A 278,309-nucleotide genomic window follows, 5' to 3' on the forward strand; every position below is an offset into this window, starting at 1 on the left:
GGAAGACCCTTGACTCATAGGTGATTAAGGATGGAGCCAGTAGCTGCCTCTCCTTAGCTTGGCTAATGGAGTGGAGCTGTGAGAGAGACTTCCTAATCAGATCAGCTCTCATTTCTAGACTCTCAGGTGGCCCATCCCTGCTGAAGAGGGTGAAAACCAATGCTTGTCCAGCCGGGAACAGAACAGGATGTACCTGGAGACTTGCTTCCCAGCTGGCCAGCAAGGCCCTGCCCAGTCACAGCAGTGCGGTAAACACCACCGAGAAAAGGGGGAGCAATACAACAGGGCTAGAGAGGAGGCATAAGGGCATGGTTTCCAAAGTCAGTTCCCTTTATTAAATGATTTTCACAGAACCAGAAATACAAAATTAAAGTAGAAATTGGCCCCAGTTAGGAGCTACAGGCCTGACCTCACACGACCCCAGCTGCAGCAACTTGAACAGGACAAGAAGCAGCTATATCCCAAAGGTCGGGAAAGTAGGGCGAGGATTTGGAACCTGCACTGCCCTGCCTCCCACCCAATCTCTCCCCCAGTTATAAAGAGGCATCTTCGTGAAGCAGCATCCCAGGAAGACGCCTCCCCTGCCGTCCCAGCCAAGTGCACACCACCAGAAGAGCTTGTTCAGATGGCACAGAATCCAGAGACTACATTTCATATGAGAAACTGGTACCAAAACATGAGTGGGGAGTCGAATGTGACAGGGCAAGCACAAGGAGAGAGTGTTTTCCTCCTCTCTACTCATCAGATCCTGACGCCGAGTCTTCTGAGCTGGGGGGAGTACTGGCTAATTCCTCTTCTTCAGAGTCCTGAAAATGAAACGTCTCTTTAGGGGAAAGGTGGACAGTCCCGGTTGCCCTCCCAGCCACTTGTCAGTGGTGAAGGGCCCCTAATTCCCTACCCTTCCCTAACCTCCAACACTAGTCTTCAGAACCCCAGAATTCCACCTATCCATTCCATCCCATTACTGCTGTGGACCAACCACAATCCCTGGCCCAGAAACATCTGCTGCCACCCCCATACCAATTCAGATGCCCTTCACCCTTCCAAGCCCCACAACCCCCAAACTCCTGCCACACCTCACTCTGCCTTCTCTTCTTTTTGCTCTTGTTCTCTCCTGAAGAGCTCTCATCACTGGACACAAACTCTTTGCTCTTGAAGCTCTCACTTAGCTGCCTTGACGACGACTTGGATGACGAGCCCCTAGAGGGCACTGACTTCTTTTCCATCTTTGCCTTTACTTTCTTCTTCTTCTTTGACTTGTCCCTATATTAGCAAGAGGAAAAAGGTTTCCCCATCATCAAGGTCAAACCTCCCCCAGCTTTAACAGGGCCTTTCCCAGTCCCAGCCACACTGCCCATCTCATGTCAACAGCCAGCCATGTCAGCCCAAGTGCCCCAAGAGAGAGCATCTAAGTGAAGAACGAGAAGAATCAGCCTTCACAGCCTGGTTATATGCAAAACTTACCTGACATCTCTTGCTTTATCGTAAAAATTCACATAATTATGCACCATAATATGTATTTTTAGCTACCCCGTACCTTCAAATAAAATTGACCCTCTAGGAAAATGGGCCATATTTATCCAGCGACTTCAGAAACTCTCTAGCATATTACCCATACTTGGGCAATTGCCTAACCAGGTTTGAGAAGCACTGTCCTACTGAAGTCTGTTATATTTAACTGCCCAGTTCTCTACTTGGACCTGCAAAAAATATCTGTCAAAAAAGCAGTTCCTGGGCCATTCTGTTCCCAACACTCACCTCTTAGAAGACTCACCCCGGCCGCCTTCATATTCTTTCATGGCTTTTTCATATTCCCTCCTGGCATCCTCAGCCTTGCGATCCCACTCCTGTCCCACACATACACAGGGGTCGGGGGGTGGGGAAGGGAAGAATGAGATTCTTGCCTGACACAGGCAAAACCTATACAGAGGTTCCACCAGGGCCCTCCACCCCCTCTACCAGTTACAAGATTTACCATCCCTCGTCTCTGCTGGTACTCACCTCCTTCTTCTCTTTGGACATCCCCTTCCAGATCTCGCCTGCCTTCTTGGAAAGATCCGTGATGCTGATGCCCGGATGGTCTGACTTGATCTTCTCTCGGCTGGCGTTGAGCCACAGCATGTAGGCAGACATGGGCCTCTTGGGGGCATTGGGGTCTTTGCCCTTCTTTACCTACACAAGAAAGAACCCAAAGGCCTTCAGCCACTATAGCCCACATTCTCCCAAAGAAATTACTTGGATCTCCTATCTAGGAACAAAATGGAGAAAGGACTAAACTGCATCAAGCTTGACTAGGAGCTCCCTACGGGCAGGGACCATGTCTTCCTCCCCTCTGCACCCCAGTACCTAGCTCATGAGGGGCCCCTTTCTTTTGGGCTCCCAGGACAAAAGAAGCCTGTCTCCTAGGTCAGAACTCCCAGAAGCTCATTATCTCAAGGACTAGAGAGAAACGTTTGCAAGAAGATACTCCTCGAGGCCCTAATCACTGGCTACAAAAAGCAGCCCCAACCCACAGGCCCTAAGGGTGGTGGACGGGAGAACAGGGAGCAGCACCCCAGCACCCTCCCATTCAGGAGAAGCAGCACCTCCACAGGCTTCTTGCGGCTCTTGCGATCCTTGGCCATCTTGGCCTTTTTAAGCTGTTTTCGTTTCTTCTCATCTCGGTCACTGTCACCCTCATTACTAGAGGAGCTGGCAGAGGCGTTGCTATCAAACCTGCCAAGGAGAGTGGGGCTTAGACTCACTCAGGGACAGAGGACGGCACCCCATGGTCTCAGAGCAGGAAAGGAGTCCAAAGACACCCGCCCAGAAATGGGGGCAGAAGGAGGACCACAGGGCAGCCTCCACCAGCATCCCCAACTCTTCCTTCCCTTCGCTGAGGTGGCTTCCACCATGCCCTCCCCAGACCCAGCTATAGCAACGGGTTATTTGGTCCATCAGTCAAAGAAAAGCAAACGGGCTTTATCTGCTCTCCTTGGTCACAGCCTAGCCCAAGGCCTCCTCCAGCCCCATGCTCCCGGGAACGGGGACAGGAACTGTGTCATCAACATGCCCAAGTCCACCTCACGACTCCGGGTTACTCCTCTTACTCTACCCTTAGTCTCTCTGATCAAGAGACAGTTACTATAAAAAGTGGGGAAAAACCAACTCCAGTCCAACGCAGACTGCACTGATGTTGTCACAGTCCTACCCGACACACACAGGACTCCTGAGAAAACAGAACTGCCCAAACCGCACGGCGCTCAGCGGTCCTCAAGAGCCTTTCATAAGCGTTTAACTCACGGACTCACTACGAATAAGCACGTGGCGCCCAGAAGTAGTGGGCTCCTGTAGATTTTCTTCTTTTTCCTGCCCAACATTCATTCTGAGTGCTTCAGGATTCAGAGTCCCAACTTTCTGTTGGGAACCACCACGCCCCGTGCAGGAGGGGCCTACCCAACCACAGGCTGTGGGCACGCGGCCGAGTTCTGGGCCCTCAGAGCATATCATCGTAACTCACACTTGGGAAGGGCCATGTAACCACGCTGCTTACTGCTGCTCTGAGCGCAGAAGCACTTCTGGGTGTTAAACGAGTAGGATTAAGCCTGCCCAGAGCTCCTGAGGGTCATTTGGCACTGCACGGGGCAAAGCTACCTGAAAATAGGGAAGTCAGAAGAAAGAAAGATTCCCCACAGCTGCTGAGTGCCTGCTCCAGGTGCCTGAAGCCAGTCACACCCCTGGACTCTAGTTACCTGAGCGTACAAAATCCCCTTTTAAGCACAGTCCGTTCAAGTCCTATTTCTGACACTGGTGATTAAGAGTCTTGATCAACACAGCACGGGGGCACTATTGTCATTTTACAGTTGAAAACGCTGAGATTCAATGACGGACCCAAGGACTGTGGCAAGTTAAGTGGGGCAGTGGCTCTCATCCCCGTCTCTCCCCACTATACTTCTATGGCTTCACAACATGCCTTGCACTTACAAAGTGCCTGACGATTTGATTTTGGAAGCATTTCAATCTATCACCTCACTGGAGGTCACTTTTGCACCCTGGGTCAGTAGTAATGCTGGGACATAAAACATGTCCAGAAATCTCTGGTCCTTTCAGCTCAGAGGCCACCACCTCCCCCCATGAGGTGGAACCAAAACTCACTCCTCTGCCAAGTCTTCCTCCTCTTCACCTGGGTTAAACGACTCATCTGAAAACAATACAGAAGGCATCACTTGTGCGCCACAGAAACGCTGCCCCCGTCCCCAAACACCCAGACCTGCCCGTCTGCCCGCCCCAGGCCCTGGCACTGCCGAGGCTGGCCCACCGGTTTCTTCTCCTGACTCATCGCTGCTGTCGTTGGCATTCTCTTCCCGGATCTTGCCCTCCTCCTTCATCCGCTCCAAGTAGGCATCGTGCTGGTCTTCATCTGAGTCGGCATACTCGTCGTAGCTTGGGTTCATGCCCTGGCCGCCAGGGGGGAGGACAGTGAGGGCCGACTGGCCCTGCTGCCAGAGCCCCTGCACGCTCGGGAGCACTGCCCCAAGCCTGTGAGTTAATGTCAGAGCAGCAACTCCCACAAGACCTGGCGCTGGATTGTCCACACACAGCCAACGTGCAGGGCCTTCGCCCAACGACTTCCTGCCAACTGGGTTAGTCCAAGCCCCTCCCTCCCTCTCCCAGCCCCACTGGGGGGCTTCTCAGGGACTGCAGAAACTGATCTACGGTCATGCTGAGGAAACCTGTACCAGGAGGGGGTAAAGGTCACACGCACCTCTTTTTTCTATAAGGGTAAGAAGAGAAGAGAGAATGAAAAACCTGGAAATAATCCCTGCCCCTTTCCCCACTACAGAAGGAACGGGAGAGGCTCATCCTTTCCACACACAGAGGTACCTCTTTCAATCCCCGGTTTTTGATGTTGAGTTTTTTTGCGTTGACAAAATCAAACAGCTTCCCATACTCCTCCCTGTGGGGGGAGACGCACCATGTTACCAGACAGGCAGGGCCACCAAGGGGAGGACTGACTACACGTTGTTCTGACACCCATGGGCTGGGACAGACTGTGGGGCCTGGAGCTCTTGACCACATTATCCAACCCAACAGCTCAAAGACACCCTCGGAGAACAGCAGTAGAGTCAGACACTAGTCTTGAAAGATGGACCTGCATGGCTCTCAAGAGTTCTGGGGAAGAAAAGGTGGGGAGGGGTGTGCCCTGGTTATCACACATACACAGAGCAAGAGGAGGATATCCGGGGAGGGGATTTTTCATCCTTTTACTCATTAGTATTTCATACTTCACAAGGTTATGAGGATTAAGTGTGAAGATGTTTGTAAAATGTTAGCCGACAGTGAGCACTCGATAAACATTAGCGGCTGTGTTCCCGGGCAGCAAGCTCATTCCAGGAAGAGAGACAGATAGCATTTCTATCATGGGGGCAGTGGAGGAGGAGAAGGGTTAGCACTGTACACAGAGCTTCCGTAATATGGAAAACAATTTTAAGCACAGAAAACAAGCAATGGAGAGGCTTCCAAAGGCTGAGCACCAAGGACAACCAAATCCCAGGGAAGCAAAAGAAAAATTCTGCTCAAACTCAAAGGCTTGAAGTCAGAGATGAGTCACAGGCCTGGAGAGGACCCCAGGCCGGGCCAGGCCTCCCAGTCAGAACCAAGATGCCCAGGAAGTGACCGGCAGAGGCTCTCGGCTCTCACCTCTCAATGCTGCTGAAGGTATACTGAGTGCCCTGCTTGGTCTCAATTTCAAAGTCAAAGGAACGTGTGGTGGTGGTGCCACGGGCAAAGTTGACAAAGGAGATCTCGTCGAAGCGGATGTGCACAGGTGGCTTGTGGACATAGATGAAGCCCCGCTCCAGCGGGTACAGCAGTCCCGAGCTCGCCTTGTAGGAACAGGTGATGCACTGGGCCCCGGAGTGCCTGGTGGAGGGCACAAGGGGCCCAGTCAGTGCCTACCTCAGCAGCAGGTGGCACAGAGCCAAAGGGTACATCTCTTGGGAGCAACACCCGTGTGCTCAGGCCCTCAAGTCAGGGAACCTCACCGAGCTACTCTGGAGGAGGCAACTGACACCATCAAGACACGACTCAACCAGGCCTCTAAGGGGCTGCGCTCCCATCCAGGACGGGTTTACCGAGGGGACTCGGCACAGCCCTCCCCCACAGGTCAGGACCCCACGCCTGCACACTCACCCTTGGAAGTTGCCTGGGACCGTGATCTTGCGGTTCACCAGCGCCTTCATGACACGGCTGACCATCTCATAGAGGGACCCCGACATGTTCTTGGTGAGCCGCCCCTCAAAGCGCTTCTCTACCTCTTCCCTACAAACAGAGGAAGACGCGGCCGGTCAGTCACGCGCACTGCTGCCTGCTAGTGCACGCCTGTCTGCTGCCAGGACATGGCAGGATGAGTCCAGAGAGACACTCACTCATTCATGTTGAGAGTCAAGGAGATGTCCTCATCCTTGGAGAAGAGAAGGATCAGGAAGTGATAACGGGTCTGGCCCTGCTTGATGGGTGGATCCAGGCTGATCTGGAAGGAAGAGCCGACGAGGTTCAGCATCAGTCGCTGCTCCAGAAGAACTTGCTGATTAACTGAACCCCAGTGAGATCTAGCTACTAAAGACTCGGGCAAAAACCAGGACAATCCACCGCCGGTGGTCTCTGCTTACCACAAAGAACATCTGGCGCTGGTCCTTGTGGGGCAGCAAAAAGAGACGCAGCACCGTGGTGTAGGGTATCTTATAGTCGAAGGTCTTGCCGTGCAGGTGCAGAAAGGTGGGGTAGATCCGAATGTCATATCGGCCTCGGGGAGTCAAACACTGCAGCTCCCTGAAGATACAGATGGCGTCTCCAGTGGCCTGGATCACATCCGCCTTAGACAGCACGTTCTGGGCAAAGGCCTGCAAAAGCACACACTGGTCATCCAGTAGCAGGGATTCTGCTCCTGGGCCAGCTAGGGCCCGCTCAATACCATCTGCTCCCAAGGTGACCAGGGGACACCTCACCTCAACGGGGTCCACGCCATCCTCCTGGGTGGGAGGCACGTAGAAGCGCACCTCCATGAGAGAGACCTCTGCATCATCATTCTGGTGGAACTCCAATGTCACCTCGTTTTTGCCTGTGGTGCACTGGGACACGTTGCTGAGGGGTATCTCAAAGACCGGCTGGTCGCCAATGTCAAAAGAAAGCAGCTGCCCTGTAGGGAAAGGGCTATCAGCCACCAGCTCCTCCCCTCGAGTCTGCAGAAGTCACATTCCCAGCAGGGCACTGGGGTTACTTTGCTCAAACTGTACCCCCAAGACCAGGCACAGTGCCTGAAACACTGTAGGTACTCAATAAATACATGATGAATTACAGACTGACAGGAAGTCAGAGACAGTGACAGAAAGAGAGCAAAACAAGTTAAAGGCTGAAACCCTTCATCCAATCTTGTCCCCAAACCTCAATCCTTGCCCAGGACTCACCACCAAACTTCACCGTTCCCCAGTTCCAGCCCTTCACACATAGGTCCTTCTCCATTAGCTCAAGGCGATAGTGAGTTTTGAAGAAATCAGAGAGTTTCTCAAACTCCTGCAGGTGGAGTGGAGAGAGTAGTCCCAGTAAACCCCAGTGGTTTTAACACAAACTTAAACATTCGGGATTATCTATGTTGGAGAAATTGCCCTGATATACCTTTTATCAGAAATCCATGTTGACTTAGAAGCTCAGCTATAAAATTGTTTAAAAGGATGTTGGAAGAGGTTGTTTCTGGGGACTGGATCTCAGGCTGGGGGGAGAATGAAATAAGGAACTGACAATTCCTCACAATGCTATCTGACTTTATATAGGTACTGCTTTAATGCAAGTGGAAATTAACGTGAAGTAGTCTTTAACTCAAGCAGTTCAAAATGGGAAAACAAAACCCAAACTAAAGCATCAAGCTAAGACTCTGAACCTGGATAAAGGCAACAAGCAGAAACCACGAAAAAAATCAAAATGGTAGCAAATCTTCTGGAGTCAAGACACAAAGACACCCCCAAGACTCTGACACCCAAAACTGGACACGGATTGCTTAATGGCTTCAATGGCCCTGCTCTGTGGAGCCCAAACTAGCAGTTACATGGTTATCAGAGGAAAGAGCCCCAACTCTCTCTAGATTAAAATTAAACAAGACGACGCCATAAAAGGAGGGTTTATGGCAACAGGGCATCTCACCGATTCTCGGAAGCCGTCATACTTGTAGACATGGCCGTTCTTTGTAAGCAGTTTAAGTCCATGGCCCAGAGCCACCCGGCGCCAGATGCCCTCCGTCAACTCCCCCGCCTGGATGTTGTCCACTTTGCCCGTCTTACTGTTCTTGAAGATGATGCCCTGCCGGCTCAACCTCAGCCGGCCGTCATTCTGTTGGGAAAATCGGCCCAAATGCACGGGGACGGCACACAGTGCATACCGGGTACAGTCCCACCCAACACCCATTCTCGGCTGGCCAGCTAGCCGAACAACAGCTGAAGTGGCGAGGGCCAGCAAGAGGGGACAAGCAGCCAGCAAGTCTGGATTCTAATCCTGGCTCTGGCACCCAGAACCCTTGCAGGTCCTCAGGTTGGGAATGCAGGATGGAGCAGCAGGTCCAGTCCCTTCCAACTCTGAGATCCTGTAACTCTTGTACTCTCTCACTATTGCCTTTTGTTAGGGAAACACGAGGTACGCATTATACTGACTCCTTTTTCAAAGCAGCTCGTTGACTGACAAAAAGTCCACTCCCTTCCCTTCTCCACCTGTAGTAAAAGCCCAAGGCCCTCGTACCATGGAGCCTTTCACCTCCTGATAGATATCATTGAACTCCAGTGTTTCTGCCATGCTGTCCTTGCCCTTTTGGCCTCAACTGGGAGCTGGGCGCCAACTCCTGGATGGGTGTGCAGATCCTCAGCAAGTTGGGGATCTGAATTCAAGAGGAAAACAGAAAGACAACACTTCACTCTGCCCCCAGATGGGGCCAGATAGCAACCGTGGCTGTGCCTGGGATGTCTCAGGATCTCCTCGGTCTAGGAGCCGACAGGAGGGCTCCGCAGAGCTCGAGGGGCCAGGCCCAGCCCGGGCTAGAGAACCAGGCCTGGAGTGGCGCTTCCACCCTAACCAGACACGGGCTCTGGACGCTCCACCCGGCGCCATGGCAACGAGCAGCGGTATCCCAGGGCCTGCCTGAAGCCCGCACCTCACCGGTGCTCCAACCCAGCTCAGAGTGCAGGGTTTCCCTCCCAGAGCTCCCACCGCGCCGCAGCCCCAGGCCCACGGTTCCCCCTCCCCCGAAAATGGATTCGCCCGCTACCCGCAGATTCGAACGCGGAACGGTCCATCGCGAGCGTCCCGGGGGGAAGCGGGACCCGCGCCCTCCTGAGGCCCGGGGACGGTGACCACCCACCTCTAAAGCAGTAGCCTCGTGACGGCCCAGGTGCGGGCGGTGGGCGCGCTAGGGGATGCGGGGGAAGGGGGGTAGGGACACAGGGGCTAGGGGAACACTGGGGAACCTTTTCCCGCGTGCGCGCCCCAGAGTCCCGCCACCGGAAGCTGTGCCGGATCATAGAGAGGATGAGCTGGCTAGAGAGGTGCGAGCTCGGCCCACCTACGCGGCGGTCACATAGAGCGTCGGCGGCCCTGGAGGACCTGAGGTCGGCCGGGCGGCGAGAAGTCCCACCCGCATGGAATCTGACTAGAAAATGGATACGCGTAGGGCTTTTTAAATATTACAGACACTTCTTCGGTGAAGGACTAGGTCCTAAAGAGAAATTGTGTAGTTTTCTTTTATCAGACTTTCCACAGATTCGTGCGTATATGTGTTGGCTTGATGTGGGCCCTTCTCTCCTGCCCAATAGTGGTGTCTGTAGAGGAGGAGTTCGTGAGACAAGAAGAAAAATACATATTTAAAGAGTTGAGAGAAATGACCCCGCCCACTGGCTGCGAAGAGAATGCGTGTCTTGGTGTCATTGTGACTGTCCTGCTCTCCCCTGTCAGTCACATGAGATTGGATCCTTTTGGAAATGAGTTCACTGTCTGCACCCAAAAAACGTCACATGTCTAACTGCAATGTATGGTTGCCTGGAAGAGGCTGGGAAACGGAGGTATCAAGTTCAAGTGCTGGTGTCAGAGCCAGAACTGACTTGAAACCACGTCAACCTGGGATTGCGGGAGCAATGCCCTCCTCCCACAGCCCTAGGATGCGTCTTGCAACATCGAAGGAGGCCAGACCCGGGACACGAGTTTGGGTTCCCCTACTCCAACCTCCTTTTGCAGGTGGGAAAACTGAGGCCCAAAGAGGAGGTAGCCAGGGTCTCATAAATGGGCAACAAATCTGGAGATTAGAACCCAAACCTCCTTGCCCCAGTCCAGTGCTCTTCTATCATAATCACAGCAACTCTACATTCAGGACAATTGATCATATGTGTCCTGTGTGAACACATTAGGACGGAAAACTTAAACTCAAGATTGCTCTGAAAATCTGACTTAACCCCGTTACACCAGCTTGCCGACTGAGTCCCGGTATGAGAGGCAGCGGGAGGGCACCGTTGCTCCCTGAGCTCATGGCCGTAAGCTCTGCACAATGGCTACTGCAACACTATCTAGCAACATAAGTTCATCTGGATTCAATATATATGTATTGAGCACCAACAGCGTTCTAGGACCTAAGGATTTAAGTGAACAAGATGGAAACAGCACCAGCCTTCCAGGAGCATATAATCTAACAAATGATTCAAATGAGTAAACTGACAGTAAAACAAAAACACAACAAAAATAAATAAGTAACCCAATGTGATAATACTACAGATGGAGTTTCAGCCACTGCCAATTTGAGTTAGGAATATGAGCTGTGACTCTACTCGCCCCCTCCCAAGAGACCACCTGAAATATTTGAGACCACCTCCCCCTGCCCCATGCTGTTGGAGGCTACTTGGGAAGGGCGGGGATGGCTGCAGACTGGAGTGGCCTTAGGAAGACCGGAATGAAAGGGGTACTCAGAGCAGGCAGGCTATTAGGTGGCTGGGGGATGGGGCATTGCAAGGGGCTTTAAGGAGAGCATAAAGCAGCTGGTGAGCTGGGATGAAGATGCAGCATAAGAGAACGGAACCGAAACGATAGACAGAGTGCAGATAAAACATGAGTCCCAGGGGGCCCTAGCCAGCTGGATCCCAGGCAATCAGGAGCCTGGGATTGGAGACCCCACCCCTGCCATGACATCACAGGGGAGTAGGGTGGAGACGAACAAAAAGGGGTCCCCCCTCCACCGCCCTGGCCTTGGACTTTTGGCAGCCCAGAGTGTCAAGAGGAGAGAGAGCCTGGGCACTGGGCTAGGGTTGCCTAACTTAAAGGAACAGGCTCCCCATTCCTCAAGCCCCTGTGCACCGCCCCTCCAGGCGTTGATCCCTATCTCCCTGTCTGAGGGCTGCTCCCTCCTGAGACAGCCATTGGGTCCCTTCTGAGTGGCCCCCAAACACTCTTTCAACATGAACTGCATGTCCGATTTCTTTACCTACGAGACCACCAAGTCGGTGGTTGTGAAGAGCTGGACCATTGGGATTATCAACCGAGCAGTTCAGCTTCTGATCATCTCCTACTTTGTGGGGTGAGTCTGGCCCCCTGTCTCCTTAGTGTGCTGTCCAGATTCCGAAGCTTCTCCTCCCTCTGGGGGAAGTCTCTTTTGTGGAGCCATGTCCCTAGGACTGGCCTCTTGTGACCCCATCAGGGATCTGGTGGTCCTGAGATGGGTTCTTTCTCGCAGTAAACCCTCCGGAGTTGGAGGGTGATCCCGAGACACACAGCGCGAGGGCACCACCCTCCCCAGGAGAGGTCCCAGGTGACCATCTCCCCTCTCCCTTTCCTCATCTTCCCCCCCAACCAGAGAACAGACAGACCCCCACACGCACATCTTCCCATTCACCTCAGTCAACCCTTTGGGGTCTCAAAAAGACAAGGGATTCCAGGAATGGGGACAGGAAGGCACTGAAACAAGGGAGCCAGTGACAGGTTGACTGCAGGGTGTAAGGAGGGCCAGCTGGAGGAGGGAAGGAGAGAACTGGATCCGCTTTAGAATGAGGGCTCCCCTCCTGGCATGGAGAGATGGGGAGAGAACACGGAAAGGGGAGAAGCCGTGCATTTGGAGGGTAGGACAAAGCAGGAAGACCTGCCCCTTGGGAGGGAGGAGAACCACGGGCACCAATAACACTCGAGGGGAGAGCTGTTGAAGAGAAAAGTGGCTTTTCTGAACGTGGTGTAGCGTCCTTCCTCAAGAAGCCAGAAACACTCCCCTTTGTCAGAAAACGTAAATTCCCTATTTTTACCTGGCTTTGTACTATATAACCCAGCTGGGAGGTGCCTAAGAGCCAGCGAGGTCCCCCTCGCTGTGGCCCCCCCTCTTGGAGGCACCCACACACACACACTCACACACATGCACAGAGGGCCATGGAACACACAATGGTGGGGGGAAACACACAGGTTCTGTCCTTCTCATGGTCCTTCGCACACACTGGCATCAGGAAATACAGGCCAAAACCTCAAGGGTTTTCTTTCCTGGTGTGCAGGTCTCCAGTCTCGTGCTGTTCCCTGAGACAATGGGTCTGTGTGAGAGAGACAGCAAGCCACTGACGGTTGTCATGAGTTAATTCAAGCAAGCCAAAGGAGATATCCTGTGTGCGTAAGGGTGGGAGCTGCCTGTGGGGGGCCTCCTGGCCTGAAGGTCGCAGTAGTGTGTGAGGGTGTGCGTGGAAATGGGGGTAGACGTGAATTAAGGGATTTTTGCTCTGCGGGCTTAGCGAGAGCCAGTAAGCTTCAGTTATGCGTGTATTGTAGACAAAGCTGTACATCCTGTACTCCTCGTGGGGACATTAGAGAAGGGACTCATGCTTTGGGGTAGGGTTAAATGGCCTTGAAGTTCTCTTCCAAGTGTGAGGTTTTGTGAGATATGTTTGCAAATGTTTCCTGTCCGCACCTCCGGAGCCTGGCTCAGAGTTGGTTCTTAAAGCTTCCATGTTCACGGGCATGTGTGATGCACTGATTGTTTATAGGTAGCCACAAGATGGTATATTGGGCCAGGTGAGTGCAAATGCTGCCTCAGCACATTCCCAGACTGTCCCGACTCCGTTGGGTCCAGGTGGGAGACCGATGGAGGTGGGTAGAGACACGGGCTCCTGGACCAGCCTCCTCAGCACCCCACGGCCCTTGTCTCTCCCACATCAGGATGCAGTGTGATGCTCTGATCCCGGTGCTGGAGCCGGGCCTGCTGGAGGAAGCACGAGAGGCTCTTTGGCATCTTGATGTTCATCCCCATCCATCTCCCAGCCTGACAGCTCCCCATGGGGCAGCTCCTTCCAGTTATATCGTGCCCTCTGCGGCCCAGCCCCCTGGTGTGAGCCCCATCTCTGCGCAGGCACGTGAGCCCATGCATCATTAGGACTTCCGGAATCCATTGTCGCTCATTTAGCAGAAATGCATTGAGCATCTCTTCATGCCAGAGATTGTGCACTGAGGCTAGAACGGTGGGCAAAAGCAGACAGGCTCCTCACCCTCATGGAGCATATCATGCAAGACATGGACATTGATCAAATACTTTCTGCCAACAAATGTAAAATCTCAACTGTGGCTCAGCGTTCGAAGAAGAGGCACACTGTGCTAGGAGAGATGGCCAGTATGGAGGTGTTTGACCTGGTCAGGGAACCGAGGGAAGGTTTTCTGGAGATGTGGCACTCAAGCCAGCATCCGAAGGACGAGGAGGAGCAACCCAGGTGAAACAAGGGTAGGAAGAGGGTTCAAGGCAGAGTGACCCAGCTCTGCAAAGGGAAAGGGCCTGGCTAATGGGGAGGAGAAAAGAAAGTCTTTATGGCTGGAGCAGACAGAGCAAAGGAGACGGAGACGGTGGTGCAAGATGGGGGCAGGATTGCAGACGAAGGTCAGACCTCAGACATCTCAGATCTTTCCTTTGTTACAGAAGAGGAGTGAATGGGAGGCTCCTAAAGGGTTTTAGTGTGTGTGTGAGTGAGAGAGAGAGAGAGAGAGAGAGAGAGAGAGAGAGAGAGAGAGAGAATTGATTTGAGACAGACATGATGAGGTCTGCGTTGGGAAGACCGCTCTGGCTGATACACAAAGGGATTGGAGTAGGTAGGAGAGGAGACAGGAAAATGCGTTAAAAGGTGGTGCAATCAGATGGAGAGAAATGACTGTGCCTTGGACTCAATAGAATGTGAAAGGATTTTAAATGCTGTGATGTTAATGCTTAACTAATACTTGAATCTCTTCCATAGTGTGCCTGTCAGGTAGACCAGATGCATAATCTTACCTAGGACGTGTGTACTCACAGCAACACACCACCTAATTGTCTCCACACATGCTCTCACTACCGCCTCTAGCCTCAGGTTTGACACCATTTCATCACTGGTTTCCTTTACCTAGGATTTCCAGGCAGGAATTCCCGCCTGTTCTCAGGAATTTTTTTTCTCTTTTCCGTTCCCAAATCCTGAGATATAAACTGTTTTCTGTTCTCCACAATGAATCGTTTCCACAAAATGACGGCTGATACTACCAACCACCTGTGTTCAAGGAGCCGATTTTCCCAATTTCCTGACCAACTTTTCTTGGGATTTGGGAATGGGAAAGCAAAAAATATTCCTGAGAATGGGTGGGAATTCCCACCTGGAAACCCTACCTTTACCCATCCCAGGTTCACAGAGAGGCCAGGACTTACCTTGTGTTACTCATATGGCCTTTCCTAGGCCCACGTGGTCATCCAGCCTTTTCTATCAGGTGGGACTTCCTAAGAGCCAATCTCTTGTCTGGATCTTGTGGGGACCTGAGGAGAAAGTAGGAGGAGGTCCCTGGGGCCTGAGTCCCCAGGAATGCTGGTCAGGGCTTGGCCTGGGGTTGGTTTCCAGGGCCTTCCTGGAGGAAGCCGCCTCCCTGCACAGTAGCAGAGAGGACATTCCCAGCCCTTTAATGCTCCATCCATCGGAAGAACCTGTGGCAGTTGATGGTGCATCTGAGCCCATCACAGCCCTGCCCTCCCCATCCAGTTTCACCAATTTTATGTAGAGGCACAGTACATAAAGCAGTTAAAAGGCGGAGCTGCTCTAGTTTAAAGAGAAGGGCCTGCAATTCCCCCTTCATGGAACCCCCATCCCATCTTCTCAGCTCAAGGTAGCAAGCAGCCTGAGGCACCTTTTTGGCACACTAGGTGACAGATATGGCAGGGACACCTGTCGGAACCCCATCTTACAGGTTAGAGAGATGAGTGGCTTTCATTCTTGCCTCTCCTCTCCCCTCACCACAGCCCCACGATGGGGAGACCACGGGGAGGCACCTGATTAGAAGCCTCGCTCTGACGCCAAGATGGTCACTTTACATCTCTAGGTCTCAGTCACCATATCTGGAAAATGGGTTGAGGAATGCCCCTCCCAGGGAATTATGGCGAGGGGAGGTAACATGTCAGTGCCTTTCCTGAGCTGGGTGACTCAGTAATAGATGGTAACTATTGTTGTTTCACAGACTCCCCAGCATGCCTCCCCCTTTCCCTCTGCTCAGCTCACAGCTTCCTAAGAGACCCGTCTCCTCCCAGCACACACAGCACACACTCCTCACACCCACTCCCTGGCCTCCTCCCTGACTCCTGGGGGTGGACAGGAGGGTGCTGGGACGCTGCTCTCGCCTCCTTCCTGCACATCCCACCTGCCAAGGAGCTGCCATCCGCTTTCCGCTCTATAAATAATAAACCAGGAACATGAGAAAAAATAAGTCAGAGCAGCAGAGTAAATGCCAAGAATCAAAGACTCATTTCTGCCCTATCGTCTCAGCCCTGGTCTCTGGAGACAGACTCGGCCCCTCCGTTCTGGAAATGAAGCATCCCTTATTTCAAGCTGCCCTGATGACGTCCTCGGGCCCCGCGGGGCCACCGAATTTCTTCCACTTGTTATTTAACTCAGGAGAGAATTATGATGTGTCCTCTCCTTCCCACTGGGCACGAGAGAGAACCTTGAAAAAGGAGGAGGAGGAAAGAGATTGGTTGATTGTTCCTCCAATCCCTCGGTCCTTCCTCCGGAGGTTTTCCTAAGCTAGGAGATGCTGTCCCTGGTGATGGGCAGGGGCCTGCAGGACAAGGCCCAGGATCGAGTTCAGGGAGCCCGCTGTGGCCTGGGCCTGGGCTGGGACACAGCAGAAGACCCCATAGTGAGGTAGCTGTGAGCAGGCGGCCTGGGTTGGAACCCACATACCCCCCGGCAAGTCAGCAACCACTCTATGCCTCAGTTTCCTTATTTGTAACATAATGATAACAGCAAAGCAGTGTCAGTGGGTTGTGGTAAGGATTCGATGAATCCTCACCACGTACAGCACTCGGCCTGCTGTGTTGATTGTATGATAATAACCTGAATCCCGCTTCTTATCTGCAAATGTTCCCGGACTTTAGAAACTGGGGAAGGGGCCTCAGGAAACCATTTCATTAGACCAGCACTCAGAGATGTGTCCATTCTGTGGCCAGCACACTGAGGTTCCAGAGGGCGTGTGTGGCCGTGCCTTCCACCCGGGTGCGTGTACAGCAGCGGCGACCACAGGACTCTCAGCTGGGAGCGGAGAGCCGGGGCCTCGACCTCTCTGCCTTCGTGCTGCAGGGCTCCAGGCCATGAGCGCTTAACGCTCACTTGTACAGTTGCTCTAACAGGGATGCTCCCTTCTCTGCTGCTAGCACAGAAGATGGCAGATGGGATTTCTGTGTGGGCCACACATCCATGTGAGAACTTGGTGAAATCCTTCCCCTTCGAGAGAAGTGCTGAGGAAGTGAGGCACGGGCTCCTTGGACTTCCACAGAGGCGTGGTGTGTGGTGTTTGTAAGAGCATTTTACATGCACTCAAATAGCTCTTAATGGGGCATTACTCAGGATGTGGCCTGCTGTAAGGCAGCAGCAATAAAACAGGTGGCAGGTTAGGAGCCATCTGTCAGACTGGCTGTGACGCCACACTTTCCCCCCCACTCAAGACAGCACGCAGAATTCAAGCACGTGAGGGAGGCCCCAGTTACAGGGAAAACGCTGAACCCTCTCACTGAAAACTGAACAAGTAGCCGCTTGCAAATATCGGCCTGTGTCCACATACATATGACGGGCAGGTATCCATCCCACAAGTGACTGTGACCCCAGAATGACCCAGGAGCTGATCCCCTCTGCATTTTCCAACATTGGGGGACCCCAGAGGTCATACAGTCCAACCGCCCCCTCCCCCACCCCAGGAAAGAGGCTCCTTCCCAGCTGGAAGGAAGGTGGGCATCAGACCTCTCCTTGAGACTTCCCAGCCTGTGGCGCTCACCACCTGCCACAGCAGCCCACTTATGGACCAGTCTCTAGGGTCAGAGAGCTCCTGGGCTCCCATCCTCCTTACAAAGCCCTCACTCAGGTCAGCCCATGTGATGCCCTCAGTGGCTTCCCCCCACCACCAGCTTTATCTTCTTTGCACTACACCGTCTCCAGCTCCTTCCACTAATCTTTATCTGATGCCATTCTCCAACCCTGTACCACCCAGAAAATGCAGAAAATGACCCCAACCCAGCATTTGCAAAGGACTGCTCCTAGATTCCATAAGATGTCACCAGTTTTTCTCCGAAACTGAATGCGCAGCACTTTCCAATCATATTTGATGAGACTTTCGCATCTGTACAATGGGGACAGTAGCAGCATCTGCCTCCCCGTGTGCTGTCAGGGACGAACGGGACTGCGCCTCTAGCTGGAAACATGGTATTGAGTCCTGTAGAGTGGTTTGAGCCTTGAGGGCTGTGATGGGTGATTTCAAATGGAAAGGCAGGCAACTCACAGAAATGCAGTGGGAGCGTTGTCTGCAGGCCCTTCTTGCTGCTGGGGAGGGCAGCAAGCGTCTGGGGAGAGAGGTGGGGATGGAAGAAGGGAAGGGTCCCTCCCTGATCCTCGTGGTCCGGTAATGGCTAGAAGCAGCAGGAAGAAGCCAGTACAGGTAAATTTCCGCTAGGTGGCAGCACAACACAAGGAATAGGATTAGAGGCCCCTCCTTCCTTCCAACCCAACTCCACCTAGTTCCTGCCAGGTAAAGGCTCAGCCGCTGCCTCTCCCTTACTCCTCTATCCTGGTGCCTTCAACGACTTGTTTATTGAACACCTCCTATGTGCTGGCACTTAGGATAAACAAAGTCTGGGGTGCCCAGGGCCAGGGACCTAGGATCCTCTGCTCCGTCTCTCTCCCGGGCCAGAGAGGGGACCTCCAGCACCTGCAGGCGTGGTGGCGCGTTCGCAACGGGGTGACATCGTCCTCGTCCTCGAGGGGTGAACATTGGTTTCTGAGGAATAAAAAATATCTCATTCTTTTCACGTGTAAAGTACAAATATACAGACAGTGCATAAACTGGAATCTATTGCATTAGAATGTCATGGAGGGGAGCACAGTTAGAGGAAAAGAAGCCTAAAAACGCTTCTGAAGCAGGAAATGGGGGGAAAGATGGAGAGACACTACTCCAAGCCAAGCCTGCTCACTCACGACACACACCTCCAGCACAGGCCTCCCCCTGCCAGGTCCCCGCATCGTCCAATGCTGGCAGGAAGGAGCTCCCTCCAAGCCCCTGAGGGACTTCCATCCTTCTCTCTTGCTCTGCATCCCTGCTCTCCTGCCCAGGTGGGTTTTCCTGCACGAGAAGGCGTACCAGGTACGGGACACAGCCATTGAGTCCTCCGTGGTAACCAAGGTGAAGGGCTTCGGACGCTATGCCAACAGAGTCATGGACGTATCTGATTATGTGACCCCACCCCAGGTATGGTCCCTCGACCCCACGCGGCTATGTAGATAGCCGGACACTGGGCAGGTTGGAGGGGAGGGGACAAGGCAAGGAGAGTGCCGCTGGTATTCCCCAAGCAGATTCCGTGACATCAGCGATCCAGAGCACCCCTTCCCCTCAGCAGCTGGAAGGTGTGGGGTGGCTTGGGCCTGCCCTCCTGACTGCAGCATTAGTCATCCACTCTGGCTCTGCTACAACTTGTCCTGCAATCAGGGGTGACACACAGAGGTGGCAGGAGGGGCTAGGCGGGTGGTTGGAAGAGCCTGGTTTGGACCCCACCTCTGCCCTTTATTAGCCACGTGAGCTTGGCCAAATCTCTTAACCTGAACCTAAGTTGCCTCATTTGTAGAGTGGGGATAACAATAGCCCTGCCTCGGACAGACGGGTACTGTTGCATTTTTCTCTCTCCATTCTTCTCCTCCTAAGGGCACCTCTGTCTTTGTCATCATCACCAAGATGATTGTTACTGAAAACCAGATGCAAGGATTCTGCCCAGAGGTGAGGGAAGGGAGGGAGATTGAATGAAGCAGATCAAGAAAGAAACCACTGGGGGTGGAGAGGAGCGGTGACAGGGAGGGGCGTGGGTGTAAGCAGAGGTCCAAGGTCCAGCCTTGGAGCTGGGTCCCGGACGTCCATCCTCCAGAGGCCACGGGCTGTGGGAGGCAGTGGGAGCCAAGGGGCTCACCCAGGGCCAGCACAGGATCCTTCACCACCTGTGTACCTGTCTCCCCAGAGTGAGGAGAAGTACCGCTGTGTGTCAGACAGCCAGTGTGGGCCTGAGCGCTTCCCAAGTGGGGGTGAGTGCAGCCCCTTCCCCACCCCTTCACAACTCCAAGGTAGTAGTGGGACCCTGGAGGGCAACACATCCCCCATGGCAGAGAGAATTACAGAATTCCATGTAATTCCGCTGGCATTTATAGATGCCTACTGTGTGCCAGACCCAGGGGGTCTGCCCCCAGAGGAGTTCCCAGGCCAGGGATGCGGGTGACAAACAGGCATGCATGAGGTGGCAAGTGCTCACAAGGAGGTGCTGTGGGAGCCAGGGGAGGGAGAGAGATTTGTCCCAAATGGCTTCCTAGAGCTGCTGACATTTGAGATGGGCCTGAAGGATGGGTAGGAGTTGGCAGGGTAGAGGGGCTTTAAAAAGGGCATTGTAGGCAGAAGGAACAGCAGCAGCAGAGGCTGAGAGGTAAGGAAGAATATGCTGTGACTGGGGGACAAGAACAGGTGTCGTCAGGTGGCTGGGGTTTGGACCATATGAGAGAAGGGCTGTCACATTGCGTGGCTTGGCCTAGAGCTGGGAGGAGAGGAGGGAAGAGCTGTGCAGGGCTGGCGTGCCACAGGGGGACCCCGCTTGCCCTGCCTGTCCTTTCCCTCCACTTGCTGGGTCCGTGGGGCGAATGGGACAGGTCTCTAATGAGTGGGGATGGGGTGGGGAAGACAATGGCAAAGGGCCAGCCGAGCACCTAGCACTTGTGTCCTCACCCTCACAGGGCTCCTCACCGGCCGCTGTGTGAATTACAGCTCTGTGCTCCGGACCTGTGAGATCCAGGGCTGGTGCCCCACCGAGGTGGACACAGTAGAAATGTGAGGACTGGAGCCAGAAGGGAAGAGAGAGACCCCACCCACTTCTCCTTTGCCACTGTGGGGAGCTCTGCATCCCTGAGCTTGCAGGGGCTCTTGTAGTGTCCACCTGGGGTGGGAAAGTGCCTCAGGAAAGCATCTTCCCCAGCTCATCTCACCTGCCACCTTCCTCTCCCTCTGACCCTCAGACCCAAGGTCAGAGGCCACAACCACATGTCCATTGGGAGATGTCCCTGGGGTAAAAGCACGCTTGTCTCCCGTCTTCTTCCCCCTGTTCTCGCCCACAGGCCTGTCATGATGGAAGCCGAGAACTTCACTATTTTCATCAAGAACAGCATCCGTTTCCCCCTCTTCAACTTTGAGAAGTGAGTCCTAGCTCCTTCCCTGAGGCCAAGAGGCAGTGCACCCACCCCACCCCGCCACCTGGATTTCAGAGTGAAGAGGCCCATTCACCGCGCCCCCTCCCCCCACTTTCTCCCCATCTCCCTGGGGCTCCTAATCCCAATCTCCCGGCCGGCCCTGACCACTGAGTATTTATTAGGTGGACTCTGGGGCTGGTTTCCCTACCAGCCCCTCAGGAGCCCCAGGCTGAAGCCTGGGGGATATTAAATAGGAACACTCATGACTCTGAGACAGGAGACAAGGTAACAGGAGATACAAGAAAGATGCAGGGACAGAGGTGAAAGAGATGGCAGGTGTCCAAAAGATCAGGTGTGGGATCCCCCTGCGTGGGAGTGGAGAGGCCCTGAGGCTCCAGAAAGCTAGAGAAAAATTGGTGCATGACGATCTTCATGTTAACCCTGGGTCCCCTCTCTCCTTTCCTCCTCCCCAGGGGAAACCTCCTTCCCCATCTGAGCCCTGCAGACCTGAAGACCTGCCGCTTCCACCCTGACAAGGCCCCCTTTTGCCCCATCTTGCGGGTAGGGGACGTGGTCAAGTTTGCGGGGCAGGATTTTGCCAAGCTGGCCAGCACGGTGAGGACCCAGTCACTCTTCCACGACCCGAGCGAACGGGGGCACTCAGCCCTTCCCCAGACGTGGGGCCCTTTGGCGGCCAGTGGGGATGCCGGGGCAGAGGCGCGGCGGTGAGGCAGCGCCACCTGGTGGGAGCATCCCAGGCCTGCCGCTGCCTTTGTGCCTGAACCCTTTCCACCTAGCGGTCCTGAGTGGTCTTGCCTCCCTCACCCTTCCCCCCAAGCCCAGTTTCCCATTCCCGTCTTCACGCTCCACCTACAGGTACAGAGACCTTAGAGCTCTGCAAAGGCCCACGCAAGGGGAAAGTGGATCTGTGGCCACTTCCTCTCTCCCGTGTTGTAGGTATGGGGCTGAAGATACCCAAGGCGGGATTTAGAGGTTCTAGGGCTCGCACCCTGAGCTACCGGACTTCTTTACTAAGCATCATGCGACCACAAATCACTTTTTTTCTCCCTACCTTCGTCCTCCACCTAGAGAATGCAAAGAAAGCAGTTGTCTGTTTGTCGCGCCCCGCCCCCACCCTGGCCAAGGCGGGACCGGGAGCTCTGTGGGGGGCGCTCACACCCGCCCCCTTTCTCCAGGGCGGCGTTCTGGGCATTAAGATCGGCTGGGTGTGCGACTTGGACAAGGCCTGGGACCAGTGCATCCCCAAATATTCCTTCACCAGACTCGACAGTGTTTCTGAGAAGAGCAGCGTGTCCCCAGGCTACAACTTCAGGTAACCCCCTAGTCTCGTGGGACGTCGGGGAAGGCGGCAAGGGCTGTTCTAAACAACTACACCCCAAGCAACAGCGCGTATGGGAAGAAAAGGTCCCACGTCCCCACATCAGGTCTGGCTCAAAATTAGGAAGGACTTCCCAACATCGGCCGTGCCCCGGGGATGACAGGCCAGCCCGTGAGATCACGGCCCCCATCCCTGGAACGGGGCGCGGTAAGGATGCACGCTCCAGGTCGGTCGGCAGGTGGGCTGATGGCCACGGTCTCCTGAAACGTAGGGTTCTGTGATTCTGATCAGGGTCTTGGCTCGGGCTCTGAGTCTGTAACATACTTAGGTCACAACCGGTAGCCCCATTGCTTCTCCTGTGCCGGAATTTTCTAAGGTTTCTCGCTCTGCAAAGCAAGGGCAATAGCTGGTATCATCTAACAAGATGGAAATTTTGCATTTCTGTCCACAACCAGGAAATTTCATCCGGGTCAAAATAACATTTACAATAGTCGTTAGTTCTTCAAAGCCTTTTCAAACAAGAAGGCAAAGCAGTCTTTACAGTCACCCAGTTGATATTCCCAATGGCCTTGAGATAGAAGAGATTCCCCCCCACCCCATCCCCCCACCTCCACTTTGAAGAAAAGGAAAGAGAGGAACCTGAGATGAGCTATTTGGAATCAGCTGAAAGCCCTTGAAACAAGCCTTTGACCTTCTCGCCTCCTAATTTCCCCATCCATAAAATGGCGAAAGTATCATTATCATCTTGAGGATCCTATCAGCCAATGTCTGAAAAGTTTGAGCTCTCTGTTCGGTTTTCCCCTTAATTTTTGAAGATTCTGATGTTTGGCAGAGCCCTAAGTACACAGTGTTATACGCTAAACAAGCTAAATTGGCTAAATAGGCAGTGATCTGGGGAAAAAATATGTATAAGAATATATTTCAGTTATATGTTCAAAGAATTGTTACTCAGATTTCCTTTGTTGTAGTGCTATTTTCCAACATAATGACATACATAAGCAAAACAAAACTATTTCACCTTTTTTTACCTGCCTTTGTAGTTTTCAAAGGTAATCATCCTCATTAAGCTTTAGATTTAATAGTGTAAAACGTACATGTATATTCTCTGGAAAGAAGAATTTTTTTTTAAATTGAAATTGCTTTCATAATCAACTCCAAACTTTTAAAAATCATAGGAAACAACACATATTTTAAAGTAGGTTAAAAATACCGTTTGGCTCCCTGGCAGAAATTGGCATATTTATTCAGTCGGGTACATCACACTGAAATCAATACAAAGGATTTTGTATGGTGGCTTAAAATAGTAACATATTAATAAAATTCTCATGATCTAAAATGCAAGTTTTCATCTTCAGAACTTCCCTCTGGCCACTGGGAATTCTTCAGTCTTCCAAATAACTTACTTGGCAGGAAAGCTTAGGAAGAACAGAATTATTAGGAAGACCCCCGACTAGTGGTGTCATACAGTGTGGGAACAGCAACTTTCATTTAAAGAACTGGTCTGGGGTTCTTTATCTCCAGTTTATTGTGCTATGGCCCACACACACACTTCTCCTAGGCACAGCAGTACATGAGATAGACCTGGTCCTAAGTAAGCTCATATTTAGGGAGACAGAAAAGAAGATCCCTAAGGATCTGCAAGCATGATTCCCGGGGTGGGGGGAGGGGGGAACCATCTGAGAGGTGTAGGCCCCAGATAGCTGACTCCTCACCAAAGACCTCCAGGCCAGAGTATGAAAAGACCAAGCTGCTCAATGCGATCCTTGTGGTTTATGAGATTCCAGAGGCATCGCACTGGTATGGGGGAATCTGTGACCACCTTGGCAAGCAGAGGGCTGTGCCCCAGCTCCCTGAAATCCCTCCCTTGGGGGCCCACTCCCCACCCCCACCCTTATATTGCCTTCCTGTTACTGGTACCACAAGGACACCCAGGGCTAAGCCAAGAGTGAGGGAGGGGCTACAGTCCCCCTACTTCACAGGTGAGAAAGCCGAGACTTGCACACCTAAATAACTGGCCCAAGGTCACAGAGCCCATAAGGGTGGGAACCTGGATGTCAACATATTTCCTTGGGTGATCTCCACCCCAACCAGGAAGGTTAGGGACATTGGCACTTATTAATACTCAGGACAAAACATGGTTATGTGGTTTATACTTTCGTCCACGCTTAAAAACAGATAATCTGAGGCCCTGGGTGGCTAAAAGACTAGCAGCTGCCTGGCCTTTTGTCTCCCAACCAAATTCATTTGCCTCTCCCTCTCCAGCACAGGCCAGGTTTTGTTCAACGTGCTACCATAGCCTTTTGCTCTGGAGGAATGGGATCATTCAGCCAAGATTCAGCCTTGTTTTCATGTGCAAACTCAGACATCCAGAGGTAGCTAGAGACTCCACATCTCCATCACTAATTGCCTCTGCAGCTCCTTTCCAAAAGTCCCTCCAACACACACACACACACACACACACACACACACACACACACACACACACTTTTTGAGGCTCTTTGCCTCCAGAACCAGAGATTTAGAGAATCTACAGCTGTTGAAGACCCATTGGAGACTCCTAGACTTGAGGTGGCCATTCCACAGATGAGAATGTGGATGGTGGAAAGATTTTATTTGATTTCTAAGTCTATTCTGCGTGGCTAAAGACTCCAGCATGGCTTTAACTTGTTTTTAACTTGGTGTTTTTATGAAGCGTCTTTCCAAGTACCTTGAGAGTGCGTAGTTCATGCGTTTGTCTGGATTAGTAGTGGACAAAATGTAGCATTTCTAAAAATACGAACCAGAGAGAGTTGCCAGTTCAGTGGTGTGCAAGTGACAGGCACCCCAGCGGCAGGGCTGCCACATCACAGGTGGACCGTCCGTTCACCAGAGCAGGGTTTTCAGCAGAGGCTCTACATTGCTCAGAGTGCTGGGAGCAGTGCTGGGAGTGTGAGTTTGTGAGCGAGTATGTAAGTGTGGGTGTGTGTCTGCGAGTGAATGTGTATCAGTTTGTCAGCACGTGAGTGCATGTGCATGAGTGTCAGTGAATAGATGTGGGTGTGTGTGAGTGTGTGAGGCAGAGATGGTACAAAGACAAATTAAAAATACTGTATCAATCAGGGTCCCAGCAGGAAACAGATGGCACATGCAAATTGGGTAATTTGAGGAGAGTTTAATAAAGGGACTGTTTCTGAAGTGTAGGCAGGGTACAGAGAAACCGCAAAGGATAGCACAGTGCCTGGGGCCAGTAAGAGGACACTGGTGATGGCCATGGTCTAAAGGGGCGAGGGCAGGAAGCAGTTACCGGAACCCGGAGACAGAGAGGAAAGGGCCGCCTGACAGGAGCTGTGACCCAGCTGAGCCCCATCAGAAGCTAGAAGCCAGGCAGAGGGCTGAGGCAGCCCAGGGCAGGGTCAGGAAGGGAGAAGCACTGATGTCCAGTACAAGCCCTAACAACTTTCACTCGCAAAATCACAGCTCTTTCCAACAGGTCTCTAACCTGTTATGCCCCTGCTGAAAATATAGACCACTGATTGCCCCGAGAAAAAGAATCATAAACAGGAACAATGTTGCAGACAATTTCTTTTTTTAAAGGATACTTTATTTCTACAAATAAGATATAATCCTCAGAGTAACAACTCCCAGCAAAATGGATAGATACAGAGTAATGACATGGAAGCACCCTTATTCCTTCCGTCCTGCTCCTGGGGAAGGAAGTTAACATCCTGACACTTTGGTCAGTTTCCTTCCAGTCCTTTTCCTCTGCATTTACATTTATGTGGCATAAAATTCTGTGACTTCCAAGAGCTTTAAAAGTCTATCCCTGGATCTCAGATTAAGAGCCCCCAGAGTTAAGTACGCAGAGCCCTTTCGCACCTTTTTCACAGGATTCACAGCTCACTGCCCACCCACCCCCACCTCCCAGGAGGCTGAGAAAGATTTGGAGACTTGCCCAAGATTAGACAGCCCCTAATTAAGACGTACTTCAGGACTCAAACCCAGGGACCTGATCGATAGCCATTGCCTCTAGCAAACCTTCCACCATCACATTACTTGCAGAAAAAAAAAAAAAAAGGCAGCTCAGCTCTAAGAGATGAACCCAGTCCTTGCTGGAATGGCGGGAGAGAAGCAAAATGGTGCATTTAGCAGTGTCTGGTTCTTGTTTCTAAGACAGCTTTGCTACTAAAAGGCAACACGATGTAGGATTTCCTGTCTTGGTGTCTGGGATGGAAAACACTTGTTCAGCTGCTAGATGTTCCTGGTGCTGGAGGTGTTTCTGGTGATGGTTTTTGTGTTGGAAGCGTATCCACAGTAGCTTTCGCGAAGCTCTGAAATTTGGCACCTGCTCTGTTTCCGTGCGGAAACGTGCAGATCAGCGAGATCGTAGGCCAACTGACAAAGCGGGGATCGAAGTGTGCCCTTGGCTTTGATCGCTCCTTCCGCAATCTGGGTTTCTCTCCTTCCAAAAGCCATAGAAGTACGCGTTAGAAGCAGCCATTTCCATCATTGCCACAGGAACACTCGAAGGCCCTCTCCGATGGGGCGTACTTGCTTGAATTCTCCCTGGTCTGTTTTCCTCTTCACTTCCTTTAGGATTACAGTGGGAGGTGAGGCGATTAGAGTGATCCTGAATTTATACAGTCCCTTATAATTTTCATGTCTAACGCACCCTCACAACAACCCATGTCACTGGTAGAAAATATCAGGTAACACTCATTGAATGCTTCCCAGAGAGCCAGGAACTTACCAACCGCTCTTTATGGATTATCTCATTGACTCTGAAGAGGGAGAATTTTATAGCTGAAAAGCTGAGGCCCAGAGACTTTGTTTATGTGCCCAAGGCCACACAGCAAATAATGCTGGAGCTAGAATCCAAACCCTGGCGACCTGGTCCAGAGCCTGTGCTCACAACCTGGCAGGACCTACGGTATGGACCCCTCCCCCCATTTTACACATGAGGAACTTGAGGCCAAAAAGATTACTTTCTGGAGTGGACAGCTAGTAACCTGACTCTCAGGTACATCTTCTAGCTCTGTGTCCATGGGTCTTTCCATGCATCATTAAAGATAAATTAATAGTAATATGTTTAAAAAAAAACAAACAACAAACCATTTTTTAAATGTCTGCCTTTGAGGTCGATTAGGCTCCTAGGATGTGAGTAAATAAATATGGCTCTGGGCCCTTCTTGACCGGGAGGAGCCCCAGCCTGCCCAGGGTGCTGCCCCACCACTCTGCCAGGAGGTATTTCCCTATCAGTATAAATGCAACTGTAAACGTGTATCTCGGCTGGCAAAATGACTCCCCAGCAGGCAACAGCTTTGCTGAGAACACCACCTCCTTCACTTAGAAACCCAAGTTTTCCCTCGCAGGTCCAATCCGGATCCCAAAAGTGCGTTGCTGTTTTTCCTGCTGCTGTAACAGTTACGGGTCTCCGCTTTAGGAAGGAATTTCTGCCACTCTATGGGATCATTTCTAAACAGATGTCTGAGAGCTTCTAAGGGATTTGTACATCGTGATAAAAAACACTTCTCCGTTCAGCAAACATTGACGACTGCCACCTGCTGCAAATGTCAGCTCAGCGTGGAGAAGCGCTTCTAATGGGTGGAGCTGCCCAGAGCTGAAACGGGGCCACTCCTACCTACAGGTAGTGAGGTCCCTCTCGCTGGAGGTAATCAGGCAGTGGCGGGAAACCTCTTGTGGCCAGTGTGGGGAGTGCTTTGTAGATCTCTTCCAACATCCAGATGAGTCATGTGCAGGCTTTGTGGCTGACACAGAGATGAAGGGACCAGTTCCAACTGTTATGATCAGAGAATATTTAATCTAGTGGAAGTGATAAACCTGAACCCAAAGAATAAAAATGTTTATATAGATAGAGATAGAGAGATAGTTGTAGTGCGGGGGAGGGGGGCGGCATGCCCAGAATAATTAAGACGAAGCAGAGGTGAAGCAGAGATGGCCCAAATGCGCGGTGCTGTTTTCAGCAAGTCTCAGCCCCTCTGTGGACCTCAGTCCCCCTCTTTAAAGGGCTGGTTAAGGGTAATAATCTCTAAGTCCCCTTCAGGCTCTAAAAGTCTGAGCAACACAGGTGGATGTGTAGGGAAGGGCTTTGGAAAGGCGAGCCGCTGAGGCAGGCACTATTATTTATAGACCTTTCACACTGGAGTGTGGCTCCCAGTGTGATTTATTATGCTAATTGATGTTTGTACTTACTCTGTATCTATTGCTGCTTGTGGCATGAGGGAACAGGTGCATGCACACACACACATACACACACACACACACACACTCCCCCACACTCGAAAGTCTCTTGTCACTGCAGGCCTTAGAGTTGTTTGATTTGGTCCCATTTTGGGGGTGTCCCTTGTGATCACCGCACAGGTGTCTCAGTGAGGGTCCTGGTGGGAAAGCACCCTCAGCTGGGGTTTGTGCAGAACTCCACACAACAGGGGAGCTGAGACACGTGGGGCCTAACAAAGTAGGACGCTCTCACCACCCCTCACCCCCGTGGTATCTAGCATGGGGAACGGGAGCCTGGCTCCCCGACAGAAGCAACAGTCACAGAGCCACAGAGCCACAGGCACAACTACGGGAAGCAGTGACGCAGTGGGCAGAATAATTACCCCACCTCTCCTTCCCACCCGCTGCTCCCAAGCCAGCTCCTCCCATTGACCAAGCCCCCGAGAAACCAGAGGGGAAGAGGGGCAGCAATGCTGCCAACAGAGGTGGGCCTGCTGGGCTCCCAAGGCCAGAGCCCAGTCAGGGGCAGTTGGGGGTCGTCAGCACACCCGTCATCATCCCCTCCTTCAAATGTCTGGGCTCAGGTGGCCGTCCCAACCCCCGCAGCTCCAGCCCTGCCTCTGCCCCCCACCCCCACTCCAGGCTTCCTTCCCTTCCTGCACCACTCAGTGCAGGCGCTCTGTTCTCACCTCTGAGGCTGTGTTGTCTGCGGATAGTTCTGGCTCCATCGCAGGCACAGTCATGAGGATTTTCCTCAGCTGCTGAGGTGTTTCCACAGGCACCAGCCTAACAAGCTCCCACTGGGGACGCAAGGAACTCTCCCTTTTGGCTCCTTCACAGAGGGGCAGCAGGGGCTGGGCAGGGGCTTTGGATCCCCCCCCCCCCCCCGCAGATTCCAGCCGTGGGCACAGCAGTCTGTAAAGTCTGACATTGAAGGCTCTGTGCCGGGCCCTCACCTCCAGCCACAAACCAAATCCACTCAACAACCCTACGGAGAATGCCATTATCTCCCAAGCACATTTGGGAAAACTGAGACTCAGAGAGAGAGAGAGAGGCGAAGTAATTTGCCTCAGGTTATGTAAAATAATTCAAGTGGCAATGGTAGGATTCGAACCCAGGACCGTCTCATTTCAAAGCCCCTAAGCCACCAACTAGCCCACTGAGTTGTTGTGGAGCCTAAATGAAATCGTGGGCATGGAAGCCTCTGGCTTAGCTCTTAGCAGGAGTAAGTGTCCCAGCTCTTTCGCTGTTTCCCGTCCACAGGGGCGGTTCCCACCTGTAGGCCCTACGTTTCCACCCAGCCTGCTGCAAACAGGATGTTTTGTTTGGGAGAGAAGCAGCCTGTTGTTAACACTATATACTAACTCCACCTGAAGAACTGGGAAAATTCGGAGCAGACAGAGTCAGTAGGAGGAAACCTGGAGGCCAGTATTACTCCAGTCAATCTGTGAGACATCAGGAATCCCTGAAAACTCACTTATTCCTCCAGCAAACATTTGCTGCCCCAGGGCCCTTGGGCAGAGAGAGACAGTGAGAGCTGGCTCATAGTCAGAAGTCCAAATTATCAACCACAATCTGATGTGGCAGGTACTGTAGCAGAGGCCTGGATCCTAGCAGACCGGACAGGTAGCCCAGGGGTTTCCACAGCCCCAGCTCTGCCCTGGGGAACAGGCTCTCCGAAGGAAAAAAAAACACCCCAGCATCCTGATTCAGTGTTTGCCAATTTCTGTGGTGTAAATACTCCACCGTGGACAATTTCACAATGCGAGTGTGAAATCGCCACACGTGGGATGGGGAAGAGATACCCACTACCCATGTGGGGCTCTGCCAGCCAGGGCAAGCGGACGAGACAATGCCACTTCCATGCATCTTGGTCCCCCAGCCCATCAGTGCTTTCAGCTTCCTCAGAAACATGGTATCCTTTCCTGCGAGAGGGCTTGTGGGTCCCTCAGCCAGGAAAGCTGCCCCCACCCCTGGCTTCCTGACTTATAACTTTCCACCCTTACAAGTCTCAGCTTTCGTGTCACTTCACACGAAGGCTTCCTTGACCCACCAGCCTCGGTCAAATATCTTCGCTAGCTGTGCACTTAGAATGGCACTCTTCTCCTTCCCAGCCCGTAAGTCCGATTTTAGCTGTTTATGGGACTGTGTGATTACTATTTCCCTCCCTCTTAAGAGAGCACAGCTTGCCGGTGTATCAGAGGTGCCTGGCATAGAGCAGGTGTGCTCTTTTTATCTGTTGAATGTTGGAAAAATGAGAGGCCAGTGAGCCGGGCCCTAATGGATGAATAGGAGTTTGCAAGGTGGAAGAGGGGCGGAGAGCAGAAGCACAGGCAAAGGCCCAGGAGTCTGTGTCTAGGAAGTGTGTGCAGGAGACACAGAAGGCAGGTGACGTGGCTGGCACTTGAGGTGCATGACAGTGAGAGGTTCTGCTGACAAGGCTAGAGGTGTGGACCAGGCCAGGGTGGGAGGGGCCTCGTACTCCAGGTCACGGTGTGGAAGTGGTGGTGTCATTCTCACCAAGCCCACTGCCCAGCCAGACCAAAGCTGGAGAGGTAGGAATCGGAGGATTTGCGAGAAGTCAGGGCCAGGTGTGGTATAGCTCAGCCCTCCCCCTTTTCAGATGAGGACGCTGGGGGCCCTTCTGTGACACTTCATGACTCTCCTTCATTTCCTGTTCTACCAGCCAGTGACTCTGGGTGGGGGTACCCACCTTGCAAACAAATGCAAAAGACCCCCCACTCACCCACCCACCCACCCAAGCTGGAGAGCTAAAAGAAATTAGCCAGGACCGAACAGGAATCAGGCAACAAAAAGAACGGCCTAGAATGCTGGCTAAGAGTGTGGGCTCTGGAACTGGACCACCTGAGTTTGAATCCCAGCTTCCCTCACTTGGCGATGGGTTTTGTGACCTTAGACAAGTTCCTTAACCTCCCTGATCCTGGTTCCTCGTCTGTAAACCGGAATCGCAGTGGTAGTGAGCTCGGTGGGGTTGCCCTGAGTGCTACATGAGCTAATAGGGTACAGCACTTAGCGCGCTTCCCGCACATAGGAAGCGCTCCATCCGAGTTGTCTGTGATTTATTGCCCATATTATCTCCAGGAGGCAGGAGATGTAATGGTTAAGCAAAATGCAGATATTATTATTTCACTTGATCTTGATCTTAGGAGGAGAAAGAAAAGGGAGGGGCGTCTGGCACTGTCTCACCTGGTCCTCACTGCTCCGTTGAGACAAAAAGCTCAGAGAGGTTGAGTCTCTTGCCTGGGGTCAGAAGGCCACACCCAGATCTCTGCCTTTCTAGGTGGATTTAGTCCAAGGAATGTAGGTTGTTGGAATTTGCCCTCCCCCACGCTCTAATCTGGAATAACTCGCCAATTTTAACCCATTCTTTGTCCCTCTCCTCCCTGAGCCTCTGCTTCCCAGCAGAGTTCGTAAACGGTAAATATTGCTAATTGCTGTGACAAGAGACCCCCTCATCTCAGTGGCTTAACACAAAGGTTTGTTTCTTGCTCCTGGCACAGAGCACTGTGGGTCAGTGGGGGAGTGGGGGTGCCCCACTCAGTCTTCAGGGAGCTGGTCTCCAGCCACTCAGTCTCCCCTAGGGCCTGAGTTGTGCCCTGGCTCTTGAGCAACTGGCCAGGAGGAAAGGAAGGATAAAGAAAGTTCACTGCTCTGACACACCTCGGCCCAGAGGTAACAGACCTCACCAGTGAGGAGTCAGGAGTCCCCAGCTAGACACCGTGTTTCCCCGAAAATAAGTCCTAGCCGGACCATCAGCTCTAATGAGTCTTTTGGAGCAAAAATTAATATAAGACCCAGTCTTATATTATATTACATTAGACTGGGTCTTATATTAATTTTTGCTCCAACAGATTCATTAGAGCTGATGGTCTGGCTAGGTCTTATTTTCAGGGAAACAGGGTAGATGCAAAGGGGCTGGGAAACATGGCCCAGACGTGTGCCCAGAGGGAGAATAACCCGACCCCAGGGATACCCGAGCCCATCTCTGCCACAGGGTCGGGGCCCATTCTCTCATCCTCCCGTCCATGCTGGAGTGCAGAGGTCAGGACTCCTGGGTCCTCTGTGCAGCCTGGGCCCCTCCTCCCTGAGCGCTGTGCTTCCTCCCTCCCACCCAGGAAGAGAGCCAAGCCCTGTGAAGCCTCTTCCGAGGGTGGGTGGTGGGTGAGATAATGATCTTATCATGCTTATTGCCTCTTGGAAGGCAGGAGCTGGAGAAAAACCAAGTCCGCTTTGGTTTTTCTCCCTGTTCCCTTCACATTCCTTCTCAAGATAAATTTAACCAGCCTTCGCTTTGAACAGCAATGCCCGGATGCTGACTGTTTGTTCTCCGAGTCGGTGTCAGAGCATTTTTCATGGCTGCAGCCCAGCACCAAGAAAGCAGACCTCCCGGAGCGCGGCCCCAAACATCCGTGACCCGCCCTCCGACCCCTTCCCAGTCCCCATGGGCATGGGTTGCCACATCTCAGATCTCAGACAAGGTCCCTGAATCCTCCAGTGATGGGAAACAGGGCACAAAACATGGAAGGGCTTTGAGATCTGGCACCACCATTGTCTGTGTCCTTAGCGGCCGCTGAGAGCTCAGAGGCAGCACAGTTCAGGGTTAACAGCAAGACTTTGGAGCTGCTGGTGTGGAACAAAAACCCACTCAGGCCAATTACCTCTCCTCTGTCTCCTCATCTGTAAAATGGGTCACTGATGCCTTCTTCCTGAGATTAACTAAGATACTTCTATTAAGAGATTGGCGTATTTTTTTGGTGCTCTGTGCAGGGTGGGTGTGGAGATGGTGAGGGTCCATACTTAGCCTCAGGCCAACCTGAAAGCCACAGTAAGGACTTCCTGGAGCCTTCTGCCTGTTCCAGATGCTTCTTTTGTACATTTCTTTAGAATCTCCCAAGAAGCCTCCTTGGAGAATCATGTTCGTGGACCTCCTAATCTTTCTAGAAATCACTTCCTTCCTGGAGTCCGTCCTCTTCTGCTGATGCAACTCAAATGCATTCCATTTTGCCTTGGTCTGTGAAGCTGTCTGCCACCACCATCCCCCAACCCCCCAACCCCCAACCCCCGTACATAACTGACCATATTTATAAAGATGGCTCTATGTCTCTCCTCCAAGCTTTTGCTTCTTAGGGTTAGACACCATGTTTCCCAGGAAATAAGACCAGTCTTTACTATAAGACCGGGTGTTATATTAAGTTTTGCTCCAAAAGACACGTTAGAGCTGATTGTCCGGCGAGGTGGTATTTTCGGGGATACATGGTAGTTGTGCTTCTATCAGCCTTTTCCCTGGGGCCGCTCTCATTTCCACTCTGGGTCTCTTTAGAGAAAATCATCCTGCCTCTCCCTCCAGCTGCAAAGCCCACAGGAAACACCTTCCCAGATCAGGCTCCCCAAGGAACTGTTTTCTCACTGAATAGTTTTATCCTCACTCAGGTAACAGGCGCATCACGCAGGCACCTAAGCCGCCGTGCCCAGGCACAGGCAGAGATGGAAGATGTGCGGCCTGTCCTCTTATACGCCTCCCGGACCCTCATAAACCTCTCCAGGCCTGAGCCTCCTGCTCTGTAAAATGGGGATGGTGTCCTGGGAGGAAACAGCTGATGGTCTCAAAAGGGGTGTGTTTGACGGAAGGGATTATTAACAAAGGTGCATGCTGGGTAGAGGGAATCCAGGAGCCTGGGGAAGCACCGGGGCTGGCCACATGGGAACCCTGCTCCCACCTCGGCTGCCTGCCGGGCAGAGGGCGGGAGCAGTCACTGAACCTGAGAGGAGCTGGGAGACTAATCACCCTGACTCTTCTCCCCCCACCCCACCCCTGCCCTCTGATCACCTGTGGGTGCCCCAGCTGGAACCAGATGGCAGGGAGCTGGGTGGACGCTGTCTGCAGACCAGGCCCTGCAGAGAAGGGTAGAGAGTAGGTGTGGAGGGGCAGAGAGAGCGCCCAGCACAGCGACAGAAACAGTGCCTGCCTTCAGGGTGGGTGTCAGTGTTCACCCCCTCACTAACAGACCTGCAAGGGGGGCACGAGCACCCCCATGTTACTGACACGGGAAGTGAAGCCCTGAGCACCGAGTGCGTAAAAGGCCACACTGCTAGCAAGTGGTAGAGAGGATTTAGACTAGTTTCTGCCTGACCCAAGGTCCCACACAGCCACAGCAAGCGGTGCTGACATCCTGTGATGTAAGCGGACTCTTCCCCACGCGTGATCTTCCTGCCAGGCCTGTCATCCCGCCATGATGTATTCACTGTGGCTGAGCTTTTCCTCCTCCCTGCTGTGCGGTTTCAAACGCACCCCAGGAAGGTCATCACATCAATCATGGAACACTGTCAAGGAGGGAGCTTCCCGGACCCTCTTTCTGCTGGCCGAGGCCTGGGCCGGGCCTTGGAAATCTGTGGGGACTGGAAACACTGAAAAGGGGACAACTGGCCCCACTGTTGACCCCACACAGTTACGGCGCTTTCTGAGCCCTCTCACTCCCGTCACCACGTCCTCCCCGTTTCTCTGGGATCCTGGCATCAGGGGCCCATTCCATAGCCATGGGGCAGTGGCCCAAGGAGATCCCACTCTGCAAATGTTCAAGTTCTGGCTACGGATGGTCAGAGCCACGTGGAGGGAATGCAGTGGCTTTAGAAGCCAAAAGCCAATGCCACTCGAATCCTTACTACCTGTAAAACCATAGCCCTCTCGCCACCACAGCCATCTTCAAAATGGGGGTCTGAATACCCACCTCACTGGGTTCTGTGAGGATTAAAAGGGATCATTCTTATCAGCCCCCAGCACGGCCCCTGGCACCCAGCAGCCCAGGCGGAGATGAGACTCTGAGTCCAGCTGGGGAACCCTGGACAAGTCACTTAACCCCCTGGAGCCTCGTTTGAAAAACAGAGCAGAGACATCCCTGTCCCACAGGTTTGTCTGGAAGGTGATATAAGTTGAGGTGTCTGAAAGCACTCTTTAAACCGCTCTAGAAATAAATGTGTTTCTTCAGCAATATTAACAGCCAACGTTAGCGAACATTTCCCAGTTGCTTCCTATGTTCCTAAGCCTGTCACAGGTGGTTCCATTCAGTTCTCACGGCAATGCTATGAAATAGGCTTTTGTACTATTCCTGCTCACAGAAGAAAATTGAGTTTAAGAGAGGTTAAGTAACTGGCCCGAGGTTGCACAGCGGGTAAGTGGCAGAGCTGGGCTTTGAACCCAAGCAGGCTGAGAAGCCTGTGGAGAGGGGAGCATCTGCAGTGAGTGGGCCCTGGGCCCAAACAGAACTAAAGAAGTAGGGCATCCGGCCTGGCTGGAGCTTTCATACACGTCCTGGCCCTACCAATGGGGATGCTGATTCCACGGGTTCAGGATGGGGCCTGGGGCCTTTTAACAAGCCTGCAAGATGCTGCGTGTGCAGGGGGTCAGGTAACCACCCAGGCTGGTCCGTGATAGGTGCTCCACCAAACCACCAGTAAGGTCGCTCTGTGAGTGACTGTCGTAGGCTCCGGAGGACCCTGCATGTTCAGCCAGGAGCCCACAGTGGGACCCACCTTCACCTCTGGCCTCCAGGTTTGCCAAGTACTACAAGATGGAGAATGGCAGCGAGTACCGCACGCTCCTCAAGGCTTTTGGCATCCGCTTCGACGTGTTGGTGTACGGGAATGTGAGTCCTTGGCCGGGCAGGTGGGTGGACAAGGGAGGAAACCCAACCAATCCCAGGCCCTGAAGAGCCTCCTCCGGGGGCAGGGTCCTGCTTTGACCAGCCCTGAGATCCTCGGCTGGCCACGCCCCCTGGCTCCTCACCTGAACCTTGAAGGGGTGAGGCCTGCGCTCCACCAAGGACCCCCCAGCTCCATGGTCTCTCCGGCTGGGAGTCCAAGTTGAGCCTCAGGCCTCACTCCCGCTCTGCTGGACCCTCTGCCCACTTACTTTGGTCTTTGTGCATATAGGCTGGCAAATTCAACATCATCCCCACCATCATCAGCTCTGTGGCAGCCTTCACCTCCGTGGGAGTGGTGAGTTCAGCCCCTCCAGGCCCTGACAGGAGGCCAGTCCGGGCAGGGCCCTGCTGGCGCTGGCCAGGGAGTGACCCAGGTGACCCTGCTTCTGCCTAGAATGAAAAGTGCAACCTCTTGGCAGGTGCTTCAGGCTCCTCCACGCCCTCCCTGCGGGGTCAGCCCTCACTCGAACATCTCCAGTCATGGAGAGCTCAGTGCCCCCCGTCTGCAGGAGGCTCCACCTGGTACAGAGTTCCTGTTCCTCACATGAAAGTGGGGGAGGAGACTCTGGCTTCCACAGACCCGACGGCCCTCGATCAGGACAGAGCCCCGCTCCCAGGGACCTCTACCCCTGAGTCCCTCTGCTTCTCCCACCAAGTCCTCTCCCTGCGTTTTGCTCTGGGGTCACCCTGGGAGCTGAGGAGGTGGGTCATAAAGACATTCCTCAAAGCCCCTGGACATTTTCTAAGAGGAAACATCAGGAGTCTCTAGAGGACTCGCCCAGACCCCTGGCCTGCCGTCTGCCCCAGGGCCGCCCTGCCCACTGCTCAGGCAGCTCAGGGCCACCTGCCTCTCCTCTCCAGGGGACTGTCCTGTGCGACATTATCCTGCTCAACTTTCTCAAGGGGGCCGACCAGTACAAAGCCAAGAAGTTTGAGGAGGTGAGCAGGGGCCCTCGAGAGGTAGGGGGACAGGGCAGAAAGGGCCCTGGGCCCTGGGGACTGTCAGTGGCTCGCTTCCTGGGGGCTTCTGAAGGGATTCACTGGGCCTCAGTGCAAACTAGGGGACCAGACAAGAGGGGGTTTGGCCAAGAGTGGGCTCTGTGAGGACCTTGGGGGCTCTGTGGGTGTGGCTGTCCACTTCCCCATCGTCGCCATTCCTGGGGCGGGACAAATGCTGCTATGGCCAGCTCACGTTCCTGGTGCCCTGGCGGTGCATGGACGGGCTCTTAGGATGACAGACTTGCTGTAACTCCCCTAATGACGGGGCCATGAGCCCCGACTGCTGAGTCTGTCCGGCCGGGTCCTGTCCGTAGTCAGAGCGTGATGATGCCAGCCTTCTACCTGCAGGTGAACGAGACGACGCTGAAGGTCGCTGCCTCAGACACCCCAGTGTACCCCAGTGACCAGACCACGGAGGAGAAGCAGTCCACAGACTCGGGGGCTTACTCCATCAGCCACTAGGGCTTTAGCCTTGGACTCCAGGCCTCCCAACAGGGGACCCTCCCTGGGCTAGGGGGGTGGGGGTGGGGAGGGGCTCTCATTTCTGCTGCTCACCCCGAGGCCACAGCTGGGTGGGAGGTCTGCCCCACTACCCCTTGCTGCAGGTAGTGCCCCTGCTGGGACCTGAGTCTTAACCGTCACCAACCTTACCTTGCCCTATCTGCTTCCCAGGACCCCCAGGGTCTCCCTTCCAAAGAGTAGAGACGATAATAGCGATAAGCAGTGGCCATATGGCCACCCAGTGCCAGGCACTTTGCATATATTAACTCATTTAACCCTTGGAATAATCCCATGAGGTAGATATTAGGTTCCCTGTTTGGAAGATAAACTGAAGCTCAGAGAGTGTTGTTTGCCCAAGGCCACACAGCTGGGTGAGTGGGGGAGCTGGGATTTGAGCCCAGGTCTGCTTAACTCCATTGCCCACACCCCACAAGAGAAGAATGGACTCCCAGGGGCCTGTGGCCCTGCTTGCTTCAGCCTCCTCCACCCTGACCATGCTTGGGTTCAGCTCCATAGCTATAAGTCCCATGCTGTCCCCAGGAACTCAGGCCCCATTTTAGGAGAGACCAGTGAGAAGTGGTGTGAGGTCTCTTTCTCTGGCTCAGGTCTCCAAATCAGAAGGACACAGGAAGCATGACTGTCAGTGAATTTTCCTAACCTCACGCCACAGCTCTGTCCCCTAATCAGGGAAGGAACCATCCTTGTTGTCTCGTACACACCCACACACATCTGGGCCCCCTCACCTCAGAAGCCAGGTTTGGCCCAGGGTGGGATGTGGTTCCCGGACCTGGGGCTCTGCTCTGAGAGGCCACCGGTCCTCCTTTAAAACCCTGGTGAGAAGGTTCCGTGAGACCCTGTGAGCAGCTGGTCAGCCAGGCCTATCCCCAGGGTCCTAACAAGGTGGTCGGTCTTCTAATGTAAGAAACTAAAGGGTCTTAGACACCATCTTGTCTGACTCTCCTACTTATAGATGAGCAAACTGAGGCCAGAGAAGGAAAATGACTTGTGCCACATAGTTAGAGGCCAAAACAGAACGCAGGCGTCCTGGCGCCCAGGGAAGGAAGCTGGAAGGGCTGTTGAGAGGGTGTCAGGCCCACCCCTGCCTCCACTTTCCCCTCCCCCTTTCTGGGCTCTCCTCTCCTAAGGGGCTCAGAAATCTCACCAAGGCAGAGTTCAAGAGCAGATCTAGGTTTTACAAAGCCAGAAGCACATACAACTTGGAGCATCTATTTAAAAACAATACAACATTCGGTATTAGAAGGGGCTTGTGCAAGCAAGCAGTCCTGAAGTATGTTTCATTAGCTCCACGGTAAATCCGTCCCTGGCAAAGCTGGAGCATGGGCAGCGCCATGAGGTCTTAGCAAAAACGAGCTTAACTGTAAGTGGAGGGCTGGCCCCTCTACAGGAGGAGCAGAGAAATGGGGTGGCGGCAGCTTTGGGTGTGGTTTGGGAGGATCAAGCAGTGGGTACTTGAAAAGACCCCACTCCAGTGACCCCCCCCCCCACTTCAGGGGCAGAAGGGATAAGATTCTGCCACACGAGGCCCGTCCCCCCACCCCCACTCTGCCTCACCCGCAGCCCCTTCTCAGGGGAGACCCCGGGAATGAGGTGATGTCTGGAGACCTGAGCAGCAGAGACATCACTGAGAGCAGCACCACGTTTCCCCCCCCCCCCAGAGGCCCCCAGACATCCTGGTGAATTCAGCCTTCAGGGACATGGGCGGGGGCTGGGACCACAGGGATGTTCTCTGAGGAGGAGATCCTGGCAGCTGCCCTGGGGGCACCCTCTCTCCCCGCCCCTCCCTTTCCTCCTGCAGGCGCATCAGCAGCTCCTGAGCCTGCCAGCAAGTGTGTGATCTCATGAGTGTGAGCCTGACGTTGTCCTTCCCAGAGTGGAACGCGGTTACTGCTTCTGGGTGCTGGACTTAGGGTCATGTCATCAGCAATAGCGGTAGCTAACTCGTCTCTGCTGCCTCATAAAGTACTCGGTGCAATCACCAACATAATCACACACCCACCCTGGGGACGTTGCTATGGTCTGTTCATAATCCTGTTTGATAGAAAAAGAAACAATACCTGGAAATTGAAACTGGAACCCATGCTCATTGTCAATACTATGTTGCTTCTTTGCTCAGCATGAAAGCTAACATTTAGTGATTCCTCGCCATGGCTAACCAATGGGCTGAATGCATGGTAGGCGTTGTCTGATTCAACCCGCATTTCACAGAAGAAACTGAGGCTCAGCAAGGTTAAGAAACGGAAACAGTAGCGCTGGGACTTGAACCTAGAGCTTTATGACTCTGGAGTCTGGAACCTTGACTGTGCTATCTATATTTGTCTGGGAAATTTGTTGGCACCTTCTTTTCTCTATGGGTTAGTTAGGCTAAAGCAGGTTTTGCGGCAGTAACAAGTAAACGGCAAAATCTCAAGGTTTAACATGACGCAGCAGATCAGACAGCCCCCTCCATCTGGTCGCTATGTGATCGGAGGCACGTGGAAGCCCAGATCACTGTGGCAAGGAAAGTGAGAATGGAGGATCCCGGGGGATCATTTAATGGCCCCAGGAAGTGGTTTACATCATTTCTAGCCTCATGGCATCGGCCAGACTCAGTAGCTGCAGAGCCCGACTTTACTACATGGAATACCAGGAAATAGAGCCTTCCTAGGTCCCCCGGAAGAGAAAATGGTGAACACAGTGCTGCCTGCTTCATTATCCCCTTTTTAATGGCCTTTCTTCTCTATGGCACCCCCACCCCTGCCCACTGACTGTTCCACACATCCCTCCCTTCTGTGTTCCTTCTCACAAAACCTTTTCTCGTTGAGTTGCCAATCCATTTCCCAGAGGCATTCATAGATAACACACTCAGGGATTTCTCCTCCTAAGAGTATTTGCTTTTTAGTCAAGGACTATTCAAGAGTGAAAGGCATTAAACAGCCAAAGGAATGAATATATAATCATGGATGTAGCAGCCCAATAACAGACAACACTGGATATTTGAGGGCCATCTTGTCTACCCTGGCCTGCCTCAAACAAGCTTCAGCCTGACGGGGTCTGAGCCTTCCTCCTTTCCCCTCCCTCCCTCGACCTCTCATCTTTGCTGGCAGGATATTGGGCTACTGGGATTGGTGAGAGCCCATTTCCCATCAAGGAGCTAAGTGGAGGCTGATACAGGGGGATTGCCGTTCAGCCAAAATACCAGTCCCAGAGCTACCTATGTGGGGTTTCCTCACTGCTTATCCTTCCCACTCACCCCGTAACACCAGGTTCCACTGTTCTTTTAGAAGTAGAGCGTCAAGAATTAGCTTGTGGCAGGATACAACGCAGGGACCCGGGTGGGGGCCTGAGCCCCTGGCCGCTCCCGTTCGATGCCCGTGGAGAGACTGCCACGCTGTGATTAGGAAGCTCCTGACCCTGTCTCCATCCAAGCCAGTGCTCAGAGGCCTGCTCCTCTTCCCGGGACTCATCCCTGCTGCTCCTCCACCACTCACTGCCCCTGGGACGCTCCAGTCCTATCGTCTTCCATCAACTCCAGCGCCTTTAGAAACAAAGCACACCTGCTTCTTTGTTCCTTTTTGTTCTTTTCGTTCCATGTCCTGGCAGATGCCTATACACACACACAGACGTAGACCTGTACACACATATGCTCAGACACACAATGGCACGTGTACACACTCCCAAACACTGGCCAAAGACACACCGGTACGTAAATATGCATGAACACGAATATTCAGGTGTGTAAGTGTGCAAAGCTACACAAACATACACAGTCACAGATGTATACAGACATACAGGTCTGTCCAGAAAAGCCCAGAGATGTATAAAATCTACACACACTCACACAACACACACATACCTACACACTGACACACAGATTTGTATACATTGATATATACAGATTCACACACACACAGATGTACACTGCTGTGCAAAGATGGACTCATATGCACATCAAGATACACGTACATGTGCACCCACAGAAATACGTGTATATTCTGCCTGTACCCCATGTAGAACTACACCCGCAGGAAATGTGTGTATCTACCTGTCTCTGTCCCACAACCCAGGGCTCTCTGCCCTCTGAATACCCAGGCTCAGGTTGAGCTTCCTACTTCACCAACTCCACACCCTTCCTGGACCCCAGCACCCTGCCGGGAACAAAGAGCAGCAACAGTGTTCTCTTTCAATGTCCCCCGTGTCTGACAAAATGGGGTGAAGCACAGAAATGGAGTCCTGCGTCTGTAGAACTGGGATGGGAGCTACGCTGCTGCCAGATGCTCTGACTTTGGCCCCAAGGCCACCCTGGGGGGCGGTAGCTCCCTCCTGAGAATGTAGCTCCTCCAGGGAGGCAGCCTGGGGACTGGGGAGCGGGAGGATGGGGAAGGGACAGCCACCTCCTGGGAATGGAGCGGGAAAACAGCTCAGAAGAAGGTGGGGCCTTTGAACTCACCCACAGGTGGCTGGGAGAATGGAAAACAAAGGCCAGTATCAGAGGCCAAAAGGACACAGGGCTAGAGCAGCAGACCGACTAGACAAGCCTGCTCTCTCTCCTCCTTCCCATGCAGTTACCCCAAGTGGGAGCTCACTACTGTTTAAAAAAAGGAAACGACAGGCCCCAAACAGAGTCAGCTAAGCCCACCCAAACCAAGACTTAATACCTAATCTAATTGCAGTTTCAGCCTCTCCAAGGAATGTTACCTTTAACCAGTCAATCTGGAATTCCCTGCTCAGCACTAGTGAGGTCATCGTCTTCACAGACCCCTTCCATCCCCCAGAGGAAGGTGGCCTCCCCTGAAACAATCCATTATTTGCTAGAAATTTCCTTTTCCCGCCCTCTCCTCCCTAGAAAAGCCTTCCACTTTGTACAGCTCTTTGGAACTCCTTTGCGTCTGTTGGATGGCATGCTGCCTGATTCATGAATCATTGAATAAAGCCAATTAGATCTTTACATTTGCTCAGTTGAATTTTGTTTTTAACACCCCTCCACTCCAATTCTTCAATCGGTGACTTTGCCTTCATTTTGGAAAGCTACCCTATGCCCAGCCTACCCCACACCCCATACAAAGCGGAGGGCCAGTTCCCTACACCCCCACCAAATAAGAACTCCCCCCAGAGCTTGGGGGGAGGGGCGGAACCCCCCAGCCTGGGCTGGGAAGTGACTTGGGAGAGCCACCTCCTCCGTGCTCCACCCTTAGGTGGACCTACAGCCAAACACCTCCCCACCCCCACCCCCCACCACCACCATGGGGCGACTTTACCATCTTTTACTTTCCTCAAAGCCCCAGCCTGCAGGACTGAGCACTTGGAGGATTTTCCAACCCAGATGAGTTCTCCACAGTGAGCAATGAAGACACAGGAGTCAAGAAATGCAGTGGGAAATCTAACTTTATGACCAGGAGAGGCTGGGAGAGGAGCCCAGTGCCCAGGCTGGGTCGGGGCAGCCAGGAGGAGGTGAATGCAGGAGGCAACAAAGCAGGTTCTCCGTGCCACTGGCTTAGTAGGAGCAGATGAAGGGCAGACGCCGTCCACAACGAGCTCGTCGCCAGTGACCCCCTAGCAGTAGAGAACAGAGTGATGTCAGCTGCCTGTCTGAGTGTGGCCTGTGTCCCCATCTGTCCCTCCTCAGGCACCTCACATGTCTTCTTTGCCTGTCACCAGTTGTCACAATCTGTCATCCACATGCTCATGTGCATTGAGCTTTCACCCCAGGAATGAAATGTGCTAAGTGCCTTATATGGACTAGGGCTTAATCCTCACACTGACTCCAAGAGGTAGATTCTCTCATCATCCCCATTTCACAGATGAGCAACCTGAGGCTTAGCAAGGTAATCACTTCCTGTGTCTCAGCTGGCAAGTGGCAGAGCTGGGATGTGAATCATGGCAGTCTTACTGCAGTACATATGGTCCTAGCCACTGCATTAAGCTCCCTCACTTCTGGCATCCGGGCTGTTCACAGCTGGCGAGTTTCCTGTCAACCATTCCTGGTTCTCACATCTCTCATCCAGACCTTACATTCACATCTGCTACTCTCACCTGTCACATCAGTCACTTCCTCATAGCAGGGGAAGGAAAGGAGCCCCAGACCCCAAGCCTAACTTTGTCTGTGAGGACCAAGAGCTCCCATCAGGCTCCCACACAGGGCACCCACACACCCTACATCTCAACCCTCCTCACAGACAGGGCATTGATTCTCTGGTTTGGGGGGCAGGCAGCTTAAAGACACAGTATGTAAGGGTCCACCTTGCCACCCCTTCCCCTTGCCCTGGTGTGCAGTCCCCCTCACCTTTGGTGCCTAGGGTCACACAGTGGCCTCTTCCACGCCACCCGTGGACCCAGTATCTAAAATCCCAGCAGCTTCCATCAGTCCAGTGTATCCTGTGGTGGCACTGGAGAAGTAATAGGGTGGGTCAGAGGGCAGAGATTCCAGGAAGACAGACAGATTCAGGGGCTTCAGAGAATACCCACCAAGTATCCCTTTCTGGACCCTGCCCACCCAGCTAGGTGTCAGATACCCTTGAGACCCATCCCTGAGGGTTTGCAGGGAATGACGATGGAAGAGCGTCCATCACTCCCAGACATCACACAGAACAGGCTTCTCAAACTTTTCTGTGCTTACAAATCTGAGGATCTTGTTAAAATACAGATTCTGATTCAGAGGGTGTCAGGTGGGGCCTAAGATTGGGCATTTCTAAACAAACTACCAGAAAATGCAAATACTGCTTGGTCCATGGATCACGGTTGAGTAGCAAATATAATGGCACATAATCCCCCATAATCCCAGAGCCACTCTGAGAGAAGACGCGCCCCATTTTAGACATGAGGAAACTGAAGCTCCGAGGAAGCCATTCAGCTAGTAAGTGGCAAAGCTGGGCACGGAGCCTATCTCCTGACTCCAGTGGTAATGCTGGTAAATGTTTAACAACCAGATCTGTGGGGAAGTGAGAAGGCAGAGGGTGGGAGGACCCCTGAGTTGTAACAACTGCCTATTTCCTTGGTGTAAATACGTCTGCCATGGCAGATTTCAGACCACAGGCGTGAAGTCACTGGGCACGGAGTTGGGAAGAGATGCATACAGTCACTGGTTCTCCTGAGCCAGTACAAACCAGCTCAGCTCCATCACTGCCTCCCACTCTAAGGTCACCTCAGCTGCTGGAATGAGGCTTAATGCCAGGAGGTGCTCCCTTGAGGCAATCAGGTAGCTCTTCCTGCACGTGGGAGTGGGCCCTTCACTTACCCCTTTGTAGGTGGCTCCAATCCAGACCCGTGCTCTGTTGAGACTCCTGGTCAAGCACCGGATACGATTGATGAGGCTGATGCTGTGGATGGATACAAGGTTGCCTCGGTAGCACCTCCTGCAGACATTCTGTGGAGAGAAGAGGTGGGGTAGAGAATTCACTCTGTGTTTTTTAAAGTCCCTAAGTCTCCAGGAGAGAGCTGTCCTCCCCATCACTTGTCAAGTCAGAAGTCAGGGATGTACTCGCCCCTCGCAATCCCATCTCTCGTTCCTTTACCTGGCATCAGGAACTTCTTGCAGGAAATGTCAATGATACTCAGAATAATCATAACCACCATTTATTGAGAGTTTACAATGACCCAGGAACTATTCCAAAGACTTTCCGTGTATTATCTCATTTAATCCTCACCACAACCCTAAGAGGCTGGTGTTATATATCTCTATTTTACAAAGCAAGATACTGAAGTTCTGAATGGTGAAGTGACTTGCCCAGGTAACACAGCCAATGACAGGTGAAACCAGGGTTTAACACAGGTATAGCTAATACCAAAGCCTTTTGTCCACATCAGTGATTCTCAAAGTGCTGTCTCTAGACCAACAATGTCATCATCACCTGGCAATTTGTTACAAATGCGACCTCTGTGGCCCCACCCCAGACTTGCTAAGCCAGAAATCCGTGTTTTAGCAAAACTTCGAGGAGATTCTGATGTACACGAGGTTGAGAAACATTCGTCTAAATAAATAGGGCACAGCAGATTGAATCCACGCTCTTCTCCCCCTGGTCCTCCTTCCACTGTAGCCACCTTACCACTTACCTGAGCTTGTGCAAACGTCCTACAGGTCCGCACCAACAGGTAGTGGCAGGTCTTGCACTCAGGACTGCCCACCATATGAACGGTGTCCTCTTCCCTGGGGCACTGAAAGTCCTTGTCGAGAGCACTTGGATCTGACTCCATGGCCTCCTCATCCTCAAAGGCATTTGGATCCATGCAAGGCTCGACCTCCTCACCCTCTGACTGGATCACCTCCTTAGTCAGGGCCAACTCTCCCTCCTGCTCCCCTGAACCTTCCAGATCCTGACTCAGGTCTGCCTGTGTCTCTCCACTGTCCAGAGAGAGGGCATCTTTCCCTGGAAGGAAGAGGTAACCTGCCATCAGGTCGGGGTCTCCCTTCTTCCAGGACCACGGACAGCTCTGACAGCCCCACTCCAGCCTTAGTGCAGCTGTCCGCTGTCCAGAGCCAGGACTGAAAGGATCCCCTAGGTGTTGGGTGAGGCGAGAACTCACACAAGTGGACGAGAACCTGACTGTATGTATTTTGGGAGTGGGAAGAAGCACCTTTAAGAAGGCTTTCATCTTCACAAATGGGTGGTTTTTCCTTGTGAAGAAGTCCTGACAGAATGTCAAGGTCCAGGAGAAATCATATCAGAGATGAGCTGGGTCAACTGAAGAAGGGGGGCTGTGAGCCTGGCCCCATGAGAGCCAAAGGGATGCAGCAAAGAGGAGGAAAGATAAAGCTGGACGAGAAGGGGAGGGGAAGACTTACCCAGATGAAGAGCAGAAACTGTTCCCAACAGGAGAAGGGGTAGGAGCAGGAGGTGTTTCATATCCATTAAGTCTATGACAGAGATACAGCTTCACTTTCCCTCCTTGGAAGTGTCCTGAGTGTCTGTACGGCTCCTGTCATACAACAGAGATGGACTGCGTGTTTAACTAGTTGATTAAAGGGCAAACTACAGTGCTTCCTTCTTACCCAATGAACAGACCTTGAGCTGGAAAATTAGGAAAAGGACATGGGGGTGTCTGTTCAAGTACAAAAGTCCCTTTCTCTTGAAGTCACCATCAGTGCTCCCTGGGACAGCACTTAGCCCAGACCCTTCTCCCTGCAGGGACATGTCTGCTTAGGGTCAGAGCCGATTTCACTCACACTGGGGAAGGAGAGGAAAGGACAGTGGCCACTGTGGTCCTAAAGACAGGTTTCGAGGTATTTGCCATAGAGACTCCCGATTCCTCCCAGGCCTGGACCCCTTCTCCCCGGCAGCTGGGGGAACACTCACCTCCTGAGAGTCCGAGGCCTCCGCTCTCCGTGTCTCTGGCTGCTGGGCCTCAGAGGCAGCTCTTATATTGGGATTTTTGGGGAAGTGGGAAGAGGCCAGAGTGATTGCTCCAGGCTGGGGGGCCAGCAGTTAAACTGATAACAAGATGTTTGCTCAGTCCTGTCCTTCCTGAGCCCTGCTCTCTGCTAGGATGGCAGGGGCCTGCCTCCTGGAGCCTCCTGCCATATATGGGTGCTGGGGAAGACCCCAGATGTCCACTGTCCAGACATACTTATTATTAGCCCCTAAAGTGCCCCAGTCTGAACAGTACCCCTTAACAGTACCCCTGCATTTGCTGGGAGACTGTGAGGGGCGGAGGGAGGAGGCGAAGGGAGCCTCAGCCTCTCCTGAGCACTTGTCTGGATCAGGTACTTTACATGCATCCCATCCCTGAATCCTTACCTTCACCTCATTCCCACGAGAATGTGATTATCCTTATTGACAGGTGTGAAAAATGACGCTCAGAGAATGAAAGTCACCACCAACGTTGCACAAGAATTGGGGGGGGACTGGGATTTCTAAGTCTTTTTGGCTCCCAAGCCTTCTCTCTCTCTCTCTCTCTCTCTCTCTCTCTCCCTCTCTCTCTCTCTCTACTTTTCCCTCTCCCTCTACCCCTCCTTTCCTCCCTCCTTCCCTTTCTTCCTCCCTCTCTCACATTTCTTCCTCCTCTTCCCCCTTTTCTCTTCTTTAATGTGTGAAAAATGTATGAGCTTTCTCCTGTGCTATGGGTCTAGATCAAGGCTCTCAGCCTTTTCACTGTTACTATTTGGAGTCAAATAATTCCTCCTTGTGAGGCTGTCCTGTGCGTTGCAGAACATTTAGGAGCATCCCTGGCCCCTACCCACCAGCTGTCGATCGGGTTGTTCCCCAGAGACAACCAAAAGTGTCTCCACATGTTTCCAGATGTCTTCTGGGGAGCACAGTGGCACCAGTTGAACATCACTGAGAACATGCCATTTTGTCCAACCTCAAGGCACATCTGGCAAGGAGGCAACAGCTGGAAGGGAGAGTTTCGTACAGAATCACTCAGACACTCTGTGGGCCACAGCTCCCATTCCCCTGCTCCCACCAGCCTGCGGTTACCACGGGGGTCGGGACCAGCAGGCAGTGAATGAGGCACCCACATCAGGTGCAAAATGTAAGACTTTGCTGGATATCACTGCCAAAGGACAGCAGCCTTGTCAGGTGGGCGACTCAACCCGGTGACATCCCCACTGGGCAGTGCGTGCCTGTTCCTTGCACTCCAGCCCAGCCCTCCAGTGCTCAGGACACCAGGGACAGGTAGCCCAGAGGGTGAAAAGGCTTGGATTCCTCTCCTCCCTCTGCTCTCCCAGCGGACCCACAAAAAGAGAAGTATCTGAGACGTTTCTTCTGGGCCTGATTACAGAGTAACAGTCTTCGCTGTTATCTCCCCGGCCCAACGGACAAGACCTTTGGCTTATCTACCTGACTTGGGCTGGGAGGGATTGACCAATTCTGGGGCCCAAAAGCCTGGTCCCGGGTTTCAAGCTTGAGGACCTCTCTAGTGGGGTAGGGGTGGACGGTTAGCCCCCTTCCCCATCCTCCATCCTGGGGCCCAGGCCAGGGGCATCATATCACTGAGGGATTGGGATGACCAATCAGGTCAGCTGCTCTCAGGAGCCAGCACCATTTGATAAGCTTTACACACACGATTTCATTTGAACAGCCCTGTTTCACAGCTGAGGAAATGGCATCTCAGGGAGCTTGAGCAAGTTGCCCAAGATCACACAGCAAGTCAGGGACAGGCCTAAACCCAGGTCTTCCAGCTCCTTGCCCACCCCATACCTGCCTTCCCTCTGCCCCCTGTCACCGACCTCCCTTCTCTGCAGCCCACCCCTTCCGCGCACTGACCCTGTCTTCTTTGCACACAAACGCCAGGCAAAGATATTCCAATGGCTTCAATGACCACAGTGATGCCTGATTTAAAACTGGAAATAACATTTTTGAAGGCCCAACGCAGACAAAACACTACACTTCATTAAGGCTTTTACCTCCATCATCCCACTTACTTAACCTTTACAACCGTCCTGCAGATTAGGTATTGCCATCTCTAGTCTATGGATCTATTACAGAAGCTCAGAGAGATTAAATGACGTGGCCAAGTTCATACACATCGTAAGGAGAAGCTCGTCTGACCCTAGCCAGACTCCTATATCCTTGCTTCTTTGCTGTGCCCAAACACGTTACCCCCAGACGCTCTAGCCAGTGGTGCCAATGTTTTCAGCATCTGTGAAACTCCAAGTCTCGGGTATGTTCTCAGGGGTTTCATCCTCTGCCTCTCGTCCCAAGATTCAGCCCAGCCCCACGTCCTGGTAAGTGTGGGTCTCTCCGCCACCTTGGGAGGCATGCAGTGTGAGGCCTCATGAAATGACAAGTCCCAGAGTCAGCCATCCGTGCCTCTGCTGTCTCATCTGTAAACCGAGGCTAATAGCAGGACCTACCTCAGACGAGATCAGCTCCCGCAGTGCTCTCAGAACAGTGCGTGGCATATGGGGTTGGGGGTGGCCTTGTCAGGAAACCAGGGCTGGAACTGGGACCCTTAGCCACCAATAAGCACTGAGTGTCATTGCCTTCCCGCTCTGTGAGGAGCTCCAGGGGTTCTATTGTGAAGACACCCCCTTAGCTTCACGGAGCTCAGCCTCTTGCTGGAGAGGGAAAATGACACACAAGCCCATATTTTGGGACGGAAGGCCAGTCCTCCTATTTCGTTAATCTGACCTTTTTCACTTTTCTTGTGGGTGTATAACACGCATCCTGTAAAGTAGGGAGGGCTGCTCCGCATATCTTTACAGAGGGAATGCTCCCACGTGACTGTGCCGAGGTCAAGATCCAGAACGTTACCTGGAGCCCAGACGCCTCCTTCTTTCCCCTTTCTTGACATTAATGCCCCAAAGAGTGTCTTTATGGACTGGAAGTCACACTTCTGTCACAACACACACCCCCAACAGAAGATTTATGAGGGACAAGACAAAACCCACCAGCCTGGCACCTGGTAAATGCTTAATAAATGGGAAATAGTCTTCCTCTTTCTTATGGATATTTGAGTAAAGGGAAGCAATTCTTTCCCATCCCAGGATAAAAGTCCATAAAGAGCAAGGAGTGAAAGCTGGACTTGAGCTGTGTCCCCCACAACCCGCCAGCCCTGGGCTGAGCTGTAACAGTGTTTCAGAACTCCACCACCTCTGACAGCCTGGAGCAGAGGTTTTCAACCAGGCCTCAGTTTGATTTCTATCTCTTTCTCAACTGACTGTGCAACATTGAGCAAGTGGCTTCTCCTATCTGGGCCACACTCGAAAAACTATACTTTTTTTTTGCTTCTCTCTCAGACCCTGGTCCCATTTATAATTGTCTAAATTTAAGGAATCCCAGAGGCAAAGGGCTTCAAGTACTGAGCCCTTACTTTCTCCTCACCTCTAATGGAGAGAGGTTCAGAACGCCTTCCTTCCGTGTCTGATGGGACTCCCTTACCTCCAGCTGGGTTGGAGTCCTATGTCTCAAGGTGAACCCAAGGCTAAGGGACTCTGTCCTGCCCCCCCACGGGGCTCCACGCCCAGGAGATCGTGCCCTGGAAACAGCCCACGCTTCCAGCCATGGCATCGTACTGGTTAAAAGCACAAAGCTCTGGAAACACGCTAGGGGCTCAATTTATGTTTGCCGAGTAAGTGAATGAATGACAGGTGCAAAGCAATTCTTGTTTAAGACAGAGCTGGGCAGATTCATCCTGAAACAAGATCTTAGGCAGGAGTTTAGTAGCAGTAACAGCAGCAGCAGCTAATATTTAGAAAATGCTTTCTATGTGCTAATATTCTCAGTGTTCCATGTCATTTAACCTGCTAAACAACTCTCAGAGGCAAGTACCATTGTCATCCATGAATGACAGACAAAAAGACTGAGGCTCAGAATGGTTGAGTTACTTGGCAGGTCAACGTCAAGGCCAGGACCTGAGTCCAGAGCCTGCATGCTCACCCTCCCTCCACACCTCGCTCCCCTGCGCAGTAAGCGGCACAGAGCACTGCAGTTCTTTTTCTAACATGAGCGGCACTCACCGTGACCTTGGAAGTCAGTGACACAGGTGATGACAAGGAAAGCATGAAGGACATGCTCCTGGGAATTAAACAGGTCCTGGCTCCATTTCGGGCCCTGTCACTTGTGAGCTGACCCACCTGGGCAGGCCCCACATCACCAGTCTCGGTTTGCCCGTCTCGGAGTTAATCTAAGGATGACGAGCTCACAGAGTTTGGGGAGAAGCTGGTTGTGCAATAACTTAAGTGTCTGACACACAGTAGGTCCTCCACAAACAATCCTGAATATTATCCCCATTTTAGGATTAGAAAAAGCAAGGCTCGGAAAGGTTAAGTGATGGTCCAAATTTCACATACTAGCAAATGGTGGAACCGGAAAAAGAACTCTAACTCATCTGTCAATCAGGAGAGATTTTCTGGGCATCTTCTATATGCTTGTCACTGTGTGGGACAAGTCACGGCCCCCCCCCACCCCCCACAAGGACCCTCGTCAGGAGTGCCTGCAATTAGAACTCTGCTCCCCCTGCTGGAAGCTCAGAGCCTTGATGGGAGGTTCAGTTGGTGGGAAGAGCCCAGGCATGGGGCCCTCACACACAGCAGGGAAGGTTCGTGTCCCTGCCGTGAGGACCTATGGGTTTCAGCCGACTTACCCATTTGGCAGAGGCAGGTGGAAATGAGCGGGAAAGGCATACTGGCCATGGTTATTGGTGTAATGGGCTTTCAGGCTTACTGGTCTCAGTACCAGGCTGGCCACACACACCATCCCTCTAGCAGTTTCTGCCCTGCCACAGGAAGACTCCTGGAGGAGACCCACAGTGGGAGGGGCTGGGTGGCTCAGGGTCTTCCTCCTAGATAGGTCACCCTCTCTTGGACAGCTGCAACAGGACAGCATTCAGGCTCAAGCCATCCAGCCTTCCATCCCTTCCCCACACGATACCCCCAGAAATACCCCAACCTTCTCCGAGGCCCCCTGGCCCAAGTCACCCTGAAATTTCTGCAAGAAAGTTCCTGTGAGTGGGGGACCAGAAATCTCAGAGTGGTGGGGAGTCAGAATCCTTCCTTCCTTCCTCCCTCCTTTTTTTCTGTCTTTTTCTTCCTCTCCTCCTCCTCCTCCTCCTCTTCCTTCTTCTTCTTTTCTTCTCTCTCTCTCTCCCCCTCTCCCCCCACCCTTCTTCCCCTTCCACTAATGTATCCAGTATTTCCTGAACCTCCAATTCTGTGCCAGAGAGGGTGAAAAGCCCTGGGATACAATGGATAATAGAAGATACAGTTACTGCCCACATGAATTTCCAAGCCTAATGGAAGACACATTAATTTATTTTAATCATATGTTAAACTGCCACGGTGACAAGCGCTATGCCAAGAGGTACCTGGTACTATGAAAACCTGTACCAGGTAACAGGCCGGAACGGAAGGAAGAGAGGTCTGAGCTGCGAGCAGAAGGAACTGTAGGAGTTAACTAGGGGTTGGGTGGGACGCTTTCCAAGCAAGGAAAATAAAATAGGTTCGCTTTTAAATAGTGCACTGGACATTTAATGTGATTTTGTGTTTATAATAAATAGTAATTGCTTCCATTAATTAAGGACCTACTGTGTGCCGGGACCAGGCACTTTTCATGTGGAGACTCATTTGTCCTCACCACTCTTGGAGGAAGGCTCTCTAACCCTCTTTCCAGGTGAAGGAACAAGGCACTGAGAGGCTAGGCTCATTCAAGGGCATGCAGCCTGAGAAGGTGAGAACAGAGGTGTCCCAGGCCTCTCTGGCTCAGAGCCCCGCTCAGGGAGGAAAACACAGCCCCACCCAGACCTGGTGATTGACACGTCTGTGCTCAGGGATTGTCTACGTTGACTGCTGAAAAACAGAGTGGTACAAAAATTGAATATGAAGACTGCTGTTTTTCATTGACTTCGGCTTAAGATTTTGGGTAATTTTGCCTTGAAAATTTCCCATTCTAAACAATATGAGAGACTCTGTGTTGCGTTGTTAGGCAGAAACAAGCTTGGGCAAGTTCTCGCAGGATGGTTTCCATCCTGAACCAAGACAGTGACATTCCAGACACCACCGGCAGTGACATGTGGGTGCACCTCAGTCTGCTCTGCCCCCGGCAGTCGCAGCTGTCACTGATACCATCTGTAGCCAAATGCACGTGCACACACAACAGCCTGCTGCCTGCCAGCTGGGCCACACGTAGTGTCTAGAGTGCTTTACGTTCATTAATTCCCTGAATCCTTACAGCTGCAGGACGCAGTCCTGTTGTTACCCCAGAGCCTGTGTGGGGAAGAGCTGGGAGGTGGTCCTGGACAGTCCAATGCAGAGCCCAAGCTGCCTCTACCTTTTATTCCCAAAGGTTCTCTGTCGTCCTCTGTCATGCAGGGTGTCATGCAGGGTCTCAGCTCCCGCTCCCCACATAAGAACGCAGGATATGATGAGGCCAAAAAGGAACACCCACGGAGTCATAGGTAGGGGAGTCATACCACTATATTCTCACTGGCAGCTGAGTTGGAGACACAGAAAACAGGAGCCACACGATCCGCAACCTGCCGTCCACTTTTCTGTCAACCAACCTCACTTGCTAACTGCAATCCGCTGTGCTAACTGCAATCCACGCTTGCCAGCCACCATCATTTGCTGCTAGTGTGGCCATGGCAGTTATATTAGTGGCCAATGTCTCACTGGTTACAGCTGACAGCCATCTGATCACAGTTGATGGCCATTTACTACCTGAGCCAGCACATTTCCACGTGAGGGCGAGAGCCTGGAAACTGCACTCCTGGCTCTGTCCCCACATCCTCCCAGGAGCCTCCATGGTACTTACTGTCTCCATCACGGTAAGGAAACTGAGGCTGTGCAGGATTAAGGGTTTCTTCAAGGTCACACAGCTGGTTGGTGCCTGCGAAGCCCAAAGCCTTTCCCAGGCACCAACTACTCGAGTCCACCCTCAGGCCTGGGGGGTCACACTGGACCCAGGAAACGGACTGCTGAGAGGCCTAGGAGCAGACGTTTGCAGTTAGGAAATAAATAATCCAAACCCCTAGCATCAGGGTATCGGGCTGGTGCAACCACAAGCCATGGCCCTGGGTTTAATCACCCTGCCTGCCTGTACGGTGAGTCAGCCCCGCCCTGGGCAGCAAGCTGTGACGTGCCCAGGAGCCGCCAGACATGCCCCACCTGGGGACTCCTTAAGATGGAACAAAGGACTGGAGCTTGTGCCTGGGAGCCCAGGTGGAAGTGTTCCTCCCGAAGAATGTTAGAGCATTCACTCACTGCTGTGCCGGAGTCACACCCAACACTTTAGAATTTATCCCCTGAGGGGTTGGCAGGAAAAGGAACGCCAGGAATAACCCCTGGAGTCCTCGCCCTAAGCTTCAAATTTGGGGGTTAGGGCCCATGGCCCCTGGGAAGCCAGCAGCCAGCACCTTTGGCTGAAGAACAGATTAACGTCTGATCAGCAGATGCGTCATCGTTCCCCGGCAGCTTCTAAGGTGGATCGTTGGCAACATCGGGCCCCTCTGGTCCCTGTTAGTATTTGTGCTGCCCAGTCTGCTGGCCTCCGCTGCTCCCATGGCTCACTGTCATCTGGGATGCCCTGCTCAGGCAGGACACGAGGAACAGCATGGCAGGGGGGCACAGGGGCCCAAGATGTGTGGGAGGGGGACCCCAGAATGGGTGGGGGGGACAAATGAGGTGTGACATGGCCTTGAGATGGGGTAGCACAATCACCTTTCTGATGACTATTTCATGACATAAAGAAAAGCTTGTAAGGTCATGTCCACTGTCATACGCACCCTGTCCCGTGACTCAGAGGGAATTTCTGAGTGGTGCGATGCACAGTGAGACTTCTTTTCCATGTCATTCTTCAGTTTCTGGTCTGTTACAACCCCCGTATGTTTCTTACATAAGAATGAATGTAAAAAAAAAAAAAAAAAAGGTAACGGCTACAATGAATGTGACCTTGGGAGTCAAACAAATCTGAGCGTAAATAGGGGCTCCCCAACCCGCTACTTGGATGCTCTTGGACATAATGGTGTCCCTTGGAGCCTGACGTTCCCCTCCCCTCTGAAAAATGGGGCTGATGGAGACCATCACACAAAGTTCCTAACTCAGTGCTGCCAGCTATTCTTTAAATGGCCGATGCTCTCTTCCTCATCATGTCCTTTGTCCCAGGAAGGTCCCGCCTAGCCCGACACCTGTCACCTGTCGAGAGGACACATTTGCCTCCAGTCCCTCTCTGCTGAGGCTGGCAGGGGAGAGAAAGGTTCACTGGGAGCCTGTTGCTGAGTGAAACCAAAACTTGTGAAACACCTGGGTTGCCTCCTTCTGCGTTTGAAAGAGCGGTTGGTCCCATTTGAGGAAGAGGTTACAGGAGGGAGGCTTTAGGGACAGAAATAAGAGGCTGTGCATGCATGTGGCCGCTTCCCTTGCTTACTCATTTCTGACTCTGTCTGGATGTAAGTGTTCTCTGCACTTCCCAGGAATCCAGGCATCTTTTTTTCTATAAATAACCTCTTTATTGAGATATAATTCACATACCATACACTTCACCCATTTAAACTGTTTAATTCAATGTATTTCAGAGTTGTACAACCACTGTCAACTTTAGAATGTTTTAAAAAGAAATGCTTTCCACATTAGCCGTCTTTACCTCCTCCCCTCGGCCCCAGGCAACCCCTAATCTACTTTCTGCCTCTAGAGATGTGCCTTTTCTGGACATTTCATGTCTGAATGCAATCATACTGTAGGTGATCTCTTACGACTGGCTTCCTTCACTTAGCATACAGTTTTCCAGGTTGACCCATGTCACGGCTTGTATCAGCACTCTATTCCTTTGTATTGCTGAATAATATTCCATTGTATGGAGCCACAATTTACTTATCCATTCACCAGTTGGTAGACATTCAGCATCCTTTTTGAATTTAACATATTGACTGTAATGATAGCTGTGATCTGCTGAGTACCGACCTCGTGTAGGCACTTGACCTAATTTCTAATCCTTACAACAGTTCAGGGAGGAGGTTCTATTTCTTCCATCATACTGATAAACAGATGTACAGGTGAAGTGGCCCAACACTCAGTCACACGGAGCTGGGATGAAGAAAGGGCTGGGCTGGCCCCCCAACCCATGCTATTCCCACGGCACCAGGCTGCCCCACCACCCACACGCTCTGCTCTCTCCTCCCGGTGGGCTCTGGGGCCAGAACAAGAAAGAACCCCCTCACTGCTCGATTGCTGTTCAGCAAGCCCTAACTAGCATCATGTCACTGAGCACACAATGGTCACTGAGCCAGTGAGACCCAGGTGCCACCTCTTGGGGTTTGCTGTCCAGGTGAGGAGAGGTTATCATGCGAGGAAGCAGTTTCCAGAAAGGGTGTGATCAAACGCCAGGAACTCAGAGCTGCTGGAGAGCCCAAAGAAAGACTTTTGCAGGAGAAGGCATTTTGAGCAGGACCCCAGCAGACTAGGCAGGTTTCCTACAGAGATGGGGTGAGCTCCCAATGCAAAGGAAACTGGTGTGTTTCCAGACCCAGAGACCAGGGACCTGGGGCTACCGGGATGAGCTGTTTCCCTGGAGGTGGGAGGTGAAGAGGTCAGGGGAGAGGTTGGAATCACACTGCTGAGAGCCTTAAATGCCAGGCTGGAAACTAGGCCTTCCCCCTGGACAGCAGGGAGCCACTGAAAGTTTTTGAGAAAGATAAGATCACAGACATCCATTAGCACTCTGGTGTCAGTCTTCAGACCCAGTGTCATGCAGGGTCTCTGGTCCCGCTCTCAGACACAGAATATGTGAGGCCAAAAAGGAACACCCACAGAGCCATGGATGGGGGTTTCATACCACTATAGTCTTGCTGGAGGCTGGGGTGGAGACACAGGGAGCAGGCTCCACACGATGCAATGCGTGATCCACATCTGCTGTCCCCTTCTCTGCCCACCAACCAACCCCACTTGCCAGCCGCAATCTGCCCCTGCTAGCTCAGCCACAGCAGTTATATCAGTGGCTAATGGCTAACTGGTTACAGCTGACGGCCAACTAGTCACAACTGATGGTCATCTACTACCCGAGCCAGCACCTTTCCACATGAGGCCGAGAGCCTGGAAATTGTTCTCTGGGGCTCTGTCCCCACACCCAGGTTCCTAGGCCCCTGGAAATTACCCCTCAGCAGTTTAGAGAAGAGCTGGCTTCAGACCCTGTGCATCTCCTATCCTCCGCACCTGAAACTTACCTGACCTATTGTAAGGGCTCAATAAACATTCGTTGACAATGACAATAAATGAACGAATCTGCCTGCGAGCCCCCTCCCCCTGACCATCCTCTCCCAGTCCCTCTCAGGCCTAAGTGGAATGGAACCCCCAGCGTGCCCCATATTCTCCCATCTCGCCCACCTACCATCTCTCTCCCTCTGGGTCCCTGGCCTTCTCCCTCCTTGCTACCCATTTCTCTCTGGTCATGAGTGAATAAAGGAACAAATGCTCATGTGCTCCAGCCACGTGCCAGGCGGTAGCAATTACTTTAAATTCTCGCAAACACCCTCAGGGTAAAAATGATTAACTGCATTTTGCAGGTGAGGAAATTGTGATCCAGAGAAGTGAAGGCACATGTCCAGATGCTGAGTGGCAGAAGTGAGACTCACACCTGGACCTTCGGACTCCACCTAGTGCTTCCAGCTGGGGTTGTGGACTGTCCAGGTAGAGGCAGGTAGGGAGGAAGAGGAGGCAAAGGAAGAGATTCCTGGGGTGGGGGATGGTCTAAAGCCCGACCAGGTGGTCAGATCCTAGTCTCGGGCTCCTGCCCCACCTCGGGGTCCAGCGGCCACACCAGGACACTGCATCCAGATTCTTCCATCACCACTCCAGCATTCACTGCCCCAGGCTGGCGCACAGGGCAGGCACACACATGCACACACACACACACACACACACACACACATGCACACACACACACACACACACACACACACATGCACACACACACAACAGCCCCAAATGCTGGAGAGGAGGAGCAGTTGTTGCCTTAGGCAGAGATGCTTTATTTATCTGCAAAATTATCCCCCAGAGAAAAATTGTATATGATGGCCAAAGTAAATAATCATCCCCTTTCTTGAAGATGAAAACGTGCCTAAAAGGCTTTGCCAGAAATCCTGCAGTCAAGCAGGCCACCTGGTTCCCAAGGCCCTGTGGGTGGCCTGACTCTCTGTTCTTAAAACCTTCGGGAACATTAGCTCCAGAAAGAACCTCCAGCTCCAGAACCCTCTCATTTCACAGATGGGAAAACTGATGCTCAGGCCAGAGAAAGGTCTGCCAAAGGTCATGCAGCATCAGTGGCAGAGCTGGGATTCAGGGCCAGGGGCCCCCACCCACCCCGTCTGCTCCTCTACCTCCCCAGGCTTGCCACCATTCTCTCACCAAGGCTGTGCCTTTGAGGGTGAACTGGGTGCCACCTCGACACCAGGGGGCATAGCTGAGGCCCAGAAAATCACCCAGCAGCTCGGAGCCCAGGCACGCGAGGGCTTTAGGGCCAAACAGGCCTAGAGAAGGAGGTGACACATCTTCTCTCCCGTCATGTCACCTCCCTTCAGGCCATGTCTGCCACAGCCATATGCTTCCTTCCTGCTGTGGAACTAAGGAGAACTTCCACTTGCCTTTGCTTTCAGTCTGTATGACGTCAATCAGCTTAGCAACTGAGATTCTTTTCTTGCTGATCAAAATTTTTGGCTGGTAGTTAAATACAGCTTTTTTTTTTCTTTTAAGGAAAAACAATGGGTACTTAATACAAATAGCTTGGGTGGGCAAAGTCTTTCTGGACACAGGGTCCTCTAAGGTGAGCACAGGTGAGCAAAAGCATCTGCAGGGCTGAAAATCAAGGGCTTCTGAGCTAGGCTGTTGCAGGGGGGTTTCTTTCTGCCGGCACTCATGGTACACCAGGAAGGGGTGGACGAATGTCTGAAGAGTGAAAAGCACCAACATCACATTCACCTGGAGGAGGAGAGGAGGAGTAAGGCAAAGTCCGGGGACCCAGAGCAGCACCAGAGAAGGGACCAGAATTCTGCCCGATTCGTTATTTTCTACTCAGACACTACAGCGCCCCAGAGGAAGGACCAGGGGTTAGTGTTCATTCTGCCCTGTGGAGTAGGGTGGGGGAAGAATATTATGTCCATTTCACAGGTAAAGAAACAGGCCTTGAGAGCATTTAACGACTTGCACAAGATCACACGGGAAGTTGGTGGAGGCACCGATCGGCTAGAACACACATCTCCTGAATATTAACTGAGGGTCGTCCGGTGTCACAATCAGGGAATTCTCCTCAGTGTGTTAAGTTCAGTCCTTTTTTCTTTCTTTCTCTCATAATGACGGATTTAAACTCCTGTTCTACCCTTTGCTGAGCTTTTTGAAATGAGGGCAACAGAGCTGTGCTGTGGTCAGGACACTGCCAGGCGTGGTGGTGCCCTCTGCTGGGGGCCCACAGAGTTGCCCCAGTCTGGCCGTCCTTGGTAGTCTAAGGCCACCACCTGCCCTCTTCACTGTACTCATGTAGAACCGTCATCCTGGAGGGGGCCTTTGATGAGGGTGAAGATGGGGAACTGGAGCAGAGACACGATGGCTGACAGGGCCATCGGTAGCCCAAAGAGCTTCCCAAAGTGCTCCAAAGGGAAACTGGGAGAGACAAGGGGCTTGCAGTGAGCTTCAGGGCCAGCGCCCGTGGAGTAGGAACTTGCCCTTCCTCGTGGACCTTTGTCAGCCACTTGCTTCTGACTCCTCTGTCCTAGGCCTGCCTTCACCCACCCACCCACCCCCTTTGCCTTGGCTCAGGCTTTTAAACCACAGAATACGGAGAGGGCATTGCACTGGGCCCTGGGAAAACAGCAGGGACCCAGACACAGGCTGTGCCCCAGGGAGGTCTCAAGGAAAAGACAGAACACATAAACAGATCATTGTATGCCAGGTGACGTGTGCACTATCAAAAGAAGCAAGACTAGAGTGCGTGCCAAGAGCACAAAGAAAGGAACACACTTTCTCTCCAACTCTTTCCTGGGAGAGTTGGAACAGAAATGGGCCCTGGAGGGTGAATAGGAGTTCACCAGATAGACAACAGAGGCAGAGGGGAGAGCCGACAGGAAGGCTCAAGTATGTGAATGCTCTATCCCTCCCCCAAGCCCCCTCCAGGCATCGCCCCCACACCTGCTCCCAGACCCTGTGTCCCTCACCTGACCACCTCCAGCTCTATCCTCCCCTCCCAGTTCCTTACCTCCAGCACGCTTCTTTTTGCCCCAGTGTGTCCCCCATTAGGTAATACACCCCAAGCCCACTTATGCGAGGGTAAGAAAGGCAGCATTGCCCCTGTAGAGGAAGGAGCGGCTGATCGCTTGCAGGATGAAGGTGACATATTGGACGGGGATGACGAGGACCGAGGCACAGAGGGCACTAGCGAAGGCACCGCTGATAAAAGGGCCGCCGCAGAGGCCGAGAAACCTGCTCCAAGGGAGAAGAGGAGCGCTGCCTTGGCAGGGCACCATGGAGGGCAGGGAGGGGGCAAGAAGATGGGGAGAAAGGAAGGAGCCACCACCCACCCAACCATCCAGGCAGCAACCTGGGGTCATTCTTGAATCATCCTCTCCCACATGCCCCATCTCCAATGCATCAATAAATGTTGATAATCTACCTCCTAAATATCACTCCTCTCCATCCCCACTGACTCATCTTGTAGGCCACCAGCAACTCGCTCATACATTATTACAATGGCCTCCTAATGGGCTCCACATCTGCTCTGCCCCCTTGCAACCCAGAGCCAGATATTCCAAGTAGCATTGCTGGTCATAGCAAAAGACTGGAAACCTTCCAAATAGCCCCCAGGAGGAGAATGCTGCATGAACCATGTTGCAGCCACAAAATAGAGAACTAGGCAGCGGCTAAAGGAATGAGGGCAGGGCCCTGCTGTGGAGCAAGACAGGCATGAGGAAGAAGTGAAGAAACAAATTGGAGTCACGATAGCCAAGCTGACGAAAGTCAGGGGGCTGAAACATGAGAGAAGCGATTTTATTTTCCTTAAGCCTGGGAATGTACTTTAGAACATTTCAGTTGTGCATCAATGGCTGGAGGTATGTAGGTAACCCTCTGAAGGACTTAGGAAAAAGAATGGTCACGTGTCCAGACCACCAGACATCTGGAAGGTCACTAGCTCAGACCACGCTAAGCAGACAGGACTGATTTTTCTCAAGGATGTGCTTTTTACCATAAAAACTATCAACCTTTTCTTTTTCTTTGGAACACCCTGGGTATTGCCTGGTAGTGCTTCTAGAATTGTAATTTGCTCACTTAAGACCCTTGAATAAAACTTTGTCACTTAATTTTAGCGAAGTCTCCTGATTCATTTACGCTTGGTTGACAGAGTTACCCAGAAAGAAAACTACAGAACAGGGTGTGCAATACACTGCCATTGATCTCAGAATGGGAGAAAGTATATTTATATACGGTCTTTCTTTAAGTAAAAAAAACCAGTAAAAATAATTACCAAGGAGAGAGTGAAGGAATGGAGTGCAGGAAACAGTGAGGGAAACTAAATTTCTTTGAATATATCTTGCTTCACAGTTTTGGCTTTGGAAAAATGTAAATGTTTGATATGTAAATGTTTTAAAAATAATAGGAAGAAAAGAAGAAAAGCAATCCCCCAGAATTAGAAACAAAATGAAGCCAATGAACATAACTTTATATCAAGTTGATGACTTATAACAAACAGTAATTGACTACATCTCTTGTGGGAGATAGTCTCAAGATGAAAATGGAAAGGAGGAAGGAAAAGAAGGAGGGAGGGAGGAAGGGAGGGAGGGAGGGAAGGCAGGCAGGAAGGAAGGGCCAACAGCACGTAGCAATTGTATTATTAATAGTATTGACATTGCTAAACCAGCAATTATGTATGAAATATGTTTTTAAAAGATGATATATATGTGGCTATGTATATAGTATATTGTGTATTTACAAGTATATAGTATACAGTGTATGCGTATGTATAGTTAGGAATCAGGAGTATTGTCAGGAACCATGATTTTCAGAGGGAGAAAAATATATACAAATGTAGAATCAAGGAAGTAAAATTTGAGTTAAAATATCAGTATTAGGTATTCATGATGTTCTTTTTCATCTGAAAAATGTATGTATGTCTTACCTCTATCCAAGGCCTAAAAGCAGTGACAACCCAGAACTAGAAGCCTTAGCATCCAGACTGCAGCCTTTGAAGACCATTTCCCGTTACAGGGACCCAGGGCTACTTGGAGAAATGGCTGGTTTCAAGTTTGGAGCAGGAAACATACGCGATGAAATGGACCTACACATCTCATTGTGCTAGAAAGTAAAGACACTCTCTAAAACTAATAGGATTATGTCTAAGAGACACAGATACTGGACTTATCAGGTTCCCGGTGGCCAAAGATGGGACAATTTGAACACCAAGAAGAACTGTGATAGAAATGGACTGAAACACATTCAAAGGTATTTAAAACAAGACTTTCAAAGAGGAGCAACGAGTAGTCACTCTGAGAGGTTGCTAAGGCAACTTCATTTTTATGACACGGAAATAGAGGAAAAACCAAGCATTTATTTCTGGGTAACAAAATAGCTAATGAGGGAAAGTTTTTCTTTCTAGAGGAATTCTAGAAGCAGAAGGGAAGATAGAAATAGAAAAGCACCATTTTGCAGCCCTAATAGAATTACGGATGTGGGCATTCGTCATCACTGGCTGTTAAAATCACTAGGCAGGCAGCTGATGGGAAACCTTATACACAAGCCCATCAGACTGCCGATGTCTGAACCCGTTGATCAATCTTAACATCATAAACCAGGGACAGCCGGTGCCAGGGGCCTGCTGATGGGAGCCCATTGGAAGCCCATGGCTCTACCTTGCAATCATTCTTGCCAAAAAATATTAAACTGAGTCTCCTAGGCCTCCAACGTGCCCATTCACAGAAAATACCCAATCAAAAAGACATTTTTAAATGACATGAAAAGGATGTCACATCCAAAATGGGGGAAATGTGACGAGCCAAATGACCCAGGATCTTCAACAAATAAACGACCAGAAAAAAAGAAAAAAATTGAGATGGGGACACAGATTTCAAAAGATATAAAAGGCACATCAACCAAATACATCGTGTAGACCCTAATTTGAACAAACCAATTGTAAAAAGACATACTTGAGGCAACTAGGGAAACTTGAATAGAACCGCATATTAGATAATGTCAAGAAACGAATGGGATTGTTTCAGGTGTGATAATGACATTATAATGAGGTGCACATAAAAAAGGCCTTATTTGTTAGAGATACTAACTGAAGTATTTACAGATGAAATGACGTGATGTCAGAGATTTGCTTTAAAACACTCCAGCCGGGGTAAAAGACTGCAGTACAGGGGAGTGGGTGAGGTATAGATGAAACTGTAGGAGAAATGTTACTCTCTGCTTTTGTCCCTACCGACCCCAGACGCCCTCAGGTTAAAATACCTCAGCGCTGCTGGATTCCTCCACACATTCAAGGGTCATGTATGAGCAAGCTCCTCGGCACGGCACGCTGCCTGCCCCTTCCTACCCTGTGTCCCGAAAATAAGACCTAACCAAACAATCAGCTCTAATGCGTCTTTTGGAGCAAAAATTAATATAAGACTCAGTATTATATATTACATTATTATATTGTATTATATTATATTATATTATATTATATTATATTATATTATATTATATTATATTATATTATATTATATTATATTATATTATATTATATTATAGACCTGGCCTTATATTATAGTAAAATAAGACAGGGTCTTATACTAATTTTTGCTCCAAAAGACGCAGTACAGCTGATTATCCAGCTAGGTCTCATTTTCAGGGAAACACGGTACTTCTCTCTCTCCGACCCTCCACCCCACCACCACGCCCCCAGGGCTCTGTGCTCTGGCTAGCCGTCTGGAATGCCCCAGATTCCTCAATGTTTCGCTCTCCCCTTCACTGGCTTGACCCCATTGTATTCCTGGGCCACTCTCCTAGGCCCTTCTCTTAATCTCCTCACTTCTTACTCACTCTTTAGGGCTCAGGTTAGATGTCACTTCCTCCAGGAAGCCTTCCTGGACACCAATCCCATCCTCTTTCGGAACAGGTTATATGCTCTTCTTCTTCGTGTCCCCATAGCCCCTCTGGGTTTACTTCACATACTTACTCCACTCTCTAGACTGAGAACAGCTTGAGAACAAGGATATAACTGCCTTGCCCATTGTTGAATCTGGAACTATGGCTGGCACATAATTGGCACTCAGTGACTAGTGGATGGTTGGATGGTTGGATGGATGGATGGATGGATGGATGGATGGATGGATGGATGGATGGATGGATACAAGTAGAAAAGGATTAAGAACAAAAGAGAAGATGGGCATGGAGGCAAATGAAGATCTCTCCCATCCTGCTTCCCTGATCCTCTGAAGCCTTGGTCTCACCCATCTTTCATGCCTCCTTCTGGTACTTCTGTTTAAGACAGTCCATGAGCAGGCCATTCCAGGGGGCACACAGCACTCCAAAAAACTGAGTAATGGCAACGGCGTTTGTGTAGCTGCTGACTGCAGAGGACAGAGAGGGGTGGGATGGAGAGTAAGACATTTCCAGGATTGCCTTACAGGACAGGCCTCTCCCACCTGCCCGTGCCTGTCTGACCCTCCTCTCCACACCCCTGCTCAGACTTTCCTCTGCAGCACACGGCCCTGCTGAGCTTAGCACCCTGCACCCTCGAGGGTCCAAGTCCCCAGCTGGGATGTGCAGATGGGCTGCCTCCCTGACCTGCCACATACCTAGCACCCTGTCCCCAACGGCCAGGTTGATCAGCAGAGAGTTGAGGGTGCCAATGAAGAGGTAGTGCCATAGCTGTATCACAGACAGCCATACCGGGTGCCAGGCAAGGCGCTGAGAGAGAACATGGCTCCAGAAAGAGCGAGTTTCCGGCCGCGTCCCTGGTCCTGGGATCTCTGTTGGGGAAAGGATTGGAATTCCCCAGACTTTGGGAATTTGATACATTTATAGACCAGTGAAATTTGAAAAGAAAACTTTTCACTACAGTAGGGTGGTCAACTTTTGCCCTGCTAAGTTAAGATATTTTCAAAAACCACTGTCATTCCCTTTACCATTTCATTTTTAAAAGAGAGAACATTTGAGCACATAGAAGAGGAAGGATGTGATCTTTTTTAAAAAATTTTTTTTAAGATTTTTTTTATTGGGGAAGAGGAACAGGACTTTTTTGGGGGGGGAACCGTGTGTACTCCCAGGACTTTTTTTTTTCCCGTAAGTCAAGTTGTTTTCCTTTCAGTCTTACTTGTGGAGGGCGCAGCTCAGCTCCCGGTCCAGTTGCCGTTACTAGTTGCAGGGGGCACAGCCCACCATCCCTTGCGGGAGTCGAACCAGACAACCCTGTGGTTGAGAGGATGCGCTCCAACCAACTGAGCCATCTGGGAGGCAGCTTAGCTCAAGGTGCTGTGTTCAATCTTAGTTGCAGGGGTAGAGCCCACCATCCCTTGCGGGACTCGAGGAATTAAACTGGCAACCTTGTGTTTGAGAGCCCACTGGCCCATGTGGGAATTGAACCGGCAGCCTTTGGTTGGAGTTAAGAGCATGGAGCTCTAACCGCCTGAGCCACCAGGCCGGCCCCTGGATGTGATCTTTTGAATAAATTTTACTCTCAGAAGCAATCCCTCTATTGTCCTTATGTTTCACATTTCACAGTAGACTAAACTGTTTTCACAGACCAGCAGTAACTCTTTCAAGCATTCCCTCAAGCTCAAGGTCTGTGGATCTCCAAATAACTGTGGAGGTCAGTGTGTCCTGACATCACCTTCTGCACTTGCGCTACCCACCAGGGGCCCCTGAGCTCTAGGTGTCCCTCCCACCCAGCTGACAGCACTCACCTGCAGAGATGGAGGCTATGATGAGCCTGGCACTAGTGTAGAAAAATCTGAAATACACAATGGGAGATGGAGAATGTTGTCAAGAAAAGAGAAACCTTAAGGGACAGAGTGGTTGAAGTCCCAATAGGTCAATCCCTTCGAGAAAAGGGTTAGTGTCTGGTCTATGAATCAAACCCTTGAGTTCTGTGGCTGGCCTGGTGGCTCAGGTGGTTAGAGCTCCATGCTCCTAACTCCAAAGGCTGCCGGTTCGATTCCCACATGGGCCAGTGGGCTCTCAACCACAAGCTTGCCAGTTTAACTCCTTGACTCCCTCAAGGGAGGGTGGGCTGCGCCCCCTGCAACTAAGATGGAAAAGGACAACAACTTGACTTGGAAAAAGTCCTGGAAATACGCACTTCCCCCAATAAAGTCCTGTTCCCCTTCCCCAATAAAATAAAATAAAATAAAACCTTGAATCCTAAATCCTTTTTGCTGTGTGACCTTGGGCAAGGCATTGCCCCTCTCTGTGCCTCAATAACCTTTTCTGGATGAATCTAGAAGGAAATCATTGGCCTGATCTAGACCCTAAGCTTAAAATTACAGGGAGCTACAATTTCAGGACCACAACCCCAAGGTTATCGGGACTGTTTAGCAATTTGGGAGTCTTGTAAGGCGTGGGGTAATAAAAGCAGTACTTTAGTGTAATATTGTGATTTGTAATAAAAAATATGTATTTAATCTCTGTCCCCAGCCCTGACACAGGCCTCCTAAAACCCTGTAAATTCCCAGTGATAAGAGCATTAGAGGATATTTTGTTCTGATGAAGCAACTCTGAGTGGGCTCCTGAATGCAGCCGGTCACCAGAAAGACTAAGCCATGATTCGAAGCTTGGAACTGTCAGCGCTGTCCCCACACACACTTGTCTGGAGAGGGGAGAGGGCCTGGAAAAGGAGTTAATAATTGATCTTGCCCACGTGAGGAAGCCTCCATAGAGTCCCGAATACATGGGGTTCAGACCTTCCAGGCTGAACACACCTACATACCAGGAGGGTGACACACCCCAATTCCACAGGGACAGAAGATCCTGTGCTCGGGACCCGCCCAGACCTTTTCCTACACATCTCTTCATCTGGCTGTCTATCTGTATTCTTCATCATGTCCTTTAATGAACTAGTAAGCATAAGTGCTTCCCTGAGTTCTGTGAACTGTTCTAGCAAATAATCAAACACAAATGGGTGTGGGGGGAGGGGGTCCAGGAACCTCCAATTTGTAGCTAAATCAGACAGAACTTGTGGGTACCTACCACTTGTGGTTGGCATCTAAAGTGGGGCGGGGGCCGTCTCGTGGGACTGAGCCCTTTCCTGTGAGATCTGACCCTCTCTCCAGGTAGAGAATGTCAGAATTGAGCTAAATTGGAGGACACCCAGCTGGTGTCACAAAGTTGCACAGTGTAGGAAACCCCCACACACATTTGGTGACCAGCCGTGTGAGAAGTAAAGTGTCCTATGGGAGAAAGGAAAGGAGAAAGACGCAGGAGACGTGTAGGTTTTTCAATAGAGTTGGTGTCAGTGAGGTAGGATTTGCTACAACAGCCCTGGCTCATGGAAGCCTGTGGTTTGGGAAGAAAAGGGATGGAGAGGTGTGGGATAAAGAATCCCTGATTCCTGGGGGGCCATGTGGTCCATCATAGTGTGAGCAGCCACTGTGCCTCTGTTAGTCACTACAGGTAAAAGTTACCAACAGAATTTAGAGGTGGATCTACCCCTTGGGGAGTTGGTTCACTAGATGCATAAGAAAATGCAAACTAACAAAAAAAATGTGAACTAGATGATCTCTTGGCCATAGCTACCTGTCATCGCTAAAATGAAATTAAAAGAGTGCTGGGTCAGACCTTGATGCTGGACCAAGTTCAGATTCAGGTCAATCTGAGCTTTAGCCACCGGCCTCAAAGCCAATGTGCCACGGGAAAAATTATGCAGGGACAACAGAAAGTACCTCTATGACCTCTGCTCCCCAAGAAGGCAGTTAGTGTGAGAGGAGAGCAAAACCAAGATACCATTGAAACCAGGGGGCATCGTGTGAAGGAATTGTTTCATTTTGTGGATCGGCCTTATCAGCTTCCTGAGGAACCTCTCCTGAAATGGACCGTGAGTCGTTAACTTGGGGCTGTGTCTTTGGCTTTGCATGTGGCAGAGTGGAGGAGCATGTTTGGACCCACAGCTCACGATGGAAAAATCACAGATGGCTGTGTGTGATCCAGACACACAGGAGGTGGTTCCTGAGGGAATGGCCAGCCTGGTGGACTGGATAAAAACCAGTATAGGGTCTGTGTCCCCCTATCAATGGCAAGTGGAGCACCCCAGACGAAGCAGCTGATACACTTTGTGTGCCAGCCACGTGGGACTGGCTTTCCTGATGACCAGGACAGTCATCGCTGAGTATGGCCATTACCCAGACCACGGTGTAATAAACCCTGTGGCTAAGGGGGCCCCTTTCACGTGGGCACCCCACAGAACCTTATTGCTGCAAAACCAAAAATCAGGTCAAAAAGCCTTATTGAATTTGCTGTCTCAGCTTCCCCTCATGAGTCTTACGGATGCTGATAAACATATATTAGGTTCGTTAACAAGAGAATGGAAAGAAACGAGGGATTGGTCTTAGCAGGGTAGACATTTTTAAATGGTTGTAAAGGAATAAGGTGAAGACAGCAAACAGTACCATGTTTTCACCATCAAAACTTAGGATTGTGGCCTTTCCTTCTTGCCTTTGAATAAGGCCAACGAGAGACACTGGTGACTTTGACAACTTGAAAGCGGACTCCGGGAATGTCACCAACAGCACGACCTTTGCGATGGAATCTAACAATCAGAACTGCATCATTTTCCTCCATGAAATTCAAACACCCATCACTGAGTGCAAAGGCTGTGATGTGTTTGCCATTTTTCATCAGCCAGACCCTGACACCCTTCCTGACAGCAGAATTTGGCTGTTTGGCTTCTACCCCAACTGCTTGCTGCACAGTCCCCATTGCTTGGGAAGTGCCTTCAAAGCGCTGGCCTTCAGGGCTGGGCCCGAATGGGCGTTCCTGTACTGGTCGTCATGCCACTTCCGATCTCATCAGCAGCTAAGAAACTTCCTGGTATGAAGACTTGCTCACCGTGCTAGCGCCACAGGCCTTAAAACAAAGGTTTCGATACAGCACTGCCGAAGGTTGGGTGGGTCAAGGGGAGCCCCTGCTGGTCCCCCAGCCTTAAAGTGTCCCCAAACAAGTCCAGTCTATTTACCCCTGTTTAGAAAAACAATTAAAGCCAGGAAATAGAGATTGCAAGAAGAAGCCGGACCAGCGATGGCTTGTGGCAGATTAATCAAGTTAAAGATTGACAAAAGGGACAGAGTCTCTTGGTCCCTCACTGGGGACCCAAACCCTTTTGCACAAGAGTGGGTAAATATTGGTCAGGAAGTGACAAAGAGAAGTTTCAGGATTCCTTGAAGTAGGAGCCTCACATACCATGATACCAGAACCCACCAGTGAAGGCCTGAGGTGGGCGACGGCTTTCATGAGAGAACCTGAAGCTGTAAGGGTGATAAGACTGCAAAAGTTGGGATGTTTAAACAGGCTTTATGTAAAGAAACTGCGTTTCCTTTACCTGTTTTGTGAGAATGGCTAATATGTCACCTTGGGGAACAGTTCTTTTACCTCGTACTATAAACCCCAAACTTGTTGATAACATCCTAATGGAGACTCCCGTTAGGAATGGAAGGAATTGAGGTTGAAGGAATAAGTTTGTAAGAGACTTGGTATATTTGAACAGCATTTGTGGGAAGTGCTTGTGTCTCTTTGACCTGACTGTGTTGTGGGGACGGACATGGTTCCCCTACCTAGTATTGTAAACCAGAAGGTATGTAAGCCTGCTCTTCAAGCCACATCCCTGGACATGCTAAACGGGAACCCAGCGTGCACTGGAAGCGGGAATGCTGGTGGGGACACATTCTATGCCGTAGCTCACAGGCAGCCTAGACTGGGGCCATGGCAAAAGCCTGTGGGCACCTCTCAACGATGACTACCGGACTTTGAACTAGAGAATTTCCATCTGAGGGGCATTTATTATCTTGTTATCAGATAGTAATTGAAGCTTCACCAGTGACTGAAGGGCATAAAATGATCTTAAGATGTGAAATGCCCATAATGTCTCGGATGATGATGGAGAAACGCTCTAGCGCGGTGCTCAGAAGAGTTCCCTAATTACACGGAAACGGTTGATACAGGCTCCCGCTGCCTGGGGAATGCGAGGAGGAGGACAAAGCAGCCTCTTTGCCCCAAGGACTGACTGTGGGACGGTGTGAGGAGCCGCCAGATTCGCCTGTCACTTGGACAGTGCCCTATAAAGGACTCTTCACTGACCAACAAAGAGCTGCTTGGCTGTGGGCGGCAGTTCCACGCTGAATGGACGGTATCCTGTCGGGAAGGCCCCCTTTCAGATCCAAGGAGGTGAAAACAGAGCAGCTCAGTGAGCTGAGCTGCAGGCTAGTTTCCTAGCAGAGATGGAAGAACTGAACAATGGGAAAAGCCCCTATGTTTGGGTTTTTACTGACTCCTGAGCAGTGGCCAATGACCTGGCCGTGTGTGGTCAGGCAGAGGGCAACGGATACCTGGTCTGTGAAAGGGATGCCTGGATGGGGTGTAGCCCTGTGGAAATGGCGATGGCACTTGAGGGCTGCATCACAGTAGGACATGCCGATGACGGTTAGAAAAACCCCTCTCCACGTTCAGATAATGCTTGAGATCCACAAGCAGATGCCTCTATGTGCTCACTTAAGGTGGCCACCTGGGTCTGTGAACTGAGTGGAGATGGGGGTGCTGCAGTGCCGAGATGGGCTGGATCTATACATAGTCCTCCCACGTCCTCTGAGGCACAAAAGGCCAGTAAGAGCTGTTCTACCTGCCAGCAAAAGAGACAGAGACGGCAGATGGCCATGTGGCAGCTTCCCTGGGGAGAAGGCCCTGAACAGAGCCGGCAAGAGAGACTGATGCTGGAAGCCCTGGGCAGCTACAAATGGAATAGACACGAACTCTGGACTGGGCGTGGCTTGCCGGGGCAGATGCACACGCTCGAGTACAGAACCCGTGCTGTACCAGTTTGGATGGCTGCCCATCATTTCTTCAGACCCAGGAACACCCTTTAGAGCCCATACTAGCCAACCCGGGACAGAGATATTCTCCTCGGGGTACCTGTTTGATAGAGAACTCAATCAAGCAATTGAAACACTGGTCGTTGGCAACGGAGGGAGATGAGGGCATGAAGGGCTGGCTGACACGCCTTCACAAGTGTGTGCTCACACTCAACATGAGGGGGCCTAAAGGAGTGTCCCACTGGACAGATGTCTCTACTTTCCCGGGGCAGAGGGGGTAGGGACCCACAGCACCTCAACTTTTTTTTTTTCATTCCCTACCAACACAGTGGTCACAGGACCAGGGCTGTATCTACAAGGAATGGAAACAGGGATGATTCCTAAGTGAGAAACGGTCACTGTTTCTAACCTTTATGTTATGATTCCTAAGGGCCGGATGGGGCAGGATGTGCCTTCCTCTCATCTGACAAAATTGGGGCTAACAGTGGAAGCAGCTAGGTTGCCTGGTGCTAGACAGCCCACTAGTTCTGCCCCCGTGTGACCTCACCCCATCTGAACAGAAGTGGACTGAGGGGCAGGTGCTGGCTAGACTGGTACTGTTGCCTGCGGTCCAGACTGAACCCACTGTCCCTTCCCCAGGTGCAAGTGTTTGGGGACACATGGAGAGAGGAAAAATGGTAACAGAAGGTAAGGGGGATGGATAAATGGGTTATGTAATGAGGGAAATCCAATATTACATTAACACCTCAAAAGAGGCTCAGAGCAGGACACGATATCGTCTCTTGGCTCAATTATACCAGATACCTACCAAGGTGAAGCCATATTTTGCTGACACCACTCCTGCTTTCGGAACTGGACAAGATGGAAAAGAAGCCTGTAAACCTGAGCGGCCCTGGGATACATTTTCATATGATATGATGATGGACTGGATAGTTATTAATGACTGAAAGGGATCCATAATATGTAATTCAAATATTTTTTGAACTTTATGATTGCTTTGCTATAAGGGAGCCATGCTCCAACACTAGGAGGTAGACTGTGATATAATGATTTTATAATAAAAAACATGTATTTAATCTTTGTCTCCAGCCCCTGACACAAGCCTCTCAAAACCCTTGTAAATTCCCAGTGATAAGAGCATTAAAGGATATTTTGTTCTGATGAAGCAACTCTGAGTGGGCTCCTGAATGGGGCCGGTCACCAGAAAGACTAAGCCATGATTTGAAGCTTGGAACTGTCAGCCCTGTCCCCACACACTTGTCTGGAGAGGGGAGAGGGCCTGGAAAAGGAGTTAATAATTGATCATGCCTATTTGAGGAAGCCTCCATAGAGTTCCGATAGTACGGGGTTCAGACCTTCCAGGCTGAACACACCTACATACCAGGAGGGTGACACACCCCAGTCCCACAGGGACAGAAGCTCCTGTGCTTGGGACCCTCCCAGCTTTCTGTAAAGAAATTGTGCTTCCTCTTCTTGGATGTTTTATGAGAATGGCCAATAGGTATCTCTTCACCTGGCTGTCTCTCTGTACCCTTTACCGTGTGCTTTATAAACTAATATGAGTAAGTGTTTCCCTGAGTTCTGTGAGCTGCTGGAGCAAATATTCAAATCCAAGGGGGAAGAAGTCATGGGATCCTGTGACTTGTAGCCAAGTCAGACAGAAGTTGTGGGTAACCTGGTGAAGGGGAGTAGAGTTTGCCACCCCAAATGTGCCTCTTTGGGATAGTGATTATTTGAAGCTGGTTATTTTTAAGAAAGAAAAGACTCGAGAAGAAACTTTGGCTTTTGCCCTAACTGCCTAAAAAAAATTGAGAGCCCCTGATGCAGGAAGGGAGCGAACACCAACGATAACTATAGTTTAGTCTGAGCTAGTGTGTGAGAGGGAGGAACCTAGCACAGCTGTTTGCTCAGAGTCCGCTCGGTGTCCCATTGCTAACGATGGCCCAGCAAACATTTGTGCACCAAACATTTGCTTTTCCATCTCCATTGGGAATTGCCTTCCTTAAACCATTACTCCCACACCCTTTCTCCTTAGCTCAAGATGGCAGATGAGTCTCAAGGGCCCAATTTGTCAGGCCCCATATTCCTTCGGAACCCCTATACATACATATGTAATTAAATTTGGTTATTTTCTCCGGTTAATCTGCTTTATGTCAATTTGACTATTAGATCAGCCAAAAGAACTAAGAGTGGAAAGAGGGAAATTTTCCCCTCCCCCCCATGGGAGACCTTCCACCTGAGATAGCTGAAATGGGCGGTCTCATGGGACTGAGCCCTTCCCTGTGAGATCGAATGCTGTCTCCAAGCAGAGAATGTCAGAATTGAGTTAAAGTGTAGGCCACCCAGCTGGTGTCACAGAATTGCTGGGTGTGGGGAAATCCCACATATTGGGTGACCAGAGTGTCAGAAGTGAAATGTTCTGTGTGAAAGTGAAGGAGAAATACAGGAAGGAAGACTTTGTTTTTCTAAACATGCTGAGGCTGGAAAAGAGGAAGGGGCAAAGGAAGGAGAGGGAAGTGGAAGAGACAGGGAGCCAAAGACCCTGCAGCTGAGATAAAGTCATTATGCACCCAAATGCTTAAAGAGCAAGGCACTTGCTTTCCTCTGGTTATTTTCTGGCCCAGCTGGCCCTCCATTCCCTCCATTTGACAACTAACCTCTCACGAGCCTGCCAGGAGGTGTTTGCTTCAGGTCCTAACAGCCCCCAGCAGGATGGGAATAGCAGGCCATGCGGCCAGTTGCAGTGGCCGCCTCTGTGCTGGAGATCAAGTCCCTGACCCTCCCTAACTCATCTGCATGGGGAAACCCCCATATCTCCCTTCCAGTCAGAAGGGACCTGAAATTCACCACTGCAGATGCCTAGGAGAACTTACCAGCTAAGCCTCTGGGGAGAGATGGAGGGTGAGCAGGAGGAGGATTAAGCCTGAGCCCCCGGGTGTGAGGCCTTGTAGGAGATGCAAACAGGTATCCCCAGGGCGAAGGCAGACTGGCAATTTTAGGTACAGCTAATTTGTTGCCGTGGCCCCAGACCAGCCCTCACAGGAAGTAGGTCTGGGCTCCTGCTCAATTTAGCATCACACTGAACACACATTCATGTGGAACAAAGTAAGGTGAGGAAAAGGAAGCAGGGGTGTGGAAAGCAGGTGGGTCTGCATCCTGGGCTGTTTCTAACAGAGCTGCTGGGCCAGGACCTGGCCTGGGTCTCCCTTCAAGCGAGGCTGCTGCCAGCAGAATTCCTCCTGCCCACCTGTGCCCACGCTGGCCATTTGGGGCTTACTTGGCTATGAGGTGGGCCACGGTAGTCTTGAAACAGCCAATGATGTAGCCGGTGGGGAAGGTCATGAAGTTGTGAAAGATGCCAAGGTGAAAATGAGTGAGAACCTCTCATCCTGGGCTTTGCAGTCTAGAGGAGAGAAAGCAAGACCTCAGGAGCCCAGGGTGGATGGGCCAAGCTCCCGTCCATCCTGGCCTTCCTGCCAGGTGGGCACCCAACCTGGCTCCCCTCTAGGGCAGCCCCTTCCATCTCTGACAGTTCCCATGGTAGAAAGTTTTCCCTTAGGTGAGTTGAAATGTGAGTGCCCCTTATTATCCCTCAGAAGTTGGTACCCCTTCTGCAGGTACCCCTTAGGTTGAAAGGGGAAGATGGGGAAAGCTGACAGTCCCTTCCTTTCACCACAGAACATCTGGCAGGGTGGGTTGGGGGTGCACGCCTTCCTACCCCTTCCCACCAGCTAGGAACCAAACTCAACTTCCTAGAGAAGGTATCACTCCCTTACCGTCCTGCACCGTGTCATTGCCCATCAGCCCAGCATTCGGTTCACACAGCTCCTCAAAGTAATGCTCTATTTTGAAGACAAACACCAGGGACGCCCAGCCGAAAAGCCGAAAAGCTTTGCTCTGGAAAAGCCAAGGCATTCCAGCAGCCCTGTCAGCAGGGTGGCCACGTGCAGGGGTCAATCCATGGCTAGCCACAGGAGCTGCAAGTTCTGACACTGGAGCACTTGGAAAGTTCCCCTGGCAGGCCCTTCCCTTCATGTAGTTCTCTAGTTCTGGCTATTTCCAGCTTGGGCAAAACCCATCGGTGAGCGATTCTCTGGATCCTGTAAAAGATGGCAGAGGCTGCTTGGTACAGGGGTTGTGGAAAAGGCACCAGTGGACAAAGTGTTCTTTGGGGGCTGGAGAGAGAAGCCAGCTGTTAGAAACAGTTGCAAAAAGCCTTTCAATCCCACCACATCTGGCAGTAGGTCGCAAAGCAGGAACTGAGCCCAAATTCTGGAGACTGTCCATGAAAATAATGACAGCAGCAAATCTGAAGCAGGCACAGGGAGTGACAGAACTTTATATATGTCCTTACAAATCTCCACAACAATCTGGCAAACTTGTTTTGTTACCTTCCGTTCTTGCTGACAGGGAAGCAAAAGCTCCAGGGAGTTTTGTCAACTTGTCCAAGGTCCTATTGGCTAGTCAGGCACAATGAGAACCAGTCTAATGCCCAAAATATCTGAACTCCAACAGAATCCTCCCTGACCCTCAGCTAGGACTCGCCATGTCCCCTCACCACCACTTGCCCGAAAGCTCCCAGAGGCCCCACCCCTGCAGCACAAGGTCCTGCCCTCCCTCATAGTCACCCCAGGGGTCAGTGGACCTGGCCATCCATGGCCCCTACACCCTGGCCCTGGCCCCCTGGCCCCCACAGCCCATGGCCGGCCGATCCCTGTCGACCCACCGCTGCCTCCTCCCAGGCTCTCCAGTCTGGACCTCGTGCTTTGCGCAATTTGGATTCAAGTCACTCTGTGGCCGCCCTTCCCCGTCCTCCTAGGCCCTGCTCCAGCCCGAGCCAGGCTGGAAGGGCCAGGACAAGCAGGGCAGTGTTGGGGGAGGTCCAACGCCTCCCACTCGCCATCACGTCCTTCTCCTGGGCCCGCAGTCTCTCACGCCATTTTTGATGGAGCCCTGGGATCTTCTCTCTTGTCTCCCCCTCTAATCCCAGCAGTGGCCTTTTTCATCTGCCTTGATGCTCTTTCAGCTTCCCAGCTCCCTGGCCTCTCCTCCTTCCCCAATCCAGTTAATTTTAATACCACTGCATGAACAGGCAGACCCACAGAACACAACCGATCACAAACTCACGGCATACACACAGAGAACACACAGACACACCCCTATTCCTTATGCTTTTCCTTGACCATGTGGGTGGGCACAGAACACATTTTTACCCATTCGTCTACCAGCTCAACCTTCTCTCCTGATCCAATGCTCCCAGAGCTGCCAGTAAATCCCCAGCACAGAATAGAGACAGAAGGACCCAGACTGGACAGCTTTTCAAAACCACCCCCTGGAGGGGTGCCCTGCCTTTTCACCTCCTAGGATCCCTTTGATTATTCCCTGCCTCACCCCCAGCCCGGTTCTGAAAGAGCCTCCCCGCCAGACTGCATTGATTAAGTATTCATTCATTGCCCCATTTTTTATTAATCAAAGACATGTATAATTGCCCATTGGAGTCTGTGATCAGCGTAGATAGCCAGCCAAACCAGCTGTATTGCTGTCATTCTGGCCCAGACAGAGCTTGTGAGCTGCTGATTCTCCTGGCCTGGGTGGCCATTTCCTCCTCACAAACTGAATTAGGGTGAGAGCTTCTTTCATGTGCACTGCAGTCAGGAGACTCCCATGACCAGCCTCCTGGATCCCCCCACCCCCAGGGTCCCAGGGAACCCAGGCTATTCCAAGCCCACCCTTCTTTTTAATGAGGAAGAAATAAGAGGTTAGGACAGTACAAGGCCAGAACCAGCAAGTATTTCTCAGATCTCTACTAAAACACAAAGGATAAAGAAAGCAACACTACCCAAGCCGCTGACGGCACGGGGTGCAGGCAACTCTGGTCCTTATGCCCAGCTGCTTACTGGGTACACAGCCCAGAGTAGGCGCTTTGCCTGCCCCACTTGTGAAATGAGGGCTGTAGTACCTTCATGACAGTAATTCTCACAAAAGAAATATGAGGTGGGTTTATGAAGTCGCTGCAGGTATGGTAGGCAGTAGCCAGGCTGCGGATGGTCCTGGGTTCTCCAGTTTCCAGGTATGTAGACAGAGCCAGAGAGAGGCAGCTTAAAGAGGGAACTTTAAAGAAACGCGCCCACGCCATGGAGTGACAACGTCTTCCCGACTCCCAAGCCCCTGCGCTGACACGCCCAAGACTTCACATGGTATATTTGGACATGAGAGAAAATAAACCTTTTCTTTAAAAATTAACTAATTTCTTTTAAAGTTAACTAAGAAAATACAGCAAGCCAAGCAAGATTTTCTATTTCACTGCAAGACACAAAGACACTGAAATTAATTCAAGCCCTGTCTCCTGCTCTGGCTTACATTTTGGTCTCCCGAGTACCAGGGGGATCAGTGAGCGTGGAAGTAACAAGGGAGGAACAGAAAAAGTCAAAGCAGAGAGAGAGAGAGAGAGAGAGAGAGAGAGAGAGAGATTTGAGAATGTAAAGCTCAGGAGCAGCCTGGAAAGGTCCAGCTCACGGGCTGTCTGTGCATCCAGCACTGACCGGAGCTCAGGACTCGGAACAGGTCTCAGGGATCTGTCCCCCTTGGCTTGTTATGTCTCTCCTGGCTGTCAGTGCCCCCGGCCCATACCCACATCCATGACTACAGAAGGCACTGCCTCTAGGAATGCCACAGTCTTATGGAAACTGTTGGGATAGGATGTTAGAACATTCTCTGAACCGTTCCCTTCCTGTTTAATTTGGTTTGCAGTCCAGCAGGGAGCAGAGGTGCATGCTATTCGGATCACTCTCGTGCCTCACTCTGATGAGGACGATGAGGACAAATGTGTAACATCAGAGAAAGCAGTGAGTATCATAAGGTCTGACGGCATGCCCGGTATCTTCAGTCCTTCTCTCGTTACTCCTCTTCATCCTGCGTCCTTTTTTAATTTATTGATTCGCTTAACAAATATTCGTGGTACACGAGGCTTTGTGCCAGAGGCTGGGGTTCAGAGAGCAGAGATTCAGCACCTTCCCTCCAGGAGCTCATTGTCTAGCTGGGGAGACAGACAGACGAACCCAAGATTTCTGGAGTGAGGGAACGGGGGCCAGCACAGCACATTCAGAGGCAGGGAGCCTGCTGGGGGGCAAGGACACTCAGGAACCTGCTAGAGCAGACGAGGCACGGGGAACGGCAACACTTGAGGCTGGAGTGGCTGCCTAAGTGAAGGCGTTTGGACTTCAGCCCATATCAATCAATCACGTCCTATTGATTCTACCCCTTAATATCTCTCCTACCCAACCTTGGCCACTACCCTATTCAGACACGCATCAGCTCTCACCCAGATATCGCCATTCTGCTGTAAGAGTTGGTGTCCATGAGTCTCCTTTGATAAAGGACTTTGATTTCTGACATGCCAAGCAAACAAACAAATGAAACAGAACATTAACTTTTTGTCCTTGCAAAATCTGGGCTTGTGCAAATCAAAATGACTGTTTTTTCTACCTATGTTCTTTAATAAGGTTTTGAGAGCTTGGTTTAGAAGATGAAACATAAATGCAAACATTTTCTCTTTTATTTCAACTGGGGAGAAAAATACTAATCATCTTGAGGCAATGCCAAAAAAAAAACAACACCCAAAAAGCACAGATATTGGGCCAATTACTGAGTTTACAGGTCTCTCTGAGTATCAGTCTCCTCATCTGTAAAATTGGAATCATGTTGTTGTACAGATTAAAGACAATATAAGAAAATCACCCAATTAGTATATTAATTAATAAATAGCAGTTATTATTGTTCACAGAAAGTATTTAATTATTGAAAAACAAAGGAAATCATGAAGTCATATTTGAGGAGGCTTGCAAAGTGCTCCTAACCTAAAAAAGAAATAAATGAGAAGGAAAAAAAATCACCGTGTAATGGGTAAGCTCAGCCATCTGTATCAGAAGTCCCTGTGCAGGGAACTGATTTCTAGGTAGCACCCAAACGCACATCAATGTCACCAGGGTGACCTCCCCACTCGACTAGGCTTGTCCAAAGCAATGGGCCTGTTTGTCTGTACTGTGACGTGTGGGAAGGAAGCCATTTGTGAACCAGAGAGGGCAGACAGGGAGGGGAGAGCATCTGACCGCTGGGCCCTTCAGGGTAACTCCTGGTGTGCTCAGAGCAGTTCTGACAAGGCTGGGGAGCCTCTACACAGCCCTCAATGAAGACGAGGCCTCCTTGCTTTGGGAAGAACTTTCTCTAACCAAGGGTGAATCCAAAAGGGCGCCCAAGAAGTACTGGGGAGAGAGGGCTACTCCAGCCAGTCAGGTCAACGAGCTCAGCCCTAGTGGGTGCTGGCATCAGCAGATGTTGCAACCAGCTCAGCCTCCCTTCCTGCATGAGGGAGAGCTGGGTTCCCAACCAGCCATGGGGCACTTCCAGGCCAGTCCCTGTGACAGAAATGAGAGGACAGGCCACACGAGCCTCCTGCTGTCCACTGCCCTGTGAGCACTGAGTCCATGTTCATCAAGCCACTGTTATTGATAACTTGACTTCTCACATAGACTTTGCTAGAAGGGAAGGTGCTGGGTGCATTGACTGGCAACTTCTGAATCTCCAAAGCTAAGGACCAGGCTGAGGAAGGCTGGCAAGACCAAGGCATCCCCCACCCCTGAGAGGAATAATAACAACTATCAATGGGACCTACTAGTCATTGAGTGCTGACCAACTATCAGGCACCATTCTGAGTGCTTTGTGCTGATTCTCTCACCAAATCTCATGACATTCCTGTGGGGATAGGTGTTGCTATTAGCATCCGTTATCTGGGCCAACTGAGGCCCAGGGGGATTAAGCAATTCCCCCAAGATCACAGAGGTAGTAAGTGGCGGGGCTGGGATATAAACCTGAATGTTCTTAACTGATACGTGGCCCAGCCTCCCTGAGGGCTTCTCCCTGCAAGAGCCAGACAGAGAGCATTGAGCTCTGGAATTGGGTTAATATGGGGAGCAATTATTAGCAAGAGGAATGGAGGTGGGTATCCCTTTCAGAGGTGTCATTGATTAAAACAAGAGAGACGCATGGCCTCTCATTCAGCCATGGGTCTGTGTCTCCCAGCCCTACTCTTCTCACCACCCACAGCTACCCACGTGTACTTTCATGAAAAGTGGAAATGGGTCCAAGAGAAGGAGACAGGATTCCTGAGTGGAAAAAAAACAAGATGTTTTAGATGCCCAGCAACCCCAAAATACAAAGAAGGAAATAGCGAGGGCCAGTGGAACGCTCCACTTTTGTTGTGAGGAAAGGCAAAGGGAAGGAAGCAGGACAACACTGAAACAGTTTCCATGGTGCAGAAGGAGGTGGGGAGGCACTGTCGGGGATTAACTGGGAGGAGGGGGGAAACTGGGGAGAAGGGGGACTCTCCATTTGCCAGGAGAGCACACACATGACTGAAAACCCAGCATTCCTCTTCACTGCCTCTGCCAGGATAAGGGCGTGGTGAGACTGGAGAAGATCCCATCAGCATCTGCAGACAGAACACGGGACCCAGAAGTAGGCCTGGGTCTGGAGCACCTCGCTGGGCCATCCCCAGCATCTTTGCTTCGGGGATTTGCTGTGATGCTGGGCCTCCATGCAGAGATGAAAGAGCAGGGATGTGTGGTGGGAGGCAGCACCCTGCCCCACCCTACACAGAGGGAGGACGAAAAGGCCTCGATGGTGATTCCGCTATGGGCGTTTCTGCTTGGAAGCTGAAATGGCCTGACAGTGACTCAGAAACCACGGAAGTTCTCAAGCTGATGGGTTCTTATAGATTATACAGGCAGCTCTCCTCCTAAGATGCAAAACCACAGGATGGGCTGTGACCAGTCTCAAGAAAAGAGCCATAGTCTGCAAAGAGCTGTCGGCCCTCTGAGTCTTAAAGCAAACACAGACTCAGCTTTCACTGCCATTGAGACAAAATTGCCTCTGGTGATACAGCAAGACTCACACGTGTCCCCTTCTAGAATTCTCCTCAATGAAAACATCATTTGGGGTATTCATAATGACAGTAATAATGACAATCACTTACTGAGTGTAGCTTGTGGGTCAGGTATTGTGCTAAGAGCCATATATATTATAGAGAATCATTTCACATTTATGGCCACCCCATAAGGAGGCTATTGTCATTATATCCACTTTAAAGGTGAGGAAGGAGAGAGACAAAGCAAATTGGCCCAGTCACACAGCTGGTAGGCGGGAAGAGATAGACTTCCAGCCAACAAAGGCAGACTCCAGAGCCTGTGTTTTAGCCACACTTCCACGCTATATGGCCCTCTCCCTGTGCCCATGCCATCCTCCTCCAGGAAGCCTTCTTTGATCCTCCCCACCCCCACACAGAAGTCCTCTTGTAAAGGTGAAATTTGGGGAATCAATAACGCATTTAGACTTACCCAGCTTGCAGTTTGATTCACCTCATAGCTCACTATCTAGCCATCTGTAGCTACACCTAGCTAGTTTAGTTAGATCTCCCCTGATATTCAGCTGTTTTCTCTGTTTCTCCCCTCACTGATTAACTTAAAACTCTGTTTTGTTCCCTTTCTCAAGGCTACCCGTACCTCATTAATCCATTTAATTAGCAGAGTCCTAACCTGCAAAGAACACTTTCTTAATCCTCAGGCACCCGGACACCAGAATCCAATTTGCAACTCCCTTGCAGTTTTACTGGTGACGCATAAAGCCCCAGGCAGAGTCCGAGAGTCCAGAGTCCGGAGATAACATTATCTTAAAACAGACCAGACCCCAGGAAGTGATGTCAGCCCTGGGACCTGCCTGACCGACTCCCCTTCTCCTTTGTTGTTCTTGTGCACCTACAAGCCTTCTGACTGGTCTAGGAACGGGGAGATGGCCTTTGGACGGGAGTCCACCACCCTCCCAGAGTGCTGGCATTCTGAATAAACCTGCTTTTCTTTCTACCAACCTGGTCCCTCGATTTCTAACTTTTTAAAGCAGCAGGCAGCCAGACCTTAGCACGGTGTCACGCTCTCTGTCCTCTTTGGTCTCACAGCATAGCTTTCCATACCACACGTTGGGCATCTCTTATACTTCCATGATGGTGTTTCCTCCCCAGCGTCCCCATGAGAGCTCAGCTGTTGTGATTAGGGAAATGACCTACAGCAAACAAACTCACAAGAGACTGATTGATAAACCTGAAATGCAATTTCTTAATTTACACTGAGAAATGAAACCACCCAGCAGACAGGAATCCTGAGGTTGACTGGCCAGCACAATCTCTTTCAGGAAGGATTGACTTTGGGGAAAGGAAATCAATACCAGGAGGTTCTTTGTTCAGTACAAAGTCAGTCAAGGGAATTGAAGGGTTGACACTTAGGTGAATCCTGACACCCCTCTGTGAAGCCTGCTACCTGCCAAGAGGCTGAAATAGCCAAAGCAGGGGCCATATGGGTGTCCTCTTCTCGGGATAACGCCCGCTTTTTCTAGATCCTATGAAGATCCTTTCTGGCTGCATGTATCACGACGGTGGTTGGCCTTTTTGTTTGCTTTTTGTTTAGATTAATTTCTGCATATTTGATAGACCTGAAAGGCAATTTCCCATCGGGATCCACTGAAGGAGAATCAGTATGTAGTAGCTGGACCGCCCTGGGCAGAGCCTTCACCCCCATGTTATCATTTCATCTTCACACTGCCTTGCTGTCCTGCGGGAGACCCTGCTCGCTGGGCCATTTGTCATGCAGGGCGGCATGCAGAGTCTCTGGTCCTGCTCCCCACGCAAGAACACAGGACACGGTGAGGCCAAATAGGAACACCCACGGAGCCATAGGTAGGGGAGTCATACCACTATGGTCTCACTGGAGGCTGGATTCACACGCCATGCGACCTGCTATCCGCTTTTCTGCCAACGGACAGGCTCCCCATTTGCTAGCTGCAATCCGCCTCTGCAATCCGCAATCCACACTCCGCTGCTTGCTTGCTCAGCCACCATCTTCTTGCTAGCCCCCATTTTTCTGCTAGTGTATCCATGGCAGTTATATTAGTGGCCAATGGGTCACTGGTTGCAGCTGATGGCCAACTAGCCACAGCTGATGGCCATCCAATCACAGTTGATGGCCATTTACTACCCGAGTGAGCACCTTTCCATGGAGGGCGAGGGCCTGGAAACCGCATTCCTGGTTCTGTCCCCACACTTGCGGTGGAGGGATGGCAGACGGTGAAAACGTGGAAGCCAGACTGCCTGGGTTTGAATGCCAGTAGGTCGTTTCCTGATCTCAAAATTGAAGATAATACTAGCACCCACCTCATCATTTTTCAAAAGAATTCAATGAGTTAATATGCATAAAGTGCTTAGAACAGTGTCTGGCATCTGGTGAGCACTCAATACTTGTTAGTGATGATTAATAATTCATTTATAGATGAAAAAACTGAAGCCCAGGGAGATGAAAAGTCAACGAAGATCATACAGCCAGAAAGTGGTGAAGATATAATTCCAAATCAAACTGGCTTCCTTCAAGTGCCGTGGTCTTTCCTCAAACCAGCTTCTTATCTGTTATCCTTCGCAAAAACCCCAAGGAGAGCTTGTTTAAAAATGCAGATCTGCACCCACCCGATGGGTAACAAAACAAAAAAAAAATTATCAGTTTCAGGTGGGTAAAATTTTAAAGGATGGGAATAACTAGGTCTAAGGATGCAGAACAACTGGAGGGAGAAAGTAGGAATAGCCACTTTGGAAACGTGTTTGGCAGTTTCGAATTCAGTTAAACAAACACCTACAATACTAGCCAGGTTCAACCAGGGGAGCAGAGCCACTGTTTGTATGGATCTGGCAGGGGATTGAGCTGGTTCAACAGTCTCACAAGGCGACGGATGTCTTTGCTTCCCAACTTCCTCAGCTCAGGCAGTGAGGAGTGAAAGTGAATGGAACTTATGGAGATCAAGAATAGGCCAGTTTGAACTGGAGTGGGGGAGAGGGAGGCGGAAGGTGGGGGGAAGAACAGGCTGGACCCCACAAGCCTCCCTAGAACCCCACCAGGATAAACTGAATCCTTGAAACTCATGTCAGTTTTTCTTGCCTCTGTCACTGATGATGGGAGTGTTTTGCAGAAGCCAGGATTTTTTACCACCAAGTTGAACAAACACACACTTGTCTGGGGAGGGGGTGCGGGCAGGAGAAGCCAAAGGAGGAACCAGCTGCTTCTTGCCAATATCGCGAGGCAGTTGATTAGCCACGAGGTGTCTGAGTCACAAAAATGGCTGCTGCTTCTCTTCTGCCCTCGAGCCCCACATGGCCCACCCTAAGCAGAAACACTTGAGAAAGGGAATGCAGCCTAGCCAAACTGGCACGTTCCTACAAAGCCACCACACCTACCCTATGATCATGCCGTTCCACCCTAGGTATTTGCCCCAGAGAAATGGGTGCATATATTCACCAAAAGACATCTACAGGCATGAAGAGCCTTTGGGGTGCCTTCAAAGTATGTACAACTTGATCTGGATGGAGGTTACACAGCCTTATTCATATGTAAAAATTCACCGTACTATGCACTTAGGGTTCGTGCCCTTTACTATATGTATGTTATACCTTCATTTAAAATGAAATGCAGGTTCCTGGGCTCCACCCTCACACATATCTGATGATTTTGACACAGTTCAGGAACCATGCTGGGGGAAAACTCTGGCCTGAGCCCCATTTCTTCTTGAATGTGCTCCCTATTCTACATAGTCAGTCATTCCTGAATTCACCCTAAAACCAACGTTTTCAAGGAGAAAGAACATCCAACTTTTACTTCTCTGAGACTTGAAAAAGCTAATGCCAGTTCCAAAAGTGACCCTGACCGTGGGATTTAGACAAAGCTCCATCGTAGTCACGGTGTTGGAAGGTAGGTTAACAATCTCTGAAATTGAATCGCTTTCGGATTTTTGATGCCAACAAGCTTACTGGTTTCCCACTTTCACGGATCATTCCTTTGGGAACTGCTAGGAATTGGCACTGCTCTGTTTTCATAATACTTTCCCACATCCCAAACACAACTCAGCCGCCCTCTCCTGGTGTGAACAGACCAAGCGCAGCCATCCCGTCTTGAGAGGCTGAGTCTTTTAGGCACTAGAGGCTCTGCAAGAAAGCTCTTGAAGGTCATAGTAAGAGTCCGCACAGCTTGAAATGACCATAATTCCCTTAACACGGACGTACCTGTGGAGGAGAGGACGGCACCAACATGTAGCCCTTTCCCAGCCTGTTTCCATCCCTCATAGCTGAACAGGGGCTGTGGGGTGCTGCTTCCTGGTGGAGGAAAAGGAAGAGAGAGAACACTCACGCGTATTTACACTGTTCTCTACAATTTGCCACACACAGCACTTCCCCAGACGCTCCCTGAGCACCTGTCCCACCAGCCAGGAGGGATACAGACAGAGCCCTTGGGGAACGGTTAGGTTTCAGAGTCTCCAGGAAGAAGCCGCTATCTTCCCGCTTGTAACTGCAGCGATGTTATCAGCTGTTCATCAGCCCACACCTGATAGGTATCTGGGCTCAGACTAAGTGACTGGGCTCAGGCCCATCTCCTGAGTAGCGGAGAGAGGCAGGGGTGGGGCGGTGACACCCAGACTCCATTTTGCAATTGGAGGCCTGAGGCTTCTGGAAGAGCAGACCAGGCTGAGTGTATTTTCTGCGCAGTCTTACAAGTCAGCCACAGACCCTCCTTTCCATCTGTTCAAGCCAGGGAGCCAGGGCAGCCGTAGGGCCTGCACTGAGGGGTAAGGACGCCGCCTGTGCTCTTGCCTCCCTCACAGGTCTCCTCCAGCCCTCGCTGCCCTCCATCCACTGTGGCTGCTGGGGCTACTTGTAACTGACCTGCCTCATCCTACAACTTGAGCACTTCAGAGTTGGGGCTCATCATAGTTTTCCCCCGAGGGTCAGCCTTTAAGCCATATTAAGGTGGGAAGGAGAGACCTGGAGACAAATCTGAAAACAAAGAGGTCCAAAGCAAGTGATGGGATTGGAGGAATGCTGACAAAAGGGGCTCCCAGAAGCAGGGCTGGTGTCTGGAAAGGGAAACTGGAGGGAACTGACCCCGCTGAGCTCTGTGTGGCTCGGTCGACACCTGGTCATGCTGACGGATTGGGAACACTCAGGATCTGGGGCATCTGCAGGTTCCCTGTGATTGGGGACTGGGAGGGCCCAGAGCTGTGAAGGATCTAGGGCAGGTTACAAGACTCTGGAGTGAAAATGATCATACAGGAGTTGGGATTAAGGCTGCCTCACACCTGGGGGGAGTGCCTGGGAGGCTGGAAACTAATCCTGAGGCAAGACTGGGGTTGCTTGGGGCCACTCGTGGGAGCACTGGCTTAACAAACACTTTTGAGACAGAAGCAAAGTCGGGGCTACTTTTGACCTAGTCCTGAGTCACTTGTCCTGAGGCCTCAAGACAGGAAACTTCAAGAAAATGGCAAGAACAAAAATGCCTTGGGACTTTTCCTAAAGAGCGCAATACAGTAAGCACAGAACCCTTCCCCTCTCAGCCAGGACAGGAGACAGCTGGCGGGGAGGGGCAGTGAGCATCAGCAGGAGACACACACACAGGACACCCTGGCCTGGTGTATCTGAGAGGGCTTTGCCCTGAAGGGGTTCAGAACAGGCCTCCTCACGTTGTGCCACTTTGACACGTGGATTACTCTGAGCTGAAGGCAGTGGAGACCCTGTGGGCTCATGAGAAACTTTCACCTTTCCCTTAAAGAATTTAAATTGGAGGCCTTGCCCATAATAAGAGTTATCACCAGAAATAACTTTTTGTGATCTACCTGTAGGACATGGAAAACTTCTAACTGCTGGACCTCTGCTCTTCTTCTTGTCCTGCAGGGACCTTCCTCCCCTCTGAAGCCCTGGGTTCCTTACCTCATCCTTGGCTCAAAATGCCATAAATACCTCATTTTAACTTTCTGTCTCTGAACCTCGCATGTATGTGGGGTTCCCATATGTATGTATGTAATTAAATTTGGTAATTTTCTCTTGTTTGTCTGTCTCATGTCAACTTAATTATTAGACCAGCCAGAAGAACCTAGAAGGGTAGAGAAAAATGTCTTCCTTCCCCACAGTCCCCACTAAGTCTACAGAATTGAGGCTTAGGAGTCAAAGGTCCTTATGATCTTTGTCCAAGGACAGGGTGGCCACCCCTCACCCACAAGCCTCCCTTGGGCTCTGAGACACTCTCCCTGTCTGTCCTTGAATACATCCCTTCTCTGCTGAGTCCCTCCTAAGCTGGAAAAGAAGAATGCAACTGCACTGAGCTCCCTCCGGGGGCTGAGAGCATTGAGTGAGATTTGGAAACCCTGGCTCTGAATCTGCCTAGCACCATCCTCACACCCTCCACCACCATCATCATCACCATCCCCAGGAAGCAAGCACTTGGCAGACAGCTGCCAGTCACTGCTAAACTTTCAGCCCCTGGCCCCGTGCTTGGCCCCCGGTTGTCATTTACTAAATCAGTAAAGAGATCAATGAATCTCTTGATTCCTTGGATGAATGAATGAATGACCTTCCTTTAGCTATGTTTACTATCCAGCTAAGACACTGTTACCTGGACCTAGGGGGCCGTGACGGTCGTTGTGGTTGACCCTTCTTCCTACACATCTCTTCTCCCTTCCCACTGTTCAGCAGTACATAATGTGGCTCAGGGTCTGATCCCATCTGCAGGGCTGCCCTGAGGAGTCCAAGATACTCATGGAGGTATCATGCTCCTTGCCAGAGACTGATTCAGGAAATCCCACTTAAGTCAGTCGATGTATATCATCCTCCAGGGGACAATTATTTGTCTCAAATGGGGTTTGATCTACGACTTTTATCCCATGACTGGGAAAGGCTTGCTTTTTCCTCCTGAACATGGACATGGAGGCATGCTTCACCAGTGTGGGTGGGGGGTCCTATAACTTGCACCCCAAAGCACTGTAACTGATGAGGGCATTCCTTCTACTCCCACAGGTTTGACCTCCCACAGTCAACTTTTTTTCCCTTTTTGCCAAGGTCGTACAGGGGTCTCCCCACTGTCCTGTCCCATCTCTATGTACCATCCAGTACCAGCTTCTTCACTTTCAAGACCACCCTGTGAGGTATATATTATCCCCATCTTACAAACAGGGAGATAAAGCCCTAGAGAGGTGATGTAACTCGGGCTCAGCGAAGCTACTGAAATCAACCTGCCTCGGAAGCCATCACCAGGTGCTGGTGGGAGAAGGGAGAGGGTAAAATCTTTCACTGAGAAAAGATCAAGAGAGAGGGTCCCCAGGTCCTGCACATGCTGTGGAATCTGGCATCTCAACTCCCCTCACCTGGATCCACCAGCAGCCTGGGGAGTCCCCATTTCTTAGGTGGGTCTTGCCTGAGGCAGGACATTCCTCTTTTTTTAATTTTAAATTTTAAATTATTAAAGAGGTAATACATGCACAGTGTTTTTTAAAAATAAAAAATAAAAACAGTACAAAAGGTTACAGAGTAAAAAATAAGTCTCCTTTGATCTGGGGCAGAGCCTGGGGTGGCTGTGTGGACAAGGAGGTAGGGAGAGCTCTACTACTCACACCCCCAAGCCCCTAGAATTACTCTGAGACTTCAGTACAGTGTGCTGGCTGGATAAACACTCCGGCAAAACCAGCACCACCACCACCCCACACCACTGCCATCTCAATCAGAGTCCTTCCAATACAAAATTCTGGGCAGCTACTGTTACCTGTATTGTTTATGTCCTTTCAGAGACTGCCTATGCATGTATCAGTATATGTGTATATTTCATCCCACAGGGTTTTGACACAAATAGTAATATACTACTACATTGTTCTGCATCTTGCTTTGTCAACTTAGTATCTTTGATGTTCTTCCACATAAGAAGGTACAGACCTTCATTCTTTTTAACGGCTGTTTATGGCTGTACTAAACTTTATATAACTAATCCCCTACTGACGATATTTAGGTTGTGTCTACTATATCATACGCTGCTACGAGCAAGGCTGCATTAACTATAAATCCACAGATGTCTTTCTGTACAAGAACAACTGCAGGATAATTTCCTAAAAGAGCGAATTTGGGGGTCAGCGAGCATGTGCATTTTAAATTTAATAGCTGTTGTCAAATTGTCTTTCAAAGTGGTGGTACCAATTAAGACCCTCACCCATAATGAATGAGTGCCTCTTTTCCCCACTCCCAGGAGAGGCAAGAAATTCATAGGCTCACTTTGCAGGGCATGGAGGAGGGCGCTGTTGGCGTTATAGACCCCTCATCATTTGTAAAGCCGAGGACCCGAGTAGTAAGATGAAGAGCTCTGGGGTCAAACAGGACTAGACTTGAATCCGGGCTCTGTTACTTACCCACGTGGGACTTGAGCAAATGCCTTAACCCCTGTCATTTAAACGTCAGTTTCCTGACATATAAAGTAGAAATTAAAAATCATATCCATGGAGTGGCCGGTTAGCTCAGTTGATTAGAGTGCGGTGCTCTTAACAACAAGGTTGCTGGTTCGATCCTCACATGGGCCACTGTGAGCTGCACCCTCCACAACTAGGTTGAAGCAACTACTTGACTTGGAGCAGATGGGTCCTGGAATAACACACTTAAAATAAATAAAAGTTAAAAAAAAAAAGTCAAGGTCATGAAAAACTAATTTTAAAATAATCATATCCATTTCACATGGTCTCTATAAGGAATCAATCAAAGCTTTAGTTATGCAAGATGAGTAAGTTCTAGAGATCTGCCGTACATTGTTGTGCCAATAGGTAATAATTCTGCACTGCACCTTTAAAAATCTGTCGGGCAGATGACTCAATGGGTCATACAAAGTTAAAGAAAACATGGACCCTGCCCTCAGCAGATTTACAGTATAGTGAGGCGATGAGGTTCTCTTTCACTGAGAAGGGAACTCCAGCAGATACAACCCAACTTTCTAATACACCTCTAGGGAGCCAAAATTCTAACTTTTGGTCAAGACTGTCATGGAGCGTCATAAAAGAAGGAAGTATTCACATGTCCCTGGATTCAGAGCCTGGCTCTACAGCTCCCTGGCCATGTCACCTTTGATGAGGTCATTTGTAGGGCTGGGGTACAAATGAAGGAGCTGTCACCATAGGCTGGGAGCTTTCTCCTCTACACCAGTCATAAGGTACCTCTTGCCTCCTACCACACCAGCATTGCTCTTTTGTATTGTTCAACGGAACCTGATGTTGGAAAGCTAGGTTCAGGTTTAGAATGAATGACCTGACTCCTTGGAGGTCTATACAGAAATACAGCCATCGCCTGTTCTCTTGCCAAACATGGCTCCATTCCAAACAACAAGGGGTCTCGTGTACCTAAATGGGAATATCCCACCCACATGTCCAAGCTTCAGTCACACCGTCTCCAAACAGCTGCCCCTCAGCCATCCTTTGGCCAGGAGGTGCACGCACTGGCCGAAAGGTAAGCGGGAGAGGACGCACACACAGGCCCTGGAAATACACTTGGACCATTTGAGCAAGAGAATCCCGTGTCCTGGATCTCCCAAAGTGTCATCTAGAAGGGGAATGCAGGCCCCCAGAGGGCACATCCCCTTGGTCGTAGGGACTTTTCACCCCATGGAGGGACGCTGGCTGGAGGAGAACCATAGCAAAACCCTCTGAAGTACGGGACCCAGGCGAAGATCCTTCTTGTCTAGATCTCAGAGCAGTATTACCTCTCTGAGTTTATTGCTCCATCTGTACAAAGGGGGTATTAATAGACCTTCCCCCATAGAGGTGCTCTGAATGTTAAATGAGTCAATACAAGCAAGTTCATAACACGAAGGAAGGGGTTAATAAATGCTAGTTATTTTCATAAAGAATATAAATGGACAGAGACTCTACAAACTAAGCTGGGAAGGAGAAAGCATCTTCTGACACCCTTGCTCTTTCAACTAATCTAGTTTAGGTTTTCTTCCCTATTTTAGAAAGGACCTGGAAAGGAGCCATGTCCCCATCAAGCCGAGCAAAGTAGGACATGGAACTCACTGAGAGAAAGGTTCTGGTGACAAGTGTAGGGCCAGCCTCTCTCCCCTCCCTCCAAGTATTCAGTCACTGTCAGGCTCAAGGGCAAGGCTGGTGGCCAATGGGAGGGTTGAGGAGCCCAGAGTCGGGTCTGGGGGATCCCTAGAAATTCTGCTCTTTCCCTGGGACCCTCATCACACCCTCAGCATTGGGAAGGTGGGGGCACCATGGGATCTAGCTGAGATGCTCCATTTTTGGTAGCTTCCAATTCCAGAGCCACAGAGAAACAAGGATGGCACAAAGTCATGACTTTATGAGATTTTTAAGAGAGTCAAATCCAAGGTGTTCCTTTCAGTGACGGGGAACCTGAGCCCACAGAAGACAGAGGCCTATCCCTGGTTACACAGCCATTCAGAGGCAGCATCCAGGCTAGAACTCAAGACTTCTAATTCAGTGGGGGGATTGTTGTCATCACACTGGGCAGCCTGGTCTGTGCCAGGGGAAGGTGGAGAAGTGGAGGCCAGCAGAGGGGTCAGACACATGCAGGGTAGAAAGTTATAACTAAGAACTGACTCCCAGAATCAGCTCTGCCACTCACGACTTATGAGACCTCAGGTCATAAGTGTGCTTTCTGGCCCTGGACTACGTCATCTATTTCTGCAGGTGTTGTTAAGCTAAAGGAGGAAATCAGTAATATTATTAGTGTTTATTGAGCACAGGGTCAGCTACTCTTTCATGCTTTACCTCACTTAATCCTCAAACAACCCTATGGGCTGGGAACCAGTATTGCCTGCATTCCATTTTTGGGATGAGAAAACCGGGGCTTAGAAAAGTGAAACACCTTGACAAAGGTCATCTAGCTAGTGAGCAGCAGAGCCAGACCATGAACCTGAAAAGCCTGTGCTCCTGACCATTGAGCAACCCCACGTGGTACACGAACTGCCAAGTGTCCTACACATGAGGTTGCCAAATAGGGGGAGAAAAGGAGTTCTGTGGACTCACTACGTGGGGTCCCCCAGAGGGAAGAGGAGCTCCGGGTGTCACGTGGAGAGAAGGGGTGCTTTAAGAAGTGGGAACTTATAGAGGAAGTCAAGACTCCTCTCGTGTGTGCCAACATCATGCTTCTTCAACATGACTTCCTTTCCAAAGCCCATTGTTCTGCACAGAGCAGGTCCTCCCCCTTCTCGGGGAAAATCTATCCACCCGCCCGCCCATTTCTGGAGATCCTCGGCTTTCCGTGGGGCTGCAGATCCATATATAGCCACCAGAGGGCGGGCCAGCTCTGTGGCCAAATCCTAAGGACTCAGTACCCGGTCCCTCCCCCGCCCCTCAGCCCCGCCAAGTGTCCAGCCAGGGATGGACTTGGATGCCCTATCGCACAGCCCTCGGTTACACTTGGCCATCAATCTACTCCCTCAGATCGCAAAACGTCTAACTGCAGAAGTTCAACTCGTGTTCACACACGCTGTCTACTTCTACTGGGATAAAAGATCTTAAGAATTACCACCAAAAGAGTAATGACAACAGCTACCACCACAGACACTGGTCAGAACTTCATTTTACCAAGCCCTTTCTCATAGCTTGAGTGGCTGGAGATTTACCAGAGTCTTATGCGTGAGTGGCATAGTCCCACTGTACAGATGAAGAAACTGAAAAGAAACTTACTTAAGGTCACCTAGAGAACTCTGAGTTTCAAACTCCAGGGAGAGCTCTTTCCAATTCCCCACTTGTCTGGAGGTAGGGGTGGGGGTGGGGGGACTTCAAATGTGGTCAGGGAGAGGAAAAGGGGGTCAGAACGATCTACAGGGAAGACCAAATGCGTTGTGGTATTTCCTGTAAACTGAGACCAGCCATCCACCCAGCCGCCAGCCATCCGTCGCAGAGTGTTCATGGAGCACCTGCTGGAGACACAAAGATGGATGAGAGGAGTCTCCTGTCCTCAAAAAGCTGGCAATCTAGTGTGGGGAACGTGGGGAATCCGCAGGTAATTACAGGAGAACGACGCCTGTATAATAGGGTATGAGTACAGGGGTTCGTGACCGTCTGGGATACACCCGAGTTGGGGGTGTCCTCTGGGGCTCCCAGGCCTGAAGAAGAGGCTTGAAGCCCAGGACTATTGGCAGAGGCACCCCCTTCCCTGAAGCTCACCCCGGGATGGGGGCTCCCCTCCTAGCTTCGGGTGCCCGCCTGCAGTGGGGGCTCGGGGTTCCCCCACCCCTCTCATATGAGCGCGGGCCGGGGGAGCTGATGACAGCACACCTGAGTCAGTCCGCCGCCCACCCGCCCCTCAGCGTCTGTCTCCGCATCTTGTGATATTTCGCTACCCGGGAGCCAGCCCCACTGCGCTCCGGAGGCAGCTCGGCAAACAAACCCAGCGACAGATTGTGCCGCGGCTCATTCCGGGGAAGGACGCCAAATCCCACCCTGCTACCCTCAAAACTCCCTCCCCGCCACCCTCTCCAGGCCCTCCTTCCAGGCGGGGGCCCTCAGCAGAGTGGGTCCAGGGAAACACAGAGGCCTATTCCTGCCTTCTAGAGATGGGAGGGGAATCCGAGCCCCCCGAGACGTCCCTTTCTGCTTCTACCTCACCTGATCGCGACGAGGGCAGGAAAGGAAATTTAGGGGCTGAGAGGGCATGGGAGCCGGGGAAGGGCAGACGACGGCACCACCAGGGGGCGCCCGAGCGTCAAGGTGCAAGCGGGCCAAGAGCCTGTTAATAGCGTAGAAAGGAAGATAACGGCAGAGAGAGACACGAGACACAGATGGAGAGATAGCGAGGCAGGGAGCCACAGGACAGAAGGGAAGCGACAGAGACAGAGAGACAATGAGAGAGACAGAGAAGATAGTGACAGAAAGAGACAGATGCATAAAGGAAGGAAATGACAGGGAGGAAGGGAGGGAGCAGAGATGGAGAGCATAAAATATGAATAAGAGTGGGGGAAGAAATAGAATGAGAACGAGGGAAGAATGAGACTATGGATGGAGCAGAGAATGAATGAGAAAATTACACCAGCATTTATACGGCGCCTACTGTATGCCGGGAGCTGCGTCGGACTCGGGCACAGACTAGAGAGGAGGAGCCAGAGAAAGGCGGCGCCGCAAGGGGTTCCTTTTTTTAGCTTTGGAGACCCACCACCCTGGCTCCCGCGCTTCCGCGGGCGGGGCCGGGCTGCGCGCAGATGGCCCTGGCACACCAGCTGTACGCGCGGTTTCGGCATCACAGCTCGGCCAGCGCCTCTGGGCCAAGGTCCCCGAAGCAGATCCCCCGAGGGCCCCGCGCCTATGCCGCGCCGGGGCAGCCTCCGGACGCTGTGGACTGGGTCCAGGGTGAGCCGCATCGCCACCTTTATCAGAGGACGGTTAGGTCACAGGTCGACTGGTATCCCAACGCCCGCAACTCCCAACACCGCTACGAAGGATGCGAGGGGCCCTGATGAGGCCAGAATGCACTCTTTAAAAGGAAGTAGAGGGAGGCCGCCAGTTATCTCAGTTGGTTAGAGGGCGTAGCTCTTAACAACAAGGTTGCCGGGCGGATCCCCACATGGGCCAGTGTGCGCCGCGCCCTCGCCCTCTACAACTAGATTGAAACAACTACTTGACTTGGAGCCGATGGGTCCTGGAAAAACAAATAAATAAAAGTTTTTTAAAAAGGAAATAGAAGCAGCTCACGTGCATCCATCGCTACCCTCCCCATCCTTGAGTCTTCTATCCCCCCTCGGAAGGTGAGATATCCTCTTTAGGACACATCACACATACACATAAAAACGCGCCCACTTACATGCTACCCAAACTTACACCCGCTCGCAAATGAATCAAAGGGCATACACATACCCGGACACAAGTACCCTGGCCACCCAGCCCCAGGTTGGCTCCACCAAACTCTCACACAGCCTCACATTTCCCACCAGCGCAGACACTCACGCGGGCAGGCACTCGGCGGCCTCAACCATTCGCACACTCGCGTGCCCCTCCTCCCTGCTTCCCCGGGTGTATAAAAGATATCGTGCAAGCACTCAAGAGTCACACCTGCACAAGCGTCCTTGAGCGCGCGTGCACGCTTCTATGCACTCCATCTTGCACACACAAACTCTTGCATATACTACTATTCTTATGCGTTGCACACTGTCAGGGCTTGGGGTCTAGGAAAGGAAAGGAGAGCGGAATCTTGGAGCTCTCCCAGGGGAGAGAAATATTGGAGACCTGGACCTTGGCGCCCGGGACGCTGCGAGGAGGGGGAGGTGACCCGAGAGCCCATCTCCTGCGGGAAAGTTGGGAGGGGGGACCTGGACACGTCTGCGGCGTTCCTTCACACTACTTCACCCCCTCTGGAAGGGATTTCTCTAGATGCGTGGAGCCGCGAAGGCGATAGGACACAGTCCTCGGGGTTCCCCAAGGAGGGGTGGGGGCCAGAATGGAGGGGGCTAAAGAGCCGCTCCCGCCTCCTGGTGGCCGGGAAAGGGTTAAGTCGGCAAGCTTGGAAGCGAGGGCGGAGCCAGCGAGTGCGGGAAGGAGTGGGGGTGGTTGGGAAGGGCTTCCTCGCTGTCCCCACTCTCCCTCGGCGCGCAGCCGGGGCGCACGGACCCACGGACTGACTGACTCTCGCGCCGCCTGAGCTGCTGGGGGCGCCGACACTCGGCGTCGACCGCCAGCTCCAGCCCTCCCCGCCCCATTGCGCCCCGCCCTGTCCCGTCGGGGCCGATGGCTCCTCCCGAGGCCCGCAGCCCGGGGGGCGCAGGGTAGAGCGCCGCGGCCCTGCCTCACAGCCCGGGGACCCCCGGGCCCTCCCGGAGCCCCGCAGAGTCCCTGCCGTCTGTCTGGCGGGCTCAGGGAGCGAGTGGGAGCGCCCACCCCCCTCGGCCCCCTCCCCCGAGCGTCGAGACAAGATGCTGCCCGGGCTCAGGCGCCTGCTGCAAGGTAGGGAACCCAGACCTCCGAAGGGCTGAGGGCATCCTGGGGAGGAGAGCCGCGAGCCCTGGCCCCCAGAGGGCGAGGGTGGGGCAGCTGTGGGGTGTGGGGATAGCCTGGCGAGGGGGGAAAGGCTCAGCTCCGGGGCCCCGCCCCCCCGGGTCCCCCCCCACCCCGGGCTGCAGGCTGGAAGAGTGCACCCGGCTCGGAGCCTGCCGGGATGTGCGGGGAGCTCGTGACTGAGGGGGACTCAGGGGGCAGGCGGACCGGGCCCGGAATGGGGGGAGGGAGGCTCAGGTTCCGCTGTCCGGGCTCCACCTGCTCCTGGGGACGCTGAGGACTCGGGCCGGCTGTGGAAGCGCCGACTCAGCAACTCCTAGTGCCCCGTGCCTCAGCACTTTCCAGTCAGCTGGGAGGACAGGGGATGTGGGTAGGGGGCTGTCTGGGAGAGCAGGGGGCGCAGAGGGAAATCCAAATCCCCCCTATTGCACAGATGGAGGGCACGGGAAAGGGGACAGTTCCACAGATTGGGTAACAGCCAAGGGTGTGGGCCAGAGATTGGGGGTGGGGTGCCAAAGGGGTGGGAGGGAAGAGGATAGGAGGGGGCAGACAAAGACCGAGAAAGTGGTTAGGGGAGGAGGGCAGACAGGGAGGGGGAGGAGGAAGAGGAGGAAAGATTCGAGAGGAAAAGCTGGAGAGAAGTGGGACCCAGGTGAGGACCTAGGAAGAGGAAAGGAGAGGGAAGACCAGATTAGTGGAGGGGTGGACTGAAGACTAGAGACAAGCACACAGAATCTGGGCTTAGGGGTAATGGGAAAGTGCATGAGGGCTAGGACGCTGGAAGGCAAGGTGAGTGAGAAGATCAGAAACCAGAGGGTGGGGATGGTGGATAGTGCTGGAGTGCCAGGAACAAGGGAAGAGGGTCCGGATGAGTGCTAGGGTTGGGAACGGAACCATAGGTGGGAGAGGGGCTGGGGAATGATCAGGGTGGGGATGGGGGCTGGAAAGATAGAAAGGGGAGGAGAAAGAGAAAGGGAGGGGAGAGAGGGACTGATGGGGGGGGGGGCTTGCTGCCTGGGGATGAGACAAAGAGGCTTCTGGTAGCCACTTCCACGTGGGAAGCCCTCCATTCCCAAAGCACCTGCCAGTCACATCCCTTCTCTCAGGGAGTGGTCGGTGGCCAGACCTGGGGCTCAAGAGCTCAGGGCCTTGTGGGATGGCTGTGAGAGGAAGAGGGGAAGACATGCAAGTGGGGTGGCAGCCTCTGAGGGTGGGCACCCTGGCTGGCTCCATGCTGCCATTTATATCTCTGGGCCCCACGTCGGATCCTGCCACTACCTGCTTATTTTGGGGTGTCACATTCTGGCAGAGTGAGAAGCTGTTTGCAGCAGTCTAAACCTCCGTCACCGTCAGTGCCTCCCCAGGCCCCTGCGTCACCGGCATCGCCACCACCTCCATTCTGCTCCCGGCTCCCACCCCCTCAGCCCCGGCCCCCTCAGCATCTGTCGGTAGGCCCCAGACCTTCCCCAGCCTTTTGGGTGTGGAGCTGTTGCTTCTCATCTGGGACCCTGTGCTCCTCCTTCAAAGACAGAGGCCTTGACTCCCTGTCCAGGGAGCACCCTTTCCTGGGGCTATTCTTACCAGCCACTCTGTCCTGTGGGTTCGCACCCTGGCTCCTGCCCTCTACCCTGGGCCCTTCTGCCTCTTCTTCAAGTTTCTTCTTTCACTGGGGCCTCGGAACCGAAGTGTGGCTCCAGGGATGAGAACTTTGTTTCTGAGCATTCAGAGTGATAGCCCAGCGTCCTTGACAATGGTCCCTCAGTGAACAGATACTTTTTGGCTCTGGGTACCTCAGCCTTCTGGGGTGGCATCTCTCCACTCCCTCCCCTGCTCAGTTCTGGCCATATCTTCTGGACACTGGTCATCTCTCCTTGACTCCCAACAGCCCCCACCCCCACCAAGAGTAGCCCCAACCTGGGGCCCAGGAGAGGAAAGTGCAGTGAGCCTGGATCCCTTCCTTGTCTTGACCCTGAACAGCCAAACAGACCCAGAGTCATGGCTAGCCCAAGCCTGTACACTTGGGCACAATTTCTCTTCCCTCTTTACCTAGAGGGCAACGTCTCTCGCACTCGGGTGGTTTCTGTGGATGATATGAGGTCTCCCAAAGAAGGCCAGGGAGTCCCTTCGGACACACGCTTGTCCATTCTGGGTTCTACCTGCACTACTGCATAACCTGAGGCAATTCATTTCCTGTTTCTGAGCATCCCAACCCTCATCTGCAAACTAGGGGCCATAACATTGATCTTAGAGGGTTTCTGTTATGTTGTATTCTATGCGTAAAGACATATACAAATACAGTGCCTGGCACACAGTAGGTGCATAATAACAGATGGTTTCTGCCCATCTCTGCTGTATTCTCCCCTGCAACTCTAGCCGTTACCTGCTATCTTTAGAAAGAAAAGGAGAAGAGGAAAGGGAGAGGATGGGGTGAGCGGAGAGGTGGGGAAGCTGTTGGGAAGGGCTTTCCTTGGCCCATATAGGAGTGGGGAGATGGCAGGAAGGCTTTGAGAAAAGTATTGAAGACAGACTGTCAGCTTTGTGTCAGGAGACCTGGGCTGCTCACTCAGAAACTGACCTTTCCCCTTTCCAGCCCTCAGTGGTGTTACCTGGGAAATAAGGGGTTTGCTGGGATGGCCACTGAGGTACCCCGCTTCTAGTTCTGATACCCTGTTCATCTGGCCTCAGTCTGCTGCAGATTCACAAAGGGTGGGGGGAGTGGAACCGTGGTCCTGAAGAGAGAGGGAGGACACAGGCCTGAAGGGAAGGAGTGATGATGAAGAGCCCTGAAAAGGAGGGGGTGGGGCGGGGACCGTGGTGAGAAGGAAAAGGGCACAGACTGGGCAGGGAAGGAGGGCGGAGGAGGGAGAGAAAGGCACAGCTCACCAGCCCCTGCTGCCTCAGCCCAGGAGCTCTCCATCCAGGCCTGGGGGCAGAGAAACCCAGAGCCCCCCACCTTCCCCTCCTCCTTGCCTTCAGTGAGAGCCGCAGCCTGAATTATGGATGAGGCTCCTTGGGTTACAGCTGCTTTAAACGGCAGTGAGGGCCAGAAATGGCAACAAAGTCACTGTTACGCAGCAGCTGTCATGGAGGGGCCAGTGCTTGGGGGCCCCTCCTCAAAGAGCCTGCAGGGAACACCATCTCGGGCTTGAGGAGGTGGGCCATGATGGGGGATATGGTGACTAGCAGGAGAGGGTGTGGGGGAAGAAGAGAGGAGACCCCCTAATGTGGGCAAATAGGGGGCCGGGGAGCTGTGGGTAAGAGATGCTGGCTCCTGCCAAGCTCAGCCTCCAGGCTAGAAGAGACCCTGGTGCCAGGGGAGTGGTCCCTAACTCTGGAGCACTCTGGGATTGCATATCCTTCCCTCTGTCTCTCCTGGGGTACCAGTCAGCCCTAGAGGCTGGGGGAAGAGCTTCAGTCTTCCCCAGGGCTGGCAGCCTTCAGTGCTCACACTCTTGTGAGCTTGTGGATAAGGGGTGGGATTAAGGGATCAGAGAAGGATTTGGCTCCCTCTGGTGCCAAATCCTTGGGGAAGCGAGCTCAGAGGGTGACTCTGCCAGAAAGGGAAGTGCCTGGCTGGGCATCAGGAGACTCCTTTCTAGTCCATGCCCTCTTAACCACTTTGCTGTGTGACCTTGGGCAAGTCACTTGCCCTCTCTGAGCCCTAGTTGTGACCTCAGTAGAACAAGAGCTTGAACCAGATGAACCTGGAGGACATTTCCAGCTCTGAAATCTGTTCTAAGCCCCAAACATCAGCCCTGCTGAAACCCACCCAGGATTCCCTATCTGTTCCAGCACCCCACCCCTGCCAGGTTCAGATAAGGGGTGAGAGACATGCTCCTCCACCCCACGTGGTTCTGAAAAACTCAGGAGGAGAAAGTAATCGTGAAACGCCGCACGGGGGAGGGGTGAGAAGGGCCGAGAAACGCGGAGGTGGTGTGAACGAATGGAACAGCAGCCGCTGTGTCACTGAGTATTACATCACACCCAGCCTACACACGCACGGGGCCGGCACTCACACACACGCGGGGGACAGCCGGCACACGCTCGTGCAGGCCCGTGATGCTCGTGGTGGGGCCCAAAATCGAGGAGCAGGGCGTACCACACGCAGGGAGTATGGGGTCCCCCTACTCTCACCTTTGTGTTCCCCCACAGGAGGAGGCATACCACAGCACCCATGTCTAGATCACACTTGGGATCTGTGGGTGCCACGTGCACAGCCCGGCCTCAGCAGCTCTTCATGTAGTGAGCACCGGGCTCAGACACAGGCATTCACACTCAGCACTTATGGGGCACCGGTACCATGCACAGTCATGGGTCCCTCAGTCTTCCCCCAGGTCTCTGAACCCCAGGGAGCTCCAGAGCTGAGGTCCTTGGGTGCACAGCCCCAGTCTCCCTCCCCTCTGCTTTCATAGGCATAACACACTGCTTGGGGCAGAAAGTGCTCAGTGGATGACTGCTCAGCTTCTGGGGTGCAGGCTCCTCTTCTCCCCAGGCAAACCTGCCAGAAGAAACTCCCAGGACTCATCTGGAAGTCATGATAAAGGGTACAGGTCAAAGCTAGTTCTGGCCCAGACCTTTATCAGCTGCAGTAAGGGCCAGAAGGCCAGGGGCAGGGATGGATGATACCCCCCCCCCAGTACAGAAATACAGGGTCCTAGACACACCTCTTTAGCCCCCTGGCCCTTGGGCCTCCCTGGACTTGCTTCTCCATCTGCATCATAAGAAGGGTGGACCACATCCAACTTCAAAAGTTACCTTGAAAAAAAAAATTTCTAAGTGACATTGAATGAGAAGAGCCTGGGGTGTGGAATGCAGATTCCCTGGTTCTTGCCCAGGAATTTTGATTCTGCACAGGTAGGGCTCAGGAGGCTGCATTCTTTCCGGGACTCCCAGCTGATTCTGTTGCAGGTGACTGGTGGCCCCAGTTAGAGACCCACCGCCCCCTTGTCCCTAACGCCCCTCCTGCATAGAGACTCTGAAGGTGAAAGCTGCAGGAAGGTGTGTGTGGCTTGGGGTGTGGGGGTATGTGGTCACCAGTAGGGTCAGCAAGGCGGGACCCCAGGGCCACCAGCATGGGGCTTGGATTCACAACGGGTCTCAATTTTGTTCTGGCTGTTCTTAAATGGGGGCGATTTTGCTCCCCTGGGACATTTGGCAATGTCTGGAGACATTTTGGTTGTCATAACTAGGGGGAAGGTGTTACTGGCATCTAGTGGGATGCTAGATGCTGCTAAACACCCTAAATAGGACATCATATAGGTCTGTCCCCCACAACAAAGAAGGACCCGCCCAACTCTCAATACCGAGGTTCAGAAGCCTGACAATTAACATGGTCAAACCTACCAGAGTGAAAACAGGAAGAAAAGGCGACCACTCGTGAAACAACTTACAACATATCACAGTGCTTTCTACAGTGTCCTCTTGGCATTTCTTTATTTTTAGTCTACCAGGAGCCTCAAAAAGTGGAAGTGGCCAGGGCCTCTTGCGACTCTGAGGTGCTTCACCCAGAACCCCGCTACCTCGGAGCTTCAGGCTCCTGGCCGTTAGGGGTGGGTGGGCAGGCCCCTGGCTGGCACTCCTGCCCTTGCAGCCCGCCCAGCAAAGCCTCCCCACCTCTCCCTGCAGGTCCCGCCTCCGCCTGCCTCCTGCTGATGCTCCTGGCCCTGCCCCCAGCAGCCCCCAGCTGCCCCATGCTCTGTACCTGCTACTCGTCCCCGCCCACCGTGAGCTGCCAGGCCAACAACTTCTCCTCCGTGCCGCTGTCCCTGCCGCCCAGCACCCAGCGACTCTTCCTTCAGAACAACCTCATCCGCACGCTGCGGCCGGGCACCTTCGGGCCCAACCTGCTCACCCTGTGGCTCTTCTCCAACAACCTCTCCACCATCTACCCGGGCACCTTCCGCCACCTGCAGGCCCTGGAGGAGCTGGACCTCGGGGACAACCGGCACCTGCGCTCTCTGGAGCCCGACACCTTCCAGGGCCTGGAGCGGCTGCAGTCGCTGCATCTGTACCGCTGCCAGCTCAGCAGCCTGCCCGGCAACATCTTCCGCGGCCTGGTCAGCCTGCAGTACCTCTACCTCCAGGAGAACAGCCTGCTCCACCTACAGGTGAGCCGACCACCCGGCGCGCGCGCGCGCGCGCACGCACACAGGGTCCTCTGCGGCCTTCCTGTCGGCTCCCCTATCCTGTGTGCGTCCCTCCTCTCTCCCCAGGCCCCACTTCCTCCCTCAGCATCTCTCTCCATTTCTCTGTCCTTGTTCTAGGAGGGTCCCTCTCACTTTCTCCCGAGGTTTCTTCTTTATTTTGTCTCTTCTATCTTCCCCTGTCAGTCGGTCTGTCTATGCCTGTTGGGCTCCCTCGCTGCCTCTCTCTCTCTCATTCCCCAACCCGTGTTCCCCCCTCTGCCCCTGTCTGTCTGTCTATCCCTTTCTGTCCCTCTCTCACTAACTTGCCTCCCCCATCTGTCTTCTGCCTCTTCTGTCTGTCTCCCTTCACACACCCACTCCTCACACACCCCCATGTCTGTCTGGGTGTATGTATGTGTTTCTTTCTGTGATCTTCTCCTTTCCCCCTTGTTTGCCTTCAGGGGGGCTCTGCCTTTCCGCTGTCACCCTGGCTTTTCTCACCCACCCCCATGCCTTCCCACTTCAGGGAAAGGTGAGGCAAGAGGGCAGAGCCACTGCAGCTGGGGTCCCACAGACAGTTCCGAGTCTCTCCAACTCACTGGATAATGGGACAAGGGGAAACCCTACCCTTTCTAGATTTCCAGTCCCCAAACCTTTTGTTGTCTCAGTGAAAGGGAAGAAGGGGTGGGGGGAAGGGTTAATAGCTGTTAAATAGCTAGAAGAGGGATGCTCTGAAAACGGAAGGAATAACAGTAATTGCTATTTATTGTTATTATTATTGATCTAAATGTTGTTTATTGTTGTTGTTAAGCTGACTGTTTGACAATCAAATCCTCCCATTCTATTTCCCCAGGAAGCAATAACACACCCTCCAAACCAGTCTGGGAGAAAACCCTCCCTGGCCTCCACAGCCCCTGGCTGGAAGGAGGCAAGGCTATCCAAATTGTCCCGTCTCCCCACGGAGACCTGGAAAGCACTTCCTCCTCCCACTCGGGTTGGTGCCTAGCTGGTCACCAATGTGCTGATTTGAAAATCAGGTCAGAGTCGATGCTGATAACGATAATAACGATAGCAATAATAATTTAACAAACACGTGTTGTGTACCCACTATGTGCTAGGTGCTGAGAATACAGCAGTTAACACAACAGGCAACTCTCTGCCTTCACAGAGATAGCACTCTAATGGGAGAGACAGGAAGTAAAATACAGCAGTTCTCCCTCATCCACCGGGGTACATTCCAAGACCCCCAGTGGATGTCTGAAATCACAGATAGTATGAAACCCTGTGTGTACTATGTTTTTCCTATGCATACACACCTATGATAAAGTTTAATTCATAAATTAGGCACAGTAATAGATTAACAATAACTAAGAATAAAATAGAACAATTATAACAATATACCGTAATAAAAGTGATGTGAAGACTTTGGGGCCATTATTAAGCAAAATGAGGGTGACTTGAACATAAGCACGATGGCAGTTGATCTGATAACCAACGTGGCTATTAAGTGACTAATGGAAGGGGAGACTGCAGCATGGAGAGTGTGAAGCATGGACAGTTGAAGCATGGAGTCGCTGCACACTCTGTCTGTGCAGGATGTTGCGAGATTTCATTATGCTACTCAGAACAGCATGCAATTTAAAACTTATGAATTATTTCTGGAATTTTTCCATTTAACATTTTCAGACTGTGGTTAACCGCGGGTAACTGAAACCATGGAAAGCAAAACCGTGGATAAGGGAGGGTTACTGCACATAGTATGTTTGAAAAATACGTCATGGTTATTATTGCATCAATAATGATAATAATAGCACAACCACTCAGCAGGTACACTATATGTTGGGCGCTGTTCTAAGGACTTTACAGGTATCAACTCTGCTATTTACAAATGTGTGACATTTTTTGATCCCCTGAGCCTCAGTTTTTCCATCTGTAAAATGGGGGTAGCACCAGCACCTGCCTCCAAGGGATTTCATAAGTGTTGAATGCATGAATAATTTGTAAAGCACTTAGAATAGTGTTTGGCATATGACAAGGACTATATAAATGCTTGTTAAAATACTATTTTAAAAAGAGAAACAAGCCTCATTTAACAGTGGTCTCAGGGAAATGGCCCATCTCGAATCTCATCCTGGAGATTTGGATCAACTTCAAGGATGATGCTGAGGCTATGGGTGGGTACCAGAACACTCCCTCCGTTTTCTTTCCTTCCTAAATTTACCTAGCACCTCATGGTTTCAGAAGCATGCTCAGTCGCCTCATCTCATTTCTACAGCCCTGTTGGGAGATATTTACACCTCCTCACAGTTGAGGATGCTGAGGCTGAGGGTCCCAAGACTTTGTAGATATAAGCAAGGCCTCTGCACATGAAGTCTCTTAAACCATTGTGCATGTAACTGGGGCTCACGTGTTCTCACCATCACGTTGAACCTCACAACAGCCTGGCAACAGGGACAGTTAGGGGCAGTAGGAACATGGAATGAAGTGCCTGAGGCCACACAACCAGGAAGCGCTGGGCGTAGTGAGACGGCGTGGGCTGAGGACCTTTCAGGCCGTTTGCATCACTCTCCTCTAGAGTCTGTCTGGGTGGAGGGGGATGGTCCACACAAGTACAGCAGCGTGGGCTCATTTTGGAAGGCACTTGCTTTCGAGTCTACCAGACATAGGTTCACAACCTGGCTCTTATAATGACTGTGGACGACTTACCAAACCTCTTCCAATCTCCATTGCCTCATCTATAAAATGGCACTCCTGATACTACTTAATAATGACACTGACTAAGAAGTTTTGTGAGGATCCAGATTTGGCACAGAGCCACCCTCACTGTACGGGAGCTATGGTCACTGTTACTACTACTGAGAGTACGACCACTGAGACCCTGGCCTCCTGATCACTCTTAGTTGTTCAGAATGAGAAATCTGGGCTGAGAGGGCCCGAGCTTGAAGCCCTGCTCTGCTATTTGTTGACTTATTTAACTTTAGGCACATTACCTCTCCTCTCTAAACCTCAGTTTCCTCCTCTTTAAAATGGGAATAGTAAAAATACCTTCCACAAAGAATGGCAGTAAAGAGTACATGAGTTTGTGTATATAAGGCACATAGTGCACATAGTGCGGTGCTGAATAAGTCATGTCATGATGACCTGATTGTCCATCGACTCTCAGGCCAGGGCCTGGGGATAGGAAAGTCTTGGGCAAAGGGGTCCTCGAGTGGACATTGGGGTTTCCTGCAATGGGAAGTGTTTGTTCTGCACACCCCTAGCATGAAGGGTACAGGGCACCATGGGAAGGAAGCATCTTCTCACCTGGCCCTTCATAGAAAAGAAAGACACAGCCTCTGCCTGTGAACTGCCTGGAGGAACTAGGCTGGGAGATGCCACAGGCAGGTGAAAAAGACATGCGGGCTGGGGTGAGATGCACAGAAGCAGGTGTGACCCACTGTGGAACTGGGCCTGCCCTGAGAGGGGTGCTTCGGAGGAGGCAAGAGGACCACAGCTTTGCAGGATGAGGAGGGTGGAACTGGAAAGGGGGTGGGGTGGAGGTTCTCACAGACTGTCTTCTGTATGCCAGGCACTGGGCCAGGTGGGTTCCTGCATCAGCAGACATTTGTTGACAACCTACTACATGCCAGGCAGTGTTCTGGGTGCCAGGGACTCAGGAGTGAACAAAAACAGTGTCTCTGCTGTCCTGGAGCGAATTCCCTACTTGAGTGGAACCTAGAGTCGCCCGTTCTCCCTTTTAACCATCACAGCAGCCTGCGTGGTATATAAGAGCAGTCTTTATACTCAGGCAGATCTGAGTTTGAATGCCAGCCCCACCTCTGATTTGCTCTGTGGCTTTGGGCAAGTTACTTAACCACTTTAAGCCTCAATGGACCCATCTGTAACATGGGGGAAATGACCTGTATCTTGGGGGTTTGTTATGAAGACTAAGAGAGATGGAAAGTGCTCCGCAGGATGTCTGGTTCAGAGTAAGCATCATTTCCCCCATTTAACAGCTGAGGAAAGTGAGGCACAGTGAAGTTAAGGCACTAGTCCAAGGTCATGCAACTAGTAAGGGGCACAGCCTAGAATTGGCCCAGGTCTGTCTGACTTAAGTGCAGCTGTTCAGAGCGCTGTCTCCAGAGTTCACATCCGCATTCCACCACATGTTAGCTGTTTAACCCTAGGCAGTCGCTTGCCTTCTCTGAGCCTCCCAATCCTAATCTCTGATAGTGGGGGTAACATTATCTGCTTCATAAGGTTGTGACGATCAGGTTACTACATGGGACATGTGTAGCACAGAGCTTGGCCCGTGGTTAAAGCTCAGTAATTCAGCTGCTTGCCAATGCTGACATGAACCATGACGATGGCACCCGGCATAGATTGGTGAGCCCTGTGAGTGGGGGTGCCCGGCACCACCTAGACACTCAATACAGCTTTGTTGAATGAATGAGGTACATGCCAGGACTCACTCACTCATAAATATCAGATGAGGATGGCTCTCAAGTCCCTTGTTTCACAGATAAAAAACAGACTCAGAGAGGTGCCTGGAGCTGCCCACGGTCACACAGTCCAGCAGCTAGTGCCAAAAAAACGAGCTTGGGAGGTTGGAAAGAGGCAAGGTTAAGAACAGGATGCTGTCCGGGGAAAGGGGGCAGGGATGCTGCCTTGAGATTCCATATGGATGCAGAGAGCTGTGAACTGGCTGGGGGAGGTGAGGGAAATGTGGTTTTGGAAATGGAAGAAGATGACTTTAGCAGACGCTCTCAGCCCAGAGGGAGGGGATGATAGGGAGGGTGGTGGGGGAGGGCCAGGGCTGTGAAAGTCAAGAGCTTATTAATGCACAGAGAACAGTTTTAACAGTGGAGAGAGGAGGAAGGAGGATTTGAGAGCTGCAGCCGAGGAAGTGGCAACAGGATCTGGCAACAGCTTGGATGCGGGGAGGGGGAATGGACCCCGAGGCTGAGGCTCAGAGAGGAAAGGGGCAGGACTTTTGCAGAGGGAAAACAGGGAAGGACAGAAGGTTGGAATCAAGAAATTCTGTAGCCCCAAAATTGGGGGTGTGGGCCAATGAGCCTGACTCCCCTAGGGGCTCTGCACCTTTAGTCTTCCCTTCCTAACCTCCCCAAGTCCCAAGGTGCCATTATCTGTGCTTTCCTTCTATGCACCCACCCCCATTTGATCCCCTGACCACGGGGTCTCTGGGTGTGTCCTACTCTTACTGATATTTCATAAAAAAGACAAACCCCAACTAGGAAGGGACTCAGAACCCACTCCCTGGGTGGCCCAGAAAGAGAAGGACAAGGGCACCAAGCCAAGTTGGGCCAGGCAAAGGCCACAGAGGTGCAGGGAGCCCGGCAGAGACTGGGGGTGAGCATGAGTGGGGGGTGGCACAGGGGGCCAAGAATGCTGGTGTCAGAGGCAGCCCGAGAAGGTTGAGGGGGACGGATCTCAATGTGGCCAAGAGAAGGGTTCTTGGCAGGCTCAGTTCCTGTAGCGGAGAGGGCGGAAGCCAGATGGGAGGGGGCGAAAACACGCAGGAGCACAGGAAGGTGGAGGCTGTGGGTGTGGGCTGGGAGTCAAGGCCCTCCCCCCACCTGAGAGCCTGAGAGCCTGTGACCAGGCTCCTGGGTCGGCTGGGGGCATCATGTCCCCACAGGGAAAGGTGGAGAGCCACAACCAGGAAACAGGACCCCAGGGTGAGCAGGCTTGAGTATAGCGAATGCTCACGTCTCTGAGAACCAGACTTCCTGGGCCTACTGACCACCATGATGCCCTGTTTCACTGTGTGAGGACCTCAGTCCTGGGGCTCTGGTGCCCTCTCTGCCAAGCCCTCCCTCTCTCTTGGTCTCAGTGCACACCTCTGCAAAAAGTGGCCTGGGCTGGTGCACCCAGAACACTCACTGCCCTCTAGCTGATCATCGCCACTACTTTGGTGAGCTGCTTAAAATGCTAGTCCTGCCCCTGTCCCCTCCCACCCACGGAGCATACCCACTCCCCCACACCCACACCCCATCATTCTGAACCACACAGTCCAGGGTCCTTCCAGCATTAACACTGCCTGATTTGGGGACTCCCCAGGCCCAGACAAGTGGGACAGCCCCTCTAAAGGGGACAGTGATGCAGGAAATCTGGCAGCAGGCTTCCATCCCTCCCCCCCACCCCACCCCCAGCTGCTTCTGGGGGAAGGGGGTGGTGGAGCTGACACGTGGTCCCCTTAATATCCCAGCCTAGGAGCAGAACTTTTGGACCTCTGGGAGCTCCTCTGTCCCTCTGTCAGGACAAATGCGATGTCAGTTATCTAGCTGAGTCCCTTTGTCATAATCACCACCATTTCGTGACGGTGATCTATGTGCCCACCACGTACTGTATTCTTACAGCATGATCTCATCTAACCCTCCCTCAGCCAGCTTGTGGGGGGGTAAGGGGGCGGGTTTCTCTGAGTTACACAGACTGAGGAAACTGAGGCTCTAGGAGGCTCAATGACTTGTCGGAAGTGACACAACTGGGAAGAGGGCAAGGTGGACTGGCACCAGGGCTGTGACTCCTGAGCCTGTGTGCTTCATCCCTGGCCCGGCTCCCGGTGTGCCAGGCACTGTGCCCAACACTTCACCATCTGATCTGTGTGTGGATCATCTTCTTTAATCCTCAGGACAAACCCCTGAGGAGGTATGCTCATCCCCATTTTATAGATGAGGCAACAGGCTTAGTGAGATTAATGGCCAGCACGTAGAATGCCTTCCCCGTGGCAACCTGTTCTAAGCGCCTTAATACATGTTGCTTCACTGAATCTCCACATTTTACAGATGAACAAACTGAGTCACAGGATAGTCAAGATGGCACAGTCAGTTAATGACAGATCAGGATTTGAAATCGGGAAACCAGTGTGCATGCTTAAACAAACTTCTTCTCCAAGTGCGGTCCTCTGAACAGCAGTCAGCATCACCTGGGATCTTGTAAACACAGACAGATGCTCGGGCCTCACTTGCTGCACACAAACTCTGGTGGCAGCACTCAGGGATCTGCAGGGGATTCTGATGCACCCTGAAGTTTAAGAACCACTGACTTCAATTATATTGCTTTTCCCACATTAACTTCTAACTAGGTTTGAGGCAGGATTCAAACCCAGGACTCCGACAAGGAAAGGTCAAATACTTTCTCTTCCCCAGCTCCAGGCCCTAGGGGAGAAATCCCCACCTGTCTCACGACCACTCTCTTCTTCTCTCCCCATACTTCTTCCCCCCCTTCCCCCCAAGGATGACCTGTTCGCGGACCTGGCCAACCTGAGCCACCTCTTCCTGCACGGGAACCGCCTGCGGTTGCTGACGGAGCACGTGTTCCGCGGCCTGGGCAGCCTGGACCGGCTGCTGCTGCACGGGAACCGGCTGCAGGGCGTGCACCGCGCGGCCTTCCGCGGCCTCAGCCGCCTCACCATCCTCTACCTGTTCAACAACAGCCTGGCCTCGCTGCCTGGCGAGGCGCTGTCCGACCTGCCGGCGCTCGAGTTCCTGCGGCTCAACGCCAACCCCTGGGCGTGCGACTGCCGCGCACGGCCGCTCTGGGCCTGGTTCCAGCGCGCGCGCGTGTCCAGCTCCGACGTGACCTGCGCCACCCCCCCGGAGCGCCAGGGCCGGGACCTGCGCGCGCTCCGGGAGGCCGACTTCCAGACCTGCCCGCCCGCGGCGCCCACGCGGCCCGGCAGCCGCGCCCGCGGCAACAGCTCCTCCAACCACCTGTACGGGGTGGCGGAGGCCGGGGCACCCCCCGCCGACCCCTCCACCCTCTACCGAGACCTGCCCGCTGAAGACCCGCGGGGGCGCCAGGGCGGGGACGCGCCCACTGAGGACGACTACTGGGGGGGCTACGAGGGCGAGGACCAGCGAGGGGAGCAGACGTGCCCCGGCGCCGCCTGCCAGGCGCCCCCGGACTCCCGCGGCCCGGCGCTGTCGGCCGCGCTCCCCACCCCCCTGCTTTGCCTCCTGCTCCTGGCGCCCCACCACCTCTGACTGCGGTGCTGAGACTGCAGAGGCCGGGTGGCCTCCCGCCCCAGCCCCAGCCCCCAGCTGCGGCCGGGCCCAATCCCCCGCCCCTGGCCTTTCCTCTCCCGGCTCCTCTCTCCCCTGGGACCAGGCCACCTCTTCCTGCCACCTGAGCTGCTGGCTTAAGGCAGCTCCAAGAGGGCGTGTCTGGTGGCTCAGCCCGATTCTCCCCAACTCTGGCCATTAATTCGTTCCCATCCCAAAGCTGGGGTGGGGCACACCAGACAGCTGCTGACCCCCTTCTCCCAGTGCCCACAGTGGACTCGAGAGGAGCTCTTGTGTGCAAAACATCTTCCACCAGCAGAGCCTTCGGAAACTCCGGGAAGGGAGCCCCGCCCAGGAGCCCCGTGAATGATGGATGCCGCAGTCGGGCCAGGCTGACCCTAGGCCCCTGCTTCTCCTAGCCCCCCTCAACCTCCCGACACTGGAGGAATACTTTTCTCCTAAGTCTACCCTGGACACTTTTTAGGGTGCCTGAAGAGAACTTTTCTCTCCACGAGGCCCCTGTGTGGTGAAGATCAACAGACATTGTTTGGGGAAAAAATTTATTAAAAATTCTATTATTTTAACTTCTTCTGCAAGAATTGTTGGCTCAGGACCTCAAAAGTGGGAGGAGGGCTTAGAACGATCAGGATTTTAGAGCAGAAGGGTTAGAGAAAGGGGAGGCCAGTCCCTGCCGGCAAAGCACTTCTTGCTGCTCCCCCCATGACCAGAAGCTGCAGCCTGGGGAAGAGGGGTGTGACCCAGGAGTCCCAGGCAGGCGGAGTGAAACCTGACAGCTAAGATGGGTGCTGGCAGCACCTCAGCTCCTCATGGGTCTAGGAGGAGAAGCCAACCCTGAGTTGTCCGGTGCTTGAGGAGCTAAGCCTGGGGAAGGTCTCCAGTCTGGCTGGCTGATGGCTTCCGCACAGGCCCTGACTCTTCAGGAAAGCAGAGCAGATCCCATGTTCTCCTGCAAGGAGGAGTCACATAGCCATCCATGGTCACAGCCAGTCCAGACATGGCTTTGGGCAAATCTGATAAAGGCACCTCTTCCTCAGGGGAATCAGCTGGACAGCAGAGCAAATACCTCAACAAGCAGAACCTAAGGTTGGATTTCAGCTCACAGTGGGCCCCTCTGCTGAGTGCCCTAGTGCACAGCTGTACATAGCAACCCTGTAGACAAATGATCTCTTTCCCTTGTCTCCTGTGAAACAGAAGGCACCAGGAATGGACCAGATCAGAGAAGCAGTTCTCTAGGAAGGTTAGAGGAGAGACCAAGGAGCGAGGGTGTCCAAGGCAACAAGAATCCCAAGTTGGGGTGCCTTGCTGGCTTGAGGTATGATCAAAAGCTTCATCTTTCCAGTGTCTGGAGGAGAGGCTGGGGAAAGGGAAGAGCTTGGGCTAAGAAGGACCTGGGATGGAGGTTAGGGGTGAGTCTCATCAGACAGAAGCAACTGGGGAGAAGTTTCATGGTTTATATTTAGGGTTAAGAATCTAACTTGGGAGATGGGAATGGAAAGAGAGAGGACATGGATTCCAGGGCTCATGGAGGAGGGATGCTGAGCTTCTGTGACTCAGGCCAGGCAAGTCAGAAGGATGATGAGAAGAGGAGGCAGAAATGGGAAGGCGTCAACATCCAAGGCCTAAGGCAGGTGGACTTTGGATAAAGGTATGGGGCGAATAGGGGATCGTGAAAGCAGCTAGCTAGTCAGGAACCAGGGAGCTCTGAGACTGGGGTCTCACAGGGACCTATGTCAGGCTGCCCTTGAGAAGGCTAGTGGGTGGGACTAGGGGGTCAGCCAGACAAGAGCTCTGATGGAGGAGGGGCTGCTGCAGCCTGGGCAGGGGGAGGGAGGATGCTGGTAAATCAGCAGCAGGCTGTCCAGGTCACAGAATTATCGTTGTGAAATATTCATGGGCCTTCGGTCTAGATGCTATTTCAGAACAGTGAAAGCAAGAGGAGTGTGTGAGCCTTAGGAAGAAGCCGACAGCGATGCTGCTTCCCACCCCCCACCCCCACCAGCCCAGAGAGACCCACTGGTGCCCATCACGTGCACGCCCATGCTTGCACACTCGCTCACACATATTCCCACAAAGCGGGGCTACAGAGCACGTGCAGGCACTCCAACACCCACAGGTCCCACAAACAGGCAGATGCACCCCAAATACTGACATGCACACGCAGCTGCTCAAACAGGATCCCATACAGAGACCACCCCCAGACATCTCACACATAGATCCCCCAGCCTCTCCAAAGCACCCAGATTCACAACCTTGAGCCACACACTCTGAAATTAGAGGGGCTTTCAAGGCCATCCAGTCCAACCCCCACCAATGTTCTGGGGACACCAAGGCCCAAAGAGGAGAAGGGACATGTCCAAGACTGCCCATCCCTGGAAAAAACAAAACCCATTCACCTCCTGCATTCTGTGGGTATACCCGCATTCTGCATTCTCTTGTCTGCCTGACACCCAACCTAAATGTAATTAACTCCTCCCTTCTCTAATCTCCTATATCTACTCACATGCCCCATCCCCTCCCAGCCCCAATCTATTCTTTTCCATTCCCCCAGCCACCTAACCTGCTCCATCTCCTCATTACCTCATGCCTAGAACATAGAAGAAAATAGCAATAACCTCCTCTCTGGTTTTCCTGTGTTTAATCTCTCTCTCCCTCCCACCCAGCCTGCCCATGACAGCTAGATTCAGGCTGACCAAAATTTGCATTATGTCATTATGTGACTCAGGAACCTACATGGCTCCCTATTGCCTACAGGTTAAAGATAAAACACCTCTGTAGGCAAAACATCAAAGATCCTTCAGAGTCTGGTACCAATGGCCTTTCTAGCTTTTTCTCTCATGGCCTCATCTCAAACCTCAACTCCCCCTAGAATGATAGTAGTATGCTGGCCATCCATTATTATGCATTTGAAACCTATAACTTATGTTGAATTCTCCCTAAAGTTTCTTAATTGCCCCCAAATTAGGAACCTCTCCCCCTCTCCTCAGATAACAGACTCCAGAGCCCTCTCCCAAGGCCAAAACTGCATTTTTGTGACCTTATCAATGGGGATTCTTTTTTTTTGGGGGGGGGGATTCTTTTACTGTTTGTCAAAGCTGCGAGAAGAGGCTCAAACGGGCTGCCGCCAAGCAGATGGCTGCCCCCCACTGGCCATCTTGGGAATCACAGCCAGGCTTCAGTTATCCTAAACTAAGAGTGAGCACTACATGGGGACAGGAATGGACGGACACCAGATGACATGGATTATAAATCTTTAAGCCTCCAGGGTTCTTACACTAGGAGTGGGGGGAGCTCCCTAATCCATGAGAGAACCCCTCGCCTATGAAATACAAAGACTTGGGGCTTCCAGGACACTGCTGAAAGGAAATTCACCCACCAGGCTATGAGAGGCCACAAGGCCAGGGACAGTCCAGGTGGCAGGCCCAAGGTCCAGTTGGGGTCAAGTTTCTACATGAATTTTTAATGATTCCAGCCAGACCTGTCAGATGTTCCGAAACCTGAGCATCTCCTTTCATCTCTGTCCAGGATGCCCTTCCCCATTCCCATTGCCCCTGGGAGTGAGGCAGGGAGGGCAGGCCTGGGACAGCTATCTAGCAGCCTCAGGAGAAATGATTGTGGGGAAACAGAAGAATGAATGGCTGTGTTATTCTCCCACTTACTGTGTGACATTGAGCAAGCTCCTTAGCCTCTCTGAACATCTGTGTTTCCTTTTACTTTTTTTTTTTTTTATTTGTAACCTGGGGGCAATAGCCTATCTAAATGGAGTTGTTGTAGAAAGTAAGTGCATAGCCCATGGAAAGGTGACCTACATGACTGCGGTTATTATCTTTCCACAAGTCCTGCCTCCCTCCTTCTGTTTTCTTCCAACCCCAGAGGTGCCTCTGCCTCTTTCTTTTGGAGGTGGGAACTTGGGTTGGTTCTGCCATTACCTGCTAAGATCCAAACTGCCCACCCCAAGATTTTCTGGCCTTGCTAGAAACTTCCCATGAGGATAAGGAAGGGAAACAAAGTGAGGCAAGACCGGTGGAGTGAGAAAGAAAGATGGAGCAGCTGGGGAGAGGGGGGAAGCAGGCAGCAGAGAGAGGAAGGGTAAGACCCTGCTCAGAGAGAGAAGAACTAGCTGCAGACTCAGTTTCTTTCTCTTTCTCCTCCCTTCCTCCCTTCTTCCCTTCCTTCCCTCCTTCCTGGCACTTCCTCCACCCCTGGTCCTATCACAGCTGAAGCAGAGATGGCCACACAAAGCAGAGGTCAGGAGCATGCAGGAAGGGTTGGGAGTGGGGGGCTGTTGAAGGAAGCATGCCCAGTCTTTCCAGCCACCAATTAATTCCCTGCAAGGTGTTTCTAAAAACCAGAGCCTTTTACATCTAACTTAGGTGGGAAGCTGCTAAATGCAGCTCCCTGAGCCCCTCAGACCTGCTGAATCAGATCTCTAAGGCGGTCCTGGAATCTGCATTTTAACAAGTGGGGTGGGTTACATACAAAGCACTCTAAAGGTTCAGAAACACCTCAAAGGTAGGTTGTCCATGGGGGGTGGGGGTGGCACAGGAGAAAGCAAAAGGAGAAAAGTTAGACACCCCAACTCACCCTTGATGGAAGTTATAGACAATACTCCTGTGTGGAGAGGGTGATGCCAGGGATGGGGAATAGAGGATGCAAGACACAGAGGGGGAGTGAATGTGACACCCAGTGTAAGCAGCCCCAGAGAAAACAGACACTGTAGGGCGCAGCCCCCTCCTCGTGGCGATCTGAGAACCTGAACTTCTGGTCGCTGCATGTGGAGACCCTGGATGAGCCCCACACCTCGTTTCTGGGGAGGAGGGTCAGGGAGGAAACCTCCCAACCGCAGGGACCAGCGGCTCTCCCCGGAGGTTCAACGCACAGATAAATGGATACACACCTGCCCCTCTCTGGCCAGGGCCCTCCAGCCCTCCCCTCGGAACTGGCTCGGTCCCGCACCAGTCTGACCTCCCTCCCTCTACCCCCAACCACCATCCCAGCTCATCTGCATAAAGTTCCAATTAATGCGTTTTCCCCACAGCTATTTAGGATCCCTGAACACGCTCCAAGCTCGGGAGCCCTCTTCCTGCCGCCCCCTCTCCCCTCAGAGTGCGGCCCCATTAACCCACGCGACCCCGGCGGCTCCCTTCGGCCTTGACCCCGCCGGCCTGGAGGCGCCAGGGATCCTAGGGGGTGAGGGGCGCGCCCCAGGGCGGGCGACTGCGCAGCAGTGTCTGTCGTAGGCCAGAGGCCAGGGCAGTTCGAGGAAAAGGCTGGCGCTGTCCCCCTCCCTTCTGGGAAAAGATGGGGAGGGGGGCTTCTCCTGGGAGATTCGGGCCGTCGAAATTCTTGGTTCCTCATCCGCCAGCCCCCGCACCCCTCCTCCTACCGCCACGTACCCTCTCCCCTCCCCAGCCATCTGTTCCATTCGGCGCTGCGACAAACACGGCTCCAGCTCGCTTCCGCCCCTGCCCAGCCCCCTCCCCAAGCTCCCTACCCCGATGGGGGGAGTGAGGAGACACCAACACCCTCCCCCAGAAAGGCCGAGGTTTCTGCCTGCATCGCCCACCCGGTCCCAAGCCCCAGCTGGGCAGGGGTCAGCACCGAGATCCCCGCCTTGCGTCGCAAGCGTCGGTGGGGCTGGAGGTACCGCTTGAAAGGGTAAGGGTTGGGTAGGGCGTGAGGAGATCTCAAAGGAGGGCAGAGTAAGCCAGTGTAGGAGGCTGGAAGTCGAGACCAAGGCGTGGGGCAGACTCGTGGGTAGGGGATATACACAAGGGTGTGGGGGTTCCCTTCCAGGCTCGCAGCCCCCTTTCACCCCCCCACCCTGTTCCAGCCGTAACCACGCAGCGCCGCCTGCTGGGCACACCACGTCTCCGGAGCACTCGCCGGGCTTCCCCTCGCCCCTTACCCCGAATCTATTGGAATCGCAATTCCATTCTTCGCTCTGCCATTCATCAGTCACGATCAACCTCCACCAGACTTCGGAAAGTCAAGGTCCGGGACAGAGAGCAGAGTGAAACTGGGGCAGGCCCTCTGGGAAACCACCCAACCCGACAGTTGGTGGGTGCTGTCCAATTCTGATCTTTTATTTTGCGCAAAGGGCACTGTGTTGGAAACCAGGAGACTGGGGCTCAGATCTGCTATGACTTTGCCAAGTCTCCAGACCCCTCTGGACATGTTTTTTCATCTGTAAAATGGGTGGGTCAATCTCTTTCATTAACTTCAAAAGAGAGTTTAAAACAAAGGAATACTGTCTTCTAGCTATCTGTAATGCTGTCTTCTAGCGCTAACATTTGGGGGTTTTCCAAGGTTTTTTGGGGGGAGGGTGGGTAAGGCCTTTGACGTCACTCTCATCCCTGAGAGGACAGCCGAGAGCTGGCTGAGAAACTTGGGACCTCCCTTCTGCTCCTGACTGCCCTGGGAAACCTGTAGTTAGGGCTCAGTAGTCAGACGGCCCAAGTTCCAAGTTCAGCTCCACCACCTGCAAGATGTGTCCTTGGTCTTGTGCCCTAACCTCTCAGCATGATGTTAAGGCCCTCTTGGACTATAATTAGGATGAAATGAGATGCCTGTGGAGCACAGGCAGGTCCTCAGCAAATGGTAGTGCCCCTTCTTACCCCATCCCTCCATTCTGTGCCTTACACTAGCCTCTAAGGCTTGTGTCCCAGGGACCCAAACAGGTGTGAGAGTGGGATAAATAAGGTATATCTTCCTGGAACGTCCCTTGTCCTCAAAGATGGTGCCATCAATTACCTTGAGGAAGGTAATGTTAAAGCCTTATTTTAGTGTTAAAAGTAAATACAAATATAATACAAAGTCAAGCTCAAGTTTTGCATGACATTTTGAGATGAAACAGGAGACTATAAAAAAGTTACTTTCAACAGGCCCCCAGGGATGGTTTGGTAGGAAAGTCTGAGAGTCATCCATTCTTTTTAAAGCATTCTGCCCTGATCTCCTGTATGGAAAAAGGCCAGCCTCCCGGATATACCCCAAACCCTGGGAAATGAGGGGCAGGAACAGAGGGCAGGATCTGGGTGCAGACATTAAGGGCAGGGCACAGTTGAGAACAGGGAGGAGAGCCAACCAGCCAGAGGTGGACAGGCTTGCATTTTCGGCATCCTACGCAAAACCCAGCTGAGCCTGGGTGAAGAAGAGGGGTAGGGGTGTGGGAAGACACCCCCACCCCCTCACGACACAGAAACACACTAGCCAGTCTCTCACTTCCCTTTTTATTTCCACTAAGATCTGCAAGAAGCAGCACCAGGGAGGGGACCTGCCCTCCGGCCCCTGGAAGGGGCTTACCCCCCCACACCCCATCCAGGACACAGCAAGCACCTCAGGCCACTTTCCTCTGAGGGGAAGGTTGTTTCACACACACACACACACACACACACACACGTATGCACACTCTGGGCATTGAACAGGGACCTCAGGGGAAGCATATTTGCTGATCGCACAAGCCCCCAGGAGGCACCAGGAGGCAGGCCCCTAGGACAAAGCCCAGAGAAAGGGCAGCCTCGCACCCTGGTCTCCTCCAATCTGAGGAGGAAGAGCCCCCATCCTTCTAGCACAGGGGCCGTCTCCAGTCAAGGGGATTTTTTTTTTTTTTTTAGGGTGTATTTTTTGCCTTTTAGCAAGTCCCTACAAAAATAGAACTTCTCTTGGTATTTATAAATCCACGGCCCCTGGCTCTGCCTGTGTTACAGGTAGAAAAGCCATATGAGGCATTCCCTTTGGTTGCTCAGGCCTTAGCTGCCTGTTATCCAGGCCTCTCGGCCTCAGAGGTCTACGCTGCCAGGTGCCTTCAGGGGGCCCTCCCAGTCAGAGGTGTGCTCCCTCTGGAGCCGGGCACGGTAGTAGAAGAGGTAGGAAGGTAGCAGGAATCCCAGGAGTGAGACTAGCAGGAGGCCCAGATTCACCTTTAGAACAAAGAGAGAGAGAGACAGAGTCAGGTAGGTTCCTATTCTCCCGCATCTCCCTTGGGGACCCACCATGGCCTCCAACAGGGAGGAGAAGGCAGCCGTTTCACTCCAGGTCCTATTCCAGAATAATAAGCATAGCTAAAACTTATTGTGCTCAATCACTGTTCCAACAGTATCTTATTTAATATTAAGCAGCCTTGTAAAGTGGCAGAGTCTGGTGTGAACCCTGGCTAATGCCAGTGTGCCAGTGCCTACATGCTCTGGCACCCTCCAGGTAGACATGAGGAAGCGGGTAGAACCAAAGGAGTCTGGGCTGGCCAGGCAGCTCCTAAAATGGGGCCTTCCAGGCTGGGAACCTGGACCTCTGAGGATGCTGACAGTGGGATTATTTGAGGTGGTGGGAAGAGCTCCCAGGCAGTTAAAGGAGTTGGAACACATAGCCCAGAGGACAGAAGGCTTGGGGGTGCCCAGCACAGTGGCCTCCCATGGGCTTGGACTCAGTTCACACCCCTTATTACTCGCTCTGTGACTCTGGGCAAGTCATCTCAACTCTAAGTGCCTCCTTCTTAGCACAAAGATGAAGTGATAGAAGTAGATGGTATTATGTGCCAATGATACATCTGATAAGGGCTTAATATCCAAAATTTATAAAGAACTCCCACAACTCAACACCAAAAAAACCCAAACAATCCAATTTAAAAAATGGGCAAAGAACCTGAAGAGACATTTCTCCAAAGAGGACATAGAAATGGCCAATAGACATGAAAAGAGGCTCAGCGTCACTAATCATCACAGAAAGGCAAATTAAACCATAGTGAGATATCACTTCACACCTGTCAGGATGGCCATTATCAATACATCAACAAACAACAAGTGTTGGCGAGGATGTGGAAAAAAGGGAACCCTTGTGCATGTGGTGGGATTGCAAATTGGTACAGCCACTATGGAAAATAGCATGGAGGTTCCTCCAAAAATTAAAAATAGAACTACTTTATCACCCAGCAATCCACTTCTGGGTATGTATCTGAAGAAATCCAAAAAAACTAATTTGAAAAGATATATGCACTGCTATGTTTACTGCAGTGTTATTTACAATAGCCAAGATAGGGAACCAACCTAAGTGCCAATCAATAGGCAATTGGATAAAGAAGATGTGGCATGCATATATATATATATATATATATATATATATATATATATATATATATATTATGATATATATGTAAATATTACTCAGCCATAAAAAAGAATGAAATCTTATCACTTGCAACAACATGAATGAACCTAGAAGGTATTATGCTAAGTGAAATAAGTCAAACAGAGAAAGACAAATACCATATGATCTCACTTATATGTGGACTCTAAAGAACAAAATAAATGAACAAACAAAACAGAAATAGATTCATAGCTACAGAGAACAAACTGATGGTCACCAGATGGGAGGGGGCTTGGGGCACTGGATGAAAAAGGTGAAGAGATTAAGAAGTATAAATTGGTAGTTAAAAAATAGTCATGGGGACGTGAAGTGCAGCATAGGGAATATAGTCAATAACGTACCAACTATGTATGGTGCCAGGTGGGTACTAGACTAATCGGGAGAATCACTCCATAAATTATATAAATGTCTAACCACTATGCAGTACACCTGAAACTAATACAAAATAATATTGAATGTTAACTATAATTGAAAAGAAAGTACACAGTGTCCTTAGCACCCAGCGAGCGCTCTGTAAATGGCACCTGTCACTTCGTCATCATTCTTATGGGAGAAGGGTTTATGGGGAGTGGGTGGCCGGGGCAGAGAGACCAGCTTTCGGGAGGCAGATGTCAGTTCAATGTAAGGAAGCCTTTCTGACAGTACCAGTGGCTGCTGCCTTGTGCAGGAGAGGTGTTGTCACTGAGAGGGTTTGGAGGAACCCCTTCTCAGGGGAGCTGGAGAAGGTCCCTGCATATGGTGGAAATGGATCAGATCAGAACTGGGCCACTTCACATGTCACCTGGGAGCTTATGAAAAACAGACTCCTGGACCTAGGCCAAGAGACGGTGACTCAGAAGCCTGGAGAATGTGTGTCTTTAACACTCTGTGAGGGGCTCTGTTGGGCAGCCAGCTTGGGAACCCCCAGATTAGAGACTCCCAAAGGCATCTCCTGGCTGAGAGAGGGGCGAGGGATTCTAGCACATACAAGCCTCCAGCTCCCAGACTGCACCTACGAAAAGGGCTCCTGTTCCCCCCAGGACACCCCCAGTTCTTACCCAGAAGGAATTTCCTTTCAAGGGCCCCACCATGGCCTTGAAGAGCGGCTGCTGGAGCAGGGCGGACACAGCACTGATGAGGGACTGCAGGCCTGTCAGTGTCCCAAAGTGGTTGGACGGGAACCTGTTGATGAGAGGGGGTCCAAACATGAAGGCGTGTGGCCCTCCAGCCTGACATGCCTCCTGCGCCCCTCCCTGGACACCACGTTATGTTAGCCAGGCAGCATAGGGCTTACGAATTCATACTCTTCACATGTGCTCTTTGGTCCCTGGCCTAGAGGGTATATATGCCATGACTTCAGGGCCACCAAGGAGGCTTGTGACGCCTCCTGTCTATGTGATAATAGCAAGTAACTCAACCTCTCTGAGTCTGACTTCCTCCACTGAAAACAGGGATAGCCCTAACTTCACTGGGCTCTTCGTTTATTCTTAACAAATATTTATTGAGCTCCTACTATGTGCCAGCTGCCAGTCTAGGTGCAGGGAGATTCAGCCATGAACCAGACAAAGATCCCTGTCCTCATGGAGGTGGCATTCTGGTGGGGCCGGTGGTAGTCACCCAATAAGCAAGATAAAAACAGTGTCTTCGATGGTGATAAGTGCTAAGAAGTTAAGTAGAGAAACGGGGTGAGGGTGTTAAGAAAGTTGCAATTGTAGATAGGATGGCCAGGGGACGCCTCACTGAGTAGAGGACAGCTGGGTGAAGACCTGGAGAAGGTGAGACACCTGCGAGCCTTGCAAATAGCTGGAGGAAGAATGTTCTAGGAAGAGGGAACAGCAACTACACAGATCCCAAGTAGAGAACATGCTTGGGGTATCTGAGGCACTGAGGTGGTCATAGGAGGAGGGGAGTGTGTGAGCTGGGGAGAGGAAGAAGGGGTAGAGAGCTCCCATGGCCTTGTAAGTCACAATAAAACCTTTGGCTTTTTCTTTGAGTGAGACAAAACGGGAAGCCATGGAATGCCATGAAGAGACTTATGTTCTAACAGGTGTCTCTAGCTCCTGTGTTAAAAATAGCCCAAGGGAAGGCAAGGGCAGCTGAGGGGAGACCATCCAGAGGCTGCTGCAACAATCTAGGACAGAGGTGGTGGAGATGATAAGAAGGGTTAGATTTGGGCTGTGTGGAATGGGCAGCTGACACCAACATTTCAGCTCGAGCAAATGAAGGAAGCAGAACTGAGACGGCTGTAGTGAGGTTTAGATAAGGGGGTGCTGGCCAAGTGTCTCACATTGCCTGCCACGGAATAAGTACTCAGTAACAGTTAGGATATTTCACCACTATTGTAATACCCTATATTGCTCCATCATGTACACAAGGGAGAGCCCCTTGGCAGTGCCTGGCAGTGGGAACCGGAAGAGAAAAGAGAAAGGGAAATGGGGGCCATTCAACCCAAAGCCGGAAAATCGCTGTCTGGACATTTCCACAGGGCTGACGTATGGAAAGGCCAGTTTGGGAGCCATTCCACAGAGCAAACATAGGACCATAGTGTCATCAAATCAGGTATTTCAGCTTCCTCTAAGGCAGGGGTGTCAATATTGCGGCCCGCGGGCCAACTGCAGTCCGCAATCCATTGTTAATTGGCCCGCAACAAATTCCAAAAATGTATTTAGTTGACTTAAATAAACCAGGTGAGGCAATACGTACCTCACCTCGAGTGAGTGGCCTGGCTGTTTGTGTATTTTACCGCATATGGCCCTTGGTGAAAAACGTAAAGTTTGGACACCCCTGATCTAAGGGAAGCCTTTCTGACAGTGGAATTCTCCTGCAGTAAAATGGGCTGCCTCTGAGGAAGGGAGCTTCCCGTCATTAGAGGAACTTGGAGAGGGCCGTGGACCAGATGGCCTCGCAGATCCCCACCAATCCTCTCCACCCACCCCATCCTCTGAGACATCAGCATTCCAGGGAGGCTGGGGAGGCCATGCCTACCAGCAGTGGGAGGGGTGCCTTAAGGGGTATCTGGGGCCCTTGTGACTGCTCTGGGGTCCTCTAGTTATGAGGGGAGGGGTGCTCAGGAAGGCAGTTAACCCCGGGCTGACTCACACTGCAGCGTAAAGGCCTCCACAGGCCGAGTGGTAGAAACCTCGAACTATCGTGTGCAGGACAAAGGTCACAAACTGAAACCAAAAAGAGAGGGAAGAGGTTAAGAGCGGGTGTGGGAGCAGGATGAAGGATGGATGAGACGAAGAGGCCCATCTCCATCTGCCTATCTCTTGACCACCCAACTTACTATAAACACTTCCTGGAAAACCCAGAAGACAAGAACCGTGCTTCCTGGAAGGCAGGTTCCATCTCTTTGGAGGAGTCCTGGGAGGCAGACAGAGTGGGGCGGACGGAGGTGGGTACCTGGAGGTGTAAGTTGTTAATGAGGCAGGTGATGCCAAAGGCCACAAGCAGAAAGTTGGTCAGGGTGAAGGCGTTGATGGCATTGGTGAGTTTCTGGATCTTGCGGTAGCGTGGTCGGGCAGACTTGGTGGCAACCCCATCCCTGAGGAGAACAGACCGTCACTGGCTGCTGCCTCTACCTCCTGGGGAGCTCCCTGGTTCTCAGCCTTGGCTTCTCCCCCTCCTGCTGTTCCTTTGCTATCAGGGCAGCAGGAAAGGGAGAACACCGTTTCTCAAAGTATGGCTCCCCACCAACTATACCAGCATCCCCTGGGGCCTTCCTTAAAAATACAGATTCCAAGGCCTCACTACAAACCTCAGACTCTCCAGAGTGGGGCCCAGGAATCTGCATTTAGACAAAGATCCCAAGCATTTCACACGCACACTGAAGTCTGAGACTCAAGGATGGGAAGGAAGGTGGAGAATGGGGAGCTCTCACACCATTTCTCACTGGAAGCCCTAGGAAAGTGTCTCTGCCCACCAGCCTGGACAAATGTGACTACCCAGCAAGCCCCTCTCTGCAGCAAGGTCAAGGGCTCTGAGGCTGGCCCAGGGGAGAGCTCAGGAGGCTGGGATGAGGGCAGGCTGCCCATCCGTCCTAGATAGAAGGGCCCTGCTAATGGAACGTGGCCACCAGCAGCAGAGGGCAGAGGAGGAAGGCTGGGTACCAGGGCAGGGGCACCGCCAGGGGGGAGGGAAGCCACTGTGTGTTCCTTAGACATTTTCTCTCCTAGTCTCCCTCTCCCAGCCTCTCAGGACAAACAGGGACTATGGGATTAGCAGAAAAAGAGCACAGCAGTCAGAAGACGTCAGTTCAAGACCCAACAGTGGTCTCCAGCCAACAAGTTGGCCCCAAAGACCCCTGCCTCCTGGTGTTCGTACCCCGTGGGCCCCCCTGCACACTGTACCAGTTACGCTGTGTAACCAATAGAACACAACAGGAGTGATGGTGTGTCACTTCTGAGATCGCATTACAAAAGACACTGCAAATTCTGTCTTGGTCCCGCTCCCTTAGATGTCGCTCTGGGGGAAGCCAGCTGCCTCGTGGTGAGCAGCCCTGTGGAGAGGCCCAGGTGGGGAGGAACGGAACCTCCTGCCAACAGCCACATGAGTGAGTTTAGGAGCAGACTCTTCAACCCCAGTCAACACTTCAGATGACTGCAGCCCTACGAGAGACCCTGCTATGGTCTGAATGTTTGTATCCACCTCCCACTCCAAATTCATCTGTTGAAATGCTAAGGCCCAAGGGGGTGGTATTAGGAGGTGGGGCCTTTGGGAGGTGATTAGATCATGGCGGCAGACCCCTCATCATGGGATTAGTGCCCTTAGAAAAGAGGCCCCACGGAGCTCCCTAGTTCCTCTGTCACAGGAGGACACAGCAAGGAGCCTACCACCCAGAACGGCCTCACTCAACCACCCTGATCTCAGACTGCCAGCTCCAGAACTGTGAGAAATAAATTACTTTTGTTGAGAAGCCACCAGCCTGTGGTGTTTGGTTAGAGCAGCCCGAACAGACATAGAATCTGACAGAACCTTCCAGCTAAGTCAGTCCCAGATTCCTGACTCTCAGAAATTACATGGGACAATAAATGTTTAAATGTTTGTCGTTTAAAGATGCCAAGTTTGGGGGAAATTTATTATACAGCAATAGATATCCAATATACCAACGCTATCTCTTCCTAGCCTTAAGGAGGCTTTAGAGTATACCCTTTAGAGTATACCCTTTATAACATGGGTTCTAGAGCCTGCTGCTAAAAGCTGTGTGACCTTGGGTAAGTTACTTAACCTTTCTGTGTCTCAGCTTCCTCATCTGTGAAATGAGGATAATGTAGCTACCTCAGAGAGCTTTTGCAGGACTAAATAAGACAATGCAAGTTGCCTAGCGCACTTGATGGCAGCTATATTTACTATCAAGCAAGTCATGTTCCCTCTTAGCCTCAGTTTCCTCATCTGTAAAATGGGGAGGTACCTCTGTTCTCCCAGGGCTCTTAGGAAAATGAATCAAGATGCTGGATATGAAAGCACATAGAAAATGAAAAGCACCATCTGACTACTTGCTGTCACCATCCCTGTGTGGGTCACCTGGCATCTCCAAGGGCAATGCCCTCAGTGCCACCACTGAGTCCTTCATCCACGCAGTCCTTGATCCGCCAGTCCATGATATAGCCGATGAGAGGGCAGGTGAGAAGGCACAGCAGCTGCAGGCCCCCAAAGATGGAGGTGTAGAACGCAACTGGGCAGGGTGGGAAGGGAAGTGGGGTCAGGAGCTGGCATCACCACCCACTTCCAGCGGAGAAGAGGGAGTGCCAAAATAGCCTTCCTCTGACCCCAGATTCTTAGATCCCCCAAATGCCCAGGGTGATAAGGTGGGTCCAGGCTTCCTTCAAAGCAAGCAGTGGCAAGGTGGGTGCGGGCCAGGGCCCCAACTTTCATCCCCTTACCTGTCTCTGCTGCCTTTTGTTTCAGGACAACTGTCTCTGTTGGGAGAGGCAGGGGGAGAAGTCAGGGTGAGAGGAGCTCAGCCAGAGTGACCGTCCTGGGTCCCCAGTGGGCTCAGCAGCACCTCACCATGTTCCGGGCCCCCAGTCACGATGTACTCCAGCATCTTGTTCATGGCGGCCATGTAGAAGATGACCCGCAGCTGGGTTATGCCCATGGTGAGGAGGCTCCACAGGAAAATGGGGGAGCAGAGGCTCTTGCGTAAGGGGACAGACTCTGGGGAGACAGCAGGGGGCACCTCTGAGCCCCAGACCTTCCATTTCCCTCTGAATGTCCTAGCTGTTGCAGTTCTGTGTGACTTTGGAGAGACCGGGTTCTTCAAAAACAAGGGTTTGGACTTACTAGACTCCAAGTTCTTGCCCAGTTCTGTAACTATCTCAGCAGAATATTTTCAGGTGACCTCTGTACACCCTATGTTTGGTGTGGTAATAATAACTCCAGCTACTATTTATTAAGTACTTACTATGTACAGCATTCTTGACACATATTATCCCATTTAATCCAATCATACATCTGTCTTTACCACATTTTACAGATGGGGAAACTGTGGCTCAGGCAGTTCAATGACTTGCCCAAGCTCACGGGGCTGGAAGCTGTAGGTCAGCCTGACTCAGCTCACCCCCATACGTCGGCCACGGGAGGACCAGCAGCGGGGATAACACCTTCGTAACTGCACAGTGTTCTGCAGTTTACAAAGAGCTTCTGCTTTCATGACTTCATTCAACCCTCACAACCAACTTCCCTGTGAGGTGGGTGTTATTAGTGCTCATTTAAGAAATGAGGGAAGCGAGAGCAGGGTTAAGTGATCTACCCAAGTCACCTCACCTGTAACTGAGGAGCGGGACTCAAACCCTCATGTCCTGACTCCAAGACCGGTGCTCCTTCACTAATCTCAAAGTTGACACTTTGGGAAGTGGCCCCGGCAGGAGGCGGGTTGCAGCTCTTCCTGCGACCAGCAGGGGGCGCCAGCCAGCCAGGCATTGGCGGGCCTTAGCCCGGAAGCTGGCTCACCTGGCGCTATGCACCTGATGCAAGAAGCTCAGAGGTTGCAGGAAGTCCTGATGAAACCAGCTTCTCCACAGGCCTGCAGACCCTGCCCCATTCTGGAAGCTCCTCTCTCCATCACCCCAGGAATCCAGCAGAGTACTCCTGAATCTGAACTTCCCAGAGTTCTATGAGCTCTGATTCCCGTTCCCCCACCACCACCGCCCGTTCCCCAATTCTGTAAATGTGGATTACCCACCTACATCCTGGGGTGTTATGAGAACTGAAGAGGGGAGAGGTGAGCCCTTGGGCATGAGTGCTCACCAGGCGTGAGGACCCACCTTCCCCATCCCCCAAGACTGGCACCTTGACCAGACACTCACTCTCACGAGGGTTTTCTGAGGTACCACGACCGTCCTGGGAGGAAAGATAGAGGTCATTCTCCTCCAAGCTGGAGGCCTTCTGGTTCAGCCTCTGGCCCACGTTGGTCACATGTGTGTAGAAGCGGTCACCTGTGATCTTGTGATCCAGGGCCAGCCCAGTGATCTTGATTGTTTTCCTGCGAGCAGCCAGGTGGGAACAAGTGGGAACCAGCCCCACAGAGCCCACCCTCAACAGCCTGCCTCCAGGGACCTGTCCCAATCATCCCGGGGGTACCGAGCACCCCTTTACCCAGCTTTGACATGCCATTGCTAAGCTCCATAGTGCAGGGGTCATGTCTAGGTCCCTCAGAGCCCGGCCCAGGGACCAGCTTAGTGCCCAGGAAGTAAAGAGTGGATGAATCATTTTCCACTGGGGTTGTTGCCATAGAGGCAGCATCGAGAACTCTGATTGGAGTCAGAGAGCCTGGTTCCAACCTCAGATTCACCCTCCTTTCAATGGTATGACCTTAGGAAAGTCACTTTGTTCCCTGCACCTGTATTATTAAGGGAGTTAACAGAATCCACGTCATAGGGCTGTTTGAGAAGTATATGAGGGCTAAGCAGTGCCTGGCATACAGGAGACACTTGATAAATACCAGCTGTTTGATAGGCACCCTATGTGCTTTGTAGTGGAGCAACACACACACACACACACACACACACACACACACACACACATTCCCCTGGTAAACTGATAGGGGGTTGGAAAAAGTTGGCGTTCAGGCTGCCCCACAAAGTGTGGGGTATTTGATTCCTTTGTATCTCCCCTCTGGGTCCACATAGCATGTGGCACTATTGCTGGGGTCCCTTCTACTCTGAATTCCATCCTTGAAACCCAGAAAGGAACAGTCACCACGTTTTGACCTATAATGTGCCAGGTCTATTCCAAACACCCATGGGTGGGTAAGGATGAAAAAGCAGACCTCAGAGAACTCAGGTGATTTGCAAATCTAGGTCTCTCTGACTCTAAAGCTGTTTCTGTCCATCACATCATCACACCTCTGGCTTCCCCCTCTGCAACAGGGGGTCCCCCCTCCCACCCCAGCGCCCCCATCGAGCCACTCACGTGTAGCTGCTTTCCTCAGGAGCAGGAAAGGCTTCGCTGGGCCAGTTGAGGGCACAGTTAAGAAAGATGAGGCAGGCCAGGCCCGACCAGGTGAACATGATGACCATGAAGGACACACCGGCATCGTAGATCAGCTGTGGGAGGAGAGGGCAGGTCCATGAGGGAGGCCACCTGGCCCCAGACCCACCTCTTCCAGCCAGAGGTAGAACCCAGGCCTCAGAGGCCTTAGAGAAAGTCTCTTCTACCTCATTCCTTGTGTCCAATGCAGATGAGGAAACCAAGACCAGAAGATAAGAGTCAGACCTAGAAGCCCCACCATCCTCTTCCTTTTTCACTGCAGTCTCCCTAAAGTAGGGTGAAGTAGTTCCCATAAGGTGCTGACGTTGCTGGCCACAAGCTCAAAATGTCTTTGAAATTTCAATTATCTTAAAAAGACACACAAACTTTGCCTATGACTCCATACATGTTTGTTTTTACACAAAAACATCATTTCATTTTAGGTATAAAAGAGGAAAATTAAGGCTCTAAGTTTACCAGGCCAAACAGTGTTTATCCTGCCTGTTCCTGGCCTGTTCCCTCGGGGAAAGACAAACCAAAGCGGACTAAGCCTTATTTCACTTTTCACAGGTGCTCCCAGATGCGACACTGAGAGGGGAGGGGAGGTGTGCAATGCTCAGCTCAAGGCCTCCTAACCCAGGACTACTAGTAGCTTCTGAATTGATTGGGATTCTGTGCCAATGTGTCAGCCCCTCTACTGGGGAAGCAGGTATGTGAGATGGTGTCACTCCTTTTGTCCTCTCTGCCATCCTCTGCCTAGAATGACTGACGTCTATCCTCCCCCTCAAACTACTGCTCAGAGCTCCAGTGCTGCCCAGGAAAACTGCTCCTCCTGGGGGCTCCCTGGGCCTTGGGGCTCTTTCTTCCCTGTGGGCAGGACAGAGCTTCAGAGGACCATACTCCCTAATGAGTAGGGGTAAGATCTGGCTCCTCAAACCCCACTTAGTTGCCTTAGTTGAAGAGAAGGGAGAACTGCCATCTTCCATGCCTGCTGCTACCTGACTAATTGACGGCCACCCCGCCAATACACACTCTCAAACTCATTTGTACACGCTGAGCAAGTGCCTTCCAAACTAACAAATTAACTGCCCAAGGCGGAATGTGAGGGGCATGCTGTGGCCCAGCTGAAAGAGCACTTTGTTACCATTTGATATCAAAGGAAGAAATGAGGCCCCAGGCTTGCCCAGAACCAAAACTCAGGCCTTTGGGCTCTAGGTCCACCACACTGACCTGTCTAGGATCTGGCCTGGCATGGACTAGCTTTGTGACCTTGGACCCAAGTTACCCAGCCTCTCTAGGCCCAGGGAAGATGTGGCTGGAAAGGTTGGGTAAGGTCAGAGAACCAAAGGTCTTGAATGCATGAGAAGAGGATGAACTTGATTCTGTAGGCAAAGCGGGTGTGTGAGCAAATCCTCCATCTAAGATCATTCCGGAAGTCATATGAATGACAGATGGGAGAAGTGAAAGATCAGAGGCAAGGAGACCAGCTGAGAAAGCCTGCACCGGCCCAGAAGAGAGGATGAAGGCCTGGACTGAGGCAACGGTAAAGGAAAGGAGGAGAGAAAAAAAATCAGGCCCACTGGTCGGCAGCAGGGTGTAGTCTCTTCCCATGATGCCTCAGTGCTTTTCCCCCCAGAGATGGTGGGAAGTGTCCTTGAGTGGCTGGAACTGAGTCACCAGACACTAGCCACTATGTACCCAGCCCCACCCAGTCCTTGCGTAAAGGCAAAAGAAAACCCAGGGAGGGGTGGCCAGATAGCTCAGTTGGTTAGAGTGCAAGCTCTGAACAACAGGGTAGCCAGTTCGATTGCCACATGGGCCAGTGAGCTGTGCCATCCACAACTAGATTGAAGACAACGAGCTGCCACTGAGTCTGGGGAGGGGGGGAAGGGGGCAACGGCGGTTTGGAGCTGAGCTGTGCCCTCCACAGCTAGATTGAGGGACGACTTGGAGCTGATGGGCCCTGGAGAGAAACACAGTTCCCCAATATTCCCCAATAAAAATTAAAAACAACAACAACAAGAAAACCCAGTGACCTCACTGTACCCCCCAGGCAGCTCCATACCTTGATTCCTGGGAACGTGATGGCAGAAGAGGCATAGGAGCCGATCAGGAGGGCCATGATAGTGGAGCGCAGGTTCCCAAACATGTTGGGTAACTGAGGGAAGAAGACACTGCCAGTGAGCAGGGGAGACCCCCAACATCAGCCCAGGGCTCCCCCTTCCCAGCCCCGCCTGAAAAACTTGGAAGCATCCAGCCCAGCTATCTGCACAGCGAGCTCCAGGAGCAGTAGCCCCCTGAGACGCCACAGAAAAGTTCTAAGGCAAATCAATGTCAGAAATTGCTCCAACCACCCTCCTATAGACTCCCAAGGCACTTTAGCATCTAAAAGGCTCCCAGAAGCGCCCTCAAAGAGAAATTTTGTCAATTTTGTTTAACCCCAGGGTTTCCTAAGTTAGTTGCATATGGAGCCCTTTATTGTGTGATGCCTCTTTATAACCCATGGAATGGGTGTTTAAGAAACACTGATCTACTTTGTGTGGTATAGAAATGTCTAATCACTGTGTTGTACTCCTGAAACTAATATGATACTGTATGTCAGCTGTCATCGAAAAATATATTACTTTTTTTTAAAAAAAGAAACACTGATCTAGTGCAACTTATTTGACTGGTAAGAAAATTGAGGCCCAGAGACAGAAGGAACTGTATTCAAGTTCACAGAGCATGTTAATGACTTTCTCCCCTGTCTGGCCATTCTAGTCCTGAGACTCAAGGCTGTGACCATGGCTGACTCTGTAACAGGATGGTGCCCCTTAACCTTCCCAGTGGCCCCAAAGGACCCTGTTCACAGTTTCTGCTGAGCCAGGACAAGTCATGGGACAGACTAGGGAGGTGAGGGTGGGATGAAGGGAGGCCAGGTTTCCAGGAGAGGTGGTGGCTCTGACGTGCACAAAACTCCCACCAGTAGAGAATTAATTGGTCTTATGTTCTGCTCACTGGCCTGAACCAAACCCTCAGGGGAGGGGAAAGCAAAGTCATGCCGCCCTCTCTGACCCCATCATCCTCCCCAGGTCAACAGATCCCATAGCTGGGAAGGGCCTTAGAGGCTTAAACCCTCTCCACAAAAGGGAAAACCCAAGCCCAGAAGGGAACCTCAAATAACTCTGAAAAGGAAGATGGATAAACAGAGAACTGAGTCCCCCACCAACCTCCCAGTAGCTATGAAAACGGTGTGGGGCCAGGCTGACCTCCTACTCGGGGAGAGGTTTCCCTGGAACCCTGTATCTCCAAGGCACGCTGCCAAGGCCACCAGGGAAAGTGCCAGCGCTGAGAGCGTCCAGGCCCTTGTGCCGCCCTGCCACACCGCCCCATAACCCATGGGTCCCAGAGCGCTGTCTCCACCCAGAACGGCGCAGGGCCAGCCTGGCTAACCCTGGGCTGACAGGCTGGGCAGCACTGGACGTCCTGGTTGGGAACCGAGCTACCACAGAGGCCCGCGGGGCGGGGCCGGGGCTGGCGCCGGGCCCTGCCATTGGTTGGAGATTACTGGCGGCGGGCAGGGGAGGAGAGGCGGCCGGTCTGCAGGCCGAGCCCCCTAAGCCTGTCCTCTAGGCCTGCCAGGACAGGGTCCAAGGTTAGGCTTCCCGCCACGCCGCGCAGGGCAGAGCAAAGCAAAAGGGATTTAGGGCCCCGAGCCAAGTTGCACAGCGTGGAGAAGACGCTGCGGAAGGGGGCGGAGAGGAAGGGATCTGCTTCCTTAAGAGAGTTGTGAAATGTCCTGGGCTGGAATGAAGGGCTGAGGTGAAATTCGGCCAAAAACACCCAGTTTGGTGGTGAGGCGGCCCTCATCAGAGATAAACAGCCCAGCCAGAGATAAACAGCCAGTTCCAGAGGCTGGTCCACACAGAAACCGCTTACCCCATCACACACTCATAAGCCTTGAACGCTTATACTGATTCACCCACGTACATAAACATACACGGTCAGAGTGACACACACAAAAAACTGACACATATGCATAAGAGGGCGAGACCTGTGAAAAAGCCATTTTTGTAGGTCAAGTAAGATCAACATCAGCAATTTTATACGGTTTGATAGAATATACTCACAAATACATTTGCCTTCTCACGCCCTTTCTGGTGGACAGCACCACACACACTAGGCAAACACACACATTGTCCCAAGCTGCTCTCTTCCTGTCACTATCGCATTACCCAGTTTTATTTTCTTTCCAGCACTTACGACTACAGACAAAATTGATTAGTTTACTTATTGGGGGGATTGCCTGTTCCCCCAAACCCTGAATGCAAGCTCCAGCAAGGTGCAGGAGTTCAGTTCTGTTTGTGCTATAGCCCCAGTGTCTAGAACAGAACTCAATAGACAGTATGGGCTCGACACACACACACAGTCACACACACACACACACACTCACACACACACACACACACACAGTCACACACACACACACACATTTGACCTGTGTCCACTGGCCCTTCTCCACTCTCACCTTCACTCTCTCCTACCCCCACCCCATTCCTGGTGCCCCGCTGCCAAGCCGGAGCCTGTCATACTCACCGTGAGTGAAGAGAACGTTAGGCAGATGCCACCAAAGCCATTCAGGGACAGTGCCAGGAATATCAACGGAGAGAGAACTGGGAATGGGAGAGGGGTGAATGAGGGCATTTGGGAGCTGTGGGAGGCCAAGGGCAGGAGCTGGGGTAAACATCACCTTTATCCCACTCATTCTTTTCCATGGGGGTATGAGAGGCCAGACCTCTCACCTTTGGTGTCCCAAGAGGCCAGGGCCATGAGGGTGCAGGATGCCGCGAAGGTGGCACTGTGGAGATGTGGGGGGGGGGGGTTGACTGTTAACACTCGAAGCCTCCCCTCCCCCTGCAGCACCAGTCCCTGCCCTCCAGCTCCCCAAGGCCTGGCCCCACCACCTCACCTGCCAACCAGCCGTGTGGGCCGGGGGCCAAAACGGTCCATGAGGATCCCCAGTGGCAGGGTGGTGGCGCTGAGCACAAAGGAGCCAATGGTGAAGCCCAGGTTGAGCATCTCTTCCTGGGAGTCACAGCTGGGCCACCGGAGCTGTGCATCCTGGGTAGCATTGGTGGTGTTCTCAGCTGAAGAGGAGGAAGGGAGGGCTCAGCACATGACAGCAGGAGCAGCTGGGCACAGGAGAGAGTGGCCTGGCATCAGGGGTCCTGCACTCAAATCCCATGCCTCTGATTTACTGCCAACCAGGTGGGGACGGGGCTCCAGAGATGGCAGTGACCAGTATATGACCCCAGGGCTGCCAGACACCCAATCAGAGGCCTCAGCTAGCTCAAATGTGCTCACGGACACCACAGTATTTACCAAGTTGTAACATTCACTCAATGGCCAAGCCTAGTGGGTCATAGACCCCCAACAGGAAGCACCCTCGAATCCAGGGACAAGTCAGTGAGTGATGCTCAGTTGATGTAACAAGATTCACTTAAAACCTACAGGAAGCTCGCCCCATAAATGACATTCTGATAAAATAATAGCTAATATTTATTGAGCACTCAACTATGTACTAGGCACTGTTTTCAACAATCACTGTATTAGCCCACAGCAGCCCCAGGAGTCAGCTAACAAAGTATCTCCAGTCTCCAGATGATGAAACTGAGGTGCAGAATTAGGACCGTAGCACTGCCCTCCAATACCCCTTGGAAGTTCACTTGGAGGACGTGTCCTCCAGGTAAACTGCCAACTTGGAGTTGAGACAAGTTAATGAAAAAGGCTAGTGGGGGAAGGAGGGTGATTTCACTTCACTCAAAGCTCAGTGAGCCATGAGGTAGCTGCACCCTGCCTCCTATTTGTTACTTAGCCATCATTGCCAAGGGCAAACTCAGGGTGCACCTGGAAGGCAGAGCGGTCAGGGTCTGAATTCCCACCACCATCCTTACTAGCTGTGCAACCTCAGACATGTAACGTCCTCTCTTTGATCCTCAGGCCCCTTGCCTGTAAAAGGGAGCAGGGAATGTCTAACCCTCAGGCTCTTCAGGAGATCAGTTGGAGAAGGTGAACAGAGACCTTTGTACAGGGCCTGGCCCAGAGAGGGAGCTCCCGAAATGGCTGATGAAGGGGAGATGATGGCCCCCCTGGAGGGTCACAATGTGATCAGCCTCTTCTCTAGGTGCTGAGGATCCTACAGTGAATAAGACAGGAGGATCTCAGCTCTTGTGAGGCTTATATTAGTGCACAAGGAAAAGAGCAGATGCTGATTTAAAGAATTACAGGTGCTGTGACAGGAAGATGTAACAGTGCCTGGTTTCTGGGAGGGGGATGGTATCTGCCCTCAGTGGTGACAATGACCCCTGACTTCAGATATCTGAAGGGCATGCATTTGGCAGAAGGGTGAAGTGATCTCACAAAGAAGACTTTCACATCATAAGTGCTGGCCAACCAGGTGAAAAGCTGCATTGGGCCATGGGGAGTTTCCATCCATAGGTACCAGCTGCCAAGTGCTCAGGCACCTGGAAGAAGTGATTAGCAGTTGAGACCACACAACTTAGGGGTTCAGGCGAGCCCCATAATTTAGTGATTTTATGATCACTGTTCATTTCTCCACCAGGTTTGTCTGCACCCATTTATTATTCCATCTACTCACACTAACTGGATATCTGCTATATGACAGGCACTGTGTTGGGACAGTGGGTAATGCAGGAAGAAACACAAAGATCATTTAGGCCAGAGGCTGCACACGGCGGACCAGCAATGGCCCACACACAAGTTTTGCTTGGCTTGGAAATTTTAATTGAGTGCCAGTTTAAAATCAGGAGTTATCACATAAAAAATCCAGAAGCCTGGCTTCTCTTTAAGAAGTCAGAAGATCTGGCCATTGCTGAAGCTGAGTAGAGGGCACCCCTTTTCGCCAGGGCTTGCCTTCTCTAGGTCACCCAAGTCTTCACCTCACTTTTAACTCTCAGACATTAGGCATCTTACATCTGTCCTGATTTGCCAATTATTAACTGCCTGGCCTCTGTTGGCCTTTTAGTTTGCAGCCCATGAATTAGACACTGTCCCTCCTTCGAAGTCTCTGACCGTCAAATGACCCTTGTCTCTCACGAACAGTCCTACTACCTCTCAATTAATTAACACCTACTTTGTGCCAGGCTTTTTTTGTGTAGCATCTCATTGAATCCTCACAACCATAAAAAGCGAGTATATGATCCCCATTTTATAGCTGATGAGGCTCCAAGAAGCAAAGCAGCTCACAGCCACACAGCCCCTTACAGGCAGTCTCAGATTCAAACTCAAGACAATTTCCAGCACCAACGCTTCTCCATTGTATCACAGAACCTCTCTGTCCTGTACAGGGCAGCTTAGCAAGTTGCCAAGCAGATGCGTGAGCTGGCAAAGAAATCCATTCTTCCACTGGTGCAGAATTCCAGCCCCCGGGGTTGCTAATAGCTCCAGGTCAATTAACACATTCGTTTCTCTGGTTTATCGATCAGCCTCTTGTGAGTTTGACTAATACGAGCTAGTTCCTGAGACCTGATCACTCTGTGTGCTTGAATAAAGCCAGACTTCTGAGGCAAGAGGGATGCAGGCCAAGAAGCAAAGACCTCTTAGACCTCTAGCTATGTCAAGACAATAGAAGAGGTCTTTGAAATCCAGCCCAACTCTCTCACTTTGACAGACAAGTCAAGTGAGGCATAGGGTGGGACAGAGAAAACATACTTGGTAAGTGACAGAGTTAAGCTTAGACGCCAGGGAAAACTGTGTTTCCCCAAGTGTGGTATACACAACAGATGGGGTGGGTGCTCAGGATGGGTTTAGGAGGCACATGGAATGGTTTTGGGTGTTTCATAGCTATTAGCTATTTGAATCAGTATCAAAACACACACATATATACATACACACATACAAGTACGTGTTGTTAGGGATATATATGTATGTATGTTAGAAACATACGTGTACAAATGTGTATGATGTGTATGTATGTTTGTAAGTAACATCAAACCCAAGATTCCAAGAATATTACACTTTAAAATGAGGTTTATTTTTTTTAAGTGGGTTGATTTAAAAGGAAGTACTAAGTAAATAATAGCACCTATAGCACATAGAAATAGTGAGGTCATGGAGGTGAACTACAAATGACTAGGTCTGGGAAACAATGGAAAACAGGATCATCGTTCATCCATCTGCCTGTGGAGTCCAGAGCATGGCTAAACGCTGGCTCCATTAGCTGTGCTGCTGAAACCGAGGCTCTGGTAGCCCATCTGTGAAATGGGGGGAGTGGTGGCAGCCACTTGTGAGGCTGGCTCTGAGGGTTGCTGCATAAACACTCACAAGACGATCCTATTTTCTTGGTCTCCCTGATCAGTGAGCCCTTCCTCATCCCCTGTTTCTTTGCTTTCCTGCAAATGACACAGTCACATTCACCAAAACTCCCAAAGGATTGGGCTCTAGCTAGTAATCTTGTCTATGTCTGGACTCCCCCAAGCTTAAGGAGGTCAGAGAAGGAGGTCTACACTAGTCCCACGAGGCCAAGAAGAAAGGTTCCAAAGTCAGATTTGGGGTTGAATGTTTGCTCTGCTCCCTGTTTATTACCTGTGTGACCTCAGGCAAGTTACTTAGCATCTCTGAGCTTCAGCTTTCTCTTCTATAAATAGGGTCAATAATAATACCTACATCACAGATTTGTTGTAAGGACTAAAGATCTAATTAGCAAATAGAAAATGCTCAATGAACTTCAGTCACTGTTTTCTTATTTCGGCACTTATGTGGGATATACAGTAGTGTATGATAAACTGAACTGCCCCTGCCTAAATTCTGAGTCACACAGCCCTCTTTCTATGTGATGCCCCTACAGGTGGGTTACCACCCACCCCAGGGTGTACTTCAACAGAGGGACAGCAGAAAGCACTGAGAAGACAGAGGGCGCGGCCCCAAAGACAACTTAAGTGAGGCATGGGGTGGGACAGAGAAAACATACTTGGTAAGTTAGTGACAGAGTCAAGCTTAGAAGCCAGGGAAAACCCCAAAGCTGACACTAATGAACTCCACATTTGTTAAATGACATCATTTGGTCCTCACATCACTGCTCTGCGGCAAGGAGGATGAGGGTTTTCCACTCCACTGCACAGACTTAGAAGTGGAGATCCAGAGAAAATAGGTGATTTGCCTAAGGTCACACAGCAAAGGCTGGCAAAGGGGGGATCCAGAGCCACCAGTTGTCTGAATTTTGCAATTTTGCTCTCATTTCATTTTTACAACAGCCCTGCAGTAGGGGTTATTGGTTCCTTTTTGCATATGGGGTAACTGAGACATTAAGAAAGTTAAGTAACTGGCTCACATCAGCCAACCGTCACATAGGAGAGTTGGAAGTCATGCTGTCTGCTTCACACATTATGGGGACACAGTTTCCTGGGCTGATTTTGTGTTCTTGGGACCATATAGAGGGAGGCCAAGACCACAGCGAATGAGGCTTCAAGAAGCAGAAAATAGGCACTTTTGATAGGGCAGCATGACTGAGATAGAATGGGATATAGCACCCCCAATCAGCCTGATGTCTCAAGGACTGAGGCTGGAGTCCCTTGAATGAAAGAGTGGTGGGGGAAGAGAGACATGTGGTGGCCTGCTTTCCAAAAACAGGCAAATAAGTTCTGAGAATAGGAGGAAGGTTCACGTTGGTCACCTCTAGAGACTCCAAACAACCAGGCTCAGACACACACTTACTTCTGGGCAACTCAAAACCCCACCCAGGTGGATATCACACACCACATACAAAACTTAACTCCCCATGGACCGAAGATCTAAATGTAAGCTAAAATAGAAAACTCTTAGGAGAAAACATAAGCACAAATCTTTGCAACCTTAGCTTAGGCAATGGTTTCTTAAACAGGACACCAAAACACAAATGGTAAAAGAAAAAATACATAGATTAGGCTTCATCAATATTGAAAACTTTTGTGCCCCTAAAGTGTTGTGCTTTTCACGTGAAGAATGTGAAAAGACAACTCACAGTGGGAGAAAAATTTTGCAAATCACTATCTGATAAGGGACTAGTATCTAGAATATAAAGTACTCTTACAGCTCAAAAATAAAAAGGCAAACAACCCAATTTTAAAATTGGCAAATGCTCTGAACAGACATTTCTACAAAGAAGATATACCAAAGGCCGAGAAGTACACAAAAGATTTCCAACATCATTAGCCATTAAGGAAATGCAAATCAAAAACCACAAAAAGATAATACTTTATGTCCACTAGATGGCTATAATACAAAAGATGAGCAATGACAAGTGTTGTCTAGGGTATGGAGAAACTGGAACCCTCAATACACCGCTGGTGGGAATGCAAAATAGTGCAGCCACTTTGGAAAACACTCTAGCCATTCCTCAAAATGTTAAACATAGAGTTACCCTTATGGTCCAGCACTTCCATTCCTAGACATATACCTAAGTGGAAAGGAAGCATATGTCCAAAGAAAAACTTTATGTGAATAGGAGCCTTTTTCATAAGAGCCAAAAAGTGGAAACAACCCACATGGCCATCACTGATGAATGGATAAATAAAATGTGATAGATCCAGTCAATGGAATATTAGAAACTAAGGCCTAACACATGCTACAACCTGGAGGAACCTTGAAAACACCATGCTAAGTGAGAGAAGCCTGTCACTAAAGACCACATATTATAAGATGCCATTTAGATGAAATGTTCAGAAATCTATTTTTGTCATAGGCAGACCTATGACAGAAAGTAGATGGGTGATTTCCTAGTTCTTGGGGGTGAAGGGATGAGTGGGGAGAGTAGGTATTGATAATGGGTACAGGGTTACTTTTTGGGATCAAGAAAATGTTCCAAAATTGATTGTGGTGATGGTTGCACAACTATGAATATGCTAAAACCATTAAATTGTATACTTTATTTTTTGTTTTGTTTTTCTTTTCACGCATTAGGTACATTTATTCAACTGCAACTACTTTTTTTTTTTTTTTTAGTTTCAGGCAACTGCAACTATTTCTTCAAAGACCATTTCTTTATTTATTTTTAATCGTTTTTTAATTTTAGTTTTGAATTTTTCAATTACAGTTAACATACCATATTATACTAGTTGCAGGTGTAAACTTAGTGATTAGACATTTATATAACTTTCAAAGTGATCACCCTGAAAAGTCCAGTATCCTTATAACATCATATATAGTTATTACAGTATTATTGACTATATTCCTTGTTCTGTACTTTATATTCCTATAACTATTATTAAGTTGTATACTTTAAATGGGTGAATTGTAAGATATGTGACTTATATCTTAATAAAGCTCTTGTCCATATTTTTAAGAAGCACAGGTGGAGGGATGGGCAGTAAAAGGGAAGCAGGAGTTTGGGGGGGGTGATGGAAATATTCTCAATACTGACTATGGTGATGGTTCCTGAGGTGTATAAATTTGTCAAACCTCCTCAAAATGTGTGATGTAAAGTAGTTTTCAATAAAGTTGATTAAAAAAAAACATGTGGAGAAGGCAGGAAGAAGCTATTGGATTGGCAGGGGTTGGCATCAAAGCCACTAGGACAAGTCCTCTCCAGTCTTGAGGGTAAACAACTCAGATGGGACCTGAACTCCCCACCTCCATTTGCAAATGGGGCTCCCCAAAGTCCTCCTAGCTCTCTGCCTGGTTCTCTTAGTCACCCTGAAACACCTATCATTTCATCCCAAACCTAATCCTCCTGACCCAACCAACCTCCCCAGGCCAGCTACCAACTCTAATCTCCACCTGCTGGGGCCCCCATCACCCTGTAATTGGGCCATTCCTCCACGACACCAGCTGTTTCCTTACAGATAACCTTGGCATGGGCGGAGCAGCCTCCAAGGCCTCAGCTTTCTTCCCACAACCAAGGCAGGTGCCTGCAGGGAATTGAGTTGAGGACCCCCCGCCCCCTGCCCCGTAAAGCCAGGAACTGAATGATACTAATGTTTATCAACCACCATGGACTCTCACAGCACCCTTGTGGGATAAATACAGAGGGCGCCAAACAAATGCATACACATTTTAAGAAAGGACATAACTATCAAAATTGTAATACTAAATATATACCGATAACAAAAGATGAATACAAGTCACATTTGACTTCTGCAATTACAAGAGGTGCTCAAAGTGGTAACCATCAGTGACCAGACACTTGTGATTACAGCGAACTACTGCTTGAGCAGCATTGACCAAAGTGTCCACTTGTATACATTTTTTTGGCACCCCCAGTATTATTATAATATTATTCCCATTTTGCAGACCAGGCAAATGAGGCTCAATGTTTTAAGGAACTCGCTGATATCACTCAGCTGGTAAAACTTGTGGAAGCTGGGATTGGAACCCAAGCTGGCCTTACCCCAAGACCCTGTTCCACAATATGGAAGTTGGAGGAACAGAATAAGCAGGGGGAGGACCAAAATCCACATCCATCCAGCTCCTTAGGCTGAGCTTGCCAGCACAGCTCTCCTTCCCAGAAAAGGAAGATAACCCTTCCAGCAGACAGCCCAGGGCAGTTATTGGTCAGATATGGTTAGGTTATCTTACATATGGAATATTAGAATTTCCACACACTCACTGGGGGTCACACACAGTCCAGGTTATTGAAATAGAAAATGGGAATACTCCTGGATGCCTGAGACTAAAAGTTAATAGTCTCATTTCATTAGACTATCGATGAAATGAGTTAATAGTCTCATTTCATCAATAGTCTAATGAAATGAGACTATTAATTTTGTACAAACAGGTGATTTGAAGATCTGGGGGTTCAAGGTCCTGAAAAAGGCATGCAGGCCCTTTACATGCAACCCACTCTGTAGGTTCTCCTGCGCCTTATTTATTCTTCCAGAAATCCTTCACCAGCGAGGTGTACCGGCAGCACTTCCCTTCTAGAAGTCTTCATTTTGCTCTAGACCTGAGGCTGCCAAGGGCTTAGGACTCTGCTGGTCCATCCAGCATCCGGATACCCAGCAGGATACCTGGCATTCAGTGAAGACTGGATTAGATAAAGGAGGCAGAGTGGGCAGAGTGCTGCCCATTCTCTAGATGAAGTTTGAAGAGGTCAAGAAGTGGCCTCTCCAACTCCCTGCCCAATGCCCGGGTTTAAGGAGCCCTGCTTCCTGTCCACTCAGCCACCTGTCCTTCTCTGGTGTCCACCTTCCCCCTCTGCTTCCCCTCCTCCAGCCTGGCGGGCCCCTTCTCTGGCGTACCTGGGCACATGCTGGAATAGAAGCCCTCGCTCTTGAGCATGATCAGCAGGGAGGCCCAGCCCAGGAGCACGGCAGAGAAGAAGAGGTTCTCCAGCACGGCCGTGCAGGCCATCCACCAGCGCCGCCGGTACGCCTGCTGCAGCGTGGGGGCCATGCTGGCCACGAGCCTGCACAGGAACAGAGCGCTGAGCGAAGGGCCCCCCAGCGGCCCCTGGCTAGGGTCCTGCATCATGGTGACTGCTGAGCCAGCCCACGAGGGGGCATTCATGGAGGCCCCATACAGCCCTGGGCTTCCCAGCGGGTGCCGCCGAGCTGCCTCAGGGCGTACTGGCAGTGCCAGGGGCGCACGTGGCATTGAGTTCCCGCCGGGCCACTATCAAGACAACGAAGGTCCTGTCTTAGCTCAACAGCTTGCTGGCGCGCTGCCGGGCTCTTCCACCCAGGCCAGGACCGGCAGAGCCCCGTTTCCGGGGGCCAAACCCGCACTTTCCCAAGTCCCCAGAAGTCAGCAAGGGGCAGAGGGCACTCTGAAGCCACCGCTGGCCAGTATCCTGCCTCCCGCGCCAGAAGGGACCCCCAGAAGCTAGCGGGAGGAGGAAAGGGAAGTCTGAGGCTGGCCTAAGACACCGCTGCCCCCACCCCACTCCCTTCCTGTGGCCTTTTAGACCACTCCTCTCCTCTGGGACTGGGCGACAGCAAGCCCTCCCCCTTTCCGCGCCAGGCGACCAGGGTCCCTACGGTCTCTCGATGCAAGCCAACAGCTGCCACGTGGACTGAGACCTAGACCCGGCCCTCCTGCTCCCCTGGTGCCCCGGGGCACCCCTCACTCACTCCGTAGGGCGCAGAGCTACACGCTGCGAGCCTCGGAGCCCTCCCGCCGGCTCCAGCCAGGGGAGGGGGCTCCCGCTCCGGCAGGAAGTCCGGCGGCCGCTGACTTTATAAGGGCAGTGGCAGCGGACCGGCTGGCGGGTGTGTTTACCAGAAGGGAAAGAGCCCGAGCTCCCCCCGCTGCCGCCGCGGCGCGGGTGTGTGGAGCGGCCAGAAGGGTGAGACCGAGCAAAACAGAGAGGAGCGGGTCAAGGAAGGGCAAGAGGGAGGAAAGCATGAATCCGTTCTCCCCCTCCGGGGGAGGGGGGCCCTCAGTACCCTCGTCTGTGAAATGGGGCTTTGGATTCAGGCACTTCCGCGGGTCCGTTGGACACCCCCAAGAGTGTCGTTCTGAACAGAGAAGTGCGGCCAGAGGGGGCCGAGAGGAAGAGGGGAGTCGGAAGGAACAGAGTAAAGGGGAGGAAGGACGCGCGGGGAGAGACTGGACAAGGCGCTGCGGGACCCAAGGGCTCAGGTAACGGGTTTTTTTGTAGAGCCTAGGAGTGTCGGTGGCAGCGGACCCAGGTGGCTCCCGGCGCATGTGCAGCCCGGGACCCCGACCCCCACCCTCTGCTCACCTCGGGTGGGGGGCAGACGCCCCTCCTGCAGCCGCGGACGCCTCTGGGAGCGCAGCGCCTAGGCGGCGCGTCCGCACTCTCGGTGTCCCTTGTCGGGCGGGCCCAGCCTTAACCAGCACCCGCGCTCAGCACTTTGCTGCGCGCCGGATCCCGGCAGCTTTGGAGGTTCAGCCCGACAGCTTGGTGATATTCTCGCCCACTGTCACCCCCTCGGAACACGTCCGGGAGCTGGGGACCCTCCTCCGGGCGACACCAGTCCCCGAAGCGAGACAGGGACGAAGTGGACCTACGGCGTTGATAGTTGTATTTATACCCGTCCGGAGCTGCACCCCGAGGTAAGGGCGGGGGCTCCCTTCCCCTCCTCCTAGATCGAGTTTCACGCGCACGTGACTCGCCCTCTGGTCCCCGGCACACGACCCAGCACCTAAAATTTCCACCCTTACCTCCTTCTCTCTCCCTCGGCCCCCAGACCAATCAGGCAGCACCCTCTGTATCCTTGATGAAAACAACCAGATTGGGCTGCAGCAGACAGATCGCGACAAAAGGCAGGCTTGGGTGGGGTTTTAAACTGTGCAGTTGGGAGCAATGTTTTTTAAGAGGCAGAACGACACAGGTTTCTTAGGAGTTTGTCAAATAGAGGTCTGAGTCTTGCTTTTCAAATTGACTGGCCTGGGTTACCTCGGGCAACTTGCTTTACTTCTTTGGGCCTCGAGTTTCTCCTCTGTAAATTCGAATAACAATATAGTAGTACCCGCCTACCTGTGGGGATGTGGGGTGGAATTGGGTGTTAAGCTACTGGTAAAATGCTCTGCACAGCACCTGCTACCTAGTAAGCATAGTAAATGTTCATTATCGTTGCAGCTGTCGTCATTATAATTTTTTCAGAAGACCTGGTGGTGGGGAGTTTCTAGACACTTATTAACTGATTGATTCCTGGTACATTTCTCCACATCCTGGGGGCTGTTTCCTCATCTGTAAGAGGGGAGGTGTCATTACGTGGACTGGGGTGTGGATTAATAAGATGACAAAGGCAAATCGATAGAGAGGTGAGTTTAAAACAGCGTGTGGAAAGCAATGTTAGTGATACGGTAGCCACAACGCTCTGGGCATGTGAGCAACTGCCCAGGAAGTTCCAAGAGGACATCAAACAAGAGGGCATCTCTGAACAGCTGAGCCACCAAGCCAAGAGAAGAACTGAAATTTGCTGAGTGGCTACTATATGCTGGGCACTTTCCAAACAAAAATTATCATTAAATCCTCAAAACATCATGGTCTCATTTGAACCTCACAACTTTTCACAGAGGAAAAAGACAGGCAGCTAGCAGCTGGAACACGGTGGGTGGAGGCAGGATGCAAACTCAGATCTGCCTGGCTTTTAAGTGTGGCCCTTTCCATTCCTCCAGGTCCAGAGTGAAGGTATAGAAGTGGAAAAGGCACAAGGAGTTCTCTCTGACAAGAGCACAGTGTCAGGCTCTGATGGTTTCACTTCTTAAATTTCATACTATCTCCCAGAATTTCCAGGTCAAGGTCAAACTCCTTAGCTTAGCACAAGGGGTCCTAGAGTAAGGGATCTAACCCAAGATGGTCATGGATCCCTTTGAAAATATAATAAAGTGCTCTGCTTCCACTTCCTGTGAAAATGCATGTGTGCTCACACACACACACACATTGAAATTTCAGTTATTGTGGACACCCTCCACAGGCGCCAGGGGTCCAGGGACCGCCACGGCTGTAATGCTTGCCCTTCCTCATCCCCAACCCTCATTTCCATGTTTTCCCCTCCTGAACCAGCAGCTCCCTGAGGGCAAGGGCCTGGTCTGTTGTGTTCACTGCTGTATCTCCAGCACCTAGAACAGCCCTTGGTACCGAAGAGGTATTCAGGAATCACCTGTGGAAGGAAGTGTGACGCCAGCTGCTTTTGCACCTCTTCCTTCTTATGGGGTGACAGAGTCCCTTCTTCATTTCTAAGGTACTCATCCTTCATAATTCACCTCAAGTTTCACCTCTTTCTGGAAGATGTCTGATCTAGGTTGGTGTAGGGGCCCTGTCCACCTACTCTCCCAAAACAGTAATCTCTATTGAAGCCATCACACTGATCTAGAATCATCAGTGTAATTGCCTGCTTCCCTCCTCATGCTATATATAACTCTCTTGGGGGCAGGAACCACATTGGAGGTGGTTTGTACACCTGCTATCTATCACGGGGCCTGGCACGTAACAAGCCCATGGTAAACATTTGTTGAATAAATAAAACGAGTGGTGGGAAATGGAACTGAAAAGGCAGGCTGGGGTCAGTTTGGAATGCCCTCTGCGAGGCCGACTCCCAATGTTGTGAGACAGGTGACTGGAAACTCTTAGATTTTGTTTTCTTGTTTTCTTTTGGCTTTGTTTGTTTTGAAGGAAAGGGACAGATATGGCCTGGTGTGTGAGTTTAACAAATGGAGGATACATGGGAAAGGAGAGAGACTCTGATCCCCTGAGACTACCCACTGCTTGAGTAGAACAGTGTTATCACCTTGGATCTCCTGCGGGCTCCTGGCTGGAAGCTGCTTCACAGCTGAGTGGACAGGAGCGCTGGCTCTGCGGCTGATTAGTCACGCAGTTTTGCTCAAGTCACTTTCACTTCCTGAGCCTCACTCCTCTAGTCTGGTAAGTGCCAGAAATAAAAGTAAATTGGGTTCCTGGACCCAATTCCAATGTTGAGGGGGCAAGGTTTCCCCAATATTGAGAATTCTCAGGACACCAGCAGGGTTTCAGAGAATTCGACTCAATTCTGACACTATCTACCCAGAGATAACACAAGATTCCACAAGTTAAGGGTTCAGTCCTACATGACTGCCCCACCCCTCCAAACAGCCACAAGCCCAGACTCTCTGGCCTTCTGACCAACTGGCTCCAATAACCCCCTCCAACTCAGAATGCCAATTGCAAGTCCAAGTTGTCACCAGCACTTCTGACCAACTGGCTATACTATCAGAGGGTCCCACATTCCCCTCCTTGGGTTCGATTAATTTGCTAGAGTGGCTCACAGAACTCAGAGAAACATATTACTTACTAGATCACTACTTTACTGTAAAAAGAATATAACTCAGGAACAGCCAGATGGAAGAGATGCACGGGGTAAAGTGTGTGGGAAGGAGCAGAGCTTCCATGCCCTCTAGGCACCCACTCTCTCTGCATCTCCACATGTTCACCAACCAGAAGCTCCCCAAACCTCGTCCATTCTCTTGGGTTTTTTAAGGAGGCCTCATTACACAGAAATGATTGACTAAATCATAGGGCTTTGGCAACTGATTCGACCTCCAGCCCCTCTCCCTTCCCTGGGGGTCAGAAGTCAGAGGCAGAGGCAGGGTAGGGCTGAAAGTTCCAACCCTCTCATTGGTTGGTTCTCCTGGCAACCAGCCCCCATCCTTTGGTGCTTCTGAAAATCACCTCATTTACATAACCGAAGACACCTTTATCACTTTCAATACTTAGGAAATTCCAAGCGTTTAGGGAGCTGTAAGACAGGAACTGTGGATTAAGACCCAATATACTCGTATATGAGAAATACATATTTGGTCATCTGAATGACCAAATATATATTTCTTAAAACATCTCACATTCCTTTATATAGCCCCACAGCTCCCTGAAAATCCCTTGTAGCACTTAGTACAACTGTAAAAGCCACTGATTTTATCGTCTTCCCCCATTGGACCTTCTATCTTGTTTCTCTTTGCCCCAGTGCCTAAAGCTATGCTCTTTGCAAGACTGCTCTCAGGTCAGACCACAAGAATTCTTATGAAAATACCTAAAATTGTATGCAAAGTTCTGTGTGCACATACATTTTTCTAAAACAACAACAAACCCCAAAAAACAGTCTGTAGCTTTTGTTGGAGTTTCAAAGGGGTTTAAAACCTGAAAGAGGTTAAACTCTCCCAAGGAGTTGCAGGAGCTGTCTTGCGTTCAGAATAGTACTGCCACCCCAGATGGCCACTACGTGAAACCATCCTCACCAGAATGGGAGTTCCAAGAGGGCAAGGGTCTTTATCCATTTTGTTCATTGATGTATTGCAAATGCGCAGAATGGTGCCTGGCTCGTCCTCAATGTAGCTGTAGAAGGACCATGGTCTCAGACAACTGTAACAGCTCTGAGAATTGTATGTGTATTGGTTCCTTATTGCTGCATCCCAAATTACCCCCAAATGTAATAGCTTAAAACAATTGTTTCTCTAGGTCAGGAGTCAGGGTGCATCATCAATGGGTCCTTTATCTCAGGGTCTCTCACAAGGCATTCAGGCCTGTGGTCACCTGAAAGCTTGACTGGAGAAGGATTTGCTTCCGAGCTCACTCATTCATGTGGCTGTTGGCAGGATTTGGCTCCTCGCTGGCTGTTGGCTGGAGGCTGCCCTCAGTTCCTGACCACATGGGCCTCCGCATAGGGCAGCTCACCAGGGGGAAGCTTGCTTCATCACAGTGAGCAAGAGGAGAGGGAGAGAGAGAGAATAAGACGGCCATTACAATCTTTTGTACCTTAACCACGGACGCGTCATCCCATCACCTTCCCTGTTCTGTTAGAAGCAAGTCTCTAGGTCTTGCACACATTTAAGGGAAGGGGAGTATGGGGCGGATGACAAGCAGCAGACGAGATATTGGGGGTCACCTTAGAAGCTGCCTACACCAGGACATTTACCGTGGTTTCTCATACAGTGGCCACCTCGTCTGAACACCCAGAGTGGAAGGCACAGACCAAATGCCGACAGGTCAAGCAGACGGTGAGGAGGGAAGAAATGAGCGGTGGGAGGCTTGGTGGACAGCCGAGGCTCTGCCCGTCCTCTGCCCGTCCTCTAGCAGACTGCCACCAAGCAGGAATGCAGGCTGACTCGTCACATCTAAATTTGGAAAAGAAGCTAAAGTCCAGATTTTTATGAGACAGTTCCTGGTTTTTAAAATCGTGACAATCTAGCAAAAACACAACTGAGAATTAGGAGTTTTTGACTCTTCTCCATGGCACAAAGGGCCTAAGCCATTGTAATACCCTTTGTATGTTTGTTCCATCTCTCCTGTACTCACCTTCCCATCCCTTGCACTTAATTCACTGAGGGCAGGGACCTAGCTAATTCACTTTGGACAGTTTTTATAGCTCTTTGCATGTAACAGGCCAACAATAAATATTGTTGAATGAACTATGACATCGCTGACATATGTCTCACTAGGGAGCATTCCCCCCCCCCCATCCTAGAGGACTGGTTAAAAGCTGGTGCTAGTGTCTAAATACGTTGGAATCCTGGCTCTGCCACTTGCCCGATGTGTGACCTTCAGCAAGTTACTAACGTTTCAGAGCGTCAGCTTCATCTATAAAATGAGAATAATCATCTGCCTCAGTTGCTATCAGGAGGGATTAACTGAAATATACTTGTTAGCACACTGTCGCAACTCAATAGCTGTGCTTACTCTCTTCATTCCTTCTTTTCTCCCCGGCTCCCTGGCATGGCTCCTCTTTCTCCATTAAACCATCGTCTACCACTATCCACCTGGCTGGCAGCTAGAGGGAGCCTCTAAAATGATAGATCTGTCATTTTCACTGCCAGAGTTTACATCCTTCAACAGTTTGCTGATCCCCTTAGTAGGAGAAAATCCGAACTCTTTAACAGCTCCCCAGGCTCCTTTGGAGCTGTGCCTGCCCAGCCCTCCTCTCATCTCTCACCACTACCTCCCATCACACTCAGCACTCCAGGCACACCCAAGCTTTGTTTCCTGAGTGCTCCACACTTTCTGCCACTTCAAAGCAAGTGTTATTCTCTCCAGCTGGAACCTCTTCTTCCACTCCTACCTTCCCTTCTGGATATTCCAGCTATGTGCTCAGAGAATTTTTGATGTTCCTTGATAAATCTGAGGGCAGGTACATCAATTTTCCTCACCACTCCCCTCTTCCTAGCCGGCATAGAACAAGCAAACACAGTCACAGACTTAGTCACAGCCGTTCTGATCCTGTGAGCAGACAGCGCCACCTGTTGACCCAAACTTGCACTTCAGTACCTAGAAAGGAGGCTTAGCTCTGCCCATGGCTAAGGTAGACAGATGGACAATGGTTTTGCTGTCACCTCACACCAAACTTAGTAATTACAATAAACAAAAAACACAGAGCTAACATTATTGAGTACTTAATGTGAGAGCGAGGCACTCTCCTAAATGCTTTAGTTATTAACATATTTAATTTTCACAACCAGTAAGAGGTTGGTACCTTGCCATTTTGTTGATGCAGTAACTGAGGCACAGGGCTGTTAAATGCCTCATCCAACATCACACTGCTAGAAAACTTCACCTCTTTAAAACTGGCTTGAACCTGCCCCTTTAAGCCTGAAAGTCACTGCCTCTATTCTGTTTCCTTCACTCCATGCCCGTGACCAGGTGAGGTTACATCCCAGACACCACCCTCTATCGTGAAGGCCCACTGCAAAGGTACTGCTACCACAGTGGCATTGCTGTCAACCAAAATCCCACGTGGAGTGAGTGACCCACACATTCTGAAAGCTGCACAACTCTCCAAGGGCACTCCTCAGGACAGGAATTAGATGCGGCAGCCTCTCCTCGGTGAGATGCAAATGCAAGTCAGCCCCGGACTCCATGTTCCTGCTCTACCTGTATGACCTCCAGCAAGCAACTTCTTCGCTGAGCCTCCAGTTCCTAAGAGGACACTCAGCCCAGATGGGTGGGTCAGATTGGATGCATAGTGTGGGAAGAATGAGGTGTGCAGTCCCTGATTCAGCTGAACGCTAAATGGTCGTGATCACATCAGTCCCCTCCCTGGATTGCTCACATCACACACGAGGTTAGGTCCCTTCACGTGTTTGATATTGCCGTTTAGAACCAAAAGGTTGGCCACTTCCTTCTCAAATTCCATCGACTTTTCACTCATTCCTCTCAATATTATTTTATAGCATTTGTGAAAATGCCTGCCTTCACTTAATTTTATTTAAATATTTATCTACGTATATCATTAATTACTTATTTTGTTAATGATTTTATAATTAATTTTTATTAATCATTAATTTATAATGATATAAATGTAATATAAAGATAAATATGTATTTTATAAATTATATAATATAAACAAATATATAGTAGGTAACAATATATATTATTTAAATATGTATATTTAAATATATAACACATATAGCTATACATATGGCTAATACTTAGAATACTTCCTATGCCCCAGTCTTTCTTTTAAATACTTTACACGTATTAACTCATTTAATCTTCATAATAGCCCTATCATTATAGGGCTAGTCCCATTTTACAATGAGGAAACTAAAGCACAGTGCAATGACACATTCACGGTCATGCATCTAGTGGCTGGCCAGGAGTGCAAACCCAGGTCACTGTACCAGTCTATACTTTTAAATACTACATTAGATTCCCTCTGCTGCCTTTCCTCCGAAGTGCCAGGCACACTGCTTCGCACATAGTAGGTGTCAACAAACTTGTTTTAATACAGATATATATACACAAACACACATACACAGTCACACTTCCGTGTGACAGATACCCATACTTCGACCAGGGGAGAGTTCTACCAAACTCCTGGCTCCCAGAGACAGCCTAGGCCTGGCAGTCTTCACAGATGACACCCAATGGGGGCACTTTAATTAGACACGTGGGAAGGGGCAGGGTGCACCTCGGGTGTATCCTGTCTGGGGCCTCACACAGGCCCAGAACTCTGCTGCACCCTCTTCATCAGCTCTTCATCCTGCATAGACAACTCTGTCAACTTTTTGCCCATCCGCTCATGGATGTCCAGGTACTTGGAGACACACCGGTCCAGGCACACAGATTCGCCCTTGGACAGTTCTGCTTCCTTGTAGTGGGGAGGCACACACTTCCGGTGGCAGGCACTGGTCATTCTGGGGGAAAGGAAGGGCAAAGTTATGTGAGCAGTCCTGTGGCATACCAGGAACTCTCTACTATCCCTGCCCTACTCTACTGATTTCACCTCCCAGGAAGGCAGTGTAAATTCTCACTTTGCACCTCAACCATCTTGGAAGGTCCTTGAGAGCAGGAACCTTGCCTGTGCCCATGTTTACGACTAATTAAAGAGGAACCATTAGTTGAGTACTGGCTATGTTCCAGGCATCACGCTAAGTGCTTGATTCTGTTATGCAATTCGATGAGGTCGGCACAGTCATTATTCTCATTTTACAGATAAGGAAATTAAGGCACAGAGAGCCTCAGGACCACACAGGTGGTCTGACTTCACAGCCTACATTTAAAAATTATTCTAACATATAGCCTCCAAGATAAACCAACTAATCAGGAAAGGATACCAGAGAGCTTAAGCCAATAAAAATAGCATACATTTAGTGACTGCTTACTACGTGTTGGACTTGATGCAAAGACCCTGTCGTACAATTTTACATTTAGTATTTATAATGTCTATATGAGGTAGGTACTGGTATTACCTCCATTTGCTAGATGGGGCAACTACCGGTCAAATAGTTCAAGTAACATGCCCAAAGCCATACCAGTAGTGATTGGCGGAGCTATGAATTGGTCCCAAATTTACCAGGCGGTAATGGGCACTAGTTTGGAGTCAGACTGAGGTACTGTACCTGACATTGCTACTGACCACCTGTGGATACTGAGAAACTTATTTACCTCCGGAAGCCTCAATGTCTTCATCATAAAATTAATCCGATAGATTATTCTGAAGATTAAAAAAGTTAATGCGTGTAAAATGCTAAGTGCCTGAGGTGGAGTAAGACTTTAAGAAATGTTAATTACGTGGGCTATTCTTCAAAAGGCAAATGTTCACCTGTTCTTGGAACCTAACCATACCCTGAACTGGAGTTTCTGAGGAGGGTCAGTGGGTGTGGGTGCAGGAGGGTAAGTACAGGCCTCTGACTCCTTTAGATTGAAGAAAGCGTTTTTCAAAAGTCATCCACCTCTACCCTTGAAAAGGGTGACCTAGGGTCGTTCTCTAAGACAAACAAGTGGTGCAGAGCAGGCCCTTACCTGTTGTACATGTCAGCCATCATCTCTACCTCCAGCTCTGCAGCCAGCTGCTGGGCCCTGAGCGGATCCATCTCAGCCTTGCACTGTGGAGATTTCCTTCTGGCCTCCTAGTCCTAGGAGCAGACGTCACCGTCAGCACCCAGCCCTCCCACTCAGTTTCCCCTCACAGGGACTAGAGGATACGGAGACACAATAGAACATCAGACTGACAGAAGCCACTGAGTTCAACCACCCCGTTTGACAGATGTGGGAACAGGCCCCGAAAGGAACACTACTTAGCCCAAGGTCACACAGCACGTCAAGAGCGGGGCTGCAAATCGGGCCCAGGGACCCTGAGGTCCATTGCCTCTAGGTCACCGCAAGAACAAGATCGAGAGACGGGAACAAAACACTCTAAACCGCGGGCCTGAACCTCCGGGGCCCTGCGAATTCGATCATACGCAGAAATAACGCGCCTGGGCCCCGGCCCAGGGACTGAAACTCTGAAATGGAGGCGCCATCATCAGGGTCACCCTAAGGTCAGAGGTCACTCATCTTGGCCTGGAACCAGTCACAATGCCCCCGGTGTCCCCAACTTCGGGCAAACGTTAGAAACTCACCCAGTGCCCAAGCAGGCAAGACGGAAGCACGTGGGCCACTTCCGGGAGGGAAGTCCCGCCTCTTTGATCCGGACTCGCTTCCGGAATGAGCTACCAATGAGGCGGCGCGGGGAAATCCGCTACCCTGGAGAGAGAGCTGCCAACTCTGGCTGAAGGCGAAAGAGACTTGCAAATGCTAGAGAGGACGCCCACATACCATAGAGGCTTGGGCGGGGTGCAGAGCGCCCGCAGCCTGCTTGTCAAGTCCCTGGGATTGTCACCGAGAGGTTTGAGAGTATTGGTCAGAGCTCAGTGAACCTCGCCCCTGCCCCCGAGAGTAGAAGCCTGAGCACAAATAAGGCGCGGAGGAGGAAGAACGCCCGCAAACAACAGTTCTGTTTGTGCTTCACATTAAGGTCACCCCTGCGACGCTTTAAAAAATCCCGATGCCCAGGCTTCACCAAATACCAATTATATCAGCATCTCTGGGAGTGGGACCCAGGCATCAGTAATTTTTTAAATTCCCAGGTGAATTAGATGTGCATTAATGTGCATTAGATGACATTAAGAAATTATTATAATTTTGAGGCTGTGAAAATTGCACTGTGGAGAAAAGACTATCTGTTAGAGATTAAAAAATAGATGAGTAAAATACAGCTAAATGTTAGCGATTGTTAAATCCTAGTCATGGGTATGTGGAAGTTCAGTATATTGTGCTCTCCAGTTTTCTGTACATTTTAAATTTGGCCTAATAGAAGTCTAAAAATTAAAAATATATATATATTACTAACAATTGTCACCCCAATAAACTTTAATAAAAAAAAAAGGAACAATGATTTCTTTTTATTGAGCGTCTGCCATGAACTAGGGGCTTTAATTACATTGTCTTTTTTGTTTGTTTTTCTTTTTTGTAATGATTTTTAAAACTTTTCATTTTGAAATAATTGTAGGTTTATAGAAAGTTGCATAAGTAGTACATACTTTCCTTTGTGCAACCAAGTTTGGGAACCAGTGCTCCAAGAAACTTTGTGTGTAAATACAGGTGCATGTGTACAGGTCACTACACTTTCTCTGGGGTTACAAAGATAAGCAAGGCACTGTTCCTGCTCGCAGACGTGTATACTTATGTTTTATTCAACTTCTGTTAGGTGCACAATTAAGAGAAGAATAAGAGTAATTTTGACTGCCACTAAAGCTAAGCTAGTGTGTTCAGTCATAGGAAAAGGTACTTGTGAACTCTTTATCTTTCAAGACTTAATGTTTTCCTCCATCTGTATCACCATCCACAAGAACAACAAAAAAGCCCCATCTCAATCCCTTGATTTTTCAAAGGATTTTCCAGTAAATGAAATTTAGAAGATGCAAATTAATGATGTTAGGGTACACTGCCCATTGGAGAACGTGGGCTGATCACTTTATACGGTTTCCTAATTGGGTTCCTAATAGGGAACCATATGCTTCCCTAATTGTCCAAGAAAGTTTGGATTTTCAACACTGGGCCTCATTACGGCTCTAAGGACTCATCTTTGTCAAACCCTGTGCGCTGATATTTTAAATTTGTGGTATTACATTCATACAGTAAAGTGTGTAAAACACACAAATCTTAAGCTTAATTTTAAAATAATGTATTCATTCTTATAAGCACCATTCTGATCAAGATACAAAATACTTTCCAGAATCCTAAAAAGTTATTTCATGTCCCTTCCAATTAATACCTCCCTCTCCTGCAATTGACCACTATTCTGATTTCTATCACCATCAGTTCTGTGTATTCTTGAACTTCACGTAAGTGGAATTATACATTATTTTGTTTTGTGCCTGGCTTCTTTAGCTCAGTGTAGTGTCTGTAAGATTTCATCCATATTGTTTTATCTGTTATTCATTTTTTTATTGATGTCTAGCATTTGATTGTATGAACAAGCCACAATTCATTTATTCATTCTCCTATTGATGGACTTTGGAATTGTGTCCAGTGTGGGGCTATTATGAATAATACTGTTGTGAATATTATTGTCTATATGTTTTAGTGGGCATATGTTGCCCTGGTTTTGCTTTTGAAAATATAGTCAATATGTTATGGCATATTAAGAAATTATATGGAAAAAGGAGATGGGTTCTTACAAAAGGAATCTGTTTCTAGATAAGGTTTTTATCAGGTGTAATGAAAAGTTAAATGTTATATAATCTCATTTAAATAACAGTCTCAAAATGAAAAATTATAGAGATGGAGAAGAGAGTAATGGTTGCCTGGAGGTAGAGTTGGGCAGGGGGAGCGGAGCACCTATAAAGGCGTAGCACAATGGAGATCTTTGTAGTGATAGAATGGTTCTCTATCCTGATTGTGAGGGAGGTTACACGCATCTACACATGTGATCAGATATCATAGAACTATACACACCATTGTGTCAGTGTCAATTTCCTGGCTTTGCTATTGCAAGGTTATCAAGATTTAACCTTTAGTGGAAGCTATGTGAAGGGTACCCAAGAACCTCTCTGTACTATTTATGCAACTTCCCATAAATCTATAATTATTTCAAAATAAAAAGTTTTTTCAAAATCACTACAAAAAGAAACAAACAAAAAAGACAATGTAATTAAAGTCCTTAGTCCATGGCAGGTTCTCAATAAGTAAGAAATCATTGTTCTTATTTTTTCAGTTTTTAGACTTTTTTTAGGCCAAATTTAAAATGTACAGAAAAGTGGGGAGCACAGTATGTTGAACTACTGTATACCCATGACCAGGATTTAACAATTGTTAACATTTAACCACGTTTTCTTCATCTGTTTTTATCCCTAACAAATAAAGTCTTTTTTCCACAATGCTATTTTCATACTGTCAAAATTATATTAATTTCTTAATGTCATCTAATGCACATATTCAAATTCCCCCAATTTCTTTTTTAAAATGCCTCTTTTTTTAAATTATGGCAAAAACACAACGTGAGATCTACCCTCAACATTTGTAAGTTCACTATACAGTATTGTTAGCTATAGATTCGATATCGTACAGCAGCTCTCTAGAACTTATTCATCTTGAATAACTGAAACTATACCCATTAAAGAGCAACTCCACATTTTCCCCTCCTCCCAAACCTGGGAGATTATTGTTCTTATTGATGATGACGTTATTATCTTCTATGAGACTGTGCCTCTTCTTTCCTATACTTATACAGTGGGGAATTCAGGACCTATAAGTAGGAATTTCCAATTGTCTCCGTCAAGTTTCTTTTTGTAAAAGGCAGTTTATATAGCTCCAGTCTTCCAAGTTTTCTGGAATCCAGATATGTCTTCCAAAACTGCTGACCTCTGTCAACAGCATGCTGAAACTCTGGCCCCTCACTTTATCCAACAGTCAGCATCCCAGCTTCCCAGCCACCCAAAGGGGAGCTGTACATATGCTACTCACCATGGTCAGTATTGTCTTCTTGGATGGGACCTCAACCTCGAGGAAGGGATGCAGGGTTGTCACCCAAGATCTCCCCAAGTGGACCCTGACCACTCATGAGTGGTGTGGAGAGTACAAAGGCAGCCTCGTTGGACTCCCCACCTCTCCAGATGAGCAGAAGCTGAGAGACTAAGAACGTCAAGCGCTTGAACAGAATGGTAGTTCTACGACCTTGAAGAGAAAGCCAGCACAGTCTTAATCGCTGTTCTCCACTGTCACCATTCCTCACCACTTCTCACCTCCACTGCTGGCAATCTGGTCCAAGCCACCACCATCTTGCACTTGAGTCACTGTAGTACTGTCCTGACCGGTGCGCCCACTTCGGTCCATGTTTCCCCCTTCGGGCCATTCTCAGAACAGCAGTCAGAGTGATCTTTCAAAAAACTAAGAAGTCAGATCAAGTCACTTCACAGCCCAAAACGCTCCAAGGTCTTCCAATTACAGAGCAAAAGTCAAAGTCCTTACAATGGACGATAAGGCCCCGCATGATTGGGCCCCCCCTGCCTTTTATCTCCTACTATTCTCAGGTCCATCACTCTGCCCCAGCCATGCTGGCCTCCTTTCTATTAATCAAATACACCAAGCACCCTCCTATCCTTCCACTTGCTGTTCCCTCTGCCTGGAATGCTTCCTCCCCAGATTGCTGCATGCCTCACTCACTTCCTTCAGATCTTTGCTCCAATGTCACCTTTTCAGTGATGCCTTCCTTGACAGCTCTAAGTATGTCACACACACACACACATACCCCAAATAAACCACTTCCTCTTCTCTGCTTAATTTTCTCCTATAGAACCTATCATTATCTAATATAACATATTCTCTTTATTGATTTGCTTGCTGTCTATCTCCCCGCACTAAAATGGAACTGTAATGATCTGATTTTGCCTAATTTTTTTGTTGTGTTCACTGCTGTATTCCCAGCACATGCCAGGTGTTCAAAAAACATTTGATCAATGAATACATTAATTGTCTAAGGAAGTTTTAATGAGTGATACAATGATCTTATATTTTGCTGTTTGCAATACCGAATGGCAGTAGGGAAAGAAGAGAAGTGAGTTTTAATTTTAAAAAAGGACAGCAGGTCAGAGAGATATAAAGAAAAGCTCACTAATCTTGGACAGATAAATTCTAGACAGATGAAGGAGATATTTTAATACTAGAGGTATTAATACCAATATTGGACTGTTCAAGCACTGGTAACCAAACCTTGCTTTCAGATCCTCCCAAGCATGGGCCCCCATGTTCCAACTCCACATTTCTATTAACTAATTCATTTATCCCATATATAGTTATTGAGCACCTCATATGAACCAGGCAATTTGCTAGTTCCTGGCCATATAGCCATGAGTAGAGTAGATAAAGTCTCTGCCTCGTGGAGCTTAGATCTAGTGAGAGAGTCAGATCATAAGGAAATGAATAAGGTTATTTTTGATTCAGACAAATATTATGAAGGAAATAAAACAGGCAGAAGTGATGGAGAGGAACTGAAGGTCATAGAGCCCTCTCTGAGGAAATGAAATTTGAGCTGAGAAGAATGAGGAGGAGCCAGTCTTGCAAAGAGCAGAATCCAAAAGGTTACAGTCCTGAGTGTGGAAAGGAATCGATTTATTAGGCACAGGAGGGAGGACAGTGAGGCTGAAGTTGTGGGGACTGGAGGAGGGGCTGGAGGAGTCACAAGCATCCTTCCTAATGGGGTGTGGCCTGTACACATTCTCCAAAAGTAGTGCCTTTCTTAGATCACAGGACACAGAGAAGGTAAAGATTTGTTTGGTTTTTCTGAGTGAAATCTCAATTCAGTACAAAAATCTGTACAGAACCTACTGTGTACTAGTCACTTCCGTCAAAATAAAACTCAGCTTTGTATTTGCTAGTCTCTAAACCCAATGGGTCAGCATCAGCTTGGCCTATCAATTTTCTCCCCTTTGCCCCGCCCCCTCCATATCTCCGTCCAATAGGAGCCCAGAGACACATCCTCCCGAGTCCCCTTCAGCAGCTGTCCCATTCACTCCCTCCTTAACCCACCCTTCAGCAGCTGCTTTTGTCTGAGGAGGAGTAAAAGGAATTATTTAAAGAAACAAGGTGGCGTGGGGGGAAGCAAAAGAGGCTTAGCCTGGGCTCTGGATGAACAGTGGAGGCCAGAGGGCTGGTACCCGTCCAAATGGGCCTGCAAATGGTTTTTCAGGTCACCAGGGCCAGGCAAGTACATTGGGAAGAAAGATGACCACAGGGTGCGTGCTGCTGGGGTCAAGGCAGGAGGGACACACTGTGATTGAAAGGTGCCACCTGTCAGATCTTCACGGGAAATCTGAGCCTTCCAGGCCAGGGGAAAGTGTTGTACCAACAGAACAGTAAACAATGCTCTTCAGAGGCCCAAGGCTCTTGAAGTGGGGGTGGGGTGGCTGAAGGAGGGAGGAAGTTGGAGGGGGACAGGGACAGAAGAGCTGGGGGCTAGAGGCCTCTGGGGCTTGAAGGCAGCCCAGGAGTGAGGCCACTCAGCTCGAAGAAGGAGACAGCTCCCAAGGCCCGTGCACAGGCTCCACAGGTAGGAGAAGCTCTGGGACCCTTTCTAAGGGCCCCCATGTGCTAACCCCTCTCCCACGTTCCAGGGGTGGCAGCCTCCAAGCAGGGCCCCACAGTTGGAGAAATCCAGGCTTTTTTCTAACTCTCTCCACCATTGTGCCAACTCTCTTTAGATGCCCGAGCTCAGGGACTCACCCCAGGGTGCTGGGCAACCTGAGACCACCTACAGAGCAGGCTGCAGGTGGCCATTCTTGCAGAGGACCTGATGAGTAAAGTGTCTCACCAGTTCAGTCTCACCAGTTCGGCAAGGCAGACTCTTGAAGCAGTTGAGTGGCCTTTCCAAGAGAGGGTCCCTGGCTGGGGTGGAGGAGGGGAAAAGCCTCAGGACCACCTGAAGACAGACAGAGTGACAGTGGGTCTGGAGGTATCAGCAGAACCACCAAATACCATCTATACTATTTGGGGCTCCTGGGTCCTTTTCCTGTGGTTCCGCCAAGAGCCCCAGAGGAAGAGGGAGAGGGTAGCTGTCTGCAGTGCTGCTTTGGCCACAAAACAGGGATGATGTGAAGGTTTCCTGGGGAAGGAAGGAGAAGGAAAGTGGAGAGGAAGGAAAGTGAGGACCTACTGTGCCCTCAGAAAAGAGAAAGCTGAACTCCTCAGCCGTATCAGACTGTTCTCCCCCACCGGTGGAGGGCCCCTCACTCTGGGCTGGTGCCTTTGAAGGGACACTGGCTGAGAACCTGGTGGGAGCAGCATCTTTGGCACAGGCTCCAGACTGGTTGTCAGGAGATCTGGGTTCTAGGTACGGTTTGACCATTTGATCGTCCTATGACTTTAGTCAGGGACTTCAACTCCCCCAGCTTCAAACTCTTAATCTGTAAGATTGGGGCCATTCACACCCATTCCCAAGGGTTAGTGAGTGGGGCACAGCAGGAAAAGCAGGCATTGGGTGTGAGCTGTAAACTGCTCTAGAGTTGTTAATTCTGGGGGTGGGGGAGGTGTTATCCTGGGTCCTGAGCTTTGTGAGTGTCTTCACTCCTTGTCTATTTATGCCAAGCTGGATGGCAGAAAGCTGAGGTGATGAACACACAGGATGGCTGAGGTGTGTGTGTGCGCACGCGTGTGCGTGCGTGCATGTGTGTGTGTGTACACGCCTGCCCTTCCCCTCCATCACCCTGAGTGTGTAGCATAGACGAAGGAAAAGATGGTTGCCGTACTCCGCTGTGTCTTAACCGATGACTACCACACTTTGAGGTATAAAAAAGGCTTATCAACTTGCTGGTGTTCAGTTCTCTTTGCCTTGTCTTACCAACTGAACGCCCTCCTGGCTGGGTCAGGGCCTTAGTCTGGCACAGGGCTGGGCAGAGGCCAACCTACACCGTAAGAGCTCAGGTGTGCTGAGTGCACCCCCCACACGTCAGGCACGCTTCAAAGCACTTTCTATGCATTGGCTCCCTTAACCTTCCACCATCCCTGTGCAGTGAGACCTATTTTTACCTCCAGAAATCAAAACACCGGGAGGGCCAGTAGCTTGCTCAAGGTCACACAATTAATCAACAGTGGGAGCTGGGAATCCATTGTAGGAAGACACCCGAAGTAATGATTTTTCCCGCTGCCCTATACCACCTTCCAAACCAGAATACAGGGCAGGAAGAGGTTGTGTGGCTCCTTCAGACCAGCATTTGCCATGCTTTCTTCTGGTAAACACAGCACAACTCAAGGTGTGTGGGGGGGTGGGGTGGGGGAGAAGAGAGAGGGGCTCCTCAGGAAAAACAACAAATAAGAAAAAAGAGCAAGAAAAAAAAAATCCCTGGTCAAATAGGTTTGGGGAAAAGTGAGTTAAATAAGGCTAAGCAAAGTTAAGGTTTCTTTACTATGGGGTATCTACCATGTTTCCCTGAAAATAAGACCTAACTGGCAAATAAGCCCTAGCATGATTTTTCAGGATGACATCCCCCGAACACAAGCCCTAATATGTCTATTGGAGAGAAAATTAATATAAGACCTGGTCTTATTTTCAGGGAATTATGGTATTTAAGTGCTAATGAAGAATATTTCTAAAAGGGTAAAGAGTAGGTTCTTTCTGGAACAACATTAGCCAGAGAATAAATCCACCCCACTCCGACCCCCCCCTCCCCAGCCTCTATTAATGTCTTAGGAGACCCTGGCTATCTACAGTTTGGAAAACCTGATCTAGACCAATCCTGTCATTGTCAGTGGAAACTGAGGCCCAGAGAGGGACTTGCTCAGGTCTCAGAGTGAGTGACTAGGAGGTGGGGGTCAAGGCCAGCTCCATGGTTCCCTGGCTCCCTGCGGATGTGCATTCCATGTCCCGGCTCCTTGTCCCCCCCTCCGGAACTCTAGTACACGAAGGAGCTGCTGAACCATGAAGAGGCTCTGGCAGGAGCGTGGGACTGGAGTACAGTGCAAGTGTCTTTGCAAATCCCAGCCTGCTTCCTAGGAAATGGTGGGGGCACCAAATCCAGGGACCCCGGGACTCTGGTCTGGGGGCAGTAAGATCCAAGCAGGTGGCAAGAACAGAGCCCTGGCCCTCTTCTGCCTGTCCTCCTGCCTCTGTCCCAATTACCCAGGTGCCCTGGATACTATCACCTAGAATGATAGCACTGCAGAGGGCAGGAGGTATTTTTAGCCAGAGACAGGAGTGTCTACTTTTCTTTCTGCCTGAGTCATGTCCTGAAAACTATTTGGGGATTGTTTTCTTGGTAAACAGACCCCCAAGAAGGGCAAGGGGATGAAGGAGCTGGCCCTGTGCCCCCACCCACCTGTTTTCGGAGATCCTAGAGTATATAATAGTACTTGAATAGGAAACCCCAAGTTAAAGTGTCATAATCTTGGCCCCACCCCCCACCCCCTCCAAGCAGTTGGAGGGTCAGGTTTCTCTGCAAAAGTTAGGGAGAGTACATTTCTATTCTTCACCAGAGGAAACTCTTCCATGCCCAGGTCTACCTTCTCCAAGAACCAGAGGCTGGCACAGCGGGCAGAGACCCAAAGACCAGCTGGCCCAGGGTTTCCCAAATTTCGGGCATTTTTACACCATCTCCGTGAATTAGCTACATCTGTACCACCTGTATTCTGCTTTCCGGAATGTCTTTCTCTGAATTATTTTTAAATTCAATACATGTATTTTTAAAAGAAACTTTATATCACTTTGGAAATGGGAACTCAATTAGCATTGGCCAAAAATAGAAAGTAACAATAAAAATAAATACAATGGAGACAAAACAGTATTATTAAGTTCTGTCTAGAAGCTCCTGCCTGCTTTTGGGCTCTGAGCCAGAGGCTAGCTACCTCCATTAAAAGGGGAGAGTAGCACCTGCTCCACAGGTGTTCCTGGATGCTAGTATCGAAGTGTAGCTGCCTCATTGCCTTAATCAAAAAGAGGCAAAATCACTGAAAGGGCATTATGTGACCTAACGTTCTTTAAAGCCCAACCTACAGCCAGCAGAGGGCTGGCAAGTGAACAGCACCCAACATCAAGTCGACATGGCCCCCACTCCACCTCTGGGGAAACAGTGCTCTGCCTCTTCATTTCACCCCGGGAAAGTGGATGCTCGGGTCATATGTCCAAGGAGGGGGCCCCCAGGACTGAGGCGCCGGCCTCCAGACTCCGGGCCAGTGCAGTCTGAGGGCAGGCCTTCACCTCAGGCAGAGATGGGACATAAGCAGGCCTGATTGTCTTCTCTTTCCAGAGATGGAGCAGAAGGAAGAAAAGTCCTCTGAGGATGGGACCACTGTCTCCCCAACTGCAGAGGCCCCGGGAACGCTGGGAGGTGGAGCCTCTGCAGAGGAGAAGGCCAAAGGCACAGCGGGGAGCACTGATACAGAGGGGCCTCCCAATGGGGCAGGAGAGCAGGAACGAGCTTCAGCCATGGGCAAGGTTTCAGCTGAGTTCCAGGGGGAAGGTAACGGGCTGGATGAGGGCAAGGCGGAGGCCACAGTGGAGTCTGAACTTCCAGAGGAGGATGGTGGGAAGGAGACGACAGCCGCTGCTCAGGAGCTGACTGATGGGAAAGCAGAGACTAAATCTGAGTCCAAGGAGGCTGAGGGAAAAGAGGAGACGACGCTGGCCTCTGAGAAGGAGAAGGCTGACGAGAAAGCAGCCAAACCCGAGTCCCGGGAGAAAGCTGGAGTTGATGACGAGGCAAAGGCTGAGCCAAAGCAGGCGGCTGGGGAGCAGGAGGCCCCCACAGCCTCTCAGAAGGAGAGCAGCAAAACAGATGGGCCCAAGGCTGAAGCCCAGGAGAAAGCTGCTGCCCCCGAGGTCAAGTCAGACTCTGAGAAGCCTGCTCCAGAAGATACGGCCAAGGCCGAACCGCAGGAGGGTGACCGGAAGGAGCAGGTGGTGAGTGAGGCAGAGCCGAGGGGAGAGGAGGCCCCACACCTTTCTGGAGTCCCCTGCCCCCTGGGGAAGCAGCCCCCCCTCCCCTCCCACTTTATTGCCTAGGAACGTCCAGTCTTCCTCCCACTGATATCAAGAGCCTGGAGCAGGGGGTGCAGCACTGTGGTCCCAGGCTGCCTTCCAGATCTTTCTGAAGTCCTCACAAAGCCTTGTGCAGGTACTGGTGTGACTGTGAGCTCACACAGATCGTGTTGGTTCCAGGAGCCAGGCAGTCCCAGTGAAGAGCAGGACCAGGGTGTGGAGAGAGAGTCGGAGGAAGGGGCTGGGCTAACTCCTAGCTCCCCCGAGGAGTGGCCTGAGAGCCCCACGGAGGAGAGCCACGGCCTCAGCCCAGGTGAGTGAGAGCCCAGGAGCCCACAGGCTGCTGCAGGGGCTACCGTGAGGGGGTGTGCAGGGAGAGCATCACGGGTAGCCCCACTTCTCTCCCTCCTGCTTCTTTCCTGCAGATGGGTTGGGCCCAGACAACGAAGCTTCCACAGAGACCAGTCCTTCAGCCAGGTAACAGCCAACCCCAGGGCACTGGCTCCAGCTCCTCCTACCACATGCTCCCTTCAAAATCTACCCTCACCTGGGCCTGGGCCTCCCCAGCTCCTGATCTCTAGACATTGCAGAATTCCTGGCATTTAGCCCCTTCCCCAGGGCAGAGTTCAAGAAACCGAAGGAGCCAGAGTGTGGAGCCAAGGGAGCATGAGCACACCTGGTTCACCTCCCACTCACTGCTGAGGCATCTTATGGGGCCCTCGTCTTGCCCTCAGCGTGTTTCTATGGTGTCAGCACCATCCGTAGCGCATGAGCAGGAAGCCTGAGTTTGGACGACGACTCTGCCACTTACCAGTTGTGTGACCTTAGCCATGTCACTTTCCTCTCCTTATCTGTGAAGTGGGTGCAGTAATCGTACCTCCCTCATAGGATTATTGTGAGGCTTAAACGACATAATGTGTGCAAAGCACTTAGCACAATGCCTGGTGCCTGGTGGGTGCTGGGTAAAACGAGAGATTTACTCTTGCCATTGCCCAACTTTAGTCATTAGAATAATCTTCCTTTATTTTGACCTATAATCCACCTCTGAGTCACTTTCTTGGGGAAAGATAACTGGTGAATATTAACTGAGCACTCAGGTAGTTATGGGGCAGGCACAGCTGGGGGCTCTACATTCCCCTTCTTATTCAAGCCTTGGAACCATCTTGTCAGGTAGGTATTGTTGTCCCCATTTTACAGATGAGGAAGCTGAGGCTCAGAGAAGTGACATGACAGTCCAAAGATCACACAGCAAATAAGAGGCAAAGCCAGGATTCCAACCAGGTCAGACCTCAGACTTGTCCTAGTTCTGCCCACACATCCCACCAGACCATGAGCTTCCTAAGTTAGATTGAGCCTCATTATTCCTTCTCAGCCCCCTCCCAGTGCCGGACACAGAGGAAATGTGTGCAAGAGTGGGTGCCACACTGTGCATGTCCCTCCACACTGCAGGGACTCCCCCCACTCCAGCCAGCCCCCTTCCCCTCCCTGTACCCTGTACTGGCTGGTCCAGCCCCTCTCACATGTCTCTGAACCTTTCCATGTAGTGAGTCTTCGCCCAGCGAGGTGCCCCAGAGTCCCACGGAGCCCCCTCCCCCACAGGAGAAGGAGAAGGCCCCAGAACGCAGGGTGTCAGCCCCTGCCCGGCCCCGGGGGGCCCGTGCACAGAACCGCAAAGCCATCGTGGACAAGTTTGGCGGGTAGGAGGCAGGCGAGGAGGTGGCTGGGCTGGGCTTTCCTCAGGAACCGTGGTTGGTCTGGGGGAGGCCTGATGGCCGGTGGTAACAGCCCAGGCCACGGTGGGAGGGCTGACACTGGGTCTGGGGCTTCTCCCTGATGGGGCCCTCGGTGGCCTCCCCCCATCTCTGGCCTGGCCTCCTCCATCCCTTCCTCACAGGGCAGCCTCGGGCCCCACGGCCCTGTTCCGGAACACGAAGGCCGCGGGGGCAGCCATCGGCGGTGTCAAGAACATGCTCTTAGAGTGGTGCCGAGCCATGACAAGAAACTACGAGGTGGGCACGGGACAGGGACCCTTCCCCAGGCGGCAGTACTGCCAAGGCTCTGAGAGGGTGGGAGGCTCAGAGGGGGCCATCCAGGCCCTGTGGCCCGAGGCTCACTGCAGCTCCGGCCTGCTCGCCCACAGCATGTGGACATCCAGAACTTCTCCTCAAGCTGGAGCAGCGGCATGGCCTTCTGCGCCCTCATCCACAAGTTCTTCCCCGATGCCTTTGACTACGCCGCGCTGGACCCCGCAAAACGCCGGCATAACTTCACCCTGGCCTTCTCCACAGCAGAGTAAGCCATGGCCACCTACGCAGAGCGGGTGGGGGTCTCAGGGCGTGTGAGGCCAGTGCTGTACTCACAGGGGATGGGAAGCCCGGAGGCCACAACGTTTGTGTTTGATCAGCAGTGTTTGAGCTCCAGGAACTGTTTCAGAACAAAGCAGTGGCTGAAACCGGCAAAATCCCTGCTTCTATTCCATGCTTATAGTCCAAAGGGCGACACAGATCATAAACACTGGGCTGACAGATTAAGGGGGGACCTTTTTAGGTTGGGCGGGGTTCCTGGAGCTCAGAGCCCAACCTCCCTTCCCAAGATGGTCCCTGAAACATGTCTAAAGGGCCCCAGGGAAAAGGGGTGACATTTGGTAACCACCAGACTTGATGTTCCAGAAGATTCACATTATGCCGCCAAGGGAAGGGGTGAGTGCCCTGGGATGGGGGCTGAGGGGGTCAGGAACACCGTGTCCTGGACTGAGAAACACCTTTAATGATGATGACAAGCCACATGAATAGAGAGGGATAGCTGCCAGGCATTCTGCTAAGTGCTGTCCTTGGATGGCCCAGCCGGTCCCCGCAGAGATCCCTGAGTGTGGATACAAGTACAGAGGTGGCGTGACACACTAGGCTCACACGGCAGTTTGGGGCAGAACCAGGATTTGAAAGTAAACTAGTCGGGACTGAGAGCTCCCAGTGAACATCAGACGGGCGTACAGCTCCGCCGTGACTAGATGTCCCTGGCCTGTGGGACACAGGTCATTGTCCTCCTGCAGCAGCCTTGCCTTGGTTCCAAGCCAGACAGAGCCACAGGAAGGCGGAAGTCATGACGCCGGGCTGACAGGAGGCATCAGGCAGGAACGAAAAGGGGAGGATGTGCTGGGACCGTGGGGATGGAGGGTGGAGGATACAAGTTGAGGTGCTGAGTTTGAATCCTGCTGCCTCCTCCTCAGCTCTGTGACCCTCACAACTGACTTACCCTCTCTTGTGGGTTGGTGTGAAGATTAAGTGTACAAAGTAAGGGGGCCCCTGCCTCGGCCATCACACCCCACTGCCCCCGTTCTAGAACTTCCCTCTGATTCCTGCGGAGTCCTGGGATGAGAGGGGGGAGCAGCCAGTGCTGAAGCCCCTGTGGACTTGATCAGCTGTGCTGCTGCAGGAGCCTGATTCGGCTGGCCAGGCCCAATGGGAATGAAGCTCTTGCCTCTCCTGTGTAGAGGCACAGGACCCACACCCAGGAGCCCCACCCACTGCATTGGCTGCAGGGAGCTTGTCCCATTCTTCGAAATCCTCTAGTTGGTGCTCCTCCCCCAGCGCACAGGACAGCCCGGCTTAGGTTTCGGCCCAGCTGTCTCAGCCCCAAGAGAGAATGTCCGCTGGGACCCTGGTTTCTCCTACTGCCAGCACCGATGGCGGTTTGGCAGGCTGAGGCTGCTAAGACCTGGCTTCAGGGCAAGGATGCCAGAGGTGTCAGGCCTGCCTGGGTTGAGTCCCAGCTTTGTCACTCACTTTGACCTTGGGCAGATCACCAAACCACTCTGAGTCTCCAGTTCCTCTTCTGCCGAGGGGAGGCGTAAATGAGACCATTCAAAGGGAAGCACTTGCTAAAGCACCTGGCACACAGTAAGTAGTAGGAGGCCCCAACAGTGGTTAGCTCAGATTATCAGCCTTAGCAAAGCCAGAAGTGGCACGTCACCCCAAAGAGCAGCTGGGAAGTTAGAAAAAGAGGACTTGCTGCTAACTTCCATGCAGTTCTTCAAATACATCTTGCACGCCTACCTCAGGGCCTTTGCACGTGCTATTTCCTCTTCCCCCAGATATGTATATGATTTACTCACTTTGACCTTCCCTGAGCACCCTGTTAAAAATACCGACACAGGAATGTACTCTGCCTGCCTCCCTATTCTGCCTTCTCTCTCTCCAGAGCACCTCTCACCATCTGATGTACCATCTATTTCATGTGTTTGATTACTGTCTGCTTTCCACCATGAGAATATCAATGATATGAGAGTGGAGAAGTTTTGGTTTTGTTCAGTGCTGAATTCTCTCAGTAAATACACGGAGACTGAATGAACATGGAGATGGGGCAGCTGCAAGCCAACACTCTGGCTAGGATTGGGGTTCTGTCCTTTAAACTCTTCCTGAGGGGCCTGGCTTTCCAGAGGACAAATATAGGAGTAGGTGGAAGGGGTGGGTTAATGTAGAATTAGAGACTAGAGGATCTCGCTCCCACATGAGGACAGTGTGATGAAAATGTGGGCTTTGAAATCAGACCAAGCTGAGTGTGAGTTTTCACTGTCAGGGCCTCAGTTACCTTATCTGTACAATGGGATGGTTGGACTAGATGGCCTCCCAGCTCCAACACATACAATTCGTCCTTGCTGGGCTGCCCCACCCCTCCCCCTAACTCCCATGTCCTTCACCTTTGGCTATCTGCTCCTCACCCCACCACACCCCTGCCTCTCAGGAAACTGGCCGACTGTGCCCAGCTGCTGGAGGTGGATGACATGGTGCGATTCGCAGTACCCGACTCCAAGTGCGTCTACACCTACATCCAAGAGCTGTATCGCAGCCTCGTGCAGAAGGGACTTGTGAAGACCAAGAAGAAATGAGCTGCCCGACCCTGTGGCAGAGGTGAGCAGGATGCCCAGCTGACCAGCCATGGCCCCAAGGCTCTCACTTCTGCTCCATGGAGACCAGAGAGTTGGGCCTCAGGCAAAGGCAGGTGGCACCTGTCTTAATTGCATTAAAAGTATTTTTGTAAAATCCTGTGTGGCCCCTCAGTGTTCCCTCCCTGTCCTACCCAGGAACCTCTCTCACTCTGGGATAATAAACTCTGGCTGCTGGGTTTCCCACCTGACCCAGTTCCTCACCTGACACAATCATTTCAACAGCCACATAAGGCATTTGGAAAAGGACAATGGCCTGGGTCCCAGCATTAACCCGCTGTGTGACCTTAGGCCAGTGAGTTAACTTCTCTGAATGGGAATAGTAGGAGTTCAAACCTCATGGAGGTGTTTGAGGGTTGAATGAGATAATGAAATAAGCAAAAAGTCTTGCCTGGTACCTGTACTTAGTGTTCGGTAAGGAGTGGCCAAAAGTCACAGCAAATCTTACATTTTGAGCCATTGGTGGCACTTCTCCCAATTCTCTTCCCTCTTCCCACACTTCTCCCAGATTAGCGAACCCCAGGGCAGGGGCTAGAGTAGCAACTTCTCTAGAAATGTCATCCAAACGAGGCTAGTGGGGCCTATGGTGATTCCTTTGACTCAAGATACCCCACATTCTGTCTCAAAAACGTGGTTTTCCAGTAGCTTAGAACCACTGCACCCAGAAAGTTCTTCCTTTGGGTTAAGTTAATCCCTCCAACTCTGGCTGACGTTTGGGCTGGTTTTTGTTTTTCCATTGCTCATTAGCGATGAATCACTGAGCTGGTTATAACACTCCTGTCTGGCTTTATCAGTCACTTGGAGAATGTGTGCTGATGAGAACAGCCTATCACAAAAACACAAAAACAAAATAAGCCAGCTTGGCCATGCGGCAGGAGGTGTGGACTCTGAGGGGACCTGGCAATCCACTGAAGTGCCCTGTGCCTCGCTTGCCTCATCCACAAAATGGGGATATTACCCCTGTGGATGTGTCGACAGCCCCTCTGGCCAGGATGGCCCCAAGTTTGGGGTCACACGAAGCTTGAGGCATGGGAGGCAGGGTCACCACACCTTTTAGCAGATGGCAGCTAAATCCCCAGCCTCCTCTTCTGATGAAACCACCCTACCCCCTCAATGAACACTGAGCCAGACTCCACGATTCATCTGTGACTTTAATGCCTGGACAAACACATGATTTCCATGACTCCCTGTGGACTAGAAGCTGAGGGGTCACTCCTCCCAGCCTAAAGCCTGGCCCCCAGGAAGGGGCAACCTACTGGGACTGTATGTAGTTAGATTCCCAGAATGGAGATCAGATTCGTCACTTAGTGATTCATTAGTAGAAAAGAAAGATTTAGTCCCTAAATCTATACACATCTATCAGCAGCCTGGCTGATTTCAATCACGGGATCGACCAATCACCCAAACATGACTGCCTCCCACTGCTACCGCCCACTTCCCCTCTGACCCCGATGCCTGGGCTCCAGGGGCATTCTGGTTGGCTCCCGGCCTCATTTCTGGGAGCCGGCCTGGAAGGTGCCCTGGGTCTCTAAGATGGAGCAACTAATGAGCCCAGGATCCCCACATCAGACGGTGCTGGAGAGCTGGCCTGTGACTCTGCAAACCTCAAATGCCTCGCTCAACTGCCTGGCTCTGGGGCAGAGAAAGGGAGTGAGAAAGCACACCTGTGGCCAGGTGAACCTGGGACTAGGTCCTCACACACCACACACGTACACAACTAACAACAAACAACCTAAGAAGGAAAAAAAAAAAAGGAAAAAATGAGCAGGGAATGGGCCATCAAGGGACTCTACTCCCCAGTCCATGAGGTCTGTGTGTCCATCACACAGAGAGGATCCAGTGAGGAGGAGCAGAAGCAGAGTTAGGAGGGCCGGGGCTCTCCAAAGTTGAGGGTGAAGTCTTCCGCATTCTTGTGGAACAGCAATGGGTCCTGTATCAGGAGGTCTGCAAGCTCCAAACGTACGGGCTGGTCCAGGTCTGGTTTATTCACCAGCATGTTGAGGGCCTCCAAGACTGGGGAGAGGCCAGATCAGGGCATCAGCATGGACAGAAAAATCTGGGAAGGGGGCGACGGCTACCCACTCCCGGAAGCCCCTGAAACTTCATGCTCACTCTTTCAGGGAACTCCCAAGGAGCTTCCTCAGGATGACGCCACAACCAAAACAAATGCCCCTCACGTTCCCGGCTGATGCTGCCCAAAGCCCTGACTGGTTTAATCAGTGGTTTTCCAACTACATTCCATGGCTTCAGAGATGCTTCCCATCATGGGGGTCGGTGAGATAAGGGGAGTAGCTGAGTCCAGATCCCTTTTTAACAAGAACCACTCCTCTGTTTGGTATAAGGATTCTAAATAAACTTATACTTGGGAAAAAGGGTTGAGGCTAAAAACTGGAAACCATGAGTGCCCCGTGGCTCTCAATCTTTCACAGGTGCCTTTGGGAACCTGTGAAGGCAGTGGTCCCCTTCCCCAGGCATGTGCGCACACACACACATGCAGTTCTGAGTTAAGAGCCTTCACAGACCCCCTGAAGCTCATCAAAGGACCACTCTGCCTCTCTCTCCCGGGATCCTTATTCCCGGGTTAAAAACTCCTGAGCTGGTCCAGAGGCAGGACGGGCAGTGCACGCTGATTATGCTCAAAGGCTCTGGAGCCACACTGTCCAATATGGTAGCCACCAGCCATGGGTGGGAGTCTGTGTTTAAGTCAATTAAACTGAACTACAATTAGGAATTCAGTTCCTCAGTTGCATCAGCCACACTTCAAGTGTGCAAGAGCCACACATGGTTAGTGACTACAGAATTGGACAGTGCAAGTGACAGGACAGTCCCATTACAGCAGACAGTTCTGCTGGACGAGCCTGGCTTCACCTCCCCGCTGTGCCGCACACCATCTGTATGACCTCATATGCCCAAGTGTCCTCATCTATTAAATGGGGCCAATGAGAGCTCTATTTCATGGGGTTGCTGGGGGGGATCAAACGAAGTTGGCGTGTGAAGCTCTTTGCACAATGCCGAAAGTGCTTAATTGAGTGTCTTATCATTTGGGGGCCAATCCCCTTAACTGTCGTTTAGGGCAATGAGCCCTGGCCAGGAGCAATCCTTCACCAGGGTCCACAGATTGAGCAGCCGGCCTTCCTCTCCCAAGCCCTTCCCTCTACAACGCAGCTGCTTCTCTCTCCCATGAACTGGGTACCATTGCTCTGTCACACCTACCCAGGTGTAAGAACAGAGGCAGGAGCAGGTCAGCCAGCCCAGGATCTCAGGAGGCATCCCTTCTGTCTGACAACAGGTGCAGCTGAGACCCACAACTTTTATCTCCTCTCTTTCAGGCTTTTCTAACTCAAAATCAGCCCAGTAGCCCCCATCCAGCATCAGCCCCTCCCTTCAGGCAAGGCCCAGCCTCACCTTGGTAGGCCTTGGTGTAAGGCTTCCAGTTCTCTTTGCTGGTGATGGGCAGGCAAACCTGGCCGTCGATGTCCACATTGGGGTGGTAGATCCTGGTTGTGAATGTCACCGTGGGGGGCTTCAACGGGTAGTCCTTGGGGAAGCTGATGAGCAGGTTGAAGGCCCTGTGGTTGTAGGGCGCCTCCTCCTGTATAACAGAAGGGTCCGTTCTGTTCCGAGGCAGCGATGCTCTGAACAGAGGGTTCTCCTTCTCAATTCCCCTCCCTGCCCTCAGCCCAGGTTCCAGGCATCCCCTGCTCCACTTGTACAAGCATCATGAATGGGGACAGATGGATCTGCTTTCATTTGGCAACTGGGCCATGGACTTGTGGAAGACTGGAATCACACAAGAACACTGGCCTGGGAGTCACAAATGTCAGATCTGGACTTTTGCGGTGCGACCATGGGCCAGCACCTCCCATCTTTCGGCCTCAGTTTCTTCATCTGAAAAATGGGTAGTTTGACTAGGTGAGCTATAAGGACCATCTCAGCTATTTTTTTTTACATTGACAATTAACTTTTTTTCCAGTTTTGTTAAAAAATAAATGACATATATCACCGTATAAGTGTAAGGCGTATAGCATGATGGTTTCAGTTACATGTATTGTGAAATGATCACAACAGGCTCAGCTAATGCCCATTTCCTCATATAGATCCAATAAAAAGAAAGGAAAGAAGGAAAATAAATTTCCTCCTTGTGATAAGAACTCTTAGGATTTACTCTTATGACCACTTGGCTACATATCATGCATCCCTAGTACTTAATTATCTTATAACTGGAACTTTGTATCTTTTTTTCTAATTTTTTTAAATTTTCAATTACAATTGACATTCAATATTATTTTATATTAGTTTCAAGAGGACAGTATAGTGGTTAGACATTTGGAACTTCGTATCTTTAGACCACCTTCCTCATTTCTCCCCCCTCCCAACACTCTGCCTCTGGTAACCAGAAGTCTGACCTCTTTTTCTAGAAGTTCTTGTTTTGTTTCAGATTCCCCATATAAGTGAGATCATACAGTATTTGCCTTTCTTGGTCTGCCTTCAAGGTCCACCCATGTTGTCACAAATGGTCATCGCAGCTTTAAAGTCTTCCTGAGAATTACGGAAGAGGAGAAAGACAGATATCCTCTGTTGGGAGCTGTTAGCAACTGCAGGAGAACATAATTATTGGGGGCAAGGAATGGACAAAATTTAGGAAATCATAAGAACTCAGGGGGTTGGGAATGCAAAATGGTGCTGCCGCTGTGGAAAACCATATGGTGGTTCCTCAAAAAATTAAACACAGAATTACCACATGACCCAGGAATTCCACTTCTGGGTATCTACCCAAAAGAACTGAAAGCAGGGTCTCAAGGAGATATTCATACACCCATGTTCATAGCAGCATTATTCACAATAGCCAAAAGGGTGAAACAACCCAAATGTCCACCGACGAATGACTGCATAAGCACAACGCGGCATATACATACAACAGAATATTATTCAGCTTTAAAAAGGAAGGAAATTCCGATACATGCCACAACACAGATGAAATCTGAAGACACGATGCTAAGTGAAATAAGCAAGACAAAAAAGAAAATATTTTGTATGAGTCCACTTATGTGAGGTACCTAGAACAGTCAAATTCATAGACAGAAAATAGAAGATTCGTTTCCAGAGGCTGGTGGGGAGGAGGAATGGGAAGCGAGTGTTTAATGGGGACAGTTTCAGTTCAGGAAGACGACAAAGTTCTGAAGATGGAGGGTGGTAATGGGCGCACAACAATGTGGACGTGCTTAGGCCACTGGACCGTACATTTAAAAATGGTTAAAATGGTAAATACTGTGTATTTTACCATGATATAAATAAATAACTCACTCAGGGGCTGGAGTGACCAAGGGGTGGGGGCTGCCAGGACCCAGCAGGAAACTCTCCAAACTTTGAACACCTACTCTGTGCTAAGGGTATGACACACAGCTCATGAGGCCGTGTGGTTACAGGGGTTATAGGGACTTTGGAGCCACCTTCCCTGGGTGTGAATCTTGTCCCTGCCACTCACTAGCTGTGTGACCTTAGGCAAGTAACCTAACCTCTCTGTACTCTTGTATGGGAATAATAACAGACTTCTGCATGGGGCTTATGTGTGGATTAAATGAGTTAATTTATGCTAAGGGCTTAGAACAGGGCCTGGCACATGGCAAGCACTACATATATGTCAGCTATGATGACAACTATTAGGAAAACTTACAACTATCAGCATCTCCATTTTCAGATGAAGAAACTCAAATTCAATGTATGTAAGTGACTTGCCCAGGGCCACAGTGACAGTGCTGGGATAGGAACCCAGCGCTGTGGACTTCACGTCCCCACCCATGAGCACTACACTACACACTAGAAGGGAGGAACCCCAGAAATTGGGTGACCCAGAACAGACCACAGTGGCCTCCAGGCTGGTTGTAAAGTTCCAGATCGTTTCAGAACCTTTGTTACTGAGAAGACAGGAAAAAGACAGCCAGAATGACATGCATTTAAGCACGGAGTCAAGGTTTTAAGAGAATGCCTCTTCCTTAGCAGAAGGCAAAACAGAAACCGTTATGGTCTTGGGTGTGTCTGAAATAAGAGACGGGGCAACCACTGCAAAGATAAATAAAACATCTCACCTTCTTGTCCCTGATAACCAGAAGGGGCTGGGACCTGGGAAGCAGAGACAAGGCCAAGGGTGCAGCCTCAGAAAAAGCTAAAAGATTTTTGCATCTTATCTGTGAGCTTTGACATTTGAACAGCACTACTCCAATATAATGAAGCACTAATATCATTGGAGAATCCCCTCTTGAAGAAAATATTCTCAGTTCAGTTCACTCATTTTTGTGTTCGTTATCCCTGACCCCTTCAGGGTATGGGATGAAATACGCTATATTCTAACAAACTTTTTTTTAAAATTTATCAAGTCTTTATTTTCTGATAGCATAAACGCAATAGATTCTTATATAATAAATTTTGTTTCCCAGTAGTCCATTTTCTTGCTTTCAATTTGTGGCCCAGAAGGTATTCAGATTAGCACTGAATTCACAACAACTGTACTTGGCTGAGGAACACTGTGCAATATTACTCTTAAATTTGTGACTATGTAGGTCTAGGTGCAATGTGGGTAGCATAATTCCAATGGACACTGAATGCTAAAATTGCAAATAATTTTTATAAACATATGTCACAAGAGTCAACCAAATGATAACTCAGCTCTCGTAAAATAATTTTAATCTTAAAATTTGATGTTTATTATTTATCATTTATATTTTGCCTTTTTCATTTTAAATATTTAAGAAAAATAACTTTTTTTGAAAACATGATTATTTTGACAACCTTTTACTGATGCCTCTCATGTTCAAGAGCTCGGCATCACAATGGTCTTGACATAACGAATGTCTGGATAACACTTCAAGGTTGGCATAATTCGGGAAGCTACTCTTTACCCTCTACCAACTGTGGGAAAAAGGAAGTTTATCTTTCTCCTTTCACAAAGATCCAAAAGATCTTTTTTCTTTTTTTGTTTTTGGATGCCGTTTGTCTGCTGAAGCTTCTGTGGTGGGTTTGGCAGCTACCCGTTTGAGGAAGGAATCTCCTGCTAAGTCCAAAAGTCTTTTAGTTTTTTCGTCAGTTGGCCTCAACCTCAGAAGCAATCACTCCAGAGAGAGACTCCCTCTGCCAATGACAGACGCAGCGCCCATCCTAACCCTCCCTGCCCAGGCCCCTGGCCTCAGTCATCTCGACCCAAGGCCATGATCCTGGGGACACTCACGGGAAGGAGGAGTGTGTGCCACACCAGGACGTTGGCGTCATCGCTGACCAGGTTCCGCAGGTACCCGGGAAGCTCATTTTGCAGATCTTCCAGCTCCTGTGGGGGCACAGTGAGGGGCAACTGGCTAGTCTCCCCTACTTCAGCCACCGTCCCCTGCCCCAGCACAAGCTGTGCCAAGTCCCACACAGGACACCCTAGGAGACAGAAGCCAGCAAAGTCAGAGCCCCCATTCCTGGAGCACTCAGTATGTGTCATGCCTGGTGCCGAGTGCTGTAAGTGACGTCTCCGATGTCAGCCTCAGCACAGCTCTGGAGGTACGGGGATACAGAAGGTGAAGGACTTGAAAGTCAACTCTCCTTGGAGCCTTTTCTCTTGATACCAAGGCACTTAACCTCTGTCCTCTAGTCCTTTTCCTAGCGAGTCACAAGGTCCTAATACCCTCCCTCTTTCCTTCCTTCCATAGCATCCACTGAGTGCCCAGCATGATGACATGCCCTTACAGTGCTCATGGCAGCAGAGACATCAACCATGCCTGTCAGACTCCTCCCGTCCAGGGCTGGGGAAGGACAATGACTCAGATGCACCACAGCAGAGCAGAACTCTATACACCAAGCAGAGAAACAAGGGGACAGGAGTGACCCACCTTCCCAGAAATGTGGCCCAATCACCTGGAATTCTCCCATCAGCCCTTTCCTGAGCATCCTCTATGGACACTTGACTAAGGCAGAGCCCAGCTCTCAGAAACTTCATTGGAGTAATGGTGGAAACAGGAATGTGGTTATGCGGACAATGTGTGCAGACATAATGGGGAAGGAAAGGAGAAGGCAACAAGAAGGCTTCGTGGAGGGTGACAATGAGCTGAGCCACGCGGAATAAAAAAAAGCCCACCATGCAGAAATGGGAGAGGAACCAAGACAAAGGGCCCGGTCAGAGTAAATGTGCATAAGTGTGTACTATACAGGCAAGGTTAATAGTTATTACAGGAAAAGGGTCCCATGGTCAAGTACATTGGGAAACATTAGCTAAACAGCTTTCTTTACTATAGGACTTTCCAAAGTCTTTATTTAACATGCTATTGTGTATCATGAATCTCCCAGACGTGAGCCCACAGCATGCGGTACTTCCCAAACGTATTTGACTAAGGAGCCCTTCCAGAGTCCATCCTGTGGAACAACAGGCCTCTTTTTATTGACGGGGGGCAATTACAAGATTAAAAGATATTCAAGGGCAGGTCTTATCCTCTGAAACACCAAATAGTTGTAAACCAGTGGATCTCTACTGGGGGCAATTTTACCCCCACAGGGGACACTTGGCACTATCTAGAAGCATTTTTGGTTGTCACAAATGGGAGCATGCTACTAGCATCTAGTGGGTAGAGGCCAGGGATGCTCATAAACATCCTACAACAAATTATCTGGCCCAAAATGTCAATGGTGATGAGGTTGAGGGACACTGGTATAAACAAAGGCAAAGACGAAGCTTCCCACAGCCGTTCCGTGGTTGGGGAGGGGTCCTTTAACACTGTGGACCGCCTAAACTTTCTCTACGGCCCCACATATAAACACACCCTGTCCCCCGTTCCTAGCTTCTAGCACATACTCCATCTCTGTTCATACCAACAAACTGCTTCTTGCGTCTTCTGCCCAGAGTATATTCTATGACCCTCATTTATCTTTTTTTTCCTCAATTACAGGTGACATTCAATAGTATGTGTGGGGACAGAGCCCCAGAAAGCAGTTTCCAGGCTCTCGGCCTCACGTGGACAGGTGCTGGCTCAGGTGGTGGATGGCCATCAACTGTGATTGGATGGCCATCAGCTGTGGCTTGTTGGCCATCAGCTGTAACCAGTGAGCCACTGGTCACTAGTGTAACTGCTGTGGCTATGCTGGCAGAGAATGGGGGCTAGCAAGAAGATGGTGGCTGAATCTGCAAGCGGTGCAGTGAGGGTTGAGAATTGTATGGCTCCTGTTTCCTGTTTCTCCAACCCAGCAGCCAGTGAGAATATAGTAGTATGACTCCCCTATCTATGGCTCCGTGGTGTTCCTTTTTGGCCTCACCATGTCCTGCGTTCTTATGTGGGGAGTGGGACCAGAGACCCCGCAGGACGCCCCTCAAGACAAATGGCGCAGTGAGCAGGGTCCCCCGCCTGACTCCCCGCACGACAGTATGTTAGTTTCGGGGCAGCCAAGTGGCTCAGTTGGTTAGAGCACGAGCTCTGAACAACACGATTGCCCGTTCAATTCCCACATGGGCCAGTGAGCTGTGCCCTCCACAACTAGATTGAAGACAATGAGCTGCCGCTGAGTTTCCAGAGGGGCGGCCGATGGCTCAGTTGGTTAGAGCGTGAGCTCTCAACAACAAAGTTGCCAGTTCAATTCACATATGGGATGGTGGGCTGTGCCCCCTGCAACTAAGATTGAAAACGGCAACTGGATTTGGAGCTGAGCTGCGCCCTTCACAACTACCTTGAAGGACAACAACTTGGAGCTGATGGGCCCTGGAGAAACACACTGTACCCCAGTATTCCCCAATAAAATTAAAAAAAAAATACTGTTAGTTTCAGGTGTACAGAATAGAGGTTAGACATTACCCTCATTTATCTTTACCCCAAACTAGAAGCATCTGCTACTTCAGGTCCTAGTTCCAATATCACCTGCGTCTCTTTGGCAAGGCCAAGGTTGAATGAAGAAGCTGTGGGATGAACACTTCCCGATTTTACTGTAACAGGGAACACTTGGACTTTATCAGTTATAGATGTGTTCTGCCAACTTTTCCCCAAGTCTGAGGATGTTGAAACCCCAGTGAGGACACACAGTTCTTTCCTGAAGCCTGTGAGGAAATCACCTGACACAGAGGAACAGAAAATGAAAGTAGAGAGGCCACTCAAATCCCAGCTCCCTCACTCCCTACTGGCTGACCATGACATCTAACTCATTCTCTCTGAGCCTCAATTTCCTCATCCGTAAAATGGGGGTATATGACTTATCTCACAGGGTTGCTGTGAGAGTAAGATGAAATAAGTAATGTAAATGGCTTGTCACTTAATTGTGCCAGTGGGATAAATACCAAATACTGGCTCCTAGCTCTTTCCAGTTTGACTGGAAAGACTCTCTGCCCTGTTTTGCTGCCAGCCTCCAGTTCTGGATTGCGCCTGCGCTGGGTGCCCCAGTATGGGACCATCTTCTTCTCAGAGGCTGAGGACAGCAGGCACTCCCTTTTACCCCTCTCACTCTGTCCCCAGCACCCTGCACATTGGAGGGGCACTTTTCAGAGATTCAAAGTCTGGGGGACGTCAGACCCACTTCACTAAGATTGCTCTTCCTTCCCCATCTAGCTCCATCTGCTCGGTATACCCCAGCCCTGCAAACACCCTGGGTTTTCCCACCTCCTGGGGAAAATCCTCCCCTCCCCATCCTTCCAAACCTCACTTCAAATTGTGTCCCTATTTGGAAAGAAAGCTCAGCGAGGGCAGGATTTTTGCTAATCTCTGCCTAGAATAGGAGCCAGCACACAGTAGGCAGGCATTCAACACTTGTAGAATGAATGAATGCACACACCTACTCCGGGACACCTTCCTGGTCTGCCTTGGCAGCTTTTCCTCCCTGGAAAACCCCGGGAACTTTTCTCCTGACTCCTACTCAGCATCCAGACTTCTCAGGATTCTATAATGTAGGTACCAAATTAAAGGGTGGGTCCTCGGCCATTCCAAGGCAAGGACCTTGTCCTGGTTATCTCTGTTCATAACCCACCCACCTTCGCCCCCCACCCACTCCTACCCCCACCCCCACCCCCAGTAGAAAGCCTGGCTCCTGAAACCCTTGATCACCTGAGACGCAAGCAATTGTTATCACAAGTTTCTGGCAGGAGAAAAGAAACTGAAACCAGTTTGAGGGAACGGGCTCATCCGCATCCCCAGCGCAGCTCCGGGAGCCAACGACACCCCCGCCGGACATGCCCTCGCCCCCCAAAACTCCAGCTCTGGCCCCCCTGGAAGACCCACTCCTCCTCTGGGAGGGGCCGGGGATAACAGGGTTCAGCCAGCCCCGCAACCCGGACAAACAAATGCTGAAGCGGAGTCCGGGAGAGCGAGGAGGGAGGAGGAGGTGGGAAAAGCGAGAGGAGCCGGGAGAAAGGGGTCGTCCACATAGTTACCTTCGCCACCCGCTTGCTCGCCGTCATCTCGGCGCGGAGTGTGGGACCCAGCGACTCCAGCGACACTGTACTCCGGCCGGCAGCTTGGTGGCGCCCCGCCCCCGAGACCCCACCTCCCGGGGCCCCGCCCGCGCGCCGCTCACTGGTGCGCACGCCGGGGCAGAACCTACCTGATCCCCGCCTTCTTGACTGACACTGGGAGCCGCCGAGGGCTGGACCGTACCGGCCCCGGCCTGGTCCGCGGCGCGGTGGGCTTGGGTCCCCAGATCTCGCGCTTTTTGTCGGAGGACCCCGAAGGCGTAGGAGCGCGCGACATGGCCGGATCCCTGTATCCCACTGGGGGGCACTGTGCACCAGGATGTGAGCGCTCGTAGGCGCAGGGCTGGCGTCTACCCATCCGGGTTCTGGTTCCAGCGCGGGTTCTGGTTGACGCTCCACCGCCGGACGCCGTGCAGGGAGACCCCATTCTCCCCGACGCCCCAAACACACAGTCTCCCTAAGTCAGTACAGGATGTTGGCTATGCAAACGCAGCTCCCGGACTGTTCGTTCGGCTGCCTCCACCATCAGTCCGCGGCCCAAAGACACACACACACACACACACACACACACGCCAGCGGCCAGCGAATTTCCGGAGCCCCCTCGACAAGTTATTTCCCCTCTCTGGGCCTAATGCCCCATCTCTAAAAATGGGTAGGGACGACGTAGACTATACGCCCTCCAAGCACTCCTCCCCTGGCAGCTTGAGATCCTTTGTGAGGTTCAGCCTTCGGTGGCCCAAATGCAAGGACGTTTCTTTCTCCCAGGTGGTTTGCTTGGTGAAGAGCACCGCAAGGAGGCGCTGTTGGACCCATTCGCTCTTGCTTTAGTGTTTGGGTTCTTCATTAGATTTAATAGTCAAGTGTCTATTATGTGAGGATTGGAAAAACAGTTGGGGGGGCATTAGCATGCATGTACTATACTGAGTGTCAGGCACTGACTTTAGTGAACAGCACGATGAGAAAGTGGGCTCCTTGTCCTTGAGGATGGATGCATTTTTCATGCAAACTGGTAAGCACAGGATACATACAGGGAAACATCTGATGCTGTGGGAGCCTGGAGGAGGGTCACCTGATGCAGCCTCAGAGGGGGGCAAAAGTATCCTGGGAGAGAAAAAATCCAAGTGAATTGCAAAGCATAGTGAGTTAGCTAGAGTAAACACGTGGGATGAGGGTGTTCCCAGATGAGGGGACAGCACAAGCAAACGTGCAATGTATGGAAACTGAAAGCAGTTCCATAATGTGGAACAAAGTCTGTCCAGCACCTTCCTTTCTCGTACAGAAATCCTGCATCCCCAGAGTAAATTCAAAGTCATGGATTTAGCCCAGCCTCCCCATCCTGGGATGGATCCTAACCCCCCACACAGCTGGGTGGCCCATGGGCGTGGCCTTCATATTCTTACACAGTGCAGACCTCTGTGTGTAAGAATGAGTCCCAAAGAGCCCTGGACTCTTGTTAGTTCTACATCTGCACCCCAGTGCCACATGGCCTTGGGTGGGCTGTGGAACCTCCCACCTGCTTCCCAGGGCCACTGCCAGGCTCAGCTCACAGAAGTGGAGGAACTTTGAAAATTGTAATTCCCAGATATAAATAATCAGGATTCAGTCCCAGCTAGACTATTATTGGCTGAGTAACTTGAGCAAATTACTTAACCAGTCGGTGCCTCCATCCCCTCATCTGTAAAATGGAGCTAATAATAATGAATGTGAGGAGTAATGAATTGATGTTTGGACAATAAGTGATAGTCCTAATAATATAGTATTTGCCTCTGTATGCCTGTAGCATGTCTGGAAGGATACGAGATACTGTGAGGGTCTTTGGGGAGGGTAACTAGGTGACTGGGTATGGGATGGGGAGGAACACTTTTCACTATAATCCCATTTCCTTTAAAAAAAATTTTTAAAGATTTTATTGGGGAAGGAAAACAGGACTTTATTGGGGAACAGTGTGTACTTCCAGTTCTTTTCCAAGTCAAGTTGTCCTTTCAGTCTTAGTTGTGGAGGGCGCAGCTCAGCTCCAGGTCCAGCTGCTATTGTTAGTTGCAGGGGGGAACAGCCACCATCCCTTGCGGGAGTCGAGGAGTGGAACTGGCAACCTTGAGGTTGAGAGCCCACTGGTCTATGTGGGAATCGAACCAGCAGCCTTCGGCATTAGGAGCACTGGAGCTCCAACTGCCTGAGCCACCCGGTCAGCCCCCTCCTTTCAAATTTTTGAACCATGTAAATAAACTACCTCTTCAAAAATCAATAACACTTAAATTTTACAATATTCTTTCTTTAAAACTGAAAGGTTTTTGCATGAAAATTTGTATTCCTGGATTCTCTAAAAACAGGAGACTTGGCAATAACCCCTCACGGCAATGGTTGGCTGGAGCCTAGTCAGGGTTGCTCCTTTAGAGCAGGAATGCAGGTCCCAGTTTGCCACCATCCTCACCACTGTGTTTTTCCTGGACTGCCCAGCCTCATCTGTTTTTTTAGCTGCCTAACCTGTAAGGATCCCCGGCTCTGGAGTCTCTTTGCACTTACTAACTTCCTATCTCTCAAACCCTTTCTTTTCCTTTCTTCCCCAGGGTAGGGCTTTTTCATGCCCCATGATGGCTGTGGCCTTTGCAAACAGGGAAGTGTACCTGGCTGGAAGGTGTGACAGTGCTTTGTTCCTGGTCAGGACCCTTCCAGGGACTTCACAGGGAAAAATTGTTATCTTCTACTCTTGGATGAGGCAGGACTTTCCTTTTTGACAGCTCTTGTTGTTGCCAGAGGTGACAGAGACCATCTGAAAAAGAGTTGGGGAAAAAATACTTTTCAGACACCATAGACAATATGGCACCTCAGCTGTGTGTTTATAGACTCCAGTATATACCGTGGGTGCCAAAAAAATGTATACAAGTGGACACTTTGGTCAACGTTGCTCAAGCAGTAGTTCGCTGTAATCAGAAGTGCCTGGACGCTGATGGTAACCACTTTGAGTACCTCTTGTAATTGCAGAAGTCAAACGTGACTTGTATTCATCTTTTGTTATGGTATCTATTATTACAATGTTAATAGTTTTCCTTTCCTAAAATGTGTATACATTTTTTGGGCACCTTCTGTACATTTATGTTTGCATGTTAGAGACTAACCTGGAGGATACCTAAGAACCTGATAAAGTAGTTATCGGTTTGGGAGGGAAAAAATGTTGCCCTACATACAGTACACCTTTTTCAGATTGTCTGCCTTTCATCATCTTTGAGTTATTATACAAGTCATAAATTGTAGTAACTGATAGCATGCAAAATAATTCTCATAGACATTCAAATTCTTTCTGTCCAACAGAAGTTTAATTGACTTCCTTTTCCCCACCCCGTGGAAAAACCAGTTTTGCTTTTATTTACATGTTTATTTCAATATTCTTGATCTTCAAATGTGTCTGTTTTCAGATTCTCTTTAATTCTGACATCTGCCTGGTTCCCTTGTTGATTAATGAGTAAAATGAAGTCTTGAACATGTGTCCATTTTATATCTGTACGAGAGGCATGATTTTGCCTTTTTCTGAAAATGATCTTTAATGAGTTGTAGACTCATCTGGACGGATGCTTAAGAAACTAAAGAATGGTTTATCCATTCTGTGTGTCCTAGGATGGGGTAGGAAGGAGACCTCCTTTCCACTGTTTTGTACTTTTAAAATTCCCTACCATGTGAATAACTATCCATTCAAAACCATAAATGAATACAATGTGTTTTTCAAAGAAAATTAAAAGAGGGAAAAAAAATAGGAAGCATAACCTAGAGATAAATAACATGGAATTCAGGGTAAATCAGACCTGGATTAAAGCACTGGATTTTCTAAGTGATTTGGGGCAAGTTACTTACCTCTCTAAGCTTTAGTTTACCTATAAAATGGAGATAATAATACCTCGTTCCCAAAGGCCTTGTCAGGATTACGTGAGCTTTTAATACGCAAAATTTTAGCCCAAGGCCTGACATAGAGTGAGCACTCATAAAAAATCTGGACCACAATAATATAATAATCAACATTATCATCGTCGTCTTCATCACCAACAAATCTGGTGTCCCCCAGATACGGGATGAACCCACTGAAGGGGTGTCAAGCAATTTTAGGTGGTACTAAATTACAATAAATCACAGATTGAAGAAGCTTTTTCTTTTTTAGTCTCCTCTGATCCTTCTTGATTTCTCAAGGACAAAGTGTCAGTTTGGTGCTAGTCAGTCTTTCATACCTAACACATGTTAATTTCCCTTTTTCACAAGGAATGTGGAGGCACAGAAGGAAGGAGGTACTGAGATTTCAGCAGGCAGAACCAACTAGAATTTAGTAACATCATTCTATTTTCATGAGGTTTCTTTCTTCCTTTTTTTGCCACTTAAATTATATTTATTGTATAAAGAGGTCCTACAACTTGATATAAAAAAAAAAAACTCCAATAGTTACTATAAAGACAAAGGGCATCAATATTTGATCAAAGAGGAAACACAGCTACTCAAAAAAGACAAATATTTAACCTCATCAACAATCAAGGAAATGACTGGGATGCCATTGCTTTCTTTGTCAATGCAGTAGGTTAACAGCAACTTCTCCTTTTTCTATTTTCTCAATGTACTCAAATGTGCTATTTTTTAATAATAAAAAATTGAGTCATTTAAAAACCAAACATAGAAAGTATGAAAATTTCTGCCAATGCAGAAATCATAAAAAGCATGGAAATGAACCAACACTCGTATCGGCAGAAAGGTTTGGGTCCCTGGAAGCCAATTCCTATTGTCTTGTTTCCTGAGTTTTATTACAAGATTGTCACTAACGAGAAGGCAGTTCCTAATTTACATTATGACAATCTCCCAAGTATAGGGAGATATATATATATATATATATATATATATATATATATATATATATGTAAATATCTGTATGTAAACTTTGTTTTCAGGTAGACTATTATTCCAGGAAAGGATTGCTTCAGAATTACTCACTACAGAGGACTCCTCTGATTCCATTCACTGAGAAGGTCCCATTAAGATCTCTCCATGTGGATCTCAACTTGCAGGGATGGCCTTGGTATTGAAGAGGCTGAAAATCTACTTTAGTGCTGCCTGCAAGACAGCAGTGTCCTAAGCTTTCTGTAGCTGGCTCCTTAGGGAACCTAAAGTTGGTCCTGTCCTTTAGACATAGCCAAAAGGAACTTTTCCTGACGTGATACAGAACAGAGTGTATCTCCTGCTTGCCCAGATCATAACCTTGAGGCAGATCACACAAAGCTCAGGACGCAGCACCAGGGCAACCACCTCACATCGAATAATTGTGTTAGAATGACTAAGTTAGGGGACTGAACTTAATTAAAATCCGATAGCTTTGTTCAGAATATTTCTTTCTTGGCTTTTATAATACCATAAATTTTATTGATAGAAAGGTGGAAAACAGCAGAACCTAAATGTATTGAGCCAAAACAATTCTCTGAAACCTGAACTTCACGAAATAACCTGTATAAAAACAATTCTACAGAAAACAATATACAGAAGGAAAAGTAAAACAAGTTTCATCTGAAGTAATCATGAAAATGATGTTGGATCTGTCGACAGTTTTTGGGTGTGGGCCGGGATCGTGTCTCCTGAAGCCAAGAATGGACACACGGACCCAGGAGAGGCAAAAAGTTGTAAAGGAAGATCGTTTATTAGAGGCAGGAGAAGAGGTTGCAGCTCCCAGCGGGAGGGGTACCCGAAACTGGGAAGCCCAGTGACTGAGGCAAAAGTTCTTACTTTTATACCTTCCCCTGGCTGCTTGGGGAAGGGGGCTGGAGCCTTCTAATGGAATTCTTCTATCAGGTTTGTCCTGTTTGCTCATCCTGAAGGGATTAAGAAGTAACTTATCTATCAGATCTGCTCCTTTGTCCGGCCAAAAGGGATTTGAGATAATTTATTAACCTCAAGGTGCAGTCTCATATCTTTGTCCTGGAGTGAAGGAGATATTCCAGAACCTGGAATTTCAAGATATGGCTGTTTTTTGTTTATTCCACCAGGGACCTTCCTGTCTAAATAACCACATGCTAACTCACCTGTTTCAGTAACAATGTAGTCAAATGACAAATTTGGTTATCAATTTTCATTTGCTGTCGTCCTTCTCTATCTCAATTCAGTGTGACTATTAGACTTTCTGCTCCAGTACTGAACTCCTCCTGGCGTTTCTTTTATAGGTACATTTATTTCAGGGCTGCATTCTGACTTTCAGGGGCCCTAGGCACTTTTACCTTGGGGGCCCCTTCCTTCATTAAAAAAAAAAAAAGATTAAAAATTACATTTCATGACTGTATTGGTATAAATATGAATAAAATCCAGATGAATTCATTATTGTAGTTTTTCTTCTGTAAATGTTTAAAGAAATTAAAATTAAAGCATTTTTCATAGGCCCCTAAAAATATTCTGCGCTTGAGGCCCTGTGTCTGGGGGGGTCCTGATTCATTCTATTGATAGTGAGGGCTCCCGATTTTCCATCTCCAGAGGCGATGTCAAGTTTCCTTTTTATACTATAAGTGTATTTAAGTAAACAAAATGAGTCCGTTAAACAATATTGTATTAGTCAGCTCGGACAGCCATAACAAAATACCATAAAGTAGGTGACTTAAACAATAGAAAATTATTTTCTTACAGTTCTAGAGACTGTAATGTAGGTGATGTTGGATCTGCCGGCAGTTTCTGAGTGTGGGCCTGGATCGTGTCTCGTGAAGCCGAAGAATGGAAACACGGACCAGGGAGACGCAAACAGTTTTAAAAAGAGGATAGTTTATTAGAGGAAGGAGAAGAGGTTGCAGCTTCCGAGCGGGAAGGGGTCGAATGGGGGTTGCCCCATGACTGAGGCAAAAGCTCTTACTTTTATACCTTTTCTTGCCTGCTTGGGGAAGGGGAGCTGTTTGAAGAAGGGAACTGGCACCTTCTAATGAAATTCGTCTACGAGGTTTGTTCTGCTTGCCCATCCTAAAGGAATTAGCAAAGTAACCCACTCTTATCTATCAGATCTGCTCCATTTGTCAGGCCAAAAGGAATTTTATGATTAATCTCAGGGCCTTATTACATTATGTCCTGGAGCGAAGGAGTGATTTCTAAACTTGAAGTTTTAGGATATGGTTCTCTTTTCTTTATTCCACTAGGTACCTCCCTGTCTACTTAGGGACATGCTAACTATCCTGTATCAACTGGAAGTCTGAGTAGCATAGCCAAGTTCTGGGGAGGCCGGTCTCCCGGGCTTGCAGACAGCCTCTTCTCTTGGTGTCCTCACATGGATGGGGTGTGCGTGTGTGTGTGTGTGTGTGTGTGTGTGTGTTCCTCTTATTATAAAGCCACAATCCTATTGGATCAGGGCCCCACCCTTACAACCTCAATAAACCTTAATTACCCCCTAAAAACCCTATTCCAGACACAGTCACATTGCAGGTTAGGACTTCATCATATGACTGGGAGGGACGGGGAACGGACACAACTCAGTCCACAGCAAATATGAAAGTACATAATAGTACAGGGGAGTGTGAGAATATAGCAAAAATGAAAGCCATCTATTTTACAGAAGAGGAGACTGAGGTCCAGGAATATAAAACCTCGTGAAGCCAGGACTGGAATTCCTAAACCTTCAGGACCCTTCAGGACATTTTATAATGAGGCACCTGAGCTCCTCCAGGACACTCCTGGGAATGGAAGGTCCCTTTCCCTACTGGCCTTAGACATGCACAGAGATGTGGGACTTACCCCAGAGTCCATTGCTGCCAAGCCTTGAGGCCTAGGGAGTCGACTTCCCACAGGACCCAGGAGGAAATGACTTCAGAACTGGGTTTTGTTTCCATTAGAACACTGCCTTAAAAACCATTCAGAAAGGCCACAAAATTACAAAGTCCCTTTAAATCCACGTGGCAGCACCTTGTTAATAATAATAAAGAAATGAGGGAGCTTTGAAGAAAAGTAAATTAGTCTTCTGTCTCAGGGGCCTCTTCAAAGGCCTGAGGACTGACTCCTGTTACCCAGGTAACCATATCCTGATCAGAGGACACATCCTGAGGTGAAAAGAAGGGGCCCTGGCTACTCCATCCCCCCAGGGTTTTGTTCTCTCACACTTTTCCATTCTTGCCTAATAGAGAAGAGGCTGAGGAGAGAGTCCAGAGACCTCGCAGAAGAACTGATTCCACTAATGTGCCAGCTTTTCCCGTCAGCTTTCAGGGTCAGTTATCTGGATGGGAAATTAGAATGGCGATGGAAGATGAAAGTGTAGTTCTGTGAGGTAGGATCTTCTGCCACTAGCCCTAGCTGCACTGTGGCCTGAAGCGTGGCCCACAAAGGCCCACAAAAGCCCTAGGGAGCTTCTGACTAAATGAAAAGGCCAGGTTTTGTAACCAGAGCAGACGGAGTCTGAATGCTCAGTAGTTGCCAGCCAAGAGACAACTCCAAGATGGTTTTATGAGAAGGAACTTTATTGCAAGCCAGCAACAAGGACACGCTAGGGTTCCAGAGCAGTATGTCCCCAATCAAAACATGGAACCCATCTTTTTTATTTTTATTTTTTAAGGAGGGCGCAGCTCACAACGGTCCACATGGGGATTGAACCAGCAAATTTGGCGCTACCAGCAACACGCTCTAACCAACTGAGCTAATCTTTACTAGGGGAAACCATGTATAAACATCAAGGTAGACTTCATGACAGCATGTATAGGTGGGGACATTTCAGCACATGTGCAGTCAGGAAACACGGCTATACATGTATCGCATGTTCAAAAATGGCGGGAATTTTCACTACAGGTGGAGATTTTCATATTATAATGAGGGTATAATGAGGAAAGTTCATGTGAAGGTCACTGGAGGGTCTTTCAGGCTGCTCCAACTGGTCCTAAGCGTTTTCAGCTGGTTTATCTCCTGGTCCTGCAAAACATCCTGGGCTTATTGCTGAAAAACAGTTCTAGTGTTTTCCATCAATATCAGGGGTGGTGTAGGTATGGATAAACATCTGACTAAGTTTTGGTCTTTCCGTGAAATTTTCAGCAAATTACAAGATAACATTACACAAATCTTATAAATCTTAGAACGATCTAAGCGGGTTTACAGGTTATTGGAGGCAAAGTTATAAACTCTAAACAAGGGTTAATCTATGCTAGGTAACCCACTAGTCTACATGTATAGGTTAAGTTACAGTTTGAATCCCAAAGGAATACTGGGCTGACTGAGTTAACCCAGGGATGAAGTTAAGCAATGATAGAATACATTTGGGTTGGATAGAATGCATCAATCCAGCCCTGGTTTTAATATTTAGAAGTTTTTACCAAAAGATCCTTTTCTTGTAGCACTCATATAAATGTAGGCAACTAATGTTCATGTTTAAATTTCTATTTATTTAATAAAATAAAACAGTACTTTTAGTAGGAAAATGAGAGTAACCCTGGGCTAACAGTAACAAAAAAAACATGGCTGAAATATAGGGGGGTGGGGCTGGGGCTGGGATGAAGGACAGGCCCTAGACTTGAATTACTGTGCTCCTGGCACAGCTGTTTCTCTGCAATTTGAGGGAGAGCTTTCTCTCCCCTACCTCACCCCTACCTCCATAGAACACTTTTCTGTCTCTCCTCTCTTAGCCTGATCAGTTCTTTAGAGGAATTTAACAGGCACCACCAGTACCCTGGTAGCAGCTGTCAGAAGTGCCTGTAGGAAGGGATGTGTAGGAGAAAACAACTGCTAGGAGGCACAGTGCGATGATTTCATCTGTGTCCTTCATGGCCAACATCAAAGGACCTTGCTCATTCAACAAGTATCTATTGAGTTTCTGCTGTGTGTCAAGTGGTGGGCTAAAAGGAAATTGCATGGACCAAAAGTGGAATCTGAGCCTTTCACATGGCAGGCGAGAATTCCGATGCTAAACCACAAGGACATCCCTACATTACCCCACATTAGCCCCTGGCCACACAGAAGTTTGCAGGAGACCAAGTTTGCAATTGGTGTGCTTCTTTTAACACCCACTCTTCCTGTTTGTGAGTATTCTTATTCCTTTCACTTACTCAGATGCAAGGTGGAGAGGGATCCAAAAGATAGAATTGTTAAGGGACCAACTGATGGGAATTCTGAGTTGCCTCTAAGTGTTTGAAGAACTTTTGTACTGGGTTCATTCCCGAGTAATTCACCTATCTCCTCTCCCAGATAGGTACAACATGTACACGTTGTCACTACTCATTACTCAATCACTTGAGATTCTCAGTGGTTCATCTAGGAGTCCCTGCCCTCAGACTTCTGTCTTTTAGCTTAGGCAGGATGCATCCATTTATTCAATGAGTATTATCGAATATCTTCTAGATGGTGAGCATAGTACAATGTGCGGGTGAAATCAAGGGTCCTTAGGAATTTGATTCAATTTAGTTTTAAATCCTAGCTCTAGAAATCATATCCCTCTCCCTCTCTCTATACCCACAGTGACCTAGCCTGTCTCCCACATAATCAGCAACCCCCAGGGCAGCAGAAGACAGTAGCCCTGACTTGACTAATGGTCACAAGGTCCAGACCTCTGGCAGCTAATGGTAACATCTTGACCTACCGTGTTTCCCTGAAAATAAGACCTAGCCGGACAATCAGCTCTAATGTGTCTTTTGCAGCAAAAATTAATATAAGACCGGTCTTATTTTACTATAAGACCCAATCATATAATATAATATAATATAATATAATATAATATAATATAATATAATATAATATAATATAATATAACATAATATAACAATATAATACGAGATCTTATATTAAATTTTGCTCCAAAAGACGCATTAGTGCTGATTGTCTGGCTAGGTCTTATTTTCAGGGAAACACGGTAAGTTATGTTTCAGCTTCTGAACCCTAAGGTGGAACAACCCTGTGGTTACTTTCTCTTGAGACCGGAAAAGACCTCAGAACTGTCCTGAAGATTTGAAGAAATGATTCATTACCCTTACCTCACCTCCAACCAATCAGCTCCCAACATGACCCCAAACCCCTAACCCACAGTGTCTTGTGACTTTGCCCCGTAGAATCTGTAACCTACACACCATCAGACAGCCGGAGAGGCGGGTCTGAACACCGGCTTACCTGTGTCTAGGCCTTGGTACCTGTTCCTTAAATAAACCTTGACTTTCTTTGCTGCAAACCCTTGTTTGTGTGGCATTTGGCTTTAAAGCACTCAGGCATATGAACCCCTCTTAGTTTGGTAACACCAGGGATAGAATGGTGAAGAAGACAAACATGGTCTCTTACCCTAGTGTGGTTCACAGTCTAGTGGGGAAGACAAATAATAATCAAGTGAACAATAAGCAAACAAAACGATTGTCACTTTGTGATAAATGTGATGAGGAAAACCAAAGGGACACTCTGGTAGAGAAAAATAGGGAGGGTGGTCAGAAAGTCTTCTCTGAGGAGGCACATTTAAAGGCTCAAACCTAAAGGATGAACCAGACAAGCAGAAAGTCAGTGAAGGAGCAATCCTGACACAGGGAAGAGCAAGAGCAAAGGCAGGAAAGAGCGTACATCTTCTATAAACTGTCAAAGGCAGGGAGATGGAACAAGGGAGGTTGAACAATATAAGAGGAGGTTGGATGGAGGCAGAGGTTGGCTTGGATCAATCTCATCGGCCAGGCTAGAGAGTTTAGATTGTATTATAAGTGTGGAGAAAAAGCCCACGGAAAACTAACTTGTATTTTTGCAGCTCTGGCTGTGAAATGGAGAATGCATGGAAAGGGCAGAGTGGAAGCACAGAAACCAGTTAGGAAGCTATTCAGTGGTTCAGGTGAGAGACGAATGTGGCTAGACTGGCGTCGTGCCCAAGAGAGGGAGAGAAGTGAGTGGATTCTGGATATATTCTGGAGATATTACTGAAATACCTGTTAATCACCTGGATATAGGGAAAGATCTATCTTCTCTAGACTCTCTGTATGAACAGGTAATCTAGCACCTTCAGCCCTCACACACTGAACCTTAATGGAAATAGAGGGTTCAAATTATTAATAGGATCTAAGATTGAAGACCCAAACCTAACCAAATTCAGGGTACCTGGAACTAAAAAGTACATACAACATCTAAGACTGCTAGGACAGTGATAAAACGAGGCATTGATACACAAACAGAAGAAAGGGGAAAGTGGGCACAAAATGATTTTTAATAATATACATATATAGAAGTAAAATATAAATTGTGTTTAATAACATAAAATATATCAAGTACCAGGAATAAAAATGAACAAAAACAAGTGGAATACAGCTGCAGAGAAAACTGTACAACTATATTGAGAGATGTTAAAGAAGATTCAAATAACTGGAAAGCTATAATCTAGTCATTTATTAAAAGATTTGCTATTGTGAAGTTGTCAAGTCTTTCCCTCCTCCAAATCTATAGATATAAAGTATTACCAGTCAAGATCCCAACAGTATTTTTGTTTGTTTTAGTTTGTGGAACCTGACAAACTGATTCTAAAATACATATAGAAATGCAGGGATCAAAAAGACCAAAATACTCTTGAAGAAGAAAAAAGTGGAGGGATTTGGTGTACCAGATATCAAAACTTATAAATGATGCTGTCACAATTTGATATCCACACAGAAACGAAAAAAAAACAAAAACAGTTGTACCCCCTACTTCACCCACACACAAAAATCAGTTCCAGGTGGATTGTGAACCTAACTAGGAAAGCCCTTCCCCCAAAATAAGTTTAGGTGACAAAACAAGAGAATACGTTCTTAACCACAGATGGAAAAGCTTTATGAACAAATGCAAAATTATACCAATCATAAAGGAAAAGAGTGATAAATTTGACTATATTGCAATGAGAAATTTTTGTTCTTCAAAAGAAAGCATTTAGAATAGAATGAAAAGGCAAACCACAGGACAGAATATATTTGCAACATATGTAACTGATAAAAGACTTGTATCCAAAAAGAATTCTGAATCAAAAGAAAAGTCCCAATGGAGAAATATCAGCTAAGGTAGACTAAAGCTATAGCAAACAACTCCCAAATGTCAGTGCCACATACAATGGAAATTGTAAGAGTTTATTTCTTGCTCAGGTAAAATCCAAAATTGATGTTTCCCATCAGAAGAGGCTCTGCTCCACAATGTCACTCAGGCACCCAGGCTGACAGACACTCACCTATCTTCAACATGTGGCCTCCAAAGGCATCCTGGACATCCACATCCAGCGAGGAGACGGAGGAAAAAAGAGAGTTTCTATGTGTGGGAGTATTTTCAAGGTCTGGCGTTGAAATGGCCCATGCCACCTCCACTCACACTCCATTAGCTAGATCTCAGCCACATACTCACATAACTGCAAGGGAAGATGGGAAATGCAGTCTAACTGTATGGCCAGGAGAAAAAGGAAACCACTTTGATGAACACAGCTAATCGGTTTCTGCCACAAGGTATTTCACCAAAGAAAAACTCCAAATGGACAATGAGCATGAGAAAGTGCTTAATTTCATTAGTAATCAAGGACATAAAAATGTAAGGAAAAAAAGGAAATAAAAATTAAGACCATAGTGAGATATCAATAGATTGGCTAAAGTTTAAATTATGGCAATACCAGGTATTGGGAGAATTGGATGGAATAGTAACTTTTCATTTTAAAGACCTCTTATTCATTCTATGGGTGAGGGAGGGATTCCTTTCCCGGAGTTAGGAGGATGTCTGAATGCACTACACCTGCCACTAGACAGAGGCAATCAACAGCAGCGTATTAGTCACACAAACTCATCCTAACGGAGGAGGACATCAACATGCCATGCAGGGCCACATGGAGGTTGCGCTCAGGGACAGAGTGAGCAACCAGGGCTGTGGGATGCAGGCTTTCTAGTGGCCCCTCACTCCCATGGGAGGATGCACGTGATGGGCTTGTTTGAATAATTCTGCAGGCTGGCAGGGAACCAAAACCCACGGAGCAGAGGTAAGCAGGAGCTCTGCCTGGTCCTCTAGATAAGGAGTGTTGTTTGGCTGGGGACCTTATCCAAGGGAGCAAAGTGGGGAGGGACTTGCAGTGAGGTTATTCAAGGCCCTTCTGGTTTCACTGGTTTCACTGGTTGTCAAGGCAGCCCAATAGTACTGAGCCTTCAGTTTAGGGCTGTATTAGGGATACCCAGCAAAGCAGAACCAACAGGGTGTGTGTGTGTGTGTGTGTGTGTGTGTGTGTGTGTGTGTGTGTGAGAGTGTACGTACATATATACATATAAATCAGTGAACTTTGAATAATGCCATCTATAATTAGATGGCCTGACGAGAACAAAAACTGACCTTTGTTTTTCTCTCTCTCTTTTTCAAGATAGATAGATAGATAGATAGATAGATAGATAGATAGATAGATATCTCAAAACAAGATTCAAAACAAGAAATCACAATCTGAAGGGGACCACATTCACAGCTGAGTAAATAGTCCAAACCTGGGTTTTCTATCCAAAGAGGTGGCAACAGAGAGCTGGAATCAAAGGTCAGAGACAGAAATGTGGCAGAGAACCCAGGTAAGTTGCTGAGTGAGAAGTATGGACTTAGGCAGGCAAAAGGAAGTTTTCTGGAACCTGCATGGAGTTAGGGGGCTTGGAAATCAACCTAAATATCTCCCACTGTGAGATCAAAGAAATACTTTGTGATACAGCCATACGATGGAATACTGGGCAGCTATTAGGAAGAATGTCCTGTAATGACATGGAACAATGCCTGTGATACTTAATTAAGTAAGAACAGAAATTGTGGAAGAGTAATAATTCTGTGTATGGGAGAAGCATATACGATTTTATAAATGGAGAAGAGAGTTTGGAAGAATACACTTGCAACTATTACCAGCAGTTCTATTTGGAATAACTTTCATTTCATAAATGTCTGGGTTGTCTGAAAATTTTTACAAAACACGTATGTGACATTGTAGTGATAACGCTGACAGAATAATATTAAATTTCCTTAAATAAAATTAGCCCATTTAGAACATTCATAAGGAGTCATTGCACGTTTATGATCTACCCAGAAGAGTTTGGTATTCCTTGGCCTTCCAGGGTCTTCAAATAGGCTGTAAGTGTGGGTTTCAGGGTGTTTGTGTCTGAAAAGTTATTTCAATCTAATTCCTGTCTTTGTCTCCCATTGCCACCCGCCTCCTACTGGGAGACTGAGGGAAGATGAAAAGAAGAGGGACAGTTTTATTTTATTTTGATAAGAACACAACATGAGATTTATCTTCTTAACAAATTTTAATTGTACATTATTGTGGACTATAGGTACAATATTGTACAGCAGATCTCTAGAATTTGTTCATCTTATTTAACTAAAACTGTATGCCTATTGATTAATAACTCCCCAGAACTCCCCTCCCCCACAGCCTCTGGTAACCACCATTCCAATCTTTGATTTTATGAATTTGACTATTTTAGGTATCTCATATGAGTGGAATCATATAGTGTTTGTCTTTCTGTGTCTGGCTTATTTCATTTAGCGTAATGTCCTCAAGGTCCAATATGTTGTCTCATATTGCAGAATTTCCTTCTTTCTTAAGGCTGAATAGTACTCCATTGTATATATGTATCACATTCTTTCTACCCATCCATCTGTCGACGGACATTTAGGTTGTTTCCACATCTTAGCTATTGTGAATAGTGCTGTAATGGACATGGGAGTGCTAATGTCTGAGAAGAGGGTCTTTAGCAGAAAGGTCCTGTGAATGTAGATTTTCTAGTGGGTTCCCAGGAAGGCTAGGTCACTGGAAAGTTGAGCAGGAAAGAGTCCATGTGAGACAGGCTGGTGAGAAAAGCAATGAGTGAAGATGTCAGGGGTGCAAGAACCCCCACAGCTCCTTCACTCCTGGCTTCCAAACCTGTGCCTTCCCCCAGAGAGGACTATGTTTGTTGGAAATAGGAGACAAGGTTCAGTGCATCTTTACTTACAAAGCATCCATAAACCCACAAAAGGGAAAGCCAAACCACAGTTCTCAGAATGGCAGAAACATTCTCACACAAATACACGTGAGAACATTGAGACAAACATCAGGATGGCAAAGCTGGTTCAAAGAATGATGCAAGAAACTGGTGTGTGTGCGTGTGTGTGCGTGTGTGTGTGTGTGTGTGTGTACTCAGGGAAAAAAGAATGCTAGAATAACAAAGCTAAATTAACTACTAAATTGGCTACCGCCCAATAAGACCATAAATTCATGGTTATCATTATCCTCTCTTCCAAATGTTTCCATTTCACTCTCATCTCTACCAGACAAAAAATATTTTCATCTTACCTGTTTTGTATCGACTCTGGGCCCGGATCCATAGTAAGTAAGAAGTAAAAAAAATTATTCCTCTAGAATGGTATTTCTCAGCCAGGGTACTAAAAAGAGGATTGGGCCCTAATGCCTGACGAGAACCAAAACTTTTCCACCCTGAAGCTGCTTTTTGGGATATTGATTTTAAGCTGTTTATTAAGAAACAAAAGACTCAGAAAGAACCTTTGACCTTCTCTGTCTTTCCTGCCCAAAAGATTCAGACAGAAAAACCTGCCTTAGGAAGGGAGCCTGGGCTCACCACCTGAAGAAAATTCACCCCAACATTAGTCAGGAAGACTCCAGGCCTGTTAACTAGATACCCCCTGTGTCCTATTGTTTCTGAGTTGCCCCAAAGAATTTGCCTGCAGCCATGTATGTTCTGCTTTTCCTCAACTACCTGTAAACCACCCATTCTCACTTCTGAAATCTAATACCCTGTCCCCCACTTTTCTCCTTTGTCCAAAAATGTCATATGTACCCAATGTTGCCTCAGTGCCTTTGGAATTTTCATGCCTATGTGAATTCCCCATGCACATGTATTAAATATTTGATTTCCTCCTGTTAATCTGTCTCTGTTAATTTGATTATTAGCCCAGCTAGAAGAACTTAGAAGGTGGGAGGAGAACTATTATTTTTTTTAGCCCCCACATGCCCAAGGCATTCTTTCTAACTAATCAACTTCTCTCTGCATCCAGGGTGGTACCAGAGTCCTGTCTGTGGGGGAACTGAGAACATCAGCACTTGAATGACGATCTGTGTTCTGAAAACCAGTTGCCCCTGATTCTTTTGCCTGATTTCCAAGTTTTGTATAATTTTTCTTCAGAGGATAAACTGTAGGTATACAGATTGACCCACAGTCACGCGTATCTCTCAGTATCTGAGGACACACGTGGGAGAAAAACCTGATAAAATGCTCTGAGTACAGAAAAGGGCTTTAGTGAGAACTTGAACCTTGTCCAACACCAGGAAAGTCACAGAGGGAGAAGCCATGTACACACACAACATAGGGGAAGAGGTCCCTGTGGGCTCATCATCCCCCCTCATCCACCAGAGGGAAGGTTCTCATGGCACAGAAACCCTAGACCTGTCCCCAGGGGTGGGGGAAGGACTGAATTCACAACCCGAAGCTGATTGACTATCTGAACATCCACACCAGGGAGAAATTCTCCACACACTTCAATTAAGTCAACCTCCAGCAGAAAAGTGCTAGTGTCTCAGTCAGGGAGACCCTCAGCTTCAGCTCCAGCTCTTCAGGCAGGAGAGTCTGCACAAAGCAGAGAACCTTCCAAATATCGAGAGAGCAGTGACGGCTTTGGCCAGAGAGCAAAGATGGCTGGTGGAGGTAGAACCACAGGCTGGGAAAACCTCCCAATTGGGCCTTGTCCACCTTGAGATTTTGGTCCATACAGCGTCAGACTCCTCCAGTTGGGCACAGGATGCTCACTCTGCTGCCTGCTTTAGGCTAACCTTTGGCATATGCCAGTAATTTATAGAGGTAAATACAGGATTGCAGGTTCAAACAGACTTGGTCCATATCCTGGCTCTGTCACTTACTAGCTGTGTTGGGTGAGTGAATCAGTTAATTTCTGTGAATCTCATTTAAAAAAAAAATCATTTAAAATGGGACTCATGTTAGCACCCACTTCATAGGTGCCATGAGAATTAATAAGAGGATAAGTGAGGTTGTTTTCCACCACCTTCTTTTTCTTTGGCTGACCCATTATCCAGAACCTACAAGCTCAATGTGCCTTTGAGGCCCTCAACTTGGGCCCTGGAGATAGAGAAGTGGTATTGTGTCTGCAGCTGCTCCAACCATGTGTCAAATGAACCCAAAAAGAGTCTGGAAGCTTTGGCTAGAAATAAATGATAAAGATTTATTTAAGGATCTTAGAGTTTGCACTCTGGACTCACAGCTAGGCAAAACCCCAGAAGTGTTCTGAAGGAAAAAGAAAAGTTGAGTTCTTATAGTAAAAAGTGCCTTCTTGAGAATAATCAGTCCTGCTTTTAAAAACAAAAAACAAAAAAACTTCTTATGTATTTAAGTGTGTTTTTCCAGGACCCATCAGCTCCAAGTCAAGTAGTTGTTTCAATTAGTTGTGGAGCGCAGCTCTGCCATGTGGGGATCGAACCAGCGACCTTATTGTTAAGAGCACTGAGCTCTAACCAACTGAGCTAACTGGCCGCCTCCAGACCTGCATTCTTAGCCCTAGGATTGGTCCAGGACAGTTGTCAGTCTGGATGATGGATGCCAGGTGATCTGGACACGTGAGTCCTTTGGGGGATAATCAGGTTATCTGGAGGTTTGATGTATCTCCAGGCATTGACACAGGACTGGCAAGTTCAAAAATTTAAGTTCCCAGGCTGGTTAAAACAAGAATAGAATCATTTCCTTTTACCTCATCCTACTTGATTTTAGTAACTTAGCAGCTTGACTATAGTGACTCCATTTTATTTCGTCCCTCTATTCCTCACACGGCGCTGGTGTGAAAAAACTTCCCCACAGGTTAGGAGGTTCCCAAGTGGCCACCGGGAATGAAGCACCCGCAAAGCAGGTGTCGAGTCTTTATGGGTCTCTTCCAAAGACCCCCCAAGGAGACATACAAACATCCTGTCTCACTTCTGTCCTTTGTCAGTACCTTAGAGTAGCAGTGCTAGCAGCCAACTTTCCTGAATGTCCCAAACAGGACAGGCCCAGCAGTGAGAAGATCACAAACATTAGAGCTGTTAGGTCATCAGAGACTGTCTTGTTTTTCAAAGGAGTTATGATGGACAGATTTAGTAAATCAGATACTGAATGCCCAGTTAAATTTGAATTTCAGGTAAATGACAAAAAAAATGTTTTTTTGTGTGTATGTCCCAATATTGCATGGAACATACTTCAAAAAAATTATTTTTTATTTATCTAAAATTCAAATTTCATTGGGCTCCCTGTATTTTATCTGGCAACCCTGAGAGGAGAGGTGCCGAGAGGAAAAGGAACTTGCCAGGGTCACACAGGAGGCCAGGTTTCACAGCCAGGTGTGTTGGTTCCCAGACCACTGCTACTTCTCCCTCCAACACACATACCCCAGCTTTCTGGATTTTTGTTTTGTTTTGTTTTGTTTGTTACTTAAGGCTAATGCTTGCTGGGCTGGGTGCTTGGGACTCGCGTATATTACAGGGAAAGAACCACAATTCGAGGAGGCCCAGAGGAGAAGCAGCACACCCACAGAGCATACAAGGGAGAGCAGGGACCAGGTTAGGCCCTCAGGAGATTTAGGTCCAATCCAGGCTTATCTCCACGTGACTGTGATCATGAACCTGACACGAAATGCTCCAAGGCTTGGTTTCTTAAGTATCAAATGGGCACAATGGGGCCTTGTTGTGCAGGAGACCCTGCTCGCTGTGCCATTTGTCGTGCAGGGTGTCATGGTGGGGTCTCACCTCCTGCTCCCCACATAAGAACGCAGGACACTGTGAGGCCAAAAAGGAACACCCACGGAGCCATAAGTAGGGGAGTCATAGCACTATATTCTCCCTGGAAGCATCCGCCTCTCTGCAATCCGCTCTTGCTAGCTCAGCCACCATCTTCTTGCTAGCCCCCATTTCTTCTGCTTGCGTAGTCACAGCAGTTATATCAGTGGCCAATGGCTCACTGGTTACAGCTGACGGCCAACTAGCCACAGTTGATGGCCATTTACTACCCGAGCCAACACCTTTCTATGTGAGGCCGAGAGCCTGGAAACTGCTTTCTGGGGCTCTGTCCCCACAGGCCTATTTCCAAAGGGTTACTTGGAAAATCATCAGAGACGAGCAAATCCCGAAAAGCTGGCTGCTTGTGTGCTGTGGAGCACTTTGTGCCTGTGCTGTTTTTTATCACGGCCCATGAAGACGGGGGATAAGTTTCCTTGTGTGAAGCTGAGAGTTTCACCCAAGCTTCCCCACCCTGCCGACTCAGGGCTAAATCCCAGGCCCGACCCCCAAAGCCCCACTAACGGATCCGACCCATCATGATTTACGGGAACTCACACCAGTGATCAATCATCCTTAATTTGTAACTGGGCAGTGTCCTAGGCCAGCCAATAGCGAAGACCAACAACCGCCCCCCCCCCTCGCCCAGCCACACACACACCCCACCCTCCCTGACCCTGAGGGACTATCCACTCAGTCTGCCCTGAAGCTGCTTAGTGACCAGGAGTTGGGAGCAGGTTTGGTTCTTGGGGGGGTGGGGGTGGCGGTCTCCTCATCTCTCTCTTTCCCTCCCCCAGTTTCCCGCCCCGTTTTATCTCTGCAGTCTCTATAGGCTTGCTTCCACTTGAGACTTCTGCCCCCCCCTCCCCTCTCCTGTCCCCTCTCCCCTCCAAGGTTGTCGTGCCCAACCCCCTCTGGACCACCTCTTCTCCCCCAGCCTCTGGCCTCATTGTTTGGCTAAAGCAGGACCCCCTGGATGGAACAGATGGACGGAGACCGGGCCTGGGGGGAGAGGCAGGGCCAGCGGGTGCCGGGAAAGGGAAGCGGTTTGGAGAAAACAAAACAGAGGGAGGAGCCAGGGAGGAGGTGGCTGGGAGAGGGAGGAGGACGGCATTCGCTGAGAGGGTCTAGGGCCTGGAATGGAATGGGGGCGGGCCCCGGGGTGGGGGCCCGCTGAGCCCCGGAGCTGGCTTCCACGCAGGCTTGCTCCGCAGGTCCGGGCTGACGTCGCCGCCCAGATGGCCTCCAGGCTGACCCCGCTGACCCTCCTGCTGCTGCTGCTGCTGGCCGGGGTGAGTGGCCCCTTCGTGGGGTGGGGGGTGGGGGGGCTGAGGGTTAACCCTTTAGGCTCCGGAGCCTGAGAAGAGTTATGAGCAAGCGACATTCGTAGAGAGCGTGGAAAGAGCAGGGGTGGGGGGGGGTAGGGACTCAGATGGAAGCAGGTTCGAATCCTAGCCCGCTACGCACCAGCCGTGGTGGCCTTAGCAAGTCACTTCTCCGAGACTACCTGCCCTGATGTGTAAAGTGGAAATGAAGGAGAAGGACCAAAGAGGGCAAAGAGATGGACTGCGTTTTGTGATATAAAAGCAAGGGGTTGTTGTGGACGCTGAGCTGCGAGGTAGGATGTTGGCTGCTGAGACACAGGCTCTCCCAAGGCTGGAGCCTGTGAAAAGCCGAGGGGGAGTGGCAGCAGACACACCTGGGCCTGAGTGGGGGTTAATCGCAATGCGAGGTCCCGGTGGTCTGGGAGGTCATCGGTAAGGGCTGAGCCTAGTGCTTGGGTGCTTACTTGGATGCTTACTTTGGCCTATGTGTTCATGTGTGTGGAAGGTGGCACCGTAGTGCTCTTTGAGATTCAGCAGGTGATGTAGTGATGAGCCGGGACCTAGAATCAGACCGAAGTTTGACTCCTACTTCTTCCTCCCGCTTCTGTGAGACCCTGGGCTAGTTACTTAATATGCCTCAACATAGGTTTCTTTGATCAGTGAAATGGAATAATACATGATTTCTCAGCCTGGAACTGTGGACATTTGGGGCTGGATAATTCCTCTTTATGATGCGCTGTCTGTGCATCTTAGGATGTGTTGCAGTGTCCCTGGCCTCTATCCACTAGATTCCGGTAGCGTCTCCGCCCTCCCCCCATCTCTTTCCCTCCCTTATGACAACCAAAAATGCCTCCAGATATTGCCACATGTCCTCTGGGGTCAAAATTGTCTCTGAGAGCCATTGGTCTATACTATTTCTTCTTCCCCTTTTCCTTCCTTTCTTCCGCCTTCCTCTCCTCCCATCTCTTCTTCACTTCCTCTCCCCTTTTCCTTCCTTCCTTCCTTCCTTCCTTCCTTTTGGAATGACTGTTGTTTTCAATACCCACTAATGGGTTGCAACCTACAATATGAAAAATCATTGTTCTAAAGCAAAGGCCACAAGCTCAAATAACTATATTGGCCAGGTAGGTTAGCCAAGACGGGCAAATATTTTTTTAAATATTTTAATAATTGCAAGAACATAGATAAATGGCTGTTGACACTCAGCTCCAAAGTTTGGGAAACAACTTTCTATATGGCAGTAATTGCTCAGCAATAACAGACTCCCTGCGTAGTCCTCGTCTTCCACAGAGAATATCCCTGCGCCCACCCCCACCCTGCTCCTGCCTTGCCCTCTCTCTGAAGGAATTAGTAGTGGTGGCTTCAGGACACACCTTTTACCCTCCAGGCTTTTTCAGGAATTATTTTCAGGTACAGGATATTGTCCACATCCCACCTTCTCTTGCTTTGAGTGTTTGAGGGGATTGTGCCTCAGAGAAAAATGGAACTCAGTTTCTTGAACCACAGGCTAGAGCCTCCTCAAATCTGAATGGTACCAGCAACAGCTCCATGGATCCAGAGAGCCTGCCAGGGGAAAGCAAAGAAAACACCTCAGAGGAAGAGAACCCCAGGAATGTATCCATTCAGCACAGCGTGGAGAGCCCCAAGAATCTACCCACGCAACACACCGTGGACTCTTCCACCATGCCGACAACCAACTCAACCATCCTAACAGCCAATACCACTTTGCCACCCACCTCCCAGTCCTGCAACCAGTCCACCACTGAACCCATTCAACCAACTACCCAGCCCACTACTGGGCCCCTCTGCCCGGGGCCTATCATTTCCTGCCCTGACTCGGAGAGTCATTCAGCAGACACCATATTGAGGGAGGCTTTGATGGATTTCTCCCTGAAGCTCTACCACGCCTTCTCGTCAGTGAAGAAAGCTGAGACCAACATGGCTTTTTCCCCTTTCAGCATCGCTAGCCTGCTCACTCAGGTCCTGCTTGGTAAGAACCTGACTGAGTTCTCTCCAGGCTGTATGTTCTCCCCAACCCAGATACAAAGCTATGCCTCTGTGAGGAAGCTGTAAAAATGGGCCACGTGTGGGGGGAGGAGTAATCTTTTTATTCTTGAACACTCATTTATTTCATTTAACAATGATTTAATAGGCACTATTGCTTATAAAACCCTATAGACTATACGAGAACATATAAAACAAGGTCCCAGCCGCCACCCATTGTTCAAGGTAAGGCAATAAGGGAGCTGCAACTGAAAGTGATAGACGTAGAGTAGAGTAGAATTGTGATAACGCTGCTTCCTAGCTGTGGGGCCTTGGGTAAATCACGTAACTTTTTTTTTTTTTTTTTAATTTATTGGGGTGACAATTGTTAGTAAAATTACATAGATTTCAGGTGTACAATTCTGTATTACATCATCTATAAATCCCATTGTGTGTTCACCACCCAGAGTCAGTTCTCCTTCCAATCACCATAGACTTAGCTTTTTGAGCCTGAGTCCTCATGTGTAAAAATGGAGATGGTTGTATTTACCTCTGAAAGTTAAGCAGATAGCCCAGTGCGGCTTGGTGGGAGGTCAAAAAAATGTTAATCTCTGTGCCTTCCTGAGGGATCAGTGTCAAGTCCTCAGGGGTAATTACCCTAGGAATGGCACAAATTGCTACAAGCCCTGGAGACAGTCACTGCAAGGGGGAAATTCCAGGCAGGCTACTAGAGCCAATAATACAATGAGCATAAGAACCCTTCTGGAATCCCAGAATCCTAACATCCTTATCCTCTACCCACTAGATGCTGCTAGCAACCCTCCACCCCGCTCCATTCATGACAACCAAAGTGTTTTTAGACATTGCCAAATGTCCCCTAGGAGGCACATTTCAGTTGATGGGTTTGGGTTAATTTCTTTATTGCCCAAAAGATGCGGCTTGAATCCTGTTTCAATCCTCCACTTATTAACTCTGTGGTCTTAAACTGAGTAGATCACTTAATCCCTTAAAACCTCAGTTTCCTCATCCGCACAATGGGGATAGTAATTATCCTTATGTAAAAGGGTTATTATGATTCAATGACATCATACTGGGGAAACACTTTAATGCCTGGAACCAAGTAAGTGCTCAATCAATTTTATCTATTACTGTACAGAAGATGTGTACAATAAATATTTAATAATGAATACCTGAAAGGGTATTGCGCATCCATCGTCTTTTATAATTCTCTGATGTCTCCTTTTAATAGTGATCTAGCGTCCCTGCCTACAGGGTGAACCTGTGTAAACCCAAACCAACTAAATAATAGTTAATGTGAAATAGTGATTGGACCAGGCTTTGAATGATGAGGGGAATAAAAATCAGTCTTCCAAGACCATGTTTCCATCTGTGGGGATAATGTGATTCCCCTCCAGAGCAGGCAACAACCCCCCATTCCAGCCTGGTCCCTCAAAACTGGTCCTGAATGGTGGGGCCCCCACGCCTCCTGCAGTTGCCCCTCATCTCTACCCTTTGTTGTAGGGGCTGGGAGCAGCACCAAGGAAAACCTGGAGACCGTCCTCTCGTACCCCAAGGACTTTACCTGTGTCCATGAGGCCCTGAAGGCCTTCACTTCCAAAGGCTTTACCTCAGTCTCTCAGATCTTCCACAGTCCAGGTGAGTGCCCAGGGCGGGGTCGCAGCTGCTGAGCAGGGGGTCCTGAGGGGATTCTGAGGGGACCCAGCACTACGGAAAGAGGACAGAGGGAGTTAAGGCTAATACATTTTGATGGACTGCAGAGCAGGTAAGGGCCTCAGCAGACATATCAAGTGGCTCCAGGAGCTGGGTAGTTCCCCTGGTGAGACTCTGGGCAAGTCATTTGCATTCATCAACTCTGTTTAGTGTACGAGTTCATGAATAGATCGAGTTCAGGCTAGAGAGCTATAGATAAAAAATTTTTCTTTGCTAATCTGGGTTGGGGGAGTCTTGGGGCTCCTAGTCTTTGTACGTTTTTTGGTATTATATCAATTTGTTGTCATTTACATGGGTTAGATTATTAAGTAGGTAATAAGAGCAATAAACTTCCCAAATGATCTAATGCAGTTATTTTCAAATTTTGTTCCCCAGAGCCCTAGGGTTCTGAGGCTGAGCTGCTTCGGGAGTCATGCATGGTGGGAGTGGGGGATTAGGGAGGCTGGGGGGGGGGGGGGCACCACTTCCTGTGAAAGGGAGATGGAGCCAGTTAGGCTCTGAGCTCCTGCCCAGCCTCAACCAGAGCCCTTTTATATTATGGGCTTCAGACATGACTTCATTTGAAAACATAGTTCTGCTGCTTAATAAGGTTTGAAACCTACAGATCTAGTCTGACCCTCTGTTTAAATAAGGGGAAACATTTTTTTCCTGTCTATTTTTTTTAACTTAGGAAAACAATACTCCTTCATTGTAGACACTGAGAAAATACAGAAAAGCAAAGAGAAAGAAAATTCACCTATCACCCCATTATCTTAAAAAGCAAACAAACGAAAAAAACACCCTCTTTTTAGGGTTGAGAAAATATGGCTCAGATGTATTTGATTAACATTGGCATTTACTTATTTGCTATAAATCAACTTTGTCCTCTGTCTTGCTAGGTTGGTGGAAAATACAGCTGCATTCAATATTAGTTATTTAGTCCAGGAAAAGTTTCTCTTTCAAACACTATTGTCTTTAGTGGACCTGGGCTTTGGAGAGCAAAAGCCAGGAAGTCTGGTTACAAACTTCTGCTGAGGCCAGGAAGCGGACTCTGTTCCCTCTTTAATGAAGGGAAGAAAAGAGGAAATATACAGGCAAACGGAAGTTCAGCTCTCAGAGTTATCTAGCTGAGCTATGGCCACATGGCAAGCAGCAGCAGCAAGAGCCTAGGATGGGCATGTCTTCTGTCCCAGTTCAGGATTTGCCTTCTTTGGGCCTCATTGCCATGGCAATGAGGGGTGGGCTGGACCTCTGCTCCAATGTGCTGTGTTCATTGGAGTGAGCAGCAAGTGACAGGAAACAAGCTCCCTCTCAAAGCCTGCTTTTGGAAGGGGAGAGGGTGTTCAAGGGACTCATGCCTCCTTCTCTCCACCTGTCCCCCGCCCCCCCAGACGTGGCCATAAGGGATGCCTTTGTGAACGCCTCTCGGAGCCTGTATGGCAGCAGTCCCAGAGTCCTGGGAAATGACAGTAGTGACAATTTGGACCTCATCAACACCTGGGTGGCAGAGAAGACCAACCACAGGATCAAACAGATACTAGACAACCTGCCCTCCGACACCCAGTTTGTCCTCCTCAACGCGATCTACCTGAGTGGTAAGTGAGCCCTGGACCAGATCATCTTCCCTTCCTGAGTCCTTCCTCCCCTCCTGCCTTCAAGTTCCAGGACTGGATCCCATGGTACCTGTCCCACCCCTTGCTAACAAGTATTTCAGCTCTCCATCCTCTCTTCACCTGCATTAGAGTAACCACCCCCCTTCCCTCCAGCCAAGTGGAAGACAACATTCGATCACACAAAAACCACGACAGAGCCCTTTTACCACAAATCCTCTGCGATAAAAGTGCCCATGATGACCAGCAAGAAGTACCCGGTGGCCCATTTCACTGACCCGACTTTGAAGGCCAAGGTAAGTTCTTGGCTCTTGCCACTCTTGAGTGTCCTGATTTCTCTCTGCTATGGCCCCATCACTTTGGGGTGCACCCTTGCTAATTCATCATTTCTACTCCTTCCCTCTGTATTTCCACCCTGTCTTTTCTCTTTCTCCCTTCTTCAGCCTAGGCCGAGGCAGACGTTGTATATTTTAGGCTGGAAAGCAGGATTCTAAAGTTTCTTCATTCATCTCTGCTGTGTTGAATGGCAAAAAGTGAGTTGTGTTTCTCTGCTGTGCATCTAATGTATGCATGCATATACAGCATGCATGCGTATGTGTACATGTGTATATCTGTGTGTATACATGTGGTAAGCATGCGTGAGCACATGTATTAAATGGCTTAAATTCCTTAGCAGAAATTGAACAGTGTAATTTCAGTGGATGGGGAGGGAGGAGGGAAGACAGAATATGCAGCCCAGAGGATTCTACTTAGTAAATTGTCTCATGCCCAGTGATCAGATATTTCGCCTCATTAGGAGAGCAAGACGCAGACCTATGAGACAGAAAACAATGGGAGACACACGTGTGACTTCGTTCTAGGCTGAGAAGTAAAGGATATGTCTGGGAACTCCAGGCTTGTTTCCACTTGGGGGCTGTCCTTCGCTTTTCCTCTGCCTAGATCCTCCTTTCCTCAGATTTTCACTTGTTACTTCTGTTCATCCAGGTCTGCTCAGAGGTCACCTTGGTGGAGGGGCCTTCCCCCTCCTTAAAGGAGCCCCCCCTTCTCACCCTGTAACATCACCCTGTTTTAGTATATTCATGGTTTTTATCACTATCTGAAATTATGTTATTTGCAATTATTTGATTACAATATTATCTATCTCCCTGAAATACTCTCTCTCTCCTTGGGAACAGAGACCTTACATGTCTTGTTTTTACAACAATATCCCCAGCACTCAGAACAATGCCACATGTAATAAGTGCTCATGATATGTTTGCTGAATGAATGAATGAAGGAATTCATTGGAGGTATGAGAAGCTGGGAAGACTTCATGGAGGAGGTGGCTTTTCACCATTCCTGCACTTTTCTGCCCGCTCATCCATCCCTATTCAATGAATTGACCATTCATAACTGTTGAACAAAACCAGAATAGCACATGTGTAAGGCAGAGGACAGTGAATATATATGGCATGTTTAGTCCATCATGGCATGTTTAGAGTGCTAAATCAGAGTATATGGAGGGAGAGTATCAATGTGATGTCTTTTTCATCACCCAATTGAATTCTGTAGTCTAGATTCTTCTCAGCCATCTCAACGTCTACCATAATGTTCTTTTCATGATAGTCTCATATCCTGTTAGTCTAAGATTTCTCAACGTTGGCACAATTGACATTTTGGGTTAGAGAATTCTTTGTTATGGGGTACTATACTGGGCATTGGAGGATTTAGCAGCATCCCTGGCTTCTTCCCACTAGATGCCAGTAGCACTGTGGCCCCCCTGTTCTACCCACCCACAGCTATGACAACCAAAATGTCTCTGGACATTGCCAAATGTCCCCTGGGGGCAAATTCGCCCTGGGTTGAGAACCCCTATATTAGACCCATGGGTCCTGCACTTCTCACACTTTTGTTTGGCCATCAGGGAAAGTCATTCTAATCGCAAACTGGAAAAGTAAGCTGGGATCGGCTTGTACACAATCTTGAATGTCACACTAAGAGATATATACTTAATCTCATAGGCAGTGAAGAGCCATCAAAAGTCTTAGAAAAGGACTGACCCAGTAACTCTGGTGACACCTTTCACACGTTATGTACTTCATGCACAAGACACTTGAGAGGAAGGGAATGGCTCGCAGAGCTCACATCACGTGCCTGTATTACATAGCTGGTCAGTAGCAGAGTCAGTGTGTGAGCAGAAACTTGTGTTCATGCTCTGCACCTCACCAGCGCAGAGTCAGACCGGCACTGTTCACCCAGCTGGCATCCCCATTTCATGGCAAAGCCCGGGAGCCGAGGTCTGGCTGCTGCTTGCTGAAGTAGTACAGACTAGGGCAGCGGACTGAAGGTCAGCCTTGGCCGGACTCACAGGGTAGGAAGACTGAGGTGCATCTCTTATTCTCCAGGTGGGGCAGCTGCAGCTCACCCACAACCTGAGCTTGGTGATCCTGGTGCCCCAGAACATGAAACACCGTCTTGAAGACATGGAGCGGGCTCTCACCACGTCTGTGTTCAAGGCGATCATGAGGAAGCTGGAGATGACCAAGCCCCAGCCCACTCTCCTGATGATGCCCCGCATCAAAGTGAAGAGCAAGCAGGACATGCTGTCAGTCATGGAGAAGCTGGGTGAGCCCTGGCAGCCCGGGCTTGCTCCCAGACCATCGGGGGGGGGGGGGGTCCCTAAAAGACAGTTAGCACTGTTAGAGTATTTTTCACATCCGTAATCTCAGGTTGTCCCTCAGTCCTGTGAGTTAGAAGGGCAGGTGCTATTATCCCATGAGAGCATTGAGGAAGTGACTCAGAAAATGTACATGACCTAGCCAAGGTCCCTGGAGCTCGTTAGCAGTGAGCCAGAACACCAATCCAGGTCTCCAGCTCCCTCGACTGTTTCCACTGTGGTTCATTGTGGCAGAGACTGGAACAGGTGACTAAGGTGGGCCACGGGTGCTTCTCCCCGAGACATTTCACAACACTCAGCCACTCCAAGGAATATGCAAGAGGCAATCTGGGCAAGAGGCTCTGGAGGCTTCTGAGTTTAGGAGAGGCAACAGAGACTCCGTTCCTTAACCTTTGGCCTCACTTCCTGATCTTTGACTTCATGTCCAGATATATCACTTCATTTTCTGTTAAAGAACTTGACCTTCTAGTAGATGCTCTTGTTTCCAGTATATGATATCACACTCTTGTATATGACCTCATGTGATGACAAATGACCTCTTTCCGATACAGTACCTCATTCCAAGGTCATTGTTGACAAGCAGAGACATCACTTTCCTGGTTTAGGTGTGGGGGTGAGAGCAAGGCCGCTCACCACTTGAAAGAAGGTGGTGGTTGGAGTGAAGATGGGCCCACTGGCAGAGGAACCCATGAACTGGACCAGAAGTCGTGATATATATTTTTGATAAGCAAGGAGGAGGAAGAAGAGAGTACTGGGACTTGGGACCGACCGAGAAAATTCAGGACAAATGTCTCCAGCAGCTGAGGGTTCCAGGCTGGTCATTGACTCATTGTTTTTCTCTGGTTATGCCCTAGAATTCTTTGATTTCTCTTACGACCTCAACCTGTGCCGGCTGACAGAGAACTTGGATCTTCAGGTTTCTGCAATGCAGCACCAGACGGTGCTGGAGCTGACAGAGAGTGGGGTGGAGGCGGCTGCAGCCTCGGCTATCTCTGTGGCCCGCAATTTGCTGCTCTTCGAAGTACAGCAACCCTTCCTCTTCCTGCTCTGGGACACACAGCACAGGTTCCCTGTCTTCATGGGGCGGGTGTATGACCCCAGGGCCTGAGACCTGCAGGGGCCAGGCTAGGGCCAGCCCTACCCCTCAGGCCTCAGCTCCCCCATTACAGCCCTGCTACTGCCTGCCTGGACTTGTCTCCAACCACCACCCACCTTAAGTGTCCTCAGTTTTCCACCTGAAGGGCTCCCGCAGGGTCTGGTGAAGGGACCTGCTTCTAGTGTCCCTTCCCTGTGACTCTCCAAACCACTTTTTGCAGCTTTCTCTGGTTCAAGTTCACTAGACTCTACAAATAAAACTTGGCAGACCATTACTTTCTCTCTCATTTGTCCTTCAGTTTTTAAGGACAAGGGCTACCATGCCCCTGTGTCAGCTAGCTATTGCTTTGTAACAAGTCACTCTGACTTAGTGACTTAAGACAGCAATCATTTATTTCACCTAAGCCTCTGGGTTGGCTGAGTGGTCTTACGGAACCGGGGTGGACCTGGCTGATATCCCTGGGGCTCACTTACATATCTGTGACGGTTGCCAGGTTGGTGGTGACGTGGCTAATCGACAGTGGCCTCAGCTGGGATCCTCCATGTCTCCTACATCCTTCCAGCAGGCTAGCCTCCATTGGCAGTGTTTCAAGAAAGGAGTCAGAAACAGGCCGTCTTTTTCACATCTCGGCACCTCTGCTTGCATCAAGTTTACTAGTGTCCCATCAGCCAATGCAAGCATGTTGCATGGCCAGACCTGGAGCTGAACGGAAAGGCACTACAGTGACTGAGCAGTTAATCGGAGGCTATTCATGCAGTCCCTGTCTCCCTTGTCTGTGACAACAGTAATAACAGTAACTATCATTGTTGGGAACTTGCACAGGTGGCCTGCTAAGAGCTTTGCAGACATTCATCCTCACGACACCTTTATATGGTAAACTCTCAACTGGGAGAGAGTGTGTTCCTCAAAGCCATGCAGTTAGGAAACGGCAGAACGGGGTTCGAAAGCATGACTACGTCTAAGTTCATGGTCTTTATCTTCTATGTCTCTGCCCTCTTATCTTAAAAGTCCTGCCTGTATTTGTTCAACAAACACAGTGCCCATGTGTCGGTGGCACTAAGCGCAGAGGATGTAAAGATGACTTAAACTAGTGCCTGCCTTCAAAACCTACAGCTTGATGGCAGAGACAGGAAGACAAAATTTTAACCCAGCATGCTCTGTTCATCTCTGAATATGCCTCCTAATGTGTGTTTTCCCATTTCTAGTTTATCCTCAGACTCACGTTTTAGTCCTTCTACCTCCCATTTTGCCTTTCTCCCTCCTAATCCCATCTTTTTGTCTCCGTCCCGTCTCTGCTTCTCCCTTTGTCTCCATCCTCCACTGTCTCTCCCTTCTCTCCTTGGTACAGTGTTGGCCACCCAAACGTGCTGACTGATTTCTGACTTCAGTCCTTTCAGCTGCAGGTCAGGTCATCCTTGCCCTCTCCCAGCTCTCATTCAGATATTCCGGTTGGCAGCCACAAGCAGCCTAGAGGTACGCATACCCCCCTCCCATGACAACACATAGGGATTTGGCCATCAATCCACAGACATTTCTCAAGCATCTGCCCTATAGGGTCTCAACTTAGATCAAACTAGTCCTGCCCGAGATGTTTCTTTTTCTTTTTTTTAATTACATTTATTGGGGTGACAATGGTTAGTAACCAGGATGTTTCTATGAGGTGTTTTCCTTAAGGCCATCAGAGCCCCCACTCGAGAGACATCTGCTGCCTGCAGAATCTGGCTTCCCCATCTGCCTCTCACAGAGTACCCTGGTGATAAGGAGAAACTGAGGCATGGGGGCAATGCGGTAACTGACTAGTTGGGTTCTGCAGCCAGGCAGTAGCTCTCAGCTTTTCGGGCTGGTCCCCTTCTCTGTGGCCTGCGCTGGGTGCCAAATTCCAGGCTGAAATGCAAGATGAGAGCTGACCCAAGCTTCCGGTGTGCTCTTTCTAGTTCATGCACACTCTGGTCGAGGTCGGGCCTGTCTGAGAGGGGAAAAAAGGCTGGATTTGATCATTCTTTTTCAGCATAGCCCCTACCCTGTCGGTCATCTACTACCACTTGCTTCCTACTTCAGGACCTGGCTCCCCAGGTGGACAGAACCTCAGAATGCCAGGTCAGAGGCATTCCTTGCAACTCAGACTCCCAGCCAAGGCTGAGAACCAAACAAGAGTCACTCTGATGTGACTTGTAGCTCTGGGGGCATGGAGAGATCACCACTTCACATCAGTCTTGATTGGCAGCGTGATCTCTACATGCCCTACCCAAAAGACAGTCTCTCAGGCTGATAGGAAGATGGCAAATTCCCATGTGGGCTGGTCCCACACTGATTCTTCTGTGAGCAACGGTTGAAAGCAATGGAACCTCCCAAATTAAGGAAGATTCCCCACTCCTGGAGGAGATACTGACCAGATTACAGCAAAGTCAGGAGGTGGGAAGCGATTCTGACCCATGGGAACAGAACTTTGCAAATTTTTGACCCTACCCCCACCCCGTGCTGTAAGCCAGGTATTATTCCTGTTTGTGAGATAAGGAAGCTAAAACTCAGAAAGGTTAAGTAACTATCCAAAGGTCATACAGTTGTAAAGTGATCCCATGTCTGAATTCAAATGTATTCGGTGACTTATTTGGCCAGGCTATTTCCTTTCTGCCCAAACCAGACTATAAATCAGTTCTGTGTTTTCTTATGCCCTGTACCATGTGCCCCCACCAAGCCTATCAAAGTGCCTTACACTAAAAAGAAACAAAAAAAAGAACATTGAGTGAATGAATAAAACACCACATCCAGGTGGTGGGGGAAGAGAAGATTCGTATTCATCTGGAAGAATAGAAAATCTGGAAGTGAAGAGAATTTAAATATTTTCTGTTCTGAGGCTTTTCTTATGAGAGGCTTTGTGTCACCTTTTTGTTTGTTTGTTTGTTTAAAACAATTAACATTTATTTAGCTCATGAGTCACTGAGTCTGTGTGGGCCTCAGGTTTATGGGGGTGTGGGGACAGAGCCAGGAGTGCAGTTTCCAGGCTCTCAGCCTCATGTGGAAGGTGCTCACTCGGGTAGTCAATGGCCATCAACTGTGATTGAATGGCCATCAGCTGTGGCTAGTTGGCCGTCAGCTGTAACCAATGAGCCATTGGCCACTAATATAACTGCTGTGGCTATGCTAGCAGCAAATGGGGGCTAGCAAGAAGATGGTGGCTGAGCTAGCAAGCACGGATTGCAGTTAGCATGGCAGATTGCAGCTAGCAAGTGAGGTTGATTGGCAGAGAGAAGCGAAGGGCAGGCTGCGGATAGTGTGGCTCCTGCTTCCTGTGTCTCCAACCCAGCCACCAGCGAGACTATAGTGGTATGACTCCCCTACCTATGGCTCCGTGGGTGTTCCTTTTTGGTCTCACCATGTCCTGTGTTCTTATGTGGGGAGCGGGAGCTGAGACCCTGCATGACACCCTGCATGACAGGGGGCTTTGGTTATGTGGCTGCTGCAGTCAGCTGGAGGATAACTGGAAGGTCTGATGAGGTTTAGCTTTGCTGAGCTTGTATGGGTTCTTTCACAGGTCGTGGGCCTTGGCTGGGATGAATCAGCTATCAGGTCTCTCGTCTTCCATTTGGTCTCCCATCTTCCAGGGGGCTAGTCTGGTCTTACTCGTATTCATATGGAAGTGTCAGGGGTCTAACAAAGTGAGCAGAGGCACCCAAGAGGCACTTCCCTCTTGAGTCTGAAGCTAGGCGGTAATATAACATCACTCTGCCTCACTCTATTGCCCAAAAGCAAGTCACCAGACCGGCTTAGATTCAAAAAGTAGGGGAAAAAGTCTCCACTTTTTTTTTCCTAGTCATATTGTATTATTCCATTTATGTGAAGTTCAAGAACAGGCAAAACAAATCAACCGTTACAGAAGGAGCTGGAATAGCTATTACCTCTTGTTGTGGGAGACGTTGCCTGGGAAGGGGACAAGGGAGCATTCTACATGCTGACAATGTGTGTCTTACACAGGTGGAAGTTGTGTCCCAGTCAAAACAACTAAAAGTCTCCACTTTTAAAGAAAAGACCTGCAAAGGCACTTTGCAAAAGGCATGGATATAAAAAAACATGAATAATTGTGATCACTTTTCCAATCTGCCATAATGGTCTTACAGATTTGTAGGGAAGTATTAGCAACTTTCCCCAGCAACTTGCTGCTTTGAGATTTTCCTTAAAGAGCTTTTTTGTCTGTATCATAATGTTAGAAACAATTTATCATGTGAAGTTTCAAGTTGCTTGCATGTAATTTTACTCTTTTCTGCTTTCTCTGGCATACTTAACCGTCTCTTCCCCCGGCCGTGTGTCACTTTTGAGAAAGTAAGAGGGCCATACACTCATAGACAGACACACACACACACATCTAAGACCCGCCCCCCACCCTTCCGCCCTGCCCTGCAGTAGTAACCTGGGATAGAAAAAGTTCCAGTGATCTGCTTTCCCTCCCCAAGGACACAATCCTCCTCACATGGTTTGGTTGAGGCTGTTCTGAGAAAGAACCTTAAGTGTAAGGGTCCGCTGCAGTTAGTCCTCGCTGCCACAAGGTGTCGCTGTTGAAACTTTGTCTGGCATAGCCTTTTGGACACTTGCAACGTCCTGGGAGGTTCCAGGTTCTTAAACAACCACTATAGGGATTTCAACTTTCATTCCAAAGTTTACAGTTCACCCTCATTCAGCCACTGTTTCCCAAAGATCAATACCTTCAGGTTCTGCCTGGATTCAGATGGCTTCTGACCTGAGCCACACTGTGTCAGACCAGCCTGGTCCCTACAAACCCTTAGGGCCAAGGTTGAGAACCACAACAGCCCAAAACTAACGCGCATTGAGCGCTTACCAAACTGTCAAGTGGGGCTGTGTTGAGAATTTCATGGGTTATATAATTTCATTTAAGGGGAGATGACACCTTACAGAAAGGACATGTTACTTAAGACATCAAATAATTCAAGACTCACGCATACATAATTGGACACTATATTTTCCAGAAGAATAGTTGTAAAAGGTAGGGAGAGGAATTTTCAACCTCTGTAGAATATTTTTGTCTTTGTGCTAGTTCTTATTTACCAGATACTAAAATCTCTATGTTTCACAGAGTAGACACTCCTAAGGTAACTGCTTGGCATGTTATGACAGTTATTTAGGCTTTTTCATAGTGTCTTATCATATCTAACTTCCATTACAAAGTTATTGATTTTGGAGAATGTTTTTTGGCACTCACACCACTTAATGAACTCTAAGATAGCATCATTCTAGGATACAGAAAATATTTTAAATGATAATGTTGAAAATTAAAATAACAGCACATTAGTCATTAATGTCACTATCAGAAGTGATGATGAACATAAACAATAGCTTGATTCATAGGACATGAACATTGATGGCAGTTACTTACTTTTGCAGCTCAAGTGATGCTGTCACGCGGCAATAGTCGTAAACAGCCTACACCCCACTCGGTGCACCAATTATGAAATCAAGCAATGCTGATGATTTTTTAAAATTTAGGGGGACTTGAAGTTTTTCACATTTGCATAATTCAAATTTGCATAATGTATGATAGCACCACGCCATTTTCATCTCCTTTTTGTGGGTGAAAAACGAAGCGTTAGAGAGCAATTAATCTACTCCTTCAAGGTCTCATCGATGGTGAACAGTGGAGTTGGGAGTCGACCCCAATGCTTAGGAACCTAGATTCCATTTCTCTGAAGGTAATTTTATGTTAGAGAAGTTACTGATATTCTTTGTCCTAAGTCTTGGTTGAAATTATTCTCATCCTTCCCAAAAGCTCTCTACAATTTTGAATCTCTGCAAGAAATGTTGGGGAAATATGAATTCCCCTTATCCAGAAAAACCTGTATGCAAATTGGGACTCCTCCTCCTGAGCTGCTTTGGCTATCAGGGACCTCAGGGAGTGCTATTTCTTCCCTCAGGACGGGCGGTCTGCCATTTGGAAAACTAAGAGGGACCAGTCAAGTGACTTCTTGAAACTGAAAGTCTGCTTCAAGTGACCCAGACAAAAGTCTAGCATTTTACATATTCCTCTCATTGCATATTTAATCTTTGTCTTGACAAGCAACTTAGCACCCATGCATGCTCATATACAATTTAGTACACACAAACATACATATATGCAGACATGTTCTCACACTGATATAGAAGTCACAAATATACGTATATACTCACATGCACACACACGTACAAAAGCACATGCACACTAGCCTCTGAGAGTTTATGCCACTTTCAGGGCAAACTTTACATTCAGCCCAGCCCCCATCCCTGAGGGAGGCTTCCTGGCATGGAGGAGCAGGGAACATTCACTCCCTCAAGGGAAGAATCTCAGAGCTAGTCAGCACTCATTACAAGCCATGGAATAGGCTCATCCATCATCCTGGAGTGACAGACTGGGTGTGCAGCCCACCTCCTGGCCTCCCAGCCCCCTCCCCCATTCCTTTCCATTTCTTCTTGAGTGACCGCTGATGGCTCCTCAGAATATGAAGCCGAGTTTTAGCTGAGTATCTATCAATCCTTTCCAAAATCACAAACATGGGCAAGCCCAGACTGAGCAGCTAGCCTTCTGCTCTTCTCTCTACACACTCTGAGAGCTCGTGGCAGCTCTCCCACTCTCTCCCATGCATAACCCCTTTTCAATTGGGCTTTTACCATGTGCCCCATATGGGCTTTCATTTTTAGTATTTCATTGCAACTTTGCAATAATCCTGTGACTCGGTATTATTTTGCCAGGTTTGCAAATGAAAAAAAAAAAGAGCCTCTAAGATATAATTTGCTCAGAGTGACCCAGCTGGAAAACTAGATATTCAAACCAGAGTCTGCTATTTGTATATCCCAGGATCCCAGTGCTTCTCCCACCCCACCCACCTCCATTCCAGGGAATCCCCAACTCACCATCTCCGTTTGAAGAGCCAGTTTATTGCTGAGCATTTTGTCTTGGAAACCCCACTGGCACTTCCTCCTTATCTTCTCTCCTCAATCAGCTTAAGAGCCAAAGTCTGAAAGAGCCTCACAGTGGGAGACCAAACACCAGGCCTAAGGGTCAAGGGTCAGGGACTGAGCAGAAAATGCCTGGCACCAGGCAGCCAGGGTGAGAGGAGAGGGTGCTGAAGAATGGCCACGCAGAGGACCTTCCGAGTTGGTGTAGTCACAGCTTGCCTGACTGTTGGTGGCTCCAGGGTACAGCATCAGAGCCAACACCTGGGCTGCTGTCACAGCCAGATTGTCAGTTCTGGATGCCTAACCACTGCTCCTCAAGCTGTGCTTTGTGGGGACTGGGTGTCCTGGACATGCCCTTGGGGTGCCTTCAGAGGGTGAGGCCAGGGCAAAATGGGCCTCATTAGAAAAATCTGCTTCCCCACTGAAATAATTTTGGAAACCTCCTGGAAGGCAGAGACCATGTCTTTTCGTCATTGTCCTCCGCTTCAAGCACGGAGACTAGCACCCACAGAGTTAGCACTCAATACATATTGGCCAAAACAAAGCAAAACAAAACAAAACATGCCTTTCTGACCCCTGTTCACTTATTTAACTGCTGCCATTCTTCTAAGCCCAGTGCAAACCCCCATCCCTCAGCCGCGTTCTCTGCTTTTCCCAACCAGGGGCACCTACCCTTTCTTTCTCCAAACACGGTGCTGAACATGTACTGCCCTGCGTTTCCCATACCGTGTCCGTGCGTATTTGCCTTTTTGCTCCACCTACTAGGAAGCTCTTTGGGAACCTGATTCAGTCCGTGCTTCTCGGACACCATCTATGCCTATAAGTGTGCAGCAAACACTTTTGATTCAAAGAATGCCCTGTCCACACTTGGGTGAAGATTTTATTTTACAATGATGACATTGATGTTTGTCTTATTTTATGTGTCTCCTCAGGAAACCATTGGAGGGAAGGAATACCAGAGCATCACTTCTCATTGTTACTATCAGCTAGGGTTTTGCCTTTACAAGTTGTCGCTAAGCATAGGAATTACACATTTGTGTTGGGTGGTCTTTCTTCCTCACTGCTGCCCCAGGCCTTTGACCCTTGGGTCAGGATTTAGGGTGCCATGATGAATGGCTTCAGTCACAGCTGGGGTGATGGTTCTGTACCTTTCATGTAAGTAAACATCTTTTAGCTGCTCTAGTGATTAAACAATGTGACAACGTTGTGGATTGTCTTTCCTTATCTAATGGACCACCTAAAGAGAATCTATACTCTATTTAATAGATTCGAGTCCTTGGGGCCTTTTCCCTTTCCCTCTCATTGATATGTAGTTTCTATAGAATTCCATATTCACCCACCTTGTTTGTTTCCACCAAGATGTTTAAACTAACAATTATTTACATACAGGAAAAAAACAAAACAAAGCCAGGAAGAACCGCGCCCCCCCCCCACACACACACAGAAGGATATTGAAACAAAGGAGAGAAGTAGTGTCTGATACCAACCAGTCTCTGGTATTAATTAGTCTCAGATAGGAATCACCAGTCTTGCCGCCTTGTTCACAATAGCCAAGAGGTGGACGCATCCTGAAGGTTCGTTGGATGAAGAACATGTGAATTAAAAAAATGGGGTCTACACATAGAATGGACTACTATTCAGTCTTAAAAAAAGAAGAAAATCCTGCCATCTGCTACAGCATGGATAAAACTTAAGGACATTATGCTAAGTGAATAAGCCAGTCACTAAAGGACAACTACTGTCTGATTCCACTTATATGAGATATCTAAAGTAGTCAGACTCATAGTAGAACGATGGCTGCCAGGGACTAGAGGAAGAGGGAGAAGGGGAGTCGTGGTTCAATAGGTATAGCGTTTCAGTTTTGCAAGATGAAAAGTTTCTAGAAATCTGTTGCACAACAATGTGTGTATAGCTAACACTACTACACTGCACACTAAAAATGGTTAAAAGGGTAAATTGTGTGTTATATTTTTTATCCCTTCTCCACACGCCATTCATGGGTAATAATTCTATCCCAAGGGATTCCCAGTAGTAAAATACCACAACCTTGCACAATCGGTATTGTTTTCCTCCCTTTATAAAGGCAGGAAAGGAGAGGTCCAGAGACGCATTTGAACCTGGAGTCATCTGACTCCAGCCATGCTTTCTAACCATGTCTCAGACTCTTCTGCCCTCAGGTGGCATCGGGCTGGTGACCATCACTCCATAGATAAGAGCTTTGAGTCGGGGCGTGAGTTCAGAGAGGTTTCTCTGGTTTGGAAAGGCCAGACTTTCCATGTCAAACCACCTCCCCAACTGTTTTGACTGTTTCTCCCAATATGTTCCCCACTTTTTCCTTTGTAATAGAACCTCTGATGTTCAGTTTGACCACCCGAAATAAAGACTTCCTCCCTTGAGGCTAGCTGTGGCCATGTGACTAAGTTCTGGCTAATGGGATGTAAGCAGAGATATCATAGGTAATTTGGGGAGGTCTCCTTAAAAGAGGGGCACATCATTTTCTTCAGTCTTCCTTCCTTCCTTCTGCTGGCTGGAATAAAAGATGTTGGCTGGAGCTTGAGTGGCCATCATAGGTCATGAGGTAGAATCTAATCTTAACTGACAACCCAAACCATAGCAGATTGATACCATCTTGTGAGGTCCTTGCAGGCAATGAATGCATCTGATTTATCGATGCTGCACATATTGCACATGGGTGAAATTTTAAGTCATCTCACTGGTGCTGACATGTCTAGTAGAACCCACATCCTTCAATGCTTATGGTTGGATGAAATCACAAGATACCAAGTGCCCACAAAGTGTAGAGATTTTTGAAGATAAACATTTATAAATTAGAAGCCAAGATCATTGACTTCTATCATTTTCTCATTTATTCATCCATTCAAAAAGTGATAATTGAATGCCTACTATGTACTAGGCATTGTTTTGGCACTGGAAATACAGTGTTATATAAGACAAACAGAGTCCCTGTCCCACGTCCTCCCCACCCCAAAATGTACACTTTTATGGACTGATAAGGTCTTCCTTCCACTACCCACCATGTGATATGAGATGCCCCAGTGTGTGTGGGAGTGTGTGCAGGGGAGGACAGAGATGAGGGGGGAATTCTGAAACTTGGCCAGGAGGAGCAATTTTCTCTTGCCCCAGATTTCTTCAGAATGTCTGTTTTGGAGGGACATAGGAGCGCTTTAATATGAAGTCAATTAACTCACCTAGGAATCTACCAACTAGGCCAGTTCTTTAAGTTTCTCTGGGGTCCCAAAGAGCCCCCAGCTACCAAAAAAAGGATTTCTGGCAGTAGTAACTGGACAATGTGGTAAGTTCACCAAAGAGGACCTATATTTTCTAAACCAAAATCATGGCACAGGTCTGAGAAGTCCCTGTATCATGTACTATGGGGTCCACTGAACTGAAAACAAAATTCTCCCCACATATAGATTTGGAGCATATGACATTGTATCATATTAGCTAGGGCCACCACCCTAAAAATCCTTTTGCTGCTTGAAAGAATAAATCTAGTTTTTCACTGCATCATTATGCACAATACTCAAGATGTGGAAAAACCTAAATGTCCATTGACAGTTGAATGGAAAAACATATATGGTATATTGGTATATACCTACAACAGAATATTATTCAGCCTTAAAAAAGAAGGAAATTCTGCAATATGTGACAACATGAGTGAACCTTAAGGACATTATGGTCAGTGAAATAAGCTTGTCATGGAAAGAGATATATGCATGATCCCACTTATATGAGATGTCTAAAATAGTCAAGCTTGTAGAGTCAAAGAATTAAATGGTGGTTACCAAGGGCTGGAGGGAGGGAGAAATGGGGAATTACTAATTAACCAACATAAAGTTTCAATTAAGCAAGATGAATAAGTTCTAAAGATCTGCTGTACGCCATTGTACCGATGGTCAGCAGTACTGTACTGCACACTGTAAAAAGTTTCTTAAGTGGCTAGATCTCATGTTCAGTGTTTGTTCCATCTTCTTAGCACATTAAAATTAAAAAAAGAAAAAAAGAAAAAAAAAGAACTCTAGCAGTGAACCAACAATTTAGCACTAATTTGGGCTTTCTGGTTGCTGGTCCTAAGAAACTTGCATTCTATCTGGGGAGATAGAACAAGGAAAGATGAAAAGACATAGTCTATGCCCTCAGGGAGGCTCTTGGGCTGGTGGGAATCCGATACCAAATAACCCTAACTGCCCCAGGCACAGGTGCAGCTAGGAAGGCAGATAGCGATCAATTGGAAAGGCCTTGAATGCCATGCTAAGAAGTTTGGAACATATTCTTTGGGAAGGTCTAACCTGGAGGGAGAGGAGAGGGTATGTCATCAGGAGGGCAGGTATATAAACGGACTCCAGAAGATTCACGATTCCCTTGGAATGTACATCAAAACACAAAAGACAGAATTTTCTGGAAAGAGTTACCCACAGTTTCATCAGCTTTTTAAAAAAGGATGCATGACCCAATAAGGGTTAGGAAACATTGTCAAGGCACTAGGGAGCCATCACAGCTTGGGGCAGATGAGTGATCTGAGGTTTGTGTTATGGATTCACTCTCTGATGGAGTGGAGGTCAGAGAAAAAGCTTTTCAGAGGTGATACAAAACCCCAGGTTGATGGAGAACACAGGATATGTCTGAGACATAGGATACACAGGGTTTAGGGTAATTTGGATGAAGGTGGCGTAGGGAAGGGAAGGTAAAGATTAGAATTATGGTTGGAACCCTAAGGGAAAAGACGTAAAAAGTTATGACTGACTTTCAAACAACGCAATTTCTCTCAATCTGCTTTAGAGTCAGATGAACATTTTCACAAATCCAGCCCAGGGTGCCTTCCAAACCACAAGCTCAACCAGGCAGTTTGCCAAAATTTCATTTTAGTCTATGGTGTGTTTTGATATGAGAGTCAGATACACTGTTCTCATCCTCTAAATCATGTGATTCACATCCAGAAATTTTTTAAGATCCTAATGAATTGGAGAAAAATCTAGAGTTACTTGTTTACTACCTATATTTAAAACTGTGTTTCACCGGGTCACCTTAGAGCTTCCCCCATCTTTGCAAAGCAGAAGACCTCTCCTATGGTTGTATAAAATCAACCCATGTTGGGCTGTTCCAATTTCCACAACAAATAAGGAAAAGCAAAAATGACTGACAAAAGGTTGTCAGCCTCGTGTTATGCTTTTACCTGCAAAATAGAACCTAGGAAGAGTGACAGGGGAAGGTGAAGGCGAGATAATTAAATTGGGTTTGGGCAAACTGAATCCAAGGTATCTCTGAGACATTTCATTAGTTAGGAAATTTTTGGTTGTGGGTGACAGAACCCAAGTGAAACCAATGTAAGCAGAAAAAGGAATGTCTTGTTTTATTTACATAACTAAAAACTCAAGAGGTTCTGTGCTGCAAGGCATGGCTATATCAAAGGTGATAATCAGGCATCTGTCTCTCCCCGTCTCTTGCTTTCTTGTTCTTTATTATGTTTTCATTTTTTTACACATAACATAAACCCTGTTTTGGTCAACAGCAGTTTCAAGTTTACATTCTTCCACCAGCATAACAACCCCCAGTAATGTCACTTTCCCAAAGGTTCCAGCAAATACCTCAGGCCTAATTCTGATAGACTCTGATTGGATACCCATCCTTGAATAAATTACTGTGATTTCGTTGGCTAACTCTGCTGTGTTGACAGCCTCTAAGTCAGTCCCCAGCGATCCCACTTCCTCTAACCATACTCTTGTGTAATCCCCTCCTCTTGAGTAACTTACTTCTAACCAATAGAATATGGCACTGTTGAAGGGTTTTCATTTCTGTGATTAGGTTACAAAAGATTGTGACTTCCATCTTGCTAGCCGACTTTCTTGGTGACATTGATGATGTAAGCTGCCATACTGGAGACACTCACATTGCAAGGAACTGAGGGTGGCTGCCAGCCAATAGCCACCAAAGAATTGAGGCCCTCAGTCCAAAAGCCCTTGAAGAACTGAATCCTGTCAACAAGTATGAAAGTGATCTTGGAAGCAAATCCTTTCCCATTGAGCCTTCACATAAGACTCTAGCCCTGGGTGACACTTTGATTGCAACCTCATGAGAGACCATGATCAGAGGACCCAACCAAACCCTGCCCAGATTCCTGACCCACAGAATCTGTGAGAAAATAAATATGTGTTGTTTTAAGCCACTATATTTTGGACTAATTTGTTACACAGCCCTAGACAACTAATATACCTGGGTTGTGTGACTGCCCCTGAAGGGGTAGATGGGGTCAGCCTCATGTTAACCACAGGGACTAAAAGTAAAGAATTGGTGTCTCCCCAAAGGAACGTTAAAGTGTAGTTACCAGAAGGGAGATGGAATCTGGGCAGGCAAAGGCATCAGAGGTCTCCCTCACACATCTATTTGGGAACCTAAGGAGGCAGCTGCAAACACACCTGGAGATGTAGACTTGGAAGGGGTACATGACACACATGTTACAACTGTAAGAATGGATGAAATTGCCCCCAAAGAGAGAAGGATCATTGGGCAGATCTCTTGAGAACAGCAACAATTAAGGGGCAGATGGAAGAAGAGGCAAAGGCGATTAGGTGAGGTCAGCGGTGTAGGAAGATGTGTTTGATGTTGAGCAAATTCAGCTTGTCTGGTCAGTAAGACATGCAGCCTTCTGTTAGAAATACGGGCACCTTCGGTTCAGAAGTTGTATATTGTGAAGGCCCCCACGTGGAAGTGATTACAGAACTCAGACGTGTGGATGATTTTGTCCAGTGAAAGAGTGTGGAGGAGAAGAGGGCCAAGGACAAATCCTTGCAGAATGTGTGTATTTAGGCAGTGCGGGAAGGAAGAGGACCCACAGGAAGGGACCCACAGGAGAAGGAGGAGCTGGAGAGGCAGGAGGTAATCCAATGCAGAAATGGTGGGCATTTCAAGACTGATGCAGTCGATGGAGGCAAATGCTAAAGAGAGGTTGTGTGCAATGAGGACTTAGAAAAGAATGGTGGATCAAGGCGGAGGAGGGCATTGGTGGTCCGAGTGGGAACGATTTGAGTGGAAATTAGGGGCAGACACCAGACTGCATGGGTTTAAGGATGGGTGGGGCATGAAGGAGAGATGTAGAAAGCCAACTAGCATTGTGAGAAGTTTCGTGGTAGATTGTGGGAAGACTTGAGCATATGTGTAGGCTGAGGTGGGAAGTATGGGCCGTGTCCTTCCATTCCCATCTCAAGGTAATTGCAGTTGACTTTCTCGAGTTCTATTACATCTTTCTGAGATAAGAGGGTCCAAAACTGCCTGCCAACTAGATGTTGGCAAACTTTTGTTGTAAAGAGCCAGTTAGTAAATGTCCTGGGCTTCGCTGGCCATAGGTTCTTTTTGCAACCACTCAACTCTGCCTTTGTAGGGTGAAAGCAGCCAGAGACACTATGTAACTAAATGACATGGCTGTGTTCCAATGAACTTTATTTACAAAAACAACAGGCAGAGGGCAGGATTTGGCCTGTGGGCTGTAGCTTGCTGACCCTTGCTCTAGGCTCGGGGAGAGGGATTGGAGATGCAATAAATGGGGCAATTCATGAAGCAAGAATAGGATCAAGACCGCAGGGAAATGGGTTTGCCTCAGAAAAAAGGTTCTTGCGTGTAGCACCGTTGCAGTCTGACTTCCTCTTTGTATGTCTGTCTTGTACTCCTCCACTGTGAGCACCTCCAGGCCAGGAATGTTTCCCACCCAGGACTCCAGAGCCTTCCACACAGGAAGTGCTCAGACACATAAGAGGTTGAGAGATGCGGGAAGGTAAGGATGTAGCGGCATCTTATTGGGGGAGGAGGAGGAGTTGAAGAGACTCACAAGGAAAGTCCTCTATCATCTCAGTAAATTAGGAGCCATGTGATCACCAACCAAGTACCTCTTTTGATGTTTAAGCAGGGAGGCAACTCTTGGCCAATGTTTCAGATTCAGTCCTTCAAGAGGTGGAGGTCTTCCCATCTCACAATTAAACAATTCAATGTGGTGTGCCCAAATAGAGATCTGGGTAGGATTCTGGAGACTGGGGAGGAAGGCAAAGGCGGTACCTCCAGAATGGTCCTGGACTTGCTGCGGGGACGGCAGGGAAGGGAGGCTACAGCAAAGCCCAGGTGCATTATGGAACGCCCAGAGGAGGAGGGAAGGATGTGGAGGTGGGATGGGGTGGCTAGGAGCCAAATAGCTCCTGGGTACTTTTTTTTTTTACACACTCCTATAACAGGTTAGACCATGTCTAGCTGTTCTTGGCCTTCATTTTCAACTTTCCTGAGAAGGGATAGGGCTAAGTAGGGATTTGGAAGGTGGAGAGTGAAAAAGGAAGCCCTCTCTGTGTACATAGCTCATCCCTGGGCACGAGGAATCCAGAGACTGGAGACTGAGTTGAGAGGGACCAAGGAGAGTCCACCCCCTGATGGGGAGCGGGAGTCCACTCTGCCCTGGAAAGGATGTTTGTGAAACACAGACAGGGGGCCTACGGACTAAGGTGGAAGCAGCAGGGAGCTGAGGGTGGAGGCACTGGGGTAGCTGGATGAAGAGGTGGAAGGCGTCTCTTGGCAAGACAAGGGTAAGGGCATCTTCAAGAAACATGATGTCACTGGAGCTGAGCAGAGGCTAGAGGGACGTGTTCAAGACCTCCACAACCTGTCCCAGCCTGCCTTTCCATTCTTGCTATTCGCTTTCATACAGCCCAGGTTCCCACTGAATTTCCAGCCCATAGTGAACACATCCCACCATTTCCCTACCTTTCAGCCTTTCTGCTGTTTCCTCTCCCTGGCATTTCCTTGTCCTCCTCCTCCCATCTTCTTGTGTCAAAATTCTGTCTATTCTTCAAGTCTTAGCTGCTACTTCCTCCAGGAAACCTTCTTAGATTCCATTCTCCATTGAGAGCAATTCTTCCCTCCTCTGTCACCAGAAGTCACTTAACAATTTTCACCTAGTAGTAAAGAAGTACTGAGGACAAAAGCCATTCCCCAGGCAGCTCTGTGTCTTCCCTTCACCCGTAGCAGCAGCATATTACCCACGCAGAGGCCCTCAGGAAGTGGGAATTGGAGGAATACTATACAAACCAGCTCCCTGTGGCAGTTCTCTCTCTGCTAGGTTAGGGCCCCATATGCACCAGTCCTAGCCTGTAGCTACCAGAATCCTGGACACTCTGCCCCTCCCCTCCTCCAGTAGCCCCAGCCCCTTCCTAATTCTGCTTCCTAGTCAATCCAAGGATGAGCCCAGAGCAGTCTTCACTGGCTCAGCAGCTCCTCTCCTCATAATGTGGGTGCCACCAGGGTGTCTCTCAATCGCATGGATTCAGGGAGCAGCCTCTGGGCCGTCCACGATCTTGTAATCTGGTATCCCAGGGAGCTCTTGGTTTTCACATGCTGCTTGGGGGACCTATGTTACCTTCCCATGGAGCTGGCTGTCCCTTGGTATCAGCCATATTGGATGATTTCAACTCCAGTTCACATTTGTCCTGGGTGAGAGAAGTACATGTATTGAATGAACTTTAATGATGTACGTGTGTGGGGGCGTGCAGAGCCTCAAAGAGATGTACTAAGTTTATGGGTATGCTTTAACTTGTGAGAACATAAGCTGCTCCTTGCTCCTGGGCAAGCGGCCTCCCTCCCCCCCATCCTCAACCCGTCAATATCTTGGTTTCTATCCTTGAAAAAACAAGAAGGTTGGGCAAACCTGAAAATTCCCAGCTAGCCCGAGTCTTCCACTGTGTCGTGGGTGTGCGTACGTCAGCTCCCTTGTCAGAACAGAAATGACAGCTAGGAGGAAATGGTTCCTGACAAATGTGGCAGGGATTTGAACCTCATCTGGAGGTTGATGCCCTTGGTGATTTGTGATTTGAATCTGGAGGATTTTGTACCTGAGGACGAAGAGAAAGGATTTTTATCCCCTCAACAAGAATCCTAGAATGTTCTTCACCAGCAAGACAACAAGGATTCTAGACCTGCACTGTTCAATGGGTAGCCGCTGGCTGCATGTGCCTAATTAAAAGTAATTAAATAGAATTAAAAAGCCAGTTTCTCAGTCACAGTAGCCACATTTTAAGTGCTCAAGAGCCACATGTGGCTAGTGGTGACTGTAGTGGACAACACCTATATAGAGCATTGCCATCTTCACACAGAAACTTCTATAGGACAGGGCTCTTCTAGCCCGATCTTCTGCAAATGAGGAAACTAAGGCGAAGCTGACCTGGCCAACCACGTTATGGGCAGATTCGGGCCTAGAGAAAAGGTACCCCGACCCCCAGGCCTACCTCACTGTCCTATTCCCTGTTATCTCCTTCCTCTATGCCTCTGGGGGCTCCCGACTCAGGGCCCCTAGTAAGCCCAGCCCTTGCGCTCAGGGGCTGGACTGGTCCCAGGGGATGTTTATGACTGAGCAGAGCTCCAGATGCTGCACATTCCTCGTGGGGTCAGACCTGCCGCCTGGCACTCAGGGCATTAGCTTCTCTGAAGAGCCCCAGATCTTCCGGGAGCTGCCCTCTTCCTGGCCAGCCCTGGAGGCTGGTAGGTTCAGGAGTGCTTGCTGATCTGTCTGATACCCTTGAGTGAGGCTAAAGGCTGTGTGGAATCCCTGTTGGAGAGGTACTTCTAGTCAAGGAGGGGTAGGAGGGGGACAGGAAATTGCACCCCTTGCATCTTCCAAGGTCTCCAAGTCCAGCACAAGGGGCATCTGGGAACAGGGTTTCTGCCAATCCAACCTTGGGGTCACATTTGGCGGGAACCGGATCTGTCTTCACCTGCAGCACTGTGGGAAGTGTGATGGAAAGAGCAGCGAGTGGGGTGTCCTGGGGTGGGGATGGGGGGGTGAGAGGCCTGGGGAGGGGGCTCCTGGGAGCGCCCTGACCTCGCGGGCTGTTAGGAGGGGGAGGGGAGGGGGGTGGGGGGAGAAGAGGGGAGCCTGGCAGCCAATGGGAGGGAGGATCTCGTTTCAAAAGGGTTAACCCACAGCCAATGGGAGCCTGGGGGAGCGGATCCTGCTCACTCCATTCAAGAATCCCAAGTATTCAAGATGGACGGCAGGGAGTGTGGAAGGAGAAACGGGGCGAGGGGGGTAGAGCCAGATCGGCGGAGGAGAGGGAGCTGCGGCCGGCCGGCCCCGGGCCCTCGGTCCCGGGGGACGGGTGTAGGCGCGGCCGCTGGGGATCCGAGCCCGGCCTGGGAGAAGGGTTGGCGGGGGGCGAGAGGGCGTGAGAGAGGGGGAGCGCGGCCGGGGAGGGAAGCCAAGAGGGAGGGAAGGGCAGAGAAAGAGCCCGGGAAGAAGGAGGTGGCAGGCAGAGGAACCTAACGAAGAGCCATGTGTAGGTATCGGGAGCTCCCAGAAGGGTAAAGCCACCGATTTTCGGTTTTATTCTCTCTCGGGGAGGGGAGGGGAGGGGGTGGTCTGGGCTCTTTCTCTCCTCTTCTTTTCCCCCCTCTTCATTCTCTTCCACTCGTGGGCATCTCTTCTATCTTTTCCTTTTTAAACAACTGTAACTGGGAAGCACTAGGCATGTCTTGTTGGGGCGGCTTCACTGTCATTTTCCAGTGGGGGGTGTGGTGGGTGGGGAGGGGTGGGGGGCTCTGCTGAGCTGGGCTGCGGCTGGGCCATCTGTCCTTGCCCGGGTGTGTATGAGGGTGTGTGGCCTTGGCGGGTGTATTCAGAGGGGAACGCTGTGGCGGAAGGGCTGGAGCAGGGCAGGGAGTTCTGCATCTTGAGAAGTTGTGCGCTGAACCTACGGGCTGTGTGTGTGTGTGGCCGGCCCGCCCCTGAGCAAGGAGTTGTGGGGTGTTAAGGGGTGCGGCGATGTGGGGGGAGCTGTGTGCTCACACTCCAGTGCTTGCTGTTTGGATTAAGTGTGTAGTTAAGGTTTGAGTTGTGCAGCTAGTGTGGCTGGGAGTTGTGTGTGTGCACGTGTGTGGTCCAGCCTTGAGGTGTGTGTGTGGGGGGCACAGTTGGGTGTTGAGGGAGAACGCCCCTCACCCCCCACTTCCCCCCCTGCCCCTCTCATCCCATTCACAGAACATGGCTTTCAGGACCCTCCTGGTCTCCTGCTCCTGTCGCCATGGCTGCGGGGAGGGGGTGGGAGGAGACAGTTGGGGCCAGCCGCTGCCCCTGCTGCTCCAGCTAACCCTCCACCTGCCCTTTCTCTCCCTTCCACAGGCTGGGCCCCATCCCCTGCTGCTCTGGGGGGCAGGGGCCGGAAGATGGTGGCCAATGAGGAGGGGGAGTGGAGAGAACTTGAGCCGGGCCTCCCCTCCCCCATTTCCTCCTCGGTCTCTACACCGCCTCTGGAAGGAGCTGGGGGATGGCTCCTGGGCCCGAGGTGGGGGAGGGGCCCTGCTGGCTGGTGAATCGCTGGGAATCCCGCTCTGGAATGAGTTGGGTGTGAGAGCTGAGGGGATCTTGGCCCCAGCCCCCTCTCTCTCTCTTCCCAAGGAGACATCTGGGCACTCCTTGGTGAAGAATCTTCCTGTAGTCTCCCTGAAGCTCGCTGGGCAGTCCTGTCTTTGCCCCTCTGCCCTCTGTTGACGTGATCTAGTTCCCAGCTGGGACTGGTTTGCCCAACCCAGGAGGAGAGGCCTGGTGACTGACCCTAGCGGGCCTTAGTTTCCGTCCATTAGAACTGTGCAAACTGTAGGACAGGGCCCGTGTTTGCAGATTACAGGAACAGACTCTGCCTGGGAAGGCGGGAGAGAATCTCTCCTGCTTCCTGAGGGGGTGGTGGTAGTAGAAGGTTGGAGGGGAAGCCCAGAGGAAAAGCTCCCAAGTGGAAATCTGTCCTCCATCCCTCCTGTTGGCTGGGGAGTGGGGAGGAGGGCATCTCGCAGGCCTCCCCATCACCCGGAGGCCTTCATTGTTCACCACTGTCGAGGAATCACCCCATGCTTCTGCCCCCCTGGGCTGCACACAGTTCACCAGGTCAGAACTGGAGCTGGGCCTCTGGGGCCATAGCGCTAGCCAAGAGTGCACCCTGCAAGAGCGCTGAACCTTTGGCTATCCAGGTGTCCCTCCAGGGCAGTCTTCTGGCTTTGGGTTTTAATCAGTCAGGGTTGTTCATCCAGCATTGAAGCCCCCTCCACTAGGGCAGGATGGGGCAGTTATAGGTGAGCTTGAAGACTTCTTAATGGGAGGCCCTGGATAAAACAGGAAGCTCAGATTATAATCCCACTGCCAGCGAAAGCCTATTCCTACTGCTCAGTAGAAGAGGGAATCACCCTCACCATTTTGTTTCAGGCTGAATCTATAAGATGGATGTTGAAGACCTCTGAGCAGAGATGCAGGGGTGAAGCGTCACCCGCAGCTTCCACCGCCAGGCTTGGAAGCTTCTCGGTGCTGCGTGGGGAACTGTGACTATAGTCCCCCACCCTCTGGTCCTGAAGCTTCATCTTAGGTTGTCCCCTTGATGCCTAGAACTCCCCTTTAAACTAAAAAGGAGAGACAGCTTTAGAGTAGGGAAGAGCAGAAGTCTCTGGTCTTGGTCAGCAAGCTCCTTTCCAGAATGGAAGCTGGCAGAGATATTAATCCAGGTAAACACAACTTCATGAGAGTGTCCCCCAAACTTCTGGGATTTCTACCATTCATTTCCTGTAAAGACTGAATGCCAAACTCAAGGTATCCAGCTGCCTCCCTGGACTCTGTTCCCCACCTCAAAACCTGAAGAAAAAGGGGGTCTCAGTACTGGGAAGGGCACGAGGAAGAAGGGAGAAGGGAGAAGGAGGAGTGGAGAGAACTAGAGATTGACCCTGAGGACGGAGAAGAAGGGAGGAAAGGCTGTACTGAAGATGAGAAGGGGCAGAGGGAGGCTGAGTGGGCCAGGGACTGGGAGAAGGGGCGAGGAGGCAGGGCCGGCATGCCTCTGCTGCAGGCCGGAGCTCTTTTCACATTGTGCTACTGTCTGCACCTACCACTAGCAGTGCAATGTTAAAAGGGCATTGGCCGTGTGGTGCTACCAGCGCCGGCTGCCTCCTCAGTGTGGAGACTTCCTCTCCCATCTGGGCGCCAATCAGCTACCCTGGTGGGAAAGGGAAAAGCCTCACAATTATAGTCAGACTAATAGGTCACATTTATGGAAACACTTCCGCATGCGTTCCCTGTGCCAGACACGTCATTGTGAACACTAATGACTTCTTGGCAAGTAATGCCCCCATTTTACAGATGAAAAAAATTGAGGACCAGAAGGTTTAAGCAGTCTAGCCAAGGTTATGCAGCTCTAAAATTGCAGAGCCTAGATACACTCCTGTTTGACAGCTCACCCCCATCTTTTTGTAGACCTACCTGAAGAGATTTGGGTACGGTCTCAACTGGAAGATTGCCTGAGCTGAGGGGTAGAGGGTTTTGATGCCATCTGCTGGTTGTATGAGGACATCTTCCAAAGTCTCAAGTCTTTAGAGAGAAAAATGGTGGCTTGTTGGTCTAAGGAGGAGGAGTCCCCAGACTTGGCCTGGGATTGGAGGGTGGGTAGAGAAGATTGGGAGACTCCCTGTCAGGACCTGCCTGAGTAGACCTCCATGAGAAAAGGGATACACAGGAAAGGGAAAAGCTAACCTAAAGGACTGTTTTCTGGGGACAAGGACATGGGATTCAGGACCCTCCTGGTCTCATTCCACACCTGTGGCTCCTTTCCTGGCCCTTGGGACATAGAAAGGAGACCTCATCTCCACCTGTAATTCCCAGCACGACCCCTCTTGGTCACAGGTATTTGATACTGGTTCTTGAGGGTATACCTGCCTGGGCATCCACGATTTGGACAGCATTGCCCGTGGGCTGATCTTAGAGACTAAATAGGTTTCTGAGTCAAGTGCACAGAATGATCCTTCCAGGAGAGGTTACAAGGAACTTGAGAGCAATGACTGACTGCCGTTTACTCCTTTGTTTCCCACAGTGCCTACTTGGCTTAACAAGAACTTCTTAAATTGAAAGAGGCATACTTGAGGATCTTTAAGAAAGCTGCTAGTTTGTGCCCAATTTTCTTTTTTCTTTCTTTCTTTTTTTTTTTTTAAGTGTGTTTTTCCAGGACCCATGAGTTCCAAGTCAAGTAGTTATTTCAATCTAGTGGAGGGCGCAGCTCACAGTGGCCCATGTGGGGATTGAACCAGCAACCTTGGTGAGAGCACTGCGCTCTAACCAACTGAGCTAACCGGCCGCCCATGTGCCCAATTTTCAAGGTCAGAGTTTGGGGCTTCAAAAACCTTCCAGAACTTTGGTGCAAGAAATAAGACCCAGCAGGACAGGGTTCTGGGTCCCTTGCTGGAGCCTGAAGAGGCTCTCTAGGCATCGCGAGGCGTGCGGAAACTGAACGATGGGACAGACTCCCTCCCGAAGCCTCTCAGGTGGGGTGCTGGACATATTCCTTAATGGCTTGCATTTGCCTTCTTGCACTTCTGTGTCTTCTGTTCTCTTCCATTCTTTTGCCCAGACAGCTTCTCCATTGACAGTAGTATTTGAGGTGGTACAGAGTTTGCTTTATGTCCGTTACTTCAGTCTGTTAACATTTCCATTTGAGTCTCTTCTCTGGGCATGAAACAGCCATTTGATGCCACTCCACTCTTGTTAAAAAACGAGAACTTTTCAGTTTCCCAGTGCTCTTGGGATGAAATCTAGATTCCCTAAATTGTTTATGACCACTGCCTGTCTTGCCTAAGTCATCTCATCTCTCACCCACTTGTACCTATACCACTCCAGCTATAGGAAACATTTCCTCCTCAAATGGGCTAAGCTTGAAGCCACTTGGTAGTTCTCTGCCTGAAATATTTCCCCTCCTCTCACTTCCTTTTGCCACCCAACTTCTCATCCGTAAAGAGCCATCATAGTCCTCACTTCTGCGAAGCCTACCTTGACTCCTCGTGTCTAGGCTAAGCACCTCCTGCAAGCTCCCAAGCTTATGCTTATGTTCAGAGCCCTTTGTTACCTACTGGAATTGCCTGGTTATTGTTTGTCTTTGCACTAGACCAAAAGCTCCATGAAGTCAGGCCATGGCTGCCTTGTTCTCTACTGCGTGCCCAGTGCCGAACACAATGCCTGGCGAGTAATAGTTGCTCTACAAATATTTGCAATGTCAATGAATGAGTCTGGAAATAACAAGCTAGCTTACAAAAAATGATTTTTTTATGATGTGTACAGCCCTCCCTGCAGTTGTTAGTGACCCAACAATAATAGGAATTTCACATCACTTCCTGAAATTGGACTTGGGTCACACGGTTGCATTGATGCTGCAGTTTTGAGCTGTTTTGTTCTATCGCGTATCAACCGCCAGGGCAGCCACCTTGGCCGATGGATTTTCCTTTTAGCCTTAAGTGCTGCCATGAGCTGACCAAAACATTACAGAACCAGGTGGAAAGAATGGGACCCAAGAACACCCTTCTTCAGGGATGAGCCCCTTCCAGGTATCCATTCCTGGATCCAGGCAAAAGTTGATTCGTTGTCAAGGGCTCTGGAAGACCCTCTGGTTTTGGATGGTCTAGCTGGGATACCGCTCACAAAAGCCATTCCTCTTGTTAAGGGAAAACTCCCCCTGGATACCCAGCGCCAGTAAAACTCCACTGGGGTCTTGCCCCGGTGGAAATAATTGCTGCCCCCTAGTGGCACCAAGGAACAGGCCCCTGGGAAGGGAGTAATGTGACTACATGGTACGAGCTCGAGGAAGGAAAGTCAGAGGATAATGCCTCACAGCTGCTTTTCCCCTTTTTATTAAAAAATAGACCCAAACACTATGTATCATACAAAAGTTTCGTTCGCTGGTGGCAGCCACGAGGAAGCCTGGCCCCGTAGCACTGATTTCCCACCTCCCCTCCAAGGGACTGGGTCCCAGGGAGCAGTGGCTGGGCCTCAGGTAATGCCCATAAAGACTGCTCGCTCCAGAAACAGCCAGCTGGGGGTGGAGGCTGTTCCAGGGGCAGCTTTCCCCACCCCACCCAATGGCAAAGGTTAGATACTCGAAAGTGCCTCTTTAGTGCCAAGATAAACAAGTGGAGTGAAATGGAAACCCCTGTGATTCCTTTATTTCCCAGGGCCTGGGATTGGGATTTTCCCCTCCACCCCCGAATCCTTTCTCCTACCAGTGGGGTGGGATACTTCACCCTCAGAGACTGGTATCCCCCAGTGTCTTAGGCCAGAATTTCACTCCAACCCAAGCCTTTTCTCATCTGCTATTCTGTGGCCTAGAATCTACCAGCTCCATGACTCCAGGTTTGTCCTCTGTTCACGCAAAGAGGTGGAGCAAAACCTGATTCCTCCCATGGTCCTCTCTGCCTGGGAGTACGCCCTGCCATCATCTCAATTTACCGGACCTTGGGACTAGGAGGGCCCACAACCATCCCTTTTCCTCAGTTCTGTCTTCCCCTGACTGCTGCCCACTCCTGAGCCTTGAGCACCCCTGGGGTACCCCAGACCCCTGTTCCAAAGAGGCCTGGGAGTAATGAGGTGGAGGCGGGAGGGGTTGGTGGGAGCTGGGTCCCCCCCAGGGGTGGGGCAGTACTCATGCTGGTATGGACTGCTTGGCAGGGCCAGGGGACAGGTGTGGGAGGGTGGGGCATGCGGAGAAAGGGCACAGCCTGCCTGCCCCTCAGTCCCAGCCGTTGTCCTTCACCATGTGTGACATTTCAATGATGTACTTCCCTTCCTTGTACTTCTGACTTGTCTCAAAGGCCTGTTCCTGGTGGAGAGGAAGCAGTGAATGTGGGACCACGCAGTTCCCCTCCAGGCCCTCCAATCACCTGTATTACCTGCTCCCAAAGTCCCCCCACCCAGTCCTCCTAGACCTACCCTCTAACCTCTGGACCACGCAAAGACCTGACGTGGTCCCTGGGGCTTGGAGGTCCATGGAGGCCCATCTCCCAGCTACTTACATATTTCCAGCCCAGTGTGGTTTTGCAGCTCTCGCAGAAAATATCAGCTACCGAGTGAAGCCCCGTGAGCAGGAGGCGCTGTTCAGCTGGCCCACAGCCCACGTTGACCCTGTCTCAGGAAACAGGAAGGGCCCAGCACCCAATGGGGTTGCTCTGTCAGTCCAACCCCCAGGTAGCCCAAGAGCTCTTCCACCTGGAGAGTTTACCCTGCCCAACTGGAAGCCCTGCCTTCAGCGGTTCTCCCCTTTATGGCTAGTGCCTGGGCCTTCTTCAATGTGGTGAGTCCAGTTTTTCCCATACTCCCCAGACTGAGTTTCTGAACCCCTTTGCAAGAGGGGAGGAAAAGCAGAAGGTACGAGGCCACCTTCTGGTGCCTAACCCCCTTTCTCAGAATTATGCACACACGCAAGCACGCACGCACAAGGGGGGTGGACTCACACGGAATTAAACAGGTAGGCTCGGCCATGGCTCCCTTGGAAGGACTGTGGAGACACAGGACAGACAGTGACTACTGGGTGGCCCACGGCCCCACTGCCTGAATCCCCCGGGGCATGGAAGAGGGAGGATGGGTACCTTGTCTCACCCCAGGTGAGTTTGGACAAGCCTGGTGGGGGAGAGGAAGGAAGTGGCAGTACCTTAGAAATAAGCTCATCATGTTTGGCCAGATGTGCACGGCAGTGGACGCAGCTATAAGTGCGGTGGCAGCGGGGCAGGTAGCTACGGAACGTCTTGGTGGGGAGGCAGGCAGGGCCTGGGCCAGGGTCACAGCTGGGCATGACGGGCTGGAGGACGATGCCCTGGCGGGCTGGAGGGGCTGGCGCTGTGCAGCCCCCACACAGGCGGTCGCACGTAAAGCAGCGGAGCAGGTTGGCTAGAGCCGTGTTTCAGGGCAGGAGGAATGTGGGGGGCTGCCCGGCCAGGGCCCCCCCAGACGTGAACCAGATAGAAATGAAAGTCACCTGGGAAGGGGGGGAAGGTGCGTCAGAAGAGCTGTGACCTCATGAGAAGCCCCTCTTGAGGGAATGCAGAAGATGGGGCTTGCCTCACCCCGCCCCTACTTCCCTATCACCATCAACCCTCAGCATTCAGTCGCACTGAGCCTCCCAGGCCCCTGGATTCCCATTTGCTCGGGCAAGCCTGGCCTCGGGGGGCCATAGCCGGGGAGGTGGTGTCTCCCTCGTGGGACGGGCGCAGCCTCCACCACGTCCCAATGGGAGCAGTCTGCGGGCACAATGCTGCCATGGGAGCGACGTCTGCAGTGCTCGCCTTGGTTTCAGTTCTTTGGTGAGGATCTGCCTTCCACACGCTCCGATAGGGTCTGGAGCTCAAAGTCTTAAAAGTTGGGGATTCCTGGCAGTTTTTCTATTCCGTGGCCTCCATTTGCCATGCAGTTGGTCCTTAATACATTTTGTGCGGGAAGAGGGGCATGATGAGAGGGAGGGAGAGCAGGCTGGCTTACACCCTGCTTCAGCCCGCGCCTGGGGGCAGGGTCCTCTCTGCGAAGCAGAACTGCATGGATGCCTCCTTTGGTGCCCAGGACATCAGATGTGGCTGCTGCCCGGTCCTGACCCTTGGTCCACTCATTTTGACCCAGAGACAGCACCTTGCTGCCTTCCCAGACTCGGAGCCCCTTGGCCTCTCTCTACTGCTCCTTACTGTTGCCTTTGCCCTCAGTTAAGGACTTAGGCTCCCAGCTGTAGGACAGAAACTGTCCTTAAGGCAGATCTGACAGCTGGCACCAATGGGAAATGGGGACCACAGGGAAGACAGCACTTCCGGGCTGAGCAGGGCCGGGTGGTGTAGTGTGGGGTTAACGTCCACAACAGGTAGCAAGAGGGGGACTCTCATTTTCAAAAGCTGTGCTTTGGAGCACAAGGCAGAGAATGTTTCTTTCCACCTCCCAGGAGCAGGGACAAACAGCAATGCCTCTGTGGGTGACAGAAGGAAAATAATTGCTGGGTTCTGATTACGAATCTTGAGAAAGACGTTGATACTTGTCCAAACTCCACCCCCAAGTGGATAAGGGTGACGGAGTCAGAGGATAGGAAGGGAGGTGTCCTCTGTGGGCTCAGATAAGCAGGTGAGCTTCTGCCTTCTTCATGGGCCCTTCAGGCCCCACGGTGGGTGGCATAGCCCAAGTCTGGTTCAGAGGTGCCAGCTGGGTGTTCTGGCAACGCTAGGCCACGAAACTGAACAGGCAACGTGGCTCTGAGTAGTCGGGCAAATGGGCTCTCATCCTGTCTGCGGTGGCTGCTAGTGGCCCAGCTGTTCGTTTTTCCAGGGGTCATCAGGCAGTCTCTCCACTAAACCCCCATCAGAGCCCGTCTTCAGTTTCAGGTCCTCTCCCTGTGGCTGGGCCCCAGGAAGACACCTTGGGCTGAGTTCAGGGTGACATTGGGCTCTGGCCGCAGGAAATGGGCCCTCCTCACCAGCACACTGGTCAGCGTCCACTTCACTAGTCGGCCTCCAACTTTGCCTGCAAGTACCCCTCTGCAGCTCCACCTAGCACACCTTCAAGGGCCCGGGGAGGGGGCCAGCCAGGTCCCTGCTCTACCTCCTTCCCCAGCTTCCGTCACGCCTCCCGCCCCCTTTCTCTAATGCTTCCCCATCAAGCAAGGAGAAGGCTAGAGAACACTCAGAGGAGGGGGAGGAGGGGTCATTTCTTCCCCATCTCAGATCGCAGGGAAAAGCACATTGGGCAAATGACTGGGGAAAAAACAAAGGCAAGCTAGCTGAGTGCTGGGGAGAGGATGTTTCCCCAAGTGAGCCGGGGATGGACCGTGGGAGGCGGGAGAGGGAGGACTGGGGTGGGGGTGCCGGGGAACCATCCCCGACAGCAGAGGCCCAGAGGCGGAGGCTGGAGGAACCAGGTTCGAATCCCATGCCTCTCGGGAGGGGAAAAAAAGGGAGGAGGCCACCTGCTCACAATGGATTTTCTCATCTGCTCTGAGGCTTCGGCCCCCTCTGGGCTGGCATTCTCAGCATGGTATGGTCCAAAATCATTAGCAGCACAGCCAGCTCCCTGGGCGGGCTTTGGGGGGTCCACACCAGCAGCAAAACAATAAACAGTGATGCCTAATGCTGCAGCCAAAGTTGCCAGGAAATAAGTGCGGGAACCGTCAGCGCTTGGAGAGGGATGGAGGCTCTGAGAGCGGAGCGGAGGCAGCAGGGAGGGGGAAGGGAGGACAAAGGGTGGATGAATAATGCTTTTGCAAAGGGGAGAAAGCAACACGCAGCAGGAGGAGGAAATTTGCAAAGGGGAAAAAAAATTCATTTGGAGAAGGGCTGCCCCCTCACCTTGAGGTCTGCTCCAGAGATCTCCGTCTATCTCTCTTTTCCTCAATCTCTCTGCTCACTCTTCTCTCTTCTCTTTCCGCTCCTTCAATTGAGAAGGGGATGGGGGCAGGGAGGGGAATAGGGGCTCAGGACGGGCTGCAAAGCTGGCCAGCTGCTGGGGGGCCAGAGGTTGTCTGCCGTCTGGACCTCGGTCTGTGGGTGAATGTAGCTGTGTGTGGTGGAGCTGCATCAATAACAGTGTGAGTCATCCCTCCCCCACCCCCCTCCCACGTCAGAGCAGGGCTGGGAGACACAGGAGGCGGGTGGGGGGGGCAGGAATCGAGGGATGGGGATGGGGGAGTGGGGCAAGGGTTGGGAGCAGAGGGACAGGACCAGGAGGGGACGAGAAAGAGGAGAGGCTGGTTACTGAGGAGGAAGGCAGTGTGGCCAAGGAGAACCTGGGGGAAGGACAGGGCTGGGCAAGTACGGGTGGCAGGGCTGGAGGAAAGGAGGTGGCAAGGCAAGTGACGGTGAGAGATGGATGCAGAGTGGCGCCTGCACGCATTCAAAATGATACATTCCTCACTTCAGCTCCGATGGACACCAGCCCTGATGCAGAGAAAAGAAAGACATACTAGTTGTCACATATGGTAAACTGTGCCCCCAAGCGTGTACCAGGCATTTGCAAACCTCAAAGCCTCAGCTTAATCGCCTACCCCACCAAGGAGTCATAGAGCAAATGCGACATCTCACGTGTGGGAACCTCTTATCAACTATCTCCAAATTGCTCGTGCTTCATGAACGCAGACACCCGCATTACATAAGGTTCTCTACCGGGTTGTAAACTTTCTGAGGCAGGTCCTGGCGGCAGTTCCTCTGTTCACCCCAGGACTACAAAGCCTAAGTGCAGGGGTGACGCTCCCAAAACAGCAGTTGAATTGCACCTTCAGGCGTGGTCCCAGTGTCTGGCTTTGGTTTCAAAGAGACCTGAGATAGAATCCCATCTCTGCCAATATACTCACCAGGAACCACTGGGCAAGTTCCTGATCCTCTCTGTGGCCCAGGTTTCCTCTTCTGCTAAATGAAGCTAACAATATTTACCTCACTGAGATGTGCAGCAAAGTGAGATGACATGTAAATAGCTAAAACGTGCCTGGCACCTGATAAGAACTTAGTAAACAGCCGTTGCTGTTATTTCAAAAGTATGTTCTCAGCTTGATACCCTGAAACCCAGAGAGGGTTTATTATTAAATTATGATAGCTCAAGAGACGCATGCCAAATTTGTGTCGTTTGAAGAACTCACGCCTTTCAGTGCTATCTTTCTATCAGCTTCCAGTTATATTTCATTTGACTCAGAATATTTCTTATGGGGGCGGCCAGTTAGCTCAGTTGGTTAGAGTGCGATGCTCTTAACAACAAGGTTGCTGCTTCTCTACCCGCATAGGCCAGTGTGAGCTGTGCCCTCCACAACTAAACTGAAACAACTACTTGACTTGGAGTTGATGGGTCCTGGAAAAAAAGACACTTAAAATAAATAAAAGTTTAAAAAATATATTTCTTATGAAGTGCTGCCCTGTGCATGTCACTAAAGTATGTGGACACAACACATCCTCTAAGAGAAACCCTGATTTCTAACAGAGGCTAACATTCAGGAAATGAAGTGTCACAAAGATGGGGGCTTACAGAAAGGACTGTTTGTGGGTGGTTTGTTTTTCTTTCAAAAGTAAGGTAGGATTCAGAGTGAAAGAATATTCAAAATGTGGCTGATATCATTCTGGTTGCTATCTTTTTCTGTGGATTTCCTGTATTTCTTCCTAACCAATTACTTCAAACAAAAAATTAACCTGAACTTTTATTTTAATGAGGCACAAGATAGTCCCTCAAAAAATACTTTTAGTATATAACCTCTTTGCCTTCCATCCTCAATAACTGATGGTATCTTCTGATGCAAGATTTACATAAAGCCTTTTTAAACATATATTTAAAAAAGTAAGGTAAGGAAATGTAATGGGAGGCATTGCTAGCTGGGTGTGAATAAAGGAATTCTAAATATTTAATCAGAAGATTCTTGGGTTTAAGGTAAATTCTGAAAACACAATGTAGGTGATAGTACCAGAACTTTGAAATTGAGAGGGAAAACTCGGTTAAGAAAGAAGAGGGGAGTGTTCTTGAATGGGCAACAGATAAGAAAGGAAATATAAATACAGGAGGAATATGCAGAACAATTATTGAGGAAAGCAGTGGGAAGTGGGAAAACGGAAGGTGAGTAGTTTTAGGACAAGGATTAAAAGTTTGGAAGCAAAAAGAATATCAGTTTAAATTAACTTGGGAAGAAAATGATCAAGGTAGTTTAGCTGGAGAGGAGAGTAGAAAAGATATGAGGACAGTGTTATTTGGGGGTGGGGTGGAGATGACAGGAGTGCTTGGTGAAAGAGAAAAGAGAGTGTGTAGGCAAGCACAGATGCATTAAATGTGCCCTGACTCTTTCTGTGTTTAGAAAGCAAAGTGGAGAAAAGTCTAAGCGGGGTTGGGGGTGTTTCTTTTCCCTAAATTCAGTTTGAGATAGCTATACAATATCCAAATAAAGATGACCTTCAGATAATTGGAAGAAATTGCCTCAAGGGAGAGCGTGTGGAGGCAAAGAAAAAGATCTGGGAAATAGACTGCACAGAAACAGAAGATGAGCTCACTCGGGGAGAAAACTTGCGAATGAAAGACTGGAATTGAATTTTTGAAGAATGGTGAAAGATTAGGGAATATTTAATAGTTCATTGAAGAGTTAATGCACGCATGGTGAATGCATGAAATATTTAAAGCAAACTATCAAAGAAAAAAACTGTGAGAAGTGAGGATGGCACTCTTAAAAAGTGAGTGCTAAGGTAGGGTCAGTGGGACAAAGGCAAACCAGAAAAATCTTTCTGGACTTTCAGTCCAGATTAACCATGTGAGCTGGACTCAAAAAAGTTCTCATCTATAAGGTAGGGATGACAATGATAGTATGTACTTTACAGGGCTCTTCTGAGGATTAAATGAATTTACACCTGTAAAGCCCTAGGACAGTACCTGGCATCTAACGCTACATAAGTGTTTGCTATTATTATATTAATTGGACTCAGACTCCAAAATCCTGGGTTTGAGTCCTAGCTTGGTCAAGTCCCTTCACCTATCTTCATCTCCCCCTCATCTGAAATTGGAGATAATAAAACTTACTTTACAGGGTGACTGTGAAGAAAGGTAACCTGAAAGGGATTTGAAAAATGGAAACCACTGTAACAAATGGGTGGCATTGTTACAGCCCCCCTTCCTCAGACTGTCATAAAAACTTAAAAGCTGACATCAAATGTTTTCTGTGTTACAGGCATCGTGCTTTAGTACTTTGTACATCGTGCTTTAGTACACGCATTAGTACTTTGTGTATCATCCCATTCAATCATCAAAACGACATTAAGAGTTTGGGTACTGTTAACATCCCCATTTTACAGACAAGAAACTGGATCGCAGAGTTTAAGCCTATGATTCGCCCAAAGTCACAAAGTGAGCAAGTCGCATAGCAAAGAATACAAGATTCCAAAGCCCAGGCTGGGGAGAAGTGGCTTATAGACGTAGCCCAACCTGTTGACCTTGTGTAACTGTCTGGGACTTAGGGAGGGCAAAGAGTCCCCAACCAAACTGCCCACTCAAAAGAAGAGAGGTGGTTGGGTAATGACTGGGTAAAGAGTAAGCGGAAGAAATTCTTGGATTTTTATTCAAAAAAGTTGTTTTTAATGCCCTCTAGGTGCCACGCAATGAGTCAGGTAGGGGATGACAGCCCAGGTGGGCCTCTGACAGGCTGTTTTCCTGCACTTTCCCCACGCCTAGGTTTCTTCGTGTCCAAGAGGGGTTTGCCACTTTCGTCACTTCCTGGCTTGTGGTCCAGGCAAGCAGGCTATCGTCGGATCTTAATAGTGAGTCCCCCTCCGTTCTCCTTCCCGGGTAGCAGGTGAGCGGGAACACGGGCAAGAAACCACATCGGCCGCGCCCACGCGACCCACGGCTCCTCAACCGGTCCCCGCGCCGCGCGGGGGCGTAACCGGCACGCCTACCCGCGTCCCGCCCACTTTGCGAAAAACGATGGCCGCAGCCCCTCCCACTTTTGACGTCCCGATCAAAATAATCCTTTAACTACAACTCCCAGAAGGCCGAGCGGCTGCACAAGCTCAACTGCTGTACAACTACATATCCCAAGGGGTATCGCGCCACCGTGTCTCCTCCACTGCGCAAGTGCAGAACCACCCTTGTTTCCGGCGTGGGCCCCAGCGAGCTTAGGTCCGGTGTGGGAGGGCTGCTCCGTTTACCATTTGGGGCTCGTGGCTGTGCAGGTGAGATAATAAGTTCAGGAAAGCAACTGTCGCTTCCTTGGGGCCTGGGCAGATTTTGTGTCTGGGGAGGCTGGGGCAAATGCCGGACCTAGAGCTGCAGGCTTGTATCAGAAATACACTGGTACCTCGGTTTTTGAATGTCTCTGTTGATGAATATTTTGGTTTATAAACACTGTAAATTTTATGGATCTATGGTATCATTAGATAGTAAAATTCATGCTAAATTTGTAGTTTTAGGGGTTGATTTTGAAGGTCTGGAATGGATTAATCCATTTTTATTACTTCCTATGGGGATACCGCACTTCTGTTTTTGAACGTTTGGGAACTCGAACGGTCTTCCGGAACGGATTATGTTAGCAAACCGAGGTACCACTGTAATTCTTAATTATTCCTTGGCGTTTTCTATCTTACGAAGTGGTTTTTTACTCTCCAACAATCCCTGTTAATCCCCAGAACAACACTTTTGTGTGAGGAAGTGTAAGTGCCTCCAGTTGACAGCTGAGGAAAAGGATCACGCTACTAGTCGTTGAGCAGGGCCTTAATGCTGTTTTCGAAGTTCAAACCAGGTATTCTCTTCTTTGCATACGGATTGCAGACGCCCTTTCTTGTTGACTAAGGGTTGGGGAGTCGGCATCCCTTGCTTTCTCAAGTCTGGAGTATCCCAGTAGAGTGAAGGGAATGATCAGGTAATGTAACCAGGTGTTCTGTCAATCTGTAGATACAGTTTTCTAATTATGTCTGAGTCATTTATTCACTTGGTGTATTTATAGAGGTGGCTATGGGTTTTAAAGTCCTACTCTAGTTACTAGAGATGCAGCAGCAAAACCAAAATGCCCAACCCTAGTGAGGCTGGACAGACAATACAATATGTGAGACAGATGGTGATGAGCGATAAGGAGAAAAATAAAGCAAGATAAGGAGTAACATCCACTGGAGAATTCTGAACAGAGTTCTAACTTGTTTAGATCTGAAATTTAATTTGTGTTGTAGGCACAACAGCTACACAGAAAAGATGGGAGAGGAGGCCAATGATGACAAGAAGCCAGCAACTAAATTTGAACTAGAGCGAGAAACAGAACTTCGCTTTGAGGTGGAGGCATCTCAGTCAGTTCAGTTGGAGCTGCTGGCTGGCATGGCAGAAATCTTTGGCACAGAGCTGACCCGAAACAAGAAATTCACCTTTGATGCTGGTGCCAAGGTGGCTGTTTTCACTTGGCATGGTTGTTCTCTACAGCTGAGTGGCCGCACTGAGGTGGCATATGTCTCCAAGGACACCCCTATGTTGCTTTACCTCAACACTCATACAGCCTTGGAGCAGATGAGGAGGCAGGCGGAGAAGGAAGAGGAGCGAGGCCCCCGGGTGATGGTAGTGGGCCCCACTGATGTGGGCAAGTCCACAGTGTGCCGGCTGCTTCTCAACTACGCAGTGCGTTTGGGCCGCCGCCCCACTTATGTGGAGCTGGATGTGGGCCAAGGCTCAGTTTCTATCCCTGGCACCATGGGAGCTCTCTACATTGAGCGGCCCGCAGATGTTGAAGAGGGATTCTCTATCCAGGCCCCTCTGGTGTATCATTTTGGCTCCACCACTCCTGGCACCAACATCAAGCTTTATAATAAGGTCAGAGCCAAGGTCGGGTGGAGGGAAGGGCGGCTATTGAGGTAGGAGGCTGTGCAGAAGTTTGCTAGTTAAAACTGTCTACGGCCATTGCTTTGCTCCCTTAGCTGGTATTGCCACATGATTTCAGAAAAGACAGTTTCAGATATAAGTCAACCTCAGATTGTAAATGTTTCTGTGGACCTATTCTTAATTATTAAATTTCCATAAATTCCCACGTGGAACATGAAACAGGAGACAGAGAAACAACATAAACATTAAATCTATCTTGTGAGGGTCAAAAACCACAGCCATCATAAAATGTTGTTTTTCTTGTACCTAACACCACTTATTCTAAAGAGGGACAAAATAGCTATGGATGTGTTCGTTTTTGCGTTGTTTTTCCCCTCACCTTGATCCTTTCTTCTGCAGATTACATCTCGTTTAGCAGATGTGTTCAACCAAAGATGTGAAGTGAACCGAAGGGCCTCTGTGAGTGGCTGTGTCATTAACACCTGTGGCTGGGTGAAGGGCTCTGGTTACCAGGCCCTGGTGCATGCCGCCTCAGCCTTTGAGGTGGATGTGGTTGTGGTTCTGGATCAAGAACGACTGTACAATGAACTGAAACGGGACTTGCCTCACTTTGTACGCACTGTGCTGCTCCCTAAATCAGGAGGTGTGGTTGAGCGCTCTAAGGACTTCCGGCGGGAATGTAGGGATGAGCGTATCCGTGAGTATTTCTATGGATTCCGGGGCTGTTTCTATCCCCATGCCTTCAATGTCAAGTTTTCAGATGTGAAAATCTACAAAGTTGGGGCACCCACAATCCCAGACTCCTGTTTGCCTTTGGGCATGTCCCAGGAGGACAATCAGCTCAAGCTAGTACCTGTCACCCCTGGCCGAGACATGGTACACCACCTCCTGAGTGTTAGCACTGCTGAGGGCACAGAGGAGAACCTTTCCGAGACCAGTGTGGCGGGCTTCATCGTGGTGACCAGTGTGGACCTGGAGCATCAGATGTTTACTGTTCTCTCTCCAGCCCCCCGCCCACTGCCTAAGAATTTCCTTCTTATCATGGATATCCGGTTCATGGATCTTAAATAGAGATCAGCAGGAAGCCTTGCTGCCTGGGGCGTGGAGATCTGGCCATCACCAAAGGCAGGTGGGCTGAGGTATGAGTATCTGTTGAGAACAGGCTGACAAGTAAACAGTGACCAGTAGAAAGTTTATGTTCTACCTCTAAAAACCAGTGGTGGTAACCCACCTCTTCTAATCTTGGACCAAAAGGAAAACCATGGGAATATAATTGGTTTCTTCGATCCTGAGGGGCTGCTTTGAAATCTCGAAAGCCCTGGGGAATCCCATTTCTTTCACTGTTTTTATCACTGCTTTATATTTTGTATATAGTACTTGTTATCTCATTTATCCAGAATGAAAGATTGTGTTAAAAGGCCTCCTTGCAATAAAGTTCAAACTTGGGAAAAATTTATTTTAATAAATATTTTTGCCGTATCACAGAAGTTGGTATAGTTTTTTAAAATTGTTTTTTTCCCCTAAGAATTATAGAAACATCATTGTTATGATCTATTGCTAAATGCTTAGAGCAGAGGAAAGCCAAGAGCCCACCTGTGAGCCAAACAGGTGAATTTTTATGATGGTTCCCCTTTCCTTTGCACTTAAGTAACTAGATGGCAAATCTGTTGCCAGAACCAGGGTTACTATGAGAAACCAAAGAGGCTGGTGATAAACTTGGGATGAGATTTCAGATCTAATAATTTTCCAGAAATGGCTCATTTTCTCCCAGCTGCAGCTTTCTTTCCTATCGTCTATTGGATTGGAATCAGGCCCTAAATCAAAATGTAAATTGAGCTTTCAAGGAAAAGCCCATGCTCTGATCTCTTGCAAATGATTGGGTTCCTAGTTTGGACCTGGATTATTGAATAAGTATCTGATGCCCTTCATTCCGTTTCCACAAGTAGTTATCGAGCACCTGCTATTTGCTAGGAACCATTCTAGATAGGGAACAGGATAGACTAAAAGTCTTATGGAATTTACAGAACAAACATAAAAAAGATAAGTGCTATATACACTTAAAATTGGGTGATATGGGACAGTGACTGAGAGGCTACTTTAGATTGGGTGGTCAGGAAAGGCCTCTCCTAAGTATACACTTCAAGTTAAGACCTAAATAGCTGTGTAAAATTTGGGCAAAATATTCCTGGTGGAGGAAACAGTGTGAAAACTTAAGAAAAGGCTTGATGTGGTTGGTGAAGGGAATGGCGGTGTGACTGGAGTGGAGTGAATCAAGGCGAAGAGTGGTAAAATTGGAGGCTGGAAAGGGCAGCGAAGATAATGTAGGGATTTTGTAATCCAAGAGCAGCGGGAAACAATGAGAGAGGGGATGTGTCTTAGTCTTTTCTGGCTTTAACAAAATACCGTCGACTGGGTAGCTTATAAACACTGGAAGCCTCACAGTTATGGAGGCTGGAAAGTCCAGGATCAAGGCACCAGCATGGTTGTGTTCTGATGAAGGCTCTTCTTCCCGTTTGCAAACTGCCATCTTCTAGCTGTGTCCTCAAGTAGTGGAAGGGGCAGAGGAGCTCCACGGAGCCTCTTAGGTGTAGGCACTACTCCCATTCATGAAGGCTCCGTGTTCATGACCTAAGCACCTCTTAAAGACCCCACCTCCTAATAGCATCATCTTTGGGGGTTAGGATTTGAATACATATGAATTTTGGGGGACACACATTCAGACCATTTCAGGACATAGCAGTTAGAATGATACGGTCTAATTTACACTTTGAAAAGATCCCTGCTGTGTGGAAAATGGGTGATAGAGGCCAGAGTAGAAGCAGGGACACAAGGTAGTTTCAGTGTGAGAACTGATGGATTACAGTAGGGCAGCAGAGGTGGAGTTGGTGAGGACATTGCCCTGGGACATTTTGGAGGCAAAGTTGATAGGACTTGGTGATGGAAATGGTGAGGAAAACAAGTGGAATCAAAGATGACCCCTACATTGTTGACTTGAACTAGACTGGCTATGAGAGTGGGGAAACTCAGGGAAGGAATAAGGGAATATCAATTCTACTTTGACATTGTTAAGTTTGAGCTGTCTATTAGTCGTCCATATGGAGATGCCACATAGACAGTTGGAAACAAGTATGGAGGGTCGGGGAAAGTTAGGGCTGAAGGTTCATAGGAGCTATTGGCTATAGAGGGCATTTAAAGCAGTGGTATTCTAAGTGTAAATCAGGAGGCGGCAGATGGACTTTCAGAGCACTACGAACAGAAGCGGTGAAGTATAATGGGAGCTAGCAAAGAAGACTTGACTATGGATCTGGAACCATGGATGTCATTATTGACCTTGAAGAGTGTAGTCTTGGAATGGTGGGGATAAAAATCCTATTGAAATATAGTGAGATAACATAAAATGAAGAAGTAGAGATAACAATTATGGACAACTCTCTCAAGATGCTTTGCTAAGAAATAGTGTAGGAGGGGGATATGGGGTTAAGGGAGAGTTTATTAGCCTTTTAGATAGGATGCCTCAGCATAGCAACACTCTAGAGGGAGATAATTTAAAGATGGGCCTGATGTGTTCCTGACAGTATTCTTTTTTCTGTATGTGTTTTGTTTTTCAAATAAAATGTCAACAATTTCAGAAGAAAATGCAGGAGTGAAGGATGAGATCCAGAACACAAGGGAAGAAACTGTCCTTTAACACAAGCAGAGACATTTCATAGGGATCGGAGGGAAGGCAGCAGTATTTATACATAAAGAGAGGTCGTTCCTCTCTGCATCTAAACCCAAGGGTAACATTTTGTTCTTTTTATTTACCAATGACTTGAACTAAAAATGATCGTGTGGTTTGCCATCTAGAGGCATGAGTAAATGCAAGTGAAGAGAATTTGGAAAAGTATAAACTACACTAGAAAATTATAAGGTATTTCTTGATATACATAGCAAGTAATTTATTTGAAATTTGATGGTCTGACTATCCCATTTTGTTAGCCTCGATTTTACTGTGCAATACTTTTCAGAAGTGGCTGGTAGTTTAAACCTTATGTTCCATTAAACATTCTTTCCAGGAAATATCTTGCATGATCCTAAGGAAAACTGGAATCTCTCTCTAAACCTTGGAATAGTGATTATGCCACTGTTTGTGCATATCCAGCTAAGAGATTAGCATCCAGTAGACCCGTGTCCTAGGGGAGTTTAGAATATGTGGTTGGATGGTGGTAGGTCAAATTTTTTATTCCTATTTAGCACTGTCTAGCAGAGACACAACAATTTACAGGTTCTTAGGAAAAGAAAGATGCCCAATTTGTGAAGTTGGGGAAATGAAGAAGTTTTAAAAATCCAAGAAAAATACAGTCAAAAAAATGAAATTTGATTTCTTCCTAAGGAAACAACCTAAAAGAAAAGCCTCTACAAATAAATATTTTTATCTCCAGTTAATACCTTAACTTTTGTAAGGTCTAAAGTATTTTAAAGATTTCATTTTTTAAATACACACTGTCATTAAAAAAAGAGAACCCTCATGTGTGTTGCAGTAAACGGAGATTGAAGCCCTTAGCAAGAATGAACTAGACCCTGATGTAAATGCCACGTCAGAGAAGGAAGTAGGCTAGACCCCAGAAAACAGAAGGTAAACCTTTCTCCTTCACCTACTGCCTAGTGCTGAAGTGTCAGACCAGTTAAACCAGCAACATTTGACACCAATCCCCAAGACAGATGGCAGGATTTAGAATCACATTTTACAGATGAAGACACTTGGCTTCAGAGAAGTGGCTGGTTGTATACTTTTTTTTGAAAGACAATTATGTAATAGCCAGGGCTGTTTTCAAAAGAGAAATGGCCTGGGGCTAAATGAGAGAACACCTGGCCTTGTTCTTGGGTTCACAGCTGTGTAGAGCTAATTAGGGCAAAGTGTGGCGCTGTGCTCTGCCTAGAGTTGGCCAGAACCTCGCCAGGGACTGGAGCTTCTAGAGAACCTTTTCCTTCCAGCTAGATTAGGGATGCGGCGCCCATTCCTTGGATTGCAGTCAGAAACTAAGGGAATGAAGCGGAACCAAAAGCTGGCTCGCACCCCGGGGGGCCTCCCCCGCCCCAGAGGGCGCGCACTCCCTGTGCCTTCCGTCGCTGGCACTACGGTTCCAAGGCTCGCGCTCGCTTTCCTCTTCGTCCCCGGCTTTTGGGAGGAGCTTCGCCCCACACTGACTCTTCTAGTACCGGCAGCCCCTCCATGCGGGAGCCACAGCCAAGACCATTCCTTTCCCCGTGGGATTCTGCTGGTACCAGGCAACTCGCTGGACCGAGAACTGTTTCATCAAGAGTGTCTTAAATAAAGTTTTCTCCATGAAAAAAAGAGGAAAAAAAGTGGGGGAGGGGAGAGATATTTAGTCGGAAAGGTTTGGCCAATGCCTGAAGGGGGAGAAGCAGGAAGACGGCGGGGCCTATATCGGTGATTGGTTCTACTAGAAGCCTGTCTGGACTGTACCACACTTACTTGGAGGTGGTCTGGCGAATTCGAAGGGGTAGCTGCTTGCTTTGATTTCTTCCAGCGCACACATATTACTACTTTTTACTTCAAAGGTTTCTGCTTGGATACAGCAGGAATAGAAAATAGGTCACAGGAAAAGGGAAGACTCGTGGGCCATTTCCCCATTTCTGACTCCTGCGCAGTACGCCAATCCCCCACTCCCAGTCACCTGCGGAACCCGACGGCCTTGCGCGCGCGTTCTCGTTTTCTCGCGTGCGTACGGCGCTGTGCTCCTGCAGCCAATCAAATCGCGAGGTCGCCGCGGTCGTCGGGGTTCGCGCGCACGTCCTAGAGCGGAGTGGGGGTGGGGGCTATGGGTGAATGGACGAGTGAGCGGGGGCGGGCGCGGCGGCGCGAGTCGCATGAATGAGAGAAACGTGCCCCGCGCGAGACGTCGCGCGTACCCGGGACAGGGAGCCAATGGGAATGCTGGGAGGGCTAGATACCCGGCACTGAGGGCAACGGTCGCGCGCCGGCTCGAAGACAAGCGTCGCCGAGCGGGAGCGCGCGGAGCAGGGCGGGCGTGGAGCGTGCGGGGGCCGCGCGCTTCTCCTCAGAGGCCGGACGGCACTGCTGGGAGGCAGCAGCGACAACGACGGCGGCGGTGACGGGAACCGCGCCGGGGGTGAGTACCGGGGACACCGGCCCCTGCGGAACCGGAAGTGCGGGGCCAGTGATGTGGGAGGGGAGAGTGACCTCTAGGGAAGGGGGACCGATGAGGGGGAGGTGGTTTGAGGCCCCATTCCTTCTCCGGGCCGGGTCATCCAACTGCGGCGGGACCCGTGGGCCCCGAAAACTGACGACGAGTAGAGGCCTGGGATCCACGGCCACCCGTGCTCAAAACGGGTTAGTGTCCGGCCGCCCGGTCCTCGCTCGGGATCCCGGTCTCTTCGGGCACCTGGCGCCCAGCCGCCGCCCCTTCCGCCCCCGGCCCTGCGCCGCCCGGCTCTGCTGTCTCCCGCAGTTCTTCCCGCAGCCCCAGTGGGCCCTGCCGCCGCGGATTCCGTCTTATCGGTCTCAGCTCAACCCCATGCAGTGATTCTCCTTGCCCCAGCTCCGGGGTGGGGACTGGGTGCTGTTCGCCTTTTAGCTCCCTGCATTTCAGGTCCCTCGCCCCACTCTGTTGATACTTGTTTTGGCTCAAGCCTTATCCTGTTACCTGTTCTCTCCTATCCGTCCACTTCCTCACCCCCACCAGCCGGGTGCTCCATGCTTTTAGTACTTTATACTTTTTAACAAGTGGAGCTCGGATATATTTGCCAATATTTTACCAATAGGAATCTCTTTGTGGGACAGGGAGGTGCAAGATGTTTTACCCACTTGGCCGACTTAAAACACTGAAATGAGAAGTAAGAAAGTGACTTAAAGTTATGAAAGGAAGTGTAAGATCAGATATGTTATATTCTAGACCATTTTTCTGCCCTGGATTTTTCACTTCCTGCTCAGTGCCATCTTATCTAGGTTGATCTTGTATTCTCAGCCCTATTCTTTTATCCAAGTATATCCCTCTGTACTGTATCAAATCTCTTCAGAATGCTCATTATCACCCATTCGTTAAAACGCCACTAATGATTACAAGAAGTAGATATCGTGAACTTTGCTACCTCGGTATATAAGGATAACTTCTGCTTGACTTTTCAACCAATAATATATTGACATGTGGATTATTCCATGATACCTTGATTACTTTGTATTCAGATTTACTATATTGTTTATTACACCACTTTATTTCAACAAACAGTACTTGTGCTGTCAGTGGTACTGTCCATATCCATTCACTCCTTTAAGGAGATAATTGTAATAAACCTTTGTTAAAGCCTTCAAACCACATACTCTCTGGTTTGTTTTACAGATACACATTTCCATTCCATAGATTACTCTGTGCCCGACTACGTCATATACATGCTTGTACACCTTTCTCATACTGGTATGGATCCAGACTGCTGGCTCTGATGAACCATGCTCACCCTGCGGTCTTAGCTCTACTACGCATAGCACATCCCTCTGCTAAGACTTGGTGCGTCTTTATTATACCCAATAAATTCTTAAGCTATGTCTTGTCCCTTCTAATGTATACTTTCCAAACATCTCAGAGGCTGATCTCTTGTTTCTCAGTACTATACTCCCAAAATTGCATGGCCTTTTATACTCCTGCATTACTATGGCGGTATTAACCCATGTGACTTTTTTCCTGTCAGAAAATCTGTTCTGAAATAATAAATGGTGTCTAAAAGATTTCCTATGCTAGCTAAAATATAAGCAGTGCAATTTTCCATCTTCTCTAATCTTTGGGATTTTGAGGGGAAAGTTTAATAGTACTGTCTACAAACCAGATATTTGCTTCTCATTGTTAACAAAGTTACTTAGGCCTACATTTAGAAGGTTGGAATTTGATTCCTATAGGAAACCGAGAGTTAAATAGTCATAAAATTAGGGGCTAGAGAGGATTCGTCTTTTTTAGGACTTAAACAATTTCTCATAGTCTCTGGGTGTTCACTTTGTTGTAATATTGCTGTTTGGCCCTCTAAAACACTGTTTTTCAAAGAGAGACATGATGCATCTTGAAAGAAGGTGCCTTTGCCTTCCATGCCACAGGTAAGGGAGAGGAAGTGATAAATTACAGGGCACATTTGTGTTTCATTATCCAAACTTTCTCATATTTTGGATCCAGACTTTCTGGCTTTGGTATTAAGGGGAAATATTAGATCACTTGGGTGTGACAAAACTTTTATTTTTAAATTTTAACAAGTTTTAAATTTTAACAAGTAAAATGTTTGGTCTGCAGATTTCAAGTTGTCATCACTGGGCAGGTAGTGTGGATGAGAAAGAGGTAGAAAGGGTTTGTGTTGGCAAAGAGACATGTGAACTCTTGGGTTCTGAACTTGACTGCTCAAGTGATTCAGTAGAATGGCCTCAGGCGTTCTCTAGTCTTCAATTTTACAGAGTAGGATAAGGGACTGTGTCACCGATAATGTCAGTTAAGTACTTTGAGATTACTAGATGAAAAGCATCCTATAAAATCCAAGGTGCTGATGTTATTTTGCTACTACCAACAACAGAAATAATTGTTAACTCTTCATCATATCAGGGAAGGTGGGGCTCATTTGACTTTCTAATAGGCCAATATAGGAATAAAAAATTGTCGAATTGGGTAGAAAAGGACCAGCCCTTATGGTTGACTCAGTTTCTCATAGAAGGTATCTCACCTTTCAGTCCAAGAACATTTCTCAATGTCCTTTCATATGTTATTCCAGAAGACCAAAAATTCAGCTTCTGTGTCTTCAGGGTTATAACTGAAAAGCATAGAAGGATAAGAGAAAGAGAGACATACGCAGAAAGGAAATGAGACTCACTGTCCTAATTTTGAGGTTATTTTTTCTCTTTTCATTGTAGCAATAAATACTCTTCGTCCAAAGAGAAATCTCTTTTCTAGGGCTGCCCTTCACTGCTTTGCCCTTGTTTGTTTTTAGATTTTGATATTTGTCACTGACTCTCTGTGTCAGGTGAGATGGGCCCCTTTCAAGAACTAATTCTTTGATGACCTTACGCCAGGTAAAACCATGTTCTTCTCTGTCTTATATGAACAGCACTTAGAAGAGTGAAGGATTCTGGATCCATTGTCCTCCCAGTTCAGAGCTCCACATACACACACGTGAAGTGGAAAATAATCTTTATTTCAAAAGGCATTTTGTAACAGAGTGGCCTGTACAGTTTTAGCCTTGATATTGTTAAGAAATGCCGTGAAAGAATTTCTTTGATAAAGATATTTGTTTTGTTTTTTTCCAGGTGAGGCACTGTAACCCAGTTGAACTCTGCATCCCGACAGCCCAAGATTGAAGAAGAAAGATCAGAGACATTGACTAACTTGGACACAGGGACCTCTTTGGATTTGCTTTCATCCACAGTAACCTTTAAAAAGTACCATAGAGTGGAATTGGTTTCTTCATCTTATTTTGCTTATTGGGAAGAACATGGCTTCCGGGATTTTATGTTTCCCTTTAGTTTTGCATGAACTCTCTAGGAAACGGAGCCGTTAAAGGGTTTGGGACTAACAAGAAGAGATTTGAAGACATAGAAGCTTGCTGTCTCTCTCTGTTTTCCGTCCCCCTTCAAGGAAAAGGATTTACAACTCAGCCTTGTAACAGCTGCTGTCCAGCTTTAGCCGTCAAGAGAAAATAAATAAATTAAATCACCACTGCCAGACTACAAGGCCTGAAGTCAAGGTGTGGGAGTGGTGGCATTGAAAAAACTGCCTAAAAGGGACAAGGACTGTAGTAAAAACTGCTTCTCTTTAAAGCTGGAAAGGGGCCCCAGGTTCCTTCTTGGATTAAAATAGAAACACAGGGCACACCTCTCTTGGTGCAGCTCACATTTTGGAAGTGTGGTAGTCGTGGAGGTACTATAGTATCTCTTCAGAAGAATTTTTCCTTGCCCGAAGTGGTCTGCCCTCTCCTGATGGTCTCCCCTTCTTTCCTTTTGAAGGCTTATCTCCATCCATGAACTATTCCTTGATCTGTCTGACTGCCTATGTTCTCTACCTGCAGCCATTTGCATGTGTACAGCCTACTGTTTGTCTCCAGTTTTACAACTGTACAAATTGTTTCTTAATCTCTCCTTCTGCCTTGTTCTGGGGAGGTGGTTATTCATTATTTGGAGTCACCTTTCCCCCTCCCATGTGCTTTCCTTCATTTGAGACCTTTTGACTTTTGGTTTTATTTGGGAGGGGGAAGGGTGATAATTTAAAATTTTCTGTTTCCCTGGTGTCCTTCCGTGCTCTTGAATCTCCATTGTTGCCCTCATCCCATTTTCTTGTCTGTTCTGCCGCTGTGTGGGCCTGGGCTATGCGGCAGGGCAGATCTCCCATCAGAGCTCCAACATGCCCGCAGAGTCTGGAAAGAGATTCAAACCCAGCAAGTATGTTCCGGTCTCAGCAGCCGCCATCTTCTTAGTGGGAGCTACGACCCTCTTCTTTGCCTTTACGTGAGTTTTCTCCCAGTGGTGGCATTTGGGGGGGGGGGGGGGGCATTCCATGGGAGGTGAGCGGGTATTTTTTTCTCTTGAGTTTTGCTTTCAAAGCCAAGCGACTGGGTGTGCTTGATGTCTGATAGAGGTAAATCCAGATCTAAGAGACGTGGTAGAAAGAGTGAAGAAAAGCCTGTCTTTTCAGCCTTGTTACAGATTTTACTCCATTGAATCTTTTATCCTCCCCTGCCTCCCTTCCTTTGGAATCACAGATGTCCTCATATTTTCCTACCCAGCTCCATCATTAGATGATCCTGAACTAGGAAGGAAGTGGGAGGGAACCACCAGAGAGGCTTGAAGCAGCTCAAGCAATCAGTTCTCTGAGAGAAAAGAACTAGACTAGATGAAAGGTTTTTCAGATAGTCATTAATGGCTTTTCCCCTGGATAGCTGAAGGCTGGATTTTACATTGTGGAAATGGACGGTACTGGAGAATTTCAGAATTGATTTAGAAGACATACCAGAGAGACAGTTTTGGCTTTTAGTATTACCCAGGTGGTTTTCAATGTATTCTTAAGAGCTGAAGCCTGGAGAAGTGAAGGCCACTGGGAAAAGGCAAGTTTTATTTAGGAAGGGAGTCCTAGAAGACTTCCTTTATATTCCTTCCTGATGAAGGGAATGGCAGTAATTCTCCCATTCCCTGGTCCTGTTAGGAAAAACAGTTGATATTGAAAGGTTTCCCACTTAGGATATTCAGTCTTTGTTTGTCTGCTTGTTATTGGAGGAGGGTGGTTTATCCTTACCCCTTTCTTCAGTATTAGCCATTGATCACCTGGCAAGCATCTTTGCTGTTTACCTGTTTATAAATTAACATGTCTCAGGCTTCTGAGCTTGAAACTGTCGAGTCATTGAGTTGGTGTTCTAGATGTAGCTCTTGGAACAGTCAGAGCATGGTAGACTTTCTGGGAAGTTCACTTTGCTGTGTGTGGTTCAGGCTCAGACCTAATTGTGAGGTGCTGTTTAGAGGAATGGGAGGTTGCTGGGAAGAGGAAGAAAATGAAGTGGTAGGGAATGAAAGCAGTTTGGACTCACCGGAGGATGAACGAAGCAGGAATTGCTGGGCTGGGCGGTGGGGGTAGTTACTATTATGCGGAGAAACAGAACAGAAATTAAATCTGAGATAGGAAGGTAAAACCCCCCAAATTGAACTTCAGATGCAGAAAGAAATTCCAAAAAAAATGTGGGTCGTTTGGCTAAAAGAGTCAGCAAAATAATACCGATGTTTTCCATTTAGTTTTTTAAAAGGAAAAAGTCTGTTCCCTAAGGTATGCACCATCCTACCCCTCATGTCTCCCTCTGATGAGTAGAAGGTGTAGATCCCGTGGCCCCCAGCTCTCCCGCCCGAGCATACCTGCTGCTCCCTCAGACCTAGAGCAGCCGCTCTTCTCTGTCTTCTCTGTTCTTCATAATCATGGTATCTTGCTTAAATCCAACGTGTTCAGTGTTTGTCCTTCATGCATTGACTACTGATAAGGAGGAGTCTTCAGCTTCAGACTTCTGCTGGGAGGCTGGCTAGTCAGTAGAATCAACATTTTAACCATGGGACATTTGTATGGGATCTCAGTGTCCTTGTGGCAGTTGTGGAGGGATATGTACAAGACCATGCTGACACCCTTAGTCCTGCTTAATTGGCAAGGGTCTCTTTTTCCCTCACGTGGTAAAGCCTTTAGGAAGCTAGGAAATTCAGGGGACTGACTGGCTCAACTCATCTGTTCTTGAGATAGGGCAAGCAAAACGTTTGTTCCTAAGTTGCTAATCTGGAACCATTGAAGTGCTTGGCTGGTTATACCAGTTTCACCATAAAGAGTTGTTCTGACATAGGCATTTTCTCAACTGATAGTTGAAGCCATTTAACCTACTTTCCCATTCCCTGGTGCCAGAAAAGTAGGAAGAAGAATTCTGGAGCACAGTATTGACTCTGTTTGGAATTATTGCTTTTCATCCAGAGTTAGAATCCTTAAATCATAGTTTCCTTTGGCAGTTTTTTCAGGACCAGTTTCTGGGCTCTTTTTACCTCCCTAGGGTCTCCCTTGCCCACCTGTGGAGACATAAACACCCAATTTATCTTTATCACTCAGCTCTTGGTACTTCTGAAATTCTCATCTCTTCCTCTCGATCTGACCATAATAGTTCCTCTCCAAGCATGTATCTGAGCTGAGGTGCCACTCTTCTCCAGAACTGTTCCCCACCACCATGTTCTATGCCTTTTGAGGTTCAGTTCCTTGGAGAACCCCCAGTTTAAAATCATGTACAACCTAAAAACGAATTTATGATTTCAGATAGAGAGACAAGAGGAAGGCTGTCTTTGAACCAGGTCCTATTTGGGGCCCTAAATAAGTAACTACTCTGTCACCCTATTCACTAGGCTACGACTGTCTGTCATTATATTAGTATAAGCCTCAGGTGAGAATTACTTTGGGACCTAGAGGACTGGGAGAAGGAGGAAGAGTCTCTTTCAGCTGGCAAATATAATTAGTAGAGACATGGAGGCTTCAACCAATTAGAAACAATTTACCCAACATGTTTCTTTGTCAAATAGGGAAAGCTATGAGCAGAAATTCTCAGTTGGGCTTGGTCATCAAAAAATGGTCTGCTGCTGCAGAAAAGCTTGAATAAAACAGTTGAGGTCTTCCTCCTAAAAGCCTAATCCCCCTCATTCACTGAATTTGTCTAGTACCAAAACTAAGCAGGTGAGTTATCGGGGATCGTGTCTTAATTCTTTTCCCTTTTCACTATTTGGGAAGGAGAGTGTTTGCTAAAGTAACCCTCCCCCTCCCAATTAGGTTTTTTTTTTTTTAAGGAGGGGCACAGCTCACAGTGGCCCATGTGGGGATCGAACCCGCAACCTCGGTGTTATCAGCACCGTGCTCTAACCAGATGATCTACCAGGCCACCCCCCAGTTAGGTTCTAGACTCTGTGTTTAAGGTAACGTGCCTGGATCCTCATCGCTGCTTAGTCTCCTGTTTTGATTGGCAGGGGAGCAGGACGAGGTAAAAGGAACAAGCTCTCTCTGGGGGTCAGGAGACTGATTTTGGTGAAGCCTGGTAACCTTTGTGGACCTGTTTCTTCCTCAGATGATGAAGAAGTTGACCTAGAGCAGTTTATTTAAGCAACATGACCCTTTTTTCAAATGAGATCTGCTGTGGAACCCCAGTGTGTAAAACAGAAGAGTAGGACTGTGTGCTTCGAGTGAGGCTGCTGTGCAGAGGCTGGTGCACTTGGCAGCTCCTCTGCCTTCCTAGGGACCCTTGAGACCTTTTTAGGACTCCTGGCAGTACCATTTGAAATAAATCATTGAATTTTATCCTCTAAAGTCTCCTGGAGCTGCGAGTGAAGTCAGCCAGTGTCTCATTTTGTTTATTTCTAAAGTCAGTAGGGAGGGCATGAGGGGAGGGGAACCTGCCGCAGGTGATCCTCTGCGGGAAGGATAAAAGCCAGGGTTGTCCTGAGTGTCCCATGCAGGAGATTGCTTTCTTCCTTTCAGTTTCTGCCTCTGGCCCCTCCCAGCCCCGTGCTCCAGAGAGTTGGGCAACCTGAGTGACTCTCCCTCTGGTCCTTTTTCATGACTGCGGAGGTGCCAGCACCTGATTTGAGTGGGAGCAGCCTTGTGATTTAGGGCATTAATTGAGCAGTGATTGTTCCTTTGTCTTCCCACGTTGTTTTCTCATCCAGGAATATGTGTCCTATGTCTTGCACTGAGCTCCTTGAAAGTCTGGGTAACAGATACACCACAAATGAAGTGCTTTAAGAGAAACTTACCCACCTATACGGGAGAAGTTGTGTTCCCGTGGAGTCTTGAGGATCCCCACAGGCAGGAAGTCGGATATTCATTTCAGCCCTGCCTGTCCACCAGGAACACTAGGCGTATGCACTCCAGCTATGTGCGAGGCATGGGTGGAATGCACAGACCTGTTCTTCAGGAGCGCAGCCTATGTTCTGAGTGTTCTTGAATCTCCAGTACTTCAGATAGGGGAAGTGGAAAAGATGAAGGTGGAGCTGGAATGATAATTGATGATGATGGTAACAGTTAGTAATGTTTTTTCATGTGTATTCTAGCCAATGAATGCCCAGCATTAAGCCAGCTGGTTTAAAAAGAATTCCAGGATCTTTTCAGACATTGTCTCCTTCATTCTCATATCTGTATTGTGTAGCTGAAGTAACGAGCTTGGCCAGTTTCCTGTGGATTACCTAAGGCTAGGAGCAAAGCCTTGATTGAGCTAGGATTAAAATCCAAAACGCTTGACTCCTACTTGTGTTTCTTACCAGTAATTGAACCATTTTTTATAATGGGAAGTGTTAGAGAGAGCTCGGAAACAGATTTTCAGGACTGTGGGTATTGAAACCTACTCTTCCCGTTTTATTTGGCCTTGAAAATAGGAGTGCTGAATGGGTGGGCAGAAGAACCTGTTTCTGGGATGGTATGGGTCTGGGAGTTTCATCAGTGAGTCAGCCAGCTTTCTGGGCTACGGCCACTCCCTATGCTTTGGAGCTCTGTGATTATTGCTATAGGCTGAGGACGAGCCCCAACAACTCCTCTCCTCATTTCAGGCCTCATCTCCTTCCATCAAAGGCAACAGATTCAGACAGGCTACTTGGACTTGGGGTGGTCACCTAGGAATCTGGCAAAATACTATAGCAACAGCAGGTCTCTCCCCGGGCCAAGCAGAATGTGGGATATGGCAGGAACAGGCCTTGCTCATACACGCCTCCTTGGTGAGGTGTTCCTGCAGCTAGAGTGTTCAGGTCGGAAGCAGCCGGTCTCTGGTTTGAATCTAGCAGCCTGTGAAATTGAGTTACTTGCATCATTTCTAGATACTGCCACACTGGGGGCAGGCTTTATTTTGGCAACATGCTGAACTCGATTCTAGAATTTCATACTTCAACTGGGATGGATTGATAGCAAGAAGGTTGCAGGGGTAAAGTTCATTATCCAGGGGAAGGTGTTTGGCAGGATACCCAAGAAATTGTGTGATTTGCTTTGTTTGGAAATACAGAAAATGAAGAAAGAATGGGGTCAGAAAGACGGACAGCTGAGCCTGCAAGGGGGCTGATGTCTCATTCTCATTCACCTTAGTGTCCCTCAGGGACAGAGGTACCCTTATTTTTTTCAGATGCTCAAGAGGCCACAGTAACCACAGGGGCCAATTCTAGGAATGAGACTTTTAAATCATGGCACCTCAGTGTTCTAAGGATTTAATTTCTTTTTCCCTTCTAATTATCTTCCCAGGCTGTAGGAGTCAAGTGAGTCACCCTTTCTCTTCTTCCCCAGGCGGAAATTGAAGCGACAGCTAACTACTAGGGAGGGGCTCTGACCTGGATGACTGGTTTTCAGTTTCTTTCCCTCCCTCCTCAGGAACCAGCAGCAAGCTTTAGGTGGGGCTGTTGAAGGACTCTTCCTTATTTGTAGTTCATCCCCAAATCTGCCAAGCTAGGGGGACATCTTTTCTGAAACAAAGAACCCCCAGAGGAAGAGGCTTCCATGGGAGACTGATAGAATAAACCTAGAACTGTGACAGAAGGTCTGTTTGCCTTTGAAATCGGTGCCTTCACTCACTCTAGCTTCATTATTTTATCTCCCAGTTATGTACTGACCCATCAGGAGAAGCAAAGAGTTAATTGATATTTACTATCTAAAAACCCTAGCATATAATGAATATTTACTTAATTTTTTTTTAAATGAATGACTAAATGGAATTTGAATAAATAGATGGTGGTGGTCAAGACCTGTGAAATGCTTTGTGGCAATCAGTTTTGTCTCTTATCATTAGTTTGTTTATATCTCATTAGGGAGCTCAATTCCTGTGAACTGTCCTGAATCACTGTTCAGGGCTGTGCTTTTTGTTTTGAGAAGTCACCTCTCAACAGAATCCAGGACTGCTGTGGGTGAATTTTCCAGACTCATATGCTGTGTTGGTCTCCTGGCCCCTCCTTCCTTTCAATGAACTCTTCCTTCCTTCTGACTGGACTAGATAAAGGGGACAAAGACAGATGCTGTCCTAATTCTGGAGATTAAATTCTGAGCCACAAAGCAGATTAGGGTATTTAGCCACTGTCTTGTAATGGGACATTCTTTCTGAGCTGAGACGGGAGAGAGAGGGCAATTGATACTACAGACAAAGCAAGCCGCACATCTATATTCTGAAACGTCCAGCTCGCAGGACATCATCAGAGAAGGAAGAGCACTTGCAGCATTCCTACTAGACTCACATCCTGACAAAAGCTGAGCATAATCCGGGAGCAGGGCACTTTCTTTTGGCCAAAGAAAAGTTACCTAAAGCGTACCTCTGATTTGCATGCTATGGAATACTGGATTGTTTGGCCAGTTTCTTCTTCCTAAGGACGTAGGACTGCATTGCTCTGATAGTTTCTCTTTTTTTCTTCCCTGCTCTTCTGCTTCATTTGTAGACCCCAAAGGATATAGTTCTGTGTCTTGATACTGATCCTTATCTGGGTGTTGTGTTTTTCTCTTCCCCACCTTGAGAACTAGCCTCTAGTTGAATAAAACTCTCGGGACTATCTGACGCAGTGATGAAACTTTAGGCAGTTGAGAGTGGTTCAGAGCCAGAGGGAGCAGGAGCCAGAGGCTGGTGGTATCCCAGGCTTCGGGCCAGTGTGCAGGTCAGTGGGGCATGGCTGGGATCCAGAAGCCTTGGGCTGCTCCAGAGAAGGGAGCGTAGCTGGTGTCTGTTACACACTCAGCCCCTAGCTCCTGTGCCTGGTAAAAAGGAGACAAGAACAGATTCCAGAACGTGGCAGGACCACCAGGGAGGAAAGACTCTGAAGAACACAGACCTTAGTGCAAGGGGTTTCCGGATTTTTCAGAAGTAGACTCAAGAAATCCTGAGTATTGCGCTTTTATCTAAAAGGAGCATTTCCATGGGAAACTAGACCCATTTGTTGGAAAGGACAAAGATACTTTGAGCCAGCAACGGTGAAACTCACAAGATTTATATATAGCTTTGGGGGCTGAATCTTGAAAGATCTTTCTACGGTTGGTGTCCAAAGTGTGCGAGGTAGCCCCTCATTTTCTTTCTTATCTGTGCAGCTGTCCAGGACTAAGCATCTCTGTGTCACCTGCAGTGCCCATCTACAATGCGATTGTTTTTCTCTTTGTGCTGGCCAACTTCAGCATGGCCACCTTCATGGACCCAGGGATTTTCCCTCGAGGTAAGATTTCCCTTCCCTCTTGGAAGCTCCTTAGTGCCTTTGAAAAACAATGATTTTTAGACATACACATTTGGTCTTGGGAGTCTTGTGGTTTTGGGATACTTTTATAGTCTAATGGTGAAAAGCAGGTCAGGGTCTTCAGGAATATATGTCATAACTTCTAGTCATGTGATTTGACTTTGAGTCAACTATTTGATTTTCAGTTACCTGTTCAGCAGAAATATATTTTGAGCATAAAAGGATTGGACATTATTGGTAGGCACAGTAACATCCACGAAGAATTAGACAGTTATCACAGTGTGATGCAACCTGAAAGGGAGGCATGAACAGGGTTCTTTGAGACCACTGAAAGGAGTGCACTTACATTTGTCCAGATAAATTGAGGAAATGCAACCAAGTAGAGGATGGAGGGGAAGGGCATTCTGTGCAGAGGAAGGAGCATATGCAGAAGCTTGTAGCCATGAAATGCTGGACTCACTGGGATGGAAATAGCATGCATGCTGGGGCGAGAAGGGGCAAAAGATAAACCCAGAGCTCAATTGTGGGGGACTTTATATGCCAAATTAAATAGATTATATTTCTTCCTTTGGGCAGCAAGAGGTCTTTAATTAGGAATCACAGGATCAGATTTTATTTCACAAAAAATGATTCTTGTACGAATGTACAGATACTGTTTCTGAGGCTGTTGGAATAATGCAAACCGGATGAGGACTTGAATTCAAGGCTGGATTTACAGATTCTTCAGAAGTAGACTCCACAGGATTTTTCATCACCAGTTGCTTATTAGGGGATAGTGAGAGGGTAAAGAAGTTGTCTGGGGTAGTTCCAAGGTTCCTAACTTGGTAGATAAGTTGGATGCTAATTTTTATAAACCAGGATACGAGTTATAGGAATGTTGAACAGGTTTGGAGGGAAGACAGAGCATCTTAGACATGTTGAATTTGAGATACTTATGGGTCAGTTAGCTCGAGTTACCCAGTGAGCAATTGACACACTTGTAGTCCTCAGCCATGTGGTATTGGAAGCAACAGCAATACGATTATCTAGAGAAAGTAGAATGAGATTAGGAAACGACCAAGGTCAGACCTGACCTGACATTTTATAATACGGAACAGAGGAGAAGGAGGAGCCATCGAAGACTGGTTGAGCAAGAAAGGCTAGTAGGAGGAGAAACTGGACAAAGTAGAAACTAAGGAAAGTTCATGAAGTAGCTGATGGTTGGCAGTATGAGAAATTAGATCCAATAATATGGAATCTCAAAATTGCCCATTGTTAATTAAGAAATTAGTGATCTGAACAAGAACAGTTTTAATAGTGTGTATATATGTGTGTATGTGGGAGAGATAGTTAAATTACCAAAATTGTAATGATTTGGAAGACAATGAATGGGAAATGGGGAAGAAGAGTTAATGAGTCTTAAGATTATTCTTTCAAGGAGTGAAGCAGAGAAGACAGAAGATGGAATATCTCACAGGAGAGGGAGGATTTTTTTTTAATGACATAGAAGTCATGCTGGTAGCCTGAGGAGATGGTACCAGAGAAGAGAGAGAAGCTGAAATGGGAGAAGGGGGTCATTGAAGAGTGACCTAGAGGAAGGAGCTGCTTCCCCGTGCATGTGGGAAGGGCGATGCTTACAGAGGAGGCTGTTTCTGGGATAGGAGGTGAGAGTGAAAACCGTCACTGGTGGAATAAGAGGTAGAAAGAGAAATGGATGGAGGTTGTTGCTGATGACATCTGATTTTTCTCTCAAATGTGAAGCTGTCTTGTAAGAATGAGACAGGTGGAATTGGGATAGCAACTTTGGTGAGATGAGGTTTTTCTGAAATTCATTGTGCTCAAAAGCCTGTGTCACTGCACTTCATTTGTGACTTGTCTTTCAAAGATTAGGTGAATGAAAGGGAACTTTGAGTCTCTGAAGACAAGGGCTGTTTTAATGAGCCTTTAGTGTTCTTTTAGCAAATATTTATCTATGTGGAAGGCATTATGGTAATCTGGGATGATTTGTTTTTAAAAGGTCCTTGCTTTCAAATAGCTTGGTCTAGAAGGGAAGATGGGGAAAGCATTTATATATGAATAAGTACACTGTGTGATAAGAGAGTAATCAAAGAACTATGTAATACTTTAAGAAGAAAAAGAGCTCATTTCTGGTAGATGATGGTGTGGAAGGATCAGAAATTTCAAAATAAGTAGCATTTAATTTTTTTTCCTTTAAAAGAAAATTTTTTTTAAGAAAAGTAAAGATTTTAATAAATAGTGAATGTTTATTATGTAGAAACTATAAATAAATATCACCTGTAATGTCACATTCCAAAGATAACTACTGTTTATATTTTCTTCTAGTATTTTGAAGACATACATACAATATAATATATAGATGTGTGTATTTTATCTCTATTCTCAAGATGGGATCTTTTTTGTTTGTATAGTTCTTTACCTTGCATTTTTTCACTTATTTATATTATAAGCATTTCCTCAAGTTAGTAAAATTGGAGAACTCAATTTTCAACCCCTACACCATAACTTACCTAATTAGTTTTCCTTCCCACGTGTATTTTTTTCTAGATTAATAATAAAAAATAACAATTGCACACAGTAGATGAGAAGGAAAATAAAATCCTTTAAGTTTTGAAGTGGGCTGGTGGGTTTGGATAGCTAAGAATTGAAAGGGCATTCAGATACAGAGAAATGTCTCAAGCCAAGAAACAATACCAAACTATACACATATAGGGAATTAATAGAGTGGGGGAAAGTCTTTTGGGCAAAGGCCTTGGCCATAGCTAAAAAGGTTGACATTTGGTCCTCTCTGGGATTACTGTAGTTCAGTCATGAATTTGTAGATATTGAACTATTATGCAAACTCATTGTAAATGTGTGCTTTGGTCTGTAAATTATTTCTTTTAAAACAATCATAATATATGTACAGCAAGAATATCAGCGTACCCATAGCAGAGCCACCTCTGAGTTGTGTTCTTGTGAACCTCATTTCCCAATGCAAAATAAACTGCTTCCTCATCTGTGCTGCCATAGTCGTATAGAGAGCTGATCTCACAGTATTAGAGTTACTAGTTCCTAGCCTCTCTCCCCCATTAGTCTGAATTCCTCGAAGGCAGAGGCCATATCTTAAATAGCACTGCATTCCAAGTGCTAAGTACATTCTGGCACAGTTGTTTTTTAATTGACTTTTCCTCTCTGCAGCTGAGGAGGATGAAGATAAGGAAGATGACTTCCGAGCTCCCCTTTACAAAACAGTGGAGATCAAGGGCATCCAGGTGCGCATGAAATGGTGTGCCACCTGCCGCTTCTATCGTCCTCCTCGGTGTTCCCACTGCAGCGTCTGCGACAATTGTGTGGAGGTAAGAACCCTGAGAGAGGTGAGACTTGATGCTTAACCCAGGTGATCTTCTTCATTCCCACAGAGTAAGGATTGAATCCCATAGAGTAAGAATTGAATCCAGTGGATTCCTGGCCTTGGGTGAAACAGTCTTGGCTAACTACCTGGGCTGTGTGCTCTGGCTATGTCCAAAAGTGTTAGCGGTGACATACACATGAGAGGTAGAGCATAAATATTCTGCTGTTACAGGAGGGACCTCATGTGGCCATAGGCTTGCTCAACACCAAGATTCATAGTTCCAGCCTTCCTTCCCTTGGCTCATCTTCTGCTTATTTGTCCTGGCTTTGTGTTACCTCTTGCTTCCACTGCATCATGCTGTTGCATTCAAATTTTACACCTGTATTTCTTTTCCTGCCTGTCCTTTTGCATCTCTTGATTTTATTTGTAACTCTTTTCCCCCACAACTTTTACTTAGCTATAAGCAGTTGCCTGTCAGATTTTCCTTTGAAGCCTCTTTTCTTGTGAATCTTGATGTTTTTACAAAGTCTCTGACATTCGTCCCTTTCAGGGTTTCTTGGTCACATGGGATAAACTTTGAGAAGCGGCCTTGGCCTTTGATCATCAATCTCTGGAAGGTCTTCCTTACAGATTGATAGAGCAAGATCAACTACTTTTTCTTTCTTCCTTATCTACCTTCTGAAGGGCGCAGCTCACAGTGGCCCATGCGAGGATCGAACCGGCAACTTGGGTGCTACCAGCACCACGCTCTACCCAACTGAGCCAACCGGCCACCCCAAGATGAACTGCTTTTTAATTTTGCAACTAAATGATGAACGTGATCACAGATTACTGAACATAACATTTAAGTTCTGCTCTTTGTTCCTCTTCTTGACCGAAGTGATCTAGCGCTATGGTCCAAGGATGCCTCTAAGTCTGTCTCTTTTTGCCCCTAGGAATTTGATCATCACTGCCCCTGGGTGAACAACTGTATTGGTCGCCGAAACTACCGTTATTTCTTCCTCTTCCTCCTTTCCCTGACAGCGCACATTATGGGTGTGTTTGGCTTTGGCCTCCTTTACGTTCTCTGTCACATGGAGGAACTCTCAGGGGTCCGCACGGCTGTCACGTATCCTTCAAGGCCCGTGGGTTGCATGATTGGGAGGGGGAAGAGTGAGGAAGTTTGAATGCTGTGGTGGTAGTGAGGCTCAAGGAAGATGGCCACAGCATGGGCTGGGGAAGGTGAGATCGTGCTGCTCTGTTCTCCTTGACTGTTTGGCTTCAGAATGGCAGTGATGTGTGTGGCTGGCTTATTCTTCATCCCTGTAGCTGGCCTCACGGGATTTCACGTGGTGCTGGTGGCTAGGGGACGCACAACCAATGAACAGGTACGGGAAGAAGTGACGGGAGACCCATGTGGAATAGGCAGGGCATGTGTCAGGTAGCCCTCTGAGTAGTGTGTGGCATAGTGCTTCCATGAATGGATGCTTCATGAATAGTTTTTATGAGGAAAGCCCAAGTTCCTCCTGTAAGCATGAGAGCAGAGGCCATTTCTTAGTTAACAAACATTTACAGAATCCCTTCTATATACTGCACAGTTTGGGCTCTGGGCTTGTAAAACATTTAATAAAAGACCTGGGTCAGCTTATAGTGCTGCTTAAAGGAAAACAGTTATTTTTATACATAAAATAATAGATAACCTTACTTGTTTGCTCTTATGAGTATTAGCTTTCAAGAGCTCTTTATCCCATTTTACATGAGGAAACTCGTGTCTAGGGTGAGACAGCTACCATGAGTTAGACCTAGGACTTGAACTGAGGACCCTGACTCTAGAATTCCCATTCTTAGCCTCTGTAGGATAAGCTGCTTGGTGTCAGGATTGTGTTTCACTCATTTTTGTTTCTCTAAGGTAGTGGGTGCACAGTAATTTCTCATTGATGTTTTGGCCTTTGGAGGTCAGGATCCCATCGTCTCACTGATTGGACCTTTTCTTTCCCTCCAGGTTACGGGTAAATTCCGGGGAGGTGTGAACCCCTTCACCAATGGCTGCTGTAACAATGTCAGCCGTGTACTCTGCAGTTCCCCAGCACCCAGGTACATCTACCCTTTCGGTCTAGGGTTCACCCTTGGTCAAAACTTTTGTCATCTTTGGGCTTTTTCTGGTATGGGGAGGTCTGGTGGGAGACGGCCTTTAGGAAGGATTCTCTTAGAATGGGAAGTACCTGCAAGAGAGAGACATGCCATCCTTCAGTGGACCCCGTGAGTTCAGTTGATGTGCCAGGTATTATGGTTCTATCCTCTGAGAGTTGAGGGTGAGATTTACTCCCGAGTGCCTTGAGCTAGGCATCTGCCCAGAGGCCTTGCTTTGCTGCAGTTCTTCATGGAATCAAAGAAATCAGTTCAGTGCTAACCTTTTCACTGGCCTTGTAGGACTGTTTCTTGTGTAAAATGCTTTACACAAGGTAGGCAACCGATAAATACAGAGGAATGAATCAATGAAAGCCCTCTTATTCTTGACACTCAGGTATTTGGGGAGACCAAAGAAAGAGAAGACAATTGTAATTAGACCTCCCTTCCTTCGACCAGAAGTGTCAGATGGGCAGATAACTGTGAAAATCATGGACAATGGCATCCAGGGAGAGCTGAGGAGAAGTAAGGTGAGAAATTTAGGGGAGGAAAGCTAGGTAACTTGGGGACCCTCACTCATGGCAAAGAGATGGAAACTTGCTTTTAGTTTCATCTCTTTTAGTACTTACCACTTTCTAATTTGTGTTAAAATTACTAAATACATATCTTTTCTCCATTAGATTGTAAATTTATTGACATTAGACATTGGGTCCATTCATTTCCATGTCTTCATAGGACTTAACATAGCAGCTTGCAGATGGTAGGAGCTCAACAAATAATTGCGGTGAAAATGAACAAAATGACAGGAGTAACCCTTGTTGAAAAGTTTTCTTTATCCAGTACCATCCCCAAACTGACTCTTGTCCTTTGTCTTCCAGCCCCAGTTTAGAAATACATGATAATTGACTCCCCAACACCCACGTATACCAGTTTAATACTTTGAGTTGCCCTAATGCCCAGTTCTCCAAATCTGATTCTCCCTCCTTTATCCAGTCTAAGGGAAGCTTGGAGATCACAGAGAGCCAGTCTGCAGATGCTGAACCTCCACCTCCTCCCAAGCCGGACCTGAGCCGTTACACGGGGCTAAGAACACACCTCAGCCTAGCTAATGAGGGTAAGTGCAGCGGCAGGAGTGAGAAGGTGACTAAACCGTGGAGTGGACAGGCAGGCCAGGGCTGGGAGATAATACTTGTGTTGTGGCTGAGAACACCCAACAGGTGCTCCTTGAGCAACACTTCTTTGGTCAACTGGAGAAGGGGGATGCACTTAGCTATTGGACGTTTGTTGGGGGACTGCCAGCTCTGGACAGAGCAGAGAGACCTGTTTGGTGCCTTCTCTCACTGTGAGTTCTGGGCTAGTATGAGTCTTCAGTATTGATTTCAGCAAAATCATGTTCCCAGGACGTTCCCTGTGCTGGCTATGTGGACTCCTACCTTGTTCTCCCATGTACTCTAGGGAACTGTAGCCAGGCTGAGAGAGCAGCTTGTAAAGTGGTGGCCCCTGGGCCTTTTTCCTGCAGATAGCAGCCTCTTGGGCAAGGACAGCCCGCCCACACCTACCATGTACAAGTATCGGCCAGGCTACAGTAGCAGCAGCACATCAGCCGCCATGCCTCATTCTTCCAGCGCCAAGGTACTGCATTCTCTAAGAAGTAGGTCGTAATGTATGCCAACTGCTGTGGGGAAAGGAGATTGGGAGAAGGGAAGGAAGAGGCAGAGGGAAGAAAAGAAAACCAGACGCATGTTACTAAGTGTTCGTGTTAGTGGGACTAAACTTCCTTGATAGAGTTACTTCATCAAAGGGGGTGATGTGGCATAATAGAAAAAAGCACTGATGGCAGTGTCATACCTGACTTAAAAACCCATCGCGGGCAAGTTACTTAACCTCTCTAAGCCTTATTTTGTGCATCTTAAAATGAGATCATTTGTTCCAACTCAGATTTGCTTTAGGGGCTAAGTAAGATAACACACGTAATGTTGTAGACATACTGTGGCACAGAGCAGACAGTTTTTCACTGATGCCTTGGGCTCTGGGACCTGGCGTCTGTACACAAGGAGGAGCACTAAGAACCTGCTTTACTTTCTTCCCCAGTTGAGTCGTGGTGACAGCTTGAAGGAACCAACCTCAATTGCAGAGAGCAGCCGCCATCCCAGCTACCGCTCAGAGCCCAGCTTGGAACCAGAGAGCTTCCGTTCTCCCACCTTTGGCAAAAGCTTTCACTTTGATCCACTGTCCAGTGGCTCACGCTCCTCCAGTCTCAAGTCAGCCCAGGGCACAGGCTTTGAGCTGGGCCAACTGCAGTCCATTCGTTCAGAGGGTACAACCTCCACCTCCTATAAGAGCCTGGCCAACCAGACACGCAATGGAAGTCTATCTTATGACAGCCTGCTCACTCCTTCAGACAGCCCTGATTTCGAGTCAGTGCAGGCAGGGCCTGAGCCAGACCCGCCTTTAGGCTACACCTCTCCCTTCCTATCAGCCCGGCTGGCCCAGCAACGGGAAGCCGACAGGCACCCACATTTGGTGCCAACCGGCCCAACACACCGAGAGCCCTCACCGGTCCGGTACGACAATCTGTCGCGCCATATTGTGGCCTCCCTCCAGGAACGAGAGAAGCTGCTCCGCCAGTCACCCCCACTCCCAGGCCGTGAGGAAGAACCAGGCTTGGGGGACTCAGGCATTCAGTCAACACCAGGCTCAGGCCATGCCCCTCGTACTAGTTCCTCTTCAGATGATTCGAAGAGATCACCCTTGGGCAAGACTCCACTGGGACGCCCAGCTGCCCCCCGTTTTGGCAAGCCAGATGGGCTAAGGGGCCGGGGACTAGGTTCCCCTGAAGCAGGCCCAACTGCCCCATATCTGGGCAGATCTATGTCTTACAGCAGCCAAAAAGCCCCAGCTGGTGTCTCTGAGACGGAGGAAGTGGCCTTGCAGCCGTTACTGACACCCAAGTAAGTATTAGTCCATCCTGGCCCTCAGCAGACTTGAAATTAGCAGACCGCCCTGCAGAAGGCGTTAGGGCTACACTTGTTCATTCTAGTGTAGAGGGACCCAGGGTTATCCTGCGTGTAGGGAGCTCTTCATTTTCATTCTCACTCCAGCTGCCTGTTAAGGGATACTTTAAATACTTTTTTCTTAGTCCTGTCTTCTTAAAAAGTGATTCATTTGTCTGAGAGTAAGTATGCAAGATATCTGCTATTGGAGAGAAGGAATAAATAGGGGAGCTAGGGAATCAGGGTTGTTTTAAGCAGGGCAATAAAGCAAAAGGGAATGTTTGGGTGAAAAAGTGTATGTGTAGAAAAGTATATCATTTTATTCTCTGAACATTTAAAACTATCTCCCATTTCTGTTTTATGTCCCATTTCCTGACATTCTCTTCTTTTCTTCCCAGAGATGAAGTACAGCTCAAGACCGCCTACAGCAAATCCAACGGGCAGCCCAAGAGTCTAGGCTCAGCATCCCCTGGCCCAGGCCAGCCACCTCTGAGTAGCCCCACAAGGGGAGGAGTCAAGAAGGTGTCAGGGGTGGGTGGCACCACCTATGAGATTTCGGTGTGAGCCCTTGGCACCTCCCCTCCCCTGCACCTCTGCGCCTACACCAAAGGGCCCCAGGTGGCCACCTTCCTTTCCTTAAGGGGCTCCCCTCCCCTGCATGGACATTTTTTAAACCACCGATTCCAAGAGGATGAGGAGCGTTTTATAAAATGCAACGGGGTTGGGGAGTTGGAGAGTTGGGGCCCTGAGACTGGGGTAGCAATCTTTACCTTTACCGTATAAGACCTTCCCTTCCTTGACCCCTGGACCAGACTCAGTGGACATTTGTGCAATTGCTCGCCCTGGAGGGAACCAGATCATTTTTAAACCAGAAATAATTTTTTTTATTATTGTTACGGATTCTATTTTTTTCCTCTTCTGCGTTACCAGGTGTGTGTGTACATATATATATATATTATAAATATCAAAGAAATTATATATCTATCCTGGGATGGGAAAATGAGGGAGGGATATGTTTAAGGAGGGGAATCTTACTCTTCCCATTCCTCAGACCAGCAGGAAAAGAGGGGATACAAGTCTTCCTTTTCCCTAGAGTTCCCTCTCTCGTCCCAGTTACCAACTAAGGAAATAGCACCCCCTGTTGCTGGTGCTAAGTGATCAGGAAAGAAACTGGGGAGAGGCGAGTCTGGGGTCTTGGTCAGAAGAGCGAGAACCTGGAGAGGAGAGTTAGTTTTCTAGGCTCACTGGCACTTAGTTTCCCCAGGAAAGGGGTCACAGCCCCATGACTTTGGTGGCGGTGGGGAGATCAGGAAAAGAGCTTGGCCAAGCTCCAGAAACAATATTAGATAATCCCCCCTTCTTGGGGGAGAGGGATTAGGATTAGGGTGGGCTTCTTCAACTAGCCCCTCAAAACCTTCCCCCATCTCACACAGTTAACATTTTTAAATCCAAGGCTGGGAGAGAAGAATCCAAAAAGCAATATTTTTCATCACATGCCAAAAACGGGGATAGAGAGGAGTGGCAGGCCTAGGCCCCTCTGAGTGTCCCTTGGGGGTTCCCCTCAGCCCACCTCAATATGGTGCTGGGTAGAGGGGATACCTGGGTTCTAACCTCTAAATAGGGGAGACCCCAGCCTCTTGATAGAGGCCCTTTTATTTTTTATTCTGATTAGCCATTTTAAACCAACAAGGAATAAAAAGATATCCTGATCTAACCAGCTCCCCCTGACTTGCGTTATTTTATCTGGTTAAGACAGGGTAAGTGATCCCTGGTGAGAAGTTACAAAGAAAACCTCAGAAGTTTCTCTGGTCCTGACCCATCTGTAGGCAGGATTATAGTGAAAGTAATCACTTAAAACAACAGGTCCTGTTTTTATTTTGGTGATTTAATTAAAAAATTACTGGAAAAAACTGTTTTGCAACCACTAAAGCTTATCATTTTGAAGCTTAGAGAATTCTTGCCTTGTGCCATAGTTGTTTCTTAATGCAGAATTTTGTCTCTGGAAAGTAGAGTTCATTTTGGATGTAGCCAAAGGGGAGAGAGTAGATGGGCAGAGTATGAAAACCCTATTAAAGGCGTACTGGATATAATGGGGGCACAGTTCAATTCGATATCTCATATTTTCTATTTGTGAAAGCCAGAGGCTGGGCCCTAATTTTAATGGGCATCTTCAGACACAATCTCAGAAAACTGTCCAGAACCCTTTATTTTCACTGTTCATAACTTAAGTATATAAACTCTTGCTCTGAAATCCTAGATTAAAACGAGCTAAATGAGTGGTTTTCTGCCTACTGATCTAGGAACAGCCTGGGCTCAGAACAGATTTTAACTGTCCTGTGTCAAATTTAGCTTAAGTCAGATTGCATTAGCTTAGGTTTTTCTCATGGATGTTTTCAGTTACCTGTCCTGCTGCAAAGACTGAAGGGATTTACATTTTCTAGTTTAAGGTGCCTCTTTGTTGCTGTCTTAGAAGGTTAGAAATGTTTTCACATCAGCCAAATACTTGCATTGTCTTAGCTAAGGAATGAGGCAGGTCAAAAGTTCTTATAAAGATAAGCATTACCTTTGCTTGCCTGATGTTTACTTCGAAAAGAAATCATAGACTTGACCAAGAATCAACCTGCTGAAATACACTGGTGGTTGTGGGTAGTTTTTCAGTTGGTTATTGTTTCACCACACAATTGACCTAGAATACAGTTGGGCTCTAACTGGATCAGCCCTTCAGATGTAGCCTGAAGCTCATGCAGCTGCTTGGCTCTCAACATTTTGAGCAGGGTGATACACAGCTGCTGTGGAAAGGTATGAGCAAGCTCTGCCTACCTTCTGGACCACATTCCCCAGTCTCATTTTGGCTATTTGCCTGCTGATGAGGTAATGTAATACAAGACCCAGATCCCCCCAGATCTTAGCATGCCTTGCCTTAAACCCTGACTCTCATAGAAGGGTACTTACCTCTTAAAAAGGCAGCCACACTTCAGCCAGTTTGATAAATGCAATTTTTTTTTTTTCCCCAAAAAAAGAAAAACCCTAACAAATCAGATAAAAGTCCTAAATCAGACAAACTGCACAAAAGAGATGAAAGCTTCCTGGGAGAGGAAGAGCTGTCCATGAGAAAGTTGGGCTGAGCCTTAGAAAAGCATGGCCCTTCTTTCATAATGCATTACTCTTAACCGAGCACAGCAGGAGCTGCCTTCTGTTCCAGCTGCAGGGGAAGCTACTAAGGCTGTGTCCAAGAGCCCAGAGGCAGCTTCTGTCAGCAGGTTTAGTTCAGTAGGAAAAGTCATCCTGGCAGAGTCCAGTGGTCCTGTTAGCGCAGGCTGCTGCTGCTGCTGGCCTGAGAGCTGCCCATACTTGGGTGGTCTGGACTGTGTCGGTTCTGGGGAAAACAAAGGAGGGGTAAGAACAACTAGGACGTAGCCTTGGCCTGGATCAGGGCTGTACAGGAAAGCACTGTAACCTGCCCTGGGTCCAACCTGAGGCCGTGGACTCTGTGGGACCGGGGTGAGACATTGGGAGACCCACTGGGCTGCAGCTACAGGCCTCTACCCTACCTTCTTTTTCTTCTTCTCTTTCTTCTTTCTTTTCCGTTCAGGATCCTCTTCTTTTTTCTTTTTCTTCTTCTTGTGATCCGAATCAGATGGTGTTTCTGTAGGAGACATTAGGCGCCTATCACCTGTAGAGCTCAAAATTCCCTCCTACTAGGACTCCGCAGACTACAGAAAAGCCCTAGTTAGGGGCAAACGCTTCTCTTCAAATGGCCAGAGGCTACCAAGGCACGGCTAAGGCCCCGCCCCAAGCTCCTACTTGCCCAGGAGACCCCAGGACATCAGTTTCTTCTTTCAGGAGAATTTGGGAGTCCAGGGCTCCATGAGGAACTTAACTGGGTTTTTAACTGAGGAAGGCTGAACCAGATTCAGAACGTTAGGTTTTCTGGTTTGTAACAGAACTGCTTCTTACCTGGGGGGACAGGATCCTGGGTACGGCTCTGTTTGTGCTTGTGCTTGTTCTTCTTCTTGGGAGGCTGAATGTGCATCAGACGACACTGCTCCGGCAACTGAAGGAACCAAAGGGAGGTCCAGGTGAGTGGAGTGAGGAAATCCCTTGCTCCCATCACCTGGTCTGCTCAGTGAGTTAGGAAGGAACAGACCTGGACAGAAAAACTACCTCCATGCCTTTCAGGCCTCCCCATTTGCCTTCTTCCTCCCCAAGAGGGGACTCACCGGGCCAGTGTGGAGGCGGAAACCAGCCAGCATGGTCCCTGTGATAGGATTGAAAGAGCCACCGAGAATAGGGGGCTTCTCGATGAGGGAGCGGAGGCTGCTGTTATCATGGGAACCAGGCAGATCAATCATCCCTGGCAGGTCAGGCAGGAAGTTACTCAGCTTCTCCTTCACTTTCTTGCCACAAAATTTATTATAGTCATGTTCCAGGTTGTAGTGTGTGATCAGGTTGGTGCTGCCCGTCAACTCGGTGCTACCTAGAGGACACAGGGAGGATGATAAAATATTAGTCCAAGAGGAGAAAATTGTTAAGTCACCCAGAGGGAAAGTAAAGGACTATATTTTAGTCTAAGTAAGGAATTCTTCAAGTGAGAATTACTAAAAAATTTAAATTTATTTTTAAATAATAGCAAAAGTAAATAACGTGAACTAAAAATATAATACTATAGAAGGGTAGGTCGGAATGGGAATGAGGAAAAAATAGGCAAAAATCCAAATAGGGCAGAGATGGAAACTCTCACCCAAAGGAGAAGACACTTCACTCCTTGGACTAAGCACAATAACTTGCATGATGCTTACTCTGTGCTAAACACTGATCTGAGTGCTTTTCATAGAAAGGGATAGTGTGAAATTATACTCCCTAACACGACTGGGACAGTAGTACCTCACAGCCCAGCTACAACCAAGCTAAGGGCCAAATATGACCCAATGGCTTCCTTTTTTTTTTCTCCAAACACTGATCACCTTTACACAGAAAAAACAGCCAGGAGATTTTTCTAGCTACTGTTGTCTAACTTATTATCACCATCGTTATTCCTCCTCATAATAGTGAGTATAATGCTTTGACTAGAAAAAAGAAATGTTTGATTAGAAGCTGGGCAACTAGAATTCCAATCCTAGATGTCCTCTATGTTTGTTTCTTATCTATGAAATGCAGTAATAACTATCTTAAGTGCGCTAAATTTTTTTGCAAGGTTCAAATGAAAACATACTGGAAAATATAAAATATATAAATGTAAGGCAGTCTCAGTATAAATATTGTATATCTGACTTTTGCCAAAGAATATAAACTCATTAGTAATTTAATAAGGATCCCAGTGGCAAGGGTGGGAATATCTAGCCTACAAGTTCATCTAGAGTTATGAACACAAAGGGTAAAATGACAAAAGTTGCTTGTTTATAATCCTTCACTTGGGAAAACTCAGGTTCTGAACTGTGAGCCCTGAGGGCAGACAATGCCTTGTTCACTCATGTATGGCTGATGCCCAAGCCAGCCACACTCGGTGCTCAATAACTATTAAATGAACAAGGTATTTTTTCCCCTTCATACCTCTAGGCCTTACCCTATTCTGTTTCTGTATTTTCATATCAAACATCTCAGAAAGGTGATCTTACTATGAGAGGCTCAGTGCCACACTACCTTTCCTTATAACTTGGCACTACCTTCTGCCATTACAGTGTCCTGAGTTTCCCCCCCTCTGTCAGCTCTCCTCCTTCCAGGTGGTTATGCTCAAGCCTCAGGTGAAACGGCACTTTGCTATTTCTGAGTCCAACTTTCTATCAGTTCTATGAAAATGATTTATAAATCTCTCCAGCCCTGACTCCTCTCCTGAAAACTAATCTTGTATTTCCAACTTCCACTTAGTCAATTCCATGCAGATTCTATTTTTTTTTAAACTCCGAATCTTCCTCACTTCATTCATGGTTTCTCTATTTCAGCACATGGCACACTCATTTTCGAGATATTTTTAGAAGCAGTACTCCTCAGTTCAAAAATCAGTGGTTTCCTATCACTCTCAGGAAAAAGCTCAATTCCTTTGACTGGCACTCATGGTTAAACACATCTTACTGTAACTTAGCTTTGGGGTCCACTCAACCATCAGTCCCCTATGCAAACTTTTTGATCTATCCAAAATGGGTCTCCATTATCTCCTGGGGAAAGAAAACACCCTCATAGTGTTTCCTTTTAAGAAATTTCTATTAGAAAAATTTCTGTTAGGACCTAATTATAGGAAAATTCTTCCTAATATTCCTCACCAATATATGAATTCTTCAAAGTCCAGTCAAGTGACAACTTATTCTTGCTGTCATCTTTTTTTTTTTTAAAGGAGGGCACAGCTCACAGTGGCCCATGTGGCCATCGAACTGGCAACCTTGGTGCTACCAGCACCACCCTCTAAACAACTGAGCTAACTGGCCACCCTTGTTGCTGTCATTTTGGATAACAAAGAACACATTTTGAAAACCATCATGTAGTTCTTAATAGTTGCCCTACATGAGGCATGACCACAAAGTAATGAGACTGGCCTTGACAAGAAATATGGTCACTGTCCTTAAACCACATAATTGCTTATTTATTAAAAGTAAAATAAGCTTTTAATCTCTCTTCCCTTCTCACCACATGCCCCCACCTTTCTACACACCCAGCGTTTGCCCAGAATATTCAACATCTGTCAATTAACTGAGAAACAATCAGAACTGGTAAGGATAAAGAAACTGCTGGTAGACATCAACCACCAACCAACCAAAGGAAAGTCAACCTCTTTATACTTGTTTTTTAAACTATAAAGTGAAGACAACAATGCCTACTTCAAGGGGCTATTCTACGTATTATATTCATTATTATTTCCCTTAACTCATGATGTAGCAGTAGGACTTGGGATTAACTGAAAGGCATTTTGGAGCCTTAACTTGTTCAGAGTGACTCTTGACTTCCACCTCTTCAAACTTGTTCCTTCCTGGTCTGCACACTACCATCTGCTCAATTATTCAGGCCAAGAATTCACAAGTCATCCTTAACTCCTCTCTTCCTTATTTTTATATTCAGTCCTTCATTCCTGTCAGCTCTAACTTACCTTGTATCCATTCATTTGTGTCCTCTACTGCTATCATTTAGTCCAAACCATGATCTCTTTCCGGACTACTAAGCAGTAACTTCTGACTGATTTCCTCCCATTCCATTCTTTATGTAGCTGCTCGAATGATTAAAAATAAGTTAGATTATGTCACCATCCTGTGTTAAAATGGATTCCCCCTGAACTTAAAATCTCAATGCTTTATAAAGGCCTCTGCCTGCCTCTCCCACCTGTATCTTCTATCACTCTTTCCCTGTTCATGTCACTGGAGTCCAACTGGTTTTCTATCCCTTCCAAGCCTTTTCTCATATCAGGGCTTCTGATTTCATTTCTTGTATTTAGAATTATCCCTCCCACTCCTACATAGCTGGCTCTTTTTCTATGCTTACATTTTAGCTCAAATGATACCTACTCAGCGAGGGCTTCTCTGATCACTCTAGCTAAAGTAGTTGTATCCCCTCAATTCTTTATCATGTTTTTTTTTTTTTCCCTTGTAGCACTAAGCACTATCTTCTATTAATCTGGTTTACTCTGCATTCCCCCACTGAAATGTAAACTCCAAAAAAGGCAAGGATCCTGTCACTCTTGTTCACAGCAGTATCTTCAGCATTTAGAACAGTGGTACACAGCAAATGCTCAACAAAATAACTTTCTGAAAGAATCTGATTTAATTCTGTCACTTCTTCAAACAGACGAAGAAACGCTGAGACCCTGAGGGTAACATGCTCCAGATCAACAGCAAGTTTGTGACAGATTTGAAACGAAAACCTCAGGACCACAGTGATGTTGAATCGGGACTCTCGAGTTCCAAACTCAAACTCCGGATAATTTTTAGGGAACCATAAAAAACCAGTGTCAGGGACAACGAACAGATACAGCGTGAAAAATGGTTACGGAGATGCATTCTCTTCCCACCTTTCATCCACCCCAAGACTCACGTCATCCCTTTGGTTGTGAATTCTCAGAGGCCTTTCGACTTAGAGCTCCAAGGTCCTAACACGCGTTGCCTAGGTTACCTTGCACCTCCGCCGGCAGCCTAAGACCCACGCCCATCACCCCCTCCTTAGGATCTGATTGGCTGGCTACGGCCAGGCCTAGTACTCACCTGGCAGTTCCCTCATTAGGTAGAAGGGACCACAACCAGCTGCGGACTTGTCGGCGCCGGGAGGGGCCGTGACCGCGGTGGGGGGCGCAGCCGTGCCGGGTCCCCCGCCTGGAGGAGGGGGAGGTGGAGGTGGAGGTTTTCCTGGTCCGAAGCCGAGTGCGGTTGGAGGCGGGGGTGGGTCAGCCTGAGCTCCGAACAGCGCCGTGAAATTCTCCATCTTCCCCTCTACTCCGGCGCTGTCCGGGTGTCTGGCGCTAGTGATTTTCATTGGACAATCTTTTCACGGTGTACCGCCCTCTTCCTCCGTGAGCCGTTTATCATTGGATGTCTTGGGGTCCGCCTACTTTTTCCGGCAACTACTTCCGTCGCTTTCTGAGCACGTTCAGGAAGTGCTATCTAACCCTATTAATTTCTCTGTTGTTTCCGCTCGTCACAGTCACATATCCAATAAAATGACTTAGGTGGAAAAAACGACAGTTAGGTTGGCCAATAAAGAATGAAATCCGTTTTTCAGTTCCTCCCTACTGTAGTGGCCAATCATAGATACACTTCCGGGTCCGGAGGCGGTGCATCCGAGACTAGGACCAATGGAAGTCTCAATGGTGGGAGAGGCGGGGCCAGACTTATCGACCCTGAAGAGCGGCGAGGGCCCCGGGGCCAAGAAGATGGCGGTCCTGGCACCTTTAATTGCTCTGGTGTATTCTGTGCCGCGCCTTTCACGATGGCTGGCCCGACCTTACTACCTTCTGTCTGCCCTGCTCTCTGCTGCCTTCCTACTCGTGAGGAAGCTGCCCCCGCTCTGCCACACTCTCCCCACGCAACGCGAAGATGGCAACCCGTGTGACTTTGACTGGGTGAGCGACCCCCACCTTAGGACCCCGCGACCTTGACTGACCTTTCCCTCGCTATTGCATCCAGGGGCCCCGAAGTTCCCGTTTTTGAGAACTCACACCTGAGGTTTTGAAACTCTAGCCGACTTACCTTTAAGAGCATGGGGCCTGGACCGTCATCGAGTCTAAATCTCTTCATGTCTGATTAAGATGGGAAACCAGCAGCTTAGCCTGCACAACAGCCTGGGCCTTTTGAATCTTGAGTCCAGGGTTTTTTCCATCTTACCGTTCATACTCGTCAACAGCACTACCCAAACTCTACACACCTGTGTACAGTCTTTTACAGTGCTGCTCATATGTAAAGCCACTTAAGGAGCCGGGTAGATAAACAAGGCAAGTAGTAGTATTTCCGTTTTATTGGTGAAGAAATGATTTCTGCCTGATTAGGAGACTTGCCCTAGGTCACACAACAGGTGGGTGACTGGGATTGGGACCCTCTCTTCTGGCCATAGTACCTGCACACTC

At 49.3% G+C, this 278,309-nt stretch overlaps 15 protein-coding genes and 3 long non-coding RNA genes across 35 annotated transcripts in view; 7 read left to right on the plus strand and 11 right to left on the minus strand.

Annotated features, from left to right (window-relative positions):
• Window positions 1–309: 309 nt before the first annotated feature.
• Window positions 310–9,532, minus strand: SSRP1 (structure specific recognition protein 1). Its single transcript, XM_019713426.2, has 17 exons — window positions 9,380–9,532; window positions 8,764–8,899; window positions 8,176–8,361; window positions 7,446–7,551; window positions 6,987–7,177; window positions 6,651–6,881; window positions 6,408–6,511; window positions 6,172–6,300; window positions 5,680–5,901; window positions 4,864–4,936; window positions 4,298–4,436; window positions 4,135–4,180; window positions 2,586–2,715; window positions 2,002–2,172; window positions 1,759–1,847; window positions 1,077–1,263; window positions 310–806 (listed from the first exon to the last, which is right to left on the minus strand). Exons 2-17 carry the CDS (start codon window positions 8,815–8,817, stop codon window positions 735–737), a joined length of 2,130 nt encoding a protein of 709 aa, XP_019568985.1. The 5' UTR covers window positions 8,818–8,899; window positions 9,380–9,532; the 3' UTR covers window positions 310–734.
• A 1,671-nt stretch (window positions 9,533–11,203) lies between these two features.
• P2RX3 (purinergic receptor P2X 3) lies at window positions 11,204–42,441 on the plus strand. The gene is made up of 12 exons (XM_074336406.1): window positions 11,204–11,575; window positions 18,621–18,756; window positions 19,207–19,278; window positions 19,514–19,577; window positions 20,274–20,367; window positions 20,652–20,729; window positions 21,197–21,338; window positions 21,920–22,056; window positions 35,846–35,939; window positions 36,226–36,291; window positions 36,858–36,935; window positions 37,344–42,441. The coding sequence occupies exons 1-12, from the start codon at window positions 11,457–11,459 to the stop codon at window positions 37,455–37,457; spliced, it is 1,194 nt and encodes a 397-aa protein (XP_074192507.1). The 5' UTR covers window positions 11,204–11,456; the 3' UTR covers window positions 37,458–42,441.
• A 419-nt stretch (window positions 42,442–42,860) lies between these two features.
• On the minus strand, window positions 42,861–46,902 carry LOC141572464 (proteoglycan 3-like). Its single transcript, XM_074337163.1, has 6 exons — window positions 46,784–46,902; window positions 46,273–46,406; window positions 45,543–45,856; window positions 44,728–44,856; window positions 43,777–43,879; window positions 42,861–43,046 (listed from the first exon to the last, which is right to left on the minus strand). Exons 2-6 carry the CDS (start codon window positions 46,337–46,339, stop codon window positions 42,988–42,990), a joined length of 672 nt encoding a protein of 223 aa, XP_074193264.1. The 5' UTR covers window positions 46,340–46,406; window positions 46,784–46,902; the 3' UTR covers window positions 42,861–42,987.
• A 16,899-nt stretch (window positions 46,903–63,801) lies between these two features.
• Window positions 63,802–74,848, minus strand: SLC43A3 (solute carrier family 43 member 3; the record flags this gene model as incomplete). Its single annotated transcript, XM_074337088.1, is given in 7 exon segments — window positions 63,802–64,451; window positions 64,680–64,853; window positions 65,787–65,833; window positions 74,173–74,245; window positions 74,248–74,298; window positions 74,672–74,777; window positions 74,780–74,848. Coding segments are annotated over 7 exon segments (633 nt in total), but the record flags the coding sequence as incomplete, so codon positions are not given.
• Window positions 74,849–82,098: 7,250 nt separating this feature from the next.
• Window positions 82,099–89,573, minus strand: LOC141572465 (uncharacterized). The gene is made up of 3 exons (XR_012497815.1): window positions 89,196–89,573; window positions 85,039–85,128; window positions 82,099–83,444 (listed from the first exon to the last, which is right to left on the minus strand). It is a non-coding gene; the product is annotated as an uncharacterized LOC141572465 (long non-coding RNA).
• A 5,805-nt stretch (window positions 89,574–95,378) lies between these two features.
• Window positions 95,379–110,495, plus strand: RTN4RL2 (reticulon 4 receptor like 2). Its single transcript, XM_019715424.2, has 3 exons — window positions 95,379–95,732; window positions 101,409–101,890; window positions 109,144–110,495. The coding sequence occupies exons 1-3, from the start codon at window positions 95,702–95,704 to the stop codon at window positions 109,891–109,893; spliced, it is 1,263 nt and encodes a 420-aa protein (XP_019570983.2). The 5' UTR covers window positions 95,379–95,701; the 3' UTR covers window positions 109,894–110,495.
• Window positions 110,496–117,144: 6,649 nt separating this feature from the next.
• SLC43A1 (solute carrier family 43 member 1) lies at window positions 117,145–142,311 on the minus strand. Of its 4 annotated transcripts, none has more exons than XM_019715405.2 (15): window positions 142,172–142,311; window positions 140,727–140,893; window positions 132,464–132,641; window positions 132,297–132,352; window positions 132,091–132,167; window positions 129,581–129,673; window positions 127,459–127,592; window positions 126,354–126,529; window positions 125,056–125,202; window positions 124,929–124,964; window positions 124,570–124,720; window positions 122,449–122,590; window positions 122,146–122,219; window positions 120,105–120,228; window positions 117,145–117,848 (listed from the first exon to the last, which is right to left on the minus strand). In XM_019715405.2, exons 2-15 carry the CDS (start codon window positions 140,878–140,880, stop codon window positions 117,708–117,710), a joined length of 1,683 nt encoding a protein of 560 aa, XP_019570964.2. In that variant the 5' UTR covers window positions 140,881–140,893; window positions 142,172–142,311; the 3' UTR covers window positions 117,145–117,707. The 4 variants fall into 4 exon arrangements, with proteins under 4 accessions (XP_019570964.2, XP_019570967.2, XP_019570966.2 ...); XM_019715408.2 differs by lacking the exon at window positions 142,172–142,311 and adding an exon at window positions 141,558–141,691; XM_074336407.1 differs by lacking the exon at window positions 117,145–117,848 and adding an exon at window positions 119,219–119,796.
• A 55-nt stretch (window positions 142,312–142,366) lies between these two features.
• Window positions 142,367–167,188, plus strand: SMTNL1 (smoothelin like 1). Of its 7 annotated transcripts, none has more exons than XM_074336409.1 (10): window positions 142,367–142,506; window positions 142,641–144,140; window positions 144,572–144,820; window positions 161,419–162,071; window positions 162,330–162,462; window positions 162,575–162,626; window positions 163,694–163,846; window positions 164,044–164,158; window positions 164,290–164,441; window positions 166,890–167,188. In XM_074336409.1, the coding sequence occupies exons 4-10, from the start codon at window positions 161,421–161,423 to the stop codon at window positions 167,032–167,034; spliced, it is 1,401 nt and encodes a 466-aa protein (XP_074192510.1). In that variant the 5' UTR covers window positions 142,367–142,506; window positions 142,641–144,140; window positions 144,572–144,820; window positions 161,419–161,420; the 3' UTR covers window positions 167,035–167,188. The 7 variants fall into 7 exon arrangements, with proteins under 7 accessions (XP_074192510.1, XP_074192511.1, XP_019570970.2 ...); XM_074336410.1 differs by having other exon boundaries at window positions 142,368–142,506; window positions 143,966–144,140; XM_074336411.1 differs by having other exon boundaries at window positions 142,381–142,506; window positions 143,575–144,140.
• On the minus strand, window positions 146,294–148,446 carry LOC109436667 (uncharacterized). The gene is made up of 2 exons (XR_002136142.2): window positions 146,844–148,446; window positions 146,294–146,616 (listed from the first exon to the last, which is right to left on the minus strand). It is a non-coding gene; the product is annotated as an uncharacterized LOC109436667 (long non-coding RNA).
• Window positions 149,622–155,295, minus strand: TIMM10 (translocase of inner mitochondrial membrane 10). 3 transcript variants are annotated; one of them, XM_019715416.2, is made up of 3 exons: window positions 155,150–155,295; window positions 151,166–151,278; window positions 149,622–150,057 (listed from the first exon to the last, which is right to left on the minus strand). In XM_019715416.2, exons 2-3 carry the CDS (start codon window positions 151,234–151,236, stop codon window positions 149,856–149,858), a joined length of 273 nt encoding a protein of 90 aa, XP_019570975.1. In that variant the 5' UTR covers window positions 151,237–151,278; window positions 155,150–155,295; the 3' UTR covers window positions 149,622–149,855. The 3 variants fall into 3 exon arrangements, with proteins under 3 accessions (XP_019570975.1, XP_019570973.1, XP_019570976.1); XM_019715414.2 differs by lacking the exon at window positions 155,150–155,295 and adding an exon at window positions 151,765–151,920; XM_019715417.2 differs by lacking the exon at window positions 155,150–155,295 and adding an exon at window positions 151,621–151,746.
• A 1,034-nt stretch (window positions 167,189–168,222) lies between the features above and the next one.
• Window positions 168,223–178,610, minus strand: UBE2L6 (ubiquitin conjugating enzyme E2 L6). 3 transcript variants are annotated; one of them, XM_074336413.1, is made up of 5 exons: window positions 178,466–178,522; window positions 174,314–174,409; window positions 173,178–173,211; window positions 170,497–170,683; window positions 168,223–169,104 (listed from the first exon to the last, which is right to left on the minus strand). In XM_074336413.1, the coding sequence occupies exons 2-5, from the start codon at window positions 174,388–174,390 to the stop codon at window positions 168,953–168,955; spliced, it is 450 nt and encodes a 149-aa protein (XP_074192514.1). In that variant the 5' UTR covers window positions 174,391–174,409; window positions 178,466–178,522; the 3' UTR covers window positions 168,223–168,952. The 3 variants fall into 3 exon arrangements, with proteins under 3 accessions (XP_074192514.1, XP_074192517.1, XP_074192516.1); XM_074336416.1 differs by lacking the exon at window positions 173,178–173,211 and having other exon boundaries at window positions 178,466–178,610; XM_074336415.1 differs by lacking the exons at window positions 173,178–173,211; window positions 174,314–174,409 and having other exon boundaries at window positions 178,466–178,561.
• Window positions 178,611–198,848: 20,238 nt separating this feature from the next.
• Window positions 198,849–208,854, plus strand: SERPING1 (serpin family G member 1). Of its 2 annotated transcripts, none has more exons than XM_019715418.2 (8): window positions 198,849–198,937; window positions 199,415–199,492; window positions 201,017–201,515; window positions 203,030–203,164; window positions 204,610–204,813; window positions 204,985–205,124; window positions 207,213–207,432; window positions 208,339–208,854. In XM_019715418.2, the coding sequence occupies exons 2-8, from the start codon at window positions 199,439–199,441 to the stop codon at window positions 208,590–208,592; spliced, it is 1,506 nt and encodes a 501-aa protein (XP_019570977.2). In that variant the 5' UTR covers window positions 198,849–198,937; window positions 199,415–199,438; the 3' UTR covers window positions 208,593–208,854. The 2 variants fall into 2 exon arrangements, with proteins under 2 accessions (XP_019570977.2, XP_019570978.2); XM_019715419.2 differs by having other exon boundaries at window positions 198,851–198,937; window positions 201,032–201,515.
• A 12,085-nt stretch (window positions 208,855–220,939) lies between these two features.
• LOC141572271 (uncharacterized) lies at window positions 220,940–230,474 on the minus strand. Its single transcript, XR_012497595.1, has 3 exons — window positions 229,798–230,474; window positions 228,744–228,947; window positions 220,940–228,656 (listed from the first exon to the last, which is right to left on the minus strand). It is a non-coding gene; the product is annotated as an uncharacterized LOC141572271 (long non-coding RNA).
• A 1,718-nt stretch (window positions 230,475–232,192) lies between these two features.
• Window positions 232,193–237,804, minus strand: YPEL4 (yippee like 4). Its single transcript, XM_019715422.2, has 6 exons — window positions 237,665–237,804; window positions 236,664–237,251; window positions 234,002–234,325; window positions 233,805–233,848; window positions 233,367–233,475; window positions 232,193–233,173 (listed from the first exon to the last, which is right to left on the minus strand). Exons 3-6 carry the CDS (start codon window positions 234,140–234,142, stop codon window positions 233,084–233,086), a joined length of 384 nt encoding a protein of 127 aa, XP_019570981.1. The 5' UTR covers window positions 234,143–234,325; window positions 236,664–237,251; window positions 237,665–237,804; the 3' UTR covers window positions 232,193–233,083.
• Window positions 237,805–240,864: 3,060 nt separating this feature from the next.
• CLP1 (cleavage factor polyribonucleotide kinase subunit 1) lies at window positions 240,865–244,107 on the plus strand. Of its 2 annotated transcripts, XM_019715420.2 has the most exons (4): window positions 240,908–241,001; window positions 241,455–241,567; window positions 241,992–242,619; window positions 243,028–244,107. In XM_019715420.2, exons 3-4 carry the CDS (start codon window positions 242,014–242,016, stop codon window positions 243,697–243,699), a joined length of 1,278 nt encoding a protein of 425 aa, XP_019570979.1. In that variant the 5' UTR covers window positions 240,908–241,001; window positions 241,455–241,567; window positions 241,992–242,013; the 3' UTR covers window positions 243,700–244,107. The 2 variants fall into 2 exon arrangements, with proteins under 2 accessions (XP_019570980.1, XP_019570979.1); XM_019715421.2 differs by lacking the exon at window positions 241,455–241,567 and having other exon boundaries at window positions 240,865–241,001.
• A 4,348-nt stretch (window positions 244,108–248,455) lies between these two features.
• On the plus strand, window positions 248,456–270,488 carry ZDHHC5 (zDHHC palmitoyltransferase 5). 2 transcript variants are annotated; one of them, XM_019715382.2, is made up of 12 exons: window positions 248,456–248,762; window positions 251,924–253,117; window positions 260,205–260,326; window positions 263,522–263,679; window positions 264,611–264,783; window positions 264,940–265,042; window positions 265,657–265,748; window positions 266,179–266,311; window positions 266,775–266,895; window positions 267,301–267,413; window positions 267,873–268,732; window positions 269,173–270,488. In XM_019715382.2, exons 2-12 carry the CDS (start codon window positions 253,014–253,016, stop codon window positions 269,336–269,338), a joined length of 2,145 nt encoding a protein of 714 aa, XP_019570941.1. In that variant the 5' UTR covers window positions 248,456–248,762; window positions 251,924–253,013; the 3' UTR covers window positions 269,339–270,488. The 2 variants fall into 2 exon arrangements, with proteins under 2 accessions (XP_019570941.1, XP_019570942.1); XM_019715383.2 differs by lacking the exon at window positions 248,456–248,762 and adding an exon at window positions 248,866–248,983.
• A 150-nt stretch (window positions 270,489–270,638) lies between these two features.
• MED19 (mediator complex subunit 19) lies at window positions 270,639–277,220 on the minus strand. The gene is made up of 5 exons (XM_019715386.2): window positions 276,955–277,220; window positions 272,995–273,251; window positions 272,732–272,828; window positions 272,326–272,420; window positions 270,639–272,150 (listed from the first exon to the last, which is right to left on the minus strand). Exons 1-5 carry the CDS (start codon window positions 277,169–277,171, stop codon window positions 272,082–272,084), a joined length of 735 nt encoding a protein of 244 aa, XP_019570945.2. The 5' UTR covers window positions 277,172–277,220; the 3' UTR covers window positions 270,639–272,081.
• Window positions 277,221–277,583: 363 nt separating this feature from the next.
• TMX2 (thioredoxin related transmembrane protein 2) overlaps window positions 277,584–278,309 on the plus strand; it is an 8,198-nt gene continuing 7,472 nt past the window's right edge. Inside the window, exon 1 of one of the 2 annotated variants that reach the window (XM_019715385.2) lies at window positions 277,584–277,808. In XM_019715385.2, coding sequence (XP_019570944.2) covers window positions 277,620–277,808 — 189 coding nt within the window. In that variant the 5' untranslated portion in view covers window positions 277,584–277,619. The remainder of the gene's footprint in view (window positions 277,809–278,309) is intronic. The other variant, XM_019715384.2, reaches the window with a different exon arrangement.

Source organism: Rhinolophus sinicus, linkage group LG06, assembly GCF_036562045.2.
Source record: "Rhinolophus sinicus isolate RSC01 linkage group LG06, ASM3656204v1, whole genome shotgun sequence".
Lineage (NCBI taxonomy): Eukaryota > Metazoa > Chordata > Mammalia > Chiroptera > Rhinolophidae > Rhinolophus > Rhinolophus sinicus.

Bases quoted from the DNA above. Each gene is read 5' to 3' on its own strand.
- SSRP1 (XM_019713426.2), bottom strand. From the start codon at position 8,817: ATGGCAGAAACACTGGAGTTCAATGATATCTATCAGGAGGTGAAAGGC. The intron at 6,882-6,986 runs GTGAGGTGTCCC...GTGCTTTTGCAG, and splicing joins ATGGCGTGGACCCCGTTGAG to GCCTTTGCCCAGAACGTGCT. The intron at 4,181-4,297 runs GTGGGCCAGCCT...TATTGTTTTCAG, and splicing joins TGAGTCAGGAGAAGAAACCG to ATGAGTCGTTTAACCCAGGT.
- P2RX3 (XM_074336406.1), top strand. From the start codon at position 11,457: ATGAACTGCATGTCCGATTTCTTTACCTACGAGACCACCAAGTCGGTG. The intron at 11,576-18,620 runs GTGAGTCTGGCC...TCTCCTGCCCAG, and splicing joins ATCATCTCCTACTTTGTGGG to GTGGGTTTTCCTGCACGAGA. The intron at 19,578-20,273 runs GTGAGTGCAGCC...TCACCCTCACAG, and splicing joins TGAGCGCTTCCCAAGTGGGG to GGCTCCTCACCGGCCGCTGT.
- LOC141572464 (XM_074337163.1), bottom strand. From the start codon at position 46,339: ATGGATATGAAACACCTCCTGCTCCTACCCCTTCTCCTGTTGGGAACA. The intron at 45,857-46,272 runs GTAAGTCTTCCC...TCTTCCTTCCAG, and splicing joins AGTTTCTGCTCTTCATCTGG to GGAAAGATGCCCTCTCTCTG. The intron at 44,857-45,542 runs GTAAGTGGTAAG...TTCTCTCCACAG, and splicing joins GGACGTTTGCACAAGCTCAG to AATGTCTGCAGGAGGTGCTA.
- RTN4RL2 (XM_019715424.2), top strand. From the start codon at position 95,702: ATGCTGCCCGGGCTCAGGCGCCTGCTGCAAG. The intron at 95,733-101,408 runs GTAGGGAACCCA...CTCTCCCTGCAG, and splicing joins GCTCAGGCGCCTGCTGCAAG to GTCCCGCCTCCGCCTGCCTC. The intron at 101,891-109,143 runs GTGAGCCGACCA...CTTCCCCCCAAG, and splicing joins ACAGCCTGCTCCACCTACAG to GATGACCTGTTCGCGGACCT.
- SLC43A1 (XM_019715405.2), bottom strand. From the start codon at position 140,880: ATGGCCCCCACGCTGCAGCAGGCGTACCGGCGGCGCTGGTGGATGGCC. The intron at 127,593-129,580 runs GTATGGAGCTGC...CTCCTCCCACAG, and splicing joins TCACGTTCCCAGGAATCAAG to CTGATCTACGATGCCGGTGT. The intron at 117,849-120,104 runs GTAAGAACTGGG...TTTGTTCTAAAG, and splicing joins TGAAAGGAAATTCCTTCTGG to GTGAATCTGGGCCTCCTGCT.
- TIMM10 (XM_019715416.2), bottom strand. From the start codon at position 151,236: ATGGATCCGCTCAGGGCCCAGCAGCTGGCTGCAGAGCTGGAGGTAGAG. The intron at 150,058-151,165 runs GTAAGGGCCTGC...CCTTTCCCCCAG, and splicing joins ATGGCTGACATGTACAACAG to AATGACCAGTGCCTGCCACC.
- SMTNL1 (XM_074336409.1), top strand. From the start codon at position 161,421: ATGGAGCAGAAGGAAGAAAAGTCCTCTGAGGATGGGACCACTGTCTCC. The intron at 163,847-164,043 runs GTAGGAGGCAGG...CCTTCCTCACAG, and splicing joins ATCGTGGACAAGTTTGGCGG to GGCAGCCTCGGGCCCCACGG. The intron at 164,159-164,289 runs GTGGGCACGGGA...GCTCGCCCACAG, and splicing joins CCATGACAAGAAACTACGAG to CATGTGGACATCCAGAACTT.
- UBE2L6 (XM_074336416.1), bottom strand. From the start codon at position 178,492: ATGACGGCGAGCAAGCGGGTGGCGAAG. The intron at 174,410-178,465 runs GTAACTATGTGG...GTGCCCCCACAG, and splicing joins CGAGCAAGCGGGTGGCGAAG to GAGCTGGAAGATCTGCAAAA. The intron at 169,105-170,496 runs GTGAGGCTGGGC...GCCTCTCCCCAG, and splicing joins TTACACCAAGGCCTACCAAG to TCTTGGAGGCCCTCAACATG.
- SERPING1 (XM_019715418.2), top strand. From the start codon at position 199,439: ATGGCCTCCAGGCTGACCCCGCTGACCCTCCTGCTGCTGCTGCTGCTG. The intron at 204,814-204,984 runs GTAAGTGAGCCC...CCTTCCCTCCAG, and splicing joins CAACGCGATCTACCTGAGTG to CCAAGTGGAAGACAACATTC. The intron at 207,433-208,338 runs GTGAGCCCTGGC...GTTATGCCCTAG, and splicing joins GTCAGTCATGGAGAAGCTGG to AATTCTTTGATTTCTCTTAC.
- YPEL4 (XM_019715422.2), bottom strand. From the start codon at position 234,142: ATGCCCAGCTGTGACCCTGGCCCAGGCCCTGCCTGCCTCCCCACCAAG. The intron at 233,476-233,804 runs GTGAGTCCACCC...TTCCTGAGACAG, and splicing joins GCCTACCTGTTTAATTCCGT to GGTCAACGTGGGCTGTGGGC. The intron at 233,174-233,366 runs GTAAGTAGCTGG...CCTCTCCACCAG, and splicing joins CCACACTGGGCTGGAAATAT to GAACAGGCCTTTGAGACAAG.
- CLP1 (XM_019715421.2), top strand. From the start codon at position 242,014: ATGGGAGAGGAGGCCAATGATGACAAGAAGCCAGCAACTAAATTTGAA. The intron at 242,620-243,027 runs GTCAGAGCCAAG...TTTCTTCTGCAG, and splicing joins ACATCAAGCTTTATAATAAG to ATTACATCTCGTTTAGCAGA.
- ZDHHC5 (XM_019715382.2), top strand. From the start codon at position 253,014: ATGCCCGCAGAGTCTGGAAAGAGATTCAAACCCAGCAAGTATGTTCCG. The intron at 264,784-264,939 runs GTATCCTTCAAG...GTTTGGCTTCAG, and splicing joins GGGGTCCGCACGGCTGTCAC to AATGGCAGTGATGTGTGTGG. The intron at 265,043-265,656 runs GTACGGGAAGAA...CTTTCCCTCCAG, and splicing joins GACGCACAACCAATGAACAG to GTTACGGGTAAATTCCGGGG.
- MED19 (XM_019715386.2), bottom strand. From the start codon at position 277,171: ATGGAGAATTTCACGGCGCTGTTCGGAGCTCAGGCTGACCCACCCCCG. The intron at 272,829-272,994 runs GTGAGTCCCCTC...TGGTTCCTTCAG, and splicing joins TCCGCCTCCACACTGGCCCG to TTGCCGGAGCAGTGTCGTCT. The intron at 272,151-272,325 runs GTAGGGTAGAGG...TGTTTTCCCCAG, and splicing joins AAGAGAAGAAGAAAAAGAAG to AACCGACACAGTCCAGACCA.